Source organism: Corythoichthys intestinalis, chromosome 21 (genome assembly GCF_030265065.1).
Source record: "Corythoichthys intestinalis isolate RoL2023-P3 chromosome 21, ASM3026506v1, whole genome shotgun sequence".
Taxonomy (NCBI): domain Eukaryota; kingdom Metazoa; phylum Chordata; class Actinopteri; order Syngnathiformes; family Syngnathidae; genus Corythoichthys; species Corythoichthys intestinalis.
The window spans coordinates 30,638,081-30,884,361 of record NC_080415.1 but is presented as its reverse complement, the minus strand read 5'-3'; the positions used below and the strand labels follow the sequence as shown (position 1 = coordinate 30,884,361).

Sequence of the window (246,281 nt, the reverse complement as noted above, 5' to 3'; positions counted from 1 at the left end):
GGGCCAAAATACCAGCAACAGTGTGTGAAAAGCTTGTGAAGAGTTACAGAAACGTTTGGCCTCCGTTATTAACAACAAAGGGTACATAACAAAGTATTGAGATGAACTTTTTGTATTGACCAAATACTTTTTTTCCATCATGATTTGCAAATAACATTTTTTCAAAATCAAACAATGTTATTTTCTGGGTTTTCTTCCACATTCAGTCACTCATTGTTGAGGTTTACCCATGTTGACAATTACAGGCCTCTCTAATATTTTTAAGTGGGATAACTTGCACAATTAGTGGTTGACTAAATACTTATTTGCCCCACTGTATACCGTAACTTCCCGAATATAAGGCGCACTTCTTTTCCCCAAAATCAACTTGTAAAATCATGGTGCGCATTATAAACGGGTACATGGATGGAGACAGAAATATACAGTATATATATACTGTATATATTATATAAACATATATAAACCGATTTTTTTGTTATTGACACGGCCACGTTGTGTTGAAGAAACGTTTGCGGCGATCCGTTGCCGACCATTACGGTACGTGACGTCACCATTTTGTTTCAGTAACTTCACTCTGATCGGCCAAATGATTTCGTCCGTGTTAAATTCCGCTTTTTTCACTCTTCATAAAGCACAGAATTTAGTTTCTTGAACTCATTTGAGTCAACTTTTATTGCAGCTTCGGAACTCGGAGTCTCGGACCATAACAAACGCAACAACGCAAACTTCCTGTGTATGTCCGTCAACTATATCTGTCCCTCGGGAATCTCAAACCCAAATAACAATAGTTCCTATTGTTACCGTCGTGTCGACAGCGATGAGCTCTCTCGGATTTCCGACTTACGTTCTCACTTTCATTTTACCGTATCACTTCATGGAAGAAACATTTATTCATCATGATGAAACGAGCAAGTTATACAGCAGCCTTTAAAAGAAAACTCACATCTGTTTTGTTTTCTCCTAGATTCTGGTAAGTTGGAGAAGTTATCAAATCATATTATTACCGTAAATATTGTCAGTTTATGGTCATGTTTTGAACTACCAATATGCTATGCTTGTGCTGTGTTTCACCAGTCAGTAAAATGACATTTCTGTATCTGTACACGAGCTCTGTTTTCTTGTATTCTTCTATTTATTGGTGCTAAAATTAGGGTGCGCGTTATAAACGGGTACAATAATTTCCCCTAGATTTTACAAGTAAATTTGGGGTGCGCATTATACACGGGTGCGCCTTATATTCGGGAATTTACGGTAAATATTTAAAATGATTCCAGATTTTGTTTGAATCAGATTTCAATCCATTGTTTCCATGTGTTGTTAGTTACAGTTTGTCGATGACACATTTCCACCTTCACATCCACCTGTTGTTTCTCACAGAGCCCAGTTAGAAGTGTGCGTACGTGTGTGCGCGCATGTGGCACAATTTCACACGCCCTAAATCGACAAAGTCCCGCTTGTGACAACGTGCGACACTTCCGCCAAGTTGCCCGCGACTTCCATCTTGGCCGTTATTTACCCAACACACCCACAGAAAAAAAAGAAAAAAAAAAGAAGTGAGATCCCCCCCCCCCCCCTTCCTGATTGAACATCAAAGTAGCCAAGTCTCCCCATCCCAGTTGCCCGCCCTCTTCTATTAGGCGCCCTTAAGAACAGAGGGGAAAACATCCATTTGCTCCACATCAATGGTCGCTTGCTAATCAATTGAAAAAGACACTTGTATGGGGATGCAAATCTAATCTTTGTCTTATTAGAGCTTTTAGAAGATGCGTGTCGGGTTTTAATGTTATAAAATAAAAGAAGAGGGGGGTGCCTTTTTTATTTTTTTTTTAATCTAAAAGATGCCGAGGCGTTCGTAATGGTCCAAATCAAAGCCCCGAGGAGACGGCAGTAATTACTCCGGGAGTTTTGCCTATCCTTATTAATATTGATCAAATATGACTGTGATCTGATGTCAGGGCCTTATGATGAATTTGGAAGGTGCCTAACAAGCGCAAAGATGGGGGGGAAAAAAGAAGTTAAATTGGAATTTATGCAGCTTTCTCACAAAAAAAGTCATCGAAATTTGAAATTTACAACCTTTATTTCTTATTCGGTACCATTGACTGTGATACACGTCCAATGCATTTGGATTGGGATCGTTCGATTGTCTACCGCCATCAATGAGTGCATGGGCGTTGTTTTATGAGTGACACCATCATCTCTGTAACCAAAAGATGTCATCAAGTGCCCCGAAATATTCATTATTCATCAGAGGGCACGACTGCGGGGGGTGCAAAAGGCTGCAAAACTCATTAGCGCCGCTTTCATTGAAATTCATCGGACTAAATCCTGCAGCCATTTACACAGCATTGATTGTTACACAAGAAGAAGACCCTTTGGATGCAAAACTTGAGGCCCATTGATTGTTTTTTTTTTTTTTTTTACTCCACCACAAGGGTTGTAGCCGCAAAACTGAAGTACAGTTTTGGGGCCTGCTTTGTGTACGCACAGATGTATGGATGTTTTTACTTGTGATCACACGCTATTTAACGATCCATTTTTGGGGTGAGGAAAGGAAACGCCAGAGAGATAATCAATGGGAGGAACAAATGAGGCTTCAAATTTGAAACAAAAGACAACAGTTGTGTGCAGGGCTGGCCCAGGCCATTTGGGGGCCCTAAGCAAAATAGTGCCAAGGGGCCCATATTTTTGGCCCACCATTTCGTCACAGTGTACTGTGAAACCCATACATGCAATCCAACCCATACGTCCATATTTTGTATACTAATCAGATTTTGTTGCACTGCATACTTTAAACTTCTCACCCCAAATGATTGTCAGTACTTACAGTAGATAGCGCCAAACCTTTTTCTAAAAGAGGAAAAGAAAGAAGGAAGAACTTTTATTTTTTGCGCTTGTAATCAAGTATCAAAACTCACAAAAGTCAAATAAAGCAAACTGTAGTAAAAAAAAAAAAGAACATAAGTTAAATAATTTCCAGATTGGGGGCCCCCTAGTGGTCAGGGGCCCTAAGCAGCTGCATAGCCCGCGTATAGGCTGGGCCGGCCCTGGTTGTGTGCATAAGTGGATTTTAAGGGGGTGCTAGGGGGGCCAGCCCCCCCCCCCCCCCCCGGTGTCCGAAAAGTGTCATTGCATGTAATTGACTTTCCTATATATATATAAAAGTTGTAAAGCAATAAAACTGCAACAAAAATTAATGAAATGAATAAAAAAATATATTTTTATAATGGGTCAAAATTATTTTTCGAGCACCTTAGACGGTCATTTGCTTTGCATATAATCAAAAAATATATATATATAGAAAAAAAATATTTTAAGCAATGATTTTTTTTTTCTTTGATCGAAAATATTGTTTTTGATTGAAGCAACTTTTTGGGGGATTGAATGATTTAGACACAGATGTCCTAATCATAATATGGCCCAAACACAAAAAGGATTGCTTCAATCAAAGAAAACTTTTTCAATGAAAAATTAAGTAATCAAATGCAAATTTTTCAATCTCAAATATTATTTCGCATTCAAAAACTTTTTTTAGGATTAAAATTTTTCTTTTTTTTGACTGAAGTGATTTTTTGAATATCTATATATTTTTAAGCAACTTATTTTTTGATTGAATTATAGAAACAAAAATGTCCTAGCCAAAATGTGGCCCAAAAACAAATCAACATTACTTGAATCAATAATGTTGCTTCAATCAAAAAAAACAAAAAACAAAGAAAAAAAATAGCTTTCACGTGCATTTTTGAGTTTTTTGAGTTTCAAATTTATTTTTGCATTCACTTTTTTTTTTTTTTTTTTAATTGAAGCAACATTTTTTTGGTTGAATAATAAAGACACAAATCAACCTCCATATGGCTCCGCCCAGAGGATACAATTTTTGACTGGGGTAACTACATTGGCACGACACCCACGGGCATAACATATTCAATGAATGACGATCTTGGCAAAAAGTATTGCCTAAGCAGCCTTATTTAGAATTCCCCTCAAGAATGATGGGAAAAAAAACACTCATTGTCAACTTATTATAATAAATATTCTTGTAAATTCATTTTGTTGCGGATTGGGACTAAAAAGCAGCCCTGGACTTTGACTCAGCCCAGCCCACAAGAATCACTGTACGAAGGGAAACACAGACCCTCGAGGGGGTTCGGGGGGCATGCCCCCCTGGGAGAATTTTTTTTTTACATTTTATTGTAAAATGCATCAATTTGAAGCGGCTATGAAGAACTACACATTGCATTATTATACATTTTAAATTGAATACTCGCTGAGAAATTAACAATTTCAATTTCAATGAAAATACAATAAACATTTCAAGACAAATCCTCCCTAATGAACAATGACAATGGGAGCTAAGCAACTGAACAGGACAGGTTAAAAAAACAATAAATAAATGTGCGTTGATAATGAATGATGAGTAAACTCTCACCTCAGACACTGTCACTTAAAGTCCCCCCCCCCTCGAAGTTGTGTTTGTGTGTATAAACAATAAGGGAGAAGCTAAGAAAAAAAAAGCCCCAAAAGATTGCCGTTTTTAAGATGCTTTTACTAAATTTCAGATATCAGCTGTTAAATGCAATATTTTTGGCAGCATGGTGATGGTGTAAGTTCTCCATAACTCATCAAAATGAGGCCAAGAAGTCTGTTTATTTGAATAGAGGATGGTTGCTAAGAATTTATAAAAGCTAAAAACATGTTGTAGCTTCTTTGGCATTTAGTCGCCTATTCTAATTGTTTTTGGCATATTTCACTTTTCATGTGTAAGTTTTTTCTGGAATTGCACTCAATTCTTCACCGATCTTCTCCAATTTAATAAGTTGTGCGGCTTACCATAATTACGATGTTCTTTGAGCGCACGAGTGAGTCTCTCTTTCTGACACATTCAACTTAGCCAGTTAGCTTAGCTTACTTTGGTACTTCTACAGCACTTTTGTTTTGAAACAGTTCCCAAATTACTGCAGCTTTTCTTTCAGTAAAAGACAATAAAAGTAAAGTACACTAAGTTAATTGACCGGTGCCCTGGTCCAGCCCCCTTTCTCTTGGTAGCAGTTGCTGATGTTTTAGCCTCAACCCCTTTGCGTTCGTTCACATGTTTTTATTTTATTTTAGGAATTGTTATGCTGAAATTATCCCAGACCTCCAACATTCTTCTGCTGGCTTGTTTTACCTCCATATGAAAAAGCTGCACCGGCATTGGTTAAGAGCGGCTATTGGCCCGCTCTCATTGGTCTGGAGCAGGCCAATAGCGATAGCTGCTTGGCATGCAAAGTGAGCACGTGTCATCACACAACACGGAGTGTAGTGAGTGTCAGGAGAAAGAAGGTTTATATACGTAATGCTATTTGTTGGTACTCGCTAAAAAATTTTGACAGTTAAAAACACTTTGTAGCTTAGTTGGCATTTAGTCGCCGATTCTAATTGTTTTTGGCATATTTTACTTTTCATGTGTAAGTTTTTTTCTGGAATTGCACTCAATTCTTCACCGATCTTCTCCAATGTAATAAGTTGTGCGGCTTACCGTAATTACGATGTTCTTCAAACTTTCCAGAATTAGTATTTTACGTATGAAAACATTGCAAGTCCCTAACGTAAAGTTGCAAAATATATTTTTAGCTTCTGTTCATCAAACTTTCAGAAATGACTGTTAACAACTACGAGCTGTTATTGTCTTCCACCACTACTCGGCGCAAGCGTGTCGCCATGCGTGGGAGTGCTTTAACGGATAAAACCAACTTCCTAAACATCTTGATGAATACATTTCCGTTTAGATGTAGATGTATCTGTGCATAATGCTCGCGCCGTAACCCTCTCGCCAACACAACCTTGATGATGGTTAGCGTCCTTCTTGACTTTGCATTATCGCGAGCACAATAGCCCCCCGACGTCGTCCCTCCGGCTAATGAATGCCACGCGTTGCTCTCGTTTGCGCCGTCATTTGACTCAAGGTCAACCGCCGTTGTGCCGCTCGTTAATAAATGTGCAGAGTTAAAAAAAAGAAGAGGAATGAAAAGATTCGACAGCTTTTCTGACAATCGTTGGCGGTGGAAGAAAAAAAGTCACAATTCCCAAATGAGCAAATGAGCGACAGTGTCAAGTTCAACTTGGCTTGGTTTTAGCAAAACGCAATTTTAACTAGAATTTTTTAATACAATTGGACTGTTCTGTAAGAGCACATTGTAACCTGTTTTTAGTGAAGTTGTTCTCGTTTTAGGAAGGGAAGGTACCATCCTAAAATGAAGATAAAACGTTGTCACTTGTTGTTAAACCCCAAACTTCGGGATTTGTCACCCCAAATTTCTGGTGGCTGATTTCAACTCTGTCAAACTCATTGGCTCAGACTTTGTCTCGGGTTATAATTACAGCGCTTACATTGGGCTGAAATTTTAAGATCCAAGTGACTTTTTTTGCGCGTTTACAAAAGTTCAAGTCATTCAGTTCAGTCTTTTTATGACAGAGAAAGATATCATCCAATTCAAAATGGTTTCCAGGATATGCAAGGGCGTAGGTTTGGTCTCAATACTGGTAGGGACCAGTGTTGTTAGTAACGTGTTACTGTAATCTGATTACTTTCTTCAGTAATGAGTAATCTAACGCGTTCATTTTTCCAAGCCAGTAATCCGATTAAAATTAGTGTGCGTTACTATTTTTTTTTTTTTTTTGCCTCATAATGTATGTAGAATGAAGAATACTGTAGTCATGTACGAAGAGCATTTCTCATTGGGGGAAAAAAAAACGGGTCACGTTTATTACGGTGCTATCTGAGGCTGAGCGCTCTCTGCCACGGCGGTCAACAACATAGCATTCTGACGAGGCAGCGAGGCTAACAGTGATAGGCAGGATATATACGGCAAATGGATGCTTTTGCTCACTGGAAATACAGCCAATACTTCACATTTCTGTCCAGTAAAGATGACAAAAATATCTCTGTGCATTGCAAACTTTACGCTGGCTGAAAATGACTGTCGGTCGCTAAATCAACAAAGAAGCACTTGGAATTACAGTACAACGCGACAAAACTCGAAACAGCCTACAGGTAACAAGACAGCACTTCTACAGTTTGTAACCAGCCTTTATGCACATTTTATTGTCAGTGTTTGTAACCATAGGCGGAGTTTTACTTTTGTGGGGCTGGGAGTAAAGCATGTTGATGACAAACAAAAGTCAAAAGTTTGGAGACACCTAAACATTTTTACGTTTGATATATTTTGACCACTATTGTAAATCCTCTCTGAATACATCAAAACTATGAACGAACATGTGGAATGGCCAAAAAAAGTAAAATAACTGAAAACAGGTTTTATATTCTACATTCTTCAAAGTATCCACCTTTGAGGTGTCGCCAAACTTTTGGCCAATAGGCTACTGTATATATACTGTACCTATATATAAAACTGTTCAAGCTCAGTTGTTGTTGGTTGCGTTTGAAAGCTTAGGTTTACAGAAATTCTAAATATCCATCTTGCCTCCACAGGTGTAGTTTTGGCTTAGCAAAGCAAAAGCCAGTGTCTTAGGTGCTAGTCATATGATCTGCTCGAAAAATGATTTTGACCCATTATGAAATACGTTGTAGGATTCTTGTTCATTTCATTTATTTTTGTTGTTTGTTTTATTGCTTTACAACTTTTATAGACAATATTTCAACAGCTAGGTCCTTATTTTAAAGGCGAAGTTCAGAATTTTTGACACTTTATCTTGGAGTTAGCGGGGTTTTATTTAGTCGTTTGGGGTTGATTTGAACAAATTCCGTGCAGTTTGTCAGTTATTTGTTAGTTTCAGGGCTCCAGGGTGGCTAAGCTACCGCGAGTCAATGGTGGCTGAAATCAACTCCATCGACTAATTAAACCCCCGCTAACTCAAAGATTAAGCGTTATGTGAAAAATTCAATTACATGCGATGACATTTTTTTGTTGTCATTTTTATGTTGAGGCAGCAAAAGGAGAAAAATTGGTAAAAAGTAACTGATAAGTTACTTTTAAAGTAACTTAGCTACTTTGATAATAAAGTAATCGGTAAAGTAACTAGATTACTTTTTTTTTTAGGTGTAATCAGTAATCAGTAATTAAATTACTTTTTTAAGCAATCTGTGACAACACTGGTAGGGACGATATAACAGCATAACCTGCATGTACACTTTTTGCTGGGGACGGGACATTAATAAGACCAAACAGATTTAGTGAAATGGGGACAGGGCTTCATTTCTCATTAATATTAATCTAATTAATTGTTAGGCTAAATGATCAATGCATAATATATCTGTATTGACTTACACTAACTTTCATGTGTATTGGTTCAGGTGATACCCGTTTGATTCAAACCTTTGTTTTGAAAAACTACTGAAGAAACATTTTGGTAACTTAGCAAATTGAAATTGCAATATTTGAACACAACATACATTTTATTAACATACTGTTCACAATAAATACAATAATAATAATTAAATGTTAAAAATCTCTTAATTATGCAGGAATGCAAAAATTAAACATTTGTCTTAAGACCACTTAATATTGTCTGTCTAAATCAGGGGTCTCCCAACCGGTCCTCGAGGGCCGCTGTGGGTCCTGGTTTTTGTTCATACCGATCAAGCACAGAACACACCTTTTAACCAATGTGGTTTCTACTAAAACAAGCAGCACCTGACTGCAATCGACTGATTACACTTATAAAACACCAGATCGGTGAAAAGGTGTGGTCTTGTTTTGTTGGCATGAAATCCTGCACCCACTGCGGCCCTATGTGGAATAGTTTGGATAATAAATTAAACATAACTGGAAAAATTTCTTAATCAGGATATAACAAAAAAATAAATAAAACGGAGCCTTCCTTCAGGTAAAACAGTATTGCTTTTTAGTAGGGCTGTCAAAATTATCGCGTCAAGGGGCGCTAATTAATTTTAAAAATTAATCACGTTACAATATTTGACGCATTTAACGCACATGCCCCGCTCAAACAGATTAAAATGACAGTACAGTGTCATGTCCACTTGCTACTTGTGTTTTTCTGGTGTTTTGTCGCCCTCTGCTGGCGCTTGGGTGCGATCGATTTTATGGGTTTCAGCATCATGAGCATTGTGTAATTATTGACATCAACATCTACTAGTTTATTTTTTGATTTAAAATTTTACAAATGTTATTAAAACGAAAACATTAAGAGGGGTTTTAATATAACATTTCTATAACTTGTACTAACATTTATCTTTTAAGAACTACAAATCTTTCTATCCATGCATCGCTTTAACAGAATGTTAATAATGTTAATGCCATCTTGTTGATTTATTGTTATAATAAAGAAATACAGTACTTATGTACCGTATGTTGAATGTATATATCCGTGTTGTGTCTTATCTTTCCATTTCAACATTAATTTACAGAAAAATAGGGCATATTTTATAGATGGTTTGAAATGCGATAAATTACGATTAATTAATTTTTAAGCCGTAATTAACTCGATGAAAATTTTTAATCGTTTGACAGCCCTACTTTTTAGTGTTGCACCGATACCATTTTTTGGCCCCGGTACCGATATGAAGAGCTACACACTTGGATGTGAAATTATTGCTACCATGGCTTTGTCAGGCTGCTGCTTACCTTTGTGAAACAGGAAAAAGACAAACACAAAGTAAATCCAGTACAACTTTATATTTCATACCTGGTGTGGGTGACAAACAATAATAATAACTTAGTAATAATTGATCACAGCATCCTGTCTCTCTATCAGCCTCCCTGTCTGTGTACCAGCAGCAACATAACAACTCCATCTTATAGCAACGCACAAATGCAAGGACCGCATGAGTGAGTCTCTCTTTCTGACACATTCAACTTAGCCACTTAGCTTAGCTTACTTTGGTACTTCTACAGCACTTTTGTTTTAAACAGTTCGCTAATTACTGCGGCATTTCTTTGAGTAAAACACAATAAAAGTAAAGTAGATTAAATTAATTGACCGGTGCCCTGGTCCAGCCCCCTTTCTCTTGGTGGCAGTTGCTGCTGTTGTAGCCTCAAACTCTTTGTGTTCGTCCACATGTTTCATCTTCAAATGTTTTATCAGGTTTGAGGTATTGAAACTGGCCGATCTAACTCCACCTCTCGAAACCTTCAGGCCGCAAATCTTGCATGCAGCCATTGTACTCAATAGAGTGCTGAATGCTGAAATTATCCCAGACTGCCAACATTCTTCTTCTGGCTTGTTTTTCCTCCATATGAAAAAGCTGTCCCAGCATTGGTTAAGAGCGGCTGTTGGCCCGCTCTCATTGGTCTGGAGCAGGCCAATAGCGATAGCTGCTTGGCATGCAAAGTGAGCACGTGTCATCACACAACACAGAGTGTAGTGTCAGGAGAAAGAAGGCTGCTTTCAGTGATACCAGTGAATGGTATCGGCGCCCTATTTCTTCGTACTCACCGATACCCCTATTTTAGTGCTGTATCTGCCCCCCTGCCGATACTGGTATTGATATCGGTGCAACATTACTGCTTTTGTCCACAAGCACAGCCAAACTCAACAAAAAATGAATTTTGCTTTATCTCGATTATGGTTAATGTATGATTATCTGACAAAAATGTGTGCATATGCTGCTTTTTTTTTTATTTCAATAAAATTATGTCGTAAGTCATCAGTCAATCACAGGGGAAAAAATGGACCGGCACATTTAGCAATTGAAAAGGGGTAAAGGTAAGTCTGAACATCATGAAAACAATTCACTTAACGGTAGTCAATTCTATCCTTACCACATCACATACAGTGGGGCAAATAAGTATTTAGTCAACCACTAATTGTGCAAGTTCTCCCACTTGAAAATATTAGAGAGGTCTGTAATTGTCAACATGGGTGAACCTCAACCATGAGAAACAAAATGTGGAAAAAAAACCCAGAAAAACACATTGTTTGATTTTTAAAGAGTTTTTTGCAAATCATGGTAGAAAAAAGTATTTGGTCAATACCAAAAGTTCATCTCAATACTTTGTTATGTACCCTTTGTTGTTAATAACGGAGGCCAAACGTTTCTGTAACTCTTCACAAGCTTTTCACACACTGTTGCTAGTATTTTGGCCCATTCCTCCATGCAGATCTCCTCTAGAGCAGTGATGTTTTGGGGCTGTCGTTGGGCAACACGGACCTTCAACTTCCTGCACAGATTTTCTATGGGGTTGAGATCTGGAGACTGGCTAGGCCACTCCAGGACCTTGAAATGATTTTTACGAAGCCACTCCTTTGTTGCCCTGGCTATGTGTTCGGGATCATTGTCATGCTGAAAGACTCAGCCACGTCTCATCTTCAATGCCCTTGCTGATGGAAGGAGATTTTCACTCAAAATCTCTCGACACATGGCCCCATTCATTCTTTCCTTTACACAGATCAGTCGTCCTGGTCCCATGCAAAAAAAACAGCCCCAAAGCATGATGTTTCCACCCCCATGCTTCACTGTGGGTATGGTGTTCTTCGGATGCAATTCAGTATTCTTTCTCCTCCAAACACGAGAACCTGTGTTTCTACCAAAAAGTTCTATTTTGGTTTCATCTGCCCATAACACATTCTCCCAATCCTCTTCTGGATCATCCAAATGCTCTCTAGCGAACCGCAGATGGGCCTGGACGTGTACTGGCTTCAACACGGGGACACGTCAGTTCAGTCTTCCCAGCCTGGTGCAGGTCTACAATTTTGTCTCTGGTGTCCTTCGACAGCTCTTTGGTCTTGGCCGTAGTGGAGTTTGGCGTGTGACTGACTGAGTTGTGGACAGGTGTCTTTTATCCCGATAATGAGTTAAAACAGATGCCAATATTACAGGTAACGGGTGGAGCCTCGTCAGACCTCATTCGAAGAAGTTAGACCTCTTTGACAGCCGGAAATCTTGCTTGTTTGTAGGTGACCAAATACATATTTTCCACTCTAATTTGGAAATAAATTCTTTAAAAATCAAACAATGTGATTTTCTGCTTTTTTTCCACATTTTGTCTCTCATGGTTGAGGTTTATCCATGTTGACAATGACAGGCCTCTCTAATCTTTTCAGGTCGGAGAACTTGCACAATTGGTGGTTGACTAAATACTTATTTGCCCCACTGTATAAGAAGACAATCTAAATTACCTATATAACTGAACTCATTATATAATGCAAATCAGGTTACTTAAAGGTTGGTGGGGACAATCTGAGCACCCTGAAAAGTTGCGAGTGTTATGTACCTACCATCCCTATGCAAACCTACGCCCTTGAAGATATGTGATGGTAAGTTTTATCAATGTAAAAACTTTTTTTTTTTCTTCTTCTGTCTTGTTGTCTGTTTAATATAGGCATCAACACCAAATCAGTCTTATTTAATCAATATTTTCTGTAATTAATTTATATAGACACAAAAGCACGTTGCGTCACAACAGACTTCAATGACACTTTTTGCTGAATTGTAGGTCCCCAAATAGCAATTCATTTGTGTGTGTGTTTTTTTTTTTTTTGGTCCAAAAAGGCTTGGAATTGAATTGTGCTGCTCTGAAGAAGACCCTCGTACCTCTTTTGCTTTTGTCACAAAACAAGCCTCCTGCTTCCTGTTTGAGAAAGACCTTTCAACAAGATGCTCTTAAAGAACACTTTGTCCCTAATAAGACCCCAAAGACATAGGGGGGGTGCCAGGGACAAAACATCAGATTTGTTTGGGAGTGGGGGTGGGGGTCAACAGGAAGCCAACATCATTATGTGAATCTGCTTTTGAAATATTATGTATCAGTGCAGCCAAAGAGTTTAAACAAACATGCCCAACCCTGGTATAAATAAACGTACACGGTGATCAATTTGTCAAAATGCGAATGAAAAGCATTTAGCAGCCAAAAGGCGCCAGCTTCTTGGCTCGCTTGTGTGACAGACACCTCAGATGAGTGTGTGTTTTGTGCATTTGTGTGTGCGAGCTCACAAGTCTCTCAGGTGCACTCCATGTTCGGCGAGTTCAGGACCTGTCATGGACCGTGATGAATGACTATCGCGTGTGTCGCTGAAAAACGTCATGATGTTTACAGCAGCCTTCTGTGGCCTCGTTCGATAGTTGCCATCGTGCTTTTGTGATGAGTGGCTTTGGATATCCACAATGCTGTGAAACGCTGCACCAGTTGTCACAACAATAACTCAGCTTTATTTGCCGGTAATTGAATTCGGTTATTACGGTCAATCCTCACTTTATGACAGTACATTACGACATGACACTATCATGGGCATTACTGAATGCTTATGACAGATGTCATTAAGTGTCATCTGGCAAATTATGTCACTAACTCCATTTATGTCCAGCTCGAATCTTTTACATCCATTCAAAAGTGAGATATTTTGCTGGATAACACTGAATGACATCTGTCATACGCATTCATTAATGCCCATGACAGTGTCATGTCATAGATATAATTGTCTAATGACAGTTTTATGGTGCCACTGTCAAAAAAAGTGCTACCGAATACCATAAATAACAATTAATTAAATAACCTGATCAGTAACTGAAGACATAATTAGCACAGAACATGAATTTTGATTGTTAATTACATCTGTAGCACTGCTATGCATGCTAGGAGGCATGTTGGACAACATCAGTGTTGACAGCAAGTGGCAGCAGAGGTTGACGGTCTCCCCCAAGGCAGCAGTGATGGCCAAATGAAGCTTCTTGAAGCAATGAAGCTTTGCAACCAATTGGTTCAAAGCTTCATGTTGGTTAATTTGGTCTTATGACAGTCGTATGATGCCGCTGTCAGATAAAGTGTTACCGGATAATATATTTTGGTGTAAATATCCCATAATACAGTGAGGACAGATGCGGCATATAGGCCAAGTGCGGCTTATCTTTGAACAAATGTTGTTTTCGTGTCAAATTTGGTGGGTGGCGGCTTATAATAATAATAATGTTTTATTTCTACAGCGCTTTTCAAGCCACATAAAGACGCTTAAATCAGCTTAAAGTCAGGTGCGTGTTATAATGCAAAAATTACGCTACTTAAAAAACTTTTAAGAAACTCAGTATCGAGCCATGTGGAACGCCACCTTACATGCCATATAGTGGTGACCTTTATGTCACTGTGATTTTCTGGGATCATTGTGATAAAATGTGTGTATTTGTTTTTGTAATAAATCATTCACATCTGTAATAAGTATCTGAATATACATGAATTTCATCAGTGATAACTAATGACGTAATAATAGCATTATTAATGGTAATTTGAGCAAACTTGTAAGTTAAGTATTAAAATAGCCCTTCACATTTATCAGTTCCTAGGTTGCAATGGCGCCTCCAGAAATTTTTCATAGAGGTGGCCAGATGGGGCCACTTAAAATCTTGGGGTGGCACACCAAAACTAAAAGCCATAATTTCAGGTTTTCATTAAATTGTTGCAGTCAAAAGGTCAGGGGAAAACTATCAGAAAGACTTAAGGACACGGCTACTGATATACTTTGGTGTATTGTGTAATATTTGATGTTACTAATGATTTAATGTGCATAGTCTATAACTGTCCAGTCAACATTTTGAGTTCCCCAACAATTCTGTTTTATTGTGTTATTTATATATTAGACATAAGGTGTACATTTAACAAAACAAAATAATTACTGGGGAAAAGCAGGTGCTGGCAGATTTGCATTTGGGATGAAATGCATAACTGATGCTACAACAATCTAACGATATACTGGCAAGCGGGGTGGCCAGTGGGGTGGCCAACAAATTTATAGGGGTGGCCGTGGCCACCCCCTGGGGGCGCCACTGCTAGGTTGTAGTTCTCAATTTTGAAAGAGTTGTTGACACTGATTTAGGGTTAAATGTGTCATATCAGAATTTGTGGACCTAGCAAAGAGCCATGTGGAACACATCATGTATCTACATATCTACAAGACTTGCTTGTCACTGCAACGTAAATCCAATTTGAGTGTAAAGTCAGAATGCGCTGTTGTCTATCATTGACCTACGCTAAATGATTTGGGCATGGAAATGAATTTAATTTAAATTCGGTTTATTTTCTGTAATTGATAGTCATTTAATTGGATCTAAAAGCATCCACTTCATTTGAACTGGGATTGCTGAGAGTGAATGATAATGTTTCAGTGCCATTGATAGTAACAGACGTCCAATCCATTTGGACGTTTATCACCATCAATAGCAGCCAGTGACTTAAATCTTAATTCAATATAATGATACTCAAATATAGCCTATATACTGCTTTTTATTTGTTTTAAAACAAACATTTACTGCATAAGATAAACTAGCCCTCAAGGCTTTGGTAAACAATCCACTTTTCCATTTATTTTCGGGACGTACTCAGATGTAAGCGCTGCATACAAAAGCTTTTTATTTTCTTTTATTCTCTAATGATTAGAGCTCCGAGGGGGCAAGGGAGCAGGCTTGCTATTCTCACAGCATAATAAGAGAAAACGGAAGAAATATATATATATATTTATATATTTGGAGCATATCTATGTATAATGACTTGATCATCCGAAAGGGGCGGGGGTTCTCGCCTCTTCTGCACGTCTTTCGATGTGTGGAATACAAATCCCTTCACGCAAGATTAGTGTGGACGCTAATTAGAATGGGAAGTATCTTACATTATTGCATTAATGACAATGAAGGAACAAAAAAAAATTGCAGCGTACATGTAATTATGACTTTAAATGACAATGTAGGCAACAAAAGATGCCTGGCAGGTGCATGATGGGTAATTAACAGGTTGTTTGTTCTTTTTTTAAATTTATTTATTAAGGAACACATTTGCATTTTTATTTAAATAATAGGTTTATAAAGTCAAGGTCAGAGTGACAGTGATGATCGGTCTTAGTTATCTTGGGCGAGAACCATTCGATAATCGTCTGCTTTGGTCTGGAGTGTGTGGGCTCAGGTTTGGAGGGCCTTATGTGTGTGTGTACTATTTGCACTGGATGCTACATCCGCATTTAATTGGCTGGAATGTTGGAATCTCTAATGTCATGTTTATGATTGTGTCATTTGTGTGTTTCCATGTGAAATTCATTGTGGTTTGGGTAATGGTTCTATTAAATGACAGCTCAAAAGGGAGCCGGAACGTTCTGAAATGAGGAGATAAGGTAAGCGGCGCTCATCATTGATTTATATCACATGCACACACACAAACCTCGAGAGAAAAAAAAAGGATGCAGGATTACGCCCCCTCCTCACTCTGTTGCTTTTATTTACATTACAGGTGAGCTTTTAGAGCAGTTTTTGGATGATAATTTGTGTTTACGTGTGGGGAGAAAAGCCTTTTGTTCACCTTTTGGGATATAAATCACTGTAGAATTTTGTTGAGTACATAGACATCTGATAAAAATCATAAAAATGTTTTTTTATTCATAAAAATATTTTTATTTTTCACATGTAGAAATACGATTTGAGAAAAATATGTAGGTTGATTGAAGATTGTGTTTAGTATTTAAATATTTATTTTAAAAAATACAAAATAAAAGCCAGCTTGTTTAATCTTTCATGTTTTAATTCTACTATTATTTCTGGAAACAATTGTCCTTCATTGTTTTTAATAGAAACATATTTGGAATGTTGAGTCATTTAAAAATATATGTTTATTTACAAAATTACAGGAAGGAGCTCATGTTGCATTGTAATTTTGTTCAATCCAATCCAGGTTTTAAAAACATGTTTTCTTTTTAAAATTTCTATGTGGTTACAATCGTCTTTGGTTCACCATTTTGGTTGGCTGGGAGTTGGTGTTAAATAAAACTAACAAACAAAAAATCAAGCGACATGTTTGTTTTTAATATCAGATTTGAAATTCACATGCTTAAACAATTCTCTTTTGTTCACCTTTTTCCCCCTTGGAGCATAGTTGGAAGGTGTTAAATAAAAATGATTCTTCTTCACAATCTCATTAAAAACAATTTACCAAAAAAATGTATAATCTAATTTTGCCCATTACTGAGGATAATACTAAAAAACCATCCGTGAGGATTTCAGGTTAGTCCCACAGGACATCTCACCTGTCAAGCAGGCAGGATGCAACAAAAAAAGAAGAGATGTGAGGAAATATTACCTAATATGATGAAAAAATAGATCAGTGCAGACAAAACAAGGTTTCACTTTTCTCTTTTTTGTGAAGGCCTTTGAGCAAAGGAAGATGGTGAAATATTGAAAAATGTAAATATATGTGAGGGAATGGTGAAGCTGCTCCTTGTTTGAGCCCGCCCATGTGTGCTTTTATTTTTTTTTTTTCATGTGAGCAACAACTCCTTGTCTTTTTTCCTGCAGTGTTGCCTTCACTGTCCTGCTTCACATGCTCCAACACAGCCGGCTTCCTCTCTCCTCCTCCTCCTTTTTTTTTCTATTTATGAAAACGTCACTTCAAGTCCCTCCCTGTTTGAATCTCATTAGTTTCTTGTGTGTTTCTCCCTGTCAATAATCCCGAATCCAGACTCTCTCTATTTCCATCCCTCTCTATCTGTCAATCAGCGCCGCCTTTGAACTGAAAACCACTCCGACCAACTTCAACTCTCTCAATCCGAGCACCGCGGCTCCTTCTCCGGCTTCCCCTTTTCCGCCAAGAGCCCCCTTCTTTTTCTTTTTAGGACTTTTTTTCTGTGGGACCGCGAACGCCACACGCTGTGTGTGTGTGTGTGTTTTTTTTAACTGGAGGGGGGGAAACGCAACCAACGACACCCCCGAAGTCACGGAAAGTGGGACTTTTTCGACGGCGAGGGGTCCTTTTTTAAATTGAAAAAAGTTTCTCCTTTTGGAGATATTCCCCCCACCCCCCACCACCACTACCGAGAGCAGCAGCAGCAAGCTAGCCGCCTTCAGTGAAGCTCGTGGGGGGAAAACAGGAGCGAAAATGCCGCAACTTAACGGCGGTGGAGGGGACGACCTGGGCGCCAACGATGAGATGATTTCCTTCAAAGACGAAGGGGAACAAGAGGAGAAAATCTCGGAAAACTCTTCGGCCGAAAGGGATTTAGCGGACGTCAAATCGTCGCTCGTCAACGAGTCGGAAACAAATCAGAACAGCTCGTCCGACTCGGAGGTAAGTTCGGAGCTCCACAACCCCTCCGCCGCTACCACCGCCCCCCGGTCAACTCCGAGGCGAGTGGCCGCCGGCGGCGACTCGCGACGCGGCCAACTCCTAGCGAAAGTTCGGCCTGGCTCTTCCCGCTAACGCAATCCCTGTCTTTCATTGCTTTTTTGTGTTCCTCTCCAACCTCTTTCAAGGCGGAGAGACGGCCTCCGCCTCGGTCAGAAACTTTCAGAGACAAAACGCGAGAAAGTTTAGAAGAGGGTGAGTTCTGGCTTCCATTTTAAACTCCACACAACCTCCCCTTGTTTTTGTAATTTTCTTTATTGTTAAAAAACTTTTCCCTTTCTTTACGCAACGGCAACTCCTGTCCCGCCATGTTAGCAGCGAAAAGGCAAGATGGAGGGTTGTTCAAGAGCCCACCGTACCCGGGCTATCCGTTTATTATGATCCCGGATCTCACGAGCCCCTACCTCCCCAACGGATCACTTTCTCCTACAGCACGCACAGTAAGTTCTCCTTATTTTTCCCTTCCCTGGAACACTACAACACCCGCACGACACAAGCGACAAAAGCGAGCCTTGTCACCGGCAATTAGTGCAAAAAGTGGACCGAATGGCAAAAGTGGACTTTTTGCAACTGTCCGTGAAGTGTACAGTTGGAGCGGATCCTGAGTCCTGTCTGTCATCGCAGCTAACATGCTAAGTGGCTAATGAAAAAGAGGGATTATTTGGCAGGCCAGATGTGTGCATATTTAATATCACACATGTTGTAACAATAATTAATAGCAAAAATTATGATCTTAAATTAATTGCGATTAATATTGCTGCTTTTTTTTAATTTAATGAATAATTCATTTGGCTGTTGTTTGCGCATCCCTCATCAAAAATGCCCTTTTTTCCCCCCACTCAACAATGTGGAACATGCAGCAATGTTATATGCAAATGAACTGCAAGTGTGCTGCTATTTGCATGTGTCAAAAAAGTGTTAGGACAAGGGCCCGTGCATTCAGTTTGTTTTCATAAGGAGGCTGTTATTATTAGGGGAGGAGTGAATCATGTAATGACTGGAAATACAAAGTTCATCAATAAATTCATGTTATTTATTTAGCCAAGTTTAATTATGCACCTCATCGATTCCCACCGGGGCTACGGCGAGCCTAAAGCGCTTTTATTCCAACCCCACCCCCTGCTTTTTACACACTCTCCTTATTTTATTTTAAACGTTTGCAATTACAAGTACTGCGCTTTAGGACCTGTCATCTCATTTTACAAGGTTAAGGCGAAGGCGAGGCATTTAGGAAATTGGAACCCTCCACGCCGCAATTCACCCCTCATCCCCCTTTCCAGCACCAACCTCAGTGTCTCATATTTGTTTCCACCATTTTCTATTGTGCACACCTTGAAAATGAATACGTTGTTGCCGCTCGCTCTAGATTTTTGTGCTATATTTTCCTGGATTTTGTCATAGAGGAGGAAATAAGCGTTCCGTTTTTGACTATACACCCCCCTTATAGTTATTTGTGTTTCATTAAATCTCATCAAAACTGACACACACACTCGCACTCACACACGTGACGACACCTTTTGAACTTTGCTCTATCGATTTCACATCAGCGTGTTTTTTTTTTTTTTTTTATTTCCTCAATTTCATAGGTCAGATTTCCTTGGTTAATTAAAAAAAATGTGATTTTGACATAATGAGTGTCCTTTTTTTAATTACAATTTTTAGTGACGATTGAAGTCTATTTAACAATAGAAAAGCTTTGATTCCCATGTTTTCTATGCTTATTTTAAATGTGTAAAATTTCCCATTCAAGCTTCTAGTCCTAAAAATAGATTTCTTTCCCCCGAAACCGAAAATGTGCCTCCTTTCATGTCATAATCCTTTGCATGATTTTCCTCAGTTGAAATAAAAAATAGAATAAAATCCCAAATACGGCGCAACCTAAAATCAAAATCATCAGCCTTAATTACCTCTAAAATGACACTTGCCTCCCTGTGCCGTTTAATTAGTGTTTTGCATTGTGGAACCGTCATTGGCCCGTGGGAGGGAAAAGCTTTGCTTTTCATACTGTGGTTACATTTTCATCCATTTCAACAAGCTGAGGCCGTGAAAAAGACCCCAAAACGTCTCAAATTGGACTTCCTCGAGCCTGCGGATGGTCTGTAAATAACCCCCCCGCCACCCCACACCCCACTGCGTCCAAGCCATTAGCGTCTTTGAAGTGGTCGGTGGCTCTAATATCAATGTATTCGACTTAAAGCCGCCATTAATAATTCACCTGGACATTGATTAGCTGTCTGTTACACGGCAACTCGCGACGATGACAGGAAAAAAACGAGCTTTGATTCGTATTTGGGTTTTTTTTTCCCACACAGCAGCGGGGGGTTAACATCATTTACGTGACCTCTAGCGAGAATTTGTGTGGAGGCTGACAATTTAGTATCATTGAAGCATTTTGACATGTGTCCAGCGTTTTCAAAACAACCCCCACCCACTCTTTGCCTCAAACACCTTCACTCGACATCAGCTCAGCTCTGACTTTTCCGTAAAGCCGGCACAAAGACTCGCTGGGCCGCACTCGGCCTTTCTTGTTTTTTGAGGTTAACGCCAATTCCAGGTGGGCTCATATCCCGCTATAACAGGTACATGCCCTCACGTGTCACATTGACCTACTCCTTGGGCCCATTATTTTGAGTTTTGACCAAGGGAATTTATTTGGAAGTGTAGTTACGCCACACAAGCTGAAACAATTCCCTTTCAGTCTTTTTTTTTTTTTTTTAAACACTCATTTCCTATTTTCTTCATTTTAATAACACGTGTGGGTTTTATTGTCCCCACAACATGCGACGACGGGATCCTATTGTATCCGTACTAATTGGTGCACCGAGCGACGGTATCTCGGCTCAACATGGCGGCATTGTCAGCACAACAATGAGTCATCGTATGGATTACGTGTGTTCACCCTCCTGTAAATGGATTTTTTTCCTTTTTTGGGCCAAAGATGGGGATTTAAAGAATTGTATGTGTTGGGGGGGGAGACGGGTAACACCTTATCAAATTGGCTTTACATGCTAATGGAGTCTAATTGGTGTCTGCAGGGGAGTTAGCGGGGATCTGGGCGTCGAAAACGTGCAAGGTTCTCGGGCCCTTTTGTCTTGCAAATCACTTTTGTTGACAAAAAAATAAAGCGGCGGAGGCTTCCAGAATTTTTTTTTTTCTCCACGACTTGTAAAATCTGCTTTGGATTTGACGAGTTAACTTTAAGAGACTGCAGGGGGGTGGAGGAGGTTTGCGGGCGAGTGGGGGGAGTAGGAAGTTTGGCACACTGAAACGCTGGGCCTGCGAGACATTAGCGGGCCTCGCATTCTCTCGGCTTAATTAGTCCGAAATGTAATTGTTCACGCTCTGCCAGCAGCGAGGAAAGCGAGCGCCAGTTTTTTATTAATTTTTTTGGGGAACAAAACAATAAATCACTCGCATATTTGCGCCGTGATTCACGTGGAGGCTCGACCTCTCCCCGGCTCGACATGTGGTAAATTGTCAAGTCAATGAATCGCAGATGTAGAGGTGCAGGAGGGAAAAGGGGGGGCTGACGGGGGTTGCAGAGGCTGTACAGTAAGGTTTTGTCAGTGGCTGGCGAATGAATGGAAAAGATTTTTTGCCGTAAATATTTACCGAGATGTGTGTTTACCCCCCCCTTAACACCCCCCTTCTCGGCTCAGGAGGCTTAATTGTCTAATTCATAGGACGTTGGCAGGCTTAGCTGTCACCATCTGAAATATTTGAAATAAAAATGCGGATGTGTTTCCCATCAGATTTTTAACTGGTGCAAAGGGAGTGTTAAGGAATGAAGAGGGGGGGACTCAGCTGCAAGTCAAGTCAGGTTGGGAGTTTTTTTTAATGAACTTTATTGACACTATTGTTTTAACATCTTGACATATTTTTATTTTTATGTTGACAGGCTTGCACAAAGGCATTCGTTTAGCAGCTGTGCGATAGTACACCCCTATTCTCCCCCCTGCGCGCCCCTTTTAGTGTAAAGCCCCCCCTCCTTTTCCTAGTCGCACTCCCTCCCTCCGTCCCGCGCTTGCTCACTCTTTCTCCAGTGCGTTTCTATAGCCGCAGTAGGAGCACACAAAGATAGCAGTGTACATCTGGAACGCCAACTTCTGTCATCTTATTATATATGACCCCCCCCCTTCCGCGGCTGTTAAACTCGCTTGTGTTTATATACCCTATTTTCTTCATTCAGTCTGTAGTCTGTAATAAAATTAACGTTTTGGTTAAAAGGGCTCAACGTGGACTTTGCCAGAATGCTATGACTCTACTTGCCTCGAGAGCGAACTTACATCTGAAAAGGCTTTAAGTGGGTGCATAGATATCTATCAAAATGGCTCTCAATTGCATCTTTCAGCTGGGGTCGGCCTCAAGCGGTGATTAAGTACATAAACGCTTATAAATGCCATATTTATTTGTGCTACTAAGTAGATAAAGAGCAAGTAAATCCACGAGATGTGATTTGAAGAGTTGCATTCAAGTTCATTCACATTATGGTTCGGGCCACAAGTGTCATGAGTACAAAACTAACGGGCAACAATGCCGTTTTTATTTGCTCGCTTCGGTTTAAAGCCGGCGAGAGAGTCCAGAGGATGTGTTTAGGAGAGTTCCTCGCGGTTAAAATTCAAGTTCATTCACATTAGGGAAAGTGGGAGGGGATCTACAAGAAAGCGGGAAATGTGTGCGAGTGGAGTGGGGAGGGGGCGGGGACGCCCCAGGAGGGGGAGTTAGGCGGTAGCGGCGTCAGGCTGCGGGGTCACCCTCACAAAAGCCGCCTGAATGGAGTGCATAATTGCTGTTAATGGCGGGGCAATGAGAGCGGCGACAGTTCCCGGTTAGATGTCCAAACAATGGTGCCCTCCCCCTAACCGAGGTCCTCCACAAAAAACAGTCAGGCCAGAACGGGAATGGAAACGGAACGAGACAACTTTCACTTTTCACGCACGTCAGCCTACGATGGACCGTGTGGTGAATTTGGGATGGGGTCAAAGTGCACAGGTGCTGACATGCTTGTCTTTGACAAAGCCCCCCACATCGCACGCACTCAAGCCCCCCCTCATGACAACTCATAGTGACTGTTCTGTCTCAAAACAGTTGCACTGCAGCTCCTAATGATCATGTGTGGCCAGATAATGAGCAACATTGTCAAAGTCTTGCGCTACACGAGCACTTAATGGACCACAAACAAAGACCTATATGTTGAAATACAGGATAACATTTTTAAAATACAAAAAAAAAGCTCTATTATAAGTATTGTAGAGCATTTTTGTAGGGTTTCCTCTTTATTAGGTTTCATTATTTTAATCCATGAATTCAAATATTTCACAAAACATTTTTTCCCATCTAAAAAATGGATACCTTTACATGATACACGCAAATTTGCAGAATCCTTCCGATGAATGAAATGTTACTTTTGGAATCATCAAAATATGTGTACAAACAAATGACACTTTGCAACAAAAAATACTTGGAAACATAAGAATACAGTGGTCCCTCGACATACGATCGCTTTGACACACGATTTTTTCGAAATCCGACGGAAAATTTGAATCTCTATTTGTTTTTACATCCGACGGCATGCTCGGAATACGACGATTTATTACAGCGTTGAAGTTTGTTTTCCCGCAAGACGGACGCACGGCGGATTTTTATGTGAGAGAAATCAACATAGGTTCATGAATGTTAGTGCAGGTGGTGAAAAAAGGAAAAAGGTCAGGCTTCCCATTGAAATGAAGATGGAAACGATAGAAAAATATGAGCGTGGTATGCCGTCCGTGAACTGGCTAGACAATACCTACCTCAGTTCGCCAGTCTTTGTAAGTTAAGGTGACAATTATTATTGTGGTTGCATCGCCAAAAATCCCCAGCTTCGTCAGGTTTTTAATTATTTAATTGCAGAACTTGTGCAACACAACATGCCTCCTGTCTGTTGCAGCTGAACAAAGTGAAAGTAAAATGTCCTCTCTCACTCTGTCAAGTCAGCCACGCGGTGCTTTCAGGTACACCACACAAAAATACATCTGCCACATTAGAACTAGATTCGTTGCATTATTACAGCCACGTATTATTATAGGGTTGTTCCGATCATGTTTTTTTGCTCCCGATCCGATCCCGATTGTTTTAGTTTGAGTATCTGCCGATCCCAATATTTCCCGATCCGATTGCTTTTTTTTTTTTGCTCCCGATTCAATTCCAATCATTCCCGATAATTTTTCCCGATCATATACATTTTGGCAATGTATTAAGAAAAAAATGAATAAAACTCGGACGAATATATACATTCAACATACAGTATATAAGTACTGTATTTGTTTATTATGACAATAAATCCTCAAGATGGCATTTACATTATTAACATTTTTTCTGTGAGAGGGATCCACGAATAGAAAGACTTGTAATTCTTAAAGGTTAAATGTGACTTTGTATATTGTGACTAAATATTGCCATCTAGTGTATTTGTTGAGCTTTCAGTAAATGATACTGTAGCCATTTAACTGTTCTGCACAAATGCATGATGGGAAGTGCAACCATGATTGTGCAAAGTGGCACCAATTGATATATGTACTCTGCGTTGGGACACAACATAGGGTGTTAAGAAAAAGATCAACTACTACCTTTCTTCCCCACATTGCTTCCCACGATATTTCTAATTGTTGAAAGAGGGATTGTAAGGCTTTAGCCAATTAAAAAAAGGCTCCAAAGACTGCCAAAATTCACTCTACTCATTTTACGCTGCCGTTTAGCTCTATATATAGGTAAATCGGCGCCATTATAGATTGAACGCGACAATGCGTGAGTGGGTCGTGCAGCGCATGCGTTAATTGCGTTAAATATTATAACGTGATTAATTAAAATTTTTTTAATTACTGCCATTAACGCGATAAATTTGATAGCCCTACTTTAAACCAAAACTAAAGACTCTGGATGAGTGTAAGACATTTTGTCTGTAACATTAAATACAATTAGAAAACGATTTAATTTAAAAATATATAAAAGGCATGTCCGATATTTTTTTGCCGATTCCGATATTTTGAAAATGACGTGATTGGACCCGATTGATCGGCAGCTTTAATTATTATGATGATGATTATTATTATTATTATTATTATTATTACTATTATTATTCCGATTTTTATTCATTATTATTTGTTTTGCTTTGTGTAATTGCTATTTGCAATGGCACCAGCAGCATTTATTAAGGATTTAGTGTAGGTTTTCGGGCAGTGGAACGAAATAATGGAATTATAATGTGTTCTTATGGGAAAATCCTGCTTGACATACGACCATTTCGATTTACAAACAAGGTCCTGGAACGAATTAACTTCGTATGTGGAGGTACCACTGTACTTGAAAACAAAACTACTGGAAACATAAAAATAATTGCAAAGAAAATCTACCAAAATAAAACAGTATTTTTCGGAGTACAAGTCGAACCTGAGTAAAAGTCGCACCAGCAGAATCAAAGGGGGTAAAAGAACTGATATAAGTTGCACTGCAGTATGAGTCGGATTTTTGAGGGGAAATTTATTTGATAAAATCCAACACCAAGAACAGAGACTTTATCTTAAAAGGCAATTTAAATTATAAATAGAATGGAGAAGAACAGGCTGAATAAGTGGTATGGTATGCTAACGCTACATGACGCATAATCACCGAACTGAGAACGTGTCTGGGATGTTAATGTAACATTGCTATTAAGAATTATTCTGATAACGGAAATGAAATCGTATAATAATTTGTTAATAATTTTACACATAAGTCTCTCCAGGGTATAAGTCGCATCCCCGGCCAAACTATGGAGAGACAAAAACAAAACAAAACAAAAAAAACCCCTCGTTTCTATATCAAATTTTTCGGACTAAAGATTTTTTTCCCCAATTTTGTTGGAGAAGCGCAAAATAAAGGTAATGATATTTTTTTCAATTTTATTTTTATTTTACACTGTTGCACTCACTGCATTCATAACAGTACCTTGCTTTTTTATGCTAATAATTTATATCTGATCCTGTAATCATTAAGGGAATTCCCGTTGAAAATTGGCTTCGGTGTGTACTAAACGGTGATAAAACTCCAACCCTGTGTTTTTAATCTACTAATTAAACTTTTAATTGTAGCGGGATAAGCTCCGAGGAGTTATGTACAATTGTGCAAAGAAAAAAAAAAACGAGTGCACTAATGAGGCGATCCGCCATGAAAAGTGGACGCTTAGCCACGTGCGCAAGGTGAGGGAGATTTGCCAGCACACGCCGCAATAAATTAATCTGCTAATCTACGGATTATGGCAGGATTTGCACGTTAAAAGACAGAAAAAAAAGTTTACGGCATGACTTAAAAATGCGAAAGGCTAATAAAGTAAACCGCCTCAGTGTGGAACAGTGTTGAATTTTTTTCATCTCCCCGCAGTCCTCCGTTGATGAACACATTTCAGTGGAAAAGCAGATTAAGAGTAAATTCGAATGTTGGCTCCTAAAGCAGATGTTAGAAACCTATTTACACAATAATAATACGCCTGTTGTAACGAGACAGCTGTCAACTTGTGTACAGCCAGAGATAACATTTCATGTGAACAGCTTGTTGTGGCCACACATGGTCCTACCCCTAGCATGTGGGCCCTGCCAAGCATTATAATGAAGGTAATGGGTTTATAATGCTGATGCCTTATTTAAACTTCCCCACTGTCCTCTCAAAATGAATTTTATCCTTTGTGATTTACTGTTTTTTGCAGACGCTAGCTTTTTATAAGCATTGACGTGGGCAATTTGATCAATTTTGTTCTAAACTGGGTCATTGGCATAACACGGCTCTGTCGTCCTTGGATTTAGGGGCGATGTATTGCCTCAAATAGTATATAATTGTAACCAACCAGTGTCGTTTTATGCAGCCCTTTTAAAATTTTTGTCTTAGTTTTAGTCTTTTGGACAAAAGCACCCATTTGTTTTAGTCGTATTTTAGTCATTTTAAAATACGTTTGTCTTTTTCTAGTTTTGGTCTACAATTCTCAAAATATTTAAAAGTTTTCGTCCATGAATAAATCCATAAATGAAAGTTTTGACATTGACAGACGAGCACAAATAATTGTAGTCTACAAGGACATCATTATCTTCATGATGATAATACACACTCAGCAGGAAAACGGCACATTATTTGCAATTAAACTCACCTGGACGCCACGAACTGGATGTAAAACATTTTCCAGGAGTTTAAGGGGACACTCACTAAGCCAAACGCTATGCTAATGCTAATGTGAATGCTGTGCTAATTAGTTTAGTGCGTGATGATCACTAATCACAGACCTTGAAAGGCAAAAGATACATGGCAAATCTAGCCAAGATAAGAAAGCATAACTTACCAAGCTGCACCTGACACAATTCACAAAAGGAGCTTGGAATGGGCACATGCTTACTCACCAGTGTGTGGGGCGGGGGGTGCAGCACGTCACATGAGTGAAATGACCAAACACTGTTAAAATCCGTGCTAAGATAACAAAATGTCACACATTGTGAACTTATGACAGAAATTACGGCAAATATTCATATCGTTCTCGTCCCGTCAGACGACAACTGGCATCCATCTCATCATGTTTTGGTCTCCCAAGACACGTTTTTAGCGCGTCATCGTGACGTGATGTCATCGTCTTGTTCGTTGACAAAATATTTTTGTTATCGTCAGCGTTGATGAAAACAACACTGTACCCAACAATAAAATCCTCAGAATATTTAAATATCCAATCATTGCTGAACTACACCCTTGGTCAAAGGTTTTGAGACTTTTTGTCATTCAACTAAATGGTGAAAAGTCTAAAAACGTATGACCGTGGGCATATTTATAGAGTTCAATGGACACCATGTTGGTGACCCCTAGACTAGACCAGATATGTTTAGCATAACCGGCATCAAATTTGAATCATTTTGAGGCAGTGCCCAGATACCAAATATCGCAAGCCTATCCCACAAAATCCAGTAAAGATTCCAATCGGGAAGCATCCAACCGTCCGTGGTAGTCAGTGTATTCATTTCAGCGCCGCCGTGTCACCCTTCAGGTGGAGGTCAATTTGGAAAGCGAGCAAATTGACTCACGGCACTGAGTGAATTGTCAATTGGCCTCCGTCCCTTGAGGGGTCAGAGTGAATGAAGAGACTTGTTTGGACAACTGCGACCTCCGCCATCCAGCCTGTTGGGATTGACTGACTGACTGACTGATTGACAGAGAAAGCGAGAAAGTGAATGAACTCTGTTGGCCACCAGGTGGTTTGGCACTTTTGAAGCGGAAGACGATGCATCCAGTCACCCTGAAATGACTTGTTTGATTGGAATAATGACCACCGGTACATGGTGGCTGGCATTGCGCCTCCTCCATGAACAATGGTGTTTGTCCTACTGCAATGGTGCAAGGTGGAGGCGAGCAAAGCTGTGCCCAAATGATGACTGATATATTGAATCTCCTGTATGAAAAAAATGGAGATCTATGCTGCACACGTCCCTTCAGTCTGAGTCCCTGAGCCTCGCCTCTTGGAGAATTGGGCTGTATCCCGCTCGCTCTGTAATGACGGGTCTGGAAACAGAAATGGGACAAGTTTTACTCCAGCAAGGTTCCCAAGTGGCAGTTTCTTTTCCTATCTGAGGGAGTGGGATACTGATTTTTTTGTTTAGTTTGGAAGCCATGTAAGTGGATCAACCTCTGTTGAAATCCAAAATTAACACCGCAAAATGTGTCTTTGGAGGCTCTGCGACAGATGCACTCCACTCAAGAAAAACTCTGGAATAACGCAGTGTTCTCTTTTAGACACACAAATACGGACTGTTCCGCTTAAGTAGCTTAACATAATAAAAATCAGCGTTACCCATAGGAGTCTTTTATAGGAAGTTATTTTAGGTCAAAGTCTATTGGCATGCAATCCAAAGGTTGATATACGATACCGGGCCATGAATCAGAAACCACAGCCCTCATAATGAAAGTTGAGATTAGAAACTGGCATCACTATGCGGGGGTGGCCCCTGGTCATGTGATGCACGTCGCAGTGCCCTTTAGAACCTGGAGGCTCCTTATCTCCGATTTTTACAGCCTATTCTATCTTTATTGGCCTCCGCACTTTTGCATATTTGGAATATCAATAAAGATAAGTTGTCCGGTTCGTCACGAAACAGAGGGGTCGGACCTAGGGAGTCTGGCTCTGGAAGCTTCTCCATCTAAAGCCCTATCGCTATCTGTCACGGCCCAGGCAGCAGCTGGCCTTGGCTCCTTTGCACAAAAATGCGATATACGCTGTTTGAACAGTGGCTTGTCTCAGGAGCGCAGGGAAGGAAGTAGCTGCATGTTTACATAGTCGAATTGTCCTTTGCCCCCACCCCTCCTACCCCTTCTAGTGTCTAATGCACTTCTGTTCAAACATTCCCAAGTGTTGAGATGACCCCCACTGAACAAGTGCTCAATGCATGCCTAGCACTCTGTCTGGATGTTTGGCTGAACAAAGGCATGCACTTTCTACCCTACTGTGGCTGCGCTGTTTCAAGCAGCACGACTACGCTATAAAGTCTTACACGGCTCCATTGATCACACCGAGACAAAATGGAAGGCGGCGTGCGCGCGTATAGACAGATGAAGAGACAGACGGCGTGTTGTCAGACAAGGAACCCGACATTGACATACGGCCCAGTCGTCAAGCTAATTGTTGTTTGAATTAGCCGTTATGATCCGTTGACAAATGTCTCGCGCGCCGACCGCCAGAGCGGAAAATGTTTCCAGGGGATTGGCATGATCTTTTGCGAGTGTGTAAACCTGGCTTCAACAAGATGGATAAATGCAATTATTGGGCAGACCTGGAGTGGAGGAAATCCATTTAAAGCCCGTAAAGCTCAGCAGGGTCCGCAGTTAATTCATTTGGCCAATTTGCGGGGTGATGTACGAGTGTCAGGGCACATTAGTCAGGCTGGGGAAAAGGTGTGTGTGTGTGGCAGCTCACTGACGTGGATGGACGCGGCGGCCCCAGGGGAGGCCGAGTAGGGATTACGGAATGTAAAATGCTCATCTTTCGTGGCGAAGTTTACTTGGTGAACAAAACAAATGAAGCCCGGACGCGGTAGTCACAAAAGATGCAGTGTGTGCACTGTCCGGGATTGCATTGCAAATGAGGTGGGGAGATGTGGTCGCGGTCCAGGGCATGCTTGAGTGAATACAAGCACCATTTACCATACGCCGCGCTCAATCAGGTGCTGTCGTCTCTAGCATACCCCGTTATTGCTTTGTGGGTCTAAGTCCAGCCAAAGAATTTTCTGCCTCCAGATCGGATTAAAAAATTTGAAAATTGGTCTTGTGTTGACGTCGATATCAGGGAAAGTCGCATTCCATCTTTCTTCACTTACAGAGCGATGCTGAGGCTAGATTCCGATCGGAAAAGCCTTTGCGAGTGCGGTCTTCATTACATTTCACTGCTTTTGATACACTGATAGCTAGACTCATGCAACTGTTGCAAGAGCTGCACGGAATGCAAAAATAGTGGTTAGTGCCTTTTCGGTGTTATCCTTGCGTACAACTCAATGAAGCCACAGTCTTGCCATCAGACGTGGGGAGGAAGGCCTCTGTTGCTATGATGCTTCTTAAAGTGGTTCACATAGTTCTGAAGTGCCTCTCGTCAGAGTTGGACCCAGTCTTGTGTGTGTTAGCATTTGTCACCTGACAGAAATGCGGTTGGCCGCAGCGCAACCATGCCGGGTGTGAATGTGGAGACTTGTCAAAGACAGGTGTCGGTGGTGGCCCACGGGCTTGACGCACAGCAGCTGGAGAAAGACTTAAAGAGCATACGACACCAGAAAAAAAGTCTTAAATGGCATTATTATGTGAATTAGAATCATATTTTGAGACGATTCGACCATATACAACAATTTAGCAAAGCGCAGATGACGAGAAATTAGTCTTTTAATCTGCCGGTTAGCCACACCTACAATTATAGGGCTTTAGCGTCCCCAACAGGTGGATGACGTCAGCGGTAGACTAGGCTCATCGGTTTTACTATTCAGCCCATTGAGGGAGAATTGTTCAGAACGAGGAAAACGAGACGAAGAGAGCTGCAAAATGTCATTGTTTCAGTCTCTCTACTCCCAATATTTTTACAGGATATTCTTTTTATCCAAGTATTTTCCCCAATAGCTATATAAATGGCTTGAGAAGGACCAGTCAGCCCGTCGAGGGGGAACTATTCACAATGAGGAAAACGCGACGAAGAGAGCGTCAAAATGTCATTGTTTCTGTCTCTTTACTTCAATATTTTTACAGGATATTCTTTTTATCCAAGTATTTTTCCCCAATAGCTATATAAATGGCTTGAGAAGGACCAGTCAGCCCGTCGAGGGGGAACTATTCACAATGAGGAAAACGTGACGAAGAGAGCGGCAAAATGTCATTGTTTCTGTCTCTTTACTTCAATATTTTTACAGGATATTCTTTTTACCCAAGTACTTTCCCCAATTGCTAAATAAATGGCATGGTCATGACAAATAACTTGTGCTAAATGGAATATAAAATAATAAAAATCCATTTATTCAAGACGACATGGCAAAATTACTCCATAATGGTCAAAACAGTCGACTTTACCTTTACTGTCACACCTGCCGAACGATATTTTATGACACCTAAATCGGACATATGTCATTTCCCTTCCCTGGCTTCGGAGAATGTAAACAGACCAGAAGGAGTGACAGCTAGCCGACATGCTAACCCGAACCGAGGGATGTTTCAAAGTCTTCGAAGTGGAAAATCACACATAACTAGCCTGGATTATTTGACATGACGACCCGGTTGTCGAGTTTCTTTGCGGATCGGCAAACCGCCCGGCGGAGAGCAATTTACAGTTCGTTCCCTGGAGGAGGGTGGCTGGAATTGTTGTGTAGCTAACGTGCTAACAGCTAACTGCTAATGAGCGTGAGGATAGCTTTTTACATGCCTATCAATGATCAAACGTAAGTAGTCCTTTATTTAAAGGAATTTTATAGTGTTTACTTTGTAATCACTGTATTCGTATTTGACATAATACAAAACAAGATGTTTACTCACTTCCTTGTAAGTCCAATGGTCCCACAGTAAATATCCACGGTGAATGGGAACCTTTTGAAACTCCAAAAAGGCGCATACGCCTCTCCCGCATACAGAATGATTTTTCTGCAGCCGTTTGGCTGGCGTGATGCAAAAAATAAAAGTATTAATCCGCAAAATCAGCTGAATCCTTCGTCCTCATACACAACAGTACACTGTAGCGTGAAGAGGACGTCTTCTACCGTACACGTCACAGCGCCCTCCTCCTCAATGCGAGACCGAAGCCGGAAGTCACTCATTTTCCTGGCGCGGGATTCAAAAAACTAAATAAATATAGCGATCGCTTCCACACACATCCAAGCGGTCCATATCATTCAGGAGCATAAAATACCGCGTGTATTATGAAATAAACATGCTTTTTCGTGTCACAAGCACTTTAAGGCTTGTGGTCAAGTTCGGGTCAGAGGCCTCAGGTTGTATTCCCCCTTTGACTGTGAAGGAGTTGAATTCTATTGGAAGAAATTACTCTAAATGCCGATGGATTTTTTGTTTGCTCACTATTTTACCTGCAGTAATTTGTTGTTAGGTTTATTTGTTTGTATTAAGGTTTGGTGTGTTCAACAAAGTTTGGCCATGAGCTTTGGTTAGAATTTTTAACTATCATTTGTAAGACCTCTGACTAGATTGAATCCATGGTTTCTTTGCTAGGATTGTTGTTTTAGTACTTCATATTTTTCTCTGAAAATATATTCATTTTAGTGACTTATTTGTTGCAGTACATTAGTGCTGCAACGATTAATCGATTAACTCAAGTAATTTGATTATAAAAAGATTTGAATAAAATTTTGCTGCTTTGAGTATTCATTTAATTAAAGTGGCATTGTAATTAGAGGTGGGAATCTTTGGGCACCTAACGATTCGATTACGATTACGATTCAGAGGCTACGATTCGATTATAAATCGATTATTGATGATACCCCACCCCCCACCCCGCTATTAGCTGCTTTGAATGTTTTGTACATTAGTTACAAAAAAAAAAAAAAAAATCTCGCAGGCTTAAATAAACGACTATTTCAGTATCAAGTTAACAGTTAAAAACAATAAATAATATACTCAAATCCCCATTCTGTATCAGCAGCTTTAAACTACATTCAATTAATTTAATGTTGTGAATAAACCGTTAACCCTTTAACACTTAATCCTATTTTGGCCGAATTTGCATGCATTTGATGTTGCCTTTATATTTCAAAGAAAAAAAATGTTCACAATGGCCAAGTTGGGTCCCTTTTTTAAGGACACCTTGAACTTCATGTCCAAACTGTTGTTTTCTTCGCTGACCAATTATAATCCACATTTTGAACCCAAAAAGACAAAAAAATCCCAAAATATTTTTTCAAAATTTGTAATGTTGATGTCCCATTGACAACAAAACATGCTCGACCAAACGTTTTGAAGCTTGATAATATTTATTCTACTTGTTAGGATAAACGTTCAATAGAAAAAAATAAGATAGTTTTATGTTTGACAATTCAACACAAACAGCAAGTATGGTCAGAGGCGTTTTTGGCCTTTACACATACTATGGTCAAAACGGGTTATATACAGTGCAAAATAGTGAGAAAAAAAAAAAAAAATCATCTAACACAAAAACTGTTTGGAGGATATCGCTTTGTGAAGTTAGGTATTATACCCCATCACCTTATCTAAAGTATATACGTACATGCAACAAAACTTCTCAAACACTCATCTTTATAAAATTTGAAAAGATTATAGTGAAGAAAAAATATATATAACATTGAAAAAAAATTATTTTCAAAAATTTTGACAAGTAGTTCAGTTCAATTCAAATTTTTCTGGCATACGACCCAATAAAGTTTTTTTTTTTGTTTTTTTTTTGCGAACTCAATAAAGCTAATGCATGAACAAGTCACGGAGCTGCGTCACACACAACGTCACACAACCTACTCTTTTGCCGTTTGTGCGCTGCTGTCAGCCTGTCTCTTCTACTCGCCGAGACGCCGACTCATCCCAGGAAAACAACGACAAATACGGCTCATCTTCTTCCTTGAGTTAATGAAATAATGCATTGGCTTGCGCTAAATTTAGTTTTAGATTCATTCTGCACGTTTCAAAGTCGCTCGCTCAAACTGGCCGTTGCTTGCTTCAGCAGGCCTCCTTTTCCGTAGTTAGCGCCTCGCTCGGAAATTTATTAAAAATGTCCACATTCGGTTCGTCTTTCTTGACATCACAAGGGCTCTTGGGATATATGTAGTCTTTTGTGCTGCTTTCGGTTTTGAAAAAGGACAAGAAATGATGGAAATATGGAGATAGATACATGGTCCGTGCAGCGTTTTAATGCATATTTATGAGTGAAATAAAGCTATAAAACTCAAATGACATTATCTCCCGTTTTTCTTGGTCGATTGACTTCAAATAAAAACTGGTGTGGACATCAACTTCCGTACTTTCAAATGAGACCAACCAGCGGCATGTGGGTGACGTAATTACAGCGTGACGAAGCTTCGAAGACGACATGCGTAAACGCGTCGCTGCCGACACGTTCGGTGTTAAAGGGTTAAAGTTGTTAAAATTGCTCCCGTTATTCCATAATTTCCCTTTTGTCTCCTTTCGACATGTGAAAGTTTTAAAACTATTTTAAAGATAGATTCAAGTCAATATTTTACCGATTTAGGAGTATTTTAGATAAAAAGTTAATTAGGTTCGCTTGGAAGGTTCGCTACAACAGCCTTGCAGGGAAGTCTACTGCTTTAAGGTGGCAGCCGTTTACTAACGCCCGCATCTAGCTTTCTGTACATTTGCTGCTATCGCCACCGAGTCTATTTTGCATCTAGTCCTATATAAATATGATATCTACCGTAACATTATGTGGACGTACTTTTTAGCAGCTGTCGGCAGCAGTCAGGTATGTTGTTATTTTTAATCTCGCGGCATGAGTTGAGCTAGAGCCGTGAGTTGAGCATTGGCATTACCAGAGGGGCCGGGTAATGACAAGCATGATGTTTAGCTACTCTCGCTCCGTTCCTCATTGTGTCCCAAAGACTGCGCGGCGCGCTGAGTGTGTTTTACTTGCGCTTTACTTGACATATTTCAATAATCGGAATTTGGGTGTTTGTGAATCGTTCGCGAATCTTCCATGGCCGAATCGCGAATAATCTAAGAATCGGAAATTTCGCACACCTCTAATTGTAATGGTTTGTTTTGAAAGTGTTTGCATTTTGTTTTATTTATTTGGGTGGATACACTGCCCTCTAGTGGCAACAGTAAATATGACATAACTCATTTCACATGGCTGAATCCAGCTGCTCCCTGTTTAGAACAGCTTAAGCTAAGTTTTTGTTTGAGCTAATGTTTGTTTTTGTATTTGTAATTTAGTTAATAGGTATATTTAGCCGTTTTTTGGGGGGAATATGTGTTTGAACCATTTGTTAAGACCATTGTTTAAACTAAAAAAAAGTTAGCATTTGATAGCATTTAAGCTATAGGACTTTTGCTATATAAGTTAGCCAATTGTTCTTTTGTTGTACTTAGATCCTCATGTATTTATTTTTTTAATACCGTTTATGTTCCTTATCCGATTACGCGATTATTCAAACTAGCTAGTTCAATGATTAATAGACTACTAAAATAATCAATAGCTGCAGCCCCAATTTATAATATCAATCTAGAAACAGTAAGAGTGGGATAATCGTCTAAAGGTTGGAATCTGTGCAGGTTGAATGATATTGTTTTTCACCATATTCACATTTCTATGAATTTCACAATAAAATATTTTGGAGGAATTACAAATGCTGAATACAACGTTTCAAATGCTTATAGGTAGCCTCTTCATGCAAAACGGAAAGCAATGAACAGGAGAATCGAGTTTACGAGATGTCTTGCTGAGGCTAATTTGAACTTTCTCTCATGCGCCAACAATTTAAGATTCAAGCTTCCAGATAAATATACGTTACCGGAAAAAGTCAGTGATTCAATGTGTTGAATTATTAAATCCAGCTTTGTTTTAAGTCACCTTGAGGCCAGACGATAAACCTATATTATGCCCTTAGGTTGTTCGTTGCATTGTAAAATCACAATTTGAATAACACAGCGTCCTTTGAACAGCCTCTGATGCAGGCAGAAATTTTGCATGATGGCAACACAAACATGGAACACATTAGCAATGGAGCAAATACTGCAGCGTAATGGTCTATGGGCCACCACAGGAAGTCCTCAGGGCCTCTTAGGGGCAGGCCCAATCATCTAGGGAGTGTGAAAATCCAGCACTGTAACTTTGCATGTGCATATGTCATCATCTTCCCCCTAATTTGGCTGCTGTCTCCCTTCCAAAGTGCTTGCCCAATCTCCAGGGAGAACAACTGTTTCTGCCGTCTATAAGCAAGAGGAATTCCTTGCTCTGACTCGGAAAAGAGAGAACTTGTGGAAGTTTTCTATACTGCCTCGTGGATCATTTTACAAGGGTGGTACATGGGTCTTTATACAACTGTTCCCAGTTAGTGGCAAGCTGCCAGTCTTACTTCAGTTGACAGTTGGACAAATGTTTTTCACTACCACTGGATTTAGTTTCACACTATGCAACTTGGTTGTGAAGGTATTCCGTGTATCATTTTCAACATCTCAAGTGGGGATTGTCAGGATTTTTTTTTTTAAAGTCACCTGGAGAACATGCATGGAATTCTCAACGTATTTTTGGACAGTCAGCACAGATAAGATTCTCTCCGGCTGAGGCGGAAAGAGGCTCCCGTTGACTTTAGAGCAAGAAATAAATTACAAAACTGGCCCCGACTCGATGAGACTCTCGTTGTTGGCTTCTTGAGCTCCTTGGCTAGACGATGAGATGCGGTCGTAGACGCCGGAAAAAGTCAACCTCTAATTGCTTCGAAATGATGATTGAGGCATCAGCATGGGTGGATGCTGCGATGGGATCGCTTCCACACTGGGGTTTTAAATTTTTTTTTCGCTGGAAGAAGTCGAGCCCAGTGGGATTGCTCCCCAATGACAAATGGTTGTCATAAAATAGACCCCCGCTACCACAGAAAATCCCAACTTTTCTTGGCAAACATTATGGAGACAATCATTTTCTCCATGTTTTGAATTGGCCTTGCCATGTGGTTTCCTCGGATGGGCTGCCTGGAGCCGACTGCTTCCACATTAGCCTCCTGCTCTGGTTTTGGTTTCAAGAAAAATAGGGCCTATGTCATTTTTTTCTTTAATACCACAGCGATCAGTGCCAAACTTTCCAATTTCCCAAAATCCACACAGTCATCTCCCTGTGTCTTCAACTATTTTCTGATTGTCCTAACAAACGAGAGGCACACCTGCCCTTGTGACCCGGGCGTTACCGCCCCCGCTGACTTTAAGGCTCCTTGTAGTCAGTGTTGTTAATTTTACTTTAAAAAAGTAATTAATTTCAGTTACAAATTACTTCTCCCCAAAAGTAATTGCGTTAGTAACTCAGTTACCTGAATGTAAGAGTAATTAGTTACTTGGCAAAGTAACTAGTGATCATTTTCATGTTTTTTTTTTTCTAAAAAAACAAACAGACAAAAAAAAGCAGGTCACACAATGTGAAGTTTAAAGGGTTTGGGGGACAATTGGCCCAAGCCCAATTCTTTGCCCTCCACTTAACTAGGCACAAGGGTATTGCGATAACTAGATAGTAACTAGGGTTGTTCCGATCTTTTTTTTTTTCCTCCCGATCTGATCCCGATCGTTTTAGTTTGAGTATCTGCCGATCCCGATATTTCCCGATTCCGATAATTTTTCCCGATCATATACATTTTGGCAATGCATTAAGAAAAAAATGAATAAAACTCGGACGAATATATACATTCAACATACAGTACATAAGTACTGTATTTGTTTATTTTGACAATAAATCCTCAAGATGGCATTTACATTATTAACATTCTTTCTGTGAGAGGGATCCACGGATAGAAAGACTTGTAATTCTTAAAGGATAAATGTGACTTTGTATATTGTGAATAAATATTGCCATCTAGTGTATTTGTTGAGCTTTCAGTAAATGATACTGTAACCATTTAACTTCTGCCCAAATGGATGATGGGAAGTGCAACCATGACTGTGCGTCGTGGTACCAATTGATATATCTTCTCTGCGTCGGGATTTAACATAGGGTGTTATAGAAAAGATCAACTACTACCTTTCTTCCCCACATTGCTTCCCACAATTATTATAATCGTTGGGAGAGGAATTGTAAGGCTTTAGCCATTTAAAAAAAAGGCTCCAAAGGCTGCCAAAATTCACTCTACTCATTTTACGCTGCATTTTAACTCTATATACTGTATGGATAAAACGACGCCATTATAGATTGAACGCGATAATGCGTGAGTGAGCCGTGCAGCGCATGCGTTAATTGCGTTAAATATTGTAATTACAAAAATGATTTAATTAAAGAATATATATATATTTTAAAAAAAAGGCATGTCCGATATTTATTTGCCGATTCCGATACATTGAAAATGACGTGATCGGACCCGATCGATTGGGATGCCGATCGATTGGGACATCTCTAATAGTAACCTTTGCTATGTATGGAAGTCATTTAAAGTTGTGAATCAACCGTTAAAGTTGTTAAAATTGCTCCTGTTATTGCATTAGTTCCCTTCTGTCTACTTTCAACATGTGTAAGTTTAAAACTGTTTCATCATTTAAAGATAGATTTAAGTCAAGATTTTGCCGATTTAGGAGCATTTTAGATTACAAAAAAAAAAAAAAGTTAGGTTCGCGAGGAAGTATCTCTACATCAGAGCCTTCCTGAGAGGTCTACTGCTTTAATATGGCGGCTGTTTACTAACGCATGTAGTCCTTAAAACATGTTGGCAATGCAGCAGTGTCTGTCATTTGCATCTAGTTCTATAATATGTGATATCTACCGGATCATGTGGGCGTAGTTTGTAGGCAATGGCTACAGTCAGGTATTATTGGAGCCACCTAGCATCGGGCTTGCAACGGCGTCTTCCCCACTCCTGCTCTGCTCTCTCGTCTCTGTGAGTCCGTCTCTCTGACTTTTTTTATTCAACCAACTTAGTAACGCACGCCTTTCCCGCCTCAGTAACGGTAACGGCATTGCCAAGATGAGAAAAGTAATTAATTAGATTACTCATTGCTGAAAAAAAATAACGCCGTTATATTGTAACGCCGTTATTAACAACACTGCTTGTAGCGCACCCATCCAGCCATTGCCTCACTTTTCGACGTGCCGCGATTTAGCGAATCGCACCACTAATGATTCAATTGGACATAAAGTAATTGAGAGGCAGCTCGCTTGCCATCTGTCCGATGAGATTAAAACTCTGTGTAATTAAATGTGACCTTGGGGCCACCCAGGGAGGTGCTGGTGGGTACCAGTTGCCAAAGATTTAAAAGTTTAAAATACAGAGATATAGATATATTGGATCGACAGATGTTTACAAAACCCAATGAAATGTTTTTCCACCCTGTCTGGTGGTGAGGTTCAAACTTAAGATTGACTGAGTATATCCGTGTGGTGTGTTGATAGCCTAAACGGTGACTGCTGTTTTAACTCTTATTTTATGTGTGGTTTTGTATGGACTCCTGAGCTTTGGTTTCCCTTTGGACAGCATCCAGAGACTGCAAGGCCTGCTTCTCCTCAGCACTCCTGCAGGGTCGTCGTAAAGGGCCCTGCAAAGCTCCGTTATTGGATTTCAGGCCTGATCTGGTTGTTTTTGCTGCGTAAACAGGACATTAAAGACAGGGGGGTGTAGGCCTGTGGTGGCGAGCTAATGAGTCTTTGTGTCAGCGTGAGCACGGCGGGGCGTCTGTGCGGCTGTGCGTAGAGTTTTCAAGCCTTATCCTCTGCATCCGCAGTCTCGGTGACATGCAGTGAAGAAGAGGAGCCTACACCCCTGCGTTCGTCTGATTATAGCAAACAGAAACAACAGATCTGTAAAAATTTTGCATGGTCCACTCGGTGCCTCGCGATACTTCCGTACAGTTCTTTAGAGGAGGAACAACATCCGTCAGGTTCCTCCGTACAAAAATAACCATTTTAATTGCTACGGTTGTGTTATGGTGCGGCTGCCTCATGGCAGGCAGGACGCGTTTGAGGTGGCACGGGGTGATAGGGAGTTGAGATCTGGGCAGACCTCCAAGGAAATTGCAGGGTGTTGTTGATGGAGGGCTACTGTTAGCACCTTTCTGCCAGTTCAACGTTGCCTCTTTGAGATAATTGAAGGCGTCTATCCAAGCAGTCAAACATTTTCTATCGCACTTGTCCTCATTAGGGTCACGGGTAAGATGGAGCCTCGGCCATCCAACTCTGGGTGATAGGTCAGTTACACCTTGGGCAAGTCACCAGCCAATTGGACGGCACATGTAGACAAGAGGAAATGAACCCAACAGCCGCACTATTCAAAGACAACCCTTGCAACCGTGGGGGGAAACAGCTGGGGCCAAGATTTGAACCTCAAACCTCAAAGACAGACATGCTAACCACGAGACCACCATGTTGCCCAAGGCGTAAATCATGTAAACATAATTTTAAACAATCAGATTCCATCATTACGGTTCTCCATCTACCTAGAATGCCTCAAGTTGTTTCACTTCTCAACTTATATTTGTCTCTGCCACACTCCTACCCTTCAAACTCCCATCCTATTCTCTTCTTCCACCCAGAAATCCCTCCCCTGCCATCCTTTTCTCAGTATGTGCTCTGATTACCTCTCCAAACTGGCAATAAGTTGATTGCTTTACAGAGATGATGTAAGCCCTGCCCTAGGGTACATCAGGTTGGATTTCTCCTTCTTTATCTTGTAAAGCCTAAATTAACAGCTGGTTTGGTCGGAGTTCTCCCGGATCTGACTAAAGGATTAGGCTTGGTTCTCATGCGAGTCAATCCAGTTTGATTTATTGCAGGTCTATCAAAAAAAAGATCAATGGGAGTCCTTTTGAAAGTAAATCCTTAATCGCTCTTTGCACTTACGTGTCATCATAGTGATTTTTTCCCTCTCCCTTTCCCTATTTCTCACTCCCTCATTCTTATTCTTTCCATACACCTTGTCTGTTTCCCTCCCCCAATCTATGGTAGTGATTCGCCCCGCCAACAGTATCAGGATAGCTGGATAGATTTTTTTCTCTTCCGTGCTCTCATTAGTGATCCATTCAGGCAAGGCAGCTCCGAGTCAGGCGTTAGCATTCCGCGGTCGTGCTCGCAACCTTTGTGCTGCTCGTGTTTTGTCTTCACTAAAACTTTCCCGTATTAGGCCCGTCACTCATGCCAGGCTTGGTAATAAGGAAGTTGAAGAATTTATGTGTTTGGTTCTTCTAACCTCTGGCTCTCTGATCCATATTTATGAACACAAGACTGAAATGACAATGCTACTGAAAGAAAAGGCGCTTGTTGGGGTGTTCATTGGTCCTTAAGAAAAGTACTTTGGTTCAACAAGACTGTGTGCTATCAGAATGCTATACAATTTGTGGGCGAGTACATTTAAAAAAAAACAAAAAAACAATCTGTAACCTAAATAAAGCCCTGAGGTTGTATAATTTGTTTCAGTTCAAGTTACATATTTTTTTGCGTCTCTTTTGTTGGAAGTTGCTTGGAAGAAAACCCTCGAGGTCCCTACCAAATTGAATAGGTGGATTGAGACACTGCTGTATATTAATAATGTACAAAACTCAACGCTTCTACTCTTCCTGTCAAACTACAAGGCTGTTACGGTTCTTGGCAGAATATTTTATCGGACAGTGTGAATGGATCAATTCTTGCTAACGTTAATGATTCTTGGCATTTTTATTGTAACGTTGAAGGAACATGCAGCCCAGATTTATTGAATCTCAATCAAGATGTACTAAGGGTGTAACGGTACATGTATTTGTATTGTATTCTGACGTAATGTAACCCTTACTTTTCGAGGCTGTGAGTCGATCGAGTTACCTTTTCTTTGTGTAGATTATATTTACTCCGTCTTCTCTACTATAATGAGGACCAACACGGTAGGACAGTATAACCCAGAAACGTCAACGGCGCGACAACGTGGCCGCCGCGAGAACGCAGTGAAACGCGGGCGTTAAAGTCAGTCAGCCAATGCACACCAGTCGCAGTTCGTCCGCGTGTTAGATGCGTCCCAGAAGCGGCTCAACACGATGCACGCGAAACGAACGGCAGAGTATTATTTGACGCAAGACGCGACCCTCCTGCGTCAATACTACTACCGGTAGCTAGGATCGGGCAGACCGGAAGTCACTCGTGTAAAAATACGGTAGATCCGGTCGATTTTCAAACTAATATGCAATCGTAACCCACTTTTTGAGTCCATCAGATTTCTTGAGTGGTAGATCGGGGCAAAGTTGACTTGTCTTTGTTGATTTACTGCTGTCTTCTCTGCTATAATAATAACCAACACGGCCCCGTGTTCAATACAAAACCCTCCTACCACAACAAAACAAGTAGGAACTAATATTCACATAGGAACTAAAGTTATACAACATAAAATATACAATTTAAATGAATACTACATCACATTTGTAAAATATAAACACATAATAAAATAAATAATAGCCCATTTAAATAAAATAAATTGAAATAAGCTAAAACACATGTAATTAAATAATAAGAATAATACACAGATCCTGCTTACACAATTAGATTTATTGATTTCTTTGGCGCTTTAACTTGAGAAAATCCACCAACAAAGCTTTTGAAAACCGTTCATAAGAAGAAAAAAAAAGATTCACTGAGCCATTTCATTTGTAAAATACATGTTAAAATCTTTGTCATTGGGATTGCTTTTCTCTTTAGCACAAAACTTCTTTTTTCTTCTTTCTTTCAGAAAGAAAGCTGACCAATACGTGGGGTCTGAAAGGCAAATTGTTGTTGGATTATCTTAAAATACCCACTACTTTTTGAGCAGAATTCTAGCTTTGTATAGGGTAATGTTCCTATTATTGAAAGCACAAAGGTGTGTAATAAACAACTAGCACATTTATATTTTGCATTTTGTTTTCCTATTGTACCGAAAATGAACCAAACCATGACCTGAAAACCGAGGTACGTACCGAACCGAGATTTTTGTGTACCGTTACACCCCTAAGATGTGCAGTTCTGTAAGGTCGCCATTGCAAAAAAAATAGCTGTATCATTTATTTTGGTTCAGTTCAGTGATTGTTAGTGGTATGTAAGGAACCTATATCTAAAGAGTGGAACTGTAGTAGATGAAAGTTCAGTCCATTGACCAGGCGACATTGAATGATGACTGTGCTTGTTTCCACTCAGACAACAAGAAAACCACAAAATGAGTCTTACCCTTGTCGCACTGCTATGACGTCACTCTATTTACGTAGCTGACCCCGCATAACACAAGCCAGATCACGATTTGTTGTCAAGCTTGTAGGAAACATGACTTATAGGCAGTGGAGGGAGGGTTGATATGACTTCACCGTCCAAGCGTGGGAACGTGTCCAGTGGCTTGCGTTGAGGACACCCAGCTTAATTTTTTTCTAAGGCTCCTGTACCAAATGTCATTATTTTCTATCGACCCCTTGATTTTTAACAAATCCTGCGTCATCCACTGCTATTCTTGAAATGACACCCGAGATAGTCCAGGTTAAATTCAGGTGTGTCCCGCTGGCACGCTCGGCCCAGCTGACTGGCACACGGACCTTTGGTTCTGGCGGGGCGGGGTGAAACGGGGCTGACAGGATACGTGGGAAGGAAGGGGCTTGCTGTCAGCCAGCTGGACCTCTTAATCCTACAGCCTTGGGGAAAGGGTGTGTGTGTGTGTATGTGTATACATGTGTATTTGTGTGTGCGTTTGTCTTATGGTGTCAATTCTAGCACACACCTCTCGCAATCCTGTGGCCCAGCTGAGTCCGCGTGTGTGTGTATGTGCTTGGTGCTCCATTGAGACAACTAAGGTTTGTTTACTGTAGTACTGCCTTTTAACGCCACTATGTATATTCACATCCAGACGACACTGTTTCTTACCACTTGACAGGGGATATGGGATCAGGGGGTATGGAGGAAGTTGTAAGAGCAACAAATACCCACCCTCCGTTTTCTCACCGTTGCAGCCCCTATTTCCTGTGAAATAAAGCATCTAACACAGTGGTTATGCAATTTTCGACACCAGCATGAACATAAAAGTATTTTGCACACTGAATAACACTATTGCTACGAAATTTAACGAACAGAAAGCTTAACCTATGGTTGACGGAGGTCATGTCTTGCAACATGCTTTTGGTCCTACATTAAACTTAACCTAGTGAAACAGGGTTTCCCCTAGGATTTTTTGAAGCTGTGGTGGTGGGCTGCATCGGAGTCGTACAGCCTCACTATCTCATGTCACGGCGAAATTGCGTAATATCATGAGAATTGAGAGTTTTTTTCACATTTTTTCTCCAAGAAGAACCATAACAAAGATCTATTTGAAATATTTCATTAGCCAGGCTAATGCCGTAGCTCTCAGCTACGGTACCGGTACATAAAATGCGTGGCTGCTTACAGCTACATAACCCTACGTAATAATACTTTTTTTCTTGTAGCAATAGTACGACTTAATAGTCCTTTCTTTTTTCCTTTTATTTGGCCCTAATATGTACTACATTACCACAAGAATAATAGTCCTTCTGTTAACGAACCCATTTTAAGGAATAGGGGGAAATTTTAAAAGCCGTGTAGAGTTTTACTAGTTTCGGTGAGAAGGTGAATAGTTTTTTGTTGTTGTTCATGAACTACATTTCCACACAAACGCCCATCGAGGTACCATTTAGCTTCGCAAGGAGAGGTATGAGAGTCATTTTTCGAGTGTCCCAGAGCTCACGAAACTTGAAAAAAAGCGCATTTATCATAGTTAGCCATGATTGCGTATATCCATCAACCGAAACAGCCCGATAGCACAGATATAAGTACACCTGCTCCTCTGCTATTGGATGCGTTGTTCACATTAGCACGGCGGCGCACTTAGAATAGGGCAAGGCTCTATTTTCGGCCCCGACCTCTCGGCGCAAATTCATTCAAACTTGCCGTTCTGTCCATGACAGCTCACTTTCGCAAAAAAGTCCGATCCAAAATACTGTAATGTCCTGGATGGGGGGGAAGAATGAGAGGAGTATTGGCTTACCCACTTTATCGTGGCAAAAATAATAAAGAAGAACAATAACAAAATAACAGCGGGCTGCCGTGAAATGCGACCGCAATCTTGCCAGTTTTCCCATTCTTTCTACTCGCTTCCCCCTATGTCACAGCTCCCCAGTCTGATCGTCTGTTAAGAGGGCCGTGCTTAGTTACGGACATTATAATACACAATGAATTTGTTGCCGCTGAACCCTTCACACTAGGCTGCCGCTAGTTTGAAATGGCCGTTTAAAAAAAAAAAAAAAAATCTCTTTTGCAAGGCATGGTGGCTTTTATTTTGGTGTGGCGGTGCACCACAATCACAATTTGTAGGGGAAACCCTGGGACAGGTATTAAAGATGCACTTACTCAAAAGAATATGTGCTTTATTTGGTGCCTGATTTTGTTCAGTTTCAAATCATTTATGACTTGAATTGTAATGGGGTTTTTTTCTAAATCCTCATTATATTTGTTCTGTTCACACAAAAGTATTTTCCCGCTAACTCTACTGAATGTGAACTGAACCACCTGACCCCAAAACCAAGTTACCTGTGATTTTTACTTTTTCACATATTGATAGAATCCATGAAGCCTATGCATTTTTTTTTCACGTTCCTATCATATCAAACTTTTTCACCTTTATCATATCACACATACTTCCAGGTGCCAATAACTCCAATGAAACCACCGGCAAAGGAACCCTTCATTATTTGACCATGTGAGTGCCACAACCAAAAACCCAATAAATTACTGTCACTACTTAAATTCAGTTGTTTGCCAACATTATGAAAGTTTGTTTAGTCTCGTGCCCATGTAGCACTAAGACACTACGATTGCATCACTTTTTCCTCTTCTGTCGTATTTAGCGACATTCCATGCAAGCTTCCTTCCTGTTTTTTTTTTTATTTAGCCCCCAACTCTCTCTTTGCATATATCACAAGCTGGCAGGCTAAGAGCTTGGGACTTCCCCACGCCACACACTCCAAGCCTTTGATCGCTTGCTTTGGAGGTAACATCAAACGGCACGGCGCAGAAAGGCAGCTACTACTGTGAAGTTCAATGTTCAACTTGATGGCTTGGCTGAGGGCTTTCCCCCCACCACCAACTCCCACCCCTCACCCTCTCTCCTCCTCTAGCCCACCACCGCAGCTACACACCTCCCTCCTCACGCCGCTCCCTCGATCCCTCTCCCGCATCTCTCAGCTGACAAAAAAAAAAAACACTCAGTTTGCAGCCAAGGTTTTTTAATTCCACCGACCTCACCTCCATAGAGTCGAGGTTGCACAAGGCAAGACCTCCTCCTTGCGTAAATTTCAGACTTACACAAAGGTATTGCTGTCTGGCCCGCATGGTTAGAAAGTGCAGCCTCCTCGTGTATATTTCAGACGGTTGCATCAATGCCAAACATGAGGCCTGTTGCGGCAGGATGGGAATCGCAGTCTATTGTTATTCCGGGAATTAGTCTACCCGGTGCCTCCTTCACACCTGCCAGAAGTGAGGAAAACATCCCAATAAGTGCGTATTTATTGTTGAGATTTGGGTAAAAGTGCAGATTATGTTTGCCTTTTGTGTCAAAAATATGTCTATTCTCCATAATTTTGGAATTGCTCTTCAATTTTGGGGTGCATCTGATATGCAGTTTACAGTTTGAATTTGGTTTATTGCATAGATACGGGTTGGGTGATATAGCCTCAGTTATATGATGATATTTGGAGAAAATTGTGATGACAATATGAGAATAAAAATGCTGAAAAATATGACATTTCTGCTTCAGATTAACAGGTTTCGGAATGCACACCCTTGTTAAACGCTGCAATGTAAAAATAGCGCATATCTAGTGCGATGGATAACTAACAAAGCTTGAAATGGGAAAAAAAATTGACCTGTTCACTTTCAATCTTAAAAGGCAAATGTAACATAACTAGGGAAGTCCTGATCGCATACTTTTACACCCGAGTCCTAGTCACCTGATTTTGAGAATCTGCCAAGTCACGATCCGATACCGAAAAAAAGTAGGGCTGTCAAACGATTAAAATTTTTAATCGAGTTAATTACAGCTTAAAAATTAATTAATCGTAATTAATCGCAATTCAAACCATGTATAAAATATGCCATATTTTTCTGTAAATTATTGTTGGAATGGAAAGATAGGACACAAGACGGATATATAAATTCAACATATGGTACAATAAGTACTGTATTTGTTTATTTTAACAATAAATCAACAAGATAGCATTAACATTATTAACATTCTGTTAAAGCGATCCATGGATAGAAAGACTTGTAGCTCTTAAAAGATAGTTAGTACAAGTTATTGAAATGTTATATTAAAATCCCTCTTAATGTTTTCGTTTTAATAAAATTTGTAAAATTTTCAAACAAAAAATAAACTAGTAGCTCGCCATTGTTGATGTCAATAATTATACAATGCTCATTGTGCTGAAACCCATAAAATCAATCGCACCCAAGCGCCAGCAGAGGGCGACAAAACACCAGAAAACACAAGTAACAAGCGGACTTTACACTGTGCTGTCATTTTAATCTATTTGAGCAGGGCATGTGCGTTAAATGCGTCAAATATTTTAACGTGATTAATTAAAAAAAATAATTACCGCCCGTTAACGCGATAATTTTGACAGCCCTAGTTCAGACACATATTCCCATAAAACACATAAAACAGCTAAATATACCTATAAACTAAATTACAAATGCATTAAAAAAAAACATTAGCTCAAACAAAAGCTAATGTTGGTCTCAACAGGGAGCTACTGGATTCCCCCATGTGAAATGAGGCAGACAAGATGGCAGTAAATCCACCCAAATCAATACAACTAAATGCAAACACATTCAAAATAAACCACTACTACACCACTTTAAATAAACGAATACTTGAAGCAGCAAAATTTAATTTGAATCTTTTTTTCAAATCGATTACTCGAGTGTATCGATTAATCGTTGCAGCACTAGAATAGGACTCCAATCGCTTTCAATGGCAGACAATAAATGAGTTTTAGTGCACGCCAAAGTGACCCTTTTGTCAAATTTCGACTGTTATCAGCCTTAAACTATTAATTAATTGCCTCCAACAACAACAACAACAAAAAAAGAGATGGAATGTCACCCCACAGCTTTTTTAAATTAAAAAAAAAAAAAAAAAAAATTATACAAGGCTTGGAGCCTACGAGCAACCAAACGTAATTCAGGTGCGCTTCCAACTCTCCCTAAATCCAGGTCGTAGCCTGGCTCCACTGTGCTTGTCTGCTATTTAAATGACTTAAGACCAACTGAGGTGCTCTGCTAAATGCTAAATACTTGTTCTCTCTCTCTTTCTTTCTTTCTTTCTCCCTCTCGAGCTTCCTTGTCTTACTGTGCCAATTAGCAAAAAAAAAAAAAAATGCCGTGTGGCCTGCTTTTCTTCTTTCCCGCTGCAGCTTCCTAGATAGACGTAAGCGCACGCACATGTTTTGGTGTATCATTAGCTCTGTGTGCGGGGAGGCGTGCGCCAGCTTCTCCTGCCTTATCTCCATGTCAATCACGGCATACATACTTAGGTGTGTGTGCGTGCGTATGTGTGTGTGAACATCAGTTGTAATGATCTCCATCCAGCCTGTCGGTGCGTGTTAGCGCCCGGCTTCCCTCGCCCCCGGAGCAAAGCGTTCCCTTGCTAATAGATGCAAAATTAAGCTGATCAATAGATGGCCTCAGCTCATTATTGACACGTTATCTTCGGCGTGGGATTTTTGTCCGGGGGCACGTTAAGGGAGGGTTTGGAGAGACGAGGCATGAAGATACAAAAGAGGGGGCAGAAGAACCTGTACTTGATTTAAATAAATGATATCACACATTAAGTCAACTAGTCTCAGTCGAGCATATTATTGGTCCTGTTGGGAGACTAATTGCTTTGTCAAATTAAAGATTCATCAATAATTGGCATGTTTTAGTAGCGGGGGAGGATAGATTGCAATGTAATTAGGTGGTAATTAACACTAAAGAGTGTGTGTGTGTCTGATTTGGAGGTACGTCAGAGGTCAGGTTAGGGAAGCGAAGGACAGGGGTAACCAGAAAAACTTTTGTCCTGAAAGGGACAATGTGTCAGGTCTTAATTATTGTTGCAAGATGGATTTCATTTTAATGAGCTGCAGTGACCAAGCCCCTATTACTTAATTTATTCGTTGAAATTACCGTCGCAGAAATGCTAGTTGTCAAATACGAAATCGTGATGTTGGCCAAGTGCATGTTATCTTTTGATTGGTTGGTAAATGGACAGCAGAAAATGTTTTGATCATGTGTTTGGTAGTTTGCTTGTTGGATCACAGTTGTGGAATTGCAAGGGGGAAAACGTTTTTTATTAGGGCTGTCAAAATTATCGCGTTAACGGGCGGTAATTAATTTTTAAAATTTATCATGTTAAAATATTTGACGCAATTAACGCACATGCCCTGCTCAAACAGATTAAAATGACAGTACAGTGTAATGCCCGCTTGTTACTTTTTTTTTTTTTTTTGGTGTTTGGTGCTCTCTGCTGGCGCTTGGGTCCAACTGATTTTATCGGTTAGTACCATGAGTGAGCGTGGTACAATTATTGACATCAACAATGGCGAGCTACTAGTTTATTTTTTGATTGAAAATTTTACAAATTTTATTAAAACGAAAACATTAAGAGGGTTTTAATATAACATTTCTATAACTTGTACTAACATTTATCTTTTAAGAACTGCAAGTCTTTCTATCCATGGATCGCTTTAAGAGAATGTTAATAATTTTAATGCCATCTTGTTGATTTATTGTTATAATAAACGAATACAGTACTTATGTACCGTATGATGAATGTATATATCAGTCTTGTGTCTTATCTTTCCATTCCAACAATAATTTACAGAAAAATATGGCATATTTTATAGATGGTTTGAATTGCGATTAATTACGATTAATTAATTTTTAAGCTGTAATTAACTCGATTAAACATTTTAATCGTTTGACAGCCCTAGTTTTTATATGTCATAATTAAGGGTTGGAACCTCTGGGTAGCTTACGATTTGCGATACAAGGCTCACGGTTACGATGATCTCACGATATGGTGATACAACAATTATCAATACATGGGTGAGGAAATCCTTCTGGAATATTCTACAGTACAACTCATAAACAGAAAAACAAGTTATTTTCATCCTTCCGCTGTGAATTGGAATGTATCACTTGTAAACGTCCAATCCATGGGTGTCCAAACTATTCCACATAGGGCCGCAGTGGGTGCTGGATTTCATTCCAACAAAACAAGATGACACCTTTTCAACAATCTGGCATCTCATAAGTGTAACCAGCTGATTGCAGTCAGGTGCTGCTTGTTTTAGCAGAAACTTCATTGGTTAAACTGTCTGTGCTCGGTTGGTATCAACAAAAACCAGGTCCCACAGCGGCCCTAGATGACCAGTTTGGACACTCCTGGTCCAGTCCGTTTGGAGTGGGAGGGTGAATGAACGAATTAATTCACTGCCATCCCTCCCACTTCAAACGGATTGAACGTCTATGGCAGTCAGTGGCCACGCCAATGCCAGGCTATGAGTTCATTTCAGGGCATTTAATGTTGATTTTCAGTCACTTCCTTTTACTTTGAGGGCATTTACGGGTCACTCCTTGTCGATTTTGGGTGCCTGAAAAGGGAATGTCCCCAAATGAATAGGAAGTGACTCAAAATCAACAGGTAGAAACCTGTAAATGCCCTAAAATAAATAGGAAGGCTAGGTTCATACCGCAAGTCTCAATTATTCACAATTCCGTTTTTTTTTTCTTCTTTTTTTTTTGCGTGCCCGTTCAGACTGCTTTTGTCCATTGAGCCCATTCAAGCATCACGCATGCACACTAATTTGCAGTCAGTGATGCGCTGAGCAAACTGACCCGCATACGCAGGAGCATCAAAACAAAATACTACACATGCTGGCTCAATGTCATTCAAGGGGTATCATATTTTTGTATTCCAAAAAGAGGACACAAAAACAGAAATAAATAATCCCTGATTAGTCTTATATTCAAAGTTTATATGGATTGATAGCATGCAACACTGTGCGTGCATGACGCATTGCCTGGTATACCAGACTCACCGCTGTTCCAGCGATTGAGTCTGGCGACCGTCCGGCGGATCAAATTCCGAGGGCGGAGCAAGCCACAGCAAACAGACAGCGGAGTGGACCAATCAGCGACGGGCAGACGTGACGTTGTTAAAGCGACAAGTAATTAGCGTGAGCGGAGAATGGAGAAGTTTATTTAACATGGCTAGTGCGAGCCATGTTGACTGTTGTCAATGACTTGTTTCGATGTGTTTTTGGTAATTTAAAACTGGTTTTACCGCGGATTGAAACATATTCTCGGCTCTCCCGTTCGCCATCTGTGTTGTTGTAGAGACGACTTTCGGCGCGCAAGAGTGACGTTACTCGTTAAGAACACGTCACGCAAATAAACGAATCTGTTTGGACGATTGATTTTGTACCTTTCTCGAGAGGCCGTTTATGGGCTGGGTCCCAGACTATTTCTCACAGTGTTTGAAAAATACAGGGAGAATAGTCTGGCTGTGCCAGGCAACATGACGCACACACACATACCGACAGTTTACCCTGACTCTCGAAACCGAGCCTTTTCAGGCTTATCCCCCAACCCCATTTTATCCACCGTTCTATTTTTTTCATGACTGTTGTCAAGCTAGGCGCTAACGCTAATGCACAACTGCATCGCGTCACGCCCTGTCTCTCTCGCTCTTTGCTGCCGTAATTGCTGCATGAATTGGGGGACTTGACAGTTCAGACCGCCGCCACATTCTGGAAAAATTGAAATGGTCCACTGTTATGCAACTTTTTCCGTTCAGACCGTCAAGTTAATGCCTCACTCGAGTCAGAAAAACACGAAAAAAATCGGTTTCGTGCATTAAGGCCTTCGGTATGAACCTAGCCGTCTTGTTGATTTTGGGGGCATTTACAGGTCACTTCCTGTTGATTTTGGGTGCCTTAAAAGGAGAATGTCCTCAAATTAATAGGAGGTGACTCAAAATCAATAGGAAGTAACCTGTAAATGCCCTAAAATAAACAGGAAGTGACCTGTAAATGCTGTGGTTTGCGTGCTATTGATGATGCTAGACAGCCAATCTAGTCAAAATGAATTGGATGTCTAGCGCCGTCAATGGCAACAAGTGATCTAACGCAAACACTTTTCGAATGGTCAAGATTTTGGTAGCAACCTGTTGGTTCCTTTTTAAAATGATATATCGATTCTTGGTGGGAGCATATTGATAACCTTTTGAGGTACAAAGTATCTGGATATATCACCTAATCATAATTGTAACTGCAAATTTGTTGGTTGGTTACAGTGATAACACATATACTACCAATTTCAATGACACTTTAAAGTGAGCAGAAATATGTTAAACTCAAAAGTCCATCAGAGAATTTTAATTGCCGTCCAAACATCTTGATCGAAGAAAGATAGGAGCTAAAATAAATGGTTTGCCTAATGATGAGTTTATAAATCCATAACTTGAAGCCGTCTTTGGGACTTGAGTTGCGATCTGGCTCTTCTCATGAATATTCAAGCTGGACTGCTTCCAGGTGCACTTTCAGGTGCCAAAGAGACAAAAAAAGCGCGTGTTTGCTGCTCGGTGCTTTGCTTTTGTGAGGATTAATTGCCTGTATGTGTGCGCGGTGCCTCCTGCGTGATACTTTGGGATTGATGAATATGTGTAGGTGGATTCGTGTGATAGCGCGCGGCGGCGTTCCCGGCGTGTCGGAAGTCTTTGTTGAAGCCTGAGAGTGCACACATTGTCTCCCCTGTGAGGAGCAGCTTCCTTATATCCCGTCTGCCGTTTAACTAATTCACAGTGAACTCTCGCAGAACAAAAAAGAAAAAAAAAAAAACAAAAAAAAAAACATCAAGGGCAGCTCTCCTCGTAGCACTATAACAAATAATGGCGTTCTCCGGCAGACTGTGGGCGCTGCGCAGTTCACACCCTCAGCTGAGCTCAGCTGCAGCTTCACCTTTTTAACTCGCCTACTTTTGTGGTGAGCCTATGCTGTGGGTTGCCCGACCTCCTCTCAATCTGCCTCCTGGCCTTGTCTTACTCCAAAAAGAGGCCATCTTATAGCTCAGTCCAATCAGGACTGTTTAGTGCTGCCAATCCGTAAATGTACTTCCTGTAATAGCGCTTTTATACATGCTCTTATTATAGAAATTAGCGGTTTAACACAATTGTTTTTAATGTGAAATTGTAATCAAAATTGTCGGCATCCTAAAAACTGATTACGTGTTGAATGTTTTTCATAAAGACGTGAAATATTTTATTTGAAGATTACGAAAAATGAATGTCTAAGGCTAGGCCTGTCGCGATAACAAATTTTAGTGTGCAATAATTTATCTCATAAATTATTGCGATATGCGATATTATTGCACCCCCCCCCCACCAATTTTTAAATTATTTTTTAAAATCCAATTTAACACTGTAAGAATTAGAGGCGTGCGAAATTTCCCATTCTTAGATTATTCGCGATTCGGCCGTGGAAGATTCAAGAGTCATTCACAAACATCCAAATTCCGATTATTGAATTATACCAGGTAAAGCGGAAGTAAAACACAGTCAGCGCGGTCTTTGGGATGCAATGAGGAACGGACCGAGAGTAAATATCATCTTCAACTCATGCCGCTAGATAAAAAACAAACAGTCATACCTGACTCGGGCCAACAGGGGCTACAAACAACGCCCAGTTGCTAGTTGCTCCAACATACGGCTACAGTAGATATCATATATATGTAGAACTAGATGCAAAATGACAGACGACGGCGGTGTCAAAACATGTATTATTCAACAGAGATGCGAAATGACAGATTTGCCGGCGTTAGTAAACAGCCCGCATCTTAAAGCAGTAGACTTTTCAAGAAGGCTCTGTTGTAGCGAACCTAATTAACTTTTTAGCTAAAATACTCCTAAATCGGCAAAATCTTGTCTTGAATCTATCTTTAAATGATGAAACGGTTTTAAAACTTTGACATGTCAAAAGTAGACAGAAGGGAAATTATGGAATAACGGGAGCAATTTTAACAACTGTAACGGTTGATTCACAACATTAATTGAATGTAGTTTAAAGCTGCTAATACAGAATGGGGACTGGAGTATTTTATTTACTGTTATTTTTGTATATTTGTTTACTGTTATATGTTAACTTGATGCTAAAATAGTAGTTTGGTTTAGTCTGAGAGGATTTTTGAACAATTTTGGAACTAATGTATAAAACATTAAAAAAAAAAAAAAAAAAAGGAGGCGGGTGCATCAATAATCGTTTTATAATCGAATCGGATCCTCTGAATCGTAATCGAATTGTTAGGTGCCCAAAGATTCCCAGCTCTAGTAAGAATACAGTATATATTAATAGCTCAAGTACACCCATTTAAACGCGATGTTTACTCTTAAATTCAAAAATACTTTTTAAGAAATCACAACTAAAAACAGTAGACCATGCCTCTTTTAAGTAAAAGACAACAATATTAATACCGCACAGAAACAGAATAAATGTCTTTTTTGAAGAAAAAAATAAAATTGCACTGAATCATTTAAGCATCTAGGCCACAGGTGTCAAACCAATTCCAGAAAGGGCCAAGTGGGTGCAGGTTTGCTTTCCAACCAATGAAGAGGACACCTTTTCACCAATTAGATCTTTTACATGTGTAATCAGTTATACTTTGTCAGGTGCTTCTTGTTTCAGCAGGATGTTCATTGGTTAAACTCTCTGCGTTGTATCGGTTGGAACAAGATCCAGCACCCACTTGGCCCTTTCTGGAATCTGTTTGACACCTGTGATCTAGGCAAATGAAAACTTTTCCCCTCATAGCGTCTGCTATTGCGTTCGATGTGTAATATTGTGATTGGATGTTTTCCGAGGCACCATGAAGTACACGCAACGGTGATGTTGTTTTGTTCATGTGACGCAGCTGTGTCTACACAGTCTGCCGAGAGCCACAGGTTGAGGAAGTGTTGTTAGTAGGCATGTGCCGGTCTGACATTCTGAAGGTAGGATAACCTTAAGCAAAAATATCACGGTTTCACGGTATCACGGTATTGCAATTACAGCTCTAAAATGCGTGATATGAGATATCTGGGTTAAAAAAAAAAACAAAAAAAACTGAAATATTCTAAATAAAATTAAAATATATCCAGTCCTTTAGGTGAGCCTAAACCCACAGCAACAGCTCAACATTATAACAATCAGACCAAAAATAGTTGAATTATTTTCCATAAAAGCTCGTGTGTATGACTCGTATCATGTTTACATTATACACACACTCTCTTTCTCAACAAAGACAGTTGCCAGAGAGAGAAAAAAACACATTTTACCACCGCTAGACATAATAAACACCCTGGAGTTAACACTCGTAGCTGGTGGGAAACATTCATGACAATGTTTACTAACCTTTAATTTTGTGAAAATGCGAAATCATATTGGATGTATTGGCTCCTCGGCAGCCACCCTCGACAAACATGTTTTACATGTCGGTTGGCCCTCCTCTAAGCCACGGCCGTCTGTAACTTTTCTGTGTAGCTGAAGTATTCCCTATACCAGCGATTTTGTTTTCTTCGATGGGGGAAAAAGTTCAGGAGTTTCACCTCCTCCAGCCATCATGTAGCAGAGTTGACTTACTGGCCCTGAGCAACAACCGATCAGGGAGAGTTGAGCCTTACAGCTGGAGCCGAGGGATTTCTTCATGCATTTTTGGTACATAAAAAATAGCTAATACCTTAGGGACGGTGTGACGGAATTTTTTTTTCGGTGTTGAAACCTTGACATTTTCATACCACGGTATACCTTGAAACCAGTAATCGGCACGTGCCTAGTTGTTAGCGCTGTGTGTTAATAAAAAAGTTGTCAGAACGTAGTCTGTTTGATATAATTGCCAGAAAAACACATAATACAGCTTCCTTTTTAATGTTGTCCTTATAATGATGATCTGTTGCATCATAAATGACTTTGTGACTTTCCACCTCCATGATGGAGCGTTCTTCATCCATGTTTGCTGGTTAAACAGTGAATAAGCAACTGGGCCGTTGACTCCGCCCATTTTACGGATGCGTCTCCGGCAAAAATAAAAAATTGCCTAAACCATCCGCAGTCAATCCGGAGCACTGACGCGGCCGGTATACGTTGAACAATAGGATATAATGGGAACAGATTGACTCCGGCGCTATTTTTTGCCGGACCCGGAACGAAGATGCATTTTGCCTAGTTTTAACAGCACGTCAGCAGGCGGTAAATCGCAGCGGAAAAATTACCGCTTTCATTTTTATTTACCCTGCGATAAATGGAATTATTGCGACATGCTTGAAGGTAGCCACTTCGTTTTTGGCTGTACCAGCAGGAAAACATAACCAAGTCGTAGCAGTTTTGCGCGTACTTGGAATTGATAGGTGACACACGGCCTTCTAAAACAAAGAACGACCAGTAAATACAGTTTTTGCTGTGTTACCAAGAAAAAGATACCTAGTTGCGTAGTGACAGGGCACACTGACATGAAAGTCAGCAATTCGTCTTGACAATGGGAATGGTGTTTGACTGATGCCAGTAAAATGGTTGGTGATGTCTTGAGAAAACCAGCCAAATGAATGTAATACTTGGAACATTTAAGAGTCACCATTCGTGTTGGTTTTATTAATGTTGGCAAGCTTTTGAGGAAGGGAAATCAAAATTTCCACTTGTTTGTTAGCTAGCAGAGTTACGCAACAAAGTTTTTCACTTTGATTGTTTTTTTTTTTTTGGTGAGCAAATTTTTTTTTTTTAATACTGCAAGATGATTTGTCAGTGGGATTATGTCTGAAATAATTCCATTTCTGTGTAATTGGCAGGAATACATCAATAGACGTAGTCACGCATTACGACGTACTCGACTTACACGATTTAGACTTTACGACGAAGAGTTTCGTCCGCCATTTTGTCTCCAGTTTTTCTTTTTTTAGCCGAACAAATAGTACCTAATTGTACCTCACAGTTAGGAGTGGGAATCTCTTGGTACCTCACGATACGATACAAAGTTCACGATAATGATGATCTGACGATATGACCATACAACGATTATCGATACATTGGTCAGGAAATCATTCTAGGATATTTTACAAACAACTAATAAACAGAAAAACAAGCTTCTGCTGTGAATTGGAATGAGTTTATCACTAGTAGACGTCCAATCCATTTGAACTGGGAGGGTGGCAGCGAATGAACGTTCGTTCATTCGCTGCCATCCCTCCCACTTCAAACGGATTGAACGTCTATGGCCGTCAGTGGCAGTCAATGCTAGGTAATGAGGTCATTTTGGGCCATTTAAGGTAATTTACCTGTTGATTTTCAGTTACTTCCTGTTGATTTTGGGGTATTTTATGGGCACTTCCTGTTTATTTTGAGTTACAGAACAGGAAGTGATCTGGGAATCAACCAAATGAATAGGTAGTGACTCAAAGTTAACAGGAAATGACCTGTAAATGCCCTAAAGTGAACAGCAAGTGACCTGTAAATGCCCTGAACATCGGACAGAATGACTGTGAATGCTCCGGTTTCGAATGAACGAACGTTCCCAGTCTAAATGGAATGGGCGTCAAGCACCGTCAATGCAGCCTTAGAGTTAACTGAGACACTATTATGGTGGAAGATTTTGGTTGCAAAGATTTTGGGTTAATATTATTATTTTTTCTAGACATTGACACCTTTTTAAAACGATATCTCGATTCTTGGCAGGAGCATATTGATAAGCTTTTGGGATACAAAGTATCGAAATGGTGATATATCGTGATATTTTGTCACAACCCCTACTCACAGTATCTTCTTTTTTACTTTACAATATTAAAATACTTGTTCTGTCCTCACTAAACGTGATGTTGTTCAGCTTGACAGACGGCAAACTAAGCAATTGTGCTTTTTGAAGCTTTTTACTTTCTTATTCCTTCATTTATGACAATTTCTAAAGCTGCAACACACATATACAAGCACGTCTGTTCAAAACAACACACATTTGAACAAAAAACTCGACACAAAATCTGATCAATATGTAAATTTAGTAGATTAAATTAGCCTAATTTGCGTCATAAAAGTCCGCTATCTTAAATGCTACGAATGCTAACTTGTTTACAATTCCTCCACAAACTGTAGCTCTAAACTTAATTACAAATGCAAACACAAACATATATTAGCTGAAGCAACTTATAGCCCGATGTGGGCCAAACCAGAGCGCAGCTATCCTTTATCCATGTGAGACGTCTGAGTCTTCCTGTATGGAAGCATTATTGAACGACAGTCTAGTCAGTAGAGCTGGGAATCTTTGGGCACCTAAGGATTCGATTACTATTACGACTCTAAGGCTCCGATTCGATTATAAAACGGTTATTAATGCACCCTCCTCCTTTAAAAAAAAAAAAAAAAAAATTGTACATTAGTTCCAAAATTGTTCAAAAATCCTCTCAGGCTAAACCAAACTACTATTTCAGTATCAAGTTAACATATAACAGTAAACAAATATACAAAAATACCAGTAAGTCAAATACTCCAGTCCCCATTCTGTATCAACAGCTTTAAACTACATTCAATTTATTGTTGTGAATCAACCGTTAGAGTTGTTAAAATTGCTCCCGTTATTCCATAATTTCCTTTCTATCTACTTTTGACATATCAAAGTTTTAAAACTGTTTCATCATTTAAAGATAGATTCAAGACAAGATTTTGCAGATTTAGTAGTAGTTTAGCTAGAAAGTTCATTAGACTCGTTATAACAGTCTTCTAGAGAAGTCTACTGCTTTAAGATGGCGGCTGTTTACTAACGCCGGTAAGTCCGTCATTACGCATCTGTTCAATAATACATGTTTTAACACCGCCGTCGTCTGTCATTTTGCATCTAGTTCTACATATATATGATATCTACTGTAGCCGTTTGTTTGTAGCAACTAGCAACCGGGCGTTGTTTGTAGCGGCTGTCAGCCGCAGTCAGGTATGATTGTTTTTTTATATTTACTCTTGGTCCGTTCCGCATTGCGTCCCAAAGACCGTGCTGACTGTGTTTTACATCCGCTTTACCTGGTATAATTCAATAATCGGAATTTGAAAGTTTGTGAATCGTTCTCGAATCTTCCACGGCCGAATCGCGAATAATCTAAAAATCGGAAATTTCGCACGCCTCTACTAGTCAGACCCAACGCTGCCACCAGAAGGCTCCTCCATTATACAGAAAACAATACTTTTTGGACTTTTTGGATAGTTAATTTTTTTCAAAGGGTTAATTCTGACTTACGCAGAAATTTGGGTTACGTCGCCAGCGTAGGAACGGAATCCGTTCGTAACTCGGGGACTGCCTGTATTTTAATCACTGTTTCCTAGGGAGCATTTGGGTTGGCTATTAGGGTCTAAACGGAATGTCACTTAAAGTCAGCTTTGATTTAGCTCACCAGTCTCCATTGCACTACAAAATTTAATTGGTTGTGGATTTTGGTGTAATTCTGCTGGTTGTTTGCCCTCTTGTAACAGTAACAATATTTGAATTCCCGTTTGTTAAATAGTTGAGTTAAGCGCCAAAAAGTTTTTGCTCAGTTTCTGTATGACAACCTGATTTTTGAGGCTCACAAAGAGCAACTAGTTTCAAGTGCGCATCACGTTGACTAGTGAGCATCTCTATTGGACTAGGAAGCACCTTAAGAAGTAGCTCTACAGCGTCACCCGATGTTAAAGTTGCCAGTGAAGCCCTGTTCATTAGCAAAGCTGATGGAAGCCTCGCCATCTCCTGCTGGCCCTCCATCCTCTCTGCCGCTATTTATAGAGCGGCCAAGATACTCCTAATGGCACGAGATGAGGGAAGGTGGGACGCGGGAGGGAAGAGGTTGCAGAAATGGAACGGTTTGCTCCTCTGAGGCTAATTGAGAAGTTGCTAGATTGCAATTCACGATGCTATCATTGAATCCTATGGGGTTATTTTTTATAGCATATCTTTAAGTCCGATTTCAGTGAAACTACTTTTACAATTCTGAGTAGACTTTCCTAAATACTTATCGGATAGCCAGCTCAAACGGCATCATTATTTGGAAAGGCTAATCATTCAACCTTTCTGTTGCTCGGATTAATCGAACAAGCATACTATTTTGGATGTTTTAAAAGATTGTAAACTGATGTTAGCTATCAAGCTAGCCATTGTGTTTTCTGAATTACTCAAAGGACTGAAAGTTTTTTGCCATTAGTTTCCGTTCAGATCACCGGCAGGCACTTGTGTTGTTTGGTTTGTCAGATGTTTTTTCTCCATATGTCTAGCAGTTTCACAACATCTTCAATTGTTACTGGTCACGCCGGCCGGTATTTAAATAGCACATATGTCCACACCTATTAAGTCAACAGCATGGGAGTAGAAACTGTATTTATCTCGTGAACCCATGTTCAAGAGAGGAGGAGCAAACATCTATGACAGGACAGGTTGAAAGTCAAGTGTTGGCGCATATAGTCTTAAATCAACGCATAAAAGCATAACAGAATGTAGACTGGAATTAGGGCTGGGCGATATGGCCTTAAGTACTTATCACGGTAAATTGAGCAGATTTACCTCAATAAGGATAAATTCATCCAAGCGGAAATCTGAATGCATGAAATACAAGTTAAGAGTTTCTCGTTGATTTATTTACCAGCTTTCAATTTAACGTATTTAATAATTGTACATGGAGTGTAAACATCAAGTATATAAGAATATATTGTGAACAATAAGCATTCAAGTACGAACGTTTATAGCAGCTTGTATGACTTCAACAATGTACAACATTATAACTATCAATATGGCCATTGTGCAAAAAAGTCATTGTAACACAAATGACTTACAGCAAGAGGGGCTTGAACAGTACACTTCAAACCCGAATAAATAAATACATTAACGAATAACTTATTTTTAATGGCTGCCGTGACATACAAGTGTTTACTTCAAGGTTTCAGGTTATTTTTCCCCAGAGCATTTTCTGAAATGCATGCACCATCCCAACCCACACATTGAGCTATATTGCTCTAACTCTTATTCCAATGAAAGATTTAAAGATTTTATGATGGCAGTAATGACACAGAATAAGCAAGCACACACAGACAAATAGCTGTGGCCATTAAACGGTCATATTATAGGCTACACTGTTGGATTATACTTTATGCTGAATGCTTTACTATCATAAGTCTATCAGAAAAATCTCACATACACACAGAGATACAAAATAACGCGACATATTGATCGCTAGCTGCAGTCCGTGTCCAATCCACTCGTTAATTTCAGCCGCTTCGACAAGGTTACAGCCTCTGTCAGAGGTGGTGATGCCAACTTTGTCCTTCTCGAATCCCAAATTTTTCCAGGCATCTGACGTCGAGTTCTTTCTTGGTACCACCACCACACTATGAGCATCGACTGATGCTATACACGAACAGCCTGTGGCCTGGCTACCAGTAGCCGTTTAACTATTATCCGACTCCATCATGTTCGCTTGTAGCGTTAGCCATTAGTGTTAGTGTACAGGGCTTCTGTTTGTTTGATTTCCTGATAGCCACGTGACTTCACACGTAAGGACACTGGCTGTTTTCTAAAATGAGAATGAGCATAGCCGAACAATTTTGAATTTTTACGTTTCATTAAAAAAAAAAAAAAAACGCATTTACCGACATGGTCAAAATTACATCTGTCATCGTGAACCATCTCGGTAACTGTAAATTTTCGGGATACCGCCCGGCTCTAACTGGAATGCGTCTAAGGTTAAAGGTATTTGATAAAAACGTCATCAGTCTTTTCCACAATTTAGAAGACTCTTTGGAAATACTCTGCTAGCCTATCATCCAGTCAACTGGAACCTTGTCGATGGCTTAGCACGGATGATTGAATTTAATTTGAAGGATACCCTGTCTATGTCCTCTGCAATGAATTGATAACCAAGGTCGACCATCGAAGTTGAACAACTTAACTAGTAAAAAAAAAAGCATGCCTTCGTTTTATGATGCAAGTCAAGTCTGCGTTTGGTTGTGAGACAGGAGAGGCCGCGTGGGCATCCCCCGTCGGAATACATGTTTATTTGTAAGAGTCAGGCTGAGTTCCTCCCGCAAGGAAGAAGAGAGAGTCTGAGCTGGTGGTTTTGGACCAGCTCGGCGGCCTGAGCGCTCTCAGGGCCAACGGAAGCTGCCCCCCACACCCCCAAGTGGCTCTGGCTTTGTAGTAAATATAGGCCCGGTGGACCCATTCCCGCCCCAGGGCACGCAAACCCCAGGCCTTCCCGAATTCCGCCTTTATTTTCCTGCTTGTGAAATGCCTCTGGCTATCAGTACAGGTGGGGTGCATTTTTTTCTCCTCTGCAATATTTACTCATAAAATGTGCATTAGCAGGACCAAAGCAACCCATGTTCTTCAAATTTTAGGTAGTTTTGTGCAGAATTTGCCCTCGTCCGTTCATCAAATGAGGCCTCCAAAAAACATCTGTATCGCTGAGTTTGTGATTCAACCCCGAGGGGATTTCAAAGAGGAAGAATTAAGATTCCCTTGACCTCTGTCGCACAAAATTAAGTGTTCCATCCTCAACAACTGTTGTTTGCGTCTCCTCTTCCACCTGCTACTCATGGCAGACTCTAACTGCAAACAGATCAAGTGAAAACGCGGCCTTCGTGTTTTTAAAAGGATCAGATTGTAGTCAAACTGCTGGGGTTAATCTGTTAATCCGAGGGCAGTTTACTCGCAGAGGTTTTTTTTTAATGGGCTTCTCTAACTCGTCTTTATCTCGTCAGACTTTAATAAAGCTCTTTAAAGATCCAGCAGTATGATTGGGTATAATCTGCATGCTGCCGATCTCGGAGAGTGTTCAGCCCCCCCTAGGACCCTTTGACCTAATGTGTTTCAGGGGGTTTATAACAAGCAAGAAAGAAGGAATTTTCTGGACGATCCTGTGTATGGACAGCCATTTCTAACAGATGGGTAGGAGATCTGCTGTACTTTGTCGCGACACACAACATCCATATGCTGACTCTAAACCCAAGCTGCTATTTGTCTGTTTATGACCCCCCCACACCCCCTTCACTCCCTTCACTTGTCCCCCTCCCCAATTTTACATCCATGCCATGGCTGGGGTGCCTGACAGACATCTCTTCTGTCCAACTGTCCTCTACTGGAAAATGAACCAGATTTTCAGTGCCATATTGTCACATGAAAAAATTGAGCTTGTTTGATCCGTCTGGTACCCGTTGTTCATAATTCGACAACAAACAAGATGTGCTTTGGCTTCTGTTTTGGCCTTCATGTGATGCAATGTATCAGATTTCAGCTTGATTGATGAAAAATTTGCAGAAAAGTCATGGTATCCTACCAAAGAACCTTGCATTGACTTAGCTTTTCTTATTATTTATCAAATAAAACGGTCTTAACTTACTCTGTGGTCAATAAATCTCTGAACCGCTAAAATTTTCCTTAATAAAGCGTAAACCACCAATGAACACTCCTAGGAAAGGGAATAGTTGGCTTAGCAGTAAGTCAGCCCCTCCTTTGTCAAAAATAGATAATGACACAAATTCATATGAAGGATGCACACCCAAAGACATTCTGGTCTTTGCTCAGGATTGTAAACAGTCTTCAAAAATGGAATGGCAAAAACAAAACTGTGATATTCAAAAACACAAACGGGACTAAAATTGGAACATACAGAAGTCTTCCACAAATATATACAAATACAGTGAAGTCAATATTGCATAAAAGTACTGTGAAAATATCTAAAATCCTTCGTGGATTTCATCTTTGAGTGACCAAATTCTTACGCGGTCCTTAAAACTGTAAAAATGAAGACCCCCTTTACCAAGAACTGTTGGGACACCCAAGCAATTTCAACACCTTGAACAGGACTAAATTAGAGCTGAAACGAATACTCGAGCAACTTGAGTAACTCGAGTTTAAAAACTCATCCGAGTAATTTTATTCACGTCGAGGAACCGTTAAATTGCCCGGACTACTTTTAATGCGGGACAACGCGCTGACGTAGAGGAAGAAGCAGTCAAAAATAAATATATAAATACCGCTACAGCCGCTACAAACTACGCCGATATTGCTAAAAACTACACCCGCATGATGCTACGGTGGTAGCAGGTGGCATCTGATGCGTCTCATAGATATCACATCTATGTAGAACTAGATGCGAAATGATAGACTGGGCGGCGTTAGTAAACAGCCACCATCTTAAAGCAGTACGTACTAACTGGTACACGCTCAGGTAACGTTAGCCCTGCAGAGAGCTAGGTTTCTATTAATTATGACCACTGTCGATGCGTGGCTAACATGTCTTACATACAGGCCCTCATTTAATCTGTGAAAACATAGCGCTGTGGAGTGATGAGGGTGTAAAGTTAAAACTAGGGCTGTTAAACAATTAAAATTTTTAATCGAGTTAATTACAGCTTAAAAATTAATTAATCGTAATTAATCGCAATTCAAACCATCTATAAAATATGCCATATTTTTCTGTAAATTATTGTTGGAATGGAAAGATAAGACACAAGATATATACAGGATATATACATTCAACATACGTAAGTAACATACATAAGTACTGTATTTGTTTATTATAACAATAAATCAACAAGATGGCATTAACATTATTAACATTCTGTTAAAGCGATCCATGGATAGAAAGACTTGTAGTTCTTAAAAGATAAATGTTAGTACAAGTTATAGAAATTTTGTATTACAACCTCTCTTAATGTTTTCATTTTGATAAAATTTGTGAAATTTTCAATCAAAAAATAAACTAGTAGCCCGCCATTGTTGATGTCAATAATAACACAATGCTCATGGTTGCTGGAGACCATAAAATCAGTCGCGCCCAAGCGCCAGCAGAGGGCGACAAAACACCAAAAAAACACAAGTAACAAGTGGACATTGCACTGTGCTGTCATTTTAATCTGTTTGAGCGGGGCATGTGCGTTAATTGCGTCAAATATTTTAATGTGATTAATTTAAAAAAATTAATTACCGCCCGTTAACGCGATAATTTTGACAGCCCTAATAAAAACATAATAAATCTAACTGTCAATTTTAGCTCAGTAGTCATTGCTGGATAAAACACCAAGTAACACTGGTCCCTAATGTGCTCCAATACAGCAGGTATCATACATTTATTTTGAACACTGCAAAAACTCAATCCTATCAGGATTTACAGTTTGGACTAACTTAAAATTTAATTTTTAATAATATTTTTTATAAGATCTAGAAGTTATTTGAGTGAAAGCAGTGAATTATTATTAATTTTTTTTTCTAGTTACATCTGAGATGCAATTGTTGGCTGTTTTCAACAATGTACATCAAAATTAAATACACTGATTGACTGAAAATGGTTCAATATTAGATGAAATGTCTTGTTTTCTCATGGTTATTTATAATTGCTCTTTACCTATTTTATTTTGTTTTATTTTTTTAATCCGATTAATCAATAGAATTTTCAGTCGATTACTCAATTACCAAAATATTCGAAAGCTGAAGCCCTAGACTAAATAATCTGATAGTTTGACGTAAAATCTGAAATAACTCCAGAGCACCACCGGGAATCTTTCATTTGCCAGGGATGAAATATTTGCCCTCTGGAGAGTTGAGTTCATCGCGGTACAATGATTTGGAGAACTGCGTTGTCTTTCACTTCATCAGAGACAATTGAGTCATTCAGCTTCCATTGTGGGGCCGGCTGGGGGAAAGAGTAGGGGGACAGAGTGGGGCGTAGGGCTGAAAAGGAGAGGGAGACGCAATCTGGGTGGTTGTTTCAAGGTAGGGGGTTGTTTCAGGGACTAGGAGGGGGGGTTCAGGAAGAGAGACAGCAGAGACCTGGAACTCTGCAGCAATTTGTCACTTTGGAATGGCTCTTGAGTTACCCGGGAGGCCCCCTCATAGCTGGAGAGTTTTCAGGTCGCAGGGTAGGGGGTAAGAAGGGGGGCCGGCAGGGCTTGGGAGCAGCAGAGAGGGGTCAAAGGTTGTGGCCTACTCGAGCCCAGGCAGTGTGTCCGTTGATGGAGTGAGAGAATGGGGGAAAGGCGGGGACGAGTTTGGTGGGGGGCGGTGGTAGGAAAACCTGGCGTTCGGCAGAGCTTCGTTTTCCTTGGCATGCTTGTAAAAGCTGCAGCAGAGATTAGTGCGCGAGGACATTTGCAATCGGCGAGCTGAAGTGGGGCCACTTGTTAGGACATGCGCACCCTCTCCCTCTCCCCCATTGCCCCGGTGTCACTCTGGCGGGGTGTCACCTTCACGCTCCTCAAAATGCCTCTTGCTGCAGCTGCGTTGACATATTTGCAAGCATGTGTGCACATACACTGACAGGACATTCCGGTGGCCGGACTCGCAGTTTGCCCCTGCGCTACAGCGGCGCTGGCCACTGCCCCGATCGCTTCGCTGGCATCTCTCTCTCACCCATCTTGAATTACCTCATAGATGACAACAGCAGCTCTGTGGACATACAGTATAGACATAGACGTCTCTGAGCATGTTGGCTTGTTGCTGAAATATGGCAGCGTTCCTGCCAAATTGATTATGGCCAACCTGTCATGTACGTGGAAGCGTTTTAACCTATTTTTTTGTTTGATTCATGATAGACACAAAAAATATATATAATATATATTTTATATTTAGAGGTGCAACAATTAATCAAATAATCGACAACTAATCGATTAGCAAATTTATCAACAAGTATTTTTATAACAAAGTAATCCTTTAGGACCTTCTTCACCTTATACTTGTCTAAATTTTTGGAATTATAACATATATATAACTTTACAGTTGTAAATATTATCAGATTTCTTCCTTATATTTTTTCAAAGTCAAAGTAGGAAATGAAGGAAAATATTTTTCTTTGGAAAACAACAATTAACATTTTTGCCGATTTTCTGTCTCGACTAAATTCTTAGGGTGCAACAACTAATCGATTATAATCGATTAATAATTTAGTTGCCACAGAATTTGATAATCAATACAGTTGTAGACTACAGTTAAATCAGGAAGCTGTAATATTATTTTTGAAGGAAATGGTCATCCTTTTTGTCTTCATTGTTACTTACAACATGCCTTAAACATTTTTCGAAGGTAAATTGTGAAAGTAATTGAAAAAAGTGACATTTATCTGATTAATCATTTAATTAATTGTCCGATAAATCGATTATGGAAGTACTGTTAGTTGCAGCTCTATATTATAATAATTATATATTGAAATTTTAATATTAAATAAATAACCTGATGATAATAAGCTAATGCTTAAATTAACGTTGGCATTGATTTTAATTCCCATAATTTTCGGACTATAAGGCGCACCTGAATATAAACCGTCAACCACCAAATTTGACACGCACACGGCATTTGCTTATCGATAAGCCTCACTGGACTATAAGCCGCAACTGTCCTCACTGTATTATGAAATATTTACACCAAAAGACATTAATCAGTAACACTTTGACAGCAGCATCATAAGACCAAATGAACCACCATGAAGCTTTGAACCAATGCATTGCAAAGCTTCATTGCTTCAAGAAGCTTCATTTGGCCATCACTGCTCCCTCGGGGGAGACAGTCAATCTTTGCTGCCACCTGCTGTCAACCCTGTTGTCGTCCAACATGCCTCCGAGCATGCATTGCTGCGCTACAAATATAAATACCAATCAAAATTCTTGTTCTGTGCTAATTATTTCTTCAGTTTCTGTTCCAGTTGTTTCATTAATTGTGAGTTATGGTATTTAGTAACACCTTTATAGTTATGACCTGATACTGTCATGAGCATTAATGAATGCTCATGGCAGATATAATTTTGTATCACCCAGCAAATTATCTAACTTTTGAATGGGTGTAAAAGAGCTGCACATGAATGGCGTAAGTGACATAATGATAGTCTCATGTTATACCGTATGGGCCAAATATAAGACGGCCATGATTATAAGACGACACCCTCTTTTTCAAGACTCAAGTTTGATAAAAAGACTTTTTGAACTTCAAATTAATTTTTATACAGAAAATAATTACAGTACATCTGGAACAAATGATTATAATAATATATCTGAGAGAAAAACCATCTGATAACAGAACATCGCTTCAATGATGTCTGGCGTCATCTAGCGTCGTGAATGGGTATAATTTCTAGACCGAATATAAGACGACCCCCTCTTTTTCGATCTCATTTCGATGCAAAAGATACAGTCTTATATTCGGGCCAATACGGTAGTTATGACCTGACACTGCCATGACCATTAATGAATGCTCATGACGGATATCATTTTGTATCACCCAACAAATTATATAACTTTTGAATGGATGTAAAAGATCCAAGCTGAACATGAATGGAGTTGGAGACATATTGATAGTGTCATGTTATAATTATGACGGTCTTATGGCAGTCTGATGACGCCGCCGTCAAATAAAGTGTTGCCCATTAACCCAAATAAACCAACAAATAAGCCGCAGGATTCAAAGCGAGGGAAAAAAGCAGCGCCTTTTAGTCCGAAAATGATGGTAAGCATCCCGATATTAATGATTTTTAGAATATTTGGAATATACTGTATGTCTTGATGATATGTATGATTATATATGAGAAATATGAGAAAATTCAATTTGTTAATGATGTTCTAACAGCCTAATAACAATCCGTATCTAGCTGCTCTAGTGATAGCTCTGGTGATAATCTGGTTTTAATTGTAAAACGTTTAATATAGTACCAAAGAAATGAGAAATCTTGTCAAATTGTGCCACTTTGCCACATCCAATATGGCCACATTTATGTATAACTTTCAGCTCAGTCACTCACTTCCATCCACGCTTCACCGCTCTCCTCTTTCCCCGCCGTGACAATTAATACCCGGTGTGTAAGGGGGTTCCATAAATCCCCGAAACGCCTCAACTCAGGTTTTAACAACCTTTCCTTTTTTTTTTTCCATGTGCAAACAAGCATAAACAAAGGCAGTTTTGCAGCACTAAAAGCTGTCTTGCGGTCATGAATAAGTAGTGGAGAAACACCAGGCAACAGTTTTCCCTCCTCCCTTGCAGGGGTTGTAACTGTGGTCATGGAGTCAATAACTCCCTCCAGCGTCGACCACTGGCAGGCACCCCACGGTGAACTCTCCGCTAATTACCACTGATTTAGACACAGTCTCAGGAAGGGTCGTGACACACTCTCTCAGACCAGCGCTGACTCAAACACATACACACACACATGCACACAGACCTGCATACAAACCAGCGGGCACCCTCGCAGGATCGCCATCCAAAAGATATTGAATCCGACCTTGCACGTGTACGCCAATGTACACTAAAAGGTCCGAATTGAAAATAAGCAAAGAGCCTCACTGGCTTTGTATACGCAATGTCTGTCCGGTACCATCTCGACCTCAAGCGAACTTCAACATGTGGATGTCAGGTGGTGCGAATATATTATCGCTCAGACAAAAAAAGCCAGTGTGTGAAAAGAAGGAAAAAGATCCACTTCTAGCACACACATTTCAATAGAAGTCATTAAAGTCAATTTTCCTCTTGAATTGATATTCAAGTGAAAACTTCCAAAGTCATAAAACGCCTCCGTTATCCTGGAGAAAAAAAAAAGAATTTTTTTTTTTTTTTTGCCATTTTCAGTGCTTAAACGAGCTCCATTAAATTTTGCTGACATCTCCATGTATGGTGAAATTTGCATTTGATTGTGGATTTAATGTCTCCAAATAATTATCTTTGTCTAATTATGTAAAATTCATACCTCAATTCAAATTTCAGATAACCAAAAACAATGCTTGAATGGCCGTGTAGGGGTCTATTTGGCCATTTGAGGTTTTTGCGGAATTTCCAACGCAATTCCACTTGTATTAGCCATTTTAAGGTGTCCTTCAAAGTTTAATCATGGGACAGATTAACCTTTTGTAGAGGTGCTTTAATGTCAAACTTCTGTCTGATTGGTACTAGGCATGTGCCGGTATGATATTTTGACAGTGTGATAACATGAAGGCAAAATATCACGGTTTCACGGTATTGCACTGTTTTCCGAAATTTCCAGGTTCGCGGTGAATCAGTAACAGGCACACTTTTGCTCAATAGACGATGTTTATTGATTAGAAAATGCAGAATAAATGAGATTTATTGATTACAATCCCTCAAAAACAAGCAAACAAATGGTAACGTGATGCTAGATTTGAGTTTGTCAATCTCAGAATCCCCGTGTTACATTACAGCACAACTAGTTGTCCCTTTGAAATGAAAATTACTTACCGTGACAAACGAGTGGGAAGCCAACAACACTCCAGTAAAGCTTCAAAAGGACAAAAGCCAGGCGATCCGTACGTGCCCCGGAAATGTCCGGTTTTGTAAGGACGCACCCCTCGGAGGCAGAGAGGCCAATTTCCGCCCGCGAGCGGCGCGGCCCTGTCCAATCACAAGCTACTTTTGGTTCAGCACCCTTGAAAAAGGGCTTTTCACATGAGACAAATGAACTGTGCTGCAAAAGATGCCAACAAATGGTAAATATTATGGGAGCAAAACAAGTTATCTCTATGGGACCCAGGCGTGTAACTATGGGACCCAGGCGTGTAGTAAAACAATACTATGGTGCAAAACAAGTTATCTCGTGAGATTCTCAAGCGCGTCTCCTAACTATGGGAACAAGGTGAAAAACAATAGAAGTTGTTACAATCTATGTCACAGAAGCAATCCTACATCACAAAAGCATAATGTAATATTTTCACAAATCATGCACTTAACAGCTCTAAAATGGGTTAGTTTGAGATATCTGGGTTTAAAAAATAAAAGAACAACTTTTCCCCCCCCCCATTGAACAGGATTTTTATTTTTCAAAACATATTAGCAAATTGGAAAATAAGTATAATGTTAAGTTAAAAAAGAAATATTTAATAAAATTAAAATAAATGCAGTCCTTTTGGTGAGCCTGAACCCAGAGCCAAGTGTATGACTTGTATCACGTTTACATTATACATACAATCTTTCCCAACACAGACAGTTGCCAGAGAGAAAAAAACACCACGTTTTACCACCGCTAGACACACTAAACACGCTGGAGTTAACTCTCATAGCTGGTGGGAAACATGTCAGTATTTACTTTTAATTTTGTATGAATGCGAAATCATATTGGACATTAAAAAATAGCTTATACCTTAGGGACGGTGTGATGGAAAACTTTTGCGGTTTTGAAACCTCAATGTTTTCATACCACGGTCTAAAAAACGGTAATCGGCACATGTCTTAATTGGTACCCAAACACAACACACATGTATACCAGGGTTTTTCAACCTTTTTTAAGCCATGGCACACTTTGTACATTAAAAAAAATCCCCAAAGGCACGCCACCATCAAAAATGTATAAATGAATGTCTGTTAACTATATTAACATATAAAGTCATGTATTAAATAGGAATCAAACAAAAACAAAGCAAACACTTTTTATAGTCAGATTTTTTACTCTCAGTGTGACACCTGGGCTTGTTTGTATTGGAGTAGGCAAATACATCAGCGTTGAAAGTAAACCCTACTACCTAATCCCAATGAAAGATAGCTTTTACTTATTGTGTCATACTCTCCAAGAGTATGACACAATAAAGAGTATGAGACTCTCCAAGAGGAAACGGTCTTTGCTCCCTTTTGACTCCCATTAAGTAAATTTTGTCCCGTTCTCAGCATCTTTCCTTTTTATAAAAAACTTTTCATCGCTGTCACCGTTTTAGTTTTGCCACCTAGCCGCTACTGCTAGCCACAGTGCTAGCATTGGAAAGAGATACATATGAGACGTATAACAGTTTTTTTCCCCGCAGCACTAAACAGAGTAATTATCTAATATGATAGGTAGATGGGTCACTCCCTGGTTGTTAAGACTGTTTACAAAGAGGCAGAGGCGTGAAGACCAAAGCCTCGTTCAGACTATATCACGCTAAATTCCTGTGTAATGTGACGAGGGATTTCCCTGTGTCATTGCTTTCAGATATAGGGAGCCGTACCGGGTTGGCAAATCGGCGGTCTCTGTGCGTGGAGGGCGATGGACGGGATTTTATAACCCGGACATTGCGTCATTTTTGGTTGGCATCGGCAACAAAATAAACCACACATTTCCAAAGATGGACGATGGGAAGTCTCTTACTCAGATTCAGGAGCAAATTAACTTCGTTACGTTTCCAGTTGAATTTTTCAATCTTTGTTTGCCATGTTGACAATTGCGATGTTTGTTCACCGCTTTTTGTCTTACTGTGAGGAAAGAGGAAATGACGATTGGACCGCCATGATATTTACGTCATCAGCCTTCGTGCTGTGACTGGGGAATTAACCGGCTGCTTTCATGCATTCCGCGGCCTGGTGAAGTCCCGGACATTACACTAGGACTCGACTTAATGCGGTTAGTACCCGAGTCATCTCGGTGTGAGTCGACCCGGAAAATTGCTTTCAGACATGGACTACCCGTTTGAATCCCAGGATTTAACCGGAGTTCAGCATATGTCTGATAGGGGCTCAAGATGCATGATGCTGCGTTTAATCGACTAGTTAAATACAAAATGGTTAATTATGAGTAGGGATGGGAATCGAAATCCGATTCCAATTCCGAACCGGTTCCTAGTGTTTCGAGGCCTCGACATGACAATGAAAAAGACTTCACGATCCCTTTAACGATTCCTAAAAACGCGAATTGCGAAATCACGTGACGTGACGTGTCTTGTTGTCCAGACGCGTCAAACTAGCATGGCGCCAAGTACCACTCGCTCCAAGGTTTGGCTACACTTCATCAGGAAAGTGGGTGAAAATGAAAGGTTTCGATGGTTTAGCACGAGCTTTGCAGCCGTAAACATAACAATGACAGCACGTAGGTTCAAACGCTCGAAAGTGTGTCTTCACTTCAAGAGGAAAAATTACAACAAAGCGACTTGCAGTCATTGCAAGGTGGCGATAACTGCATCCGGAGGGAATACGACTGTACTGCCCTCACCGAGACGCTAAGGCTCAGTCCTGGCTATACAGCTAGCTTAACTACCAAATGACGATGCAGAAGACGTTGGTATAATTTGCTGACTTTATTCAACCATCACTTGAAGAGGAAACTAAAAATAGAAATGAAACAAATCAATTTCGTCCCCAATAACAAACAGGTTCGCATCAACGTAAATCAGCGATGATTAGCTGCTAATACAGTAATAACACAAACAGTTGGCATGCGTTCGCTAGCATTAGCACATCGTTCAAACCACTACACAACTGGATTTAAGTGTCGCGAGTGGAAACACACAACAACAACACAAAAGATGATACATACAGGCGTTGCTTCTATAGATATTTTTTAAAACATTAACAAAGAACGTAGGCTCGTAGGCCCTCTCTCACTAACTCGGCACTCGCTTGGATGCTTTGTAGCTGCACTTCTTCTTCGCTTGTAAGCGCGCTCTTCTCCACGTGAGCGCGTTCTTCTTCGCGTGAGGAAGCGCAAGGGCGCCCCCACTTGAGCGTGAAAGCACAATAAAAACTAAAAGGCATGCATTTCAATATAATGGTAAATAATACACTTTAACACATATTGCCAAAGGCAGAACAACGACCTATATGCCAATGTATACCAATATTTTTTTATTTCTATTAGAAAAATGTTTCAGTAAAATGTTACACATTCTTGTGTATTTGCCACTTATTGCCACAGTTAACATTGAGGCTTTGGGCCTCTTTTGACTTCGTTGTGAGTTTGTAAGGTTGTGACTTCTGATTAAACAAACTCTCTGCCAATCAAAACGTTTGTTCTTGTTTTCCCCCAAATTAGAATCGATAAGAGAATCGATAATGAATCGAATCATTAAGCAATATCGATAATGGAATCTGAATCGTAAAAATCGTATCAATTCCCATCCCTAATTATGAGTAGGCGGTTAAACGATTAAATGACTACTCGCGCACATCCCTACTATTGAGATGTACTGATATGGAAACATATTGCACAATTATCCACCATTGAACAGCACAGATATCGGATTTTGCACATTTGCGGTTTCATTTTCCATAAACATTTTTACATCAATTAGGTGAGCGTGGATGAATTTCCACGGCACAGTAGTGTGCCGCGACACTGTGGTTGAAAAACACAGATGTATGCAACCAATTGTGTCTCTTTGTCACCTTATTTGACCCACGTAATACAAATATGTCAGTGATAATAGACACGACAAAATAAATGTTTCTTCTGCATGTGTGGCTTAGAGCTTTCAAACATGAAACTTGGCTTATTTTGCTGTGTGTCATGTTTAACAGAAAAACCTATGGTCCAAATGGCCCAGTTCTCAAAGTAGGTGGCCGTGACCTTGATAAGAATTCTTTGGGAGAAATAGTTCAACTAACTCGAGTTATATCAGATTTTTGTGGAACAAAAAAGGTTATTTGCAAGGAAAGGGAATCTTTACGGGGATAGTCTTCCGGGAAAAGGCATGACGTGCAGAAATAGTCTATCCAGTGTGTCATCACATTTTGAAAGATGCTTCACATGACTGTAGTTTCAGCTTATCTGTTTGTGTGCGAACTGAGACGCAGCGAGCGAGAGCGAAAGGCTTCGGGGGGAAAACGACTGATATCGGCCAAGTCAATCATTTATGGGAGCCGTCAGGAGGTCTAGCCTGGTGAGACGCCACGCTCGGACCTTTTTATGGCTTCCAATAAAAGTCTCAACAGTCACATTTATGACATTAGGTCATAGACGAGCCACAAACTCGTACCACTTGTGTAACCTCCACCTTTTCTTGTCGACTTTTAATTGCGTTTCTTTTACTCATTGGCTGTCGTTGACTGCAATAGATGTCCATTTACAGTGGGGCAAAAAAGTATTGAGTCAACCACCAATTGTGCAAGTTCTCCTACTTGAAAAGATTAGAGAGGCCTGTAATTGTCAACAGGGGTAAACCTCAACCATGAGAGACAGAATGTGGGAAAAAAAACCTGAAAATCACATTGTTTGATTTTTAAAGAATTTATTTCCAAATTACAGTGGAAAATAAGTATTTGGTCACCTACAAACAAGCAAGATTTCTGGCTGACAAAGAGGTCTAACTTCATCTAACAATGTCTAACAAGGTTCCACTCGTTACCTGTATTAATGGCCCCTGTTTTAACCCATTATCAGTATAAAAGACACCTGTCCACAACTCAGTCAGACACACTCCAAACTCCACTATGGCCAAGACCAAAGAGCTGTCGAAGGACTCCAGAGACAAAATTGTAGACCTGCACCAGGCTGAGAAGACTGAATCTGCAATAGGTAAAACGCTTGGTGTAAAGAAATCAACTGTGGGAGCAATTATTAGAAAATGTAAGACATACAAGACCACTCATAATCTATCTCGATTTGGTGAAGATCTCACCCTGTGGCGTCAAAATGATAACAAGAACGGTGAGCAAAAATCCCAGAACCACACGGGGGGACCTAGTGAATGACCTGCAGAGAGCTGGGAGCACAGTAACAAAGGCTACTTATAAGTAACACAATGCGCCGCCAGGGACTCAAATCCTGCACTACCAGACGTGTCCCCCTTCTGAAGAAAGTACACGTCCAGGCCCGTCTGCGGTTCACAGAGCATTTGGGAGAGAGAGAGCATTTGGATGATCCAGAAGAGGACTGGGAGAATGTGTCATGGTCAGATGAAACCAAAATAGAACTTTTTGGTAGAAACACAGGTTCTCGTGTTTGGAGTAGAAAGAACACTGAATTGCATCCGAAGAACACCATACCCACTGTGAAGCATGGGGATGGAAACATAATGCTTTGGTGCTGTTTTTCTGCAAAGGGACTAGGACGACTGATCTGTGTAAAGGAAAGAATGAATGGGGCCACGTATCGAGAGATTTCGAGTGAAAATGTCCTTCCATCTGCAAGGGCATTGAAGATGAGACGTGGCTGGGTCTTTCAGCATGACAATGATCCCCAACACGCAGCCAGGGCAACAAAGGAGTGGCTTCGTAAGAAGCATTTCAAGGTCCTGGAGTGGCCTAGCCAGTCTCCTGATCTCAACACCATAGAAAATCTGTGGAGGGAGTTGAAAGTCCGTGTTGCCCAACGACAGCCCCAAAACATCACTGCTCTAGAGGAGATCTGCATGGAGGAATAGGCCAAAATACCAGCAAGAGTGTGTGAAAAGCTTGTGAAGAGTTACAGAAAACGTTTGGCCTCTGTTTTTGCCACAAAGGGTACATAACAAAGTATTGTGATGAACTTTTGGTATTGACCAAATACTTATTTTCCACCATGTTTTGCAAATAAATTCTTTAAAAATCAAACAATGTGATTTTCTGTTTTTTTCTTCACATTCTGTCTCTCATGGTTGAGGTTTCCCCATGTTGACAATGACAGGCCTCTCTAATATTTTCAAGTGGGAGAACTTGCACAATTAGTGGTTGACTAAATGCTTATTTGCCCCACTGTAAACTGGGGGGGACTGGGAGTGAATGATCCATCCACCATCCATGTTTTTGAGTTTGCACGCCCATCCAAAGAAAAGTTCCTTTTTGTTGTCTTACTTTAAGTTGTTCTTTTTTGCTTTCTGCATTGTTAACATGTTTTGTTCCCTTCTTTCCATTGTTTCCTTTTCTGCCATTTAGTACCTACAGATGAAATGGCCCCTGCTAGATGTTCAACCAGGAGGTCTTCAGAGTAGACAAGCACTTAAAGATGCCAGGTCCCCGTCACCGGCACACATCGTCGTAAGTAGCAACCGCTTTTTCCCCCCACCTCCTAACTCGTCAAGTCGAAAAATCCTAAATGTTCACTGCCCCCACCCTCACAAATGCAGTGAAGAAATGCATGTTTGTTTGCATATTTGACCACACCGGAAGGTGCTCGTGTCTGGGAGTGTTGCAGGTGCAATCACGGAACAATTCCTTTTTTAGATACCTTGATCCCGAATGAGGTAACGTTGCTGTTCTGCTATCGTGCCGGCTTTGAGGCGAGTGTGGGCGATTCTCCAACATTGATTACCCGAACCCTCGGAAAGGGAGGACAGAACTCTGGCATTTGATGGCGAGAAAAAGAAAGTTGGCCTGAACCAAGCGTCCTTCAACCCCGGGCATGTCGATAGCTAAGGATGCAGGCGGTTGTACTTGAAGCTCGATGATAGTTGGCGCTTAAAGGCGGAAAGTCTTGCAGAGGTTGGTGGGAAAGTTGAGTGAGAGGACATGGTTTTTGTGGTCGCCGAGGTCAGCAAAGTGGGAAAATCAATGAGGGAGGGTCCGAGCCAAATTAGTGAACAGGAGATTTCTGTTGGAGAATGTCATTGGAGCATGAGTGGACAAACATGTGCTCGGAGATGTGTTGAAGGGAATCACAGACAGAAAGACTTGTAGTTTTTCGAAAAGATAAATGTTAGTAAGAGTTATAATAATAACTTAATGTTCTCAATTTTAATAAAATTTGAAAAATTAGTTTAACTAGCAGGTCGCCATTTTTGTTGACGACGTAATGCAATCTGGGTGGTGACGTCATTGGGCAGCGCTGCCGTACCTCCAAAGTGTCACTCGTTAACTACATGTTGTCAGTTCTGCCCGTCCAATTTGAACCCGAGCGAGAAGTGATGAGCAAGACTGTAAATGAAGGTCTCCACCGGGATTCGAACCTGGTGCGACGGAAGAGCGCGCAGACCACAGGACTGTACTTCCCCGTGATGTTAGTCATTTCCCTTATAAAGCAATCGCAACCCACATAATATCGAAAAGGTGATATATCGTGATACTTTGTATCCCAGAAGGTTATTGATATGCTACTGCCAAGAATCGAGATATCGTTTTAAAAAGGTGGCAATGTTTAAAAAAAAAAAAAAAAAAAAAAGGGACCAACCAATTGCTACCAGAATCTTCCCCCATAATACTCTAAGGCTGCCATTGATGGTGCTTGACCCCAAATCCATTTAGACTGGGAACATTCGTTCATTTGAAATAGGGCCGCAGCTATCGATTATTTTAGTAGTCTATTAATCGATGCAGTATTTAGTTCAAATAATCGAGTAATCGGATAAGGAACTTAAAAAATGTAAATAACTGAGCTGAGCCTCACACGGTATATATACATATAAAAAAAGAGGCTCTATGTACAACAAAAGAACAATTGGCTAACTTACATAAAGTCCACTAGCTTAAATGCTATAAAATGCTCACACTTTTTTACAATGCTCTTAACAAATGGCTCAGACACATATTCCCACAAAAAATGGCTAAATATACCTTTAAACTGAATTAGCAATGTATTCAAAAAAATCAGTAGCTCAAACAAACACTTATGTTGGTCTTAACAGGGAGCAGATGGATTCAGCCATGTGAAATGAGCTAAAATAAATGCAAACACTTTCAAAACCATTACAACGCCACTTTAATTAAACAAATGCTCGAAGCAGCACAATTAATTTGAATCTTTTTTTTTATTTTTTTCTTTTTTTTTATCGAATGCTCAAGTTAATCAATTAATCGTTGCAGCACTAATTCGAAACCAGAACATTCGCAGTCATTCTGTCCGATTTTCGGGGCATTTACAGGTCACTTGCTGTTCATTTACAGGTCATTTCCTGTTGGGTTTGAGTCACTGCCTATTCATTTGGGTGATTCCCAGGTCACTTCCTGTTCTGTAACTCAAAATAAATAGGAAGTGACCCATAAAATACCCCAAAATCAACAAGAAGTAACTGAAAATCAACAGGTAAATGGCCCAAAATTACTTCATTGCCCGGCACTGGCTGCCACTGACGGCCATAGACGTTCAATCCGTTTGATGGCGTCGTTCATTCGCTGCCATCCTCCCAGTTCAAATGGATAGGACGTCTACAAGTGATAAACTCGTTCCAATTCACAGCAGAAGCTTGTTTTTCTGCTTATTAGTTGTTTGTAGAATATCCTAGAATGATTCCCTGATCAATGTATCGATAATTGTTGTATCACAATATCGTCAGATCATCGTTATCGTGAGCTTTGTATCCCAAATCGTATCATATCGTGAGGTAACAAGGTTCCCACTCCTATTGTGCGGTAAAACCTGAAATGGAAACGCAACTGGAAAGAAAGTGTAACTGGCTTGATCACGGAATTAAGAAAACATAGCTCACTTCAGACAGCAAGCAGACAACAAATAACATAGGGATTGCGTAAAAGGGTTTACTGAACACGGGCACACACACAAAAAAAACGTGACCGTGAAAAGGGTCCCACAAAAAGGGTCCGTGACATTATGTCGGCATTAAAAAAAAAAAAAAAAAAAAAAACTCAAGGGAGAACTGCAGTGAGAGGCAGACAAACGAAAAAAAAACAAGGCAATTATGCAGCTAGGTACGAATACAAGCTGTCAAATGGTAGCAACTCAGTATCTCGGTAAGCCGCCTAGGATCGGTTTAAAGACACTGCGGAGGAACCGGAATTGGATGCAGGTACGACGTTGGGAACTCATCCCACATCTCTGTTACAAAACAATCTGACCAGCAGCAGAATGTGACAAAATCATGCCAGTCGTCATCCTAGCTTTGTTTGCTAGCTAGCACAGCTATTCTCCCAGTCCAGTCCAACTGCGTCATCATCCCCAGCGTGCATTGTGCGCGTAACACGTAGGTCAAAATGTACTAAGTATTGTAGATTTTTAAATCAGTGGCAATAATATATGTGTTTCTAATAACATATTTGAGTGAAAGAGAACAATTGTGGCTTATTAGAGCCTACAAGTCTTTAAGTCCGAGGTTCCATTTAAAAACGTCAACTACAAATCATAAAATCGTCATCGGCCACCCCTGCGTGATAAGCATTGACAAAAGAGGTTGACTCATTATCAAATTGCTATATACGATCTGTCAGCGTGTAAATTGCCTATCAGGCGGTCCAGGTGAGTCACATGTGACATTAGAGCAACGCTCTTAGTTTTCCGCAGCGGAACGTGTGCCATCCTTGGCAAAGCCCGAGTCCCGTTTTGTATTGTGAACTATCTTTAAATAGCGAGAGTCGACAAGGGCGATTACTTGAAATGCTGTCAAAAGTTGTCTGACAGACAAAGGACTTCAGCGACGACAGGTGTTATTCGGAACAAAACAAAACCGACTCGGGTCGTTCCTTATCTTCCGCTGAATGCCGGTGTTATTTTTAAACTCGCGAGTTCAGCTAGGCCCCTTATTCTTGCGCTGTTATTTTAAGAGTCGCTGAAAATGAGCCCTTAAACCCATCGTAGGCAGGTAAATACTTGCGCTGTTTCTTTTCCTTGAATATGACTCATCTGGCTGTAAATACTCACGGGTCCGCCATCCAACCTCCACACCCACTTTTTACGATTTCTTTTAAATGGAGTTGTGGAATAAAGTTGATAGCTTGTAGTTACAACTTTTATACAATAGTGAAGGATCACCTGAGTGACATAATTCGTTTTGACCTGTGATTTTTGCCTAAATCTTCGTACAACTCTGTACGCACTGTACAGTATATTTTACTGTAAGTGCAACACTTGGGAGAATAATAATTGATGCATCTCTGCTTTTGAAATTGAAGCACTTCCCTTGAATGTCTCTCTGGTTTTGATGTCAATGCTGTACTGAATTAGATCTTCACTCTGCTGTATTCACCAAAGCAAAAACCGGCGCGGATACAACTTAGATTTCCAAACAGCTGTCTTCGTTGTTCTTCTTCCGTTACTCAAAGTAGTTTAGTGAGTCAACAGTGCCTCTGTTGGTTGCAGTCAAGTACTGTGTTCCATTTTAGCTCAATTGATACTGTATTCAAACACTCATATTATCTTACTTAAAAAATGAATTATTGTAATACATACAAGAAAAACGTTAGCCTGTTCGTATATGCTAAGCAATACTGCGGTGTTGTACTGTAGTATTAACGGATTAAAAAAAAATAAATAAATAAATTTTTTTTTAAAAAATTAACGGCACTTTCTCGGGCGAGGAGTCAGCAACCAGCGCATCTACATCCGCATACGGCTCTTTAGCACCGCCCTAGTGGCTCCCTGGAGCGTTTTCAAAAATGTTTGAAAATGGCAAAGATGGGGGAGGGAAATATATTTTTTGTTATGGTTTCTGTAGGAAGACAAACATGACGCAAACATTCCTCTAATTCGTTAATATTGTCATGAAGTTAAACTGCCGGGAAAATACACATTTACCGTATTTTCGTGGCTAAGAGGTGCATTGGCGTATAAGGTGCACCTATTTTATTTTATTTTTTTCATATATGGGAAACACTAAAATATAAGGTGCAGTAGTAGTAGTCGTAGTAGTAGTGATTAAAGTTGCATTATGCATCCACAAAATGAAGCTGAGCTGAATAGAATGTCATGCCATGATTAACCAAAATAGAGCCATATACTGTATATATGTGTCAGCTTTTGATTAAATCGAAGGCTTCCAGGTGCGCCTTATAGTGTGGAAATTACGGTAATCATGAAGGCGCATTATGTATTTATAGACAACTTAGTCATTTAGATACTAGGCTAATATAGCTAATATAAAGAATGTGTTGCTTTCAATATAATGTTTTATTTTTTGTTGTTGTGGCTACAGACACACACATATATATATATATATATATATATATATATATATATATATATATATATATATATATATATAATTAGGGCTGTCAAAATTATCGCGTTAACGCGCGGTAATTAATTTTTTTAATTAATCACGTTAAAATATTTGATGCAATTAACGCACATGTCCCGCTCAGACAGTATTCTGCCTTTTGGTAAGTTTTACAGCAAGGCTTTTTGTGCTGTCTAACAGCGAACTCTTGTGGTCGCTTTGCGACATGGTTTATTGTGTTCTTGCCAGTTCAATATGGCTGCACGACGTCTCAGGCTGACGCCTACGTTGTAATGTTGTGCTTATATGATTCTTGGACAGGATTTGTCCGTAAGTATGGTTGTTGTAAAGAATGTGCATATTATGTTAGTTAGCGAAATGTTATATTTTTTGTATGAGACGCTTTTTGTTTATGTTTAGTGAACCTGTACAGCGTGCTAAGCTAACGCTGTTGCTAATGCAATGCATGTGATTTTTTTTTTGTAGTTTTACGACGGTCTAAAGAGGACAATGGTTTGAGGCCATTTTATTAATAAATCAGATGAAAAAGGAAGAAGTCTGATTATTAAGGCGTCGTTCACTAGCTGTATAGCTTTGGAAAAAGTAGACGCTTTGGAGTGAGGACAGCATAGACAGATTTAAATGACAGTAGAGTGAAATGTCCACTACAGTCCTTATGTACCGTATGTTGAATGTATATATCTATCTTGTGTCTTATCTTTCAATTCCAACAATTTATTTTACAGAATACATATATATAATTAATAGAAAAATGTGGCATAATTTATAGATGGTTTGAATAGCGATTAATTACGATTAATTAATTTTTAAGCTGTAATTAACTCAATTAAAAATTTTAAACGTTTGACAGCCCTTATATATATATATATATATTTTTTTTTTTGCTTGTATGGCTCTTTCAACATTTTGGGTTGCTGACCCCTGTTCTTAGGGATCTTAGTCTTTGCTGATTTTCAATTACAATAGACAATTATGATCACTTTTGGATGACCCGTGATACTGTTTTGATTATCCCGTCCTATTTTGCTATTTGTGGCGCTTTCCAAATTTTTTCTGTTGATCGCAGGTTTTTACCGTTTATACTGATAGTTTTGTACTAATTATACCACAGTTGTATTTTTATTTGATCTCAATTGCTTCAAAACATGATAAAAATTCTTAGCAGTCAATTCATCATATTAAACTCTAAAAATGATTGTATTTACAATGTTGTTTACAGAATAATTTGCTGCTGTTGCTTTCTAATTGAACTAATTGAAAACTAATTGAAGTTGAGTAAGTCCAATTCTGAAAGTGTCTTTGTTTGGTCAAGAAAAACTATTGAACTTGATGATAAATAACTTGGTAAGTTCTGTGGGGTTCCCCCCCCCCCCACATTTTCCCCCCCTTCAGCACACAGGCCGCAAAGCTCCAAGGCATTGCAGCATCACACACACACATGTTCACACACACACAAAAAACACAAGTTGCTGTTAGCGCGTGATGAAATTGAAGGTGAAACGCAGCTTGTATTGTTGGCGCTCCTTCTTTCCTCCTGCTCTGCCATCCACCTCTTGACTGCGAAGGAGTTGCGATTGAATGTTTCCCTCGTTTGCATCATACCGACTGCGTTGCATCTGGAAAAGAGGAGAGCGAAAAAAACACACACAAAAAAAAAGACTGATTCTCGTGGACAGCGTGCCAATGATAACCCTGTGCGGATCCCCGCTGATGTCACTCAATCAATCTTTCCACTACTGCCTGTCCGGTTCATTCCAGTACACGATCCCCTTATCAACAAGTGCTGTAAACAGTAGTTTCTCTTTTCGTTTGCAAATTATAGGAAATACTCAAACACCTTGACCTCGTCCACCTGTAGCGCTTTTAGCGGGTCTGCTCTGGTTGCGATAAGACACCACCGATTGGTTGAAGAGATAAGAGCCGGCTCGAGTGTTTGTAACAAAGGCGGAATGACCAGGAGCCATCGAAGTAAAGATCGAGCAGACTGTAAATGTATGTTTGTTTGTGTTGGGTTATTTATTTTTAGCTTTTAAAAGTTATTCTAACCAGTTTCAGTATTTTAAGTTCAAGATTTGTTTTATTTGATTATTCTTTGTTGTCCGCTAATGTCCGATAACTGATATCATGATGTTGTCCAACTCCAAAAATCGATACCGATATCAAACTGATACAAATATATCCAGTCGTGGACTTAACATATCATGGCTAATTGTATTGTGATGCCACAATGGATGCTTTAATAATGATAATGCTCACATAACAAATCCTAAGCATCTTAGTTTGCAGATATCTAATGGTCAATAAGCATAACTGCTGTGCTAAGCTGTGACCAGTCCTTGTATAAAGGCAGAAGGCTTCTACATTCACTTGGAAGGCCACATGCATATTGGAACAAAAAACAATAATGGGAAAACCGATGTCGATATTATCCGATATAATTTTAAAATGCTTTTAAAATACTCTAATATTGTGTATCTGTAAGGAAAGGCTTCTACAGCAATATTTGATATGGTGGACTTAACAGTATGCTTTTCTTCACTACCTCAGAAATAGGACATTTTGGATCGCTTATCTATTGTAATAGCCTTGCAAACAAGCTGGTACTTTCCGATCCATCATGCAGTACCATCTTGCAAACTTCAACTATCCAACCACTTCCCCGGTTATCTGCTGTCCGAACCAATCAGGAAAAAGAGGCGGGAGCTGCACACGTGACAGCCGTTTCTTCTAGATAGTTCAATTTCTGAAGTTTTGTCAGAAATACACTTAATTTCCTCACTAGAAAAAAGACTCAAAGAGCATCATTAAAAGCTTTTTGGGGGAGACGTGAAACTGTTTGAACAAGTTGTATATTAATATGTAGAATACAGTGGGGCAAATAAGTATTTAGTCACCCTCCAATTGTGCAGGTTCTCCTACTTGAAAAGATTAGAGAGGCCTGTAATTGTCAACATGGGTAAACCTCAACCATGAGAGACAGAATGTGGAAAAAAAAACAGAAAATCACATTGTTTGATTTTTAAAGAATTTATTTCTAAATTAGAGTGGAAAATAAGTATTTGGTCACCTGCAAACAAGCAAGATATCTGCCTGTCAAAGAGGTCTAACTTCTTCTCCAAAATAGAACTTTTTGATAGAAACACAGGTTCTCGTGTTTGGAGGAGAAAGAATACTGAATTGCATCCGAAGAACACCATAGCCACTGTGAAGCATGGGGATGGAAACATCATGCTTTGGGGCTGTTTTTCTGCAAAGGGACCAGGACGACTGATCTGTATAAAGGAAAGAATGAATGGAGCCATGTATCGAGAGATTTTGAGTGAAAATCTCCTTCCATCAGCAAGGACATTGAAGATGAGACGTGTCTGGGTCTTTCAGCATGACAGTGATCCCAAACACACAGCCAGGGCAACAAAGGAGTGGCTTCGTAAGAAGCATTTCAAGGTCCTGGAGTGGCCTAGCCAGTCTCCAGATCTCAACCCCATAGAAAATCTGTGGAGGGAGTTGAAAGTCCGTGTTGCCCAACGAAAGCCCCAAAACATCACTGCTCTAGAGGAGATCTGCATGGAGGAATGGGCCAAAATACCAGCAACAATGTGTGAAAAGCTTGTGAAGAGTTACAGAAAATGTTTGGCCTCCATTATTGTCAACAAAGGGTACATAACAAAGTATTGGATGAACTCTTGGTATTGCCCAAATACTTATTTTCCACCATGATTTGCAAATAAATTCTTTAAAAATCAAACAATGTGATTTTCTGGGTTTTTTCTCCACATTCTGTCTCTCATGGTGGAGGTTTACCCATGTTGACAATTACAGGCCTCTCTAATCTTTTCAAGTAGGAGAACTTGCACAATTGGTGGTTGACTAAATACTTATTTGCCCCACTGTATATTCGTAGCGGATACATGGAACAATCTATTACTATTACTATTTGTATCGTATTTGATTGTATTTTCATGTGTTGTTGACAAAAATGGCTGCGATTAAAAAGATGTGTGTGGACAGGTTTGAAGCAGGTATATAAACTCAGAAAATCAGAAGTGACTTAATGCCGGCCTGTCTATCGGAGCGAACGGACCGCCAACCCCTGTTTATCATACGCTCAAAGGGGGTCAGGCAGAAGCTTTTTGAAGTGCCTGACCAACCCCGCGGGCAGCCTCCAAACCTGCCGCCGCTGAACTTTTACGCCATTGGCTGAAAGTTATACAATATTTATCCATCAGTTGAGTTTTTGGGGGGTTGTTGTGAGTTGTCAAGGAAATGATTCCAAGAAAATCGTAGCTCTGGAGGGAATGAGAGAAAATATTTGTTGCTTGGAATCTCTCAGTTGATCGTTTCATGTTTTCCAAGAGTCTTTGTTGGTTATGGTAGACAATTTTGTAATGATGTCCAGAAGAGTAGCCGTTTTAATGGATTCACAGTGGTAGAAGTCATGGTTTTGCACATACCTTGAACTGGTTTTGTGTTTGTTTGTTTTTAAGAAAAGTGCAACCTCAGTAATTTGTCTACTACTTAGGATAGTGAAAATACGTGCAACACCTTAAACTAGGGATGTCCCGATTGCATATTTTTGCATCCAAGTCCGACTCAGCTGATTTTGAGAATCTGCCGATACCGTGTCTCCGATTCGATACCGAAAAAAAGTTTCACCGTGCCACCTTCATAATGTATTTTTTTAACAAGAATAATGTAGAATAATGCTTGTCTTTATGAAATGCTTCATTGAGTGAGTCCACTGAAATGCGCTCACGCTGCTGAGAACAGCCTCTCACTTACCCATTGAGTTGCCATAGCGCACTACCGCTAGTGTAACCCCATTACAAGCTAAACGATTATTGACACATGTGCGCCTTTGATGGTAGAGCTACCAAGCCTCTCTGGCAAGATCAAATCTACACCCCTGTCAATCATCGTCAACTTTAAATGGCTAACTCCAGAGCACTGCTAACCAAGAAAAGCCGCAGAGGGAAGAGTGAGAGGCTGTACGAGCATGAAGCAGAAAAACATCATTTTTCATTGGCGCAATCGGCCCGATTTTCAGATCAAGTGATCGTATCAGGACATCCCTACTTTAAACAGTATGAATTAAAATGCAACTGGAAATTGCCTTCACACATTGGTTCATAATGAACTAATAGTCACATTCATGCAAAACATTTTCAAACTATTTTGACATCACGCCAAATACTACATTTCCATAATATCCTCTTGCCAGAGGCTGAGCTGCTTTCTTTGTTTAACTCATTCACTCCCAGCCATTTTCACCGGACCAAGGCCATTCGTTCCCGGCCATTTTACTGGATTGTGACTGATTTTGCAAGGCCCACAGAAAATTATGTTCTATTGCTATATAAACATGGAACCCACCAAAAGAAAGATTAGACTCTCTTCTTTCAGCAGAAAAAAAAGTCAGTTCGTATCTTTTTCCATTCTTTAGAAATCAGCATTAGAAAATAGCTTAGTTTGAGCAATTTTCCAATTTCTAATGAAAAAAACGGAGAAATTGAGCTTTTTGTGAAAGCATACATTTCAAACATGAATTTGACTTTAACACAGCTATTTTTTTGCTTTAGTTACATCCCAAACATCTGAATAATGTTTTCCTTTTACAAAATAAGATAATCAACAAGACAAATAAAGCTTTTGATAGAAAAGTAACAATTTATTTACACATGACTAACTGAAAGATGACGCTGTTCTGGCCGCGACAGCCAGTTAAACTTTTCCATCATCGCCGCCTGTCTCATAAAGATGAATTTTTTTGAGTCTCTGCGGGCTCTGCTCGTGAGCAGCACGGACTCAAAGGCATCGTCCGCTGCACTGGCGGTCCCGGTCTTTCTGCTAGGTCGTCCAGCGCCTGGCATCCTGGGCGTCCTATCGGTTGTTCTGCTCGGTTGTCCACCGCCTGGCATCCATTCGGTCGTCTTCCGCCGGCGCCCCAACCATGCGGCTTGGCTGTTCGTTGCCGTTGAATCGGGTTGCGGGTCTTACCAAATTCTCTACTGCCCTCCAGTGGCCAGTTTTATTGCTTTAAAATGGATTTTCAGCCCTGGGCTTTGGAGCTAAATTGAATCAGAACCCAGAGATGTTTCTTTTGGGGGAAAAAAAAAACATAAAAGGACACTGAAACAATTAGAAATAGAACGTATTTATACGTTTTGGGGAGCTAATGAGTTAAGGAATATGCTAGAATGCTAAATTAATTTGCGCACTCCATTTCCCCCCTATTGCTTCCATATTAATCGACAATCAGTGCCTTTTAATCGTCCAACTTCTTGATAATCATTTCCTGGATTATCATACCAAATAATCTGACAAAAGACCAACTCGCGGGCTGGGGATTCAGGCTTTTTATCTGTTGTAACACCATGACATCGCTTGTTAATCACGGGAAAGTGGGCGTGGGGAGAAGCGACGCATATTCCGATTGGCTGCTGTTGCTTGATTGGACACGCTCGGAATTGGGGCAGAAGCATGAGCATGTACACACACACAGGCACACAGCATCAACGTCTCGAGCGCAACAATGTCTCCATTGTCTTGCCGACTTTCAATGGCAGCAGGAGACGGCTGGAGTGTTAACCATTTGCCGACTGTGCCTGAGTGAGTGCGTCATTGTGTCTTTAAGGTAGCCAAGAGAAAAGGTTGCCCCCCCTCACTCTGAGTGTATGGTAATTAGGGCTGAGGAAGTGATGGAATCTGGACAGTTTTACAGCTATGAGGACCTCCTACCAGTTTAGCACCATTCACTTTCCACATTAGAAGTGTGTTTAACTCGCAGTGGGACTGGATGGACATGTGACTGCTCGACGAGGTCACCGACTGAATAGATAGTCGCCGGATCATATTCGCCTTCCTTTGCTGCTTCTTTCACCAGTCGGGACAAATGGGGATAAAGGGGACTTCCTGTGGTCTGAAAAGGCAGCGCACCTGGACTGCTGGGACAATTGCTCGGAACTCTAAGAGGCCTGGCTTGCTCCGCTTGTTAATGAATGACCCAGTGGTCAGCGGACGCCACCCACGCACCGAGATTAGGACCTCACTTAGACTGATATTAGGTCCTCAGTTAGACCGCGGTTGCACTCAAGGGGTGACGTCATTAGACGTTGCGTCGGGCCTGAGGGCGCTGTCTGGGCGGCCTCTTGTTTCCGCTCAGTGTTGACTTTGTCAGCAAGGCAACAATGACTGAGTCACTCTGGTTCTTTAACAGAACACTTTCAATTGAAGACCCTTGAGGATGAATTGATGAAAATCAAAATGTGCCAAGTAATTTTAATTTGGACACCCACAAGCTGTGAGGAGAGGTTACCATTTAGTGATTGGTCTTGATATTTCCAGTTGACATGCATTTACAGAAGCATCGTGATGAAGAGAAATTCTGCCAGAAAGTTATGCAAGACTACTGTGAATGTTGCCAAAGGTTGCACAGGTTATGATACTATTGTAAATGTTTTATAATTTGTGTTGATTAAAATAGCATGATTGTAAATCTCCAAAATGTTGGGCTCATTTAAATAAGAGAACTGGAAATGTGAGCTTTGACTAAACAGGTATCATCACAGACTTCACACACAAAGGAAAGGCTTTAATGAGCAGTGTTGTTAATCTTACCTTAAAAAAGTAATTAATTACAATTACAAATTACTTCTCCCTAAAAGTAATTGCGTTAGTAACTCAGTTACCTGAATGTAAAAGTAATTACCGTATTTTGCGGACTACAAGTCGCTCCTGAGTATAAGTCGATCCAGCCATAAAATGCCCAACGAAGAGAAAAAAAACATATACAAGTCGCACCGGAGTATAAGTCGAATTTTTGGGGGAAATTTACTTGATAAAATTCAACACATAGAACAGACATGTCATCTTGAAAGGCAATTTAATATAAAAATACAATAGAGAACAACATGCTAAATAAATATACAGTGTACAGTGCATGAACAACGAAATGTGAATATACTGTCCTACGCTACAGCCTGTCCTGGCTATACAGCGAACTCCCAAAAGACAATGCTGGACGTCCGTATAATTTGCTGAATCAATTTGGTCCTCGATAGAAAATAGGTTCGCATCAACGTAAATAAATGATAATTAGGTACTATTAGTAATAAGTAACAGGTTAGCATGCGTTCGCTATCATTAGCACATCGTTCAAACAACCACACAACTGGCTCTAAGTGTCCGATCGCGGGTGGAAAACACACAACAACAACAGAAAAGATGACACACGCAGGCGTTCCCTCTGTAGAGATGATTTAAAAGCATAAACAATGAAAGTAGGTTCGCATCCGTCTATTGTCTCTAGCTAACTCGCCCACTCACTCACTCAGCTATGTAGCTGTCCGTCTTCTTCTGGCGTGTCACGTAAACAAGTGCAAGTGCGCCCTCATCTGGGCGTGAAAGCGCCACAAACTAAATGCATCCATTTCAAGATAAAAAAGTCAATAATACAATTGAACATACACTGCCAAAGGCAGAACGCGAACGTGGCCATAGCTATAAGAGTTATTCAGATAACTATAGCATAAGAACAAGCTAACAACTTTACAAAACCATCAGTTCACTGCAAAACACCAAAATAACCTGTGAAATTATATCATAATGTGTTAATAATTCCACACATAAGTCGCCCAGCCAAAATCTGAAAAAAAAACGCGACTTATAGTCCGAAAAATACGGTAGTTACTTGGCAAAGTAACTGGTGATAATTTTCATTCACACAATGCGAACTTTAAAGTTTTTTTGGGACAATTGGCCCTAGCCCAATTCTTTACCCTGGGGGATTGCGGATATTTGGATAACTAGATGGTAACCTTTACTATGTGTGGAAGTCATTTAATGTTGTGAATCAACCGTTAAAGTTGTTAAAATTGCTCCAGTTATAGCATTAGTTCCCTTCTGTCTGCTTGAGTAAGTTTTAAAACTGTTTCATCATTTAAAAGCAGATTTCAGTCAAGATTTTGTCGATTTAGGAGCATTTTAGATATAAGGTTACTTAGGTTCGCTAGGAAGGTTCTCTACAACAGAGCTTTCCTAAGAGGTCTACTGCTTTAAGATGGCGGCTGTTTATTAACGCATCTAGTTCTTTAGATATGTTGCTAATGCCACTGTATCTGTCATTTGCATCTAGTTCTATAATTTATGATTTCTACCGTAGCATTATGTGGGCGTCGTTTGTAGGCTATCGGCTACAGTCAGGTATTATTGGAGCCACCTAGCATCGCGTTTACAACGGCGTCTCCACTCCTGCGCTGCTCTCTCGTCCTCGTGAGTCCGTCTCTCTCAGACTTTTCTCGCGTCAACCAACATAGTAACGCACGCCTTTCCCCTCTCAGTAACTGTAACGGCGTTGCCAAGATGAGAAAAGTAATTAATTAGATTACTCACTACTGACAAAAATAACGTCGTTAGTAATGCTGTTATATTCTAACGCCGTTATTAACAACACCGGTAATGAGTGCGCTCAAAACAATTACTACACAATGACTATATTGAATGCAAATACAAATTTCACAGACATTATGTTAGGGTCGCAAAAGAATGAAAATAGCCTACAAGTGCACATAAAGGGCAGGTGAAAAGCTTTTTCGGATTTTGGTGTAATTTTACGAATATAAACTTTGGACGAGTTCGTGGAAACAACAATGTAAATTCTAACGCGTAACTGCGAGGATAATTTGCGTTTTTTAAGTTTTTAGCACTACGGCAATACTGCATTCCCAAACGTAATTTGACGTGACGCAATTTCCAGAACACAACAGAAGACTATCCACAGCGAGCATAGCAGGAGCAACGATATCAGTGCTATTTCCACCGAAAGTAACCATTCAGGATAGCTCTTTCGTGACGCTAACGATGGCAATGGCTCACAGGAAAGATTATCTACAATTAATCCCTACATGTTTGAACTTTAGGCGTCAGATTACTACGATTTACTCGGCACCACAGATATTGGTGATGCCGGTTGGCAGCTCGACACTTCACGGAAGAAAGAGTGGTAGGCCTATGTCAAGCATCGTGATTGGCAGTAACTCAGAAACGGTGCAGTCATTTCCCCAAATCTTTTGGTAATGTGAGTTTAGAGACGGCGAATGATGCATTCATTAACACTTAACAGAGTAAAACTCTCATGAACTGACATCTTCTCGAAGCCCTTTAATATGCTCGTATTATCAAACGCTAGCAGGCTAATGTGGTTAACTGACTCTAGAAACGATCAACGGACACGATAGCCTTCCCAATTTTATGTAATTGGTGCATCTTTAGCTTATACTAGCCCTGCAACGATTAATTGATTAACTCGAGTAATTTGATTAGAAAAAATATTTGAATTAAATTATGCTGCTTGGAGTATTCGTTAAATTAAAGTGGAGTTGTAATTCTGAAAGTGTTTGCATTTACTTTTATTGATTTGGGTGGATATACTGCCCTCTAGTGGCGACAGTGAATATGACATTGCTGATTTCACATGGCTGAATCCAGCTGCTCCCTGGTAAGACCAACATAAGCTAAGATTTTGTTAAAGCTATTTTTTTTTTTTTTTTTTTTTAATGCATTCTTAATTTAGTTTGTTTGAACCATTTAAGAGCATTGTTAAAAAGATAAAATAAATTAACATTTTATAGCATTTAAGCTAGCGGACTTTCACTATGCAAGTTAGCCAATTGTTCTTGTATTTATTTTACAGGCTCATGTATTTTTTTATTCTGTTTGAGGCTCAGCTTGGGTATTTTAGTTTTTTATGTTCCATATCCGATTACTCGATTATTAATCGATTAATCGTCTACTAAAATGATCGATAGCTGCAGCCCTAGTTTATACATTTCACAAGCTAATATAAGGGTATTGTTGGTGTGTAAAAAGTTGTGCAGGTTCATTCCACTCAAAATAGATTGGACGTCCATGGCCGTCAATGGCCCTGAAACATGATAATTCACAGTTCAATTGTTGTTTTCTTACTTTATAGCAACAAAAAAGACATTCAGTCCATTGATTTGTTTTTGTTAAGCAAGAGAAAAGGGCATAGAACTTTGTCGAGAAAAAGCAACATGACCTTTACTTTACTGACCAACTCTGGTGCCTGAAAGCAATCCGACAAGTTGCTTTCTCTGCGCTGAGATCACCGGCTTCTATTTGCACTTGCACTTAACCCCCCGAGGGCCAGTGAAGATAACTCACAGGAACAGCTGCACGCTGAACACATACACAGATCTGCCATGTTCTGCTTTTGTCTTTGTCCTGAGGAATCCGGGGAGGACTTGTGTAATTGTTACAAACTCACATCTAGCAAATGAAGTGGAGGAAAAGAGTCAGGATGTGGAGCCGGATTTATTAAGAGATTATTTTTTACAAATGCTTACAATTTGAAGACATTTTGGAGGGTTTATGGCACTTTTTTTTTGGCTTATTGTACCTTTTGTCTGATTTGAATCAGCGTAATTTTACAAGGAAGTCCGGATGTTTTATTTCAAGTTGTGCAATTTATGGCTGCTTTATTTTTTTTTGAATTATTATTATTATTATTATTATTATTTATTTTTTTTTTTTACAAATTGATAAGTTATCAGACAATGACTTTTTATTCCGATACCGATATCAAACCGATACCGACATATGCGGTCCTGCGTGCACTTAACATATTAATTATTTTTCAATCGGTTATTGTTCAATTAATCTTTGCACCGTGAATGCAATTGGTCTTCTCACATAACAAATCCCAAGCATCTTAGTTTGGCGACATCTAATGGTCAATAAACATAACTGCTGTGCTAAACTGTGACCAGCCCTTGTACAAAGGCAGAAAGCTTCTATATTCACTTTGAAGGGAACATGTATATTGGCCCAAAACTGATTACGAAAAACGGATGTCGATATTATTTGATATCATTTTAAAATGCTTTTATCGACCGATATGATCAGAGAACTCTAAAATTGATTACTCTGAGGGGAATCTACAGTAATTTTATTTTAACTTGCGCTACAATAGGAGCAGTGTTGTTTTTGGCAGCCTTTTTTATTTCGGTCTTAGTCTTGCTGGACGATGATAGTTATTAGTTTTAGTCATGTGTTAGTCATTTCAAAATGCGTCAATCTCAAGACTAATTTCGTCTAGTTTTAGTCGATGTTTACTCAATATTTTTGTCTATAAATTTAAAAAATTTGAACCCAAAAAAAAACAAAAAAAAAAACAAACAAAACAAAAAAAAAAAGGTTTCCTACTATTTCAATTAAACATTGACAGACGAGCACATATTGTAGCATCTACAAATCTATCACGTGACAATAAACACTCAGCAGGAAAACGGTACATTATTTTCAATCAATTATACACACCTGGACACCACGAACTGATGTAAAAAAAAAAAAATGTTGTCCAAGAGTTTAAAGAGGACGCTCGCCTAATGCTAACGTGAACGCTATGCTAATGCTATGAGTTACATTTAGAGTGTGATGATCACTCGGCACGGACCTATAAAGACTAAAGCAACATTGTATATGCTCTCTTGTCAAGATAAGACAAATCTTACCGTGTGAGTCTCAAAACAAGCAATGGAGAGAGTGGAGAGGACACTAATGGATGAGTTGGTGGGGCGCAGCATGTCACATGAGTGACACAACCAGCCACAGTTACGATGCAGGCTAAATACACATAAAATGTCACACATTGTGAACATGTGACGGAAGATATGGCAAATTTTCATCTCGTTCTCGTCTCGTCAGACGAAAACTGGCATTCGTATCGTATGTTTTAGTCTTCCAAGACGCGTTTTTAGACACGTCAAGACACGTTGACGAAAATAACACGAACATTTTTTACAGTTTTTACATTAATCTTATTTCAAACTTTTTGGGATTGTTGTATTATTTTAACCAGGACAATTTTGTGAGCATTTGTGAGTTTTTTTTTTTTTTTTTTTTTAATTTACAAAACTTAAGAAGTCTTTGGGAATCTATTATTTAGTTGTTGTTTTTTTAAATGGAGAATTTAAGGTTGTCTTGTACAACATTTGGGTGATTTATGTTAGCCTCTTTAACCTGTGAAACTAAGGTTTCTATGGTAATTTTACTTTTTAAAACACAGCTTTGCGGCTTTTTCTTTTGCAAATACGTAGTAGTTTGATTGTAATCTGCTTGATCATTGTGGGATTCATAGTACTCTACTTTCAACCTACACAACTTTTCGGGGATTTTTGTCCAATTTTAATGGCCGTGTTTTTGTCAGGAGTGAATGGCAATTTTTTGCTCCAGATTCTAGCAGCGGTAGTGACAGCCCAGCCTCGTCTTCTTTTCTCTTCATCTCGAAAGGCAACTAAAATGTTCTGGATGTACTAAAGAGCATAATACTGTTTTAACAAGCTGTCAGCCGGTACCGAGAATGATGTAAGCGGCAACGAGCGTAGTGCGTCTACTGGTTTTAGTGGTGTATAACCTCTAATAACGGACTCCGACACGTACCCAGGAGGGGGTCGAGCCCGCCGAGACGGGCTGGTCGTTTGAATAAGTCAGAAACCAAGGGGGTCCGGGATTTTCCAGGGAGAACACGTTGCTTTTGCATAAATCCTGGTTGGTGTGTGCAAGAGTGAGAGTGCGTGTGTGTGAAGAGCTCATATAATTGTGTGACTTGGGAACGTCCATCTTTGCCTTTCAGGGGCCTTTCTGCTGGGAATTCCCTGGACAGTCAGATCTGAGCCTTCACCAATTTCATTTGGTGAGAGACCTTTGAATTCCCCAAAAATATCATGACGGATCTTTTTGGTTTGATTCCACACCACATGAATTAACACCTTGCTAATTGATGATTAAGAGAAAAACAAAGCCATTTTAATGAATGATACCTTGGGATCATGGTGATAATGATAATCACGCTGTGTTTCTGCTTGTTGCTCAATCAATTGCTGCTGCTTCCTTGATATGCTGTTTGCTGGGCTTTAGCAGCATTTTTTGATAACCAAACTAAGCCTTCTAAGACATTTTCTGTTTCTGTGTGTTTGCCCATCCTCTTCCTTGGCTTTTCTTGTCTCGTACCTAAACTTCCTGGGTGATCCTGCTGATTTAAGACACATCTAATGCATTTTCCCACAATTCATAACAGTGTGGGTCTGATTAACACAACTGTGAAAATGCTTATGTCAAAATATACATGTTCAACCCTTATTTGAAATCCTCTTTTCGAGGAGTGGTCTTGTCATTGCAAATGAGCCACTGTTTAGCTCGCATTTTTGTTTTTGTTTTTTTTTTCACTCCAAAAACGGGGAATTTGAGAAATTGAAAATTAAAAAAAGCTGTCTTCAAAATGGAGAATTTAATGTATTAATTCCCGTAATTTAACTCAATGGTTTTTAACCTGGGTTTGGTAAGTCTCAGGGGTTCAGCAAATGCTTCAGGCATCTCTATATCTGTAAAGATAAAAAAATTAAGCATGAAATTTTGACCTGTTTAAAACATGCTGCCAAAGTAAGAGGAAGTTTGAACTGAAATTCGCTTACAGTAGATATTAGCTTGTTAGCTTAGCTATATTGTTTTTTAAATTGGGGAAGGGTGGCATCATTATCTAATTCTAATAAGTTTGGTCTAGGGCTGCAACAATTAATCGATTAACTCAAGTAATTTGATTAGAAAAAAGCTTCAAATCAAATTTTGCTGCTTCGATGATTCGTTTAATTAGAGTGGCGTTGTAATGGTTTGTTTTGAACGTGTTCGCATTTAGTTTTAGGTGAATACACTGCCATCTCGTTACATAGCTAATTTTACATGGCTGAATCCAGCTGTTCCCTGTGAAGACCAACATAAGCTAAGTTTTTGTTTGAGCTAATGTTTTTATTAATGCATTCGTAATTTCAGTTTATAGTTATATTTAGCCGTTTTTGTGGGAATATGTGTTTGAACCATTTGTTAATAGCATTGTGAAAGAAAAAAAATGTTAGCATTTTATCGCATTTACGACTTTTACTTACAAGTTAGCCAATTGTTCTTTTGTTGTACTTAGATCCTCATTTATTATTTTTTTTTTGTATCGCTAAGATCAGGTATTTTAATTTTTTTTATGATCCTCATCTGATTACTAGATTATTCGACTGAACTAGTTCATCAATTAATCGACTACTAATATAATCGATAGCTGCAGCCCTATTGTTTATGCATTTATAATTTATTTTAATAGTATAGTTAGCAGTCTTTGTTAGAAATATGTGTTTCAATCATTTGTTAAGAGCTTTGTAAAGAAAAAAAAAAACATTTGCATTTCATAGCATTTAAACTAGCGATGTAAGTTAGCCAAATGTTTAAGGTATTTTGATTTATTTTTATATGCATTTATTGCTCTTGTGAGATGAAAGTGCAATTCTACATCATTGGAAGAAAAACTGGTAATTTATTTTGTATTCGCATTTAATGCTCTTTAAAAGTGCAATCTTAGCAAGCCAAAATAAATACTATTGCAAGCATAAACACTTCTTTGTTCTACAATTTATTTAACACATTAAATGTTTGTAATTTGATGACTTGATTATTCGAACTAATCAATAGATTAATCTATTACTTAAATAATCGATAGCTGCAGCACTAGTTTGGCGAATGATGCACTTGCGAAACTCGTGGGGTTTGGGACCTGAATTGCTAGCCATTTTAGAACATTTTGACTGATCTTTGAAGAAAAGTTGTACTTAGTGACAATATTAGGTTTAATCCTATCAAAACAAGAAGTAAACTGTCTTCTTACACTGGAAAGAAAAGGTTTCATTTGACTTTTGTATTTTTTTGTAAAATTTTTATTCTTTATTACCGTATTGACCCGAATATAAGACGGCCCTGATTATAAGACGACCCCCTCTTTTTCAAGAATAAAGTTTGAAAAAAATACTTTTTGAACACCAAATTAATTTTTATACAGAAAATAATTACAGTACATCCAAAACAAAGGATTATAAGAATATATTTGAGAGAAAAAGCATGTTATTTTGCCTCATTCAAATCGTAATATCTGATCATTTAAATATGTAAACTTAAGTGCAACCACATTCGTAATTGAATGGCTTCTGGTTTTTGAAATGTAAAGAAACCAATCTATTGTGATAAAACAACAAAATTGCAATAACTGCATTAACCATCAAAGTGAAGTCTAACTAACTGTAGTCTTGAAACATATCTGAATAAGGAAAAATATTGCAATAAAATAATGCAAACTGGTTAAAAGAGAGTAGCTGAGATCTGTCATGACAGAACATCGCTTCAATAATATCTGGCGCCATCTAGCGTCGTGAATGGGGAGAGTAGCTGAGATCTGTCATGACAGAACATCGCTTCAATGATATCTGGTGCTATCTAGCGTCGTGAATGGATATAATTTCTGGACCGCGAGTATAAGACGACCCCCCTCTTTTTCAGTCTTATTTCAATGCAAAAAACACCGTCTTATATTCGAGCCAATACGGTAATCAGCGGTCGAACATTGTTTTCACCAAGACCACTAGTTTGTGACCAAAAACGAAGACCATAAAGGCCAACATAAAGTTTCGGATACACAACTGTTCTGATTGATGCAAAGTCAACAACAATTACTTCAACATCATTACTTAGCCAGTTTAAGTTGATATACAAAATTGATATTCACAGATAAGCTGGATGAGCCTCCTCCAAGCCTACCCATCCAAAAAATGTTCAGTACTCTAGGAATTTACGGTTCGGATTAACAAAACAAACATGACAAAGATCCCTAATCCTTGCTTGTTTCAAAATTAGAATACTTCAGATTTCATCATATTTGAGGAGGCAATACACAAAGGGGAATTCATCACACCCACCCACGACAGGGTGAGTGTGGACTTCCTCCATGGATCATTTAGCTCGCCGCAGGCTTGTTGACTTTGCGCGCTCTCTCGACAGTAAATAACACGAGACCTTAAAAACACAAACCATACTTAATCGCCCCAATGAGACATGCAAAAGACAAAGAGAAATGTTGCATTTTCCTCATGTCACCTCTGCCACCTTGCTCACATGCGATGCGTCTTTGCAAGAACTTGTTTGACGAGGTCTGGCAGGATGGTGTTTGGGTGTGCCTGCCTGCCTGTCTGTCTCGCGTGTGTGGTTCGGTGTCACACAAACACACTTTTTCACGTCCTGGCGTGGAAAGGCGTGACTGAAGTTTCAGATGACAGCTTGTCAGACAGGGGTCGGGTCACAGGCGTCACGTGTGGCGGCCTACAACAACTTGAACTCATTTCACCCCCACGGCGACACTAAGTAGGCGTCGGAAAAATGCGTTAATCACAGTTTACTCGTGGCTTTGACTGTACGTGAACAATTAGGGTCAAAGTTTAGAAGTGGCATCAATAATCCAATCTAACACTGACAAACTGTAGAGCAGACTCATTTTTCATGGACCCCACTCATCAAAAAAAAAACAAAAAAACACTGCAGTCCAAACTTTGGCTGATTCCCGCAGTCGGCCCGTTGAATGACAACAGACCCGGCGGCTCGCTGTGCTACTGTATTAACACCGGAGGCCGTTTCACAGGGAAACTTGTTTTGACAGAACTCCAGGTGTCTCATTGTTGGCTTCGCCATGGTCCAACAGATTTACCAATTAGCACTGGGCTGAGGGCACGGGAAGGGTGGGGGCGACAAAAGAGGAGGAAGAGGCGGGGGAAATGCAACAGGAGTTGGAAGGGCGGGAGGGACGAATGACTACTAGACTGCAGTGATGGAATGAGTTCCCTTTAAAAAGATAATCCTTTATTGATACCCCATAGGGGAAATTCAGGTATTGCAGCAGCATCAAACAGCATACAGTCAAAGGTTTAAAATATAGAAAACTATGAAAACGAGATAAAATTTATGGTATCGTACAACTAAGTGACAGTGAAGATAGGCGCTATGACAAAATAAAAATGCAGATCCAGCAGTGTGTGTTTTTGTGTGCAAATCCTGCAAATAGAAAAATATTTGACAAAAAACACGAAAATATTTCTCACAAAAAACTTTTAAAATAGGTTTTTCGGGAAAAATATTGTGTCGTCATAGATATTTGTCACGGTAGGAAAAAAAAAAAAATAAACAGTTTGAATAAAAAAAGAACTAATAAAAAAATATTGAATGAGAAACATAAACGTATTGAATGAAAAATTTGACCAAAAATGCAGATTTAAACAAATAAAATTTATTAGAAAAAAATTAGGGGTGCACGATATCCTTTTTTTTTTTAAACCGATACCGATATTGATAACTTCATGCTCCTTAAGGCCGATACCGATACGATAACGGATAATACATATATATTATTTCAATGTATTTTTACCTGAGTTTTTGAACACCTTTAGGTCAAAAATACTAGTGTGGGATTCAGCATAGATTTGCCTTTGACCTAACCTGAATTTTCATGATGACATGAACATTATTATTATGACCAAAGCAAAGACAACAACAGTTTGTCAGCAGATGAAACATTTGGTGCAACAGGAAAGGAGACTTTTGTCGTCTTGGTCCATGAAACAACTTTCTTAACCTGGCAATTATAGGACAGTAAGCCTATACATAACAAAAAGGCTTCTCAATAACTTGTAAACATAACACTGTAAAATGCAAACATTTGCTAATTGCCATAGTATGGTTCATCACTCAGTGATGGAAAAATACGGCCTCAAGAACAGTAACAAAACTTTGCATACTGGCAAAACAGGAGTGGAAGCAAACGCACACATCCCAATCCACTGACACCTGCCAATATTAATAGGCCCGATAATATATAATGTTATTGGATTTATTGGGATGACATAATAATTCCTATTATCGAATTATCGTGCACCTCTAGAAAAAATTGAAATACAGTAAAACATACAGTATCAGAAGGGGAAATACAAATACATCACCCTAGAAATACAAATACATCACCCTAAAAAACAAAACAATATGTGACATAACAATTGTACTAAAAACTTTAAAAAGTTTCAAAAATCGATTTCAGAAAAAACAACAACAGTATCAGAATATTTGTAAAATACACATTAAACTGGAATAAGCAGCAATAACAGAACAAATATTAACTAAGATAAATGAAACAAAGACAAAAATAATACAAAAATATTATCTTTAAAGCAACACTAGGTAATCTTTATAAAATATTTTCATAACATTTGTGATATGTCAACTGACATTAGTTGAATGACACCTCTTTCATATCATGAGGGGTTCTGTGTCGCTTTCACCGGCACTCATTAACTTTGAGGACGGTGGCAGGAACTCTGCCACACACACAAAAAAAAACCCCTACAAATTTGCTGACTGCTTTACGGCATACTTCACTACCCCATTTCCCCATTCATTATACAGACGGAAGTCGATACGTAAGCTTTTGCGCAAGTTCTGCAAGGATGGCAGAGCAACAAGAGACAAAAAGTTTTGTCTGAGGAGGAAAAAAGGGTGGCTACCAGGATACATAGAATAAACATTGGCTCGGCTTTCATTCGCTGGCATGATGCCGGGGGTAGGGGTTAGCCACACTAAACCACACGGTTGTTAACTGTCATATGCTATTGATTAGCCACAACTGTATTCATTTCCTTATTACTTTTCATCCTTCACACAGCCACTGAAAACAGTAATGTTGTTTAATCCATCTGCAGGAGACGGTCATGATTTTATGACACTATGCGGGTGTGCACTGGTTCCCATGGGAAACGCAGCGCTAGTCCTCATGGGAAACGCAGTCTTAAGGCAAAACATTACCGCTTTTGTCCACCGGTGTCGCTAAAATCGACTAAAACTGACAAGTTACCAAGTGTTGCTTTAAAATTAAATACTCAGAATAAGACAATAATGAACAGTGTAAAATAAAAAAAAGCACTAATATAAAGAAATATTGGATGAGAAAAATTAAACGTATTCAATGAAAAATACACATTTGACCAAAATACAGATTAAAAAAAAAGTTTAAACTTATTAGTAAAAGTTTGAAATAAGTCCAACATACTGTATCTGAAGGGGAAAATACAAATACATCACCAAAAAAACAATAATATGTAAGTAAATTTAACATAACAATAATAAACTTAAAAATGGATTTGGAAAAAAAAAAAACAGTATCACAATATTTAAGAAATAAAATACACATTAAACTGGAATAAGCACCAATAACAGAACAATTATTAGAGAAAACGAAGATAAATAAAACAAAAATAAAATAATGCAAAAATATTATCTTCAATATTCTTAGAAAATAAAGACAAAAATTAATAATAATAACCCAAGGGGAAAAAGTACAAAAATACAATCATTAGAAAATAATACAAAAGTATGTGAAATTTCTATGAACAAAACTTGACCACTATCCTTTGTTTTGTTTTTTTTTTTTTGTATTAGTGTTAACACCGGATGAGAAACGCCGCAACCCAACTACATTGTAACTTAGTACCATTGTTAAAGTTTGAAACGTGACTGCTTAACCACTGTGCATTTTGTCAAACTTTATCAGTAAAGTATATGTTGGTATTGAACCCAAACTGTGTGGGCTTAATCACATTTCCGTCCCTATGACTAACTCTCATTGTTATTCCCAAGAGATGTCTGCTGCCTTTTTCGAGGAAGTTTCAAGAAGAAAACCTTTTGTGAAGAAGGTGAATGCATTTTTGCCTTTCATAAGATGCGGCGGTTTGAAGCACAAACAAGTATGGCGCGCGCACGAACAAAAGGTAGACGGGCACTATTGTGAGACGCGGTGAAGAAGCGAGACCGGAGACTTGTAACAATGCTTGTGTAAGGCATTCAGAGGGAAAAAAACATGTCGCTTAATGTCGAGGATCGCGTCAATTGTGCGAATCAATGCCGAACAGTCTCCTAACGTCAGGGTCAGGGTTCTTCTCCGGTGGTGGAAGCTGAGTGTTGATGTTTTGTAAACTTGTAATTGCAGTGGATGCCTTGTTAAATTAATCAGGACACTGCTTTCACGACAGTCACTGAAATTATTAAAGGGAACCTCGGACTTAAAGACTTGTTGGCTCTAATAAGCCACAATTGTTCTTTTACTAAAAGATATTATTAAAAACACGTAAAATACTGCCATTATTTTAAAAATTTATAATATTTAGTACATGTTTTGACCTACAGAGGGCACTGTTTTATGCGCGCAATGGACCCTTGGCGGGGGGGGGGGGGGGGGGGGTAGTTTGTCACTATCACTAGACAAACACAAATTCCTTCCTACGAGACATCCAACACATGCGCACATCGTTTAAAAGTGGCGAGAACCTGCTATTAGTGTTTTTATTGAGTCTTTTATTACCTTTTCATTGCCTCAAAAATCTTTTTGCATGTGTTTCCCTCTCATACATTGTGTTTTTTGTGGTAGCTTTAAAGCAGATTTTTTTTTTTAACATACCTCTTTTATTATGACAAAGTAGCGAACAAAAAGGGGTTACGGGGGAACAGAAGAAAAGAAAAACACAAGAATAGAAATTCGTCAAAACATTTCTTTTATCCCAGGCAAGAAAAGAAACGAAGAAAAAAAAAAACAAGAAATACATTAAACGGCTACACTAAGTATGGCTATGTTGGTACTATCGTCAGCTAGATGTATTTCCGGTTGACACCGTTTGGGGGGCCTGTTGGCCAGGGAAAGAAGGGGAGGGGGGTGGGGGAGTCTATAGGATAAATGATTGGGAGGGGTGGAGTGTACACAAATACGCTCTGTGATCTAGAAACCAGTAATCGTGTGAATCCCTTGTCAGTGTGAGCCCGTCGGCAGCCGACACTACTCCGCCCCATCGCCAATCCCAGCACCGGCCCCCCCACCCGAGCGCGCCCAATCACATCCAGGCGCCTACAAGCCCCACAAAATACGCAACAGCCATGCAAACGGATAGAGATGCCACGCGGGCGCCACCCCAGGGCCATGGCCAGGCCGGGGCTAAAGCAGATTGTTGATCTTTTTTTAGATCCAGATTAGTCACGCAGCGTATTAAAACCACCTTTATTTGATATTACTGCGTTTAAGTATTTTCTTGAGGCATCTTTAATATGTTCTGTCGGTATGCATCTCAACAAAACAAGCTGAAAGTGCACGGTAGTACTACTTTAGGTGTCAAATTCCCCTTTTGTAGACGTTTTGCCAATGTAGCACATTTTGGCAGAACACCGGTTTTGTCCTACTCTCGTCTCGTCTCATCCCGTCTTTCCTGTCCATTTTGCTTTTGCTACTCGTTTCGTGAAATATCGATAGTGCTGTCATGCTCATTAATGTTTCTCTCGGGTTCAAATTGAGAGGGCTGAGCAGATTATATGTTTAAGTCACTTGAGCCACCCTGGAAGCCCGGCAGCGTAACCCAGTTACGTCAACAGCAATGGTGACCTACTAGTTGAACTAATTTTACAAATGAAAACATCAAGAGGGGTTTTAATATCAAATTATTTTAACTCATAATAACCTCTATATTTTAAGAAGTCTTTCTATCAGTGGTTCCCTTTAAGATATTAATGCTATATCAGTTTTTAGGGAAGCAAGCTTAAGCAAAACATGCAAAAAAGTGCAACAAATGTAACAATACTATCACTACAGCGGCGGGATGATTTGAGGGATTAGTGTCAGAGTGAAACAAATATTAAAATTAGAGATGTGACTGAAAATTCGGCCAGAAATAGTTAAAAATGCATTATCGGCAGTGTTGTTAATCTTACTTTAAAAAAGTAATTAATTACAGTTGCAAATTATTTCTCCCAAAAAGTAATTGAGTTAGTAGCTCAGTTACCTCAATGTAAGAGTAATTAGTTACTTGGCAAAGTAACAGGTTTTACTTTTTCATGTTTTACACGTTATTACATGATCCATTCTATAACGTCTTTCACTTAAAATAAGTGTATATTAACTGATTAAATTGAACTTTTTAAAACATTTTTTCATCCCCCCCCCTAAAAAAACATTGGTCACACTATGTGAAGTTCAAAGGGTTTTTAGGACAATAGGCCCTAGCCTAATTCTTTACCCGAAATTGTAACCTTTGCTATGTTTGGAAGTCATTTAATGTTGTGAATCAACCGTTAAAATTGTTAAAATTGCTACCGCATTATTTCCATTCTGTCTACTTTCGACATGTGAAAAACTGTTTCATCATTTAAAGACGATTCAAGTCAAGATTTTGCCGATTTAGGAGTATTTTAGATTACTTCGGTTCGCTATAACAGAGCCTTCCTGAGAAGTCTACTCCTTTAAGATGGCGGCTGTTTACTAACGCGGGTGAGTCTGTTATTTCGCATGTAGTTTTATATATATGTGATATCTACCGTAGCATCTTGTTGGCTTAGTTTGTAGGCTGTCGGCTGCAGTCAGATATTATTGGAGCCACCTAGCATCGCGTTTGCAACGGCATCTCAACTCCCTTCCCCACTCCAGCTCTGCTCTCTCCGTTTCTCTTAATACGCGCGTCATTCAACCAAATTGCAGTAACGCACAAATGCACCCCTCAGTAACGGTAACAGAGTTGCAAAGATAAGAAAAGTGATTAATTAGATTACTCACTACTGAAAAAAATAACGCCGTTTGTATTACTAATATTGTTATTAACAACACTGATTATTTGTTTTCGGTTTTGAAAACTGAAGGTTTATCCCCGAATAGTGTGAAGAGCCTTTGTCCTTTTATGATGACTTCATTAAAACACGGCGAGAAGCAACACGCTTGCTGACGCTTTCTCGCAAACACTACTGGCTCATAGCCAACATGTCTGTGATTTGGAAATAGTTTCCTTTTTTGGAAATTGGTGGTAAACTTTCGGTCTTCAAAACCGATAATGCATTATTAGCTATTTTCGGCGCCGAATTTTCAGTCACATCTCTAGTTAAAGATCATTTCGCCAAAATTATTAAGTACATCTTAAGTTTGAAAGTACACAACATTGGAGAGAAAAAAACATTTGAATTCCCCAACAACAATTTGAAGTTGTGGATGACTGCACCGTCCAGGTCAAATTTGAACGGTGCTGTCGAATGCTGAGTGGTTCCAGAAAGCACTTAAGCTGCCTGGAATTCTTGTTTTGGAGCCCCCCCCCCATTCTTATGAAATGAGGGGTGTTTTCTTTAAGGTTTTGTAGGGGTTGGACGCAAGCTATCTGCTCAAGTCTGTTTTTAGGTGTCTGGCATTGTTGTCCCCACTGTTACGCTGCTGGTGTATTCCAAACCATACTTTCAGGTTGGCTGGGCCAGCCAGAATCAGACTAAAGCCCACCCCCAATTTATTTGATTTTTGTTCCTCTTCGCAGTTCCGAGAAAGACCTACCTGAACTCCACTCGGATTTGTTTGGCTTACGTTTTGATGTATGTCTTGTTATGTGTATTTTTTTTTCCCCCCGAATGCGCAGTCTTCCAAGCCGGTGTACTAGACGTTGTCTGAGTGCCAGGGTCTGCCTTTCTTTTTTGGAGGTGTGGGGAATTTTATATGAATAGCATTTACCTCTCAGTGTACTTCCTTGTTCCTGTCCTAGATGTTTTGGGCACTTAAGCGAGGAAGGTGATAATGCCATCAGACAGCAATCGCATACCTGCACAGGTGTGCACATGCTCAGCTAGTTACTCATCCTAACTATACCAATCGTCATTTGCGATTGGGAGTGGCACAGGCGAAAATATGAAATAAGCTTGCGTAATTGACCACAAGCCAAATGCTCAACATTGCAATTAAAATATGGGGGAAAGTACGCATGGTAGATGGAAAAATATGTACAAGTATTGAAAAATAATAACGTAAACATCAATGATACTACGACATAATTTTAAAAAATTCTACTCCCAAAGTCTGAAAAACAATTATATTGTATAATGGTACCTCTACATACGAATTTAATTCGTTCCAGGACCAGGTTTGTATGTCAAAATGGTCGCATGTCGAGCGGGATTTTCCCATAAGAAAACATTATAATTCGAGCGATTCGTTCCACAGCCCCAAAACCTACGCTAATTCCTTAATTAATACTGCAGGTACAATTACGAATAGCAGTTACACCTAGCCAATAAAAATCAGTTATAAATACAAATTGGAATAATAATAATATAATACAGGTAATAAAAATAATAAATCAATGTAACGAATCGGGTTCTAAAGTTGCAGTTGTGTTTTGGATGCTGGTACTCAACGCACCGTGTTTCTAACGAGAGAGAGGTGCAGAAGAGTGAGAAGTTTTTACTTTTCAAGTTGTTGTGGCGGGGGAAGGGGGGCAACCGGTGAGCTGTGTTGTCTGGCCAATTCACTCATACGCACACCACGCTCATTTTTATTTTTTTTTATCATTCTTAATTTCTATGGTAAGTGTCACCTTTTTCCGTTTTTCACCAACTGCACTAACCTTCTCGGGGAAAAGAAAATCCGCCGTGCGTCCGTCTTGTGGGAAAATTATGAAATTGCTACACTGTCATAAGTCGTATTTCGAGCATGTCGTCATTTGTCTGAATATATGACGAGTCTAATTTTACATCGGATGTCGAAAGGATTGCATGTCGATGCACCACTGTGTGTACAGTGTATTACAAAAAAAAAAAAAAAAATCACAAGTCTTAAGTTATTCAGCCAAAAATACACGGAAAATGTATCGTACAAAAATGTAAAAAGCTTTCGTTTAAAAAAAAAAAAAAAAAAATTATATATATATATATATATATATATATATATATATATATATATATATATATATATATATATATATATTAGGGCTGTCAAAATTATCACGTTAACGGACGGTAATTAATTTTTTAAATTAATCACGTTAAAATATTTGACGCATTTAACGCACATGCCCCGCTCAAACAGATTAAAATGACAGAACAGGGTCATGTGCACTTGTTGCTTGTGTTTTGTCGCCCTCTGCTGGCGCTTAGGTGCGACTGATTTTATGACCATGAGAATTTTGGATGGTTTGGATTGCGATTAATTATGATTAATTAATTTTTAAGCTTTGATGAACTCGATTAAAAATTTTAATCGTTTGACAGCCCTAATACATATATATACAGTATATGTACACACACACACAGGTATTCCCCAGGTTGCCACGGACCTGACTTGATTTTGACTTTACGATGCCTGGGTCTCGTTGTTGTTTTTTTCTAAATATTGACTTTTGTTTTATGATGCATGCTTTTATTTTGGCACAGGAAGCGTAGAGCAGGAAGCGGCCGCGTGTACATACGCGCCCACCCCACACACGCACACACAGAGCAGCCGAGTGACAGAGGTGACAGCCTGCACGCACATTTGTTGCTTGTGAACCATCCAGAGGCGACGGCTGTATATAACCCCTTTTGTACGATTTAATGTGCGTTTTCAACTGTGGTCGAAAACTTTAGTTTATGTTAGTGTTTTTTATAATGTGTGGACGCTAACTGATATACGCTAATCTTTTGTTATTGCTGTTTCAGCAGCTACTTATAAATACAAATTTGAATTGCTGTTATTGAAGATGAGACTGATTTAATTTTATTTTATTTTAGTTCCATTCTGCACTTGTTGATGTCATGAGCGTCTGAATAAAGTCAGCAAACGACATGGACGTCTGACATCGTCATTTTGGAGCTTAGCTAACTGTGTAGCTAGGACTTAGCTCCAACGTCTTGGCGAGGACAGTCCATTGACATATAATACTTTACATTACATTTAATTTGGTGTTTTGAGGTTTTTAATTCTGATTTACGCGGGAATCTTGATTACATCGCTAGCGCAGGAATGGAACTCATTCGTAAACCGCGGATTACCTGTATACTAAATCTACTGGCCATAATACCAAAATTATTCCCAAAATACCCCAAATTTAGTTTCAAAATAATTAAATACCGTATTGGCCCGAATATAAGACAGTGTTTTTTGCATTGAAATATGACTGAAAAAGTGGGGGTCGTCTTATATTCGCAGTCTAGACATTATACTCATTCACGACGCAAGATGGCGCCAGATATCATAGAAGCGATGTTCTGTCATGACAGATCTCAGCTACTCTCAAGTTTAACCAGTTTGCATAATTTTATTGCAATTTTTTTCCTTATTCAGATTTGTTTCAAGACTACAGTTAGTTAGACTTCACTTTGAGGGTTAGTGCAGTTATTGCATTTTTGTTGTTTTATCACAATAGATTGGTTTATTTACATTTCAAAAACCAGAAGCCATTCATTTACGAATGTGATTGCACTTTAGTTTACATATTTGAATGTTCAGATATTAAGATTTGAATGAGGCAAAATAACATGCTTTTTCTCTCAAATATGTTGTTATAATCATTTGTTTCAGATGTAATGTAATTATTTTCTGTATAAAAATTAGTGTTCAAAAAGTCTTCTTTCAAACTTGAGTCTTGAAAAAGAGGGGGTCGTCCTATTATATCAGAAAAGAATAATTAGACCCCGAAAAATGACAAAAATATACATGAATTAAACCAAACTTAAACCCAAAATTTTACCAAAATACATCAACATATTACAATAAAAATACAAACATTGTAGTGAAAGCAATACCAATACATTTCCAAATACCGCCCAAAAAAACAACAAAATATTACATCCATACAAAATATTTGCCCAAAATACAAATGTACTAAACACACTTAGGAAGTAACTTTTTAATAAAATAAAGTACTTGAAAGGGGAAAAAAAACCTTCAGTCAAATTGAAGCAGTAGGCGAGTGTGACGGGGTGAAAAGGAGAGTTGGATTTGGCAAGATTAAGGGGGATCATCATGCTTGATGGCTCAATCCTGACGGAATATCGAGGGGATACGTCCAAACTAATAACTGGAGACTAGTGAAAAATTCTGAAAACTGCATGCTGGGTGAAGAATAAACGAGCCCGTCACGGATATGGCGAAGTAATCGCTGGTGCTGTCAAAAAAAGCGGTCTACTATCCATACATTTTTAACGTTACCTTAACACATCATTGGTGTATTTATTTATTCATTCATTTGTCTTGTTAAAATCCTACTAGAGTTAGTCCAGATGCGCCTAGGCACTAGTTTGTGTGACAGTCGTGCAGGTATTTAAATAAAAAGCCCCAACGGCATGATTGGAGCTAGACAGGAGCCACGTTTCCCTTTCCTGGCTCATTAATAGACAATAAAAGACAATGTTGAATCGGCAGACGTTTTTACCAGCAATTGTCTAACTCTTCAAGCTAATCTCGCTCATATTTCTTTCTCTCCCCCTCTTGTTGTGAGGTGTTTTTTTTTTTTTTTTGCACTAGCGGGTATTTTAATTGGAACTTCTGGCAGTGTCTCCATCTTGCGTTGGAACGTCAGACAAGTTGAGTGGCTGGCGTCGCAAAAGGGGGCCGGGCTGATTGGTGTGTAGCGAGGCGTTCCTAAATCAACTGGCGGCATGAATAGCTGGCTTGATTCTGGCTGGCATTCAGTGGGAATCTATGGCAGATTCTTTCTTCGGTGACGGGAGGGGGCTGTGGGAGGCTCTGGAATAACGAACGCTGGGGATACCGGCCCATGCTTCCTTGAAGCGTAACTTCCCTTTTGCTTTGTTGCCGCAATTTAGCTTCTCTTGTTTTTTTTTTGCCGCATTTGTTATGTCTCGTTGTGACTCCACTCGATTCAATGTGCTTCGAGATGTTTTCATTGGACAAATCTGTTGGGGTTGTACAAGAATAACTGATGGGATCTACAGTATATGATGGATTTTAGGTGCTGGATATGTGTAACTACTGGTAATCTATCAAATTAGAAGTGATGGCAGATTTAGGGTCAGGGTACTAGTTGCTTGTTAGGTCAGGGTAAAACTAGCTTGCGTGCATTGGTGTTCGATGTTTAAAGGACAATGTTGAGGGAAGAAAATAGAATTTAAAGGTTTATCGTTTACGTATGATGAAACCATAGCATTCATATGGACGAAATTGATCGCTGAATAATTGTGATGTTATTTCAGAAATGTTTATATACAGAAACTTTTGGTTGTTTGCATTTATCAGTCCCGACTCCCAAACCTGTTGGTCTCACTTAATTAAAACAAAAACAAGAGGGCAAGAAGGCTGATTTATGCTTGTGCGTTGCGATGACTGCGGACGTACGCCGTTAACACAGACCCGATTTACGACCCAATGCCATAGCTTGACGTGTGCCTCCCAAAAATCCTGACTATGCATCAAGTCAACGCGTCGTGACTAGGCATGTGCCGGTATGAGATTCTGACGGTATGATAACCTGAAGCCAAAATATCACGAATTTATGGCGTTACGGTATTGCAACTACAGCTCTAAAATGTGTTACTTTGAGATGTCTGGGTTTATTTATCATTGTCATGCTGAAAGACCCAGCCACGTCTCATCTTCAATGCCCTTGCTGATGGAAGATTTTCACTCAAAATCTCTTGATACATGGCCCCATTCATTCTTTCCTTTACACAGATCAGTCGTCCTGGTTCCTTTGCAGAAAAACAGCCCCAAAGCATGATGTTTCCACCCCCATGCTTCACAGTGGGTATGGTGTTCTTCGGATGCAATTCAGTATTCTTTCTACTCCAAACACGAGAACCTGTGTTTATACCAAAAAGTTCTATTTTGGTTTCATCTGACCTTAACACATTCTCCCAGTCCTCTTCTGGATCATCCAAATGCTCTCTAGCGAACCGTAGACGGGCCTGGATGTGTACTGGCTTCAGCAAGGGGACACGTCTGGCAGTGCAGGATTTGAGTCCCTGGCGGTGCTTTATGTTACTGATAGTAGTCAGTAGCCAACTGCAGGCTTAGTTTTTTTTTTTTTTTTTTTTTTGGCTAAGGGTTAAGAAAAGTTCCTGTTGGTACTCATCGCCAACGGATTAACTAATGGCGTACTGACGAAAGATATTTTTAGACTGTGACATCTCATCGTAAAGCGAGAGTAAGCAGAAGTGGGACATTATAGACCCGTCCTCGCATAGAAACCATGATAATTCTGCTAATTTTCTTCAGTAATCTTTCAAAAACGAACATGCCGATCACACATTTGCTTTTTGGAACTTGTAGAAACGACTCTAGACATTACGACATATGAAGGATGTTTTCTCCATACGTTTGCCGAAACCAAAAACTTGGAAGAAAAAATGTCAAGAATGAATCAACTTTCGCGGACTTTTAACGACAGCTCGGTGAATACATTCACATTTCATATGCAGTAAACATTTTGTTGGGTTGGTGTGGTCTTTCAGAGGACAAAGAGGTAAGCCATTTTGATAGTTTTAACTTATTTTTTAGCGTGACGTTGTGCCGTGCTGCATCTGTCTGACAATGAATAACCTGAAAAGAATTAAAATGGTATCTGACAGCCACTGTTACCTTTTCTGTTGTAAAGAAACAAGTAAGGGGGAAGTGTAAATAAATTATAGAATTAAGATTTGTTATCAATGAAAAAATTAAAAGTGTTCGTTGGCTGTCACTGAGTAGCATTTGCGATAGCTACACAAAACTAACAATATAAATTACCCCCAAGAACGGTCAGAGTCGTACGGACAACTAGAGGTGTGCAAAATTTCCGATTCTTAGATTATTCGCAATTCGGCCGTGGAAGATTCGAGAACGATTCACAGACATCCAAATTTCGATTATTGAATTATACCAGGTAAAGCGGAAATAAAACACAGTCAGCACGGTCTTCAGGACACAATGAGGAACGGACCGAGAGTAAATATCATGTTCAACTCATGCCACTAGATAAAAAAACAAACAAAAAAAAAAAACAATAATATCTGACTGCGGCCGTCGGCTGCTACAAACAGTGCCCAGTTGCTACAAACACACGGCAACATACGGCTATGGTAGATATCACATATATCTAGAACTAGATGTGAAATGACAGACGACGGGCGTGTTAGATCATATACCAAGAACTAGATGCGAAATGGCAGACTTTCCCGCGCTCGTAAACAGGCGCCATCTTAAAGCAGTAGACTTCTCTAGAAGGCTCTGTTGTAATGAACCTAATTACTTTTTATCTTGGGGGGGGGGGGGATCGGCAAAATCTTGACTTGAATCTATCTTTAAATGATGAAACAGTTTTAAAACTTTCACGTCGAAAGTAGACAGAAGGGAAATTATGGAATAACGGGATCAATTTTAACAACTTTAACGGTTGATTCACAACATTAAATTAAGTAAATGTAGTTTAAATCTGCCGATACAGAATGAGGACTTGAGTATTTTATTTAGTGTTTTTAATGGTTAACTTGATACTGAAATAGTAGTCTGTTTAGCCTGAGAGGATTTTTGAACAATTTTGGAACTAGTGTACAAAAAATTAAAAGCGGGGGTGGGGGGAGATTGAGGGGTTTGTGGTGCATCAATAATCAATTTATAATGGAATCGGAGCCTCGGAATCGGAATCGAATCGTTAGGTGTCCAAAGATTCCCACCTCTACGGACAACCAGAGGATATAATATATAAGAAAGACAGGGCTGGTGGTAAAGGATAGCTTGTTGAAACAGGAGAATATCATTGTCAGTCGCGTAAGAATAAGGTGTCGATAAAAAAGCTAAGGCTATGCTAAGGTCGGCTCGTTTTTTTTTAGTCTTTTTCAGCCCTCGACACTCAAGCCATCTCTTTAACTGAACATTTTTATGTTCTTCCACATTATTTGCAAGTGAATTTGTAAACATCTCCTTCGTCCACGATTTCCATTCATTTCCAATTGGGGACAAACGGTGGCGTGTCCTCCCTTAGCAACAGTAGCTATTGCCATGAATATTAATGAGTGGAAGTGACATGTTGCTTGCGTTACGCCATTGACTTGCTTTGATGGGGATAGACAGTCAAACCATCTGAACTGGGAGAGCTGGGCATCGAATGAGGGCAGCCAGTCCCAACCTATCCCTGTCAATGGCACTGGAATATGATCTAGTTCTCTTCCCGTCAATGGCAGCTAATGAGTTAAGATGAAAGCAGCTCACTCACTTAACTCCAGAATCGCATATTTCAGAATCTCCAGGACAAAACTGGCTACTTCAATCCGGGGAATTGACGAGCCAGCCAGATGACTCCGCTTGACGAGCTTCCTCTGGCCTGCGCGGCGGTGGCTAATGCGAAGCACATGCTCGCCCGCCGAGCATCTGCATGGGACGCACACCTGTTTAAACGTTCTCTGGCCTCCCCGCTGTAAATTCAGGCGCAGGCCGGCTGGAAGCAGAGGTCAAGTTGGAATGGTTGTAATCCTCCTTGACAGAATGTCGTCCTTGTGTTTGGCTAGGCATTACCGCATGTTTGAGTGCGTGTCACGAGGAGGACAGATTGCAAGTGGTGCGATTCTTGCGCTCTGCATACAAATGTGCGCTTTTGTGTGTAATCACCTGGCCGCCTGCCACCGAGGCCCTCTGGAGCTTCGAGTTCCGGACAAAATGTGGCTTCTGGCGGGGAGATGAGGTCACGGGGAAAGCTCGATGCACATTATCACATTTACATTGTGTTATTCATCCAGGAATGTATGATATATATATAGTGCCACGTTGAGTGACAAGTGCCCCAATTTTAATGTGAAGTAAGTAATTGAAGTAAGGAGTTGCGGTTTGGTCAACTCATTAAAAAAAGTATGTTGTTGGTCAGCATAGCAGTCGGTAGGTGTGTTTTATAGAACATTTTGAGTAAATTTTCTTTTTCGGAAGTCATGAAATCATCCTAAAAAAATTTGGGCAAAATGTGCCAGCTGTCATTTTTGCGCTTAACCGATAAATCATCATTTACTTTTTTGTTTTGAACTACATATAGGCAGTGTTGTTAATCTTACTAAAAAAAAGTAATTAATTATAGTTACAAATTACTTTTCCCAAAAAGTAATTGCGTTAGTAACTCAATTACCCGAATGTAAGAGTAATTAGTTACTTGGCAAAGTAATTGGTGATAATTACTTTTTTTTTTTTTCCCTCAAAAAAAAAAAAAAAAAAAAAAAAAATTGGCCACACTATGTGAAGTTTTTTGTGAAGGTTTTTGGTACAATTGGCCCGAGCCCAATTCTTTACCCTAATTTACCCTTTACCCTGAATCAACTGTTAAAAGTTGTTAAAATTGCTCCCATTATTGCATTTGTTCCCTTCTCGCTACTTTCGACATATGAAAGTTTTAAAACTGTTTCATCATTTAAAGATAGATTCAAGTCAAGATTTTGCCGATTTGGAAGTATTTTAGATAAAAAGTTACTTAGGTTCGCTAGGAAGGTTCTCTACAACAGAGCCGTCCTAAAAAGTCTACTGCTTTAAGATGGCGGCTGTCTACTAACGCATTTAGTGCCATGCAGTGTTGTTAATTTTACTTTAAAAAAGTAATTAATTACAGTTACAAATTACTTCTCCCAAAAAGTAATTGCGTTAGTAACTGTTACCTGAATGTAAGAGTAATTAGTTACTTGGGAAAGTAACTAGTGATATATATTTTTTTTTCTCAAAAAAAAAAAAAAAAAAAAAAAAAACAGGTCACACAATGTGAAGCTTAAAGGGTTTGGGGGACAATTGGCCCTAGCCCAATTCTTTGCCCTCAACTTAACTAGACAAAAGGGTATTGCGATAACTAGCTAGTAACCTTTGCTATGTGTGGAAGTCATTTAAAGTTGTGAATCAATCGTTAAAGTTGTTAAAATTTCTCCCGTTATTGCATTAGTTCCCTTCTGTCTACTTTAAACATGCGTAAGTTTTAAAACTGTTTCATCATTTAAAGATAGATTTAAGTTAAGATTTTGCCGATTTAGGAGCATTTTAGATTAAAAAAAATTTACTTAGGTTCGCTAGGAAGGATCTCTACATCAGGGCCTTCCTGAGAGGTCTACTGCTTTAAGATGGCGGCTGTTTACAAACGCATGTAGTCCTTAAAACATGTTGGCAATGCAGCAGTGTCTGTCATTTGCATCTAGTTCTATAATATGATATCTACCGTGTCATGTGGGTGTAGTTTGTCGGCTATGGCTGCAGTCAGGTATTATTGGAGCCACCTAGCATCGTGGTTGCCACGGCGTCTTCCCCACTCCTGCTCTGCTCTCGTCCCCGTGAGTCCGTTTCTCTGACTTTTTTTTATTCAACCAACTTAGTAACAACGCATAGTAACGCACGCCTTTCCCGCCTCAGTAACGGTAACGGCGTTGCCAAGATGAGAAAAGTAATTAATTAGATTACTCATTACTGAAAAAAATAACGCCGTTAGTAACGCCGTTATATTGTAACGCCGTTATTAACAACACTGCATATAGGGTATAATACAGTGCCCTCCATAATTATTGGCACCCCTGAAAAAGATGTGTTTTTTAGCTTCTAATATTTTTTTTTATTCAAATAATATGGGACCTTAATGGGAAAAAAAGAGAAAAATCCAACCTTCAATACAAGTGCATTCATTCAGTGGGGAAAAAATCCCTCATAAAGAAAAAATTATTTGACATCAAATAATGTGTGTCACAATTATTAGCACCCCTGGTGTTAATACTTTGTACAACCCCCTTTTGCCAACAAAACAAGGTCTGGGGACTGAGATGGCTATGGGAGGAGCTTGATTTTGTGTCTGGTGAACCATTTCTGTGTAGATTTGGCCATATGTTTAGGGTCATTGTCTTGCTGAAAGACCCAGTGACGACCCATTTTCAGTTTTCGGGCAGAGGGCATCAGATTTTGATTTAAAATGTCCTGGTATTTCAAAGCATTCATGATGTCATGCACCCGATCAGGTCCGATCACGTCATTTTCAAAGTATTGGAATCGGCAAAAAAATATCGGACATGCCTTTTTTTTTTTTTTTTTTTAATATATATATTAGGCCTGAACGATATTGGGAAAAACTATTGCTGCGATTTTTTTTGGGTTTGCGATATATTGCGATATTATATTGCGATATTAAAAAAAAATTATATATATTTTTTTCAAGATATTTTCACAAGATGACTTAAATAGCTGTTTGGAAAGACTTTAGATCACCACAGTGTACAGTCATCCCTTGTTTTTCGCGGTTAATGGGGACCAGAACCCGCCGCGATATGTGAAAAACCGCGAAGTAGCCCACCCCCCCATTCTAAATTTTTTTTTTTTGTGTGTGTGTTTTTTGTGCCCAATGTATTTATTCAGATTTAGCATTGGAAAGAGATACATACAGGTTGACCCAAAAAAAAGTTTACACTCTGTTGACTGCTTGTTTAAAAGCCATTGAAACATATCTAAATAGGTTGTCATGCTTAAGTGATTCATTAAGGTCACTCAATGCAGCTGGTAATCTCTCGTCTCTACAATTCCTGTGCTTCTGCTGAAAATGAAGAAAACTTCAGCTGTACCTGAATTGCTGCGTGCCGGTCTGACACCTACTGAGATTGCAGCAAATCTGAGAATATCCAGATGTGCAGTCTACAAAGTTAAAAAGAAGCTGAAAGAAGAACAGCCTCACGAAAACCTGGGTCTGGAAGTGCCGATCTGTGCGGACCAAAAAGTTGATTGACAAAGTGATATGTGGCCACCCCAGAGTCCAGATCTCAATCCCCTGGATTATAGCATATAGGCAACTGTGGAGGACAGTGCCTGTAAGAAGCCACAAACTTCTGTGGCAGCCTTGGAGAGGTCCATTGTTAGATCTTGGGAAAAGATGACAGCATCCTACATAAAGAAGCGTTCCGCAGGCGCCTGGAGGCTGTTGTGACACTTAAGGGAGGACACATTGAAAAATAGAGTGTACTGTACATGTTCTTTACAATAATGTATAATTTGTGATTCAATTCTAATTCTAAGCTGAATAAACATGGCATTTAAGTTGTATTATGGCAGTGTAAACTTTTTTTTGGGTCACCGTGTATAAGACATGTTTTTTTCTCACCCCCCGCAAAATGATTTTAAAAATGTATATAAATAAATGGTTTTTAAGCACTTCAAATTTCATAATTATGATAAGTTTTAAACATAACTGTCCAACCAAATCATTTTTGAACAAGAATAAAGTACTGTAGCAGATAAATGCTTGGCTTTATTAAATGCTTCTGTTTATCTACTTTAGCTGTGACCGATGAAGTGACATGTAGAAATTTCAAACTCCTCATGATCACTTCTGGCATTTAAATGTCTCCAACGTCCCCACAGTACACACATTCATTCCAGCGCGGCTTCCTTGCAACTGTTTAACAAGTTAAACGATGATTGACAGATGCCCGTGTGAAGTCTGCTTCTTTGGCCAGATCAAAGCCATTGCTGTGCCACAGTGACTGAGAGGATCAAAAGGCTGGGAGAGGGAGGGTAGGAGGCTGTGCGCAGACCAGAAAGTGAGGCGTATGTGGATCCAAAAAAAAAACTAACGCACATGCTTGCGATGGGACTATTGCGCGATGGCGATGTTTAAACGATATATCGTTCAGGCTTAATATATATATATTTTTTAAATACATCGTTTTCTAAAAGTATGTAACGTTACAGACATAATATGTTACACTGATCCAGAGTCTTTAGTTTAGGCTTAAGGTAGGGTTATCAAATTTATCCCGATAACGGCGGTATTTATTTTTTAAAAATTTATCACGTAAAAGATTTAACGCAAATTACGCAATTAATGCATGCGCTGCACGGCCCACTCACGCATTGTCGCATTCAATCTGTAATGGCGCCGTTTTACCCATATATAGAGCGAAAAGGCAGCGTAAAATGAGTACAGTGAATTTTGGCAGTCTTTGGAGCCTTTTTTTAATTGGCTAAAGCCTTACAATCCCTCTCCCTACGATGAGAAACATCGTGGGAAGCAATGTGGGGAAGAAAGGTAGTAATTGATCTTTTTCTTAACACCCTATGTTATTCCCCAACGCAGAGTAGATATAGCAATTGGTACCACTACGCACAGTCATGGGTGCACTTCCCATCATGCATTTGGGCAGAACAGATGGTTATAGTATCATTTACTGAAAGCTCAACAAATACACTACATGGCAATATTTAGTCACAATATACAAAGTCACACTTATCCTTTAAGAATTTAAGTCTTTCTATCCGTGGATCCCTCTCACAGAAAGAATGTTAATAATGTAAATGCCATCTTGAGGATTTATTGTCATAATAAACAAATACAGTACTTAAGTACTGTATGTTGAATGTATATATTCGTCCGAGTTTTATTCATATTTTTCTTAATGCATTGCCAAAATGTATATGTTCGGGAAAAATTATCGGGAATGACTGGAATTAAATCGGGGGCAAAAAAAAAAAAAAAAAAGCAATCGGATCGGGAAATATCGGGATCGGCAGATACTCAAACTAAAACGATCGGGATCGGATCGGGAGAAAAAAAACATGATCGGAACAACCCTAATAACAAGGTTTCCAGGGCCTTTGGAAGCGAAACAGCCCCACAGCATCACTGACCCACCCCTATACTTCACCGCTTTTCAGCATGCGCATCTTTCGTGGCACGCCGGACCCACTTAGAGTGTTTGTTGCCAAAAAGCTCAATCTTGGTCTCACACAAAAATACACACGGTTTAAAACCGATGAATCAATATCAGCTTTTTTCGTGAATCATATTTCAGGTATTAGAACATATCCCGTGCGCTATCATTTTTCCTCCCCTCTCGACTTTTGGAGAAACTTTCCCGATAAACCTCCAATTTTGCGTTTCCATTTGAGGTTTGGAAGTTGCTCGTTGTCCAGAATGTGATGATTGCATCATTCAAGCGTTAGCTCACTCAAAAGCTTGCCCGTGTTACATCGTATTCAAATAATCGATGATTTTTGGCAGGGAAGAAAGTTTTTGGATCCACTCCAACGTTTTTAAAGCTTCACTCCTTTACCTGATTTGCTGTCCCCTGCATGTCGACGAATCTCTACAGCCATTTTAATTGCGTCTCATCAGTGCTGACTGCAGCAAAATAGAAGGGGGAAGGCCGCCGTGGAGCCTTAGCACATGAAAGGATGCCTCCTTGCAAAAGTCGCCCCGGCTTCAGAGAGCCAGAATAGGCGATTGGTGTGCCGCTGCGGATTCCCTGCCGGAATGAGTTTGATGGGCTAATTGTAGCCCCCAGTGGACATGGGGGCACATCACAGCAGATGAGTGGTTGGTAAAAAAAAACGTACTTTCTAGATCGTACGTTTCTTAGAATTTTACTACCCATTCTATGATTGCAGGAACGGATATCAGTCCTCTGTTTTTGTTTTTTCATTTTAGTGCAGTAGGCCTCACTGTGACACTTTCTCTGGGCCATTGGACAGCAGGAATCCTATCCGCGATTCTCTCATGGTCACTGCATCTAATAGGCCTCGCAGACCTTTTTGGAGGTTGCACAATAACCGGTAAAGAAAAACAATGCAATGCGCAACGGCAACAGTAACTGGCCTCGCTGTAGCGCTGATCAAAAAGGCTCAGCCCATCTTTTGAGCTTTTCTTTTTCTCTCGTTCTTTTTCTTTTGCATCAAAAAGAAATCAATACCCAAAACTTCTGAGTGCGTGTATCAGTTTATCCTCTCGTCTCTCTTTAGCGTCATGCCACGAGAGGAAAAAATACAGTTAAAAGCAGGGGGAGGGCACAAGGAGACGACACCGGCTCGCAAAGCCGGGAGAAAATCGATGGGAGGGAACTCTCTCCCGTCCGTGGAAACGGCGCTATGGGAGGGGAACCAAGTTGTGAATGTGGAAAAACGTTAGGGTTTCTTTTTTTTTTTTCATACCCTGAGAGAGTACATCTGAACATCATTTGAAAAGAGTTCTTTTGGTGAGGTTGACTTGTGCGGTTAGGCTTTGTTTCATCCGAGTGTGCACCAGCGCGTGTACAAGTAGCTGTCTTTGGAAGACTCCTCGTGGTGTGTTCCAGGGTACTCGGTAGACATGTGTGCCCTGCAGGAGGCCGAATTATGAATACAACATGAGTAAACACACACCTACGTACGCGCTATTAAAATAGTATGTGGCACATTTGCTGGGAAGGCATTCTTTGTGGTGTAAAGCACTCAAAGACGCTGCAGTTAACTCGTTCTCTGCCATTGATGGCTTGGAGTCTGTGTCTTTGATTGATGGGTAATTAGCAACATGTGCTTATTTTTAATGTTTTTTTTTAAAATTCTGAATTGATTAGGGCTGCAGCTATCAAATAATTTACTAATTGAGTATTCCACGGAGACTTCCATCGAGTAATCGGATAAAACATTTTTTTTTTAGGTAAAGAACAATTAATAAATATACATGAGAAAACAAGAAATTTCACCTAATATTGAACCATTTTAGACAATCAATGTCTTTATTTTAGATGTACATTGATGAAAACAGCCAACAACTGCATCTCAGATTTGACTAGAAAAAGCCCCCCAACAAATTCACTGCTTTCACTCAAAAAACCTAAGATCTTATTAAAAAAAATCTGATTTCTTACCGAAATATGTCATTTTGTTTGATAACACACATTTTCCCCACATGTTTTAATTGAATTTCCATTAGTGTCAAGCTAATTTTAAGTTCTAGTTAAGTTTTAAGTTAGTCTAAATTGTGAGTTTTTGCAGTGTTCAAAAATTCAAATATATGTATAAAACCAGCTGTACAGTGCTGCTCAAAAGTTTGTGAACCCCCTCAACATTTTGGAATTTTCTATTATTTCAACCTGATTTCCTAATCAATCAATTCAGTAGTTTTTTTTTTGTTTTTTTAACAGTTGTGTTGTCGAGACTAAATTAAAAAGAGTTTTCATCAACTGATGTAGGTGCAAAATTGAACTGTTTGGTCACAACCAAAACCGCCATGTCTGGCGAAAAGTCAACACTGCATACCACCAAAAGAACCTTCTCCCAACAGTGAAGCATGGAGGTGGGAATGTCAAGATCTGGGCTTGCTTTTCATCCTCAGGACCTGGACAACTCCACATAGTCCAGGGAATCATGAATTCTGAGGAATATTGTCAAATCCTAGAACATAACCTGACGCCATCTGTTTTGAAGTTAAAGCTTGGCAGAAGGTGGATCATGCAACATGATAATGATCCAAAGCATTCCAGCAATACAACCAAGGAATGGCTGAAAAAGAAGAAGATTCGTGTTCTGGACTGGCCCAGTCAAAGTCCTGACCTAAATCCCATTGAAATGCTGTGGCGGGACCTGAAGCGAGCAGTTCATGCCAGACGCCCATCAAACCTCTCTCAACTGACTGCGTTCTGCAAGGAAGAATGGGCAAAAATCCCCCAAAGTAGATGTGAGAGGCTGATTAGTCACTACAGAAACCGTTTGGTTGAGGTAATCTCTGCAAAAGGAGGCGCAATATCCTATTAACTGAAGGGGTTCACATACTTTTGCACACATGATATCTGAGTTTTTCTTAAATCAACCACTTTTGTTAAATAAAGAATGACAATATAACTATTTCTTTTGTTTCAGTCCATTATTTGGAATGTCAGTATTGTGGATTTGGGTATAACTTAACATTTAATAAGGTTATTTGAGTTTTTTTTACAAAAAATCTGACCATCGCTGTGGGGTTCACAAACTTTCGAGCAGCACTGTATCTGAGCACATCAGGCACCAGTGCTACTTGGTGTTTCATTCATCAATGACTACTGAGCTAAAATTGACAGTTAGCTTTATTATGGTTTTATTTTACGCCCTCATCACTCTATTGTGCTGTGTTTATACAGATTAAATAAAGCCTTTATGAAAGACGCGTTAGCCACGCATCAACAGTAGTCATAATTATAGAAATCTAACCCTCCGCAGGGCTAACGTTACATTAGCAAATAACAGTGACGTTAATTTTATTTATTAAAAATCTTCCTTAACTTAATTTTACCTTGTCCCGAGTATCACTCCTCCGCTCTCGGAGTAAACCGGGTGCCCTCGGTGGACCTGCAGCATTGAAGACGTGCTGTAGTGGTATGCAAGCGCTGTCTTAAGGATGAGTAATGCCTCTGCGGCAGACCTGATTTACGACCCTCCGCCGTAGCGTCGCGTCAGCGCTCGGTGACGTGACGCAAATGGACTGTGATTGGTCCGCTCAGACTGTTGTTTCCGGTTCAGCGCGAAATTACCGCCATTTACAAACATTCTTGCGCTAACGAACACCTCCGCGACGGTCTTCTGCGTCGCCTGCGCCTCAACATTTGTATGATCAACATTTGTTGTTCAACGTTGATGAGTTGAAGATCCACATTCAAGCGTTGGCATAGTTATGTAACCGGAAGAAAACTAGAAGTCGACAAGAGTCCCCCAAAACACTACAAACACAACGCCACACCCCTCTAGTGGCCTGGCGGTGAATTACAGAGCAACGCGTTCCGTTGCCGCAGAACTATCGAATGCTCATTGACTCAGTAGTCGCTACACCGTCACCACAACGCAGAAGCATAACTCAGGCTTTACAGTAAATACATGAAACAGTGTTCGCCTTGCTTTCCAGCTTGAAATGTCCCACACGTTTGACATTTTCTGCTTTTTCTTGGTGCCTTTCTCTTCGCTTTCGTCGGCGTCTTCGTTGTTACCTCTATATGCATGCAGTGTTAAATCAAATATATCCGCCGTCTCTGTGTTCTTCCTGTAGTGTATGTACGTGACTTTAGTGCGTTGTGCCGCATTATTCAGATTCAGATTCATAATATTTATTGTCATGCGGGCAAAACGTCATGCATAGAGCTGGCGAAATTAAACGATTCCTCGAGGCGGAGGAAATTCCTTGATCAATTTTTAAAATCGAGATACTCGAATTATTCGAGTAATCATTTCAAATCTAGAATTGTTACAGTAGATCTTCATGAAACGTGCGATACAAAGCCACAATACCAATGCTATCACGATACGACGATAAGACGATTATCAATACATTGGTCGGGAAATCATTTAAGGATATTCTACAAAACAACTAATGAACAGAAAAACAAGCTATTTTCATCCTTCTGTTGTGAATTGGAATGAGTTTGTCACTAGTAGACGGCCAATCAGTTTGAGCTGGGTGGGTGGCAGTAAATGAACATTTGTTCATTCGCTGCCATCCCTCCCACTTCTATGGTGGTCAATGGCAACCAATGAGTTTAATTTGGGTGTGTTTCAGGCCATTTGCTGTTGGTTTTTAGTCACTGCCTGTTGATTTTGGGGCATTTATGGGTCAAATGCAGTTTATTTTGGGTTACAGAACAGCAAGTGACCCAAGAATCTCCCCAAATGACTCAAACTCAATAGAAAGTGACCTGTATATGCCTCAAAATGAACAAAAAGTGACCTGTAAGCGCTTCAACGATATACCGATACTTGGCAGGAGCATATCGATAATCTTTTGGGATATAAAGTATCACGATATATCACCATTTTGATATTTTGTCACACCCCTAATCATATTTAGATTAAATCATGGTTTTCATCCTGAATACATGCATATATAAGATAGGAGTGTGACAAAATATCAAAATGTTGATATATCGTGATACTTTGTATCCCAAAAGGTTATCGATATGCTCCTGCCAAGAATCGAGATATCGTTTTAAAAAGGTGTCAAGGGCTATTTGCAGGCCATGACATTGACTGGATGAGTCTTTCTCCAAGGAATGCTTTAACAGTTTTAGGTCTGTGGCATGATGCATTGTCATCTTGGAAAACGACAAACATATGGGTCCGATCACGTCATTTTCAAAGTATCGGAATCGGCAAAAAAATATCGGACGTGCCTTTTTTAAATATATATATATTTTTCAATTAAATCGTTTTCTAATTGTATTTAACATTACAGACAAAATGTCTTACACTCATCCAGAGTCTTTAGTTTTGGTTTAAAGATTGGTTCATAATAACAACAAACATCCTCCCCTGCCATTTATATTGTCGCACTCACAAAGTATGGCACCGAAAAAAACTGTTTATTTAACATGTTTATTGTTTACATATTTTATAGCACAGTGTTGATAAGCTTTGTTTTGATCCAAAGCAGTGGAACGATGTCATGTTGGACAATAAAAAAAAGATACTTGGAGCAATTGAATTGAGTTTTATTCATTTTTTTTCTTAATGCATTGCCAAAATGTATATTATCGGGAAAAATTATCGGTAATGATTGGAATTGAATCAGGAGCACAAAAAAAAAAAAAGCAATCGGATCGGGAAATATCGGGATCAGCAGATACTCAAACTAAAACGATTGGGATCGGATCGGGAGCAAAAAAACATGATCTGAACAACTCTAATATTTTCAACTGAAGGGATAAGAAAGCTGTCTAAAATTTCAATGTAAACGTGTGCATTTATTGAAGACTTAACAACAGCCATCTCCCCAGTGCCTTTGCATGACATGCAGCCCCATATCATCAAGGACTGAGGGAATTTTGATGTCTTCTTCAGGCAGTCATCTTTGTAAGTCTCACTGGAACGGCACCAAACAAAAGTTCTGGCATCATCACCTTTTCAAGAGTCAAGAATCTGCATTGGGCAAGATGTCAAGAGTCAAGATTCTGCATTGGACAAGGTGATGATGCTGGAACTTTTGTTTGGTGCTGTTCCAGTGAGACCGTAAATGGCCCAAAATTACCTAGTTGCCTGGCATTGACTGCCACTGACAACCATAGACGTTCAATGGCAGCGAATGAACGAATGTTCAATCGCTGCCATCCCTCCCACTTCAAACGGATTGGACGTCTTACTAATGATAAACTAATTCCAATTCACACTAGAAGCTTGTTTTTCTGTTAATTAGTTGTTTGTAGAATATCCTAGAATGATTTCCTGACCAATGTATCGATAATCGTTGTATCGCCATATCGTCAGATCGTTAGAGTGAGCTCTGTATCGCAAATCGTATCGTGAGGTACCAAGAGGTTCCCACTCCTAATATAAGCTAATTTATTTTTTAACGGAACATCATATTTGGATTAAATACCCATCTTTTCTTAGGTCACTTAAAAAATACCCTGCCCTTTCACACACTAAAATGACCTATCTTCCCTCTTGGACTGGCAGGACTGCCAGGCCATCATATTTCAATTAATGGGAACAAACGAGTTAAGTATTTGATACATTTTCATGTTAACGGTCTCTGTCTGGACTTGAGGCCTCTGCGCTGTCATGAACTGGCTGGCCTGCCGCAATTTGTTTAGCGACAGTTATTTTGATGACGCCCAAAGGCTACAATTAAGCTCAATTAGATCCTTTTATTAAGTAAGAGGCACAGGCTGGCCACTGCCGAGGGAAGACGACAAAGAACTCTCTGGCAGGAGAGCAGCTGAGCGTGCAGTAAATACATGTGACAGCCAGTTGGACTCGATGACAAACCGGTGTCGCCCGGTGTCTTGGTGGATTGCGTAACCCTGGCTGTCAAAAATCGTGTTTAAATCACATTTTTTGGTGATCAGAGCAGTGGGGTTACAAAACAAACGGCTCTATAAATACTCGCCGGCTGCGGTGAATGCGAAGATGCGTGGATGCAGATGTCACAAAGCAATTTTTTTCCGAAAGGGGGTTAAGTGGGTAGTGGCTCTGCGCGTGGTTCCGTGCCCCCCATACGCTGAATAGAGCAATACAGCTGGCTGGGAACAAAAACCGCCGCATCTCTTTCATCAGTGAATCAAAAACAAAAAATAGCAGAAGAAGAAGGCAAATGAATGTATCATTTCCAGCCCTCCTCCTCCTCACAATTCCTTTTCCGTCGACCCCTCGGTAGAGATGTTTACAGATCGGCTCTCGTTCCCCCTCTTTTTCACATTTGCGCTTGGACACGTTTCAAAAGCGCGGGTCTTTTCATGTGTGAGGAAATTTTGCTCCTTAACGGCTTTCAAAACAGGAAGCGGCGACAATATGAAAGCTGAAGGCGCATCACCGCCACCCTTCAGTCGGCGCATCCGAGTGCCGAGGTGCCAACTGCGCCGATCGCGCTGACCCCCCCGACCCCGCCGCCCCGCCCCATCTGCAGCAGGCGACTCCATATCGTCGCTCCACCAGCCGACTGAAGCCTGAATGGCATTCGAGCTGGGAATTGTTTCGAGTTTGCGCGTGCTATTGTGCTCTTTGTTCACAGCTGCCGCGTGTTATGGAAAAAAAAAGCCTTTATCACGGAAGTGAAAAGCAAAAGGGTCCGGGAATAAATTAGTGTGCAAATCATCCCGGAATTAGGCTGATTGGAGTCGATTTCCCGGGTCTTATCGCTGACCCGCGAAAGAAAACATTTTTAAACTGACACGACCGTATAATCCGTTGCGTTTGGTGGACAAACCACTTTTGAATCGATCCATCCAAAATGGATTACCGTGATACCTGTACTTGCCCGTGGGAGGCAGCAACGTGTTCATTTTACTGATCGAGCTGGCAGTCAATTAGCACATTTCAGCGCCATTTTAACTGGGAGGACTGGCAGCTACTTAATTTGTCTATTGTTAAATTTCCCTCAAAAATAGAATCAAACAAATTGAACGTAAGAATTTTCTTGCGCAAATTTCAAGTGACTAAACCAGGAAACCCGGATTAACTGTGTCTGTGATGACATTCTTAACTATGTGATGTGTTTAAATATGTGAAGTTTTGTTAATCTTAAATCTTTAAAAAAGTAAGTTATCACTGTTACAAATTACTTCTCCCAAAGTTAGTAACTTGGTTACCTCAGTGTAAGAGTAATTAGTTGCTCATCAAAGTAACTGACCTTACTTTTCATGTTCTACACGTTATTACATGATCCGTTGCCCATTTGGTGATGATAATGCATACTCAACAGGAAAATAGTCCATTATTTTCAATTCATTGTACCCACTGTGCGGCACAGTTGCTGAGTGGTTAGCACAGCCGTCTCACAGTTCTGAGATCAAGGGTTCAATCCCGGGCTTTGGCCTTCCTGTGTGGAGTTTGCATGTTCTCCCCGTTCCTGTATGGGTTTTCTCCGGGTTTCCTTCCACATCCTAAAAACATGCGTGGTATGCTGATTGAACACTCTAAATCAGGCCTGTCCAAAGTCCGGCCCGCGACCAAATTTCATCTGGCCCCTAGCCTCTGTCATAAAATCAATAACGTCTGGCCCGCACACAGACTTAATAAATTGGTCAGCAGTACTGCTACCAACATATGAAGTAGCTTACACACTAAATGCTGCTCCTGATTTACCCACTAAAAGGCAGCAGCACTCTAAGCAACATTACCCCGTGTGACCCTTTACTTCCAATTTTCTAAAATGACGACAATCAACAAAAAAAAGAAAGTTGGCTGCGACGGCCGTCGCTTCAAGGATAGGTGGAAATTTCTTCACTAAAATACGCAACTGTGTCTCATTTGTAAAGAGACAGTCGCTGTTTTTAAAGAGTTCAATGTGAGGCGATGTTACCAAACAAGACACGCCGACATGTACGACAAGATTACAGGCAAGATACGCAGTTGAAGCAACTTGAAGCTAGTTTAATTTCACAGCAGCAGTATTTCGCAAGCGCCCGAGAGTCGAAAAAGAATGCTACAAAGGCTAGTTGCGAGATTGTTGAAATTATTAAAGAAAAAAAAAAAACTAAAGCAAATGTGACACACAGAATGGCTTGCTAAAATCTGCTTAAATATTTTGTTCTACGTAATTACAACAGCCAAGGTCGCCCTCCCACATTTTTACCATACCAAATTTGGCCCCCTTTGCAAAAAGTTTGGACACCCCTGCTCTAAATTGTCCATAGGTATGAGTGTGTGCGTGAATGGTTGTCTCATTGTGCCCTGCCATTGGCTGACACCCAATTCAGGGTGTTCCCTGCCTACTACCCGTAGTTAGCTGGGATAGGCTCCAGTACCTTTGCTTACCCTCGTGAAGATAAGCTGCATGGAAAATGAATTAATGAATGAATAATTGTACCCACCTGAACACCACGAACTATATGTTAAAAAAAAAAAAAAAAAAGTTGTCCAAGAGTTTAAGATGTCGCTCGCAATGCTAGATGCTAATGCTAGAGGGAATGCTAATGCCATGTTAACGCTCCGAGCCATCGCATTTGCACTGTGTGTCTCCTGCATCATTTAACCACATTGTAGTGACACGCGCCTTCATATCCTCAGGAACTGTAACGGCAACGGCGTTGCAAAAATGGGAAAAGTAATTAGTTAGATTACTCGCTACTGACAAAAATAACGTCGTTAGTAACACCGTTATTAACAACACTTAATATCTGACTTGTGAACCCAAAACTGGTTCATTTTATTCAAATATCATGCCTTAAATCTCTTTAGACCAGGCCAAGGCAATGGTTTATCTTTTGTTTGAGCAAAGATTAAGAAATAAGATACAACATTTAGGAAATTATACCATTATTTTGATGGCAGTAGTTTCAATTACGGATGTCCGTGATCCGATCACATGATCGGAAATCAGGCCGATCAGGCCATTTTTCAGAGGATCGGAATCGGGTGAAAAGGAAAGGGTCTTTAATTGAATTTTTTTATTGTTTTTGTTTATTTTTTAAGGGTTAATAAGTGACAAAAAAATGTTTGACCCCATTTCGAAGGCCAATAATTTTGACAATTTTTGTTGGAATGACCTCAAATTTTCACAGCTTTTGTCGAATCGTTTAAAGTTTATGTGTGTGACGTTTGGCATTTCTATCTTTTCAGGTTAAGAAATCCCGTTCACTTCAAAAGAAAAGGCATTTTGCGTGTTAGAGTATGCTCGGACTCAGTCACCGAAGACACAATTTTGCAAAGAAGGCACCAACTAAACAACAAAACAGAGAATTACAGCTGCAGTGGAAACTGTTACCGAAGACATGCTACAGCGAGTTTGGCACGAGCTAGAATTCCGACTCGCGCTCATATTGAACATTTATGAAAATATGTCATAGAACCAACAAATATTTATACTTTTCTTTATAAATTCACCTATAAAACCTATGACCTTTAACATAAAGTGTATTTAGTTTCATTAAGATCCATCAACTAGTTTCCGAGATATGGGAATTTTGAATGGGATTAACCATTTTGGAACACCTGTACAATTGCATTGATAAAAGAAACAAAAATATATGTTTTATACCCCGCAACACTTCTGGAAAAAGCGGGAAGTAGGCTACTGTAAACAGTACAGCGTGTTTGGAACATTTGTTAAAAAATATATATTAAATAATAACATTTCGGTATCAGATTGGTACTCTGTATTGGCAGATTCTCAAAATCAGGTGACTCTGTTGCAAATATATGCGATCGGGACAACCCTAGTATAAATAGCACTTTCACACCCCTGCATTAGCGCCACCTTGGGGGCAACGGTGCTGTGGGACTGCTCTAACTCCGAGAGAGGTGGGGCCAGGGCCCTCCATGCGGGCCTTTGCTGGGTCACTGAGCATTATCGACGGAGAGCTACGGATGCGATTGAGTCACTGAGATGGCAAAGCCCCTAACCTGCGTGTGTGTGAATGAAATGGTGCTGACCCCTCAAAGCTGCGACCCATGAGGAAAAAGGGAGGAGATAATCACACTGAGCTGCAAGTCTCGGGGCCATTTGTTCTCTGTCTTCTCTACCTTGTGAGGTCTTAATCCAGCCCAGCCTGTTGCTCTTCATTTTAACAATACGTTTGCTTTTTCTTTCCAACGCCTAACTGCGATGGGTTCCGAGAGTGAAGTCAACCAAGCGTGTGTTTTTTTTTTGCGCAGACGTGTAATAATGTCCCTGTAAAAGTCAAGACTGGAAAGGCCTCATTTTGTGTCTTCTCGGAGAAGAGGGATAATTAAGATATACAGCCCGCTGAATATATAGACTGAAAATATAGAGGAGCAGACCAGTGGCAGCCTGCGGTTTTAGTCTTTGGCTGCAAGTGTGTGTGCGTGTGTTGTCGGAGCAGCTCGCTGTAAAAGTTGTGTGTTGGACTCAATGCCAGCTATGAGTTTGTATGTGAGCACGTATAAGTAGTGTGCTTGTGTGTCAGTTTTTTGGCGTATAATGGGTATGTGTAAGGTCAGAGTCAGTCACTGATGTCAGTCAGAAATGCATGAAGAAATATAGAATATTTGGTGGAATCTTTGCATCTCCAAAATCACTACTTTGCAGGAAATAGGCCTTACGTTGTCATCGAAATTAAAGCTTTAGCCTTGGAAGTTAAAATTGAAGCTTAATCTACGGCTTTAGATTTAACAGCAATTTTGATCAGATACCGTTTCGCACACATTTCAACGCCGCCAATTATTGATTATAGTTAAATACCATTGATCATTAATTTGCTAAAAATTGCTAGCTAACTACGTTAGACTCTACTCAGTCCTCCAACCGGATAGAACCCTTTTAACGGTTCACAAAATTGGACCATTCTCATTAGATTGTCTTCCCGAAGTCCCTTTCAAAGAGTGTTTTTTTAGCTATTTTTTGACAAAGCAGTACTAGGTAGACGGGAATTTGGACGTATTCATTTATTCAGTAAAGCACTACAGCTATCGATTAGTCAAATGTATCCAAGATATCTATTTTGGCTCGTCACTCTCTCAAAAACTTTAAATGTTGAGTTTAAATAATGTAGAACAGTTTCTGTTGAGATTCACATATGTTAAATCTTAATAGATTTGTTTTCAAACTTAAGACAGTCTAATTTGGTTAAAATATGAAATTTAACATACATGTGTTTTTTATTTGTGTTGAGTTTTCAGTAATCCAGTCTTGATTCGGCATGTGACGATTACCGGTTTCAAGGTATACAGTGGTATGAAAACCCGTCATACCGTCCCATTGGCATTAGCTAATTTTTATGTCCCAAAAATGCATGAAGAAATCCCTCGCTTGGAGCTGTAAGGCTTGCGTGACGTATTCTTAACAAGCAACGTCACTCTTGCGTGTTGGAAGTTGTCTCCACAACAACACAGATGGCTAACAGGAGAGCCGAGAATATGTTGCTATCTGCACAAAATTCAGTTTTAAATAACCCAAAACACATCGACACACTCATTGACAACAGTCTCTCGCGTTAGCCACGTTAAATAAACTTCTCCGCTCTCCTCGTATGCTTATTTCCTCGTGCTAGTTTCTTGTCGCTTTACCAATGTCAGGTTCACAATGATTGGTCCACCCCGCTCTCTGTTTGCTGTTGCTTGCTCCACCCGAGGAATTTGATCCGCGGAACGGTCGCCAGACTTTATCGCTGGAACAGCGGTGAGTCTGGAGTTCCAGGTCAGAACTTTTTCCCCCATCAAAGAAAAGGAAATCGCTGGCATGGGAATACTTCAGCTCGAGAAAAGTTACAGACGGCCGCAGCTTAGAGGAGGGCCAACCGACATGTAAAACATGTTTGCGGAGGGTGGCTGCCGAAGAGGCAACACTTCTAATACGATTTCGCAGTTATACAAAAATAAAGGTTAGTAAACACTGTCATGAACGTTTCTCAGCAGCTACGAGAGTTAACTCCAGCGTGTTTAGTGTATCTAGCGGTGGTAAAACATGTTTTTTTCTCTCTGGCAACTGTCTGTGTTGAGAAAAAGAGTGTATATAATGTTAACATGATACGAGGGCTTTTTATAGAAAATAATTCAATAATTTTTGTTCTGATGGTAATAATGTTGAGCTGTGGCTGTGGCTTTAGGCTCCCTAAAGGACTGCATTTACCGTATTGACCCGAATGTAAGACAGCCCTGTTTATACTGTAAGACGACCCCCTCTTTTTCAAGGCTTAAGTTTGAAAAAACATTTTGAACACACATTAATTTTTATACAGAAAATACAGGAAATCCGAAATGATTATAACAACATATTTGAGAGAAAAAACATGTTATTTTGCCTCATTCAAATCTCAATATCTGAACGTATAAATATATAAACTAAAGTGCAATCACATTCGTAAATGAATGGCCTCTGGTTTTATACATGTAAATAACCCAATCTATTGTGATAAAACAACCAAATTGCAATAACTGCATTAAACATCAAAGTGAAGTCTAACTGTAACTGTAATCTTGAAACAAATCTGAATAAGGAAAAACATTGTTATTAAATAATGCAAACTGGTTAGACTTGAGAGTAGCTGAGATCTGTCATGACAGAACATCGGTTCAATGATATCTGGCGCCATCTAGCGTCGTGAATGGGGAGAGTAGCTGAGATCTGTCATGACAGAACATCGCTTCAATGATATCTGGCGCCATCTAGCGTCGTGAATGGGGAGAGTAGCTGAGATCTGTCATGACAGAACATCGCTCAATGATATCTGGCGCCATCTAGCGTCGTGAATGGGTGTACTGTCTAGACCGCGAATATAAGACGACCCTATCTTTGTCAATGCAAAAAAACACCGCCCTATATTCGGGCCAATACGGTATTTTAATTTTATTTAGAATATTTCCGTTATTTTTTGTTCTTTTTTTCTAAATTTATTTTAACTTTATTAGGGTTGTTCCGATCATGTTTTTTTGCTCCGGATCCGATCCCGATCATTTTAGTTTGAATATCTGCCGATCCCGATGTTTCCCGATCCGATTGTTTTTTTTTTTTTTGTGCTCCCGGTTCAATTCCAATCATTCCCGATAATTTTTCCCGATCGTATACATTTTGGCACTGCATGAAGAAAAAAATGAATAAAACTCGGACGAATATATATACATTCAACATCCAGTACATCCTGTAAGTACTGTATTTGTTTATTATGACAATAAATCCCCAAAATGGCATTTACATTATTAATTCTTTCTGTGAGAGGGATCCACGGATAGAAAGATTATAATTCTTAAAGGATAAATGACTTTGTATATTGTGACTAAATATTGCCATTTAGTGTATTTGTTGAGCTTTCAGTAAATGATACTGTAGCCATCTGTTCTGCCCAAATGCATGATGGGAAATGCACCCATGACTGTGCGTAGTGGTACCAATTGATATATCTTCTCTGCGTTGGGAAATAACATAGGGTGTGAAGAAATACATGAATTACTACATTACTTTCCCACATTGCTTCCCATGATGTTTCTAATCGTAGGGAGAGGGATTGTAAGGCTTTAACCAATTAAAAAAGGGCTCCAAAGGCTACCAAAATTTACTCTACTCCTTTTACGCTGCCTTTTAGCGCTACATATAGGTAAAACGGCGCCATTACAGATTGAACGGACAATGCGTGAGTGGGCCGTGCAGCGCATGCATTAATTACGATAAATATTTTAACGTGATAAAAAAATTTTTTTAATTAATTACTGACGTTAACTGGATAAATTTGATAACCCTACCTTAAGCCTAAACTAAAGACTCTGGATGAGTGTAACATATTATGTCTATAAGGTTAAATACAATTAGAAAACGATTTATTTAATAAATATATATATATTAAAAAAAAGGCATGTCCGATATTTTTTTGCCGATTCCGATACTTTGAAAATGTTCCAGTTTGCACTAATTAAAAATTTTTTAGAAAAACGATGTGTTCAATCATGTTACGCACATTGATTTTAGGTTCCTAATGTGGCTTTTAAACTGAAAAGAATCTCAGAAATGGCAATTCCCTGTCCTTTAGCAATATAAAATAGCATTGTGGCAATTGTTCCCATTGACCACACGCACTTTTCTCCGCACGCCTCACTTGTTTAGGGCTTTGTCACTTTCTAATGATAACGATCCATCAATAGGTGGGGCGTCACTGGCGGCAATGAAGACGGATTGAATCGGTCGCTCCGTAATTACACCGCTAGGACCATTGAACAGCCGGTCGTACGTCCACGCATTTGCACTTGATTACAAGGTCGCTTAGTCACCCGGGATCCACATCATGTACTTCCTAATGGCAAGCATCGTCACTCGTGTGAAACGGCCCTTACTCTCCCTGCAAGAAGTTAAAATTGGGCTGAAGTATTTGTTTATTTAACACGTCCAGGAAATGGACTTCATTTCACAGGGAAGAAGAACATCACTCGGGCCAATTAACCTCACCTCAGCTCATTAAAAATCGCTTTTCAAAGCCCCCGAGCGATGACTCGTTCGCTAACACATGAAAGCACAAATTTGTCTAAACTCTTAAAAGTCATTTGGAAAGGTATGTTATAATATGATAGGGCTGAGTAATCTGGGCTGTTAAGACTACGGCATCTCAAAGTCGGCCCTCCGACCAAGGTCGAGAAATTTGTCAACATCTGCGGGCGTGCGTAAAAAGTTGACTTTAAAAAAAAAATGTGTAGCTAGGGGGAAGCTAATTGGTCCGAATGTAAAGTGTCCATTTGCATCATTTAGTCATAACCTCGGGACTAGGCAGTAATAATTGCACATTCCTGCCTTTTTGTTTGTTTGTAATTTTGATATTAAGCCTGTTTACGGGTTAATAGCCTGAAGAGGCTTTTTCCTGCCAATGTGAGCAAAGCTTTTGTTTGCTCAGACACTGTGCACGCTTGTCAAATAGCCCGTTTTTTTTTTTGTTTGGTCATGTAATTACAAATACAAGGGCACTATTTGGCCGTTTCGGAAGTGGTGTAATCTTAAAACACACAATGGTAACGTGGGCTGAATTTAGTGGTCCCTAAAAGAATCGCAGATTGAATATAAATCAAATTTAAAACATTTTTGAGATGGAATATTATCAAATGTATTTAGATAAAGCTAAACTTTTTGAAGAACCTGTTTAAAAGTTTTTTAATTAATGCAGTTCAAGTAAATTTATTGTTTTGTTGCTTTATTAAAATCTATGTAAGATGAATTTCACTATACATTTTCAGGAATTACCGTTTTTTCTGGAATATAAGTCGTACTTTTTTCATAGTTTGACTGGGTCTGTGACATATACTCAAGTGCGAGTTGTGGTTTTTTTCCCCTACTCAGTTGTTGTGTTTTTTAGGCGATAATTAGCCGAAAAAACTGGCGATATATTACGTTAAGAGGCCTGTTATTCTATGTTTTACCATTATTATAGTATAAGGTTTATTCTTGGTTTTGGATCAATTAAAATATTAAATCCGACCCATACTCAAATGCAGTGGTTCTTAACCTTACTCAAGGTACCGAACCCCACGAGTTTCACAGGTGCATTTACCGAACCCTTTGGAATTTCATAATAAAGTCTTTTTTTTTTTAAAGTTTTTTTTTTTTTTTTTTTTACAAATTTAAAACTTAGCAGGCTAACATCTAAGTTAATTCCTGTTCAAATGTCTTCCAGATTTCTAGCCTAATTTTCGCACTATAAGGCACATCTGACTACTGTCTAAGCCTCCACCCACCAAATTTGGTGCGAAAACGTCATTTGTTCATAGATAAGCCGCAATGGACTTTAAGCCGCAGCTGTCCTCACTGTATAATGGGATATTTACACCAAAAGATATTAACCGGTGACACTTGATGTGACAGCGGCATCGTACGACTGTCATAAGACCAAATGAACCACCATGAATCTTTGAACCATTGGCTGCAAAGCTTCATTGCTTCAAGAAGCTTCATTTGACCATCACTGCTCCCTTGAGCGTGACAGTCAACCTCTGCTGCCACCTGCTGGCAACACTGTTATCGTCCAACATGCCTCCTAGTATACATTGCAGCGCTACAGATGTAAATGACAATCAAAACTCAAGTTCTGTGCTAAATATTTCTTCAGTTACTGTTCCAGTTGTTTCATTAATTGTGAGTTATGGTATTTGGTAACAATTAGTGGCTTATAGTCCAAAAATGATTGTAATTTACTACAAATAATTGTGCCTTTTGCTGTTGATTTTCATGTTGGCAAATGAAATGAAACTCATTTTATTTCACACAGTTCCTTCTGTTTCCATGTCTATATTCTCATTTTATTGTGGCATCCTTGCATCACATACTATTTTCATGACGTAAAATGACGCAAATATATACATATATATATATATATATTACGGCTGTCAAAATTATCGTGTTAACGGGCGGTAATTAATTTTTTTTCAATTAATCACGTTAAAATATTTGACACAATTAACGCACATGCCCCGCTCAAACAGATTAAAATGACATCACAGTGCAATGCCAACTTGTTACTTGTGTTTTTTGGAGTTTTGTCGCCCGCTGCTGGCGCTTGGGTGCGACTTATTTTATGGGCTTAAATACCCATGAGCATTGTGTAATTATTGACATCAACAATGGCGGGTTACTAGTTTATTTTTTGATTGAAAATTTTACAAATTTTATTAAAACGAAAACATTAAGAGGGGTTTTAATATAAAATTTCTATAACTTGTTCTAACATTTATCTTTTAAGAACTACAAGTCTTTCTATCCATGGATTGCTTTAACAGAATGTTAAAAATGTTAATGCAATCTTGTTGATTTATTGTTATAATAAACAAATACAGTACTTATATATCGTATGTTGAATGTATATATCCATCTTGTGTCTTATCTTTCCATTCCAACAATAATTTACAGAAAAATATGGCATATTTTATAGATGGTTTGAATTGCAATTAATTAGTTTTTATGCTGTAATTAACTCGACTAAAAATTTTAATCGTTTGAAAGCTCTAATATATATTTTTAAATTATCTACGCAGTTCACACTGTCTGTAGGTCTGGTATATTTCGTCATACCGAGTGTAAGTCTACCTTCCACTAAGCAAACTGATTTCTCCTCCCATTAGAAGGATTGCTTAGCAGTTGAAAGAAATGGAATAGAGCCTATAAATTGAGGGCAAACCAGTCCAAAACGCCAGTTTGCCTAAATTTAGTCGGCGCTTAAAATAGGGCTCTGTGTTTTTTAACTTTCATCGAACCCCTACCAATGTTCCAATGCAACTTTTTTTTTTTTTCTCCTTCATTGTGGATTCTTTGGCTGGTTCAATTTATACTCCGAAAAATACGGTACATGTTTTTGAAGAACAACTAAGCCATTGCTGAATTTGAATTTTCCTAATTTTATTAGTAGTTGAAGAGCTAAATATTTTTTAAGTTTATGTTTGGTGTAAAATGTTAAGAAAAAAAATTGCGGCAAAAAATTGACACACATTTAGAGTTCATATAGGGGTCAACTGCTAATCAGCTAAGATTCACACATACAATGGCAGTGTTGTAATGAAAATAACCTTGCAAAAACACACACAAAAAAGGCATTTCAGTGCACCTCAAATTGTTCAACCTGGCTTATGTGAATTTTCAAGATGAGTGTAGCATGGCATTTGTGTTTGTGAAAATATTTTCTTTGGCCTTTTGTCCTGCTGAGTGTATTGGTTACCAGACTATTGTCTTGTCTTCAGCCAGAAGGCAAACAGTAGCCCGAAATCTGATTAGCCTCCATTATAAAGAGTGATATTTTCATCCCGCTGATTCTCGGCACCGCGTCCCAGCATCGGGGCGCTTAATACCGGGAAAAAGCCCGCTCTTTTGACAGATAGTAGATACTCCCCCGCGTGGCTTGTTTGGACGTTCGCTGTCTTTCGTGTCACGCAAAGAACAAGACGGCGAAGAAAATAAAAAGCATCTAAATAATGTCAAAAGATCAGGAATCAATGGTCCGGAGGAACGCGATACGCAAAGGCCCCCCTTCGCATTAGGAGCGTCTTCCCTCCGCCGCTAAAGTTGCTTTTGTTCGGGCCCCTCGGAGATGTAACTCAAGCATAAGGAAGCGTCTGACAATAGATGGATTTGTTCACCAAAAATAGCCTTTTTGCTTAAAGGTTACGGCTTTATTGAGTTACGCCGCGGAAGGCTGTCGGCTTCTGATTTCATAATTTCACGAAAGACGCAGCCACCGATCAATGGTGCCGTGAAGCAGTAGATCAAATTAAATGGAAGGTCTTTTTATGCAGAATTAAATATGTTCTATTATTGAAATGAAGCAGGACATTTTAATTTTTCAAATGTTGAATTTGTATTTTATTCAGTCAAATATTGCAAGGTTTAGTTAATTTAAAATGATGAAATAAAAAACTGACTGAAATTAATGTAAAACACTCAGATTTAATTTAATTTTTTTTTTTTTAATTTAATTAATTTAATTTAATTTAAAAAATTTAAAACAAACAAAAAAAAAGTTCAGATAAGTTAAAAAAAGGCATATTAAATAGATTAGCTTTTTTTTTTTTTTTTTTTTTTACCATTGTGCAAATACATTCTGTTTACCAGATGAGATCGACACGTTCATATACGTAAAAAAAAAAACAAACAAAAAAAATCAAAACAAAACATCTTAATTATATTCTTTTAATGTGATAATGGCATTTATGATTTTTAGCCGTTTCGCTAGGTCACATTTAGGCTACTTTACCGCATAATTTTCCCCCGTCTGAAGAGACGTCCGACCGCCTTTAGAATTATCTCGATGGGTCGCGCGCAGGGCGGCGGTGTTGGGTTTCAACTTCTGTCAGGAGTTGTGATCAGTTCTAATGAGAAATAATAATTTTAAAAAAAGAGAATGCAGCTTTGACACAAAGCGTCGCCGCGCTGAGGCGGCGAGATAGACGTCGGATTAAGAAAAAAATAGAAAGGGAGGGGAAAAAAACAATTCCTGGCCATTTCGACAAGATAAATTTAATTTCTTTGCTATTTGGAGGTCCTCTTTGAAAACAGGCAATCGTAATGAGCACATTCAAACCTCGAGAATAGATTTAGCCTCCCGCTTCAAATGAGCCGGCGTTATCGGCGTCCGTCATTCGCGCTTTCCCATTTTCCAGCTGCTAATTGATGTTTTTGATGTCGGCGAGAGAAAAATTGAAGCAAATGTCATGTGTGAACCGGCGTGGAAGTTAATAAGATTGACTCCGTCGGGCTGAATCCGCAATGAACGGAGGGGAAGTGCGTAATGGTTGAGGGGTGGGGGCGACGTGGAGTTTGCCCCGTCCATCTGGCGGGGAGTGAAATTGACACTATCGGATGAAGAATTTCACTCGTAAACAAAAAAGATATAAAATGTTTCTTTTTTTCCTTTGTAGACGAATGTTTTTTTGTTTGTTCCCCCCCCCCCCCCCGTCTTAGCGTCGGAACAATGCGCGTTTTTAATGCCGTATTGAGTCTGAAAAGCTGTAGCGCTTCATAAAGGGTAAGCTTAGAATCAGGCAAACAAAAAAATTCACTGATAAAAGTCTGGGTCAGCGCATATGTTTGGCCAATGTGTAACAGAGCCTGAGCTCAAATCCCCCCGAATAAAAGGATAGAAGCACCACCAGTGTTGCACCATCTTGAGCCATTTAGCATGTTCAGCCGGCTAGCAAGACATGCCAACGTGAGATGTTTAATGAAAATAAATGCAAATATTCCGTATAAAAAATGTTGTTTGTCATAGTTTCAAAAAGAGTTTACCCGTCCTTGAAGTATTACTAAAATTTATGCAATTGTCGTATAGATTATTTCGGTTCAGTGCATTTTTCGGGGGCCTAAAAGGGGCATGACCCCCCCGAGGTGCTCTTCTTTTTGAAGCTAAAAAAAAAAAGTAGCCTGTGCTCACGTTGAGCCCTTCGAGGATCGCGGATAAGGGACATTATTCTCGGAATAGGCAATTAATTCCGCTGGCAACGATCGGTCTCCCCCCACCGACGGCGCCCCCTCCATTCGCCATTTGAAATGCGAACACAATGAAATATTTTCCTATTGGTCCGTGTCCCCTCGGTTAAGCCGACGCCGGCCGCCGGCGAAGAATTTCATCGACTGATGAGACCACAGGCGTGCCTGATAAAAAGGTTAACTGTACGTGACGCGCACTCAGAGTAGCCTTCGCGCTACCTTGAACTTGCAAGTTCGCCCTAACTTTTGTTTGACTTTGTTGCCGAGAGGTTGCTCGGCAAAAAGCTGAAAATAAACGTGTTAACTTGTATTATTGTACTATCAAAATATACCCTTTTTGTTGCAGTCGATATGAAGTTTCTCTTCCTGTTTAGCTAGTTTATTTATAGCTATATTGTGCTGCTGTATAGAACATGTATGTTCTTGCTAGTCTATTTATACACGTGGTTTCTATTGTTGTAGCAAAACATTTCATCTTCCTGTTGCATAAAAACTGTTTACGACTCGATTGTGTTGATGTTGATACACGTGTTCATTTTCAAATTTATTTTTGGGTTCATCTATGGCTCAATTGTTGTTATAAATTTAGCCGTTCCTTCTACTGTACATTTTTCTGTTACACAACATGCATTGTGTGTTTTTAGCTGCCTTTGTGTAGCCATAGCTGGTTTGTGCGTCGTGTGCAAAAAAAAATCCAAGATGGCACATTTCTTCCACCTTCAGCGACGAGATGAGGTAGATCGCCTGGGAGTAGGAGGATAAAAAATAGAGTATGTGAGGGTGCAGAATAGGTACGCTAGCTTTGTTATCGCATACATTTGTACATGGGAGGGGAAGGACGGAGGCAGGTGACTCCCTATGGCTGCAGTTTCTTCATGACAACACGCCATTAGAAATGGCGGGGACTGTTGATCAATCCCACCGACATGACAGCTTCGCCGCGAGGCCCGCCGCACTCCAAAGAGTAAGCGGCGGCAGCGGTAGAAGCCGAAGCGGCACAAGTAGAAGCCCGCTCTTCCATTTCGCCTCACTAATTGGCTTACGTTTCTTTTTATATATTCTTGGGATATATGTATTTATATATAGGTATTTTTTAACAGCCGACAGTGTAAAAAATTCAGTAGTACACTGTTATTTTGTTTACTGCAGTTTTTGTGTATCAACAGAATTTTTCGTTTTTTTCCCCCAAGGGTAAATTGAATAAGTGTTTATGTATATTTATTCAAAATTAAATTAAAAAACATTTAAGTCAATTTGTGCTACATAGAACTTGAAGTACTAGTAGATTTGATTATAATGAAATTTAAGAAGGAGGAAAAATAAAATTTGAATTTCAAATATGTTCTTGTTTTAAACTTTTAATATATTACGTAAAATAATTCGCAGATTGTTAACAGAGAAATAGAAATTTGTGAAATGACTTATTCAAGTAAATACTAAAATGGCTTTGATTAATACTTTTGTTGCATAAATGAGTGATCAGTGACTCAGATAACTTAGTTTTGCTCTGAGACCTCCTATTTGGCTAAATTTCAAAATTATCCTAAATGCATGTGTGATACATCATTGGAAAGCTTAAAATCTCAATTTTCTGGGGGAAGAAAAATTTTGAACAGGAGGGCATTTGAAGAAAAAAAAAATTCAAAACCCTAAACCGTAACTCGAGGTGAGAGCGTAATTTAAGACACCATGATTTGAACGAGATATTATCGCGTACTTACCTTGTTACGATCCAAAAACTCAGTGTAGCATGTCTCACAGAGTGTCAAAACACAGCTGTGAATGGCTACAGCCGGACTTTTGGTCGATTTTACGGGTGAAACGCGGTAATATAACAAGGGTCGCAATACAGAAATCGCAGATAACAAGGAGTGGTTTTCTTTTTCAAATACTTACCCTTTTAAAGATTTTTTTTCAATTTTTCTTTGTTTGGATTGATTATTTATCATTTAAAATATCAGGGAAAATGTGACAGTAACAAAAACAAAAACAAAACAAAAAAACGTATTTTTCGGACCATAAGTCGCAGCTTTTTTCATAGTTTGACTGGGGGTGTGACTTATACTCAGGAGCGACTTATGTGTGAAATTATTAATACATTATTATATCATTTCACGTGCTATTTTGGTGTTTTGGAGTGACACTGATGGTTTGGTAAACTTGTTAGCGCTTTCTTTACGCTATAGTTATCTGAATAACTCTCAATAGCTATGTTATGTTAACATACTGGCCACGTTCGCATTTCGTTGTTCATGCATCATGTAGCATTATCATGCTGTACACTTATTAAGCATGTTGTTCTATAATGTATTTTTCTTTAAATTGCCTTTCAAGATGACATATCTGTACTATGTGTTGGATTTTATCAAGTAAATTTCCCGCAAAAATGCGACTTATACTCCAGTGCGACTTATGTTTTTTTCCTCTTCGTTGGGCATTTTCTGGCTGGTGCGACTTATAGTCCGAAAAATACGGTAAGCGATAGTTATGAGGTAGGTATCCAGACCTATTTACAGATACTATTTTTTTTTTCAATGTGACGTAATTTGTTTAAAAGTTTAAAATATGCGAGTGAATAATTTTATAAAGTCTTTTTTTAACTAAATATTACTCATCAATTATTGATTCTAAACAAAAAATAGACACTAAACATTTCGAATAATAAATGTATTGCGTTGAAACAAAAGCGGTTGCGTGGTGTCTGTAAACGGGGGTCTCCAGGATAAAACTGACAAATTAAAAATAGGTCGGGGGCTTAATGCGCCATTAAACTGCTATGGCAGCATCTAGACATTTTACTCTTTCAAACACAAACAGTTCTTTTGGCTTAAAATACAGCAGTTAATTTTAAAGAGGGGTACAAGAGCAGAAACTGCTTTTTTAGTCTTGTCTGTGTATTCTGCCTTATATTTAAATTTAGTTATTTTCAAATTGTCAATACATTTGAATACATTTATAGGCTAAAATTAAAAAAAAAACAAAATGCAAAAAAAATAAAAAATTATTGGCAGCCAATTTATTTAAATTATTGAATTAAGCAATTGGGTTCTTTTACTCGACGAGTTATCAATATTATTAACAAAAGTAAAAAAAAAAAATAAAAAAAAAAGTAAACTTAACTTAGAATGACCTGGCTCATCAATCGGATTTATAGATTAAATTAGATCCTTAAGTACAAAAGTTTGCACACCCCTGTGTGGGCGGAGTGGCAGGTATATACTGTATATATTTTCATGTCTTATTTATCTCGCCCTCTCCCACCACTTCATATTCAATTTCTTTAACCTCCTTCTAATGCCTTTATGTATGTAAATGTCATGTTTTTGTTGTCCTGGTGCTTGAATTGAGTCACATTACAAGCTGGGATGATGATTATTGCGAAGTGGAGGCGGCGAGGGGGGCTTAGTGATGTATGTGCCGTTGGCATTGTTCCGTCTCTATTTTTTATTTATTTAATTTTTTCTTATTGTACTGGGATTTGACATTGACTCTAGGCAATATGCATCAGCGCCTGATTCGCGCTTGGGATCATTGAGGAAAAGGGAATAAAGTCTTTGTCAGGTGGGATAAAAGACAGAAACTAGCTTTTATATCTGTTTTTTAATTGCAATCGCCCCCCCACCACTGCTTAAATTCATATATACATAATTAAGTGAAGCTGTCATTTCTTCCCCAGCTGTTTACGCCAATCCGCATTTGATTTATCGCTGAACACCCCCACCTCACAAACCTCTTTCTAGCTCCATCAAACACGCGAGGAAGTCACCGAACGTCAACACAATTGTCAGCAAACGGCTGTTTTGTCGCTTTGCTGACTTGTCGCGACACGCGGGCCCGCCGCGCTCCTAATTCCGACGCCCGGCAAAACCAGGGAAAGGGGGGCGTAAGATAAGCGTGCTTTAAATGTTTAACTGTCATCTGTTTTAGGCCTCTTAATTAAAGCCACGCAGCTTAGCTTCCGCACGCGCACGTGCACTCGGAAGCGTCTTCTTGTCGGTGATTAATGTCGTTGTTAATATTTATGTCAACTTAGAAGCTCAGTGGACGGGACAAGAAATGCTTCAGATTGTTTATTTGTTCGGGATTCCAAAGATGTGCAAAGTCTTGAATTTGATTGGGAATCAACTTAAAGACATTTATATTTAAATATCTTTTTTATTTTGGTATTTGTAAAAAGTGTCAATCAGCAACATCTATACAACCAGCAGCAACTCATTTTAGTCATTGATTAATCTGTCAGTCTTTTGTCAATCAACCGATGAAGTGTAAATGACAACAGTTTTTCCAAATTAATGGTACAAAAGTAACTTCAATAACTCTTCCTTATTTGGTCAATAATAGGGTATGTCCTCGATGCGATCCGTATCCGAGATGAACACGTCGCTAGATATATTAAATGATCTTACAATTGTTGAAAGATCGGACTGCAGGAAAACGGGAACAACGCGTGAAATAATGCTAGCATTTAAAGTAAACTAATCCACTGGCAAATTAATCGACAACCAGTTTGACAACCGATTAATCGTTTAGGACCTTCTTCAACTTGTCTAAATTCTTGAAATTTTAAAAATATATAACTTACATATATATATATGTAACAATTTTTTGACATCTTACTGTCTAAACTAGCTTCTTAATAAAGCTGCAACAACTAATCAGTTTAATCGATTGATAAGTTGCCAACAAATTTGATTATCCGTATATCCATTTTGTCTTGATTGCTACTGACAACATGCCAAAAACAACTTAAAGGTAAATTGTGAAGGTAATTGATAGAAGTGACATTTATCCGATTAACCAATTTATCGTTTAATTAATCGTCCGATTAATCGATTGTGAAAATCATCGTTAGTTGCAGCCCTAGTTTAAAGTAGAAATGGCAAATGGACGGAGCAAAGTTTTGTTGACACGGAAGTCGCTACGGCTCCTCTTCTTCTACTATTTTCGGTACATTTAGGCTAGGTCAGGGTTCACCGAATCTGGACCTCGATGCCATCTATCCTGTTGCATTTTCCACGTCTCTCTCCCCCAACACACCTGAATCAAATGATTATGTCATCAGCAACCTCTCCAGAAGCCTGGTAATGATCCTGATTATTTGATCCAGGTGTGTTGGAGGAGGGAGACATGGAAAACACGACAGGTAAAGTGGCTCCGAGGTCCGGATTTGGTGAACCCTGGGCTAGTTTCATACCAAAGGTCTTAATGCAGAATTCCGATTTGTCATATCTTTTTTTTTTTTTTGACGTGCCCGTTCAGACTGCCTTTGTCCATTGAGCCTGTTAAAGTATCACGCATGTGCACTAATTCACTGTCCGAAATGCACTGAGCAAACTGACCCGCATGCGCTGGAGTATCAAAACAATGACCACACATGCTGGCTCTACATCATTCAAGGGTGATCATATTTTAATTTCCAGAAAGAAGACACAAATAACAGACATAGATAATCCTTGTTTAGTCTCTTATTTAAAGTTTATATGGAATGATAACATGACACACACACTTACGGACAGTTTGCGCCGTCTCTCGGCCGTGTAAGCAATCTTGAAATATTACTCAGCAGGGAGAAAACCTCAGGCTTATCATCAATCCATTTTGTTTTTTTATGACTGTTGTCAAGCGTGGCCCTTCCCCAAAAGCCGCGTTCAAGCTAGGCGCTAACGCTAATATACAGCTGCACTGCTACTGTAGCGCCCTGTCTCTCTCGTTCTTTGCTGACGTAATTGCTGCATGAATTCGGATTTGAGGGACTTGACAGTTCAGACCGCAGCAACATTCTGGAAAAATGTTTTTTATTATTATTATTATTATTGTTTTTATTCATAATTTATTTGTTTTGTTATGTGTAATTGCTTTTTGCAATAGTACCAGCAGCATTTATTAAGGATTAAGTGTAGGTTTTCGGGCTGTGGAACGAATTAATGGGATTATAATGTATTCTTATGGGAAAATGCTGCTCGACATACGACCATTTCGACGTACAAACAAGGTCCTGGAGAGAATTAACTTCGTATGTAGAGGTACCACTGTACTAGTATGTTGTTTGTGAAGAAACGTGTGTTTTACAAGTATAGTAACCCTTTATTATATAAGCAGACAATATGGTAAAATCATAGGCGGAGTTTGACTTTTGTGGCAGGGGGAAAAACATGTTGATGACCCCGGAACACAGTGTTAGCAATAAAAATAACTTACAAGGTATATTCTTGGATAGTAGCTTAGCCCAGCCTTGTGCATACTGGCATCCCAGCTGTGTGTGTGCGTGCATGCGTGTGTAAATGCACATTTTTTCTGTATAACCTAATGGAAAAGTAGACGCCGCATCCTTTTTGACTATTTCAGCCAGAATCTGTCCTCAGGTGGTTTGTGGTTTTGGCTAAGTAAAGCAAATGGCCGTCTCTCAGGTGCTAGTCACTTGATGTGTTTGAAAAATAATTTTGACCCATTAGAAAGATAATTTTATTGTTCATTTCATTCATTTTTGTTGTTTGTTTTATTGCTTTACAACTTTTATAGACAACATTTTACCGGCAAAGTCTTAATTTTAAATTCATGTACTTATAGGTAAGTCAATTACATGCACTCCCGGTCCCCCCTTAATCTCCGCGTATGAGTAAAATACAGAGGAAAGTACATGGTTTGCCGAAGCTTAACAATGGTAAAAGTATGGGTCCCTAAAAAAAAGGTTTGGAACCACTGCCAAAGACGTCCAATCCATTTTGAATGGGAGGGTTGGCAACCGACTATTCAAAATGGATCGGACGTCTAGTGCCGTTAATGGCGGCGAATGCGTAAAAAGTACCTTCTTTTATCCCTACCAAAACAATCACATCACTTTTCTCTTAGCGTTTTAAGTTTGAAGCTTCCGCGTCAGCGACGCCAGCGTGAAAACGTTAACTTACTACCTCCACCCAGTGGTAATAACAATAAAAAGAAAGTGCAGGTGTGATTGGCAGCGCGCCGCATTTAATGTTGTGTGCCTTAAGCGGAGCGGGTGGCGGCGGGGGTGGGTTGTATCCAGCACACAATAGTGGCGCTATCTCCTTCGCGCTCTTGCTTTGTCTCTCTCATTGTGCGCCTTATTACACGCCGCATTTGCCGTGAAGACTCCTCCATCCTCGCTCCTTATCGGGCCCGGAATGTTAATGCCGATAGTCGTGTTGCTTTTTCCCATTCTGTTTGTCATTTGAATCGGAAAGCACTGTACAAAAGCACTTTGCGAGCGGGAAGGGAAAAATTGAAATATTGTCGTGGGGTGTTTTATACTTTTAAAATGCGATTCTTGATGAAAACCTGTTATTGAAATATCCCAATTTTCAAGGATGTTATATATTATCCTGAAAAATTAGTCTTAAAAATTGCAAACCGGGTCAACTCGGAGTATGACCCGGTGCCGAATCAGGGTACAATTTGGGTAAGAGTGTTTTTTTTTTCTTTCTCCTCACTCCTTCGTCCTGTGAAGGCCTCGCTCTCCTGATCAAAGCTCGGCTTGTTTTATGTGGCTCGCCGCGGCCGCTTTGAAGTGGGCCGAGTCACCTACAGCACTCACTTCATCAACTTCACGAGTGTCTTAATAGCAGATCAATAAGTTTCAAAGTCGCCGCGTTAATTTGATACCAGCGCCGATGTGATCACGCTGGGCCTCTTTTTCTCCCTCTCTCTCTCTTCCTCTCTATAGCTCGCTCGCCCTCCCCTTTACATCTCCGGAGCCATTTTTAGGCGGCCGTATTAATCTGCTCCGCAATTAAAACGTCATTTGTGAGCCCTTGGATTCTTTTTTAGAAGCATCCTTGAAAATAGATAACATTTATTGGGACTTTAACCGAGCACAAAAAACGATATCTCTGTGATGTCGGCGTTTGATAGCGACGTCCGTCATCGAAAATGATGGTATCTTTAGCATTTAAATGATGTTTTAATGTGAATTACCAGATTTGATTTATTTTTGACGAAATTATCTTTTTGAAACCTCTTTGAATCAGCTTTGTTTTCATAAGATTAATGGGAAATTAGAAAAATTGGTTATATTTGTACTTCATTAACCCTATATTTCTAAATGTATCAAATTTGATAGCATTTCTGAACCTCATTACATTTTTGCATAGTAAAAAACTTTATTTATAAAAAAAACCTTATTGTGTTTCATCTCACTTTAGTTATTTTTTTTTACCATTAAAACAGCATGTGATACTCAATGTATCATTTATGATACAATATTTAAAATTTTTTAAAGGACCACATAAAGCTTTCATATGTAAAGAATTTGAATTTTCTCTTCAATGTTTCTGGGGTCAGGCATTGTAGTTTAAATAACTAATTAATGGAACTCACCGACTGTATTTTTGTATATATTTCAAACAATTCTATTAATTTATGGAGGCATTTTTTTACATTTTTGAAGAGATTTTTTTTATTTTAAAATCAGGCTTTTCTGCTTAATTTGCCCTGCTTAATTTTTTTCACACAAATTTACTAAACACACATACATAATTTGAATGCTACATCTGGAATATCTAAATGTTTGGATTAAAAATGAATGATTAAATCAAGAAATTATTTTAAAGTAAACGCGTTGAAAAAAAATACCCGACGGCTTTCCGACGTCTAGAATTAGCAAACTTTCCTCCGCACTCTCTATCGACTTAAGAAGAGAAAAAAAAAATCACCATCTGTGTGCCGGATCTGCACCTGGAGAACAAAAGCCAATTTAATGTGTTCATCTAAGGGTTGCTAATGGTATTAGGGCAGCCTGCAGGGTGGTCGGTCAGTCGGCCGGCCGCTTGGTCGAGCGGACCGACCCGCCGATTCACGGGGCGGCGGCCGTTTCTGCCCCAGATCTGCTTTATTTCATTTTAAAAATTCTATTCATGGTACAGAAAGTGGAAAAAAATCACATTCTCATATTGGGAATAATATATATTTTTTTATTGATAGTTTTTTTTTTTTTTTTTGTAATGTTGTTTAGTTTTATGCATGTACGATGATGAAAAAGGCCATAAAAACAGATTCATATAATAGAAGCGATCATTTTTGGCAGGTATTTGTGTTCTATAAAATCTCAATTGGTAAGAAAAGTGCATGAAATTGTTATAAAGTGGTTTAAAATAATCAGTTGTAATTTGTGGATTTTCCCCCCAGATTTTAATCACATGGGTTTATTTGCTCTCATGATAAATAATGATAGGAAAGATGTCAAAAACAGTCCTCAAAATGATAGGGAAAAAAAATAGGGTGAGAAAAGGAGCAAAATATAGGTTAGGAAAGGAGTAAAATAGTGGTAAAATGGGGCAAAATATCAATCATATTATCAATATGGGAATCCTCCTAATTTTCCCCTGCCTCGGAACGACATAATTACTTATAAAAATGCCACGGTGACACGTTTGATGCGGCTTTTTTTCCCTCCCTCTCTGCCTCCCGGATGCAGTCGGGAGCCGCCTGTGTGGTCCGCGGCGGTCGGCCCGGCAGCGCTCCGCCGAGGGAGACGGCAAACGCCGGGGGTCCGACGTTTTCTTAATAAATGTTTCATGATGAATCGAAGCGGCGCTCGTGGCAAAAATCCATCATTGTCCGCAACGAAGAGATGACTAAATCCCGTATCGCGCATCAAAACAATAAAATACAAGATTTCAAGTATATTCTTTTTTTCTTTTTTTTTTAACTTTCCGCACCCAGCCCGAGTAAGTACGGAATCTCGCTTCATTAAAAGTATATTAATCTCGCCCGGTCTCGTGGGAGGCACCTTAAAGACGATGTTGTGTCTTTTTCTTTAAATTGTCGGAGGGGGGGAAGAAGGGAAAGAAAAAAAAAATCTTCCAGATTTGGTCCCTGTCAGTCAGAAATAATTGTGTGCTTAATCTTGTCCCTGATGGATGACTCGGAGTTCAGCAATGGGCCAGCTCCAATGACAAATACAATATTAATATTCATTAACCGCTTTGACAATGCTAATTTTGATGCAGTCGTAAAAGGGCCTCGCAAAGTTGGCGGCCAAAAGCATCAGAGCGCTGCGCAAGGTGGCGAGATAATTTGTGCTGCTTTAGCGAGCGGGTGCGCGTGCGGCGGCGAGGCTTTTTAAAGTCTTAAAGCGGAGAAGAAGAAGGAAAAAAAAGAAGGGGGGGAAAAGGCAAGGTAGCACAAACAAAATAAAAGAGAAAAGGGAAAAAGTTCAGACGCATTGGAAAGCAGGACCGCGGAAGTAATACGATCAAGAGGCACGGCTGGAAAAAATTTGACACCTTCAATGCGAAATCCTTTCTTTTTTAATTCGCAAAAACCCCCCAAAAAACTGGCAACAAAAAGCAGAGGACGCACAACATGGTAAGTCGGCGCATTCTTGATTTTTCTTCCCCTTTCTTTTTTTCTTTTTGTTTAATCTTTTTGATCTTTTCAATTATCACCATTTGAAGATCAATAGTCATTTTTTATCTGCGGCGGTTGAAAGGCTCACAGCGGTGGTGAGTGGCGGCTGGTCGGATCACGGCTTTAAGAGTGGGCTTCCTCCTCTCGCCGCCGCCACTTGGCCGCGAATTTCCTCCGCCGGCTCCTCCGCTTTGCATTTTCTATTTTTTGCTGGCTTTTCCTCATTTAGCCACCGCGGTCGTCGTCGGCGTCGACTTTTTCAGCAGACTTGGAAGCTTTACGCTCGCTCTTTTCGCCACTTTCCCCCCCCGTAGAAAATCTTCGGAATGCTTTTTCCACCCTCGATTTTGTCTAACGTGGTGTGACCGGCGTTGAATGGAGCGTGGCTAGTTTTTTTTTTTTTTTTTTTTTCCTGGGTGGGGGGGATTACTGACATGACGGGAGAGACACCCCACTGCTTGAGTTTAGCCAAGTTAGGGCAACTCCTAAAAAGACGCAACACTCCACTCGCCTTATGTCCGCCGAGCCGGTGAGTGAAAGCCTCTCTTCTTTTTTCTTTTCAATTTATCAAAGACGAGAGACGCGGACACAAAAGGGCCGATTTCAGGGGAGGGTGGATATGAAGATGCACGAGGGGGAGAGCCAGGGAGTCCCGGGCGGACGGCGCGACGAGAGCCGGATCGCGGCTGTCCGCGGCAACCGGCGCGACCCCGAAGGGCCGGCGTCCGCTCGGCGCTCTTCGGGGCCGCCGCAGTCTTATCGGCTTAACCCATCGGGGCGTTAGCGAGGGGGGCCGCCGTAGATGAGGTGCTGCCCCCCAGTGGATTAGTGGCTGACATGGTGGTGGGAGTCTGCTTGGAGTGAGTGCACGAGCACGAGTGACAGCATGCGTGTTTTAACCAGGAAGCGAGCAGCATCCCTAATACAGCTCTTTTAAATGGTAAGACTTTTTACACTTGTGTTTTTTAATGTGTAAATGCCATTGAATTCCTGCATGGCTTTATTTTATTTTGTTTTATTTGTGGCTGTTTCTCCAGGCTCTGTTTGGGTAATTTATTACACTTATGTTGCTAAGTGACAGATTGACAATTTGGATTAATGAAAGGCAGTGTTTGATTGCTTTGTCCTGACAGGCATTTGGATAAATATCACTTTTGTTTTTGTTTGTGATCTTTTTGAATGGAATTGAAATGAATGAAGCTGATAATTCCATTAATTTAGCAAATGGAATTTGGGATTGTGATTGTTTCTTATTGTTGTACTATTGTAGTTTCCTAGTATACATTTTATTTTATTTTTTTAAGTCAAATGTGATTATTGAACTACTACATAGTTTTAAATACGAACTATTTTGAAAGTTCACTAACGGTTGTTTCTTTATTTGAAAATAATATTTGACAATATTTCTTTATTATTTAAATATAGTAACCATCGCTACTTAATTCTTGCAACATTTTCATCGTAATGAAAACTATTTCCTCCTCCCACCCTCTTTTTTTTTCTGTTGTTGTTGTTGTTGCCATTGTGGCGGCATGATGGCGAGCTGTCCATCACTTTTGGTTTACTCAAGAAAGTGCACTCGGGACAAAAGGGAGGCGGCGGGAGCGTGGCGGGCCCGGCTGAATGGACGGGGAGGGCAGGCAATTAGCCGCCGCCTCGTCGTGGGGCTCTTTTACTTGTCAAGCCGGGGAGCCCCCCGCGCCCTCCCCAAAGCTGCCATCCCGCGCTATTGTGCGTGACATTCCCTGGGCTTTGTTTTGTCTTTTTTCGGGCCTGGCTGCAACGCGGCCTTGCGCGATGCTTTAAGAAATTTACATTTGAATTAACATATTTTGAAAAGTTTTAAAGATGCATATGCTCACGGAATTTAGGCTTTGACGAATACTTCCATAAAGAAGGTAGATAAAAGATATAAATACCCTGTTTTCTCCTTGAATTTAAATAATTGATGTGTTAGAATTGAGTGCGTGTTTATAAGCTTTAATCAGTGTGTATTTCTTTAAAGATACAGTGCACACATTTAAATAATATATGCTATAAATTTTTAATTTGGTGGTGTTGTGTTGTTAGGGGGTTAGCTGTTAGGTCATTAAAGTATATATTTGTGTATTAAAACTTGCACAAAATTCATGTTATCCTGCCCCCCAAAAATATATATATATTTTTTCAGGAATATGTTGATGAAAAAACTTGATTCAACATTCTAGATTTGCTTTTATGCAGTTTTTCTTTCATTCAATTATTAAGAAAAAAAAAAAAGAAGAGCGCCCCCTCGCTCAATATGATTTTTCAATAGCAGCAATCACTAATTCAACTTGTCATTTAGCACTAACAATGGAGAAAGTTTTGACCGTGTTGAATTTTGGAGAAAGCTGTTGAAAATTCCACCTGAGAGCCATCGGGCCCTGGTGATTTGCTCAAAATATATGTTAGACTTTAATTATTATAATATATATATTTTTAAATGTATTTAAAGGTTCCTATTTGAAAAGGGGACCGCCCTCTTTTTGTGGACTATGTTGCGTTTTTTTTTTTTCTTGCTCAGTCTGTCTTTCACCCATCTTTGGCAGCGCTTTTATGTTGCCGGTTGGTCTGTGGGCATCCTGGGGGCACAGCACAACCCCCTCCCCACACACACACGTGCGCACACACAATCAGACACTTAAACATGGATTTTTTAGTTTTTGTTACTATTTCTGCCTGAGGTCATTCCCCCGCGCCTGGTCCCCACTTCTTGTCACTGGTATCAAAACTTTTGCAAGGAGAGTGCGTGATAGATGAGGTGGGATGAGATACCGGTAGGCCTCGGAGCCTCCAGGAGAGCTGCTCAAATGACTAACACCCTTGGGGAACAATGGTCAGCCACGGGCGAGTGTAAAGAGAGAGTGCACAATGAACACAGGTTCACCCACACACATGCACGCTTCACTCGGCGCGGGAAGGCAGTGAGGAAAGATGTGGCTTAACGGCATGGCGAAAGGGAGCTTCTATACGGCGTAGAAAGGGGCGCACGGGTGGGAGAAGTGTCGCTGGAGGGCACTCGGAGAGGGGCGGGTGGGTCAGTAATGTACCCGCGGGATGGATCTCCGACCGGGTCGGAGGAGACGGGAGTTTTAGGCGCGGGACTTTTCCAAAGGGTGGGCGGATGGCACCTCAATTTGAGCAACTGGGTGAGTAGGCCGCTCCCCTTTTTTTTGGGCACCCCTTTTTTCTTTTTTTTTTTTTTTTTGACAGGGTGCGAGGATACCTGCTTCCGGTTGATATAAACATTCCAAGTGTTTTACGTTTAGAAAGCCATCATAATCCATTTCACAAGTGTTTTTTTTTTTCTCCCAGTCAAAAGCAGTTTTGTTTACCCGACAAAACCGTATTTAATCAATCTCATGTCTTATCCACGAAAAGAAAAAAATTCAATAAGCTTGACAGCTTAACATATTCTTTTGTCGGCGTCCAATTCAAACTCTTGATTGCCAGCCTTTCAAGTGAAATTCTGCGGGGCTGATTGCATTTCAAAAGGCAGAATTCGCTCGCGCTCTTGACACAATATCGCCCGTTTAACTCAGGTACGAGAGCTCAAGAGGCTGTTTATGTTGAAAAGAGTAGCGGAGAGGATGGTTGGTGGTGACGGGGTTTAGGGGGGAAGCAGCTTTAACGCACGTGCGTGCCCGAGAGTCAATTTGTCAACACTTCCACCAAATAGCACTTCATATTTAAGCTACTTGCGCGCAGCTTTATTTATGTGTGACACATCAGAACGTGTCCTCTCTGTCATTCCATTTGATGTGCCGACTATCAAAGACGCAGCAAGCAGGGAAATGAGCGCTGACGAGCGACCTGAGCGGCAGCACGAGGACGGGGGAGCAAAGGCTCTGGCCCACATAATATTTTTGTTCCGCACTCTGATCAAGCAAGTTGGCGTGTCACGACTGCAAAGTGAATAATTAAGTTTGATAAAACATCTCGGGGTGCACCCCCCCTTCTGTGCCCCCGGAGATGCATCCTTTCTCGGCAAAGAGATCAACACTTCCGGATCAATCTCAGGCTGACCAAGAAATATGATTTGTGAGTGCTAATAAGCGCTGAATGCCAGCGGATCCAGCCTCTGATAAGCCTTTAATTTGTCTCAACATTTCAGATTCTGTTGCCGTTAAACTTTTAAGTATTCCTTTTAGATTGTCTCCTTGAATATGAGGATTTGAACCCAAGCCCCATCCTCTACCCAAAGGAAAAATAATAAACAAAATTCAAAGGCTGACATATATGATTTTTGACAAATTGGAATGATTAAGCTCCTGACACCTTGTGAAGTGCTTTTGTTTTTCTGCCTGGTGTCAACCCCACGGGCTACCCCCCGCCAGCCTGCAACGGAATTCGTAGGCCCCCAGAGGACCCCAATCCATCAAGCCACTGTCATCCCTCAACCTCGTCCCTGCCCTGGCCTCACTTGCAGCTCATTAGTGTCCTGCGAGCTGTTGTGACAAGTCATCATATCATGACACAAAGCAGAAGAAAGGCAACGGCACTCGAGCGTAGGACGGGCCCTCCGGGGGCCCATAAGGTCGGCACCTTCACATTTAGGGCCCCTGCGAGGTGCCGCCAGGCGGAAATGCAGGGCCAACAGCTTTTTCCTGTCCGGCTTTCACCTCCCCGCCCCGCTGTCTTTGTTTCGTTCTGTCGTGCTGTCACTTTCTCAGCCCTTGGGCTACCTCCTGTGCCCCCTCGCTCCCACCCTCACTCCTTTCTCTCACTGGAGGTCTGACTTGAAGCATCACATTGATTTGACCACTTCCCGGGGGCTCTTTTTACAGTTAGTGACTGCTCTTTCCAAAAGTAGATTAGTTGCTGCCCATCCGTTACTTCTTGGTACATTGGAATTTTAGGGAAGCCGTTGTCACATACTGTATAGACTGTTGTCTGCTACCTGAACTGTAGGGTGCCACAACCTATAGTCCATGGTAACCCTGTGGCAGAATAAGTGAATAAAACCTGTTTTTATTATAAGCCCCACAGTTGGAAGTAGGAGTAAAGCATCAAATAAAAAGAAACACTGGCAGTATCAGTAGCATAACCGGAGGTGGCAAATCCCACGCCTATACTCAAGTATGTTGCCTTACTCAGCAAGCAGTCGTCCTTCGTGTCACGGACAATGAAGGAGGTCTGTGTATTCATTGACGACAAATTGTTTTTTTTTTTTTAAGGTCTTGTGAATGCGAGGTGTCTTTCGGAGGCTTGAAAAGCTCGGACGTCTTTATTGTCTGATGCTATTTTTGTTTGCTCTGGTGACGAAGGATGAGAGTCAGCGGGGGTGTCGGGGCAGGAAACGCTCTTTCTTCTTACCCTGGCCCTTGTGGAGAAGCCTCCCACGTCGCCCGCTTTTGTCTCTCGATGCTTTGTTGTATCTATGTTGTGCGACAGAGGAGCGCTAGCCTTTCCGACAGTCGAGTGCGAGGATTCGGAGCAGGTGCCGAGACTTTTTCCTGCAGGGACTGCTGGTTTTTGTGTTGCTGTTTGTTGCTTGTAATGATGATTTATTCATAGTAGCTTTGTTACCACGAGCTGGTCAACAAGATACAGATTAATTCGAGGGCTTTTAAATTCTTGATGATTCATAGTAAAGGTACTTTGTCTTCCATCCATCACGTTTTGATACTCGACTCTCGGAAATCCCAAATGCAAAAAGCGGGTTCACGATTTAAGTCCAATCGTCGCTCACCCTTTCCCCTCCATTTAAGGTCAGTCTTGGGCATTTTAAAATGTCCTCTCAATGGCTGAGGACTGGACAAAGAGTTCCTTCAAATGGCCGGTAAAGCTTTTCAGAGCACAGATGAAGAATCGACAACATTCTTTCACATCATTACCCGAGGGAGGAGCAGGGATTCATGCAGGAGGAGGTTAGGAGGTGAGAGAAGGAGGAGGAGGGTGGAGGGGACGACGGAACGAGAGGAAGAGCGACAGAACTCGTCAGCTGCATGCGGCAGCTGTCATCATCCTGTTTTTTTCCTCCCCATCATCCGTCTATTCTGGATGTGCAGATCAGATCGCGAGTGCCTTGGTTTGTGTTTCTTTCTAACGAATCCCATTCCACCTCACCCTCCTTCCCCCCCAACTAGACACACAAGCACATATACACCACCCCAATCCAACCGAACACTCCCTCCTCTGCTCAGCCCCACTCCTCCACAGCCTTTTCAGCTCAGGGCTGTGAATAGGTCCCAGGAGCCTCGCTTGCCTCCCTGGAGTTCTGCGGGGGTTCATTAATCTTTCATTGGGACCATGGCAATGGGGAACGCACCCCACAACCACCCACCTCCCAGGCCACCTTCCACACCACTGCTGCTATAGAGAAAGGTCTTGGGAGAGATTGCTTTGCATTTTTACCTGCATACCCAATTCCAAATATTACCTAAATTGTCAGTTTGGTGGACCAACCCTAGGTTTCCATGTTAGGTTAGGTTAGGTTAGGTTAGAATTTTATTGTCATTGCCAGCAAAACATTGTCAACAACGAAATTTGACTTGGCACTCCAGTATAAAAATATGTATTGAGTGCCTTCCTAGTAAGATTAGTCATAGATGTACCAAAATGGCTGTTTTTATATATGCATAGATTTAAGACACTAATTGGAGGTTATAAGAGTGGGAACACCAGACTACGCACAGAAGCAGAGAGCCCCTTATTGCCTCACCATTGCCGCTGCACTCCCCCCACACTCTTGAACATATCATCCATGTTATGATAAGCCTGATTAGTGCTGCTTCTTTGGCTGCCAAGGGCAGAATAAGGATGTGTTGGTAAAGAGGCGAAAGCCACCAGGCTAATCTAGAGCACCGCTCTAATCTGGTTATCTGGTGGCCGGGGGGACAGTCCCAGGCCCGGAACATCGGGGGCCCCTCTGCAGCTCCGCTGTAATCTTTGGGTAATTGAAAAAAAAAAAGGGAGAGGGTGGGCTGCGCCACTTAGGCGCACAAAGAGAAGATTACATAGCAAGAAGTAATTTGGCAAAAATGCAGAAATGGATTTTCAGCTCCTAACCCTTTTAGTAGGATACAGTCCTACTACCCCTCGAGAATCAGACCCAAGGGGGGAGCGAGGGGAACAGTGGCGTGTTGACCGAAGCCACTAATGACTCTGGATTTAAATGTGCTGCCTTGATTTTCAGCCGTTTGCACAAGATCGATTACTTGCGTTGCCGCTGCGGTTAAAAGTGCTTCATCACATATCAGGCCCCAAATGAGACGTGGCAACCCCCCAAGGCCTCATAGACTCTCTGAATTCCAGGGTGACACCACAGAAGTGTTTTTAATTACAAACCGCACTGTTTTCGCTGAGGCCCGGCGGTTTGGCGCCCCTCGAAAACCCAGAATACGATACGCTCCTATTATCCATTTCCACTGAATATTAACTCCGGACTCTTTTTCTCTCGTCATTTCTCTTCTAGTCGAATAAGGTTCCAGTGGTTCAGCACCCACACCACGTGCACCCTCTCACACCACTGATCACCTACAGCAATGAGCACTTCACACCTGGGAACCCACCACCACACCTACAGACAGACGTGGACCCCAAAACAGGCAAGTGTTGAACTACTAAATACGAAACACCTTTCAAGTTCCCTTACAAGACCTAAAACTAAGACTGTTTTAAGGCCCGAATCCCCGGGTCCAGAAACCTGAGGGTAATTTGGATTCTGCGGCCGAATCCTTGATTATCGATGCCCCCGAATGTACTGTGGTTCTCTTTTTTTTTGTCATTATGCATTTTGAGCCTTTTACTGCAGCTTGACCTACTGCCTCATTTTGTTTATAGTCAACCTGCCTCCTCATGTTGACTCATTTTGTTCTATTATCTTAAATTTCATTGGTCTCCAGTCAGTCATTTAGCTAATGATGTCGCCTTATTACGACAGCCCTTACAAGGGGGGAAATAATGCACCAGCTGCTGTTTAATGCAGTGCGTAATGGGGCAGCCTAATCAGGACTCAGTGTTTAATTAATTAACGAGGCATATTAGGTCTGCTGAGCTGTTGTGTGACTTTTAGCAGGAGTGCGCTCGAAAATGTAGCCTCACCCTGAAGATACAGCCATTCTTGATGCCATTTCAGCTATGTTGGCAAGAAACCTGTTCAAAATATCTCGTTCCAATGTGAGAAGTTATTTTTGAACAAGACTGTCTGTACAGGACATTTGGATTTATTCAGAATGACAGAATGTCTTTAGAACAAACTAATGGAGACCTTGCTTAATCAACCCAAACTCTGAAATGTGTTTCGTAATGACATCATTAGCCAACAAAGGTTTTACCTATATATAATTACAGTAATTTTTGCACTGTAACGCGCACCTGACTATGAGCCGCCACTGCCAAATTTGACACGAAAACAGTATTTGTTCATACCAGGAGATAAGCTGCACTGCACTATAAGCCACAGTTGTCCTCACTCTATTATGATGACACTTTATTTGACATCGGCATCATACAACTGTCAAAAGACCAAATGAACCACCATGAAGCTTTGAACCGATTGGTTGCAAAGCTTCATTGCTTCAAGAAGCTTTATTTGGCCATCACAGCTCCCTTGGTGGAGATGGTCAACCCTTGCTGTCAACACTTTTGTCATCCAACATGCCTCCTAGCATGCATTGCAGCGCTAAAGATGTCAATAAAAATCTAAATTCATGTTCCGGGCAAATTATTTCTTCAGTTACTCTTCCAGTTGTTTCGTTAATTGCTAGTCACAGTATTTGGTAACACTTTATTTGAAAGTGGCGCCATAAGACTGTCATAAGACCATCATAATTATGACATGACTAGGCATGTGCCGGTTACATGGGGTTTACCATTCCCCTGTTTGTTGTTGTGTGTGTCAGTGATGCCATTCTGCTAAACAGCCAGCGAACCTTAAAACAAACACTCCAAACACAAGGCGTACTTTCTTCAATTTATTGAGCTCTCAAAACGTGGTAAGTGAAATATACAAAATGAATACATTTAAAACGTTGTACAATTGTATTTTCCCACGTGTGAGTAGGTTCAACACGTTAGCACCATGAAAAAGTTCGCCAAAAACAAAACATTCATTTTCCTTTCAAATTCAATATATAAACTAACTAAAACTTAACAAGACGAATGTTAGCCTAGGCTTAGCTGGGTGAGCAACTTCGCTGAGGTTTCACAGCCGCTGAGTGAGAAACAAGCTTGAATGAAGGGGAAAAAAAGGACAGCGTCAAAAATCACTAATTGAGAAAGATAATTTTGCCCTAAGCACAAATCCACGTTCGCTAGACGGGGAGTGGTCTCACTCCCCATGTTTTTTTTAGATGAAACCTTTCCACAACAAAATGTTTAACTAATTTATACATTTTTAACTAACCTATTAACTTATGAATTCTTTATATATATAAGTAATGTGGCGAACGACGTGGGGAAGAATGACAGGAGACAATCTTTTTCTTAACACGCTTAATTGAACACAACGCAGAACGTACTGTATACCATTTGCAGCCACCACTGACAGTCACGGTCGCCCAACTTCCCATCATGCATTTGGGCGCAACAGTTAAGTCGCTACAGTATCATTTAGTGAAAGCACACCAAAAATAATATTCCTATCTTTAAAAAAAAAAAAAGTTCTTAAAAAGAAAAGTGCTCAATGCAAAGAGAACTGGCATTTCCAATCAAAATAGCTATGCAAAATGCACATAAAACTTACTCAGATTTTGCCTTGGCTAGATCTCAAATTAAAACTCGCCATTGACACCTTGTGGTGTATTTCACCTTTTACATTTTAATATGAAATTACATGTACTCAAATTTATCTTTCAAGATCTACAAGTCTTCCTATCTGTGAATCCCTTTAGCATATATAATGTTAATAATGTTAATGCTATTTTGTGGATTTATTGTTATAATAAACAAATACAGTACTTATGTATGAATGTTTATGTCCGTCTTGTGTCTTATCTTTCCATTCCAACAATAATTCACAGAAAAATATGGCATATTTTAGAGATGGTTTAAATTACGATTAATTACGATTAATTTTTAAGCTGTGATTAACGCGATTAAAAATTTTAATCGTTTGACAGCCCTAGTTCTGAAAAATAAATAAAAAAATCCTTTTCAATGGAAATAAAGTTTTTTGTTGTTGTTTTTTTTGTTTTTTAACCCATAAATCTCAAAATGACACATTTTGTAGCTATAATTGTAATACCGTGAAACCGCGGTATTTTTGCTCACGGTTATCGTACAGTTAAAATCTCACACCGGCACATGCCTAGACATGACACTGTAATCAGCCTTAATGAATACTTATAGCAGATGTCATTTAGTGTTATCCTGCAAATTATCTCAATTTGAATAAATGTGAAATATCTGAGCTCGACGTATATGGAGTTTGTGATATTATTTGCCGGATGACACTTAATGACATCTGTCATAAGCCTTCATTAATGCCTATGATAGTTTCATGCCAGAATTATGACGGTCTTATGGCAGTGTTATGACGCCACTGTCAAATAAAGTGTTGCCTATTAACCCAAATAAATCCACAAATAAGCCACACTGGACTACAAGCCGCTGGATTCAAAACGAGGGGGGAAAAAGTAGCGTCTTAGGGGCAGTTTACATAGCGACACAAAGACACAATGACTGAGTAGCGGAATGGCCGCACATGCATATGGTGTTGGCGAAGACGAAAAATTCTGAATCCTGCTTCCAAAGTGGAAGAATTCGATTGCGGAGGATTGAATGGGGCTTGCTCCGCATGCATATCAAAGGTTCCCACGGCGCGAGACCGCGCCGATAACGTCAGCACTCGTACACGTCACATTGGGCGTGCGCAGCAGTGCTACTAAACATTAATAACAGCAAATATGGCGGAATGTCGGCTTTAATTTACTGTTTTAATAATATTTTTAAATTAAATATGTTGAATGTTTCCATTTTTGTGCCTTTTTGAACAAAAGAAAAATGCCATTGCTTCGAGTCGGCGGGCATATTGTTTTCCAAAGTGCATCATTCGCTGTCGCCTTGTAAATCTGCACTGCCCCCTAAGGCCTGGCATGAATACTACATCGTTTTCATGCGGAATTGCGACATCGTTCGAATGGAGACGGGCCCATATAAATGCAAATTTGAAATTTTTAGTATTCTCGGAAAGTGACCATGTAAACGGCCCCTTAGAGTCCGAAAATTATGGTAAATGCATCTTGAATAAATAGAAAAATGCAGTAAGAGTAGTTCACTTTATCCAAAGCTAACATTAACTGCTCTTATCCACCTTATTGTTATGCATCCCCATACAGTCTGAAGCACCACCGTTACTACTATACGATCCGTACAATGTGATTGATGTAGCTAAATCAAAGGAACCTGCTCCCGGAAGACAATTGTAGATTTTTCACCGTCACAGCGATTGTAGTAGTCACCAATTAGCCTAAATGGCTTCACTAACCATGTTTAACAGCTGCATATTTCCGATAGCTTTTGTCGTGCATATAGAATGATGTCGGTGACAGCGAATGAGGAGGCACCTTCCCTCTGATCACAGAGAACGGCGTAATGATATTGTTGAGTTTTGTTAACTTCTAAACCTCCGTCATTTTAGATCATTAATCTCACGAATTCGCCTGACAAACGTGACAAGAATCGTGTCTGTTTTTCTTTTTTTTCCTGATTTCCCTCCTCCTCTTCCTCTTCATCACCTCTCTCCCCTCTTTGCCTCCTCCAAACACATTGTGCCACTGTCGCCTGGCGAGGCCTTTGATCAGGAATTGTGATATTTTATTTTATTTTTTTGCTTTTTTGCCGCGTGTGTACACGCTAGCAACAAGGCTTCCTCCTCCTCCGTCTTCTTCCTCTTCCTGTGATGTATGAGACGCTCTAGATTCTGACAAAAGATTTGATTCTTCATCTTGTCCACCTCCTCTCGGAGCTCATGTCATCTTCTTTTTCCACAGGAATTCCAAGGCCTCCGCATCCTCCAGATATTTCTCCTTATTACCCGCTGTCACCTGGCACTGTCGGCCAGATCCCCCATCCCTTAGGATGGTTAGTACCACAGTAAGCAAATCTTTTTTTGTTTTACTTCTACACTTTGTATTTTGTTCTTTCATGCTTGTGAGAAAAGTTCGGTAAAGTCCTTATTCAGAATTGTGCTTAAAGGGAACCTCGGACTTAGACTTGTTGGTTCAAATTAGTGTTGCAACGGTTAATCGATTTACTCGAGTATTTGATTAGAAAAAAAGATTCGAATTAAATTTTGCTGCTTCGAGTATTCGTTTAATTAAAGTGGTGTTGTAAAGGTTTATTTTGAAAGTGTTTGCAGTTAGTTTGATTGATTTTGGTGGATGCACTGTCCTCTAGTCTGCCTCATTTCACATAGCTGAATCCAGCTGCTCCATGTTAAGACCAACCTAAGCCAAATTTTTGTTTGAGCTAATGGTTTTTTCAATGCATTCGTAATTTAATTTTAGAGGTGCACGATAATTATCGGTCCGATAATAGGAATTATGACATCATCCCAATAAATCCAATAACTATATATTATCGGGCCGGTCGATATTAATTTTGCTACGGTGTCGGTGGATTGGGATGTGTGCGTTTGAGTTGTTTCATGGACCAAGACCACAAAAGTCTTCTCTCCTCTTGCACCAAATGTTTAATCTGCTGACAAAGCACAATACCCGTTGGGTTTATATTTGTTTTAGTTCAGTGCTCATTGTTCAGGGGAACATATCATCAATAATATTTACTAATTGATGGTGATTGACTCAAAATAAATATGGGCACTCTATTTGAAGTCAAAAGTGTTCTTGTCTTTGTATTTTTTATTGTTTTTTATATTATAATAATATTCATGTTATCATGATAATTCTGGTTAGGTCAAAGGCAAGTCTATGCTGAATCCACCAGTAGTATTTTTGGCTTACACATGTTCAAAAACCCATGTTAATATACATTTAAAAATTATATATATACTGTATTATCGGTTATCGTATCGGTATCGGCTTTGAGGAGCAGGAAGTTATCGGTATCGGTTTCAAAAAATGGCTATCGTGCACCCCTATTTAATTTATAGGTTTATTTAGCAGGGTTTTTTTTTGCTGGAATATGCGTCTGAACAATTGTTAAGAGCATTGTTAATAAACAACAACAACAACAAAAAATGTTACAGTTTTATAGCATTTAAGCTAGTGGACTTTTGCTATGTAAGTTAGCCATTGTTCTTTTTTTAAATACCATTCGAGGCTCAGCTCAGGCATTTGAATTTTTCATGTTCCCTAACCAATTACTCAATTATTCGAACTAACTACTTAATCGATTAATTGACTACTAAAATAATCCATAGTTGCAGCCCTACTTACAATTTAGACTAACTTAAAACTTGATTAACTAGAACTTAAAAATAGCTTGACACAAATGGAAATTCAGTTGACACACATGGGAAAAACACCCAACTTTTAAGTGATGTGTGTCATCAGGCATAATTATATTTTTAGGTAGGAAATAAGATTTCTTTTCATAAGATCTAGAAGCTTTTTGAGTGAAAGCCGTGAATTTTTTTCCCTTTTTTCTAGTCACAGCTGAGATGCAATTGTTAAAAGCCACAACTGTTCTCTTTTACTAAAATATGTTATTTGAAACGCATAACATATTGCCATTGATTTAAAATGTTTAATTTTTTGACCTACGGAGAGCGCCATGTTTTATGAGAGCAATGGACGCTGGGGTGATGACGTAGTTTGTCACTGTTACTAGACAAACATTACCGGTGTTCTGCAAGTCCTTCTACGCGGCGAGATGTCCAACACGTGCGCACATCATTTACAAGCAGCGATTACTTACAATTTGTGTTGTTTTATTGGGTATTTTGTTGCCCTTTCATTGCCTCAAAATACTTTTTGCATGTGTTTCCCTTTACTTATACTATACTACATATATATACATATACATATATATATATATATATATACATGCCTCTTGTAGGACGTTTCGCCGGTGGTGTACATTTTGGCAGAATACCGGTTTTGTCATATTCTCGTCTCGTCTCATCCCTGTTTTTCCTGTTCGTTTTGCTTTTGCTGTTCGTTTTGTAAAATATCGCCAGTGCTGTCATGCTCATTAATGTTCTTCTCGGGCTCAAATTGGAAAGGTTCAGCAGATGACATGTTTATGTCCCAAGAGTCATACTCTGGTAGCCCGGCAGCATAACCCAGTTACGTCACTGTGCTGCGACGTCTACAACAATGGCGACCTACTAGTTAAACTTATTTTACAAACTGTATCAAAACGAAAACATCAAGAGGAGTTTTAATATCTAATTATTTTAACTCGTAATAATGTTTATCTTTTACTTTTTACTCTTCTAGAACTACAAGTTTTTCTATCCGTGGATCCCCCTTTAAGAAAACCTTAACTCACTGGATGCTAACCATTCCAGTTCAAATGGATATTTACAAGAGTTGTCTGATATTATCGGGCAGCCGATAGTATTGGCCGATAAAAGAATTTTAAAATGATATCAGATGATATCGACATCGGTTTTTCGTTATCTGTTTTTGTTCCAATATGCATGTTGCCTTCAAAGTGAATTTAGAAACCTTCTGCCTTTGTACAAGAGCTAGTCACTGCTTAGCACAACAGTTATGCTCATTGACCATTAAGTCTCCAAACGTAGATTTGTTATGTGAGCATTAACGCATTAAAGCATCACAATACAACTAGTTATAATATGTTAAGTGTACGACCACATATATCTGTATCGGTTTGACATCGGTATACGATTTTTGGACTTGGACAATATCAGGATATTGGTAATTGGTTAAAAAGTCATTATCGGACAAATCTATTGCCATCAATGGCAACCAAAGAGTTATGGTTCGCTTATGCACAATTGAAAATATGGGAACACATAAACAGTGAGTAATTGATGCATACAATTTTTGGAATTGATTTTAGTTGCCACAAAATGGCAGCAAAGCTATTTTACTGTATATTAGAAATGACCCAGCTAAATGATACTGCTCCTCGATGGGTAATAGGAAAGTAGTAATTAGTAGGTGACAACGTAAATACAAGCATTGTTGCTCTTAGGGATTTACTAATGCAGATTTATTTTTTACTTCCGATTTGATTTTTTCCCCCCTAAATATGTTTTGCAGATATTGATCCGATGCTGATCAGATACCCATTTTTTTTTCAGACTAGTAAAAATAATGCAACCAGTAAATGAAAAATCATATTCCTGTATTAAAGTGAGCCCTGCACGTACCTCCTCATCAAATTCTCTGTATACAAATATTAAACGATACTGTTACCATCATTTTTTTCTATCGAGGAGTAGTCCCTCACAGCGGACATGTTTGCCGAGTAGTTTGATTTACCGAGGACGAAAGTGAGATGGTGCTGAAAACATATGTGAATACTGTGTCAGGTGCGACCTTGTGACCAAATGCGATATTGTCCTGTAGTCAAAAAACAGCCGTATTGGGTGCTGATACCGATACCCAGTATTGAACGGGACAAAACTATTTTGATTTCAGATGAGTTGAAAAGGATATTAACAGGGGTGTAGCTATCGATTATTTTAGTAATCGATTAATCTATCAACTAGCTAGTTCGAATAATCGAGTAATCGGATAAGGAACTTAAAAAGATTAAAGTACCTTAGCTGAGCCTCAAATGGTATAAAAACATAAATAAATGATTATCTAAGTACAACAAAAGAACAATAACCTAAATTACATAGCAAAACTCTGCTAGCTTAAATGCTATAAAATGCTTTTTTTTTTTTTTTTTTTAAATTTTTTTTTTTTTTACAATGCTCTTAAAAAATGTTTTAAACTCATTTTCCCACAAAAAAGCCAAACATCAGCTCAAACAAAAATTTATAAAGAGTAATCGAATTGGGAACATTTTGTACGTTGCAGATTAATTTTTAGAAGATGTAAAACAAAGGCTTGCAAAGATTGCACTTTCAAAAGAACATTTATTGCGAATACAAAATAAAATTCCCGAATGTTTTTTCAAACTATGCAGCATTACACTTTCATTTAAAGTTTAGCCTTAAACAATAAAAAAAAAAATAATAATAAATGAGACTCTAAGTATAACAAAAGAACAATTGGCTAACTTGCATCGCAAAAGTCCGCTACCCTAAATGCAAAAAATGCTATCTTTTTTTTTTTTTTAAACAATGCTCTTAACAAATCTTTCAACCACATATTCTCACAAAAAACGGCTAACTATACTTCTAATAACAAATGCATAAACAAACATATTAGCTCAAACAAAAACTTTTGTTGGTCTTAACAGGGAGCAGCTGGATTCAGCCATGTTAGACGATCCACCCAAATCAATGAAACTACATGCAAACACTTTCAAAATAAACTATGACAACGCCACTCTAATTTAACGAATCCTCGAAGCGGCAAAATTTGATTCGAAGCTTTTTTTCTATGAATTACTCGAGTTAATCGATTAATCGTTGCAGCACTAGAGATTTAATGTTTTGGGCTCTATTTAAACGTAATTCAAGGTGTATACGGAAGTATTTGTGCGTTTTTGCCTGTGTTTTGAATCTTACTGGCTGCCATAAATGGCACTAGACGTCCAGTCCATTTGAACAGGGAGATCTGGCAGAGAATGAATGAATGTTCATTCGCTGCTAGTTTTTCTTTGCAGAAACCGGATCCCCAAACTTTCTGGATTGCGGAATTCCGACAAGAGCTCATTTCCACTATTTTTATGTATTTATTAATTTTTCAAACCACTCTTCATACTACCGTGTATGTCTCTGTAGGGTCAAATTAGAGTAAATGAACAGCGATTGCCCGCCTTTTACCCGCAATCCCGCACGGGAACTCTCCCTGGGTAACTCTTGTCAACACTTGTTAATATGACAAAAGGCTACAAATTAAGCTCTGTTAATTTAATGTTTTCTCGCCACCGTCTAAATAGTGAGAAAGGGCCCCCGAGCGCCGCCACGCCGCCCTTTGATTTGCCGCACTTTATTTTCGGTATAAATTTACATTCATTATTGTTTGTCTTTTGGATGTGTAGACCTCAATTAGCGTGATGGCTCCATTAAAGGGAGCCGCACTTCGTCTTTAATTATCACAACAAAACACCTAGTTCCAGCTCAGGGAGGGTACGAGGGGGCGGCGCACCGGGCGAAGGGTTATGAAATTTAATTAGCCGGCGCTATCAAGATTTACGGCGTTCAAAATTGTCGGGAGTTTATTCCCACCCCGCTTTTGATCCGCCGCTCCGCAATCCCCTAGATTTTTGTCCCCGATCAAATGAGAATGAAAGAGGCCCCGACTTGAGGGGCCTCGCTACCTTTCTCCTCGTCTGTCAACCTTGTTTCTTTACCTTTCTTCTTTTTCTTCCCAGGCAAGGTCAACCTGTTTATCCAATCACAACAGGGGGTTTTAGACACCCCTACCCAACTGCGCTCACTGTCAACGCATCCATGTCAAGGTGAGTCGAGCCCTCGGCACGCAACACGCACGTACACAAACTCCTCTTAGCTCGTTTTGCAAGTTCTCCCTTAAGGACTCCTCACGCCTCCCTATTTTCAAAAGGCCAAATCTCCAGCAAGGGTGCTCAAATATTAATTATATTTATCTTCTACCCCCCTACCCCCACTTAATGAGGCCCCCGAAGAACATTTAGCCCCCGCTGCATGTCAGGCTGGTGCTAAATCAGCCAGGCCGCATAATTGCTAGACATAAACAAACACTGCAACGCTTTGGGAGAAAAGTTAACTCGGCACAGTTTTATTCTAAGAACTGCTATGCATATACTGTATGTGTACTTGTAGCCATTTTGTGTATACATGCATGTATGTGTCCTTGTGCTGTGCAAATGTATGGTTACCTTGAGAAACTTGAGATTGTGTGGAAAATCAGTGGAACAATGTCACACATCGATATGCTAAAGGTAACTGTTGATACATTCAAATGAATTGGCATATGAATGACATATCCATATCACTAGGAGTGGGAACCTCTTGGTACGTCACGATCAGTGTTGGGCACGTTACTTAAAAAAAAGTAATTAGTTATAGTTACTCACGACTTCTTCCAAAAAGTAACTGAGTTAGTAACTGAATTACGGTATCGTTAAAGTAACTAGTTACCAGGGAAAGTAACTATTTCCATTACTTTAAAAAGAAGTTGTTGTATTACCAAGTTGTTGTATGAGTCAGTTGAATAAAGAAGAACAGACAGGTAGTTGTGTTATAGAACCTTGTAATATTTATTGCACCTCACCAGCAACAGATTTATCCTACACTTGAAGTGCAAAAGAAATAAACAGATTTGAATTGCTTACCACAGATGTCGACAAAAGCTTTGCCCCGGGACATAAATTACACTTTACATGCACGTTCTTTCCTTTAATTTCGACCAACTTGAAATAGTGTTTATATCTCCACCTCGTAAAGGACAAATTTTCCTCTGAATGCTTTGCCATCATATCCCTCTGCATCTGTTTTGCGTGTGTGTGTTTGCCGCACGCGCTGTTCCGGTTTGTGTGTGAAAACACGGGCTCTGAATTATTTATTTATTTATTATTTTTTTTATTGGACATTACAAAACATACAAATAACAGACAATAATACAAAGCAACTAGTTCACTTAGAATATAACCTTTTCAACATGTTTACATTGTAAGACATACAAAAAAATAAAAATAATAATTCAAGCGGAAACTAAATATATTAATAAGCTAAATTTTGGAACAAGGAACATGAAAAATTAAATTACCTGAGCTGAGCCTCAAACGGTATAAAAAAATAAATAAATGAAGATCAGTTTAAATGCTATAAAATGCTTTTAACTTTTTTAAAATGCTCTTAACAAATGGTTCGGACACATATTCCCACAAAAATAGGCTAAATATATTTATAAACTAAATTATGAATGCATTAAAAAAAAAACATTAGCTCAAACAAAAACTTAGCTGATGTTGGTATTAGCAGGGAGCACCTGGATTCAGCCATGTGAAATGAGGCAGACTAGAAGGCAGTGTATCCACCCAAATCAATAAAACTAAATGCAAACACTTTTAAAATAAACCATTACAATGCCACTTTAATGAAACGAATACTCGAAGCAGCAAAATTTAATCGAATACTCGAGTTAATCGATTAATCGTTGCAGCACTAATCGAAATCGTTATGCATCCATTCCGATATTAATGGTGTCTCAGTCAGACAGTCACCTTTAACTTGACAGCTTGATAAATTAATGTTTTTAAAGCAACAAAAACAATACTTGACCATTTTTCACTTAAGACGTATGTTTTAAAAATGGGCTTAAAATATTGGTATCACCATGTATCGCATTCTTACGTTCAGAGCTGAAACGATTACTCGAGTAATTTGAGTAAAACATTGATCGAGGAATTTTCTCCGCCTCGAGGGATCGTTCAATTTTGCCAGCTCTAAGCATGACTTTTTGCCCGGACTGCTTTTATTGCTGCACAACGCGCTGACGTCACGTGCGTACGTGAAGAAGACAGAGGCGTGGGATTTATTTGATATCAACCATGCATAAATATAGAGGTAATGACGAAAAAGCCGACAAAAGCAAAGTGAAAGGCACCCAAAAGAAAAAAAAAAAAAAACAGAAAATGTCAAAAGCGTGGAAGCATTTCAAGCTGGACACCAAAGCGAACAGTTTCATGTATTTGCTGTAAGACAGCGCTTGCATAACACTACAGCATATCTTCAATGCTGCAGCTCCACCGGAGTCACCCCGTTTACTCCGAGAGCGGTGGAGCGATACTCGGGACAAGGTAAAATTAAGTTAACGTAGCGCTAATAAATAAGATCAACTTTACTGTACCTTGCTAACGTAACGTGAGGCCTACGGAGGGCTAAGTTTCTATTAATGATGACTCCAGTCGATGCGTGGCTAATGTTTTTCATACAGGCTTTATTTAATATATTGATTAATTACTCCTTTATTTACCAGTCACCATCTGTGAACGGTTTTCCACGCTTTATTTATCCCGCCTTGCAGCAAAACTTGAAGCAGTAGTGGAGTTTGGAGATGCATTCCACTTTTTAAATCCATTTTTGTACTCCTGTAATTTCTCCAGAAGTAATGCAATCGCACCTACTGGGTACTCCTGCACACCTGCAAATGTGTTTTGTGATTTGACAACTTCTCGCTACAGAGCAAACATTCAGAAAATCCTTCCGCATTAGCAATGAATGCAATTGATTCGGCCCAAGAAATGTTGAATCCTCTGTTCTCCTCAGTTTTTTTTTCTCTTTTCCTCTTTGGAATCCATGTCCCATCATATAGCCGCCGGTGTATGTTTACAACAGCCACCCTGCTGATAGAAACGTGCGTCGCAGGCTGTGACTCAAGTCTTCGTCGACAGAAATGTTTAAATGTAATCATTATTGTACACATTTTTACCGCATTGCAAAATGTTTAGATTGTTTGTGTCATATTTGTCCTCCTAGAGAAAGCATGTTATAACAAAAAAAATATATTTCTTTTCCCATTTTCAAACATTTTTGAAACGCTCCAGGGAGCCACAAGGGCAGTGCGAAAGAGACGCATGCAGCTCTCAAAACAAGGGTTGCCGGCCCCCGATTTAATCTGTAAAAACAGCGCTGTAGAGTGATAAGGGTGTAAAATAAAAACATAATGAAGTATAGGGGTGTGCCATCTTAGGCACCCCACGATTCGATTTGATTACGATTCAGGGTGCTACGATTCGATTATTAAACGATGATCACGGTAGTGACGATGATCGCGGTTATCACGATTATCGCAATTGTTCATGCATCGTACATGACTAATTAATACAGTAGCCAAACAAATTTATGTCCATTATTTATTTAAAATATCGTAATGATTCAACAGGAACAATGGAAACATGCCCATACAACAAAAAGCTGCCCTCAAGCTGCATTTTTATTTATTTATTTTTAAGAAAGTACAAAAACATTAGCCATTTTAAAGGGAGTACTTATTTCTCTCAAGAATAATGAATTCCAAATTTTCTGGAAACAAAGTGTCTTTAGAAATAAGACTTCTTTTAACCAATATACTTTGTTTTCCCACATTTCTGTACTATTTCACATGTTTGTAGTGTTACCGCTGTACTTAATCATGGTTTTACACGTTCTGCATATGACATACACGTTAGCGAATTAGCTAATTAGCTTAACGCTCGGCGGTAGGTAACTATTAACGTCTCAAAAATAACAACAATAAAGGCTAAACAGTACAAGAGGATTCGTGTACTCACCTCTTATAGATTCACACGGGTCTTAGCAACACAATCAGGACATTTTTCAATTGAAATGCCTTAAAACTACAAGGAGCAACGAACTCTCTTCCCCTCTTGCTCTAAAAAAGAACTTGCGTACAAAAGCGCTACCACTGGGTTGCGATTCAGTACCTGCCTGTCTCATACAAAAATTTATTTTCCAGGCTTTTAAAAAGGAGTCAATCTCTCTCTCAGTAACCGGCAGCATCCATCATAACGTGCATGCGCCCGTTAACGGTGCCTGGGTGGCAGACTTATCTTGAATTTCGTTTTGCTACGAGCAGCTGCCATAAAGTTTTGAGGGAAAATCATCGTTTTTGCACCTTTATGAAACGTAATCGAATCATCACGTCTCAAATCGCGATGCATGTAATAATCGATTTTTTGGAACTCCTCTAATGAAGTAGTACTAATAAATAAGATTAACGTTACTGTACCTTGCTAACAAAACGTGAGGCCTGAGGAGGGCTAGGTTTCTATTAATGATGACTACAGTCGATGCGTGGCTAACGTGTCTTTCATACAGGCTTTATTTAATTTGTATAAACACAGCGCTTGTTTTTTTAACTAAAACTTTAAAATAGCTTGACATAAATGGAAATTCAATTGAAACACGTGGGGAAAAACACCTCAATTTCAAGTGATGTGTGTTATCAAGCGTAACGGCATTTTTAGGTAAGAAATGAGATTTTTTTTTCTTATTATTACCGTATTGGCCCGAATATAAGACGGTGTTTTTTGCATGGAAATAAGACTGAAAACGTGGGGGTCGTCCTATATTCGCGGTCTAGACATTATACCCATTCATGACGCTAGATGGCGCCAGATATCATTGAAGCGATGTTATAGCTGCCATTAAGGCAGAATAAAGAAATAAATAATTGACTCTTTGATCTGGGGGTGTAACGTTAAGCATTTATTTTCTTTGATGTGGGGTGGGAACTGAAGTTCACTGTCGCAAGTTGACAGGGGCACTATCAAGCGTTACATTATTATTATCTGATGAACACTATTAGAGTACAGACAACTTTTCAGTACCTCTGATTAAGATCAACAAGGAAACATCTCAAGTGCATAGTGCATCGAAGAATTGAAGCTGAACTAATTTCCTCTGGAGTAAAGCGGCCAATGAGTTCTCACGGCATTGTCAAGGCATTGTCAAGACAAATCAAGTTCTATGATTAAAGCCCGTAAAAAAGAAACAGCTTGGTTCGTGATTTCGACTCGAGAGGGAATTACAGATGTTCTGTCATGACAGATCTCAGCTACTCTCAAGTTTAACCAGTTTGCATTATTTTATTGCAATATTTTTCCTTATTCTAATTTGTTTCAAGACTACAGTTAGTTAGACTTAACTTTGATGGTTTATGCAGTTATTGCAATTTTGTTGTTTTATCACAATAAATTGGTTTATTTACATTTCAAAAACCAGAAGCCATTCATTTACGAATGTGATTGCACTTTAGTTTACATATTTAAATGTTCAGATATTAAGATTTGAATGAGGCAAAATAACATGCATTTTCTGTCAAATATATTGTTATAATCATTTGCTTCTGATGTACTGTAATCATTTTCTGTATTAAAATTAATTTGGTGTTCAAAAGGTCTTTTTTTCAAACTTGAGTCTTGAAAAAGAGGGGGTCGTCTTATAATCAGGGCCATCTTATATTCGGACCAATACGGTAGTCGGTAGAGTTTACTTAAATGATTTCCATGCAGTTTGTCAGTTATTTATTAGTTTCAGGGCTCTGGAGTGGCTAAGCTAGCGCGAGTCAACGGTGCCTGCTTAGCATGCCATTAAAAAACTATATTAACAGTTCTCACACAGTCAAATTAATTCAAATTCCAGATCATTTTTCAAAACACCCATGTAGCCAAAACAGTGTCCCACCACCAAACTCCCATAATTCATTTCATTCTGCAGGACTTTTTTTTTTTTTTTTTTAGATGCGTTATGCGACCACAATAGAGAGCAGTGCGTCGGCCACTTGTACTCAGTCTGCTAGGGAGTTCCTTTCGTTCTCCCCAAAATAAATAAATAAATAAATAAAAATCAGGGGTGAAAAAAACAATATGATATCACTTCGCCCTGCTTGCCTAGAACGCCTGTTCCCTGCAGAGCTGCTGAATTAAAATTGTTGATTATTGATAAGTTTTAATCAGTTTTTCCTAAAAACATAGCCAAGACTATTGATTGCATGGGTCATCGGTGATTCTCGTGTGCATATGTTGTTTTTTTATTGGCATGCTAAGGAGGCACCATTGACTCGCGCTAGCTTAGCCACTTGGGAGCCCTGAAACTAACAAAATGAACAGAATTTGTTGAAATCAACTCCACCGATTGATTAAAGCCTTGCTAACTCGAAGATTAAGCCCTTATGTAAAACAATGCTGAACTTCTCCTTTATCTTATTCGCTGCCATTGTGATCATTCGCTATAATCGCCTCCCAGTCTAAATGTGTTGAATGTCTATCGCGATTATCAGCAGTCAATGAAAACGTATACTACTGCTAACGACATACAATGGGAGGTCAATGATAGCAAATGTGTTAAGTGACAAGCTGACCATTTCAAACTGAAAGTGAGCTATAATTAAGGCGGTACAAAAAATGATGATCTCCCGAAGGACTTGTTTTAATGTTATCACTTGCCAACTCGTGGTCTGACATAGACATTACAACATTTTCAGCCATTTTTCAGCAGCCCTTTTGCAGTTTCTTCTCAGCTCAAGACTTCAGGGGCTCCTTTTAGCGCCGAGGGAACGCTCGAAGCTTGAGTTTAATTGCGGTCCGATTGGAAAAGCAGCTCCTGTGGGCGTTGTATTTAGACCTCTGTGACATTGATGGATCGTGTCCATGGAAGGAGGGAGGCAGTGTGGAAAGAGGGATTCTGGGAGAGCGAAAGCTGACTTTTCAATCTGGCACAGCCGTTCCCAAGTCGTTAAACTGTCCTCAATAACGCGTCTACCTCGTTGAAGCAGATCTTTATGGAAAAGGCCTCCCCAGATTGTCCCCTCTGGAGCAGAGGTCCAGACATCTGGCAGCGGCGTCCGCGTCCCAACCGGGCCTTTAAGTGACTGATAATTCGCTCTCGACATTGTCATCATCCTATTTGCAGCATGGCTAATTGAATCTGCCGGCTGCGGGGTGTGTGGGGGGAGCTAATGCCCTGTGATGAGACCCCTAATTTAATTACCCAATAGAAGAGAGGGGTGGGGGTACTTGAGAGGTCTCCAGAGAAGGCTTTGACATATCATCCCTTCCCCCCATTTGCGCGCAAAAAAAAAAAAAAAAAAAAAACATAGTTAATTATTTATTTTCAAACCACAGAGTGACAGAAATGAACTGCCGCTCGTTGTGTTCAGCAGCAAAATTTGTTTTGGAAATTAGCTAATGCGACATTAGCTATTTGTGGTTTAAAAGCAAAGCGTAGTCTTTCTGAGAAATGGAAGTTTTTGTGTGTATTAAAAAATGGATTCTCTCTTCAAACCTTTGGATTCATCTGCTACATGATAGATGTGGTGCTTCAAAGCGTTATTTCCAAATAAGAACTCAGTTTTAAGGATCTGCGTTGAGGTGACGGCGGACCTACACCGTTAACGCTGACCCGATTTACGACCCGATTTACGCCTGTCGTGCGCCTCCAAAAAATCCTGGCTACGCGTCAAGTCAGCGCGTGGTTAGGCCAACGTCGAGGCACTGCGATTGGTCGCTCAGAATCTTGTTTCTGGGTAAGCACAATAGTACCATTTTCAAACATTCAAACACCTCCGCAAACGTCTTCTGTGTCGCCTACGCCTCAACATTTGCATTAACAACATTTGTTGTAGAATCGATTAATAAATTAGTTTCCAACGAATTTGAAAATCGATACAGTTGTAGACTACAGTTAAGTCAGGAAGCTGTAATATTATTTTTGAAGGAAACAGTCATCCATTTTGTCTTCATTGTAACTTACAACATGCCTAAAACAACTTCATGGTCAATTGTGAAGGTAATTGGGAAAAAGTGACATTTGTCCGATTAATCGAGTAATGAAAATAATCGTTAGTTGCATATACTGTATGTGTGTGCCAGTATGATATTCTGACGGTATGGTAACCTTAAGCCAAAGTGTCACGGTTTCACGGTATTACGGTATTGCCAATGCAGCTGTAAAATGTGTGACTTTGACATGTCTGTGTTTAAAAAAAAAAAAAAAAAATTTTTTTTCCATTGAACATGATTTTCAATTTTTCAAAACTTGTAAGCAAATTGGAACATAAGTATAGTGTTAAAATCAATAAAAAAATAAAAAAATATTCTAAATAAAATTAAAGCCACAACTCAACATTATTACCATCAGAACAAAATAATTGAATTATTTTCCATAAAAAGCATATGTCTATGACTTGCATCATGTTTACATTATACATACACTCTTTCTCAACACAGACAGTTTCCAGAGAGAAAAAACTGCATGTTTTACCACCACTAGACACACTAAACACACTCTCGTAGAAGGTGGGAAATATTCATGACCTTGTTTACTAACCTTTAATTATGTATTAAAGCGAAATCATACTGGAGGTATTAGCTCGTCGGCAGCCACCATGCGCAAACATATTTTACATGTCGGTTGGCCCTTCTCCTCTAAGCTGCGGCTGTTTGTAACTTTTCTGTAGCCGAAGTATTCCCATACTAGCGATTTAGTTTTCTTTGGGGGGGGCACAGCAGACTCAATGATCCTAAGCAACAACCAGTGGGGGAGGGTTGAGCCTTGCAGCTGCAGGCGAGGGATTACTCGTTGCATTTTTGGGACATAAGAAGTAGCAAATACCTTAGGGAAGGTGTGACAATTTTTTTGTGGTTTTGAAACCTTTACGTTTTTATACCTAGGTATAGATTGAAACCGTTAATCCGCACATGTCTAGTTGCAGCCCGAATTTGTTGCTCAATATTGATTAGCTGCAGCTCCAAATACACACGTTCCATCCAGTGTTGTTTTTGGCAGCCCTTTTAATTTTTGTCTTTGTATTAGTCTTTGGACGATAATACTTATTAGTCTTAGTCATGCTTTAGTCATTTCCAAATATGTCTTCGTCTAGTTTTAGTCAATGTTTACTCAATATTTTCACTTGTAAAATTCAAAAGTTTCACTCCAAAATTACATTAAAAAATTTAATAAAATGTTTTCAGCTATTTTGAATGAACATTGACAGACGAGCACATATTGTAGCATCTACAAATCTATCACATGGTAATTTACAACATTTTCAATTAATTTTATTCCCAACTGGATGCCACAAACTGTATGTACAAACTGTATGTTTAAAAAAAAAAAAAAAAAAAATGTCCGAGAGTTTAAGAGGACGTTTGCCTTTAGCAATAGCCAAATGCTAACCCAAACATGAATGCAATGCTAACACTATGAGTTAGGTTTAGTATGTGATGATCACTCAGTACAGATCTTTAAAGGGTACGGCAACATTGCGTCTTGCCAAGATAAGACTAATCTTACCGTGTTTGTCTCGATACAAGCAATGGGGAGACTGGAGAGGGGTCCAGTGGGTGATTTTTTTTTTTTTTTTGGGGGGGGGGGGGACACAGCACGTCACATGAGTGACACAGCCAGACACTGCTACAATGCAGGCTAACTACGAGAGGCGTGCGAAATTTCTGATTCTTAGATTATACGCGATTCGGCCGTGGAAGATTCGAGAACAATTCACAAATATCAAAATTCCAATTATTGAATTATATCAGGTAAAACAAAACTAAAACACAGTCAGCTCAGTCTTCGGGACGCAATGAGGAACGGACCGAGAGCAGATATTATGTTCAACTCATGCCGCTAGATAAGAAAACAAAAATACCTGACTGCGGCCAACAGCTGGTTCAAACAACGGCCAGTTGCTAGTTGCTACAAACATATGGCCACATACGGTTACAGTAGATATCACATATATGCAAAACTAGATGCTAAATGACAGACGTGCCGTTTAGTAGTTGCCGCGTTGTAAACAGCCGCCATCTTAAAACAGTAGACTTCTCTAGAAATCTCTGTTGAAGCGCACCTAATTAACTTTTTATCTGAAATACTCGTAAATCGGCAAAATCTTGACTAAAATCTATCTTTAAATGATGAAACAGTTTTAAAATCTTTGACATGTTGTAAGTAGAAGGGAAATTATGGAATAACGGGAGCAATTTTTATCAACTTTAAAGGTTGATTCACATCATTAAATTAATTGAATGTAGTTTAAAGCTGCTGATACAGAATGGGGACTTGAGTATTTAATGTTTTTAACTGTTAACTTGATACTTAAATATTAGTTTGGTTTAATCTAATAGGACTTCTTAAACTATTTTGGAACTAATGTACAAAACCTTAAAAGTGTGTGTGTGTGGGGGGGGTGGGACATCATTAATCGATTTATTATTGAATCGGAGCCTCTGAATCGTAATCGAATCGTTAGGTACCCAAAGATTGCCACCTCTACTAACTCACATAAAATATCACTGAGTGTTAACACGTGACAGAAACTATAACGAAAATGTAATTCATGTCGTTATGTTTTAGTCTCCCAAGACACATTTTTAGCTTGTTTATGCTCGTCATCGTCATGAAAAAATTGTTCGTCGACGAAATATTTTCGTTGTAGTCATCGTTGACGAAAACAACACTGGTTCCATCTCTATTGTTGTTAGTGTCTATGACCGGAGGAAAACTGAAGGAATTCGGTAAGAATCCCCCAAAACCGTATAAAGACAAAGCTGCACCCCCCTAGTGGCTTGGCGGTGAATTAGGGCAAAGCGTTCCCTTGACGCCGAACTTCGAATGCTCAATGACGACGTCGTGTCTACGCCGTCGCTCCGCCGTCAACGAAACAGAAGCATAAATCAGGCCTTACCATTGCAGTGATGAATTGGTAGGTTTGTGAGGGTCAATGGCCTTGTGTGCTAGATAAGTCAGTTTAAGTAGGCTTTATCACTCGGTGTGCATCGGGTCAAAGACATAAGGATGGAAAAGGAATGTATGCTTCTGAATCATAGTGCTCTTTATGCCTGACCCCGAATTATTGTACAGGAAATGGATCTGGTACCTGCTAGCACCTTGCACCTCTGTTAGGCACTGTTAAAAAATGCATCGTGGGCTGGGGTAAGAAGATTTTGGATAATGATGAAGGTCTCTGCACCTGAATTGTATGTGTGTGTGTGTGTGAGTGCATATGACAGGTAGGCCGCCCTTTGATACGCCCCCACCGCCCCGCCTCCCTCCAAATCCCGTCGTTCCTGCAGCTTCTCGGCCGGATCATTACACATTAAACGGGAGCGAGGGGGTTGCGTTTCACATCGGCAATTAAACGGCCGCTCCGACGATACCACCCCCACCACGACATAGCTTTCCGATTGAGACATAGGGGCCCGAGGTCGGGGTTGGGGGCCTCCTCTACGTTCCTTTCTCTGTGTTGATTAAATTGGTCCGAGGCGCCGCTTTCCTGGCGAAGACGATGACGATGCCCCTTGGTCTTCAAAGGGACGGTCGTCATGTTTAAACCATAACCTGGGGCCCGCGGGGGTGGGCGGCAGGAAGCGTGGAGGTGGCGAGGGGACAGGAAAAAGAAGAAGAAAAAATAGATTTGGAACAGAGGAAATTTTAACAAGTGCACAGAGAGGCGTGCAAGGCGAAGGGGAGGGAGGAAACGGCGGCAGCAGCCCCTAATGATGGGCGACGCGCAGCCGCCGCCCGCCCCGGTGAGCACCCCATCAGCACATGACATGGCACAAACACCAACGTGTCAGGGATGAAGGCAGGGAAAAGGGAAAAGAGTTTGAAGGGTGTGTGTGTTTGGGGGGGAAGATGGTGGGGGCGCCCTCGCTCTCCCCTGAGATGGCCTCCAACAGAAACTAGTTGTTCCTGGCGAGTTTATCCTCATCATTATATTCTGGCTTCGAGCCATGCAGCCAGACACGGCGAGATAATGAGCTTTACAAAAAAAAAAAAAAAAACGAAACGGCAGAAAGAGGGAAAAATATTCCTTTTTTCTCTTCCTTCATCCCTCTCTTTTGGATGTTTGGTCACATGGTGGCCCCGCGTTGTCAACAATGCGGATGGGTAGATGTGTGCATACTCAAGCACATTCCTGCGGGAACGGGATGGTTTGATAAATTGATGGAGAAGACTCAATGACGAAGGCAGAAGCGGGGTGGGGGCACGAGAGGAAAGAGAGCTGACTACAATTTATCGACTTTGATACGGTGAAGCGGACAAAATAGAGAGATTAAATTAACGATTTTTGTAATCTTTGGCTTAATTGCAGCATTTCTACGTTGATGCTAGTTACATTTCTATGTTACCTATAAACCTAATTGTGCTGATATTCGACCGACAGTTTTTGATCTTTTGATAAGACTGTGTCGGTTCCATAATTTTTGTTGTTAGCAGTGTCATTTTTGGCAACCCTTTTAATTTTCGTCTTACTCCTAGTCTTTTGAACGAAAATACCGTATTGGCCCAAATATGAGACGGTGTTTTTTTTTATTGCATTGAAATAAGACTGGAAAAGAGGGGGTCGTCTTATATTCGCGGCCTAGACATTATACCCATTCCTGACGCTAGATGGCGCCAGACATCATTGAAGCGATGTTCTGTCATGACAGATCTCAGCTACTCTCAAGTTTAAACACTTTGCATTATTTTATTGCAATGTTTTTCCTTATTTAGATTTGTTTCAAGACTACAGTTAGTTAGACTTCACTTTGATGGTTAATGCAGTTATTGCAATTATGTTATTTTATCACAATAGATTGGTTTACTTACATTTCAAAAACCAGAAGCCATTCATTTACGAATGTGCACTTTAGTTTACATATTTAAATGTTCAGATATTAAGATTTGAGTGAGGCAAAATAACATGCTTTTTCTCTCAAATATGTTGTTAGAATCATTTGTTTCGGATCTACTGTAATTATTTTCTGTATAAAAATTAATTCGGTGTTCAAAAAGTCTTTTTTCAAACTTGAGTCTTGAAAAAGAGGGGGTCGTCTTATAATCAGGGCCGTCTTATAGTCGGGCCAATACGGTACTTATTACAGTCATTTCTAGAACTGGGAATCTTTGGGCACCTAACGATTCGATTACAATTACGATTCAGAGGCTCCGATTCGATTATAAAACGATTATTGATGCACCCCCCTCCTTTTAATGTTTTGTACATTAGTTCCAAATTGTTCAAAAATCCTCTCAGGCTAAACCAAACTACTATTTCAGTATCAAGTTAACATATAACGGTAAACAAATATACAAAAATAACAGTCAATAAAAAACTCCCCATTCTGTATCAGCAGCTTTAAACTACATTCTATTAATTTAATGTTGTGAATCAACTGTTACAGTTGTTAAAATTGCTCCCGTTATTCCATAATTTCCCTTCTGTCTACTTTTGTCAAAGTTTTAATACTAATTCATCATGTAAAAATAGATTCAAGACAAGATTCTGCCGATTTAGGAGTATTTTGGATAAAAAGTTAATTAGGTTCGCTACAACAGAGCCTTCAAGAGAGGTCTACTGCTTTAAAATGGCGGCTGTTTACTTACGCTGGAAAGTCTGTCATTTCGCATCTTTGTTCAATAACACATGTTCCAACACCGACGTCGTCTGTCAGTTCTACATCAGTTCAGCAACTAGTTCTACATATATGTGATATCTACTGTAGCCATATGTTTGTAGCAACTAGCAACTGGGCGTTGTTTGTACCGGCTGTCAGCCGCAGTCAGGTATGATTGTTTTTTTTATCTAGCGGCATGAGTTGAACATGATATTTACTCTCGGTCCGTTCCTCATTGCGTCCCAAAGACCGCGCTGACTGTGTTTTACTTCCGCTTTACCTGGTATAATTCAATAATTGGAATTTGGATTTTTGTGAATCGCTCTCGAATCTTCCACCGCCGAATCGCGAATAATCTAAGAATCGGAAATTTCGCACGCCTCTAGTCATTTCACATTGTGTTCGTCTTCGTCAAGTTTTAGTCAACATTTACTCCAAATGTTTCCGTCTGTAAAATTTGAATTTTTTTGTGCCAAAATAAATAAATGTAGCTTTCCAACAATTTCGAATGAACATTGACAGAGGAGCGTATATTGTAGGACAACTTCATGAAAATACACACTTGGCAGGAAAATAGTACATTGTTTTTCAAATAATTACACACACTTGGACGTAGGCATGTGTTGGTATGACATTCTGATGGTATGATAGCCTGATGCCAAAATATCACGGTATTGCAAGTTCAGCTCAAAAATGTGTTACTTTGAGATATCTGGGTTTGAAAAGGAAAAAACAAAAAAAAACTTTTTCCATTGAACAGGGTTTTTATTTTTCAAAACATATTATCAAATTGGAACATAAGTATCATGTTAAATTAAAAAAAAAAATTAAAAAAAAAAAAGGTCTAAATAAAATTCAAATAAATGCAGTGGGTTTAGGTAATTTTTCCATAAAAGGCCTCTTTGTATGACTTGTATCTTGTTTACATTATACACACACTCATTCTCAACAAACACAGTTGCCAGAGAGAAAAAAACACCACGTTTTACCACCGCGAGACACACTGAACACGCTGGAGTTAACTCTCATAGCTGGTGGGAAACGTTCCTGACTGTTTTTACTAACCTTTAATTATGTATAAATGCGAAATCATATTGGAGGTATTGCCTCCTCGGCAGCCACCCTTAGCAAACATGGTTTGGATTTCGGTTGGCCCTCCTCCTCTCAGCCGCGGCCGTCTGTAACTCTTCTGTAGCCAAAGTAGTCCCATACCAGCGATTTTGTTTTCTTCGATGGAGGAAAAAGTTCAGGAGTTTCACCTCCTCCAGCCATCGTTTAGCACAGCTGACTCACTGACACTGAGCAACAACCGGTGGGGGAAGCTTAAGCCTTGCAGCTGCAAGAAAGGAATTCCTCCATGCATTTCTGGGACATTAAAAAATAGCAAATACCTTAAGGACGGCATGACGGAAAATTTTCGCTGTTTTGAAACCTTGACATTTTGATACAACAGTATACCTTGAAACCGGTAATCTGCACATGTCGACTTGGATGCCATGAACTGTATGTATAAAAAGTTTGATGGCCCGCTCAGTGCTAATGCTAACGCACACGATTACAATGCTAACGCTACGAGTTATATCTCAGGTGTGATGACTACTTAGCACAGGCCTTTAAAGGTTAAAGCAACATTGCATACTCTGCCTAGCCAAAACAAAAATAAAATAAATAAATTGTACCATGTGTTTCAAAACAAGCAAGCCTGGAGCATGGTGAGGACACTGATTTGAGTTGGGGGGGGGGGGGGGGGGGTTAATGGGGTCACATGAGTGGCTACCAAACACTGCTACGACACATGCTAGCTTACACATACAATAAGAAAATGTCACACATTGTGAACAAATGACAGAAACTATAGCGGATTTTTGTGTCATTCTCATCTTGTCAAACGAAAACTGCCATTTGTCTCATTATGTTTTAGTCTCCCAAGACACATTTTTAGCTCATTATCGTCTCATGAAATTTTTTTCGTTTAAATGCTTTTGTTAAGGTCATCGTAGACAACAATGGCTGCTAGCGTGACATAAAGAAACAATCACCCAAATATTTTATCCCAACAAATTCAAGTTTCTCAATGTTAAATGACTATTGCCTGACTTCCACAATTTAATATTTGTGTTTATAGTCAAATGTTGTTTTTGTGCCATTGAATTGTCGTGTTGTTTTTCCCACCCCATTTCACCCGCGTCCATTCTGACGATTTACACAGTCTTCTTTCCTCTAGGTTCCCCCCACACATGGTGCCCCCCCACCACGGTTTGCACACCACGGGCATCCCTCACCCGGCCATCGTCACGCCCAACGTCAAGCAGGAATCCTCCCACAGCGACATCAGCTCCCTTAACAGTTCGTAAGTAGTCGTGCAACGATTCGCTCACGTGAGGGTACGTATTTTGCGTTTCTTAACCTGTCCGTCCCTGTTTCAGGAAACAGTCAGATGCTAAAAAAGAGGAAGAGAAGAAGAAGCAGGTCCACATAAAGAAACCGCTGAACGCCTTCATGCTTTACATGAAGGAGATGCGGGCGAAGGTGGTGGCCGAGTGCACGCTGAAGGAAAGCGCCGCCATTAACCAAATTTTGGGCCGGAGGGTAAGTTACTTGTATTTTCCGGGAAGCTTTTTGCTCTGGCATCCAGGTCCCCCACTTCCTGCTGACCATGCCACTACCTCCCTTGTCATCTTCCAGTGGCATGCGCTATCAAGGGAGGAGCAGGCCAAGTACTACGAGCTGGCCAGGAAAGAACGACAGCTCCACATGCAACTCTATCCCGGCTGGTCGGCCCGAGACAACTATGTAAGTTTTTAAGTTTACAAGTCGTAACGAACTCTTCTTCCCGCCCGCTCCCACACTCAAGAATGTCACCTGGCTAGGTAGCCAGAATGCTCAGATCGGGGGACGCCGTTGTCAATTTTTGTGACAAATCAACGTTACAAATTCGGTTCTTTGGTGTCAGAGCAGTTGTTTTATTTCTTTCGACTGAGTAAAAATAAACGACAGCTGGATATCAGATATGAAGTGGGTGTCTGCAAATGCAAGCCTGACATACCCAAATCATGTTAGAAACATCAATGGGAAAAACAGCTGAATATGGTATAAGTGTTGTTTTTATTCAATCGTATCCACCAACACGCACATCACCCGCCAGGCCATGTTCCGCCTTTTAAAGCTATAAAACCTTCAGTCATGTACAGCAGTTAAAAATTACATGTGAATGTTATTGTTCAGTAATGCAAAATTAAATAAAGAAGCAAAAGAATACTCGATTTTTCAATGCAGTGATCCCTCGTTTTTTGCTGTTAATGGGGACCAGAACCCCCCACGATAAGTGATACATATTTCTTCACTGTTTATCCCCAAAGTATTAAATTAAAAAATTAGGGCTGTCGAGCAGTAATTAATTTTTTAAAGTAATCACGTTAAAATATTTGACGCATTTAACGCACATGTCCTGCTCAGATTAAAATGACAGCACATTGTCATGCCCACATGTTACTTGTGTTTTTTGGTGTTTTGTCGCCCTCTGCTGGTGATTGGGTGCGACTGATTTTATGGGTTCCAGCACCATGAGCATTGTGTAATTATTGACATCAACAATGGCAAGCTAGTAGTTTATTTTTTTGATTGAAAATTTTACAAATTTATTAAAACAAAAACATTAAGAGGGGTTTTAATATAAAATTTCTATCACTTGTACTAACATTTATCTTTTATGAACTACAAGTCTTTCTATTCATGGATCGCTTAACAGAATGTTAATAATGTTAATGCCATCTTGTTGATTTATTGTTATAATAAACAAATACAGTACTTATGTACAATATGTTGAATGTATATATCCGTCTTGTCTTTCCATTCCAATAATAATTTACAGAAATATATGGCATATTTTATAGATGGTTTGAATTGCGATTAATTACAAATAATTAATTTTTAAGCTGTGATTAACTCGATTAAAAATTTTAATCGTTTGACAGCCCTAAAAAAATATATATACTTACTATACATAACGTAAACGAAAACGGCATTTATTCATAGATAAGCCACAATGGACTACAAGCTGCAGTCATCCTCATTATATTACCAGATATTTACACCAAAAGATTTGAACCGGTAACACTTCATTTGACAACGGCATCGTAAGACTTTCATAAGACCAAATGAACCACCATGAAGCTTTGAATCAATTGGCTGCAAAGCTTCATTGCTTCATGAAGCTTCATTTAGACATCACTGCTCCTTTGGGGGAGAAAATCAACATCTGCTGCCACCCGATGGCAACACTGTTGTCATCCGACATTCCTCCTAGCATTCATTGCGGCGCTACAGATGTAAATAACGATCAAAATTAGTGCTGTAACGATTAACTCAAAAATATTCAAACTAAAATTTTAATGCTTCGCGTATTCGTTGAATTAAAGTGGTGTTGTAATGGTTTATTTTGAAAGTGTTTGCATTTAGTTTTATTGGTTAGGGTGGATAAACTGCCCTCTGGTCTGTGTCATTTCACATGGTTGAATCCGACTGCTCCCTGTTAAGACCAACATAAGCTAAGTTTTTGTTTGAGCTAATGTTTTTTCATGCATTTGTAATTCCGTTTATGGATATATTTAGCCGTTTTTTGTGGGAGTTTGTGGTTAAACCTTTTGTTAAGAGCATGGTTTGGGGGGGGGGGGGGGGGGGGGTTAGCATTTTATAGGATTTAAGCTAGCGGACTTTTGCCATGTAAGTTAACCAATTGTTTTTTTGTTGTACATAGATCCTAAGCTCAGGTATTTTAATTTTTCATGTTCTTTATCCGATTACTCGATTATTCGAACTAACTAGTTCATCGATTAATCGACTACTAAAATAACGAAAGCTGTAGCCCTAATCAAAATTCATGTTCTGTTGTAATTATTTCTTCAGTTACTATTCCATTTGTTTCAGAAATTGCTAGTTATGGTATTTGGTAACACTTTATTTGACAGTGGTGCCATAAGACTATCATAAGACAATCATAAGTATGACATGACACTGTCATGAGCCTTAATGAATGCTTAAAACAGATGTCCTTTTGGCATAATATGCCGGATGACACTTAATGACATCCGTCATAAGCATTCAGTAATGCCCATGCCCATGATAGTGTCATGTCATAATTATGACGATCCTATGACAGTCTTATGACGCCACTGTCAAATAAAGTGTTAACTATGAACCCAAATATATCAACAAATAAGCCACACTGGACTATAAGCCACATGATTCAAAATGAGGGGGGAAAAGTAGCGGTTTATATTCCGAAAATTACAGTATATATAATTAGCTTGTCTCTATAAAATGCTTCATTGAGTGAGTCCACTCAAATCTGCTCACGCTGTGCACTTACAATGAGTTGCCACAGCAAATAATTAACAAGCTAAACGATGATTGACACATGCGGCGCCTTGAAGTTTCGGCTTCCAAGCTTCTCTGGCAAGATCCAACCTTAACGCCTTTATTTATTTTATTTTTTTAATTGAAATGAACTGAGGGCGCCAAATTTGAAGCGTGAAGCATCGAGGGATCACTGTAACTGCAGCCCAAATTTTAATTGGCCGAATTAAGGAGCAAAAAAACACTAAAAGCTAGTGTTCAAGTCTTCACAATAAAAACTTTTCTATATTTTTATTATTGATGTATTATTGTTTACTTTGGTATTGAAGCTGCCCCGCGTTGACTGGTTGTTTTTAGCGCGGCGTACATCCAGCCTCACATATAGTTGGTTATTAGAGTCCAGTTTTGGGAGCCCATCAAGACAAATTGAGGAAAATAAGCGAGAAGACTGCGGCGCTACAAGAAAACACAATTCTCATCAGGCTCATACCAACCGCAGGGCAAAAAAGAAAAAGGCAGGGAGGGGAAAAAAAGACGGAGAAAGAAGCGATGAATAAATAAATAAACACAAAGACGAGTTGTAGTCTCCCGGTTTCATGTTTTGGGGCGTCCTGCAATATAATAACTAAGGTTCCTGTCTGTGTCTGTCTCCCTTTTCTTCCCCCCTCTTTCTATTTTTTTGGCGGCTAACCAACAGGGGAAAAGGAAGAAGAGAAAAAGGGAAAAGCAGCAAGCGGAGAGCAACGGTAAGCGAGCGGCAATTATCTCCCATATTAGAGCGGCCCCGTCATGTGTCAGCCACATGTGACGCCCCGCCAGATAAAAGTCAAGCTAGTTTTGTTGTGCGTGTGTGTGTGTGTGTGTTTATGCTTTTTCTTCATCATAGTCATGCAATGCAATATTTAAATGGTAGTATTGGCTGTATAGTAACACCCCCATCCTCCCTCCCTTCCCTCTTTTCTGTAGTCTTCCCTTGCTAATAACAGCTGAATATGCATGAACCCCCTTAAGACCCCTCTCCTGTCCCATCCTGCCCCCCCACCCCCCTATTTGCCTGTTAGCATTGTGGTGTATTTGTATTTGAGAGCACTGTGAGATGAAATTAACTGTTTTTATAATGCCTGCAGCCTGCAAATAGACAATAGTAGTGTGTGTTTTCGTGTGTCTGCGTGAGTGCGTTCACTAACTTGGCTGCCCCCTCGCTTGCTGCGCTTGGTATCAAAATCGCTACAAAAATTAAGGAGGTTTCCTCATTCTGTGATTGCTTCATCTTTCACAATTCATATATTTCTCATGATCATGTTTGCTTTCATTGTTTATTGCCGCTGTATTTTTTTTTTTGTTTGTTTGTTTTTTTTGGTGACGGTGATCTCCTCTTGAAGGCCTCTCTATCTGTTCTTGTTTTCGTTGCAGAACACAGAGAATATTTTCCAAACCCTTGCCTTTCACTCCCTCCGATTACAGGTGCTAATGTCATTTTTTGACTATTAAATATACTAACTTGTTTTCCTTCTTTTTAATGGATCTTTATCTATCCATGAATGTGTTGAATTTTTTAAATAAATATTCTTTTCCTTTTTTTCTGCTGACTTTTTTTTAATCTATACATGCTAAGAAAAAATGTTACATAGTGAAGGTATTGATGACTAAGTATGCAATAGTATAGATTATTGTGTGAAGGGTTTGATGCCAGGGTAAACCTCCTTAATGGATAAAATGCTCCTCTTTTTGCCTCACCTGTAGGCTAGCATGCCCACTTTAGTTTTATTTCAGGCCACCTTTCCACACTAATTCAAGCTACATGGCATGGGCCGGTATCGGATTCTGAACGTGCAATAAAAATACAGTGGTACCTCGACATGCGATCGCGTCGACATCCGACTTAAAATTTGACTCGCCATTTGTTTCTATGTCCGACGACATTCTCGAAATACGACGATTTATGACAGCACCGCAATTTCTGTGGTAACATCGGCAAAAAATCGTCAGGGTTTTAATTAGGGTTGTTCCGATCATGTTTTTTTGCTCCTGATCGTTTTAGTTTGAGTATCTGCCGATCCCGATATTTCCCGATCCGATTGCTTTTTTTTGCTCCCGATTCAATTCCAATCATTCCCGATAACTTTTCCCGATCATATACATTTTGGCAATGCATTAAGAAAAAAAATGAATAAAACTCGGACAAATATATACATTCAGCATACAGTACATAAGTACTGTATTTGTTTATTATGACAATAAATCCTCAAGATGGCATTGACATTATTAACATTCTTTCTGTGAGAGGGATCCACGGATAGAAAGACTTGTGACTTTGTATATTGTGACTAAATATTGCCATCTAGTGTATTTGTTGAGCTTTCAGTAAATGATACTGTAGGCATGCCCAAATGCATGATGGGAAGTGGAACCATGACTGTGCGTAGTGCTACCAATTGATATATCTTCTCTGCGTTAGGAAATAACATAAGGTGTTAAGAAAAAGATCAATTGCTGCCTTGCTTCCCCACATTGCTTCCCATGATATTTGTAATCATAGGGAGAGGGATTGTAAGGCTTTAGCCAATTAAAAAAAGGCTCCAAAGGCTGCCAAAATTCACTCTACTCATTTTACGCTGCCTTTAACCTCTCTATATAGGTGAAATGTCGCCATTACAGATTGAACGCAACAATGCGTGAGTGGGTCCTGCAGCGCATGCATTAATTGCGTTAAATATTTTAACGTGTTACTTTTTTTTTTTAATTAATTACCGCCGTTATTGGGATAAATTTGATAACCCTACCTTAAGCCTAAACTAAAGACTCTGGATGAGTGTAACATATTATGTCTGTAACGTTAAATACAATTAGAAAACGATTTAATTAAAAAATATATATATTAAAAAAAGGCATGGCCGATATTTTTTTGCTGATTCTGATACTTTAAAAATGACGTGATCGGACCAGATCGATCGGCATCCCGATCGATTGGGACATCTCTAGTTTAATCATTTATTGCAGAACTTGCGCAACACAACATGCCTACTGTCCGCCACAGCTGAACAAAGTGAAAGTAGAATGTCCTCTCTCACTCTGTCAAGTCAGCCACGCGGTGCGTTCATGTACACCACGAAGAACACATCCGCCACATTAGAACCCGATTCGTTACATTATTACAGGTATTATTATTTTCTGATTTTTATTCATAATTTATTTATTTTGCTCGGTGTAATTGCTATGTGCAAATAGTACCAGCAGCATTTATTAAGGATTTAGTGTAAGTTTTCGATGTCTGGAATGAATTAATGGAATTATTAAGTATTCTTATGGGAAATCCTGCTCATTGCGACTTACAAACAAAGTCTTGGAACGAATTAACTTCGTATGTAGAGGTACCACTGTATTAGCAAAGTATTTCAAATATACAGTGGGGAGAACAAGTATTTGATACACTGCCAATGGGAAAACCCATTGACAGTGTATGTGACAGTGCCAATGGGAAAACCCATTGACAGTGTATCAAATACTTGCTCTCCCCACTGTAGCTATGAAACGCGTTAGAGTGGACCCACAGTTTTTGCAGGGGATTAAGCCAAATAGAAAAATTTGAAAATAGGCAAAGAACTTATGCTCGCGAGTTAACAAGTATAGGGTGGGGGATTGCGCCAAAAGCGAGAAATTTCACAATTATCAGGGAAAGTTTTTTTTTTTTAAAAGCAGAAATCGCAAAAAGGTGAATGTGAATGCTGCAATCAATCGAATAACCGACAATTATTTTGATGATAAATTCTTTAGACAGTCAAATTGTCAAAATTCTTTGAATTTTAGGGTCACAACAGTGATTATTTTCAAATTTCCAAAATCGGGAAAGGAATGGTCATCTTAATTGCCAATTTTCTGACATTTCCTGTACCAAAACCAGTAACTAGGGATGTCCCAATCGCATACTTTTTGCTCCCGAGTCAGAGTCAGTGATTTTGAGACTCTGCCGATACATTCTCGATCCGATACAAAGTCTTTTTTAATTGATTTGAGCAAAAGTTCGAAACATTTTACAGTACTGGACTGTCTACATTTATCCTCTTCCACTTTTTTTTTTTTTTTTTTTTTTTTTTTTTTTTTTTTAATTAAAATTTTTTAAAAAATTAAAAATTAAAAACCTGTTTGTTTTCACCTGATTCCGATCCCCTGAAAAAGTTTCCATTCACGTGATCGGATCGGGGACATCCTTATCAGTAACTTAATCAGAACCAATTAATATTTGTGCACTCTCAATCTGAAGTAATGTCCTGTAAGATTATAAAAAAGTATCAAAATAATCGATACTGAAATGTAGCGCTGCAACGATTAATCGATTAACTCGAGTAATTTGATTAGGAAAAAAAAAAGATATGAATTAAATCTTGTTGCTTCGAGTATTATTTAATTAAAGTGACGTTGTAATGGTTTGTTTTGAGGGTGTTTGCATTTAGTTTTATCGATTTGGGTGGATACACTGCCCTTTAGTGCCAACAGTGACTATGACATAACTCATTTCACATGGCTGAGTCCATCTGCTCCCTGTTAAGACCAACATAAGCTAAGTTTTTGTTTGAGCTAATGTGTTCTTAATGCATTCGTAATTTAGTTTATAGGTATATTTAGCCCTTTTTTGTGGGAATTTGTGTTTTAACCATTTGGTAAGAGCATTGTTAAAAAAAAAAAGCATTTTATAGCATTTAAGATAGCGGCGTTTTGCTATGCAAGTTAGCCAATTGTTCTTTTGTTATACTTAGAATTTCGAACTAACTAGTTCATCGATTAACCGACTACTAAAATAATAGATAGCCGCAGCCCTACTGAAATGTTGTATCCTGATACGATATTAGATTGCAAAAGTATCGATACTCAGTTATTAATTTGTCGGACTTTAAAACTGCCTCGCCGTTGAACCGGGTAACCGGCCCATGCCTACATGCAACTACCCCGAGAGGTTAATTACACTCTCCACTTTATTAATTCCACAGATGTGAGCTAACAATACAGTAGCTGGCCTGTTTGGCCATTTTAATGAATCCACCCTGCATTTTCTAAACTTAAACTCTCATCTTAGATTCCGCTACTGGAATGTGATTGCATTAATTTCCTGATTTTTGATCTTGTGCATGGAATGTGGTTGGCCAACTACTAATGATGCTTGAACACAATCCCATCAAAGGCTGGATTTACACTGCAGGTCTAAGTAACCTTCAATTGATATCACTACACCTGTAAAATGCATGTGAACAAGCGGGAAAGAAAATGAAACGTCAAAGTTGAACTACTTTTAGATAATCGTTTCAATTTCCGTCATATTTATACTATATTTTACTGTCAGTTATTTCACTGTAGCTTCAATTCGTAAGGCATTTGTATTTAAATGTCAGAATAATATTTAATATAATAAATATAATAAATTTAATAATAACTATATCAGCTGGTCAATTCGACCGCATTTTGAGTTGATTGTTATAATTTTAAATACTGTGTGTTTTTCATCAATTGGCATATTTTGATAAAGCTTTGGTAATAATCAGCTCTAATGTTGCATTTTTACACATTAAATATGATATGACTACCGTAGTTTAGGTTCATTTTGTAGGCTTTCATGTGTTTGAGTAGACAATCATTTGTATTCATCAATAATGTAAGTATATTTAGGCTTTATTCAATGGGATTTCAAATTTATAACACAATTAAGCAAAGGCAATTCAAATTAAAGGTAGACCGTTATTTTATTTTTTTAGGACAGCTACCGATGCCGATTATTTGTAGTTAGATGGGCCGATAGCTGATTTTTTATGCCGATATTCATTTGCAGTAAAAGTGTAAAAATTGGCTTAAAAAAAAAATTTTGAATAATGCAAACACTGAACTTCATTGAAATGCCTAAAGCATGTTTATTGAATCACACAAATAGAAAATAGCTCCAGAAGTGCCTGAATTTCCTAGACTCAGAAACATCTATGCTAAAGTTGAATAAAAGGTTAAATAAATACTTCCCTGAAGATTTTCCACTGAAAATACAACAAAAATACAGGGAGTTCTCAGGCTGAGCAGACCCTACTATAAAGTTAAATACAACTTAGATAGTAGCGCCGTTTCAATATCACTGAAATAATTTAACTTTGTTTTAACTCCAAACAAAAAGTGCAGAAGTTCTCATGCTCAGGATTATCTCTGGTAAATGCAAATGAAAACAATTTAATGACCGAATGACCATTTAACCAATCAGAGGACGCGGTGAATACTAGTGCAGCAGAGAGAGCCGCGGCTGCATCTGAGCTGAAATAACCCAGTTCTGAATTGAGTTTTTTCATATCAGCCGGTCAAATTTAAAAAAAAAAAAAAAAGAAGAAGTCAAATACCGATATCTATCTATCTGTAATTCAAAAGTGCTTTACATCACATGAAGATCCACAAACAGAGATAAGATGATACGTAAAAATAGCAACAAGTTAAAAACAAAGACAATAGAAACAAAAATAGAAATAAAACTAGAAAATAAATATAAATCACATTAGATCATCAAGAGAATTAAAAAACAGACCGCATGTTTTTATTTAGATTTACAGTGATCCCTCGCTACTTCAGTCCCTCAGTCCATCGCAGATTTTTTTTTTTTTTCAATCAAAAAATAAATACATAAAGCAGTATTTTATAGACCTTTTCCGATCCGATCACAATGTCTCTAACTCTCGCTCCTGCCGCTTTTCTTGGTCATGCAGTGCACTGGAGTTGCTTATTAAAGTTAACGATGATTGACAGACATTAAGGTTTGATCATGCGATGGGCGCTTGGTAGTCGAAACTTCAAAGCACCGCATGCGTTAATCATCATTTAACTTGTTAAACAGTTGCAGTGGCAACTCATTGTGTGTAAGTGAGCAGCTTGAGCGGATTTGAGTGGACTCACTCAATGAAGCATTTAATAAAGACAAGCATTTTTCTACTTTTTTACAAATGGATTGCGCGTCTACTTTTTTTCTTGTTTAAAAATAATTCGGTGGGACAGTAACATGTTTGAAGCTTATCGTACTTATAGAATAGAATAGCCCTTCATTGTCATTATACAGTTTTGCAATATTAATTTGCAATATTCAATGCCTCACTGTCAACTTCTGCTACTTCTATTCACATATATTCTATGTGCAATACTTTTTATTTACGTGCAATATTAATGTGTAATACTACATTTTCAGTGCTTAAAAAACATTTATTAAAATATATAAATACATTAAAAAAAAGTTTTTAATGATGCTTTGGGGGGGGAAGTAATAAAACATGTCTTTTATGTATCTCTTTCTAATGGTAAATCTGGACTAATACATTGAACACAAAAAATATATACTTTTTGGGGGGAGTGGGAGGCTACTTCACGGTTTTTGACTTACCGCGGCGGGTTCCCCATTAACCGCGAAAAATGAGGGATCACTGTACTAGTGCAGGAGACAGCAGGCAGGAGAGAGAATAACCTAGTTTTAAATTAAAAAAAAAAATTTTTTTTCATATCAACCGGAAGGATTTTAAAGAAAGGCCGATACCGTCAAATTTCCAAATATTGGTGCTGATAATCGGCCCGGCCGATAATGGGTCTAATTCAAAGTCCATGACATCACACGAAGATCCTCAAATAGAGATAAAATGATACATAAAAATCACATTAAATCAAGAAGAAAGTTAAAAACAAAGACAATTAAAACGGTAAATAGAAATAAAGCTCGAAAATTGATGTTAAAAATTTTTTTTTTTAATTCAAACGAAATAAAATGATACAAAAAAAAACATTAAATCAAAAAGAAAGTTAAAAACAAAGACAATTAAAACGGTAAATAGAAATAAAGCTCGAAAATCGATATTAAAAAAAAAATTTCAAACGAAATACAATAATACATAAAAATCACATTAAATCATCCAGACAATTAAAAAAAAAAAAAAAATGTATAGGTTTTTATTTATTTATTAGTCACATTTCGGCCTGTTTACGATCCGGCGGTAATCAATTATTTTATTTGAACGTTAGTCGCGTCTGATCAATCTTCCATCGGATTTGGATATTTTATACGTTTTTTTATTTTATTTTTTTCAATTTTTTCCCCCTCCAATGTATAACCAAACAGTGTAAATCCAGCCACGAGGCCCTATTGAGAATAGCTGTGAACCTCCATAGACTCACTGTAACTGTTTCTCTTTATTCTCTCCTGCTTTTGCTTTTGTTTTGTTTTTTTATTTTTATTTTGGTGCTACTTTTTTTCCCCCTTTTTCCCTCTCTGCTGGCTTCCCCCCAACCCCTTTTCTTGGCCGTCGCGGCATCAGACCTGAGCGCTCCTAAGAAGTGTCGAGCGCGCTTTGGGCTCGATCAACAGAATAACTGGTGTGGCCCATGCAGGTGTGTACGGGATGTGCTTGCACCGAGTCAGGGGTGGTCGGGTGCAGGCTGGGCGGGGGTGACGCCATGCTGGGACTTCCTCCTTCCTTCGCTCGCTCCCTTTTTTCTTTCATTTTATTTTTATTCAGTCTTTTTTTTTTCCTTCCTGTTTGTCTCACCGAGCTACGTCAGCTTCCTCCAGCCACGCCCTGCCGGTCTGTCTTCTATATCCAAGGGTGTATGAGTGATTTGTATGTGTGTGATCAAATTTGGGAGATTGGGTGGAGGGAGGGTTATTGACTGGCAGGTGGAAGCTTGGGGAGGTCAAAATTGGAGGAGGTCCCAGTTTTTACCAGCCTAAACCTCAACCCAGGCTCCATGTGTGTTTTTTTGTGTCTGTGCAATGACGTGTCCATTTTTTGTTTTGTTTTCTTTTTCCTACGTCTCCTGTGTGTGTGTTTTTGTTTGTGTCCTTACCTCTTTGGCTATAACAGATGCAAATACCCCAAAGAAGTGTCGTGCCTTGTTCGGGCTTGACCAGCTGAGTTTATGGTGCAAACCGTGCAGGTACATAACTTGCCTGATTGGGAGGAAGGTGTCCGCCATTATTTTTTTGTCCAATTCTATCCCTTTTTCCTTAATGATTTTTCTCTCTTTCGCTAAAACACGTTTCCATCAGTGTGCTCAACAGATGGCAAACTGCTTTTTTTTCCCTCCCGGAACTTCCTGCAAAAAAAAAAAAAAAAAAAAAAATCTCCATTGGACTCAGTTAAAGCCTTTTGGTAGAAAATGGATTTCTGTATTTTTTGTTTTTGTTAATGTCGGAAATCCATTTTCTCCGCTCCCCCGAACCATCTTATTAACTGTCATGTATGTCCTAATTGGCGCTTCCCTTTTATGGAATAACAATGTGATGCTCGCCAATTTTAATTTTAGCCCTGCTTTCTATTGAGGGGCCCGCTCAGTGACACTCTTTTCTGTGCTCCTCCTCCTCTTCCCTCTTCTTCCTTCCCTCTCTTCAATAACCCTGACTTAGTCCCTACCTGTTGTCTTTCTGTTCTGACACAAGCAGTCTTTGAATTGGGAATGCTTTCATGGTAGGTATTTGTTTCTGCTAAGTACACCCCCCTCCCCTTTATTCCATTTGTGTTGTGATGGCCGAGTCCTACGTCGACGCTCCCCTATCCGACGTTACAAACGCGGCGTGTTCATCCAGAATCAAAAGATCAGGCGTGATCATTTCGTCTTCATTACAGGAGCCGAGAGGTTAAGAGTCCTCTCCGGGCCCCCGTTGCCGAAAATCCGGCGTAATTTCCCGGGAGGCGGCGGGAGCCAACAAAAAGAAAGGAAAATCAATAGCGGCGCATACGATGAATCGATGCGCGTGTTAAAAAATGGATATGAGCTCATTTGTTGCTCCTTGACGGACAGTTAGCGGGAGCGGGGCGCGTACTTAATGGCAAAACGATACCCCGGCGCACCCGCTCGATACTTTTGCCGACGTCCCCGCCTCCCGGAATTGCATGCGCACCCCCACCCACCCACCGAGCATGTATGTGCTTTGTTGGTGTTGCCTCATCCCCCGGTAATGTGCTCTCTCTGGTTTTTATCGCCCTGAAAAATTGGACACTTAAAGCCTATTTTTTTGTGTGTGTTAGTCTGAGATTTCTTTCGTAGCCTTCAGGCTGGTTCACTGCCAGGGTCAAGGTAAAAACATGAGCGGGGGCAGATTTCGCCCCCCTTAACCATATCCAGCCTGAGGTGGTCACCTCACGACTCGAGAGGGGTCCCGAACCCGGCAGAATGCAAACATGAGGTCGTGACCGCTACTGCACACACTTGTGTCTGTGGGGCAGGTGCTAGTCAGGTTTTTTTTCTGTAAATTCTGTACCGATTGCACAAACAGGAACCCCCTCAGGAGGAGGTCGAGTGGCGAGGGGCTGTAGGAGTGCAGTGTTGATCCCCAATTGTAGCTTTTGTCTAGAAGAACAGCCCCTTTTCACACAGAAATTGCTGCATCAAAAATGTCAACAATGTGACTTGTATAATTCCTCGTTCAGCCTCAGTTTTCGCTAGTGTGTGGGAAAATTACGGTGGCCGGGAAGTGCCAGGCAAAATCCGAACACTTTGGGAAAAAAAAACAAAAAAATAACATCCCGATCACGTCATTTTCAAAGTATCGGAATCGGCAAAAAAATATCGGACATCCTTTTTTTAATACATATATATATATATATTTTTTAATTAAATCGTTTTCTAATTGTATTTAACGTTACAGACAAAATGTCTTACATTCATACAGAGTCTTTAGTTTTTGGCTTAAAGTTGGACTATCAAATTTATCGCGTAAACGGCGGTAATTAATTTTTTAAAAATTAATCACGTTAAAATATTTAATGCAATTAACGCATGCGCTGCACGACCCACTCACGCATTGTCGCGTTCAATCTATAATGGCGCCGATTTACCTACATATAGAGCTAACAGGCAGCGTAAAATGAGTAGAGAGAATTTTGGCAGTCTTTGGAGCCTCTTTTTAATTGACTTAAAGCCTTAAAATCCCTCTCTCAACAATTAGAAATATCGTGGGAAGCAATGTGGGGAAGAATGGTAGTGGTTGATCTTTTCCTTAACACCCTATGTTACTTCCTAACGCAGAGAAGATATATCAATTGGTGCCACTACGCACAGTCATGGTTGCACTTCCCATCATGCATTTGGGCAGAACAGTTAAATGGCTACAGTATCATTTACTGAAAGCTCAACAAATACACTAGATGGCAATATTTAGTCACAATATACGAAGTCACATTTATCCTTTAAGAATTACAAGTCTTTCTATCCGTGGATGCCTCTCACAGAAAGAATGTTAATAATGTAAATCGGGAATAATTATCGGGAATGATTGGAATTGAATCGGGAGCAAAAACAAAAAAAAAACAATTGGATCGGGAAATATCGGGATCGGCAGATACTCAAACTAAAACAATCGGGTCGGGAGCAAAAAAATATGATCGGAACAACCCTACAAAAAAGCCAATACAGTGGTACCTCGACACAAGATCCTTTCGACATCCGACGTAAAATTTAAACATCATTTCTCTCGACATATGACGACATGCTTGAAATACAACGATTTATGACAGCTTAGCAAAGTCATTGTTTTCCCGCAAGACGGACGCACGGCGGATTTTCTTGTGAAAGAAATCACATGGGTCCTGAGAAGTTTGGTGAAGGTGGTGAAAAAAGGAAAAAAATGTGACGCTTACCATTGAAATTATGAAAGAAATGATAGAAATATTTGAAATCAGTTTGCGCGTTAATTAACCGCCTCGTCAATACGGCTGGAATAATCTCGAGGATGACTCTCATTGTTACATAGACTTCATAATGATATTGACGGGAGACAGGGCGCGGGGCAGATTAATAGGGGGCCTATATCTGTCAAAGCTGACCGAGTGGAAACACAAAGAGCTTTTTACGTTGAAAATTCTTGCGAATAAATGCGTAAATCCCTCAATTCTTTATAGATATGGACGTAAAACAGTCTCGATTCTTGGTTAAAAGCAACAACAAAAACTGGCAGTTAGCATTTATTTTACGTAAATATGTCAAATGTGCTGCTAGTCTTTAAGCCACTGTAGCGCCGCCTTAGCACAACAAAGAACTTTTTACGTTGAAATTCTTGTGAATAAATGCTAAAATCCCTGAATTCTTTATAGATATGAACGTAAAACAGTCTCAGTTCTTGGTTAAAAGTAAAAAAAACTTGCAGTTAGCATTTATTTTACGTAAATATTACGAACTACGACGCCAATGCCGTAGCGGCTAATTTCTCCCACTGATTTTTTTCACGTTTTAAAATGCATGCCTGGTACGAAAAATATATGTATAAAATATGTTTGAGAATAACTCCTCTCTATGTGGGGAGGCCCCGTATTTGAAGGCGAGGCGCAGTGTATGACATTGTGTTATGATTTTGGCACATTCATTTTTCATCACCCTGTACTTTAGTAGATATTGCTTTTTCACCATCTCTGCCTTGGGCTATTCATCTAGTACAGATTATGGTAGGGTGTTAGCTGCTAAGGTTATCATCCAGTAGAGATTGCAATATGGTGTTAGCTGCTAACGTTATCATCCAGTAGAGCTAGTGGTATGGTGTTAGCTGCTAACATTATCATCCAGTAGAGCTTGTAATATGATGTGAGCCGCTAGCATTAGCCAGTCAGACATAAGTGTGTGCTTACTTCAAGTTGTAAAGCTTACTACAGGGGTGCTTGGGGGATCTGACACGCTAACGTTAGCCGCTAACAACATGCAACGATCTTTGCTGGTTGATAACCTCGACATCTAATATAATTCAGAGCTTTCTATCGGAAGACTACTTCTGAAAAATCCGTTGCAAGTCTACGTCCATTGTCGGCTTTTAGCAGTTTTGCAAAGCTTTCGGAATTTGCAAATTGCCTGACATTTGCCGGCCAGCGTAGGAAAGTGCTTGTTTATTGGAGCAGTACGTAAGGCTAAACTAAAGCAGGATATTGCTGCAGTTGAGGTCCCAACATGGGATCCCATCCTGATAACTCGATGCCTTGTAAAATACTTAAAGGATTCTCATTTTTGATTAGTAACTTAACCTTCCCTGCAAGATGAACTGGAAGTATTTGGAAGAAATGATGCTTCTAAAGATTCTAAAGAGCAACTTTTTAAGGTAGTCTGTTCGGGAAAATCCTTTTACTCATTGGCTGCAATTGATAGCAATGTACATTCAATCCATTTTGACTGGGAGGACTAGCAGCGATCATTCATCCGTCCTAGTCAAAACGGATTGGACTTCAATTACCGCCAAGAGTAGCCAATTAGTTAAAATAGTCCTGTTAAAAAGAAAGCGACAATCGTCATGGTCTCCGATGTACATTAAAAACTCCAAATCCAGAGAGCGAGCATTACTCAATCTTTCTGTCCATCCCTCATGCCCGCCACGCTCAGTTCCCGCCTGCTTCGCGTCCTGTTTCCTCTTCCGGGGTGGTCGGGGTCATTTCTCAATCATGCATGGCAAACCGATGCATCGAGGTGCATTCACGTGAGCCGGGATCAAATCCCAAATCTAAAAGCTTGTCTTGTCTCGCCTTGCACTTCCCAATCCAGGAGGAAAAAAAAGTGCATTCGCTACATCCAAGGTGAAGGCAGCTGCGCCAGTCCTCCCTCCTCGGACGGAAGCTACCCAGACTCCCCCCCGTCCTCGCCCTCCTCCGTGGTCCCGTCCCCCTCGCCAAAAGAGTCCAAACCTCAGACTGAACAAATGCAACCTCTCTCACTGACTATGAAACCCGCCCACCAGCCGCTCCTCCCACACCCGCACCTCCTGGCCGGGCCACCGGAAAACGTCACGGCGGCGGGCAGGAAAACGCTGGCCCCGGAGTCTGGCGAAGTCCCACCCTCGCGGCTACCGGGCCCCTCGGTGGCGTCCCCCATGGCCCGGCCCTCGCCGCTGCTGTGTCATTCCCACTCGCTGCAGCCTCTGTCGCTAGTGACCAAGTCTATAGAGTAGAAGTTGGACCCTCTTCTTTCTTTTTTTTACTAGCTGCCGCTAGCTATTTTACTTTTACAAGTTCATTGGTCAATATTTGACCCGCCAAGGAACCATTGAATTATCCTCAAGAATTAGCACCAGGAGCTGGAATAAGGCTCGATAAAACTTTTGTTTTTAATTTATTTTTGAAACTTTTTATGCTCTGTAAAGGTTGAATGGAGGAAACAGGAGGAAGTTTTCACCTTTCATCCAAAATACTTCTTGAGTCAATTCTAGAACAAGAGAAGCCAGGTAATGTTAACCAGCAAATGTCAATTGAAGCAAACTGGAAGATTTTTTCAGGTCTTTGTAATCCTCAAAAGCTGAACAGTTAACTGATTTATTACTAATCAACAAGTTTAAAGAATCCAATTAAAAGCATTAAACTTCAGGTTATTGGAAGAAATTCACCAAAATGCTTCTTTAGTCAAATTCAGAACTGCGAAACAACTTTTGACTGAAGCAACTGTATTCCTGAGCCTTTTTCAGTTCTTAATATGACTGAAGAAACCATTTGAATTTAATGTGAAAATGAAGAGTCTAGTTTCCCCAAAATGTCTTCTTCAGTCAAATTTACAACTGAAAAATCTCTACCAGCCAAGAAATTTTCCATAAGTCGTCTTGCACCACCAAGAAGATGACAGTTGACCTTCTAAATTTGACTGCAGAAGCATTTTGGGTTCAAGATTCTTTTAACAGTTTTGGCTAAATCTAGCTCACGTTCATTTCGTTTGACATTAGACAGTTAACCTCCGAAATTTGACTGCAGAAGCATTTTGGGTTCAAGGTGAACGGTCTTAAACAACCAAGAAGGTTCCTTTAAAAGTTGACCTTCGAAATTTAACTGCAGAAGAGTTTTGGGTTCAAGATGAACGGTCTTAAACAACCAAGAAGGTTCCTTTAAAAGTTGACCTTCAAAATTTAACTGCATAAGAGTTTTGGGTTCAAGATGAACGCTCTTAAACAACCAAGAAGGTTCCTTTAACAGTTGACCTTCTAAATTTGACTGCAGAAGCACTTTGGCTTCAAGGTGAACGGTTTTAAACGACCAAGAAAATTATTTTCACAGTTTTAGCCGAATCTGGTTCACGTTCATCATTTCGTCCGATATTCAACAGTTGACCTTCTAAATCTGACTGCAGAAGCATTTTTGGTTCAAGGTGAACAGTCTTAAACAACCAAGTAGATTCTTTTAACAGTTTTGGCCAAATCTAGTTCATGTTCATTATTTCGTTCGACAGTTGAGCTTCTAAATTTGACTGCAGAAGCCTTTTGGGTTCATGGTGAACCGTCTTAAACAACCAAGAAGATTCTTTTAACAGTTTTGGCGAAATCTAGTTCACGTTCATCTTTTTGTTTGACATTCGAATGTTGACCTTCTAAATTTGACTGCAGAAGCATTTTTGGTTCAAGGTGAACAGTCTTAAACAACCAAGTAGATTCTTTTAACAGTTTTGGCCAAATCTAGTTCACGTTCATTATTTCGTTCGACAGTTGAGCTTCTAAATTTGACTGCAGAAGCCTTTTGGGTTCACGGTGAACAGTCTTAAACAACCAAGAAGATTCTTTTAACAGTTTTGGCGAAATCTAGTTCACTTTCATCTTTTTGTTTGACATTCGAATGTTGACCTTCTAAATTTGACTGCAGAAGCATTGTGGGTTCAAGGTGAAGGGTTTTAAACAACTAAGAAGATTCTTTTAACAATTTTTGCCAAATCTAGTTCACGTTCATCATTTCGTTCGACAGTTGATCTTCTAAATTTGACTGCAGAAGCATTTTGGGTTCAAGGCGAACGATCTTTAATAACCAAGATTCTTTAACGGTGACCTACTAAATTTGACTACAGAAGCATTTTTGGTTCAAGGTGAACGGTCTTAAACAACCAAGAAAGTCCTTTTAACAGTTAAATAGCCAAATCTAGTTCATGTTCAAGTTGAAGGAAAGCAATCCTGGTTGTTCAAGACATTTAGAGCCCAAAACAACTTCCTAAGCTTCTTGTTTGACTTCACCAGTTCTGATTTTAATGTGAAAAATATTTTTCCAGCAACCAAGAGAGTCCAGTGACCTCCATTAAAATTTTGCAGATTACTATGACTGGGATGACTGAGAATCTACAGACATTGTTTTTGTTTTTCCGCATATTTTTTCATTTCGATCAACAGCAGACACAACAAGCTAAAGGCTAGCGTTGGTTCTCCTTCTTTATTTGTATTAAATACGAGCTCGCGAACCAATCACACCCTTTTCAAGCACGCACGAGGGCGAGAGGCTAGCGGCGACGGCGCACCGAGGAACAACTTTTAATTGTGATGTTACTTGTTCTTGTTTAAATGTACAGAATAAAACAAAACGGGGGGGACGAGACGGGCCGGTCGGGTTGGGAATATCATGTTAATTATGCATTCTTCCACTGCTTTTTCTTTGTTTACCTTTCGGGGAGGGTTCGGGGTGGGCGGGTGTTTAAAGGGGTCGTCGGATTGAAAAATGTCACCACGCTAGGACCAGTAGTATTTATTGCTTTAGAGATTTTGCTCGTCGTATCTTGTACGTGTCTCTTTTTTGACCTTTGATTTCCTTTTTCTTAACAAAAAAAAAAAAAACTGTTGTACAAATATTTTTTCTTAAGGTAAGCGACTTATATATATACGAACGATCCATTTTTACAAGGAGGTTTTAAAAGGCATATTTTTTTCCACCCTCATTTTTCGGAAAACCCAGATTGCGCTCTCGTGTACCGCGTCCATCCCGCCGAGAATTTTGAGAAACGCGTCGATAAGCCATTATACGGAACAACCGCTTCGCCATTTCAATCTCTGTTGATCCGCCGTGTACAGATTTTTCCGTGCCAAATTTTCTGGATAATTTCACCCCCCACCCAACCCCTGCCAAACCACGCTGTAAGGATCCTCTTCTTTTTAAGTTCAACGCCATCCTTTTGCTGTGACGTTACATAGATTGCTATGTATGTAGTATAAATGTTGCTATAACAAATGTGTTTGGTAGCAAATTGTCAAATATTAAAAATTTAAAGCTAATAATAAAAAAGGAAAAAAAATGACGGGCATCATACTGTATAAAAGCCACACGGGCCAAATTCTGTATATTAGGAGGTTCATAAAAAAACTTATTAAATACAAAAAAATACACAAACTGCCACTTTGAAGTACACTACTACATATAGGTAGATAGGAAAAAAATAGGCATGTCGATGTTGCAAGAGGCTGTAAAATATTAACGAGAAAAAAAAAAAGCTACAAGAGAAATCATCCACTCGGTGCCATTGTAGTTGACATGACGCGACTGTAATCTGTCGATTTCTTCTCTGGTTTATTAAGATGCTAATGATAAATAGTTTGAATGTTTCCTTAACGGCTGTGGTGTTCCTGTTCTCTTTTATGCTCTTTTCTTTTTCTTTTCTTTGTCCGTTTGTTTCTTTCTTTCTTTGCGCTTCTTTTGAATGGTTCCCCGAAACCATGTTTTTTGTATTGAATCAATGTTAATGCTGTACAGTCTCCGTAGCATGCAGTTCTGTATTAATAAAAGCAACTTAGTATGTGCACGTCTGAGTCTTCCTTTTACTACGACGAATCAATCGACGTGAGGAGAGTGCTTTTCTCATGTGTGAACGTGGTTTTTTAATATTTGAAATACAGTGGGGCAAATTAGTATTTAGTCAACCACCAATTGTGCAAGTTCTCCTACTTGAAAAGATTGGAGAGGCCTGTAATTGTCAACATGGGTAAACCTCAACCATGAGAGACAATGTGGAAAAAAAAACAGAAAATCACATTGTTTGATTTTTAAAGAATTGATTTCCAAATTAGAGTGGAAAATAAGTATTTGGTCACCTACAAACAAGCAAGATTTCTGGCTGTCAAAGAGGTCTAACTTCTTCTAACGAGGCTCCACTCGTTACTAGGCATGTGCCGGTTACCGGCTTCACGGTTTACCGTGGTGTGAAAACGTCGCGGTTTCAAAACCACTAAAATTTTCCGTCAGACCGTAGTACGGTATTCGCTATTTTTCTTGTGTCAAAAATGCAGCCAGAAGCGGCTTGGCGCAGCAGCGCTCACCCCCTCCCGTTTGTTGCTGTGTGTGAAAGTGACGCTATCGGCTAGCGAGCCAGCTAACCCAAAAACAAATACTCCAAATATAAGGCGTACTGTTCTTCAATTTATTGAGCTCTCAAATCGTGGTAAGTGTAATATACAAAATGAATACATTTAAAATGTTGTACAATTAGATTTTTCCATGTGAGTAGCTTCAACAGATTAGCACCATGGAAAAAGTTCTCCAAAAACAAAACACACATTTTCCTTTCAAATTCAGTTCTCCAAAAACAAAACACACATTTTCCTTTCAAATTCAATATAAAAACTAACTAAAAGCTTACAAAGATGATTGTTAGCCTAGGCTTACCTGGGAGAGCAACTTCGTTGAGTGTGACAGCCGCAGAGTGAGAAAACAAGCTTGAGTCGCTTGAATGAAGAGGAAAAAGTGATAGTGTCAAAGATCGCTAATTGCGAAAGATGATCTTGCCCTAAGCACAAATCCACGTTCGCTGGATCAAGGAGAGGTCTCACTCCCAATGTTTATTTTATTTTATTTTATTTTATTTTTTAGATGAAACCTTTCCACAACAATATTAACATTTTAACTAACTTATACATTTTTAAGTAACTTATGAATTGTTTTTTTTAACACAAAGGCATGACATCATGGAGACTAGAGTTGACACAGTGGCTGAAAATGGCGAAACTTCACTTAAGCTTTTCCACCCTCAAAAAAAAAGTCATGCAGTATAAATTTCTAAAAAAAAAATTATTCAGAAGTGTTTTTACTTTTTTATAGAAGTTATTTTGTTCTTGCTCTAATCTTGAGCAACTTGAGCTGAGGCTGAGAGTATAGTCTATAAGTTATATTTAGTTTAATTTTATTTAAAATATTTTTTTATTGATTATTTATTTTAACAATATATTCATGTTCCAATTTGCAACTATGGTCTGAAAAAAAAAATCCTGTTCAATGGAAAAAAGTTTTTTTTTTTTTTTTTTTAACCCATACATCTCAAAATTTTTTGGAGCTATAATTGCAATACCGTGAAACCGCGGTATTTTTGCTCACGCTTATCGTACCGTCAAAATATCATACCGGTACATGCCTACTCATTACCTTTATTAATGGCACCTGTTTTAACTCATTATCAGGATAAAAGACACCTGTCCACAATCTCAGTCAGTCACACTCCAAACTCCACTATGGACAAGACCAAAGAGCTGTTGAAGGACACCAGAGACAAAATTGTAGACCTGCACCAGGCTGGGAAGACTGAATCTGCAATAGGTAAAACGCTTGTTGTAAAAAAATCAACTGTGAGAGCAATTATTAGAAAATGGAAGACATACAAGACCACTGATAATCCCCCTCTATCTGGGGATCCATGCAAGATCTCACCCTTTGGGGTCAAAATGATAACAAGAACCGTGAGCAAAAATCCCAGAACCATGAGACAAGACAGTTCTCACAAACATTGCGCCATGCCTTCCCGTTGGGGCCGACCCAGACAGAGCATTTGGCTATCACTGTGATTAAATTCAAACACATGCTGCCTTCAAACGCCGGATTTAGGTGGAAAAAGGATGAACGTTTTACTGCATACAAGCAAGCAGGAGTGTCTCAAGACTGATTTGGTTGAGGAGTAAAGGTAATACAGTGGTACCTCTACATACGAATTTAATTCGTTCCAGGACCTTGTTTGTAAGTCGAAATGGTCGTATGTCGAGCAGGATTTTCCCATAGGAATACATTATAATTCCATTAATTCGTTCCAAAGCCTAAAAACATACACTAAATTCTTAATAAATACTGCTGGCACTGTTACAAATGGCAATTAAACATAGAAAAACAAATAAGTTATAAATAAATAATTCAGAATAATATAAGAAGAAGAAGAAGAATTAATAATTATTCCTGAAAATAATGTAACGAATCGGATTCTAATATGGCGGACACTTTTTACTGTCCCTGAACGCACCGCGAAGGTGACGTCTCCAGTGAGATAGGTCGGTGCGGTAGAGATAATACTTTCGTTTTCCTGAGAGCAGTCAACTGCTTAAGACAATGAGCGTTTTGTGTTGGATAAGTTCTTAAATAAATGATAAAAACGTGACAAAGCTGGCGATTTCCTTGGCAATGTTACCACAATAATAATTGTCACCTTAACTTATAAATAGTGGCGAACGGTGGTCATAAGAGGATCATGGAGCTGTATTGTTGAGCCAGTTCAGGGACGCGCACCCCAAGCTCATATTTTTCTATAACTTGCATCTTCATTTCAAAGGTAAGCATCACTTTTTTCCTTGTTTCTCCAACTGTATCAACTTTTTTTGAAAACTGTGTTGATTTCTCACATAAGAAAATCCACCGTGGGTTCGTTTGCAGTGCTGTCATGTCGTCGTATTTCGAGCAACTCGTCGGATGTAGAAACAAATGGCGGCTCAAATTTTACGTCGGATGTCGAAAAGATCGTGTGTCGAAGTGATCGTATGTAGAGGTACCACTGTAATTATATAAAATAGCCCCATGCATGCACTTTGAAATGTGAAAAAAATGCATGGAAAAAATTTGTGTAAATTTAGCTCGAAATACAGTGGGGCAAATAAGTATTTAGTCAACCACCAATTATGCAAGTTCTTCTACTTGAAAAGATTTGAGAGGCTTGTAACTGTCAACAAGGGTAAACCTCAACCATGAGAGAAAAAATGGGAAAAAAACACAGAAAATCACATTGTTTGATTTTGAAAGAATTTATTTCCAAATTAGAGTGGAAAATAAGTATTTGGTCACCCACAAACAAGCAAGATTTCTGGCTGTCAAAGAGGTCTAACTTCTTCTAACGAGGCTCCACTTGTTACCTGTATTAATGGCACCTATTTTAACCCATTATCGGGATAAAAGACACCTGTCCACAACCTCAGTCAGTCACACTCCAAACTCCACTATGGCCAAGACCAAAGAGCTGTCGAAGGACAAAATTGTAGACCTGCACCAGGCTGGGAAGACTGACTCTGCAATAGGTGAAACGCTTGGTGTAAAGAAATCAACTGTGGGAGCAATTATTAGAAAATGGAAGACATACAAGACCACTGATAATCTCCCTCGATCTGGGGCTCCATGCAAAATCTCACCCCTTTGCGTCAAAATGATAACAAGAATGGTGAGCAAAAATCCCAGAACCACACGGGGGGACCTAGTGAATGACCTACAGAGAGCTGGGACCACAGTAAAAAAGGCTACTATCAGTAACACTGCACCGCCAGGGACTCAAATCCTGCACTGCCAGATGTGTCCCTCTGCTGAAGAAAGTACACATCCAGGCCCGTCTGCGGTTCACTAGAGAGCATTTGGATGATCCAGAAGATTTTCTGAGTGAATCTCGGGTCCATGCGGGCTCCATTAGGTCTCCTGCAATATTTGCGGTGACTGTGGTGTAATTCAATGGAAGACTCATCTGAAAAATCCACCTTTTGCCACAAAACAAAAGTTTGGTGGTGGCAAAATCATGGTCTGGGGTTAGATCCAGTATGGGGGTGTGCGAGAGATCTGCAGGGTGGAAGGAAACATCAATAGTCTGAAATATCAACAAATCTTAGCTGCCTCTTACATTCCTAACCATAAAAAGGGACAAATTCTGCTGCAGGATGGTGCTCTATCACTTACTTCAATACGGATCCTCCAGGACTGGACAGCCCAGTCACCAGACATGAACATCATTGAGCATGTCTGGGGTAGGATGAAAGAGGAAGCATGGAAGACGAAACCCAAAAATGTTGATGAACTGTGGGAGGCATGCAAGACTCCTTTCTTTGATGTTCCTGATGACTTCATCAATAAATTGTATGAATCCTTGCCATACCGCATGGATGCAGTCCTTCAAACCCATGGAAGTCATACAAAATCTGAAATTTGGACCTCACAGCACCACTACTTAATTCGCTTATGTTATGTAACATATTTTTGTATTTGAAGTAGATTTTTTGTTCAATTTTCTGTAGGCGACAAAACATTTGTCTCGCCAAAATTTGACCTTTATGTCTTCATTAAATGATAAGTCTTTTTTCAGTGAAACAAATATATTTTTGTACATTCAACATCATTTGGGAGGGTCTTAGCTTTCATATGAGACATTTCTGAAACCAATTGAATAATTCAAAGTCAGGTTATTAGCAATTGTTTCTACAAAATGGATAAACGACAAGACTTGTCAGGGACTGTAGACCCTACCATTATTAAGTGAATTATTGTCATTATGTTCAGACTTACATTTATCCCTTTTCATTTGCTGAATGTGCTGGTCCATTTTTTCCTTCTCAAACGCACGTTTGATTGGCTGATGACTAGCCCCCCCCCACACACACGCACAGAGCACCGACAGATTCATGAGCCGCCTCCTCCGTCCCCTTCGAAGTGGAGGGGCATTAGTAGGTTTTTTTTCGGCCAGCAGCAGCCACTGTAAGTAATGTAAAAAGACGTCGGTGTTGTGGAGGTGGGGGAAACGCCACTAATTTTGCTACTGAAAGTCTGACCTGCATCAGAGTTAGCATAACATTAAAATGTGAACTTGCTAACCTGCAAAACTACTGCGGTCTGGCCAGCCTCCACAAGGAACAACGAAGTCAAGCTAGCCATCCCTCATTTGGATCATTGTTTGCATTTAAACTGCTATCTAAGAATGGGTCCACTTCAGTGTTACACTGACATAAACATGAACCGACATGAAAAAACTAAGTCTGAAATGAAATCGCACATTAGAATTTGATCAGAGTACTTAGGTTCGAGTCTTGAGGTAGTAGTTTAGTATGCCTCAGATGTAGATCGGTCCTTGGATAGCTCAGATTTTCTTTCATTATTTTTTTTTTTTCAAAACACTTTCATATTTCAAAACTTTAGTTTGAGTCCAGGGGTGCTCCAGTGTCCCCCATAAGTGGACCCATTCTTGGATAGCTCTCCATTTATTTTATAAAGGGACTTGCACTTCAAACGAGATAAAGAAAGCCCGCAAACAGTTTGCTGAAGACATGTCAACAAAGCACATGGATTAAGGCCGAGTTATACTTCCGCGTCAGACCTGCGCCGTCAAGGAAGACCCGAGTTACGACCAATGTTCCCTCTAAGCTGCGCGCGTGCGCAATCGCGCGCTGCTGGCACCTACTCTGCGCACAAGAAATTCTATGCTGCGCACAAAAAAAAAAAATCAAGAGAAACGTATTAATTGTGTTGTAACTGGGTGAGTGACAGGTTCACTTCCGCTATGCAGCCAATCATAGCATTGACATTGCTTGTGTATTGCCCAGCCTACACGCGCGGTGTAGGTTAGCAATCTGACAACAGTGCGTGAGTGCGGCGGAGTTGACAGACACAAAGGCCAACCCCTTATCATGGCGAAACGAACGGCAACGACACATCCACTCACCAAGCCAAAGTAAAAAAAGAAATGCGGTTCATATAAAATGGAGTGGCTGTCGGAGCATGTGCAAATAGACAAACAAGCGGTGAAACTGGGTGATATTTCCCGCAAAGCCAAAGTACCAAGTGAGTTTTCAGAGGGAAAAATGTGGACTGAATGGAAGTTGGACTACCTCAAGCGTCATATTCAGCAGAAAAGTCGTTTGAAAGCTGTTGAAAATTACGAAGACTCAAGATGGGACAGGGGATTGGTACATTATTGCAGGAGAGTGCAAAAGACCGACAGAAGAGAAACAAGCTGTCCCACAAAACAAAATCTGACCCAGAGCAAGTTGAAGTTCTCATTGACGATATTTTACTGGCCATCGAAATGAATGCGTCAATGGTGTAAGTTCAACAAATCTGCAATCCCATGGCAAAGTATGTGAGTATACCCGAAAGCTGGCGAAGTAAAAACTATGCATTTGAATTTGTAAACTCAATCAATGAGATAGTGGAGAACGAGATAATGTGCAGTGTTAAAAATGCACCCTGGCATACACCGATAGTAGATGAGAGCACTGACATATCAGTACACCAAATGCTAGTCCCATATATTAAGATGTGAAAAATAAGGTACAATTTAAGTCAGATTGGTGTGTATTCTAATGACATGGATAAAGATATTTTAATTATGGTATGGTATTAATCAATAAATGCTCTTACTACTAGATAATTTACGGCCAGTAGAAATGCTAATAGGCGTGAAAAGGCGTGATACTGGTGTGTGGCCACCATGTACCGTATTTTTCGGACTATAAATCAGTTTTTTTTTTTTCATAGTTTGGCTAAGGGTGCGTCTTGTACTCTGGAGCGACATATATGTGAACTTATTCACACATTATTATATCATTGTTGCTAGTTAGCTCAGTTTGTTGTTTGACTCATGTAATGTTAGCATACCGTACACTTATTGAGCCTGTTGTTCTCTATTGTATTTTTATTCTAAATTGCCTTTCAAAATGACATGTCTGTTCTTGGTGGTGGATTCTACCAAATAAATTTCCCCCAAAAATGTGACTTATATGCCGGTGCGACAGACAAATATGTTTTTACCTGTTCATTACGCATTTTTTGGCTGGTGCGACTTATTCTCCGGTGCGACATATAGTCAAAAAAATACAGTACACATCTGATGTTGCTCACCGTGGGCCGCAGTGTGCTCAGGGAGCTTGTGTGTTTGCTCAGACACATAAAAAATTAGAGGGAACATTGGTTACGACCCTACGGCGTAGCCTGACGCGCGCCCCTCGAATTTTCTAACCTTCGCGTCGCGTAGATGTGTATGACGTGGCGAAAACTGACTGTGATTGGTCCGCTCAGACTGTTGTTTCCGGTTTAGCGCGAAATCACCGCCATTGTAGAATAGAATCAAACATTATTTTCTACACGCAAAAATGGACCAAGCCGACGGGAGTATCATCGAAGAGCAAGTCTCGTCAGGACATTATTGTGATTGCCAAATGGCAAAGTCGGCGATTGGAGAAAAAAAAAAAAAAAAATGGAAGAACCAACGTGACGTGTGTGTTCGGAATCGAGTGGCCACACAAAGCGGTGACCCAGTCGGCCAAAAACTGTCAACTTTTTATCACTTTATGTCATATTTTTTGGTTGGTGCACTTCATCATTTATTGTGTACATATGTTTGCTGTGAGTCTGTGACTTATTTACGTGTCACACTTCAAGTATATGAAGAATAAAGCACAGATTTGGTGTCAAAAGAGTTGTTTTGATCTTTAATTTTCAATAACAGACAGTTCACACACGATACATCATCACTGATTGAGAGTGCCTCGGTGCTTTTTATAATAACGTTAAAATCAAGGCTCCCAACGCAGCTTGGGAAGTCGCATAGACGTCAGAAATCTGCTATGGCTTCCCACTGGCTGGTTGTAGGACACGGCAAACAAATCGGGCTGGAGGGCTTTGCAGACCTTGAACGCAGTGCTCGACGCCAGTTTGAAGCTAGCCGCCACAGCTAGCTCTCTCCACCCGAGTCTAAAACTCTCTGTGCGGCATCAAAAGTCGGCCAGACCGCCTCGAAACAGTCTTCTGCGTCACCTGCCCCTCAATATTTGTATGTTCAATATTTATTCAGTGTTGATGAGCAGAATATTTACTTTCAAGTTTTCCGTCTTGCATTGTTTATTTTTTCTCCGACTAGCGGAAGTCAACAAGCATGCCCCAAAACCGTACAAACATAACGCCACATCCCTCTAGTGGCCTGGCGGTGAATTACAGAGCAACGCGTTCCCTCACCGCAGAACTATCGAATGTCGAATGACGCCGTAGTCGCTGCGCCGTCACCGCAACGCGGGAGTATAACTCAGGCTTTACTGGAATCATGTCCTTTGGTCTGATGAGACAGGCGGGCTTTCAGAAGAGGCTTCCTCCTGGGGTGACAGCCATGCACACCAATTTGATGTAGAGCGCGGCGAATGGTCTGAGCACTAACAGGCTGACCCCCCACCTCTTCAATCTCTGCAGCAATGTTGACAGCACTCCTGTAACGAGTCACATGCCATTATGGAGGGAAAATGACAAGCAGTACTCAATTTGGACATTTAGAGATGTACTTTTTTTCAAAGGGGTGTACTCACTTTTGTTGGAGTTTAGATATTAATGGGTATATTTTGAGGGTTTTTTAGGCGAAAATAAATCAACTCTATCATATAAGCTGCACACAGACTACTTTTCATTGTGTCAAAATTCTCATTTTGTCAGTGTTGTCCCATGAAAGATATACTTAAATATCTGCAGAAATGCGAGGGGTGTACTCACTTTTGTGATACACTGTACACCATTTACTGTACTGTGCCTCATTCACTGTTTGCCTTTGTTGTTGTTTTTAGCCATTAGCACTGTGGGAGCAATATGTGATATGGCAGTGCCTTATTGGCACTTTGCACTTGATCCAAAAAACTGATGTTTGCACTATTTTGATTTAAACAAAAAATATAGTGGGACAATACTTTTTCACTTTTTTCCCCATAACCTTAGTTGGGAGTTCTCTTATTTTTCACAGAATGCTTCTTGGAAAATCATGAAGTTGTTATATTTATCATTATTAAAGTATCCAGTGGGCCACAGCAATAAAGTTAGCCATTATATCTGACCGAATTGGCCCTAATATAAGACGGTGTTTTTTGCATTGAAATAAGACTGAAAAAGTGGGGGCCGTCTTATATTCGCGGACTAGACAATATACCCATTCATGACACTAGATGGCGCCAGATATCATTGAAGCGATGTTCTGTCATGACAGATCTCAGCTACTCTCAAGTTTAACCAGTTTGCATTATTTTATTTCAATGTTTTTCCTTATTCAGATTTGTTTCAAGACTAAAGTTACAGTTCGACTTCACTTTGACGGTTAATGCAGTTATTGCAATTTTGTTGTTTTATCACAATAGATAGGTTTATTTACATTTCAAAAACCAGAAGCCATTCATTTACGAATGTGATTGCACCTTAGTTTACATATTTAAATGTTCAGATATTAAGATTTGAATGAGGCAAAATAACATGCTTTTTCTCTCAAATATATTGTTATAATCGTTTGTTTCAGATGTACTGTAATTATTTTCTGTTTAAAAATTGGTGTTCAAAAAGTCTTTTTTCAAACTTGAGTCTTGAAAAAGGGGGGGTCGTCTTATAATCAGGGCCGTCTTATATTCGGGCCAATACAGTAAGTCCACAACCGCATGTATCGGATTTTTGGAGTTGGACAATAGTGGTAAATCGGTTAAAAAGTAGGGTTTACAATTTGTGCGTGTGAAACTCTGTAGTTGGGTATGGGCATTAGTTTAGTATAAAGTGGCATTAAAAACATTAAATGAGGTTAGCTGGTACCTGTAGAAAAACTGTTGTCACAGTAAAAAAAAAAATTGTCGAATGACTGCTCGTATCCCAAGAATCCCACTGTACAGTATAGAAAAAAAAAATGTGAATGCCTGTTTACATTTTTCTTTGCTAGCTTTGTATATATACAACAACATTTCCGATGGCCTTCAAACAAACAAGGTGCACTTCAATCAATCAGGGTTACTGTAGCATCCGAACCAAACTTTCCCGTCCCTCTTTTATTTTTCCTTTAAGTGTAAACTTGCCCAAGCAAGCTGTACTATATGGATTGCGGGCACGTCTTGTAATACTGTCCTCCAATAATGCGGGGAAGAGCTTTAAACGCGGGCTGCGTCTTTGTTCACCGTCAATGTCGTGGTGTACGGTACGCTCAAGCGCATCTGCGTGGGCCGTGACCTTGAACTGTCTCGGTAACATGTAAACATGGAAGCGGTTCAATTTCACAGCCAGGAGAACCAAAGGCTTTGTTTACCCTACGTAAAGAAATGCCGCTTTTGATGTTGTGCGCGAAGGCCGACGGCACGTGCGATGAATGGCCACAGTTCCGCTGTGAAGAATGTCGGACAATGTTGGTAATTCTCTGTTTTCTGTTTAGTTTGAAAACTTCCAACTAGGAGTACTAGTGACGTATTCGCTACCATTGACGACGATTGGCGTTAACGTTGGTTGCTTTCATCGAGACTGTGAAATGAAATCTTTCCAAAAACTTCACCCATCTGGCTTGCGCTAAACTCCCCAACAGCTGCGTTAGCAGCATCGAATGCATGGAGAACATTTGCTCCTCGCGTGCTAAAGTACGTCTGGAGATGAAAATGTTATAATAGCCTTGATTTTTCTCAACTTTTTTGTGAACCATTTGAGGTTTGAGCCTGGATTCAAGTGTCTCTTATGGAGAAAAGACTTATCTCAATATACAGTGCCCTCCATAATTATTGGCACCCCTGAAAAAGATGTTTTTTTCGCTTCTAATTTTTAAAAAAAATTCAAATAATATGGGACCTTAATGGAAAAAAAAAAAGAAAAATCCAACCTTCAATACAAGTGCATTCATTCAGTGGGGAAAAAAATCCCACATAAAGAAAAAATTATTTGACATCAAATAATGTGTCACAATTATTAGCACCCCTGGTGTTAATACTTTGTACAATCCCCTTTTGCCAATGTAGCCCCTATCTATACCCTTGTGTATGTATACCGATAGGAGCTGCAATCTAGGTTCGGTTTATTTGGTTTGGCTACGATAACCACATCTAACATCAGGTTTAGGCAATCGGAATGCTTTTTTGTAGATTTTTAATGAACAACACAATGAACAATTTTAACAAAAACACACAATGAACTATTATTTAACACACTATAAAATTAACAAGAAAAAACAGTCGTGTTGAGTCTCAGTCAAGTGTTTGTCAAAGTCAAATTCGTCGAATATTAGTTGCAATCGCAACTAATTCAATGTCTCAAGTTTATACTATTGCAGTAGTTTTCAATGTTCGTTGGAGTGCACTCTTTTCGAAGAAAAAAAATGTATGTATCAGTCCAATGACTGATACAATCCTACCACACAGACAGTCCGTCTGTTATTCCAGAATTTTCGATGTTCTTGGTTCTTCAAATCACTCCGGGTTAGCTCGCCATCGTTGAATCCAATCTGATGATCTTTCTTTTTTTTTCCAATCAGAAAAAAAACCTGACCTGTATTTAACACAGGTCTTGGGTTACAATCTTTTCAGTTTCAATGTTTCAGTTTCATTTTTGTTGTACAACTTTTTCAAACACTACTGAGTGTAAACACTCAAGAATATACTTCTAGTCATTTACAAAGCATTTTGTACGCAATAAATGACATTTCCATTAAACAACATTAATAATTACATTTCTTTTCCTTTCAAATGGAACTATAGTTTATACCATTTCAAACAGCAGTATATTTTGATAAAATTATCTCACCGAATAGTCTTAACTGACGACGCCTGGTCCTCTTCGTCTCACACAAGGCTTTTGGCTTGCATGAATAAGGCGCTAGCAGTTAGCCATGAATGCAAATTTAGCATTAGCGAATTAGCGAATTGTTTCCACATCTTACCGAGTGGTTTCTGCTCAATATTTTCACCACGTGACCGTCTGAATTCGCTTCACGCAACAGACGCCACACAGCAACAGTTGATGCATTCGTCAATTTGCTTTTTTTTTCTCTTTTTCTCATTTCTTTCTGGGCGAACAAAACTTTTCCCCCTTAGTTAGAAAAGCCAACGTTCCAAAAGGAAGTGCGCATGCGCTGACGTCATAGTTGTGAGTCTCTGACTTCATTCAAATGTCGCTCATGCCCTCTAGTGGTGTTATTGGGTATAACGCTTTAATATTTTTCTCTGGCCTACATTATTGGCTTGCTTCAATATTTTGCTCTGGGCTACACCAACAAAACAAGGTCTGGGGACTGAGATGGCCATGGGAGGAGCTTGATTTTGTGTCTGGTGAACCATTTCTGTGTAGATTTGGCCAAATGTTTGGGGTCATTGTCTTGCTGAAAGACCCAGCGACGACCCATCTTCAGCTTTCGGGCAGAGGGCAACAGATTTTGATTTAGAATGTTCTGGTATTTCAAAGCATTCATGATGCCATGCACCCTAACAAGGTTCCCAGGGCCTTTGGAAGCGAAACAGCATCACTGACCCACCCCCATACTTCACAGTGGGTAGGAGGTGCTTTTCAGCATACGCATCTTTCATGGCCACGGAGAGTGTTTGTTGCCAAAAACCTCAATCTTGGTCTCATCTGACGGTTGAAGCCTGGGACCGTGTGTGTTTTTGTGTGAGTGGGTCTGGCGTGCCACGAAAGATGCGCATGTTTTTTCATTTTTTTCCATTAAGGTCCCACTTTATTGGAATTAAAAAAGAATATTAGAAGCTAAAAAAACATCTTTTTCAGGGGTGCCAATAATTATGGAGGGCAATGTATAGCGACTAGGTAGAGATGCCGGCCGATAACAGTCACCCTTCAAATAGTATTGGGCACATATTTGAGTGATTTTAGCACACGGGAAAAAAAATTATCAGCAATGTATTTTTAATACAAAAAGTACTAGATTAAAATTAACATCTGTCCTGCTGAATTTAAAACTGTATAGTGAAAGGAAACCTCGGACTTAAAGACACAATGTTCTTTGACTAAAATATGTTTTTAGAAACATAAAATGTTTCCAGTGATTTAAAAATCTATAAAATTTAGTACCGTATTTTTCGGACTATAAGTTGCACCAGCACAAAAATGTGCAATGAAGAGAAAAAAAAAAAAACAATACAAGTCTCACCGGAGTATAAGTTGCATTTTTGGGGGGAAATTTACTTGATAAAATCCAACACATAGAACTGATATGTCATCTTGAAAGGCAATTTAAAATAAAAATACAATAGAGAACAACATTTTGGATAAGTGTACAGTATGATAATGTTACGTGATGCATGAACAACGAAATGCGAACGTGGCCATATGTTAATGTAACATAGTGAAGGGAAAAGGTACCGTTCTCGCACACACCATATAATTGTTTGCATTAGTATAACACATTCATTTAACTATAGTTTAGGCAGACTCCACTAAGTGGCCTTGAACACAGTAAAGTGAATCACCTTATCGGCGCTCATGAGGGGGAAAAGGAAAAATGGTACCGTTTCTCGTAGGCACCGTCTAACTGTTTGCATTACTCGAACACACGTAATATAATCAACCAGGGAATAGTATCATTTCTCATATTCACTGTAGGACTGCACTCTAACACATCTAATGTAAAATAAATAGCACACCATAGTTTAAAGAAACAGAATAGATACACAACGCCATCTTATCACAGAAGCCCAAAACGTGTGCGCCACGAGCAAGATTGACGCACCAAACTCTGGCAATCAGTCCTCCCAACAAACGAACAAGGACAAAGACCAGTGCGCTTTGTCCTAAAACAAATAGGGCCAGCCCGGATAACAAAGTTGATAGCAGGCGCTTGTGACGTCAAGACCAGCGCCGGTCGCTGTGGCAACCACATCCCATCCACGCACGAACCTAAACAGCCTGAAACCGGCCAGAGAGGGATGATCCCAAAGCAATGCCTGGACCCACCTTCGGCCGGCCCATGGACTTAAAAAACACTGGACACTGCGATAAGAGAGATTTTGCTGCTCGGAAACATGTAGCCTTGTTTTGGATCCAGAATTGTCCCTCTGTCGTCTGTTTTTGCCTTGTTTTTGACCATTGTCGACAAATAAATTGTCAACCTGCTTTCGGCGTGTCTTTTTCAAACTTTTGGAACATGGAGTCAGTACAAAGGGTTAATATCAGAGGTGAACGCGCGAAATTCCGCCTTCCCGGTTGGCGCGCGCGGAGGCAGCATCGGCAGAGCGGCACTTTGTTCAGCTGTCGCTGTTTCCGTGCGCTTGTCTGGGGAGGCGAATTTCAACAGTTGGCGACCCTGACGTTACAAGCCCAGACGACGGAGGGGATGGAGAAGCGGCTGCGGAAGAGTCAACTGAAGCCCTTTCTAAAAGCAAAAGGCCTATTAAGAGTTATTCAGATAACTATAGCATAAAGAACATGCTAACAAGTTACTGAATCATCAGTGTCACTCCAAAACGCTGCTTTTTATCTCTCTATATAGGTAAAACGGCGACATAACAGATTGAGCGCGACAATGAGAGGGTCATGCAGCGCATATATTAATAGTGTTAAATATTTTAACGTGACACATTTTTAATAAATTAATTGCCGCCATTATTGGGATATTTTTGATAACCCTCCCTTAAGCCTAAACTAAAGACTCTGTAGAGTGTAACATATTATGTCTGTAACGTTAAATACAATTAGAAAACGATTTAATTTTAAAAAAAAAAAAAATTTTTTTTAAATAAATAAAATATATATATATATATATATATTAAAAAAGGCATGGCCGATATTTTTTTGCCGATTCCGATACTTTGTAAATGACGTGATCGGACCCGATCGAGCGGGACATCTCTAATTAAAACATTAAATAACGTAATTTATTACACTTGGAGCCAAATAGCAAATATTGATTTGAATTTGAAAAAAATCTTTGTGGCAACCCTACTGGCAAAAATACTTGGGAAATAAAGGAACACCCTAAAAATGACGGAGACAAAAAACTCAATTCAACAAAAGAAAAAAAGCTTTTCTTTTATTAGGTCCCTTCCAACCCAGCTTTTCCTCCCAACTAAAATGAGAGTGCCAGCAAGTCCGGTCTGAAGCGCGGCTTACCGAGTACATACTTGCTGACTGACTGCCGGCTCGTTTGTGTCACCTTGCCGCCACGAGCGCCCTCCTCCCTAATGATGGCGCTGTGCCGCGCGGGAGGCTAACTAGCCTCAGAGTGGAGCGAGCCCCCAGGCTAGTGCCACATCTCTCCATCAAGGTCCGCCTTTATCCCGCTTTGCAATGACACACACATACATACACACACACACACCTTCGTAGACAATGACAAATAATTCATATTATATGGCTGGGCTGAAAGTTTGCCACTCGGCCTCATTAAGCAGTCCTGACACTCCCCGGGCTTAATAGCACACCTTGCTTTATTGTCTTTATTTTTTAAAGCCGCATCCCACTTCAGGGGTCCATAAGGAAGAATAACCTCATTTTTCCCACCTTGTCAAGGTGATGCAACTTGTCACGTGTCAATAATAATAACAGAGGACCGTTGAGCACCAACGGAATATCACAAGGGGTACAGTTAGTGTGGGTCATGTCCAATTTGGGCATTTTGATGGAAAAGTATTTAATAGTGCTGTATGATTATATATATGGCGGAAAACTCAGACAAGACTGAAAAAGCAGTTTCTGATCTTTCACTCCTTTTTAAAATAAACTGCCGTATTTTAAGCCAAAAGAACTGTTGTGTTTGATAAAACAATATGTCTATATGGTGCCATAGCAGATTCATGGCGCATGAAGCGCCCGAACTATTTTTAATTTGTCCCTTTTACCCTGGAAACCCCCGTTTACAGACGTCGCGCAATCGCTTTTGTTCCAACCCAGCCATAAAAAGAAGGTCATTATTATTGAAATGTCATTTTTATCTTAGAATTAGGGCTGTCAAAATTATCGCGTTAACGGGCGGTAATTATTTTTTAAAATTCATCACGTTAAAATATTTGACGCAATTAACGCACATGCCCTGCTCAAACATTAAAATGACAGCACGGTGAAATGTGTACTTGTTGTGTTTTTCGGAGTTTTGTCACCCTTTGCTGGCGCTTGGGTGCGACTGATTTTATAGGCTTCAGCACCCATGAGCATTGTGTAAGTAATTATTGGCATCAACAATGGCGGGCTACTAGTTTATTTTTTGATTGAAAATTTTACAAATTTTATTAAAACGAAAACATTAAGAGGGGTTTTAATATAAAATTTCTATAACTTGTACTAACATTTATCTTTTAGGAACTACAAGTCTTTCTATCCATGGATCGCTTTAACAGAATGTTAATAATGGTATTGCCATCTTATTGATTTATTGTTATAATAAACAAATACAGTACTTATGTACCGTATGTTGAATGTATATATCCGTCTTGTGTCTCATCTTTCCATTCCAACAATAATTTACAGAAAAATATGGCCTATTTTATAGATGGTTTGAATTGCGATTAATTACAATTAATTAATTTTTAAGCTGTAATTAACTCGATTAAAAAATTTTAATCGTTTGACACCCCTACTTAGAAACATTAATTGATGTCTAATATTCTGTTTAAAAAAAAAAAAACATTAAAAAAAAATTTGACTCGCATATTTTATACTTTAAAACACATTACATCACAATGAAAAAAATGCCGTCTGTAAAAAACAAATAGATATCTACCTCATAACTATCTATTAATTGTATTTTTTTGTTACTGCCGCATTTTCCATGATAAATAATCGATCCAAAAATGTTTGAAAGGGTAAATATATGAAAAAGAAAATCTCCTCCTTGGTGTCTGTGATTTCTGCATCACGACCCTTGTTATATTACCATGTTTCACCTATAAAATCCCCCAGAAATCCGGCTGCGGCCATTCACATCTGTGTCTTGACACTCGATGATACATGCCTCATGGAGTTTTGGGATCAAAATGAGGTAAGTACGTGATAATATCTCGTTAAAATCATGGCGTCTTTAATTCTGCTCTCGCCTCCAGTTAGGGTTTTGCTGTATCTTTTTTTTTTTTTTTTTTTAAATGCCCTCCTATTCAAAGTTTTTCTTCCCCCAGAAAATAGAGATTTTAAGCTTTCCAATGATGTATGTCACATGCATATAGGACAATTTCGAAATTTGGTCAAATTGGGGGACACAGAGCGGAACTTCAAGTCACCTGAGCGTTTTCCGCCATACCGTATATATATATATATATTGCCTAAACAATATAAAACTCTTATCGACATTTTACATGTCTAACGTCATCATTGCTGTAAATAGACCTCTGACTGCAATGCACATTTTGGCCAGGTGATGGTGCCCAATTTATGTTGGCTTGCCACATTGATGGGCAGAGCTTGTCCTGGGTGACTAGGTGCTCTAGGCGAAAGTGTAGCTTGGGTAACTTAAAGGGTGAACAGTTTAAAGCCAAAACACTGTGGGAAAGCTAATATTAGCAAATTATCCTAAAAGCACTAGTTGCATGTTGTTCATATTGTAACACAAGCACATTCATGTCATTTTGTTAAACAAATGGCCATAAAATTCTCAACTTTGCTCACTTCTTGTGTTTCAAGACCATTTGATAGCTGCATAGAGCAAAAGAACCATCATGAAACTTTGAACCAATTGAGTGACAAGTTTCATTTGAAGCTCCATTCGTCAAGAAGATTCATTTGGCCATAATGGCTCAATAAAACTCTCACTTACCTTGAGAGAGACCAGCTCTGCCCCCTGCTGTCAATAATGTTGTTGTACAACATACAGTATTAACGCTCGTGCTTCCTGCCTCCCAGCATGCAATGCGGTGGTGTAAATATCGTTCAAAGTTTATGTTTTGTGCATTTTTTTCTTCAGTTACTGTTCCAGTTGTTTCATTAATTGCTAGTTATACTATTTGGTTTGTTGTAATGAGTTTTAGTTGTTTTTGGAAACCGTGAGTTTGAATGACCTTTGATTCAATCACCGGCCATTATTTGCTATAGTGCCACCACCATAGCACCCCCCCCCCCTAAATTTGTGGGCCACCACACTCGCCAGTATAATGTCAAATTGTGGTAGCTGTGGAACTCAAAATGTTGACTGGACTGTTATGGACTATGTACATTGAGTCATTAGTAACTTGAATTATAAGACAATGAAACAAAGTATATCAGTGGACATGTCCTGAAGTCTTTCTGACAGTTTTCTACTGGCCTGTTTACAAAAATAACATAATAAAAACCTGAAATTATGGCTTTTAGTTTTGCTGAGCCATCCCAAAATTTGAAGTGGCCCCATTTTCCCACCCCTATGAAGAATTTCTGCAGGCGCCACTGATTATTTGGCATTGTACATGAAGTAGATCTGCTTACATCCTGTTAGTGTGAATCGTTCCCCCTGCCTAGCGAGTGACACAAAATAGCAGGTGGCTATTCCAATCCAAGTCGGAAAAAGCAAATGTTTTAATTTGTAGCCTATTGAACTGGACTTTGTGTTTTAGAAAATGTGCGGGCAGCATAGAATGAGAATTTTTTTCAAGGTGTTTTTTTTTTCCTGCCAAAGCAATTTGGCGCCCTCTCCACTAGATGGTGCCCTAGGCAACTGCCTAACTTGCCTATGCCCAAGGCCGGCCCTGTTAATGGGATTTTATATGTCATGGTTGTACCACCAATAGGCTTCAAGATGTCCCGATGTCCACTCCTGAGACATTTAGCTCCTCCTGCCAACCGTACGTGAGTAATGCATGCAAGACAATTAAAAAAAAGCGACACATATAATCCACATAGACCACAGACAGCACAATTTGGTCAAATATCAATATTGGTTATTTTATTTTTCATGATATTATACTAATTTATTAAAAAATAAGTCTTAAAAATCAAAATGACTACTCATAAGGATTGGAAAATGAATCCATTTCTTTAAATTTGAGCAAAAATATTTATGATACTGTGCTTCTGTTTACACTGGATAGTTTTAGATTGATACATTCAATGTTTGTGGCAGGTCAGTTTCATAGCAATTAAAAAATAAAGTGAGAGGGGGAAAATCTGTCATAATTGTATCTTTTATCCATTTGAACTGGGAGCGTGGCAGCGAATGAACAGGTTTTCATTAAATGACTTAATACATTTTTTTCATGTGTGTGTTGCAGGTATGTATTGTGGTAGTAAGAAAAAGTAATATGAGCGTGATAAATGTGAAAATTACAAAGGAGATCTTGGATATAAGACTCAAGGATCACGTAACATGATTGACGGGCATTCTGGTGAGATACTTTAGTTCTTTTTGCTAAATACTGAATTGTTTAGTGTATTTCAAGAATTAAACCGCTGGAATGTATTATGAATTTTACCGGAGTATAAATCGTTTTATTTTTTTACATACATATATTTTTCCAGTCATTATAATGGCATTAATTTTTTTTTTTTTTTTTTTTGGAATTTAAATTTTTTTAAAAATAAAAAAAAGAAAACATTACATTTTCATTTAATTCTTTATATTAAACATTTAAAATGATGAGTTTCATTGTTAAATATGTAAGCGGGTGTCAATATGTATTTAACATTCATTTATGCTATTATAAATTACATATAAAATATTGCAAAGTAATAACAATAGTTGAATTAATCTAAAATGTAAAATACATTTTACATACAGTACTGTATTTTAATGTTTCAGTCAAGTCATTAAAACATTTACCTATTTTAATGTACATACACATTTCATTTGATTTGAACATTTTTATCATTATGAATGTTAAATAAACATCAACTATATTTTTTAATGATCTTATTTAAATTTAAGTATAGGTATACATTTTTTTAAACTACTTTTTTCAAGTCCCTGTGAAAGAAGTGACTTTATTTTGAATGTACTGTATTGCTCAGAGGGTTTCGCATCTCTGGGCAAACCAGAAACCATGAATTTCCAATCCAGTTTTTCCTCCAGGCCACTCGGTGTCACCATCTCTCATCAAAAAAATTGTTTGTGGCGTAATGGCGGTTAATTTTTCATTGTCTAACTCGCTGGCAAATTCCGTGCAACTTCAAATTACTTGATGTGGAGCGCTGAAGCCTGTATTGATGCAGAAAAATGTCTGCTTAGGACTCAAGTTGAAGTGTTTTTACTTCAAGTCTGCGTCTTTCCCCCTCTGCTCGCTTTCCACGGAAAACTTTCCCCAACCTCGTCGATCCCCCCTGAAAAAGTGGGCGCTTTCCCTCTCGCCCCAAGGACAGAGAGCAATGCGCCATACATGCCTCGTAGGCTCGCCGGGAGCTCGGCGCTTCTGAACTTGACGGATTGCCACTCAGTCAGAAAAAAAAAAAAACTCCATCGTTGCTTGACTTTCGTTAGCGCAAAACACGTAGGAAAAAAGAGGTACATTTTTACCATCTTGTTTCGTTCAGATTTTTTTTTTTTTTTTGTGGGGGGGTGCTTTTATTTATTGTTGGAGTGAAAATGCTAACAGGAGAAAATCAGTACGGTGATCAAAGATAAGAGTGGTAGCTTTAAACACAATAATTCGCTCAAACTCAAGTAGATAACACCTAAAAATATATATACTGTAATTTTCGGACTTGATTTGTTTGGGTTAATAGATAATAAGACTGCAGTTATCTATTATTTTAGTAACCGATTAATCAATCAACTAGTTAGTTCGAATAATGAAGTAATCGGATTAAGAATATTTAATGCGTTGCAGAATCAATTTTAGGAGATGTTAAACCAGGGCTTGCTAATAAATGCGATATCATTGCGAATAAAAAATAAAACTTCTGAGTTTCTTCAAACTATGCAGGATTTCACTTTCATAAAAAAATTAATTTAAATACATGAGTTTAAAATAAATAAATGAAAATCTAACTACAACAAAAGAACAATTGGCTAACTTGCATAGGGAAAGTCTGCTAGCTTAAATGCTATAAAGTGCGAAAGTTTTTTTTTTTTTTTTTTTACTCCGCTGTTAACAAATTGTTCAAACACATAAATATATAGGCTCAATATGCTTATAAACTAAATTACGAATGCATAAAAAAACATATTAGCTCAAACAAAGTTACCTTATGGTGGTCCTAACGGGAAGCAGCTGGATTCAGCCATGTTCAATGAGATATGTCATATTCACTGTTGCCACTAGAGGGCAGTGTATCCACCCAAATCAATAAAACTAAATGCAAACACTTTCAAAACAAACCATTACAATGTCAATCTAATTATATGAATACTCGAAGCAGCAAAATTTGATTCGAAGCTTTTTTCTAATCGAATTACTCGAGTTAATCGATTAACCGTTGCAGCACTAATAGGTAACACTTTATTTGACAGTGGCATCATAAGACCGTCATAATTATGACATGACACTATCATGGGCATTAATGAATGCTTATGACAGATGTCATGAAGTGTCATCCGGCAAGTTATGTCACTTACTCCATTTATGTCCATCTGGGATCTTTTACATCCATTCAAAAGGGAGATCATTTGCCAACTGACACTAAATGACATCTGTTATAAGCATTCATTAATGCTCATGCCAGTGTCATGACATACTTATGATTGTCTTATGACAGTCTTATGGTGCCACTGTCAATCATGTGTTACCAAATACCATAACTAGTATTAATGAAACAACAAGAACAGTAACTGAAGAAATAATTAGCACAGAACATGAATTTTGATTGATATTTACATCTCTAGCACTGCATTGCATGCTAGGAGGCATGTTGGACGACAACTGTGTTGACATCAGAGGTTGACTGTCTCCCCAAGGGGATCAGCGATGGCCAGATGAAGCTTCTTGAAGCCAATTGGTTCAAAGCTTCATGGTGGTTCATTGACTAAATGTGTTAACTGTTGTTAAGTGTTACCGATCAATATCTTTTAGTGCAAATATCCCATAATAAGGTCACAGCTGAGGCTTATTTGTTGATTTATTTGGGTTAATAGGGAACACTATATTTGATAGTGGCGTCATAAGACTGTCATAATACTGTCATAATTATGACATGACACTATCATGGGCATTAATGAATGCATATGACAGATGTCATGAAGTGTCATCCGGCAAGTTATGTCACTAACTCCATTTATGTCCAGCTTAGATCTTTTACATCCATTCAAAAGTAAGATAATTTGTCAGATGACACTAAATGACGTGTTATAAGCATTCATTAATGGTCATGACAGTGTCATGTCATACTTCTGATTGTCTTATGACAGTCTTATGGCGCCACTGTCAAATAAATTGTTACCAAATACCATAACTAGCTACTAATGAAACAACTGGAACAGTAACTGAAGAAATAATTAGCACAGAACATGAATTTTGATTGTTATTTATATCGGTAGCACTACAATGCATGTTAGGAGGCATGTTGGATGACAACAATGTTGACAGCAGGTGTCAGCAGTGGCCAAATGAAGCTTCTTGAAGCAATGATGCTTTGAAGCCAATTGGTTCAAAGCTTCATGGTGGTTCATTTGGCTAATGACAGTCTTATGATGCCGCTGTCAACTAAAGTGCTACCGGTCAATATCTTTTAGTGTAAATATCCCATAATACAGTGAGGACAGCTGCAGCTTATTTGTTGATTTATTTGGGTTAATAGGGAATACTGTATTTAACAGTGGCATCATAAGACCGTCGTCCAACATGCCTCCTAACATTCATTGCAGTGCTACAGATGTAAATAACAATCAAAATTCATGTTCTGTGCTAATTATCACTTCAGTTACTGTTCCAGTTGTTTCATTAATTCCCATTTATGGTATTTGATAACACTTTATTTGACAGTGGCGTCACAAGACCGTCATAATTATGACATGACACTATCATGGGCATTAATGAATGCTTGTGACAGATGTCCTGAAGTGTCATCCGGCAAGTTACGTCACTAACTCCATTTATGTCCATCTTAGATCTTTTACATCCATTCAAAAGTGAGATAATTTGTCGGATGACACTAAATGACATCTGTTATAAGCATTCATTAATGGTCATGACAGTGTCATGCCATACTTATGATTGTCTTATGACAGTCTTATGGCGCCACTGTCAAATAAAGTGTTACCAAATACCAAAACTAGCAATTAATGAAACAACTGGAACAGTAACTGAAGAAATAATTAGCACAGAAAATGAATTTTGATTGTTATTTACATCTGTAGCACTGCAATGAATGCTAGGAGGCATGTTGGACGATAGTGTTGACATCAGAGGTTGACTGTCTCCCCCAAGGGATCAGTAATGGCCAAATGAAGCTTCTTGAAGCAATTAAGCTTTGAAGCCAATTGGTTCAAAGCTCCATGTTGGTTCATTTGGTCTAATGACAGTCTTATTGTGCCGCTGTCAAATAAAGTGTTACCAGTTAATATCTTTTGGTGTAAATATCCCATAATACAGTGAGGACAGCTGCGGCTTATAGTCCAGTGCGCCTTTTCTATGAACAAGTCTTTTCGTGTCAATTACGGTGGGTGGCGGCTTATAGTCAGGTACGCCTTATAGTCGGAAAATTACGGTATATACTGTATATCACTGCATATGATAGGCAAGTGAGTATTTTTGGTTGTTAAATTTTCATTTATAATTGTTGCAAAAAAATTGCATTTTTTAAAAATTAGTAAACACTAGGGCTGTCAAACGATTAAAATTTTAAATCGAGTTAATCACAGCTTAAAAATTAATTAATCGTAATTAATCGCAATTCAAACCATCTATAAAATATGCCATATTTTTCTGTAAATTATTGTTGGAATGGAAAGATAAGACACAAGACGGATATATACATTCAACATACTGTACATAAGTACTGTATTTGTTTATTTTAACAATAAATCAACAAGATGCCATTAACATGAACATTCTGTTAAAGCGATCCATGGATAGAACGACTTGTAGTTCTTAAAAGATAAATGTTAGTACAAGTTATAGAAATTTTATGTCATGTTAATGTTTTCGTTCTAATAAAATTTGTGAAATCTTCAATTAAAAAAATAAACTAGTACCTTGCCATTGTTGATGTCAATAATTACACAACGCTCATCGTGCTGAACCCATAAAATTAGTCGGACCCAAGCGCCAGCAGAGGGCGACAAAATGCCAAAAAACACAAGTAACAAGTGGACATGACACTGTGCTGTCATTTTAATCGGTTTGAGCGGGGCATGTGCGTTAATTGCGTCAAATATTTTTACGTGATTAATTTTAAAAATGTATTACCGCCCGTTAACGCGATAATTTCGACAGCCCTAATAAACACATGATTACATTTAAAAATGTTAACTAAAAACTACATTACCTTTAAAAAATAATGCTGGAAATGCTCTGCTGTCCTGGTTGGTAAACTCACACGGGTCACTTCCTGTTGAAATTTAGAAAAGATCTTATTTGCTAACCAAAACAGCAGCACGTAAAGAGTTTTGCGGATGACTCAAGCGCTAGCTTGAGGTAAAGGTGATCTGGGGAAGAGAAACAGAAAAAGGGGGCTCTCCGCATCCCCCTACATCAAAGCCTTGTCCTCCGGCGGCGTCTTGTGATATTTATTTATTGAGATGATTTTGCCAGAAACCCTCCCCCCAACAACGCTCTTTGAAATGTTGCCCGGCGGTCCTCGGAGAAGGCGGGTCGGAGAGGTCGGGAGGGGAGGTAAAATAGAAAACGGCGGCAGCTGGCGGAGCCCCGTCATCGCCGGGTGATGCGCCGGGCAGGCAACGGGCTCCTATTGATCGCTGGGGGCATTGATCACTATTAAAGGGCCAATTAATGTCTTCCTCCAACGTTTGAAGGAGTGTGGTGCACATCTGAATGGGTATTGGATTAAGACCTTCAAAGTTTAGCATCTGCCAGAAAGCTACGCTAAGGTTAGCATCACATGTAATAACCTTTTAGAGGGGACCCATTTAAACAATTAGGTACCATTGACAGCCCGAAATGTCCACTGCATTTTGACTGGGAGGGCTGGCCGCGATCGTTCAAAAGCTGCCATTCCTCCCAGTCAAAATGGATTGGACGTCTTTCACTAGCAATGGCACTGAAACGTGATTTAGAAATCATGACTTATGTTTTGGTACAAAATACTTAAACTTAGAGTTACAAAGAGGCACAGACTTGAAATATAATTTTAACATAATACAAAGCAAATCTGTGCAATGGCAAAGCTGGGACAGGTTTGTTTACAAATCGGGAATGAAATGCGATCATTACGTGTTTAACAATACCATGAGATACAGTTTGAATGTTGTCATAATATGTATGGCGGAAAACACAGACAAGGCTGAAAAAGCAGTTTCTGCTCTTGCACCCATCTTTAAAATAAACTGCTGTATTTTTGGCCAAAAGAACTGTTGTGTTTGATAGAACAATGTCTATATGCTGCCATAGCAGATTCATGGCGCAATGAGCCCCCAAACTATTTTTTAAATTGTCCGTTTTACCCTGGAAACCCCCGTTTACAGACGTCGCGCAACCGCTTTTGTTTCAGCCCAGCCATAAAACGAAGGTATTTTTTATTTGAAATGCCATTTTTAGCTTAGAATCATTAATTAATGTCTAATATTTAGTTTTTAAAAAAAAGACTTTTAAAAATTATTCATTCGCATATTTTAAACTTTTAAGCAAATTACGACACAATGAAAAAATTGGCGTCTGTAAAAAAAGTCATGGATATCTGCCTCATAACTATCACTTAATTGTGTTTTTTTCATTACTGTTGCATTTTCCCCAATATTTTAGATGATAAATAATCCAACCAAACAAAGAAAATTGGGGAAAAAAAGTTTAAAAGGGTAAATATGTGAAAATGAAGATCTCGACTACTCTTTGATGTCTGCGTTTTCTGCATCGCGACCCTTGTTATATTACCATGTTTCACCCTTAAAATTCTCAAAAAAATCCGGCTGTGGCCATTCACAGCTGTGTCTTGACACTCACATATACATGCTACAAGGAGTTTTTGGATCGAAAAGAGGTAGGTACACGATAATATCTCGTTAAAATCGTGGCGTCTTTAATTCTGCTCTCGCGGGCTCTCGTCTCCAGTTAGGGTTTTGCTGTTTAAAAAAAAAATATATATATATATATATTTTTTTTTAAATGCCCTCCTGTTCAAAAAATTTTCTTACCCCAGAAAATTGAGATTTTAAGCTTTCCAATGATGTATCACACATGCATATAGGGCAATTTTAAAATTTGGCCAATTGGGGGTCTCGCAGCGGAACTTCAAGCCAACTGAGTGTTTTCCGCTATATACTTTTGTACTGTCTTCTGTAGTACTGTTTTAGCCAGGAAAAGACGGGCGGCCCGTCAGGCTTATAAAGAACTGGATGAAACCCTGAATTATAATTTAGACTTTATAGCCTGCATAACTCCAAATGTGATGTCCAATGCAGGTTCTTATAGGAGTTAAAAAAAATATTGATGAATGCGATTACCAAACACTTGTCCTCAAAGGGTTAAGAATTATTGTACATTATTGTACAAATTTTAAAATATGTAGGGAAAACAGAAGGATTTTGATTGAGGTCCTTCAACTATGTATTCAAGCATGAGGACAAACAATTTTAATTGATCCATTATTTCAATAATTTAGATTCATACACAAATGAAATATTCAAAACTGATTAAAAGGAATAAATATAAAATCGTAGGTGATGTGTTTTTAAACAGTTGAAAACAAGATTATTTTTTATACAGGTAGTTCCCGGGTTATGACCACATGTTGTACCTCACAGTATCTTATTTTTTACTTCATTAATATGACGTGTACTGTTCTTACTAAACGTGAAGTTGCTCAGCTCGACACAGCAAACAAGGCAATTGTGCTTTTTGAAGCTTATGAAACCTTCACTTTTGACAATTTGTAAACCTGGAACACACATACAGTGGGGCAAATAAGTATTTAGTCAACCACCAATTGTGCAAGTTCTCCTACTTGAAAAGATTAGAGAGGCCTGTAATTGTCAACATGGGTAAACCTCAACCATGAGAGACAGAATGTGGGGGGAACAAACAGAAAATCACATTGTTTGATTTTTAAAGAATTTGTTTCCAAATTAGAGTGGAAAATAAGTATTTGGTCACCTACAAACAAGCAAGATTTCTGGCTGTCAAAGAGGTCTAACTTCTTCTAACGAGGTCTACCAAGGCTCCACTCATTACCTGTACTAATGGCACCTGTTTTAACTCATTATCAGTATAAAAGACACCTGTCCACAATTTCAGTCAGTCACACTCCAAACTCCACTATGGCCAAGACCAAAGAGCTGTCGAAGGACACCAGAGACAAAATTGTAGACCTGCACCAGGATGGGAAGACTGTATCTGCAATAGGTAAAACGCTTGGTGTAAAGAAATCAACTGTGGGAGCAATTATTACAAAATGGAACACATACAAGACCTCTGATAATCTCCCTCGATCTGGGGCTCCATACAAGATGATCCAGAAGAGGACTGGGAGAATGTTTTATGGTCAGATGAAACCAAAATAGAACTTTTTGGTAGAAACACAGGTTCTCGTGTTTGGAGGAGAAAGAATACTGAATTGCATCCGAAGAACACCCTTTGTAAAGCTTGGGAGTGGAAACATCATGCTTTGTGGATGTTTTCTGCAAAAGGACCAGGACGACTGATCTGTGTAAAGGAAAGAATGAATGGGGCCATGTATCAAGAGATTTTGAGTGAAAATCTCCTTCCATCAGCAAGGGCATTGGAGATGAGACGTGGCTTGGTCTCTCAGCATGACAATGATCCCAAACACACAGCCAGTGCAACAAAGGAGTGGCTTCGTAAGAAGCCTTTCAAGGTTCTGGAAAGCCTAGCCAGTCTCCAGATCTCAACCCCACAGAAAATCTGTGGAGGGAGTTGAAAGTCCGTGTTGCCCAATGACAACCCCAAAACATCACTGTTCTAGAGGAGATCTGCATGGAGGAATGGGCCAAAATACCAGCAACAGTGTGTGAAAAGGTTGTGAAGAGTTACAGAAAACGTTTGGCCTCCGTTATTGCCAACAAAGGGTACATAACAAAGTATTGAGATGAACTTTTGGTATTGACCAAATACTTATTTTCCACCATGATTTGCAAATACATTTTTAAAAAATCAAACAATGTGATTTTCTGTTTTTTTCCACATTCTGTCTCTCATGGTTGAGGACTACCCATGTTGACAATTACAGGCCTCTCTAATATTTTCAAGTGGGAAAACTTGCACAATTAGTTGTTGACTAAATACTTATTTGCCCCACTGTATGTACTCAAAACGACATGCCTTTTATCAATAAACACTTGACACAAAACAATTGGTGTTCAAACATCCATCTAGTCTAATCAATATGTAGATTTAGTAGATTAAATTAGCTTAGTTTGCCTAACAAAAGTCTGATAACTCCAGAAACTGTAGCTCAAAACCTAATACCAAATGCACACACAAACATATATTAGCTGAAACAACTTACAGCCTTATAACGGCCAAACCAGAGCTCAGCAGTCCTTTATCCATGTCAAACGAGAGTCTGCTCCTCAGTCATAAGGCGACAGTCCAGCCTGACCCAATGCTGCCACTTGAGGGCAGTGTATCCTCCATCATTAAACAAAATACCATATTGGCCCGAATATAACAAAGTGTTTTTTGCATTGAAATAAGACTGAATAAGAGGGAGTCGTCTTATATTCGTGGTCTAGACATTATACCCATTCACGACGCTAGATGGCGCCAGATATCATTGAAGTGATGTTCTGTCATGACAGATCAGAGCTACTTTTTTTATTTTAACCAGTTTCATTATTTTATTGCAATGCTTTTCCTTATTCTGATTTGTTTCAAGACTACAGTTACAGTTATACTTCACTTTGATGGTTAATGCAGTGATTGCAATTTTGTTGTTTTATCACAATAGATTGGTTTATTTACATTTCAAAAACCAGAAGCCATTCATTTACGAATGTGATTGCACTTTTGTTTACATATGTAAATGTTCTGATATTAAGATTTGAATGAGGCAAAATAACATGCTTTTTCTCTCAAATATATTGTTATAATCATTTGTTTCGGATAATTATTTTCTGTATAAAAATTAATTTGGTGTTCAAAAAGTCTTTTTTCAAAGTTGAGTCTTGAAAAAGAAGGGGTCGTCTTATAATCAGGGCAGTCTTATATTCGGGCCAATACAGTACAATACCTTTGGACTTTTTGAGTAGTAATTTTGAGATTTAGGGGTATTTAAAGGGTTATTTATGCGGAAATTGGGGTTACGTCGCCAGCATAGCAACGGAACTCTACTACATTACAATATTTAAAAACGATTCCATGGAAATCCATACATTTACATCATTCTTAGGTTTGAATTTACAAAATTTAAGGAAAAATCGTCATGATTCAAGTTTAAAATTACAAAAAAAAAAAATAGTCTCAATATTTAGCGTATCAGTCAAAACAACCTTAATCCACTGTCTCTTCACAGGTCAGCCATCTTTGAATTCGATACGTCGCCCCTCCGCTAATAGAAGCGGCACAAACAATAATCCATCGCTTGCAGAGGATCTGTTTAAACAAATGCACCCGACACCCAGAAGTCCCATTCCCACTAGTCCTGTTTAAATGAAGACAAATTGAGGGCTGAGATTAAAAAAATGCAGCGTCAACTTATTCAACTGCCCTCATGTGCTTTATTCAAAGACAGGGGAGCATCAAGCGTGCTTTAGGCATTCGTGAGCCAAATGATGTCATCCATCAGGTCGTACATGGAGATTTGCCATCTATTTCCTCATCAATCAAAATGTTACACAATGTTGGGTGTCTCTTTATGTCACATACAGTCAAAAAATTCACAGTGCTTTCGTCATCAGTTCACATTTGAGGTGATTTCGAGCGGTTTGAAAAACCAACATCGTTTAATGCTGTGTCTTTAATGTAGATTCTCTTAAGTGGTATGAAAAAGTATCTGAATCTTTTGGAATTTCTCAAATTTCTGCATAAAATCCCATTCAAATGCGATCTTTGTTAAAATCACACAGATGAAAAAAGAGTGTCTGCTTTAACTAAAACCACCCAAACATTTATAGGCTTTCATATTTTAATGAGGATAGTATGTAAACAATGACAGAAGGGGGAAAGATAACTAAGTGAAGTATCACATTTAATATTTTGTGCCCCCCCCCCCCCCCCCCCCTTGTCAGCAATAGCTTCAACCATATGCTTCCTGTAGCTGCAGATCAGTCTGGCACATTGATCAGGACTAGCTTGGCCTATTCTTCTCTACAAAACTGCTGTAGTTCACTCAGATTCCTGGGATGTCTGGCGTGAATCCCTGTCTGTAGGTCAAGCCACAGCATCTCAATGGGGTTGAAGTCTGGACTTTGACTTGGCCACTCCAGAATGTGTATTTTCTTCTTCTGAAAGCATTCCGAAGTTTATTTATGTCAGTGTTTTGGATCATTGTCTTGTTGCAGCATCCATCCTCTCTTTAGCTTGAACTGTCTGACACACAGCCTCAGGTTTTCCTTCAAAACATCCTGATAAACTTTAGAAGTCATTCTTCCATTCATGATTGCAAGTTGTCCAGGCCCTGAGGCAGCAAAACAGCTCGAAATCATGATCCTCCCTCCACCATGCTTCACGGTGAGGATCAGGTGATGTTGGTGAGCTGTTCCATTTTTCCTCCACACATTATGTTGTGTTTTACTCCCAAACAATTCAACTTTGGTTTCATCAGTCCACAAAATATTTCCCAAAACTTCTGTCCAAGTACCTTTTTGCGAACATTAAACGAGCAACAATGTTTTTTTAGACAGCAGTGGCTTCCTCCTTGGAGTCCTCCCATGAACACCATTCTTTACCATAGTTTTACATATAGTTGATGTGGGCACGTAGATATTGGACTGTGCCAGTGATTTCTGTATGTCTTTAGCAGACACTCTAGGGTTCTTTTTTACCTCTCGGAGTATTCTGCGCTGAATTATTGGCGTCATCTTTGGTGGACGGCCACTTCTTGGGAGAGAAACAACAGTGACAAACTCTGTCCATTTGAAAACAACTTCTCTGACTGTCAATTGGTTAACATTCAGACTTTTACAGACTGTTTTGTGTCCTTTCCCAGCTTTAAACAAATCCACAATCCTTGATCACAGGTCTTCAGACTGCTCTTTTGACCGAGCTATGATGCACATCAGACAATGCTTCTCATCAAGACAATTCTTACCAGGTGTGTGTTATATGGTTGGCAGGGCAGCTTTAAACCACTCATTCGTGACTGGGCCCACACCTGACCTAAATTGTTTGGTAAAAATTCGTTTCAATTGCTCTTTACGTCTCCGTAGGCAGAGGCGTCACTGACTTAATTTTCCCCCTTCTGTCATTGTTTGCATGCTATCCTCATTAAAATATGAAAACCTCTAAATGTTTGAGTGGTTTTAATTAAAGCGGACAGTTTTTTTTCATCAGTGTGATTTTGACTAAGATCAGATCTTATTTAATGGTGATTAAACACAGTGGGGCAAATAAGTATTTAGTCAACCACGAAAGAATTTATTTGCAAATCATGGTGGAAAACCTTTGGTATTATGTCAATACCAAAAGTTCATCTCAATACTTTGTTATGTACCCTTTGTTGGCAATAACGAGGCCAAACGTTTTCTGTAACTCTTCACAAGCTTTTCACACACTGTTGCTGGTATTTTGGCCCATTCCTCCATGTAGATCTCCTTTGGAGCAGTGATGTTTTGGGGCTGTCGTTGGGCAACACGGACTTTCAACTCCTTTCAAAGATTTTTTATGGGGTTGAGATCTGGAGAGTGGCTTGGCCACTCCAGGACCTTGAAATGCTTTTTACGAAGCCACTCCTTTGTTGCCCTGGCTGTGTGTTTGGGATCATCGTCATGCTGAAAGACCCAGCCACGTCTCATCTTCAATGCCCTTGGTGATGAAAGGAGATTTTCACTCAAAATCTCTCGATACATGGCCTCATTCATTCTTTCCTTTACACAGATCAGTCGTCCTGGTCCCTTTGCAGAAAAACAGCCCCAAAGCATGATGTTTCCACCCCCATGCTTCACAGTGGTTATGGTGTTCTTCGGATGCAATTCATTATTCTTTCTCCTCCAAACACGAAAACCTGTGTTTCTACCAAAAAGTTCTATTTTGGTTTCATCTAAACTAGGGCTGTCAAACGATTAGAATTTTTAATAGTTAATTACAGCTTAAAAATTAATTAATCGTAATTAATCGCAATTAATCGCATTTCAAACCATCTATAAAATATGCCATATTTTTCTGTGAATTATATATATATTCTGTAAAATAAATTGTTGGAATGGAAAGATAAGACACAAGATGGATATATACATTCAACATACGGTACATAAGGACTGTAGTGGGCATTTCACTCTACTGTCATTTAAATCTGTCTATGCTGTCCTCACTCCGAAGCGTCTACTTTTTCCAAAGCTAGACAGCTAGTGAACGACACCTTAATAATCAGACTTCTTCTGATTTATTAATAAAATGGCCTCAAACCATTGTCCTCTTTAGACCGTCCTAAAACTACACAAAAAAAAGTACACAAACATTGCATTAGCAACAACGTTAGCTTAGCACGCTATACAGGTTAACTAAACATAAACAAAAAGCGTCTCATCGCTTATTAGCATAATATGTACATTCTTTACAACAACCATACTTACGGACAAATCTTGTCCAAGGATCATATAAGCACAACAGAGACGTCGTGCAGCCATATTGAACTGGCAAGAAAACAAACCATGTCGCAAAGCGACCACAAGAGTTCGCTGTTAGACAGCACAAAAACCCTTGCTGTAAAACTTACCAAAAGGCAGAATACTGTCTGAGCGGGACATGTGTGTTAATTGCGTCAAACATTTTAACGTAATTAATTTAAAAAATTAATTACCGCGCGTTAACGCGTTAATTTTGACAGCCCTAATCTAAACATAACACATTCTCCCAGTTCTCTTCTGGATCTTCCAAATGCTCTCTAGCGAACAACAGACGGGCCTGGACGTGTACTGGCTTCAGCAGGGGGACACGTCTGGCAGTGCAGGATTTGAGTCCCTGGCGGCACATTGTGTTACTGATAGTAGCCTTTGTTACTGTGGTCCCAGCTCTCTGTCGGTCATTCACTAGGTCTCCCCGTGTGGTTCTGGGATTTTTGCTCACCGTTCTTGTTATCATTTTGACGCCACGGGGTGAGATCATGCATGGAGCCCCAGATCGAGGGAGATTATCAGTGGTCTTGTATGTCTTCCATTTTCTAATGATTGCTCCCACAGTTGATTTCTTTACACCAAGCGTTTTACCTATTGCAGATTGTCTTCCCAGCCTGGTGCAGGTCTACAATTTTGTCTCTGGTGTCCTTCGACAGCTCTTTGTTCTATGTCATAGCGGAGTTTGGAGTGTGACTGACTGAGGTTGTGGACAGATGTCTTTTACACCGATAATGAGTTAAAACAGGTGCCATTAATACAGGTAACGAGTGGAGCTTCATTAGAAGTTACACCTCTTTGACAGCCAGAAATCTTGCTTGTTTGTAGGTGACCAAATACTTATTTTCCACCCTAATTTGGAAATAAATTCTTTAAAACTCAAACAATGTGATTTTCTGTTTTTTTTCCCCACATTCTGTCTCTCATGGTTGAGGTTTACCCATGTTTGTAATCTTTTCAAGTAGGAGAACTTGCACAATTGGTGGTTGACGAAATACTTATTTGCCCCACTGTATGGACATAGAAAGGTCTAGGTTCTTGGTTAAAATAAAAATCCAGGCAGTTTTCATTCATTTTACGTAAATATTTCGAGCTAAAGTTACGCTAATTTTTTCCATGCATTTTTTTCACGTTTCAAATTGCATATATATTGCTATTTTATATAATGAATACCTTGAATCCTCAACCAAATCAGTTTTGAGGCACTCCTGCCTGCTTGTATGCAGTAAAACTTTCATCCTTTTTCCACCTAAATCTGGCGTTTGAAGGTAGCAGGTGCTTGAATTTAATCACAGTGATAGCCAAATGCTCTGTCTGGGTCGGCCCCAACGGGAAGGCATGGCGCAATGTTTGTGAGAGCTGTCTTGTCAACTGATGGTGAGATCTATGGGTGGAGTAGAAAAGTATCACAGTCTTTGTCATCACTCAAAAGATGAAACGTTAATTCAGGATGAGGTGTTTATTAATCGGCGTCTTTTTGGTTTTGTTTCCGGTGAATTGTTTTGAGGATGCCTTTTAAAAATGAATCCTGTGATGGAGTGCAACACACCATGTGATTCTACGCCGCCATCCTGCGACTTTCGGGATATTTGAGGCGCTGGCATTTACTGGCACGCTCTGTTGTAAACAGATATGAATGTTTTTGCTATTGATGGGCGCGACGACAGCGTCGATCCTCATCACAGTTGTAATCCCGCTCGGATCTAACCGCGAAGCAGAGTTCAACGTGTAGAAGGGATTGTTGTGCTTTTTCTTCTTGTTGTTGAGTGTGAGTTTGCTAAAAGAATAAATATGCAAAAGGGGAAAAAAAAGTCTGGCATCCAGTGAGCCAGGCTGGGAGACGTTCTAAAGAATCGCTCTCACTTTTGTGCCAGCTCGGCTTTACCCGAGTGGCGTTGCGTTTAAGTTGCCCCCCCATCTGCTTGTCTTTGCGTTATCTCGCTCCAGGGCAGGCACCTTGCCTAAAATACGCAAGCACACACACTCGGTTTCATCTTTGTGATGATGACGCACTTTTTTTTTTGTGGAGCCCACACACTTTCACAGTACCCAACTTGAAGAGGAAAGCTGTGGCGGCCTCCGGAGAGCCGAGGCCGCTAACTTCCTCGGAGCGTCGTGATCATGGGCGGCCCCGTCTCGAGCCAGCGAAAAGTCACGTCAAGATTCGGGGAGGACGGCGGGGACCCGACTCGACGTCTCGGGTGTTTTGCGTCAGATAAAAAAAGAAAATCAACTCTCTGCGGGTTTGTTTTTTCGTCAGCGTGAGCGAAGTTGCACAAAGAAAAAGTAACAAAAAAGTACAAATTGTGAAAACTACTGATTTCAAACTAATAATATGAAGTTAATTTGGAATAATTACAAAATTTAAAATATAGTGGTACCTTGTCATACGATTTTTTTCGATATCCGGCGTAAAATTTCACCCGCCATTTGTTTCTACATCCGACGACATGCTCGGAATACGACGATTTACTGTATGACAGCGCCGCAGTTTTTGTTTTCCCGCAAGACGAACGCACGGCGGATTTTCTTGTGAGAGAAATCAACATGGGTTTCAAGAATGATAGTGCAGGTGATGAAAAAAGGTGAGGCTTACCATTGAAATAAAGATGGAAATGATGGAAAAATATGAGCGTGGTGTGCCGTCCGTGAACTGGCTCGACAATACGGCCAATATGTCTACGGTCCCTGACAAAAGTCTTGTCGCTTATTTCGAAACAATTGCGAATAACCTGACTTTTAATTATTCGATTGGTTTCAGAAATGGCTCATATGAAAGCTAAGAGCCTTCCAAATGATGTTGAATGTACAAAAATATATGTTTCACTGAAAAAAAGATTTATCGTTTAATGAAGACAAAAGTTTTGTCGACTCCAGAAAGAAGTATCCACAAATCTTCGCTGCCTCTGACATTCCTAACCATAAAAAGGGACAAATTCTGCAGCAGGATGGTGCTCCTTCGCATACTTCAATCTCTACCTCAAAGTTCCTCAAGGCAACGAAGATCAAGATTCTCCAAGACTGGCCAGCCCAGTCACCAGACGTGAACATCATTGAGCATGTCTGGGGTAGGATGAAAGAGGAAACATGGAAGACGAAACCCAAAAATCTGGGAGGCATGCAAGACTGCTTTCTTTGATGTTCCTAATGACTTTATCAATCAATTGTTTGAATCCTTGCCAAAACCCTTGGAAGTCATACAAAATATTAAATTTGGATCTCACAGCACCACTACTTAATTCGCTTATGTTATGTAACATATTTTTGTATTTGAAGTTCATTTTTTGTTCAATTTTCACACTACTTTCTGTAGGCGACAAAACTTTTCTTGCCAAAATTTGACCTTTATGTCTTCATTAAATGATAAATCTTTTTTCAGTGAAACAAATATATTTTTGTACATTCCACATAATTTGGGAAGGTCTTAGCATTCATATGAGCCATTTCTAAAACCAATTGAATAATTAAAAGTCGGGTTATTAGCAATTGTTTCTACAAAATGGATAAGCGACAAGACTTTTGTCAGGGACTGTGTAGCGCATTTATTTACATTGTTACAATGCCCAAAGCGCTTTACATTAGTACACATATACCCTTTCACGCACACATTCACACACCAATGGTGCTGCTGCCATGCAAGGCACTGCCAATTAGGGTTCAGTGCCTTGCCCAAGGGCACTTCGACAGTGGGCAGTCATAGCTGGGAATCGAACCGCTGACCCTTTGGTCCCAGGACAACTTCAGCTACCAACTGGCCCACGGCCGTCCCAATGAACCATTTAATGTAGACAAGCATTTTTCTACATTATTCATGTTTAAAAACAATTCACATTATGAAGGCAGCTCAGAGGGACAGTAACATGTTTGGAACTTTTGTAAAAAAAAAAAAATTGTATCGGATCGGGTCTTGGTATCTATGGTATTTTATTTTTTAACCTGTCCTGTTCAGCTGTTTGACACGGAGAATGGGAGTCTGAGTGTCCGGTTGGTCTGAGCAACATATCTCATTTATTAAGACAAATCAGTGAACAGGAAGGGGTTATGGGAGAACAGAAGAAAAGAAGGAGAGGGAGACAGAAGAAACACAGACAACAACGAGAAATACATTGAACGCCTAAACTAACTATAAATATGTATGTGTTATTGTCAGCTTGATGTATTTCTGGTTGACACCATGTGGGGGGCCTGTTAACCAGGGAAAGGGAGGGGGGGTCTAGAAGATAAGTGATGGGGGGGGGGGGGGTACACAAAACAGCCCTGAGATCTAGAACCCAATAATCGGGTGAATCCCTTGTGAATGTAAGCCCATTGGCAACCCACCCTACGCCGCCCCATCGGCAATTGCGGCGCCAAGGTCCCCCACCCGAGCGTGCCCAATCACATCTAGCCATGCGTGAAACCCATCAAACATGCGATGGCCACACAGACGAGTGGAGACCATCCCCCAGCCAACCCGGGGGGGCGAGCCAGCGCAGCCTATCCCTACTCCTGCAGCCAAGCAAAAGGGCCATCGTCACCCACCAGGGATCCAGGGTGGTCCCCCGGGCCACCCGCGCCCCCATCAACCGGCCTTCCAGGATGGAAAGAGGGGACGCACCACCAACCCCCACGCTCACCCTCAACCGCCCAGACCCCCAGTGGCCCACCCAGCCCAGGGCAGGGCCCCCCGCCAGAGCAGGCGACACCCAGCCGACACACCGGCATCCAGCCAGCGACCCGCGCCGGGTGGGCACCCAGGCAGAGAAGAGAGGGGAAGGCAGAAGCAAGAGAATGCCAACGAGCCGCCGCGGAGCGACGCGAGATCGGAGCCCCGACCTCCCCCCACTCCCTTGGCCAGCAGCCCAGGCAGAGGGGAGGCCATGCCATAGAGAAAAAGTGCGGGACCCACCTACCACCCTATTACAGTGGCTGCCAGGTCCCCGACTTACCCAGGACCATGATGGGATTGTGTGTTGAGGTTAGTGCAGCGTTGCATTAAAATAGAAGAGCTCAGCTTGGGGCAGTGCGACCGCTGAATGTAATTTCTACCCAGTTGCCCGTCCCACCGCCCACTGCCGGAGCTCCCTCGTGGAGTATGATGTGTGTGGTGCGTTAAAAGAGGTGCTGGAATGGCGGGGCCTGCTGTGAGGTGGTACCCGCAAGCCCCCCGAACAGGTCTAATCCATCCCACAACCTTGGTGTGTGAAGCGTTAAAATCAAGGGGGAGTCGGGCTTGGACTGTATGGCCCGGCCCAACTCTGTATCAACAGATTCTCAAAATTAGGTGACTCGGGCTCAGGTGCAAAAATATGCGATCGTGACATTCCTAGTCTCAATATTTCCACACCTGACTGACTTTCCTTCCGGTTTCCTTTCACCGAGCTTTCGAATTCCGTCGCCAGCAACACGACTTCCTGGCGTTTCTCCCTCATACCGTACGCTCGATTGAGATGAAAAACAAACTTGCAACATGATACGAGCACTCGGAATTCCTCAAGAAAGAAGGGAGCGCTAGTTTAGTGTCACTTGGCTGGCAGGTTTCGCGGCCAACAATGCATCTCCCTGACATTCCTTCCGCATATCTGTGTTTTGGAAGAACGGAACGACTTACCATTGGATAAAAACATTGTTTTCTTGCACCGTGGCCAACTACACGTCGTCTTGGCGTTTCTTCCTCATATGTGCATTTTGGGCTCTTTTTCAACACCGTCTTGACCTTTAAATGAAAGCGGAAAGGCGTAACCACAGATTGTCGTATAATTCATCAGGACCCCCCGCTGAGGACGCGGCGTGCCGGCATCTCCCCTGGAATTTCCTTTTGTTGGCGCCCGATTTCTGGCCTCGTCGTCAATTACCCCTCGAAACGTTCGACGGCCTTAATCGAGACGCCGATGAACAAGTCGAGAAAGTGCTTGAAAGAAGCGCAAGCGAGGCTGACGGAGTGACGCCTCCCACCCCGGTCGTCCCCCCCACCGCTCTTTCGCATCTCCTAAAATACCTCGTGCTGGAAACGCGGAAGCGGCGGACGGCGTTCCCCAGAGAGCCTCTGCCGGTATCATTAGCGGGGCTCAAGCGGCGTACAAACTTCAGCAAAACGTCAAGCCGGGGGAAATGTGCTCGCGTTGCACCTCCGCACTTGGCTCTCAAATTAATTTTTCTCCAAATAAAAGGCGACGACAACTTGAAACTAGCGAAGACCAAGAAGTGTGTGAAGTGGCGCCTCCTGTCTCATTTTTGTGGTTTTTGTCGGCTCCATCTTGGAGTCTGCCAAATGATGAGGTCGGCGTTTGGCGCGCGCACAATGTGTACATCAGCAGAAATGTTCCTCAAGAAGAAAAATCCTTTATTGTCCCTCCTGAGGAAATTCTGTCACCCGGTTTCCGATTGCCACGGGTGTGCACACACAAAAACAGACTCGTGCCAAAAACAAGCGCTCCTTTTTTTATTATTATTGAGGAATTCCGGAACTTCTCGTCACGTTATTCTTAACAAATGCGGACAAAATGGTGTGGGGGACCACGAAAAGAAACAAATGCTCACTTTTTTTACTCTAGGATTTCCCTAAACACACTGTACAGCAAAAAGAAAAATCCTACACACATGCAGAAAACTTTACCTCAGAATTTCAAATTTTCACGACATTCTTCTGGTCTTATTTTCCTTCCCCAAAAAAATAAGAGGTGCAAACTCGCATTTTATTTGACATTTTCAATTACTGTAATTTTCGGACTATAAGCCGCTACTTTTTTCCTTCATTTTGATTTCATGCGGCTTATAGTCCAGTGCGGCTTATTTGTGTTAAAAGTTAACACTTTATTTGACAGTGGCGTCATAAGACCGTCATAATCATGACATGACACTATGATGGGCATTACTGAATGCTTATAACGGATGTTATTAAGTGTCATCTGGCAAATTATGTCACTAACTCCATTTATATCCAGCTCGGCTTTTTTACATCAATTCAAGAGTGAGATAATTTGCCGGATAACACTAAATGACATCTGTTATAAACATTCATTAATGCTCATGACAGTCTCATGTCGAAATTATGACTGTCTATTGACAGTCTTACGGCGCCACTGTCAAAGTGTAACCAGTTAATGTAGCAATTAATGAAACAACTGGAACAGTACCTAAAAAATTATTAGAACAGAACGTGAATTTTGATTGTTATTTACATCTGTGGTGCTGCAATGCATCCTAAGAGGCATGTTGGACAACAAGAGTTTTGACAGCAGGTGGTAGCAGAAGTTGACTGTCTCCTCCAAGGGAACAGTGATGGCCAAATGAAGCTTCTTGAAGCAATGAAACTTTGCAGCTAATTGGTTCAAAGCTTCATGGTGGGTCATTTGGTCTTAAACAGCCTTATGATGCCACTGTCAAATAAAGTGTTACCGGTTAATATCTTTTGTAAATATCCCATAATACAGTGTGGATGGCTGCGGCTTATAGTCCAGTGCGGCTTATCTATGAACAAATGTGGTTTTCGTGTCAAATTTGGTGTGCGGCGGCTTATACTCAGGTGCACTTTATAGTGCGAAAATTACTGAGTCATTTCTGTGCAAAATGCAAATACAGGTAGTCCATGGGTTACGCCGTATTTGATTTACGCGATTTCGACCATAGACTTCCATATCAGTTGACGGGCTCGGGGCTAATCCGTAGGGGGCCTATTTTCAAAACCTAAAATTCAAATATTTTCAAAACCAAAGCCGCTAGCGACCTAAAACCAAAACAGGCACCTCCTTTAGGCATATATGAGTCTCCATGAGCAGCAACATAAAAAAATTGAAAGTGGTTCCCTAATAAATCCCGATTAATCATTTTTTAGACAAGTATAACAAAACTTGAAATGGCTATGAAGCTCTCAAATTGTACGCTAGATGTACAAAAATCACCAAATGCAGAGATAATCACCTATATTTTCAGGATCAATAGCAATATCTAACATATCATATAAGTTGTTTTTAAATTTAGTGCAAATTTTCAACAGATAATAAACCAATCAATTTTCACATCAGAAACTTAAGATGCATGCTTTCCTCAAGTACTAATTTTACTCAACAGAAGCAAAATTTGCATTTTCTACATAAAATACAATTTATTTAGGCTGAATTCCGATGTTACTATTGCATTAGCACGGCGGCACGTCTTGCCGGCTATCTGGCCCTTGTCGTTTTTAGAGTGAAATGTTATATAAAATAAAATGAATGAATGAAATGCTTATTGTCATCATCATCGGTATCATTGGCAGTTACAAAACGTAAAAGGCGATTATTTTTTTGTATGGACGCAGAAATGTCGAAATTACTATTTTTTTTTGCTAAAAAACGAGCAGTTGGCTGAAAATGACATGATCATTTGAATGTTAACTTACGCTACTGCGTATGGATACAACATGACGGCCATCACAAAACAAAGAGCTTTTTAAGTTGGAAATTCTTGTAATTAAATGTGTACATCCCGCAATTTCTTAGATATGAACATAGAACAGTTGAGATTCTTGGTTAAAAGCAAAAAAAAAACAACAACAAAAACGGGCAGTTATCATTCATTTTACGTAAATATTTCGAGCTAAAGTCACAATAATTTCTTCTAAACCTATCCTGTTGAGCTGTTTGACACGGAGAATGGAAGTCTAAGTGTCCGGGTTGGTCTGAACAGTTTTAATGTTTTACCTTGAGAGTATGACATACTCCCATTGTGATCATTCAACATACCTTGTTTATTATGACAAAGCAGCGAACTGGAAAGGGTTATGGGAGAACAAGAAAAGAAAAGAAACACAAGAAAAGAAAAATAGAAACACAAAAAACAACAAGAAATACATTGAACATCTACACTAGCTATGAATATATAGGTGCTATCGTCAGCTATTTTTATTTCCGGTTTCACCATGTGGGGAGCCTGTTGACCAGGGAAAGAAGGGGGGGGGGGGGGGGGGGGTCTATAAAATAAGTGATTAGGAGGGATGGAGTGTACACAAATCAGCTCTGTGATCTAGAAACCAGCACTCGTGTTGAATCCCTTGTGAGTGTAAGCCTGTCGGCAACCGACCCTACGCTGCCCCATCGTAAATCCCAGCACCGGGGCCCCCCACCAGAGCGCGCCTAATCACACCCAGCCTTGCGCGAGCCCCACCAAGCATGTGACAGCCACGCAGACAAGTGGAGACGTCGTGTGGGCGCCACCCCGGGGCCACGACCTCCACCCAGCCGGTCGGGGGGGGAGGGGTACACGGAATTTTTTTCCATGAATTTTTTTCACAACGTTTCAAAGTGCATGCATGGAGCTATTTTATATAAAAATTACCTTGAATCCTTGACCAAATCACTAGACACTCCTGCCTGCTTGTATGCAGTAAAACTTTTGTCCTTTTTCCACCTAAATCCGGCGTTTGAACGCAGCGTGTGTTTATCACAGTGAAAGCCAAATGCTCTGCCCCCAACAGGAAGGTGTGGCGTAATGCTTGTGGGTGGTGTCTTGTCAACTGATGGTGAAGCCTATGTTTCGACTTTTCGACGGCGGAGTCTCGTCCGCCACT

The 246,281-nt window shown here is 39.6% G+C and overlaps 1 protein-coding gene across 28 annotated transcripts; it reads left to right on the top strand.

Annotated features, from left to right (window-relative positions):
* The first annotated feature begins 17,221 nt into the window (after nt 1–17,221).
* tcf7l2 (transcription factor 7 like 2) lies at nt 17,222–204,064 on the top strand. Of its 28 annotated transcripts, none has more exons than XM_057825852.1 (16): nt 17,222–17,990; nt 18,176–18,242; nt 18,363–18,487; nt 76,780–76,881; nt 95,395–95,454; nt 157,761–157,893; nt 162,280–162,382; nt 167,717–167,803; nt 183,423–183,563; nt 183,640–183,802; nt 183,899–184,007; nt 187,252–187,314; nt 187,982–188,032; nt 194,881–194,953; nt 195,427–195,499; nt 200,081–200,225. In XM_057825852.1, exons 1-15 carry the CDS (start codon nt 17,802–17,804, stop codon nt 195,467–195,469), a joined length of 1,509 nt encoding a protein of 502 aa, XP_057681835.1. In that variant the 5' UTR covers nt 17,222–17,801; the 3' UTR covers nt 195,470–195,499; nt 200,081–200,225. The 28 variants fall into 28 exon arrangements, with proteins under 28 accessions (XP_057681835.1, XP_057681813.1, XP_057681818.1 ...); XM_057825854.1 differs by lacking the exon at nt 195,427–195,499 and adding an exon at nt 196,005–196,029 and having other exon boundaries at nt 17,223–17,990; nt 200,081–200,227; XM_057825850.1 differs by lacking the exon at nt 195,427–195,499 and adding an exon at nt 195,969–196,029 and having other exon boundaries at nt 17,223–17,990; nt 200,081–200,227.
* Nucleotides 204,065–246,281: the final 42,217 nt, after the last annotated feature.

Coding starts and splice junctions, on each gene's coding strand:
- tcf7l2 (XM_057825828.1), top strand. CDS start 17,802: ATGCCGCAACTTAACGGCGGTGGAGGGGACGACCTGGGCGCCAACGAT. Junction 76,882..95,394: donor CGTCACCGGCACACATCGTC/GTAAGTAGCAAC, acceptor TTTGCCTTTCAG/GGGCCTTTCTGCTGGGAATT. Junction 187,315..187,981: donor GCAGCAAGCGGAGAGCAACG/GTAAGCGAGCGG, acceptor TTTTCGTTGCAG/AACACAGAGAATATTTTCCA.